The 288,358-nt window shown below is 34.5% G+C and overlaps 2 protein-coding genes and 1 long non-coding RNA gene across 5 annotated transcripts in view; 2 read left to right on the forward strand and 1 right to left on the reverse strand.

The window, feature by feature from the left end:
• Positions 1–16,622: 16,622 nt before the first annotated feature.
• LOC128868435 (ice-structuring glycoprotein-like) lies at positions 16,623–232,541 on the forward strand. The gene is made up of 9 exons (XM_054110522.1): positions 16,623–16,670; positions 90,720–90,765; positions 180,184–180,354; positions 190,041–190,232; positions 195,386–195,613; positions 219,397–219,681; positions 225,028–225,069; positions 229,704–229,830; positions 229,957–232,541. The coding sequence occupies exons 2-9, from the start codon at positions 90,754–90,756 to the stop codon at positions 232,467–232,469; spliced, it is 3,570 nt and encodes a 1,189-aa protein (XP_053966497.1). The 5' UTR covers positions 16,623–16,670; positions 90,720–90,753; the 3' UTR covers positions 232,470–232,541.
• A 9,541-nt stretch (positions 232,542–242,082) lies between these two features.
• LOC128868436 (uncharacterized) lies at positions 242,083–251,804 on the reverse strand. 2 transcript variants are annotated; one of them, XR_008455117.1, is made up of 3 exons: positions 251,516–251,804; positions 250,607–251,025; positions 242,083–242,171 (listed from the first exon to the last, which is right to left on the reverse strand). It is a non-coding gene; the product is annotated as an uncharacterized LOC128868436 (long non-coding RNA). The 2 variants fall into 2 exon arrangements; XR_008455116.1 differs by lacking the exon at positions 242,083–242,171 and adding an exon at positions 244,989–245,063 and having other exon boundaries at positions 250,503–251,025.
• A 34,197-nt stretch (positions 251,805–286,001) lies between these two features.
• Positions 286,002–288,358, forward strand: part of LOC128868433 (myb-like protein A) — an 18,318-nt gene continuing 15,961 nt past the window's right edge. Inside the window, exon 1 of one of the 2 annotated variants that reach the window (XM_054110518.1) lies at positions 286,002–286,319. The gene's annotated coding sequence lies outside the window, so the exon portion shown is untranslated. The remainder of the gene's footprint in view (positions 286,320–288,358) is intronic. The other variant, XM_054110519.1, reaches the window with a different exon arrangement.

A 288,358-nucleotide genomic window follows, 5' to 3' on the forward strand; every position in this document is an offset into this window, starting at 1 on the left:
TTCATGTAATGTTAAACAAAAATATGCACTTGCATAAGAATCCGATGTCTACTGATGTCTAATGCTTGGCATCTCTTCAAAAAGCATTTGCATTGACTTCAAAGTAGATTCCTTCAGCTATTTTCCTGCCTTCATCGCTATTTTCTTATATTTTCTCACCGCCTCTTCTCTATTTGTATTTCTATCATTATTTCTGTTTCCTTTTATACCTTCATCTCTATCTCCACATATTTCTCTGTCTCTATCTTCACCTCTATCTCTATTGTGGCCGTCAGTGTAGGACTTAAACCCGAACTAAAATCCCTATTATCTGAACGGTTGCTCCTCCCGGAACCTTGCCGATAATTAATACGTCAGGAGGCCTTTATGGAGTATGTTAGCGCAAATCAGCCAGTCTCTGTTAGTATGAGAATCTGTCCAGTGTTCGTCTTGCAACGACTCTTCAGCAATTATATCAGCCTGAAGATGGTGCTGGCTCATCTTTCGGACCCATTCTTCATCACGCACCGTTTTCATTATATCTATCACTCTCTCTATCTCTATCTCTACCTCTATCTCTATCTCTATCTCTAACTCTATATCTATCTCTATCTCTATCTCTATCTCTATCTCTATCTCTATCTCTATCTCTATCTCTATCTCTATCTCTATCTCTATCTCTACCTCTACCTTTACCTCTACCTCTACCTCTACCTCTACCTCTACCTCTACCCGTACTTCTACCTTTACCTTTACCTCTACCTCTACCTCTACTTCTACCTCTACCTCTACCTCTACCTCTACCTCTACCTCTACCTCTACCTCTACCTCTACCTCTACCTCTACCTCTACCTCCTCCTTTACTTCTACCTCTGTTTTTGTTTTTTAGCAGGAGGAAAACGTCGAAAGTCTATAACCATTGTGGCCTATAGCTTCTTGTTCGAACAGTTGCTCTATCTATATCATAATCTCAATATCTCTATTTCTATCTCCATATCTATCTCGTTGTCTATGTCTCTGTCTCTGTATTTATCTCTATCCTTATCTTCATCTCTATCTTCACCTGTATCTCGGTCTCTATTTCTGTGCATTTTAAGGGGAAACTCTGTAAAAACTCAGAAATAAAAACTCTGGAAATCTAATCCTCTATAATTCTCCGGAATTGATTGCCTCGAATCCTAGCCAGACTTCTGAATGAAAATCTCAATGTGGCTCTATGTTCCCATAAGGATCATGAACTTATTATCACGGAACCCTAAACAAGCACTCCCAAATTACAAAATATTTTTCTTCAGACCACAAATCTTATACACACCGCTCATGTATGTCGAGACTGCTGTGTTGAGTAACTGAAAGAATACATCTAATGACGGACATCCACATATAAGTATATTTGTGGGAGTAGATTTCTCACAGCAAAAAATCTGCACCAAATTGCTTCAAGGCAAATTTTCAGCAATTTTTCTTAAGATATTGCAGAGTAGAAAAGAAGACACGTACAGCCAACTTACGAGCCAGCATATTTCAGAATGAAGCAGACTTAAGTAGAATACAACATGTGGCTTGCGGCGCCACTGTCTCTCATACCCGCACACACATACATATGTACACAGTTGCACACGCAAACATTCCATGCTTCTACTTGCCAAGCAAGCTTTATTCAAGTCATCCACGTCGCTTCGCACTGTCGCCACTTCATTTTCCGCCAGCAACGTGTCATTTTCGTGAATGTTGCACATTTCTTGCAGCATGCGCGCCTTCAAATATGCTACAATAATATATAAGGGTACATATCCTGCTGCAGCAACAATAATGGGACATGGATTTGCTAAGGAAATATTGAGGGTTTCAAATGTTTCCTTTCGTTTAGAGCCCACCAGGCAGTCGAGCGCGCAAGCAGGGGTTATGGGGAAAAGGCAAAATATCGCTCCTCCTCGCTTTCTAGTACACTCGCTGGCTTCGGTGAAAGCAACTACGAATACTTTACAAGAGGGGGTCAAAAAATATTGTCAACATATTTACAGTGTGATCTAACAAAATTGCAACAACCTGTTTGTTGGTGTTGCTGACAATAACTGAAAGCTACGAGCTTGGCAAGCAACAAAAATTATCATTTGTAGGGGAACAAGCGCAGCAAGAAGTGAGCTGCTTACGTTCGAAAAAAGAAAAAAATAGAATAAGTCGCAGTAAATGCATTGTGGTGGAAAATGTTGAAAAATCGCAAACAAAGCAGCAATAATAGCATAACTTTATCTTTTGCTTCTTTTCACTTTCTGCGCTACTCTGCCAGGCTTCCACTGCTACTGTTGTTGCTAGCTGCTGGCGCTGAAGAGTGTTGTGAGAATTTTGGCAGCACTGCGTTGCGGATTTGAAACAAGAAAATTTCATTTCGCATACACAACTAAAAAATATGCACACACATTCACGCACATATAAATAAACAAGTAATATTTGTTGACAACAAAAAATGAAAATAAAGACTACACCAAGTGGAACAGCAACAACTAGTTCTGGCCACAGCGCTGACAGCTATGTAATGAAGCCGAGGCGTTGAGTGGCAAAAAGCTTTGCGTAACTTCCAGTTGAAAAGTGAGTAGCATTGGGGGATGAGCGTAATGGAAATTTGATGGTGGCATGCTTGGTGTAGCGCCTTGAAGGTGGCAATAAATTATGATTTTCAGTATTCGTATTTTGTATTCTCTTTTTTCGATGTGAATAATTCAACTGCGGAGTTGAACTCGCTAAATTCCTCTGTTGGTAGATTAGTTTTTAATTAAAATTTGTGCGCGGAATGCTGACCAATTTGTTTGACACTTAAATGAAGTAGAAAAGGGTATATTGTGGAAACGTAAGAGAGGATGAAAAATAATGTACGAGTATAAGAAACAGATAGTCTGAACTAAACTTCAATTATATTTGAGTATATAATAAGAAAGGTTTATGATTAAGAAATTTGAATGCAAGAAGAATTCGGAGATAACTTTGGAAACAAAAAGGGCGAATACCGCTTGTGTAATAGGTCAGCTGTAGTTTATTTCTCACTTGGATGTTGAATTTATAACGGCTTAGTGTGCACTAATAGAACAGAAAGGTTTGCAAATGTTTGAAATATTCGTGCAACAGCTTATACGACTACTACGGAATTACTACCCCTGCAGCCTTTCAATATTCACTTAAATTAAAAATATTGTGATGTTGTGAATGTAGGTGGACACTGAAATTACATGATAAGAATTTACCTCGTGGATTTGTAATAAATAAATTTATTTTGCACTTACCGTATTTTTGCAGCTTACTCTATTTTTTTTGAGAAAAAAATTTTAGTTTTTAATGAAGTGCAAGGAAAAAGTTGAACAGCAAGTAAAATATTTAGAAACTTGCTTTTTGTTTTATAAGACACATTTAATTTATAATCACAATTTACGTTCCACTCATATTCCACATATGTTCCACACCGAAGCTGCCGTATATTTTGCAACAGCACTGCAAAACAACACAAATTATAATATAAGTAAATAATAATACCTTCCACAATACGAACAATACGTTCCACTTTTTTTTTTTTATTTGTTTTATTTTAACACAGTCTCAAGTTTTGATGAAACGTTAGCAAAAAATATTCGTTTAAAAAAATGTGTGTTCATTACGTTCCACTCTGAATTTAATAAAATGTTCTAATAAAAATACATTTTCAGTGGTTCGTTCTAAAACATATCCATTTCATTTACCAATTTTGCGGTAAATTCAATTCTTTAAACGTCACTTCTCTAAGATTGAAACATAAAATTCATCAAAATGGGTGTGGAATTATGTTCCACAGTCATGAATGTGTATATATATGTATATGTGAGACATCCCGTTAACATTATTACACTCCTCTATGAGGCTAACCTAAATACCTCATGTGTTCCACATATGTTCCACAACGAGTGTGTGCAAATTTCTGAACCATGAATTCACAAGCTTAAATTTCTATGAACTTTTCTGTATAAAAAATAAGAGAAAAATTAGTGCGCCGCAGCTGAATGGGTTGGTGCATGAGTACCATTCGGAATTCACAGAGAGAACGTCGGTTCGAATCTCGGTGAAACACCAAAATTAAGAAAACGATTTTTCGAATAGCGGTCGCCCCTCGGCAGGCAATGGCAAACCTCGGAGTGCATTTTTGCCATGAAAAAGCTCCTCATAAAAAATATCTGCCGTTCGGAATCGGCTTAAAACTGTAGGTCCCTCCATTTGTGTAACAACATCAAGACGCACACCACAAATAGGAGGAGGACCAGGGCCAAACACCCAAAAAGGGTTTTTACTCTCGTTTTTTTAGCATTCTGCAAAATTATTTTCTCTGTGTTTTTTTTTAATTCCGCTACAACGCTTATTTGCCCTCCAAGGGGCGGCGTACATCTATGTACAAGTACGTAAATGTATGTGTGTTTCTATAGGTATATATGTATGTTTATATGCATACATATCGGCCACGTCCTGTACACCAATGAATTTTCCTCAATTTGCTTTCTTGCGAATTCTTGTTTATTACGCTTATGTTTTTTTCTAGCATCCCCCTCTCTGTTGCATGCCACAACAATATTCCACTTATCATCAACATGACATTAGGGATTCTCATTTTGATTTTCCATCGAATGCAAAAACGTCCAAGACATGCCAAGCGAATGCAAAAAAAGCAAATGCAACAAAGAAAAAATATACTAAAGAAAATACGAAACTACTTAATAAGACAGCAGAAAAAGTAGTGAAAAGTTGTAGTAGTGCGGAAAGTAGTGAAAACAAGCAGCAAATATGCATGTATATGTATGCTTGAGTGGATGTGTGTATGTTTGTGTGTATGTTATGGCAGCCGCATGTGGCCGCAGACTGCGCCATTATTGTGCAATACTTACATGGCGCAAAAACTAATGCCGACATACAATGCCACAAATACACATGCAATATGTACATAAGTGCATAAGTACGAAAGTACGAAAGTATGCATGTTGCGCTAAGTGTATGCCTGCTTGTTGGCATTTACGAGTACATGTTTGGAATAATTTGATTGGATGTGACTCTAGGGAACTTTGTTGGAACTATTTGTGTTAGCGCCACATAGCCAGCGCCAACACCAACACCAACAATAGAAATCCCTATTAACAACCTTATAGCAACAACAATGCACATGATAGCTATGCGCGCAGTACTTGAGCTCGAATGCTAACAATTCCTTGTTTCTGTTTTTTCTAAGATCTCCTTCGCTTCCCCGTTTTTTTTTTTTTGTTGCTCGCTTCTTCTTACTTGCTAGTTTCTCGTTTTTCCCCCACTTCTCAGCTACAATGTGCTGCATACTTATGCTATTGGATTTTGGTTCGGCTTGCAAGGCAGAGCATTTCATTTACTTTTTCACTATTTTTCAAATTCCTCTATTCCTCTACAATTTAGTTCGAGTACTCCTCACCCGGTACTTAGAGCTATGCCGTCGTCGGTAGACACGAGCTTGTGTCCCATTATGGTATTGTGTGCTAACAGTTGTTATTTTTTGTGAAAAGCATTGTTGTCGATTTGCAATGCCGCAACACAAATGCAAACACACACACACTTATACCTACGTAGGGACACATTTTTATTCATATAAGCTGATATCCTTACATAGTATCTTTCGTACTTCATACATTGAACTCGCCTCTTTAGCTGCTCATCTGCTTAGCATGATTGCTTTTGTTGCTCATTTGCCAGTCAAATCGTGCACACAATGGCTTAGACATGTATAGGCGAGTTTGTGTTTATTTAGCATTTGCATACATATGCGCAAATGTAGGTTCTCTTATGTCTATATATGAACGGGAGTATAAATGTGTGTAGGTGCATATGTGTTTTTGCTTATCTTATCTCCATATCGTATCAGAAAAATAATAGTTTCTCAAGCTCATCAATGACATGTAGGCGAACATTTAGTGCGCTAGCCAGACGCTTTAAGTCTGCACTTTAAACGAAATATGTGTGTGTCAGTGTGTGTGTGTGTAGAAGGACAAAAAATCGAATTTATCTTAAGCAGTTAATGAATTAATATACGCTAATTTCATTTGCTTTGAATAAAAGTTTTAAAGATTTATAGTTCACACAAAATTTATGCATTTTGGAGCTTTCAGTAACAACACGTGAAAGTTTGAAAGAAAATTTGGCTAAATTGCTTGTTCCATTGAGCAGAAATCACTTCAATGAAGTGTTCATTTTCAACATAAAACAAATTTAAAATCAAACTGTTATTTCTACTTACCATCCACATATGTTCCACAGCTGAACAAACTAAATTTGTGTTAGTCATACAACTTCTCTCCGATATTAAGTTATTCAATGATTACACCAGCCTTAAACTTATGTTCCACAAAGAAAATTTGCCGCTATTGCGTTTGTTATAGCTCATCGTCGTCGGCATACCCTTTTAATTTCCTCGTTGACTGTTTCAGTACCTCATTCCAATAAGTTCCCTGTGGTTTCTTGTTTTTTTCCTTTTGTATAACGCGAAATTACGCAATACGTGAAAGTTTTAAAGAAAATTTGATTAAATTTTGTGCAGAAATCACTTCAAATGTTGAGAATTAACTCCTCACATTTAGACAAAAAACAAAACTAGAATAAAACTGTTATTTATACTTACCATCCACACGTGTTCCACATCTGAATAAAGAAAATGTTTCGTTAGTCAAACAATTCCTCTCCGATATTGAATGATTTAATGATTCCACCAGCCATAAACGTATGTTCCACAAAAAAAATTCGAGCTTAGTAATGATTTTTACTTTGTTGCATAAACTGAAGCGAAAATGCATATTTTCCATAGAAATTTGCATATCTCTCCAACACATTCCACATAAATTAGATTTGAAATTTGTAAGAAATTTAAATTTTTGCATTACCTTGAAAAACAAATTTACAGAGGTCGTCATCAGAATAAGCGGTTCTCATCCGAGGCATTGTTTGGTTTGTCATTGGGAAAGGTTTTTCCATACCTTCCACAATCATTCCACATATTATTTAGAATTTTTTACAATATATCAGAATTTCATGTCTTTTATTTTGAAGGCATAGAATTCTTTACGTTATTTAATAAAAATTTTAATAATTTTTTTAATTGATTATTTTTGCGCCCCCTTTTGTAAAATAAATATTTTGTCATAATTTGGGACTTACAATAATTCACTTCAAGTTCATAGTGCATTGAAGTTCATTTCATAGTTGATTCAAGCTTGAATAGTTCTCGTTTCTCTTAATGGGTTACATGGGTTTCGTAGGTTCAAAAAATCGATTTATTTTTTTTTTGGCTTATTAATTTCTACAACATCTCAGGAATAGTATCCTAAATTTTCAAGTCGATCCGAATAATAAATTCGGAGATACAGCCTTTGGAAGGTGTGCGCTCCAAGCCACTTTTATTGTTACTCAAAACTTTAAACGCGTTTTTCTCGGAACTGTGTTTTCAAAGTCGGTTGTCAAATGTTCTCGAAAACTATTCAACCGATCTTGATGAAACTTTACACAGGTGTTCGAAATACAATTTACTCATGCTTGAACAAAGGATTTTGTTCTTTTTTTCAATTACAACTATTTAAGAAAAACAAAATGTCAAGCAAACTTGACCGAAATTTTCATTTTTTTAGAAAAATGCCTGCCAAAACTCCAATTTTTACTTTTTTTTCTTTCCTTCGTTCAAGCACGAGTTTATGGTCTTAACTAAAGCACTTATTTTTGTTTTTTCAGTTTTGATGAGTTTGTCAGGAGTTATGCTGACAACGCGGACGCGCCTTTTTTTCGAGGGGTCATCGGAAATGACGTCACAATGGAGGAGTTTTAATTTTTTTTTTTTTTGAAAATTTCAGAAATTATTCTTTAAATATGTATCTATAAGACAGAAAAAAGTTTGAATTAAATAAATAATTTTTTACATAGAAAAAAAAATATTGAAAATAGGCCTTTTTTACCCGACGAAACCCATGTAACCCATTAAAATCTAATCGATTTCAAAACCAATCAATTAATTACAAAAATTTCATTGTCAACTAAAATTTAAAACTAAGCTGTGAAGCTCATTGCCACTTCAATAACAAAATCTAACTGATTCGTTATCTTCTAGCTTTCCTGAAGCAAACTCATCTTACTGTACATAAATAATATTCGATTTTAAAATCTTTTCCGACATTATTTTAGATAAATAATATTATTACATTAATTTAACACGCATTATTCAGTTCTCACCATTCAAGCTCTTCGCAAAGCCCACGAAAGTAATTTTGAAGATTAATAACATTGGTATAAAGTGTCTCAATTTTGGCGAAAATATTGTAAGTAAAAAGTTTTTGAGCCCACTTCATCCGATTAGCCACTTTCCACTTCTCAAACTTATATTTTAATTTCGCGAATAAACTTTTACAAAACTTTGACACAAGTTCACTTAGGCCATTACTAGGTTCAATAAATTTGGCTTTATTAGCATTCCCCGCTGCATGTTTGTATAGACGCAAACATATGTACGATGTAATTTATTCATGTTCGTTCATTTGTGTGCGGGCGCAAGTGTCTGCCATTACAGCGGAAAAGCGTAACAAATTTTTGATAAATTGCGCATTTCTCTGCATATTCATACCATATATGGCTGCTCACGCCGCTCACAGCTATACTGATATACTCTTAGAACTTCCCTTACTTCGAGTAGCTTCATTTGCTTGCGCTAAAAAATCTAATAACAAGAGCTTAACAAAAAAAAAAGAAATCTCCAAAAATCTTTGTAAACAAAATGACAGCGAAAAATGTAATACGAGTACAAAGAAATGGGAGAAACGGGGCGGTAAACACAATATTGAAGGACTTATTTCAAAAACTTAAGAAGCTGCATATTGCGGCGGTAGCAACGTGGCTAAGAGATGATTTTTCGGAATTAAAATTCATGCACATGTACGATATTTTTTTTTCCTAAAGGAATGCAAAATAAATTAATGATATACTGAAAATAACATTTGTGAGAAAGTTAGCGGATATGTTATTAACTTATCAATTTTGATGAGACAGGATCCACGGTAGAAAGTTTTCTTCTAAAGTGGTGGGATAGCTTACGAAAAAGGCAGAACTAAAATCCTACATCCAAAATTTATTTTAAGTATATACAGGTAGAAACTTCTGCCTCATAAAAATATTGTATTTGAAATTTTGCACGTTTCATATAAGTAACTGAATTTCGGTTTGAAACATTTTTCATTTAAAATTAATAGTACTATTCACACTTCATGCGATCCACATAAATTCCACATGCTTGTAATATATTATATTAACAAGAATAAGAAGATTTGTTAAGGGAAAATGTATAATATTATTCACGTTCCACATGCGATCCACATACAATCCACATTCTTGAAATATAATATATTCACCAGAATGAAAAGATTATTTCATTAAAAATTAATAGTATTATTCATGCACCAAATGCAATCCACATAAGCTTCACATTCTTGAAATATATTATACTAACAAGAATAAGATTTGTTAAGGAAATCTTAAGGAAAGAAAAAAATTTATTATATCATTCACGTTCCACATGCGATCCACATACAATCCACATTCTTGAAATATGATATATTCACCAGAATAAAAGATTATTTCATTAAAAATTAAAAGTGTTATTCACGTTCCACACACAATCCATATTCTTCAAATTTACTATATTAACCAGAATAAGAATAATTGTATTATTACTTCACGTTTCCAACTAATATAAATATGATAAAAATTATCTTACATATCTTAATTTTAATTTAACTGAAAACTTACCTATAATTCATAACACGTAATAGGTTTTTTTAGCTCTTTAGTTTTATTAGGGTTTTTACAAGCAGACAAGAGATATGTAGTAAAATATTACATATTTGAGTCAAATGGTAACAGTTTCATACAGTATATATACAAATTATACTGTTTTATTTAAAATAGCTTAGAAGTCATTTATTTATACCGGCATGCCCGTTAATCAAAATGGAACGCGTATATAGGTATATATTACGCTCATGCATTAAGATCTAAATTATCACTAACGCGTGTACATTTCGTGTACAATTTTCAATAAATAAAGACTTAACAATACCCTATTTTGTCAGATGAAGTCTATACTGTTTCTGTTGACTGTATTAGTGATTGTCAGATAGTGTGAGTGTTGATTCATTTGAAGCCTTGCAGACCATCTCAAATACGTGTACTTATAACGAAATAAGTAACAATGGGACAATGACTGCAAACAACGCATTACAAATGCAAACCACGTTTCGGTTAGCAAAAATTTGGCAATTTCTTTATACCCCTCACCTAACAAGAAATAACGGTGCAAACTTATATGACATATACAGCATAGTGCAATCCTTAGACCCTGTCCAACTAAACACACTCATTGAAATTGAAGTTCATTCGGGCGATGACTAGACTTTTATTCGACAAGCTGTAGCAAACAAGTTCTGCCGCAGCAGCAATAGCAACAGCACCCTACCGATAATGATTTCCGAGGCAAGGATTTTGCTGTAGGAACAAAAAAATCAGGATTTGTACGCATACGGGCTTGAAGTTGGCGACGTTTTGACGCGTCTATACCTATAAATGCTGGCATCGCTGCCAAAGTAGAGTAGCAGCGAAACAAACTAGCAAACAAACAGTCAGCTATTCACCAACCAACCAACCATTCAGTGAGCACGAATTCGCTGTCTAGTCGTTGAAAAAATTTATTTGACAGTACATGAAAAATGTATGCGCATGTGGCGGCGTCGTAGTCGTTCGTAGCTGCGACGGGATAAGCTAACAGCAGAGGGAGACCAAATTGTAAAAAAGCTGCTGGCAAACTGCAGCGTGTAGATGTTTGATTAGGCAGTCACCACATGATGTGGCATGAAATGCCAGCCAAAATACACATTTGAAAACGCTTTCTTCTTTGTGTCTTTATTGAATAGGAAAAGAAAGTAAATGCTTGCGGTGGCGACAGCATGGCAGCAGACTTTTTTTGCACTTTCACATGGGACTCGCTCGCATTCTTAGACAGAGGAAAACATTCAGTTAAATATTTGTTTGTTAAAAATTAAAGACATGAATACAGTTGCATCTATTGAAATATAATTTTAAGGAATGCCGCTTGCAAAATCTTTTAAAATGTGCATGCTGAATAAGTGTTTGAGTACACTCCACATATACGTGTCGACTAAGAAAAATTTGCAAGATTGTTTTTTGCATAATATATGACAAATACACAAAAATATGCCAAATAAACTTGAGTTCCACATGCAATCCACATATGTTCCACACCTCATATTTTAGTATTTTTCACAACAGATTAATCTCGCAACACTATTCTGCACCGTTTTTAATTGCAATGACATTTCAGTCATAATCCACATGCATCGCAAATTCTCAAAGTTTTAAATTTATATTTTTGAAAAGTAATGCTATATTTACAATTATATTCTCTTATTGCCTTTACTTCTGCCAAATTGAATGGAATGATAAAAGCAATTTGACGCAATTTTCCATTTCTGTTCCATTAAGCTGCCATTTATAAATAATTTACGTACATAATAGAAAAGGCGAGCAAGAAACAAAAAGAAAACTCGAATTTCATACATCCTTAAGGGGTTATACGCAGTTATGAAGCAAATAAAAGACGGTTTGTCAAGGATTTATCCTGAAGAAACTTCAGAATATTTTAATTTGAAAATTTTTGGCGGTTATAAAAGCATCTTTCAAGAACGTAACAAAATTTTTTATTTATGAAAATGTTGATTATAGAGCGCGCTGCAGGCGATTTCTGGAACCTCCTTTAAAAAAAGACGATTTACAGTGTACATCGTAACTCAGGATTGGATTATCTGAAATCAAAAAACCAAACAAATTTTGTTAATATATTAGATTATCTGGTAATTAATCGTTCGGCTAATCAAAATAGTGAGTTTTCACAAAATGTCAGCTTTTAAAAGAAATGATTTCGATTTTTACGTTAAAATTTGGTCGCAAATTGATTATAAAATGGAAAATAAGTATCAGATTTACAAAAGGAACGATTAATTACTAGAAAATGTATCTTTAAAGATCGAGTTAAAACGGTTGACCGATCAAACAAGCCGTTTTCGAGATATCGTGTACACCGACTTGAAAAATGCCGTTTTGAAAAAAAACACGTTTAAAGTTTCAATACCTACCTTAAAACGTGCCGAGGCATCTCTAAATATTTAGGTATAACTCCGAAAGTGTTGCTTAGATCTACTTCAAATTTCGTGCGTATACTTTTGAATATATGTACATTACAAAAATGCAATAAAAAAATCGATTTTTTTGAAAGTCATAACTGCGTATAACCCCTTAACGCAGTACGAGTTAGTCGCAACAAACACCCATATGGTTATAAATTTCATTTCAGTCTCTGGAAAAGTTTCGGTTCTACAATTCGAAACATGGCACACAAAAACAATAAACAAGAGTAGATAAATAACCAAGCAGATAAGTGGAAAAAATATAGTAAATAAGTATCTAAAACAGTGCAAAATATTCAAAAAATAAATCACAGTATAAATGTAGACCGGCAGTAAAAGCAAAAGTCAGCCATACGCTCAACACACAAAACAGTGGGCAATCTGTAGACGTGCATTTACTTTTATTGATCTACTACTCTGCAATGCCGCATAGCTGAAATCGCCATTTTCTCAACTTTTCCCTTCAGTCAGGCCACACACCGGAAACGTGAAAGTTGGGACGCGTGAAAAGCGCTGCAGCCACGAGTTGCTTTTTTGAGTGAAATTTCCAGCATCAATAAAAGTAATGCTACTGCCCCCAAATATACTTGCTGGTAAGTCCATATACCGCACAAGCACTCCAACTTCTGCTATTCATTCTTGCGTTCCAACTGCTTTTGTTTCTGTTTTCTGTTGTCTTTATCGTTTTTGTTTTTGCCGCCTGCATCATTAATTTCCAAATGTTTTTGGCGGCAAATTCCTTTAGCACTCGACTCGATACCCACCTACTTTCACGCTTCTTGACCAGCCGCAGCGCGACGAACAACAACAACATGATGTGCAATGCCATCGCCACAGGCATCCTGGCGCGATCTCGGGTTCGCTACACTGCTTGGGGCATGGAGAAAAGCGACAACTTTATGATTGCCATTCATGATAAGTATAATGGACGCGTAGTTTCTTTTTCATTTTGGTCTTCTATTTGTGATGTTTTTTTTTCGAAACCCTTATTTAATTCTTGTTGTTTTCAGTTATCCCGTTCGCTGTGGAGGAGCTGCCATAGTTAGCCTGCTTGGTTAGCGGTTGAAAATTTATTCATTGACGATTGAGTTCAGGGTTCAACAGATACTGAATATCCCTTTCCTTGCCACACAGACACACACACACTTACTCACTTCGTTTAATGTCCTTTGGTTGCGCTCCTCATTCGAGGGTAATGAATATTTATTTACACAAGAGAGATTCTTTGCAGTTTATTCTGCCCAACAAAAACACTTGACTCGGCATGTAGACTGACACGGCGGCAGTGGGAAGCCGCGTACTGGCAGCATGTTCGCCCGTTTGTCTTTCGATCTTCGACAGTTCATTTTTTCTTTATATTTCTTTTTTCTTATCGACATTCCTTTTGTTTTTGTTTTCATTTTTTTTACTTTCGTCATGGTATCGTTTGTGGAATTTATTGCTGCGCATACTTTTTGGTGGCTGCGGAATTTCAAGAGCAATTGACTTCGAGCACAACAACTTCCAAAGCCATCAGCGTTTCGCACACACACATAGGTACATGCACGTACACTAAATAGCGGTAAGGCTCTGGTGTTTGGTGAGCTTAAGGCAGCTAAAGAGAACTTTACAGCATTTACAATGCTGTCAACGCAACCACAGCCGCCAGTTATTATTTTTTCTTACTCTCCGTACTTCCTTGAGCCATTTAACGGCAGCCACCTCATCATTACGGTAGACTTCCACGAAAAAATGGGTGGCTTCAAGTTTTTTGCTTGGCTGCCTCAAGCAGTTGCACGTTTCATTGTATGGTTTTACGCAAATATTAAATGTAGATATGCCGTACTTAGTTAAGGAATTTTTCATTAGTTTTTATTGATTGTTCGATGGCAGGCATATTAATGGGCGAGTGGAAGCATTTTTCACGTTTGCATGAATGCAGAGAGATGATGCATGCTGTTATTTGAAAGTATTTTTTGTAAAAAAAATTTATTAAAGTATTTTTTCGCATTGTTCGAGTAAAATTAATGAAAAAATTAAGTTCCACATACCATCCACTTACATTCCACATAAGTTCCACAGCACTTTAATTGAATAACGTAAACCAATACTGCGTGATTACCATTCGGAATTCACAGAGAGGTCGTAGGTTCGAATCTCGGTGAAAGCAAAATTAATAAAAACATTTTTCTAATAGCGTTCGCCCCTCGGCAGGCAATGGCAAACCTCCGAGTGTATTTCTGTCATGAAAAAGCTCCTCATAAAAATATCTGCCATTCGGAGTCGGCTTGAAACTGTAGGCCCCTCCATTTGTGAAACAAAATCAAGACGCACACCACAAATAGGAGGAGGAGCTCGGCCAAACACCTAACAGAAGTGTACGCGCCAATTATATGTATATATATTATATATATATTCTCTTTCTATTGCGCAAAACAGAACATTATCAGTTACCTTAAAAGGCATTTGCACAAAAATAAAATTTAATGTATCTCTATGATGTCTGCTTTAAGAAGTTCTCAAAATTTCCACTTCGACTGAAAACAAATGCAATCGCCTTTATGTTATTTTCCTATCTTTGGAGCGGACCATCCTATTTCGGTAGTTTTACTTTATATTATTCCAATCGTAAAAAACTCACATAAATTTCCATTACAATTAAATTATTTGATCCCAGCACGCTTATCCGGACAACAAAGATAAAGCGCAAGTTTTCGCTTTCGCCAACAGCGTTACCCAGTCACCAATAAATGACTACCTACCTACCTACTAAAGTGTAAATGTATGCATTTTTCTTCTCCTCCGACTTTTCCAACGCCTTGTTGGGAAAAATTTAAAATGCTTCACTTGAAGCACCGCATTGAATTCCAATTAAGTTTGTCCTTTGTTGCTATTAGGAAATTGTCAGCTGTATGTAATAACAGTTAGTACGCAAAAGCCTGCCAGCTGTCGTAGTTATGGCGGTAGTGTGGCAATATGCAGTGGTGCGGCATGGGCGTCATTTTTTAAACACTTTTGCACCACCTCCCGCTTGCGTTACTTGACACTTCACTTCGTCGCATACTTTTCAGCGCAGCACCACAATGATTTACACTTCAAAGCCACAGCAGTTGCTGCCACACTAAGGAAGGAAGCAAAAATCCTTTGAGACTAAGACTTCCGCAAGGCTTTCGCCAGTCAGTGCCGCTTGATTCGACATTTAACAGGCCGCTCCAACACAGACTTCGCCACCACAACGATCTTCTTGCCCCACTCTCGTACACTTCTACTCTACTTTCTTAAGTTCGCCTTTATTCTACTGCAACTTCTTCTCCGTATCGTAATTGCGAGTACGCCAACTGAGTGGAATTGCAATTTTTCAATTTCTATGCCAACTTCTACTCACACCCCCTGCACGTTCCACAATTTATTACTCTACATATTCTCTTGTGGCGTTGGCACAATGCGTTTGCCATATTTACGCGGAGGAGTTGATGAGAAGCTTTGTAGGCGTTCTGCGCTGCCTTAGAAATGAAAATATTGGCATAAATTATGTTGTAGCAGAGCGCTGGCGCCACAATCTCTTCAACTAGAAGCCACTGCTTCCTTTTCCTTGCCTTCGGCCCAATTGATAGTAGCAACTTGTTCTCGATTTGTTTCTTTTTTTTTGTTTTTTTTTGCATTTCCGCGCTTTGACTGCCAATTTCACATTTCAATACCCAAAGTAGAAAACCCGTGTGTGAAGTAAAGGCGGTAAGTGAGTAGCTCAAGTGCCTGCATTTCTCTGGAACCCCTTCTTGATGCTGTGGTCGCCGGAGTGGCATGCAAATGACTTTGGATTTTAATTAAACCGACGCGTTTGCCGCTACCACTGCTGCAATTGATGACTCGCTACCAGGCAAATGTAAAAAAACGTGAGTAAGGAATCCAAAAAACAAGAAGAAAAAACAGAAGTCTTCCAGAACGAATAGGGCGTAGCTGAGCAAGAAGAGTAATTGAGTGGATGGGGCATTTGGGATTTCTATGCTGTTAAAAATGCGCGCAGAAAGGCCTTAGTTTCAAACGCAACTTAAGCTAACGCGGAAATTCTATTCAAATTAGCCAGCCAATCTTGTTCAATGCCTCTTTCATCATTTACCTTTTGTGCTTTTCACGCAGAGTGATTAAGTGATTGAGTTCAGTGTTTGAGTGAAATTGAGTCAAAATGCAAAAGCATAAGGGTGTCGTAGTACTGCAATTAAAATCATATATTTTTTGTGTAAGGAAGAGGAAGCGTTTAAGGATGAAAAACCAAAATTACTCATTGTAAGGTGACTGGTTTGCAGACGATAAATTTAAGTATTGATTTACGTATATCTTTTATTAATTGTAATACCAAGTTATATGTTTTCCAAACAATTTCTAATTAATGTTATTTAATCTTTTATTTCCAGGTATGTTTCCGCTACGATAAAGTATTTTAAAACTTAATAAACCGTAAGTTAACAGTATATTGCTATAGATATCGAAAAGTGTATGTGTTCAATAAATTTTGAAGCGCCATTAGAGAAATAATGCACAAAACGCCACCAAATGCTGACATTTTACATGAAAATTTATGTAACAATAAGCAAACTATCCATGTTTGCAACAGTATTGGCAAAACTCACTAATTTGAAGTGAACTGTGGATAGAGTCCACATACGTTCCACATAGATTGTACAATTAAACTCTCAGATTTATTTATATTTTACCATATGCACGAAAAAATCACTATTAATTCATGTTCCACACTCATGTTCCAAATAGGTTCTACAAAAAGGAACCTCATTTTATGTACATCTTAGCCTAAAACTGGAAATTCACCTCTCATTACTGCTGCACATGTGTGTTCCACACAGATTCCACAACGGAAAAGGTTTTCTTTTAATATTTAATCGAAAATTAATTCATTAGCTTGAATATTAATTTACAATTGACTAATTCATCATTTATTCCGTGCTTAAAAATCATTAGTAAGTAAGTTGCTGCATAAAAAAAATATTTCCTAAATAATATTACATGCACAAGATAAAATATTAGATAAATTGTAAGCTGACTTCGTTCTTTTGTTGAAATTTTTGATTAACGCTACAAATGTTTCAAGAAATCAGGAACTAAGACAAACAGGCCGACAGACAAACAAACACATATTTCTGTGCCGAAAAGCCAAGTAGCTTTATTTATTCTTAATATCCTATTCTTAACATATATTAAAATAAATAAATAATTGACTAGAACACTTCTGTTAGGTATTTGACCGAGCTCTTCCTCTGTTTTGTGGTGATGTTTTTCAACATATGGAGGGTTTAAGCCGATTCCGAACGGCTAATTGTTTTTGTGAGTAGCTTTTTCATGACAAAAATATACTCAGAATTTTGTCATAGTCTTCTTAATATATTCAAGTTGTAAATTATATGACAGTTTCAAGCAAAAAATGTTTACTTGCTCGGCTAGCACTTAGATTTCGAGAGAAAATAATGCAGTGAAAGCAACACATTACATTTTAACTTCTTTTCATAATATTTGACTAAATCTCGACATACGTTCCATACCAAATGAATTAATAATTTTTAAAATTGTTTTTATAGTAATTTTGTATAGTATTTTAATATAAACTAAATTAAAAATTAAGTTCCACATGCATTCCACAACAAAAAATATACAGATTTTTTATTTGCTTCATTAATATATATAATTACCTCAAAATCATTACTAATATCTACTTCAAAATATGTTCTACATACAATCCACATGCGTTCCACAACAAAATAATGTGCAGGTTTACAATTGACCACATTAATATATGTTATCACCTTAAAATCATTACTAATATCCACTTGAAATTATGTTCCACATACAGTCCACAAAATTTAAATCCTCACAAAATTGTTCTTCAAGGCAATAAATACCCTAAACTCACTGCCAGTGCATTTTGCTATTCCTAGCTTCATAGCTATCATAATTTATGTGCCTAATAGAATATATCTCTTAACGCGCATTAATATTGGCACATATGTACCATACATGCCCAACTGTTGACTCTTTCCCTAACAACCCGTTTGTGCACATTTAAAAGTGCAAGGAATGCTAATTTACCAATTAAAAATAAGTCAAGTATTACATAAAAGAGAAACAAAAGCAAGCTCAAAAGAAAAAGAAATAAACATACATAATCTAAATGAGATCACACATACATGTGCACACAAATCTTATTAAGATAACAACAAGCGTCCAAAGTGGTAAGGTGGTATGCGCTAGCTCGTAAAAGCAGTACGGTAGTCAAGTGTGTGCATGTGGCAGCAAGGCTAGTCAAAGTACGCGCGTATAAAAGCAGTTAAAACAGCTACAAATGTGAAGGTGTGACGCAGCCGCCGCCGCTGCCAAGTTTTCGTTTTCCCTTTTATACCATTGCTGTTGGGCGCTCACAATTTTAATGAAATTAACCTCACATTTTTCGCCAAGCCAACAATGGATATAAGGACGGCAACAAAACGAAATTTGGCTTTTATGCGCGTGACAGCTAGCACACACCTAGGTAGGTGGCATGAATGTGTGTGTATTTATTTGCATATGACCTTACGTATGCTTGTGCGCCTAGATGTATGCCGACGCGCAAACGACTAGCACAGCTGTCTAGCTTGTAGCAGGTGGCAGTCAGCAAGCCAGCCAGCCAGCCAGTCAGAGATTCAGTGAAGCGCGAAAATGTAGCTTTGCTAATAAAGTACCGCTTGACACGCGACTTTTTCTTGCCGCACACTTGCAGCTTTTCTTCTTACTTCCTTTGCGCGCCAGCAATGAGGGCAAATAAAACCAGAAAAAGTGAAATAAAGTATGCGCATGTATGTGTATGTTACTTACATACGCATATGTGTGTTCACTTATTCACAGCTACCTTCCACGAGTGGGTACTTCATGCAACCGCTAAGCCAATGTAGCTATTGTTTTAAATTATGCCAACCCTCGCTGTGAGGCAGACGCACACGTATACACTTGCATAAACATGTGTACATGTATGTGATTGCAACACCTTTTCTACGTGAGCCACTTGAATTTGTACCCATTTACATACGTATATGTGTATGTGTGTGTATATGTAGAATTATGCAGCTTGACTGCTTGCCTTGCTGCGCGCAACTACTTGCGACCGGATGTGGCATGCAGAGCAACATATGCACACATGCATATCCACAATACGTATTGCTTGCTCACACACACTTGCCACTCTTTATTCACCCCATATACCCCAGCGTGCGTTTGGCTGTATGGCAAGTAAGTCGGAAATATTAGCCGTTTGCTGCAATTTTAATTACATTCAACAAACAATAACAACAAGGACCAAAAAAACGCAGAAAACAAGTGAAATACAAACGTGTGAAAGCAAAAGGCACAAAAAAAATAAAATAAAAAAGACAAGTAGAGAAACAACAACTTACCAGCAAACAAACTTGCCTTACAAGTACTGCCTATTTACAGGCGCCTGCACGCCCACACAATGGTAATATTGTTACAATGTTTTTGAAACTTAGAATGAAAAAAATATCAACAGCAACAACAAACCGAACAAGAACTTGAGCCGCTTTGAGTTACTCGTACGTAGTTTACACTGGCCTAGTAAATATTGGCTTTGCAAAATGCAGTTAAATGCAAATATTTTCAAGCACAAAACAGGCTACCGACATACACTGCTTTCCACAGTTTTCGTGTGCGTGTGTATATGTAAGACTACTCAGTGCGCTTTGAGTGTTGTTTATTTGCGCCGAGATTGAGTTGAGTGCATCATTCTTACTTAGTTATTTGAATGTTAAATAGGCGTCAAGTGGTATAAATAAATTACTCAGCGCACAAAGTGTTGCTTCATTTGCCGAAAAGTATTTTTGAATGCATTTGATTTAGATTTGCGACTATTAAATACCGGAAATTTTGTGCTTTGTGAACATTGCAAGAATCAAACATGAAAGTCAGTCTATTTTTTATTTGCTTAAACTGGCAACCTACGCGAATTGTAGACGTGAATAAAAAATAGAGTATTTCTTCAGTTGTTCCAATTAAGTAGAGGCAGTAATTTCTCTATGTTACCACTACAGTTGGTTACCTCTTCAGCCGGTCTGTATAACTAGAACCACCCGGACCTTTAATTTTTTTTCTTCTTACCCATCTGCATCTTTAACTCTATCTCTATCGCTGTAAGTGGGTTGCTGATAACACCCTCTCCGCTCCAACTCCCGTTGTTTTTTTTTATTGAGGGAGGTCCCGATAGGGTTGATGCTGTACCTTATGAGTACGCGCTTTCAGAGCCTGGCTGGTGCAAATCGGCATAAAGTCCAACGAACCTGCACGTCCAAATTAGTGGCGCTGGTTGTCGAACGTATCCTGTGGCGCTGTAAGAGTTTTATCAGGCATTGCTGAGCAGCAGTTTCAACGAGATGTTCGCTTAGTAAGGTAGCCAGCCGAATACCCCAGTTGTCAGCCCGAGATCATCATTTCCAAAACATTATTCGTTATTATCCCTCATCATAGAATACAGCCGCCTCTTATATGCGAAACCGACGCTGACCAGGGAGATGCCCATAATGGGTCCGTCGCATCTGGATTTTTGTACTGTTGCCCAATCCCATGCATATACAGCCGCTCATTCTGAGTCAGACGCTGACGCGCTTACTGTAAGACAATCGCTAATGGGATATCGAGGATAAGTGCTTACACATTTTGCTTGATTGAAATACTCCTTCAAGCAGGTGTTTGTCTGTTTCGGTCTGCGAGTAGGGTTTGTATTTCCCACCTACTCTACATATCTGCTGAGCATTATTCCTCTATTCGCCACGCCTGGGAACGCGTCCGATGCGAGACAGACAACTCCGCACGGCGTTCGTCTGGGCGGACCGGAAAAAGGTCGTTTTACAAATTAAGACGGTGTAGATGCTCTTTGAAACATCGGTGACCCGGTCAGCAGTTGTCTATCTCCTTCTCTATTTATATCGCTCTCTCTATCTTTAGCTCGAAACCTGTTCCAATCTCTATCCCCACCTCCACCCCAATTCTATCTTTATCCCTATCTATGTTTAGTTTCAGTAGAAATATTTCTTTTTCTCCATCAATATTTTTATCCCTGTTCTCTATCTCCATCTCTTTCTCCATCTCCATCTCTTTCTCCATCTCCATCTCGATCTTCATATCTCAATATCTATCCCTATCTCTATATCTCCACTTCTTTTTCTATATCTATCTACACCTATCCCACTTCTGTCACCATTTCTACCTTACCTCTATCTCTATATCTCCCCTCTTTTGACCACCTTACTCAATATTTTCACCACCTAAGCAATTTTTTGGTAAAAAGTAGCTTTTATGTATACTGTTTTGAAAGTTCTACTCTAGTGAACAGACAACATATTTTTATTTGCTATATAAAAGCTCATAAGTCCATTAATTAAAGCCAAAATAATCTCAAACAAAGCTATGAGTAACTTAACTTTCAAATATTTCATTAGTGAAAGCTTTTATATCCACTCGCTCGAAAGCTGCATGGTAAGCGAAAGCTATTTGAAAGCTCGGAAATGCATTAATTCGCAGAAACCCCGAAAAATATGATTTACATATGTTTTACCATATTTCTTTCATTATTTTAAACTTAAAAAGCCAAATTTATTTTCTCCATAACTCTCCAAACTCTACACGTTTAGCGCTAGCAAAATGCGGTGAAGTATTGCAATCATTCCCGTAATGTTTTATTGACACTCACGCAGAAAAAATAAGTTAATGCCAGAGAACTGGAAGCTACATGTGGACAGGTGGCAAAAAGGATAGTCCCAGTGTATACCTGAATGAGAAAAGCTTAGCAAGCATAGAATGCCTTACAGGCAGGTGTGAGATAAGGGTTTGCTATGTAAACAACATCGCTCACTGTTCGGCAGCCTTTCACGAGAACAGCTCCCTTACACGCGTACAAGTATTTGAAGGCAAATCCTTGTCAAACATTATTAGCAAAGCGTGAGCGAAAAATTTAATATTACTTGATTATGTGCGTATTATTTTGACGTGGCCATAGAAGTAACGAAGGCATGGAGCGGAAGGAGCGAACCATGTGTCTGTGTGTATGGTTGCTGAGCGCCTGCAGCTAACTACCTTGTGAGTGAAGGGCTATATGTCTTGGATTTCACCACCTACTTCAAAGGATGACGTTGCCACGAGTAGGCAGCTGCTTTTCCACCCACCAGCCATTTGCAATGTTTTTTGATTTCTTTTTCATTGTTGTTGCGGCGTTTATTGTGAGTATGTTGTGTTAGTATTTTGTTGTTGTTATTATTGTTGTGTATTATTGCCTGTTGTAGGTACGTACTACAAGCACAAGTGACGGAAATTGATGCATAAAGGCGCGCTTGATTGAGTTGACAAGTTGTAATTTGCCGCGAAGCACGAGTGGAACGCTCAAACACACACACTCACCCGCAGGCATTCGTGCAATATCACTTACCCAGTTAAACATACATACTATATACTTATATGCATACATATTTATTACCATGCCATGCTAATGTGAAGCATGAAATGAGTTTGGTACTCATCGCTGCTTCTTCTAACTCAAATGGGCTGGCTCGCTTGCCTAGTAGATTAGTGTTAGTTGGGTGTTCATTTGGCTGTGAGGCGTGGCTCTCATTGTTAATGGATCATTCGACAAGTCATTTGTGCGTACGTTGCTGTAATTTTGAAAGCATTAAAACGAAATGCTCTCGAAGACTGTGCAATTGAAGTCACTCTCCTCGAGTTAAGCCACCCTCTTCTCCTGCTACACTAGTCACTATGATTCCATGCAGCCACATCTTGCAGGTCTCGTTGCAAACGCCATCCGCAAACTGCTGTACTTCAACTGACTGCGAAAAGCTGTAAGAATTTCTGCAGCGTTGCCTATTTGTAGCTGAGACTGTTTTTAGACAAATACGCGTGAACAAATTGGTGTGAGTGAGAGCGAAGGAGAGTGGGAAATGTAGATATGAAATATTCTGAAGGATTTCCTGGAAATATTCGTGTAATTATTTTGTAAAAGACAACATATTTTTAATTGCTTCAAGCTGAACTGTGATTTGTAGAAAATAGAATTGAATTTATGAGCCATACAAAAGGCAGGAGAGTGTTGAGATGAGACTAAGAAATGAATGAAAAAGAGTAAAAAAATTTAGCCTTTTTACAGATGGGAATAAGAAATGTATGAAAAAGAGTAAAATAATTTAGCCTTATAATTCACAGATTTCTTTGGTATCTTGCCTCTTGAAGCTTATATGGTTGCTGAACTCAAATCTGAAATTGAGAGCGCAAATTTCAAAATCACGGATTTAATATGGGAGGCAGGAAATTCTCTAAATCTAAGAATCTGCGACCTAGAGAACCGAGCTTGGTTCCTTATGGAGGACATAAATTATTAAAATGGAACCAATCTTAACCCGGGTTGGTTCCAGAAGGTTTCGGGCATCGCCGTTCTCGTCTAAAATTCAAGTTACAAAATTCAAAATAATTAATTAATGAAATAGCTGGCGATCATCGGAATAAAGTTAGTATTAAACTTGAAACGAAAGCTCTGCTTGGCACCCAAATAAAAGAACCCCAAAGAAATGCATTCATATCGAGATGAATGCTTTACATGATCGGTTTCGTTGTCAATGGGGAAACTGCAAGTCACCCATAAAAATATCTTAAAATTCTACTCAGCTATCCATCTTCAAATAAAAACTCCCGCTGAGAAGTGAAAGCTTTCTAAAAGTTTGCTCCAAATATTTTTATTTTTAAAAAATGTATCTGCATAAATGCTGTCTTTATAAATAGAAATATTTGACATCAAACCTTTAATTGCACGTCAAAAATTTACCACCATATAAGCTTAAGTATTTCGCGTCGCAAGCTTTAAGCTCTAGCCTCACGAAGTTTGATAAGCGTTATGTATATTATTTAAGTGACAGTGCGAAAAAAATTAAAGAAAGGCATTTTTCACTTAATACTAACAAAAGCTCCTGTTGACACTTGAAAGCTCATTACTTGCTAAAAGTTTACTCGAAATATTGTTATTTCGAAAGAATCTATCTAAGAATTTATCAATGGAAATTTTGACGCCACACCTTAAATTGAACGTCAACAAATTTACTGCCACATAAGCTTCCTTTCTTCGTTGTGCAAGCTTTAAGCTCTAGCGAAGAGTTTAATAGGCGGACGCGCGAAAAAAAATTTTTTTTTAATGTTCTACACTTAGTACTAAAGCCATATTCTACACCATTTAACTTGGTTTTTTTTTGTTCTTAATTTTTAGCACCGAAAATTGGAACTGATTTTTTAATTTCTCAATATTTGATTGGAACTTTTAAAATGTGTACTCCATGCCATAAACTTTCAACAGCTGAAACTTTTAATAACGTATTCAAAAAGCTAATACAATTTTGTCTCTTGAAATCTGAGTAAGCGCCCATATGTATGCTTTAATTCTGGCAGTTTTCTCAAAGTGCGACTGAAAGCAGCAAAACACTTAGTGAATTTGGTTCACTTAAATACTAAAATATTAACAGTTTTAAATACTTAAATATTACTAAGAATTTTATTGCGCATCGTTTAAAAAATTTTTGTGAAATTTTTGGTACCAAAAAGTAAAACTCTCTCATTATTTTTCTATATTGCGCTGAAACTTTTGAAATGTTTAGAATTACATTACGAGGCTTTCATCATAACATAACATAAATGTGTTCGCGTGAAAAACATATTTTTACATAAATTGAAATTACGCCTAATTATAGGCTTTAGCTTTATCGGTTTTCTCAAAGAATGGCTGTAAGTAGCAAAATACAAAAAAATTTATTAATTGTAAAGCATTGTTTTAAGTTCGCATTTCACGTGAAATGGCTGTACATATCCATAAAAACGACATTGCCGTGAAATATACGTGAAATTTCATATGTATGTCACGGCAAAGTAGTACTCAGTTCACGCCTTGAAAGACCCACGCAACATACAAGCAACATTTTTTCACACCTTCGCAGCTCGCTTGCGAGTAAAGCGCCTGAGTTCAAATACTCCGAAGACATAGCATTTTGAAGCAAAACGTCTTCGCGAAGGGTATAAGTAAATATTTTTTTTTTTTGGAATTTTGTGTGTCAATCTAAAGGGTTATCCAATAAAAAAACGTTAATCATCTCTCGATAGCGCAATCCATTCACCGTAACTGTTGCTCCAGCTTCATTTTCGAAAAAGTAAGGTCCAATGACTCCGCCAGACCATAAACCGCACCAAACAGTCACACGTTGAGGATAGAGAAACTTTTCACCCATAACTCTTGGATTTTCTGAGCTCCAGATCCGCCAATTTAGCTTGTTGACGAAGCCACCGAGGTGGAAATGGGCCTCATCACTCAAGATGGTTTTCCGATGGAATTCCGGATCATTTTCATGCATTTCAACGACCCAATCAGCAAAGACACGACGTTGTTGATGATCGGCCGGCATGAGTTCTTGTGTTAACTGGACTTTATAAGCCTTTGGACCCAAATCCTTATGCAAAATAAGGGGTAACGACGCTTGTGGAATGTCTAATTCCAAAGAACGACGAGGAATGGACAAACCTGGGTTTTCTTCAACACTTTCGGCTACAACAGCAATATTTTCGGCTGTTTTTGAGCGACGTGCACGGGTTTTATTCTTCACGTCACTAACTTGTCCCAACAACTCGAATTTTTTCACCAATTTCTGTATTGCGGTTGGACAAGGTGCTTCACGATGACCCAAATATGTTCGAGTTTTACGAACCGTCTCTGTCAAATTTTCACCATTTTTATAGTGAATTTTAATAATTTCAATGCGTTGTTTAAGCGTTTATCGTTCCATTTTTATTATTGGCGTAGTTTCTACTTGTCAAATATCAAAAAATGACAGCTTCAAAAGTGACATCTACGTAAATAGTGGGCTATTCAAAATAACACCTGTTAATGGAAAACACTTCGCATATGCGTTAATCTATTTAAAAGCACTACTCTTACCAAAATTTAGCAAATGCTTCCGGGACGATTCTCACAAATTTCACGTTTCTTATCATTTGATAATCAATTTTACTTCACGGCAAACCAAATGCATGTTGTTGGCTAAGTTTGACGGTTCTGTGTTGATTTTGTTGTAGTCCATTTTGCATTATCGGAAATTTAAATGCGCTAAGCCATGCCAAAACCTATTCTTAAGCTTTCACGAATTTTCCATACAAACTTGATTCTTTTTACACCATATTTCGTTGCGCCTTGCTTTTGCCACACATTTCTCAACCTCTTGGCTTACTTTTAATTCCCGAACGCATAATCACCCTTTTAAGTGCATTTTTAACGACTAATTTAAATTAACTACCCGCGCCAAAAGGACGAAAAGGCGGGCAAACAAAAAGTTAGCATTCATTAGTACGCGTAGAAGGTGCAGGAAAGTGTGCAGTCTATAAAGCAAGAATTTGTTGAAAATATGTATGTAATTGTTGTTGTCTTAGTCTAAAACATAGTAGAGACTGCGATTTTATTTACGGAATATAAAGTGTTGAATTTACGATATAACATTAATCGCTGCTGCTGCTGGGGCAGTGCTATTATGCCATTATCTATGAAGTACGAAAGAAGAGCGAGTGTGGAGAAACACGAAAATTCTTCGTATCCAAAACAAAAAATGGGCCAATGGTGGATTGTCGGTGTGTTCGAGGAGATAGTGAGTAGAGAGCGCCAAATGCGATAGTAGTTGAAGAAAAGCTTGTAAAAGTTTGGCAACACTTTTTCGTCTTGCTATGTCTTTTCTTTTTCGTGATACCCACGCGAGATTAGCAGTTTGTCAGCACTCAGTGTTCATTAAGAAATGTAGTGACTAAGCGAGATTGCGTTTTTGTTTATGGTGGCGCGTGCTTGAGGCAATAAAACTTCATTATAGTATGCGCCCTCAGGGGGCACGCCCCTGCTTGCTGTCGTCGCTGTGTACAGCAATTAAAATAAATTAAAAATCAGTTGTAAGCCAATAAATTACTTAGTTAAAAGGAAATTAAGGAAATGATAACAAATTACAATGAAACTGCGTTCCACAACAATTTTACAATAATCGATTTCAAATGAAATTAAGAAAGTAATAAACATGACAAAGTGATAAACAATTGGCCTGGTTGGAGATTAAGAGGAGAAAGGTAACAGAAGGAAGAGAGGAAATATAAATTGACAGAAAAGCAGCGAGAGAGTAGGTCAGTGGTATATACTTGTAAATGATGTCGTAGCTAATCGAGAGTGCGTTTTTGTTTAATGATGGATTTGTGTATTGAAAAAAAAAATATCGAAATTATGGCAATGAGCTTATTTTATTTACGAAAAAATGAATTTTTTGGGAACAGAAAGTTTCTAAGTGGGGTGGTGTAGTGAAAAATTCAGCTTCTTTAAGGAACAAAAACAAAATGTGAGAAATATAGCGCCAGATGTTGTTTTTGAAGTAAAACTTCTTAGGTGTCGATGGACGAGCGAGAATGGAGAGTAAAATTTCAAGGCCATGCAACGTTTTGGGCATTTTCGTTCCGCGAGAGAGAAAAATGATATAACGTAAAGGAAAAGGAGAGAGAGAGCTATACCTTACATATATCTTAGATACACTTTAGTCTACTTTTTCTGAATTTTTCCTTGTGGTTGCTAACTTCTAGCGAGAAATAACACTGCCTATGGTACTTTTTGGCGCTTGTTTGTTGGTGCAAACTTGTAGGAAATATATTTTTGGTGCGTACTTTTTGGCGCTTATATTCCTTGGTGCCTACTGTTTCGGGCGTTTTTTGGTCCCAATTTTTTTTGGCGTTCTTTTTTTTGGTGCCTACTCTTTGGCGCTTATTTCTGTTTCCTGGCTAGTGCTTGTGCCTACTATAAAGTGTTATCCATTCGGGTGTCGGATTTATTGGTATTACCTTGCGGTAATTTGTGCCGTTGCCGCGGTCTTGGAATCGCTGCGTTTATGCGGGTGATAAACGCTCGGAGTAGTGCGCGTTGTTGCCACGGTTTGTGTCCGGCGTTTACCTACACCGGTCGACCCTTCTCCGTTTTTTGTAAATTTTGTCTATTTGTATTCTCTGCAAATGCTGTGAATTCATTTAGATATATATTCTTGCTCGCTCTTTCTCTCTCGGGTCTCTCCCTCTTTCTTTGTCTGCCTTGAAAGTTTTACTTTTGCTATGTGTACTTCGCTACACGCACTTTTATCTTTTATTTATAAAGCATGTTTTGTGGAACGAATAAATAGATGTGTTGGAGTAATAAAAAATTTTACCAGTATATTGAGACAAAATTTTTTCCTATCACCCTTCGTTGGATACCTTTTCTAAAACCTTCGGTTTGGCACCCGGGTCTGGCCTTTCTTCCTACTGTTCGAGGATCCTTTTTAAAATGTTATATCCATAAACAGATAGAAAATTAAATTTTAGGAAGCTACCTGCAAGCTCAATTCGTTAGCTATAATATTGAGTATGGCAATAACTATTCGTCCTTTCCTAGCTAAGTTTACAAATAATTTAAATAATTAAGTAATACATGAGATTATATGAGGTATGTGCCTTTGAAAGCTACAACTTCACCCCCTCTTTCAAGCAGCATACGGGTTTCTCTGATGAAAAATTCGAGTTCTTTTGATTTGATCCATTCATTGAGTCAGTTTGCGATGCTCTCGTAAGAAGTGAACCGCTCTCCAATAAGGGCTGACTGCATTGATCGGAATAGATGCTAATCCCATGGTGCAATGTCCTGGGAATACGGCGGTTGAGTCAAGAGTTCCCAATTATATCCCTCTAAATATTTCTGGTTTCGATTTAGCAACGTGTGGCCTGGCAGTGTCATGCAGCAAAATCAGTTTGTCATATCTACCGGACCTTTCTGGCCGCTTATCTTTAAGAGCTCGCTTCAAACTGCTCCATTTAGCTGCAGTCGGTAACGAATGCCAGTGATGGTTTTAGATGGTTTAAAGAGTTCATAATAGATGGCACCCTTCTGATTACACAGGCCCCAACTTTTTCGATGCTTAGGGTTATCATAATAGATCAATTTTTCATCGCCAGTGACGATGCTATGCAGAAAACCTTTTCTTTTCTGCCGTTCAAGAAGCATCTCACATGTCACCAAACGTCGCTCGATATCCCTCTCCTTCAATTGATCTGGCACCCAGTTACCTGCTGTCTGGACCATTCCCATCGCGTGCAAACGTTTACCGACGGTTGATCTGTCAACATCCAACTCTTTAGACATTTTATAAAGGGTGCGACAAGCGTATTCATCCAATAATTGTTGTAGTTGAGCACCTTCGCATTTTTTCGGTGCCCCTTCGCGATCCTTATCACTCACATCGAATTTGCCTCTCTGGAAGCGTCGAAACCGCTCTTTACAAATGGTATTCGACGGTTCGTGATTACCGTAAATATTTATGAATATATACAATAATACGACACGTTTCCACGACAGTCGGTTCTACGTTATCGAAACGACCCGGATTTATATCCGGCCAAGGACTGTCACTCCAGCAGCATTCCCCGCATGTAAACATGGGGAATGTTTATGCTGCTACAACAACAACAACAACGACATGTTTCAGCTGCAATTTTCTTTAAAAGATAAAAATGAAACATGACTTCCCAGCAAATGCTGTTTTTACGCGACCAACGTAGTAATTTTTGACGTCAGATAAAAACGGATCTTTACGCTTCAAACGAAAGTCAACTACTGTGATTGAGACCTCACATATACCTACACGTTCAAGTCACCAGTATATTACTAGAGTGAACACAAAAATATGTAGTATCGGCAGCGACACCTCTTCTACGAGGGTGGAAACTTATTCCCATACCATAGAAATACGTTAAATTCACGCCCAGAGTCGAAAAAGTCAGGGGGGTACTCAACGGAGGATTAAAAATATTGTTCCATATTTTTTTTATTTATAAAATAATCATTTTATTATTATAGAGGGTGTATAAGTAAATGATTTTTTTTTTACTTACTTTTTGAATCTTACTTTTTTGTTCTTTTCTCATGTTTTTTTTTTTGTTTTTTATTTAAATGCAGATTTTTTTGAAGATTATATTAATTTTATTTTTAAAAAGGCTATTTTTTGGGTATTAAAACACATAGAAGATCAAATAAAGATTGTTTTCAAAAGGTGGAATCATTTATTATTTTTGTTTGTTAAAGTTCAAAGTTTTTTTTTGATATTTTGTAAAATTTAAAGACTCTGTATATCGACTTAAGATTTTTTTCAAAATGAGGGTCCTTTTTTTTATATAGAAGGGCGCTTACACTAAATAAATATAATTTATTTAAAAATTATGCAGGCGTTGATATCAACTTTAATCGAAGAGACCAATCGCAATTTCCTCGATAGCCAAATTTTTTGTTTTTAGTAATTTTTTGTCCACTAAACTCATACATTTTCAGTATTTCACTATTTGCTTGCTGTTAGTAGTCCTCCGCCAGAGCTCCAGAAAGGCAAATATATATCTTGAGCATCACAATGGGCTTCACTGGCCACTAAGTGAACTCTTTCTATTGGCTCGTCAAAACTTATCTAACTCAACTGAACTTAAAAAAAGTGACTCTAATCAGGTACCGCTATGCAGCAAAATAGCGTGACTTCGGCCAGACAGTATAACCTAACCTAACCTAACTTCATGCAACCCAAACAAAGGCTTTCAGCCATTTCAAACTCTTCTTATTTGTCACCAAAAATACATTCTTCAGCTAGAAAATCGCCTATTTTAACCTCTTTTGTATTCCTTACTTATCTACTAACCTATCCTCTATTCCAACTTTATAGTTATCCCACAACTGTCTCCCACTTTTAACTCATTGAAATTTTCTTCATATTGAACGCTGATTTCCCAATTCGCCAAATCAGTACATTTAGCCTACAACAACAAATTTAATAGAGAAAAAAGTAAGCAAAAGGGAAGGAAACGAAAAAAAAGAAAATCACAAAAAAGAAGAAATATCCACTGGATTATACACCAGTGAATTGGCAAACATTGGCTGGACATGTCCCACTGAAACATGGTTTTTCCTGTTTCATCTTTTCCTATCCACTTTTTTTTGTGCATTACCTTTTCTTTGTTTTCGTACTTTATCGCTTGTTATTATTGTCTTTATCACCGTCGGCGTGCCATTACCATTTGCGCGAGTAATTAACTAAATTCAAGACAGTCAAAGCAGTAGCAATTTCCTCTTCCACACTTTTCACTTACTTGCATACAAGGATATCCTTTACGCGCTCATTGCCGCCTTTGTAGATTACTGCCAGCTGCCAGCTGCATTGTCAGCGGAAATCGCTCTGCTGCTGCTGTTGCCACTACTGCCAGCGCTGTGTATTTTTGTGGCAGGTTGCAAGTGGAAAATGCAATTGCCGCAATTAATATACCCCAGGGACATGCATGGCTGAGAAGGCTATCGGGAGTAGCGAAGTGAGGAAGGAGCAGCAAGTGGTGAGTGATTGTAGCAATTCAATAGTTGTGTAATTTTTCTAATGGTCAGCAACCCCTTTGAGACTTTGGAGACAAATAAAATGCACAAAAAAACCTATCGTACACGTCCATTGGTTGCCAATCGCTTTGTCTATCAACTCCAGTCTCACCACCCGCCGCCTCAATAGTGAATTGTAGTACAATAGATATAGCGGAGTACTCGTATATGGCGGACACGTCGTAATGGTAATGGTAATTATTTTTCTATGTAGTGCAATATATTTTCTTTAGAAATTAAGCGGTGCCAGCCACTGCTGTCCTTTCGGCTTGGTAGCGAAGGAGGCGAGCGCACAGAAATGGCTGCACCACTTGAGACGGCGAAAGGAAACGGAAATGCTGCATTGTGCCATATATCAATTGCTGTTTGTGTAATCAGTAATTATCTGCGCATTTCTTCGTTAATTCTCTTTCGTTTTTCGCATGTCACTAATTGTTGTTGCAAACGGAGCTGATTCATTTACCCTGTTTGTTATGACCGCCTCGTTTTTTGTTCCCTGTCTGTTGTTATGCGGAAGTGCTGCATTTGAAGTTAAACTGCGGTAGTATTTGAACACTTCTTGTGCGGGGTAATTTAGCTGCAGCGATAAATGTGCCAAGATGCAAGTGAATAGGGTGAAGTTAATCAAGTAGTAAATGCGATTTAAAGCTATGTTTACATATGAAAATTGTTAAGGCGCTGAAGCATAATTTTTGGAATATTTTTGTTTTTGACACCTCAACGGAAAATAACAAAAAAACAAAATAAGTAGACACTTAAGTCAAAGATAAGAAAATAATAAATTATTATTTAATTTGACAAACTTAAAATAAACCAAATTAAAAATAGAACAACATTAGTCACAACTTTTCCTGCTAAGTACAAGTGGCTACGCCTAGAATCTCATTGTAAAAGGGTTCAATTGAATTCATCGGCCTTAGAAGTCTATTTTCTGAAACTGGAACCTATCCACAGGCGCTGTAAGACTGTTGAAATTCACGTAAATGGCTAATCGTATGCGTTTGTTAAATATTTTCTTTTATGTTTCTTAAAAGAATCAATTGATTTACCTTCCTCGAAATATTTACAGAAGCAACAGTGCGGAGTATGTTTTCCGCTAGGTGGCGCTGATTTTGATTTAAAAAAAAATTGGTGCTTATTTGCAGGGACTATGCAGTTTGATAGAAAATTTCGAAAAAATTATCGACGATGCGGGACCCCGACTTATGGGGTATTGCAGTATATTCATAGCCTCCATTATTTTATTTCAATAAAAACAAAAAAGCTATCAAAAATAATGGCAGATACTATCGCAAAATTGTAAATAGTAAAATAGCAAAATAGTGATAGAAAATACATAAATAAGACAATTTTTGGGCACTTAGAACAGTTGCATTATTATAAAAAATTATTTTTTCCCATTAATTGATACAATAAAATGAAAAAAAAATGATTTTCAGAGTCCCTATAAAAATTATTTCAATTTAAAAGTGTATAAAATATGTTGTTTTTGTTCATTTATTGACAAAATTAAAAACGAAATGTATTTCAGAGTTCCTATAAAAATTATGGCAACTTGAAAGTATATAAAATAAGATTGAAAAAATAAGATTGAACTTATGGCAATTTAAAAGGGTATAAAATGTGTTGGAAAAGTAATGAATTATCTTCTCGTTCGAAAAATATTCGAACAAGACTATTTTTGGAGTTCCTATGAAAATTATGGCTCCTTAAAAGTGTGGAAAATATGATGGGAAAAAATTTATTTCTCTTTTTAAAGATAATTTGTTTGAAAAACTCTATTTTCAAAGTTCCTATAAAAATTATGGCAACTTTAAAGTCTGTAAAATATTATGGGAAGGTATTTTTTTGCCTTTTTGTAGGCAATTTGTTTGAACAACACTATTTTCAAAGTTCCTATAAAAATTATGGCTACTTGAAAGTGTGTAAAATATGATGGGAAAGAATTTATTTGCCTTTTTAAAGGCAATTTGTTTGAACAACACTATTTTTAGAGCTCCTATAAAAATGATGGCAACTTGAAAGTGTGTAAAATATGATGGGAAAGTATTTATTTGTATTTTTATTGACAACAAATTTGCACGTTACTGCATTCAGACTTCCTATAAAAATTATGGCACCTTAAATGTGTAAAAGAATGTCAAGAATGCTATTAGTTATAACAATCAGCCAGTTTATATGGTTGCTATAAAAATTATAGGAACCACAAATTAGCTCGATTTGTACCTCATTAATTTTGGAATATGTAAAAGTATCTACAATTTTTAAATTTATTTCATGTCATTTAACTTTTTCGCTGCAATAACTAACTTCAAATGGATTTTTAGTATTTTAAAGCAACTCAGATTACTGAAAATTAATATGATCTTCTATGCTATTAAAATTATATAAAATATTTTTTATAAATGTAAAGATTTATGGCAGAAATAATAGAAATAATGTGGTAAATGAACTAAAATTAAGAATGAAAGTCATCAAAAAAATACAAATTTTTTCGCTAAGTTTAAGGTACTTTTACAACTGCTCACATTAATGTGGAATGTTTTTTGTATGATATTATGCAGACTTACTGTATATGCATACCAAATTCACATTTTCACTTGTGCTTGCATATGCGTTCATGTATGTGTAGGTGTCCTATCATACACGCTATAAAAACTTACTTTATAGGCTGTCGAAATAATATCCTCCATCGCATACTTGCACGACTTTTGTTGAAAAAAGAAAAATTCGCACATGAAGAAAGGCATACAAAGGCAGATAAGCGGAATACCAGCAAACCTACACAATGTAGAAATGTCTATCTGTACGTGCAAAATGGAGTAAGCCGTCGCATAGAATTTAAAAGTTGCATAAACGCACCACTATCTCTCGGCCACATATCCCTCAGATAGCTATCACTTGGATATGCACACGAGCACACACACATGCCCGCCCATACACCAATGGACGCCTGCTTTGGTGAGTGGTGGTGTGGGTGACTCAACGTCGACTGCCTGTATATACTTGCCTTTTACTTGCGCTGTACCGGCGACTTCTTACTGCGCCTGGCTGGCAACATTTCGCTTGGCTGCGGCTGCTTGGCAACTGTAAGAAAATAGTGTCTGTTTTGGTGAATGTGTGCTATGGGTTGTAAGAAAGTATTAAAATTACATATCTTCAAAAGCAGGAAAATAAAATTTGTATGCTATATATGAATACTTATGAGTATACGTTTTTTTTTGCCTAACGTGCGCTGAAAGAAAAATTTTTCATGATTTTCTTATGAAATTTTTATGCTGCCTTGGCTCCAAATCCTTGCTGCTAGCCAGATCAAAATATTTTCTTAAAACGAGCGAGTTTGTTGAAAGGATAACTTAAAAGGCCGCTAAGAGAATGTGCCCGGACAGTAGTCTAATACACATTTACATATACATGCACAAACATACATAACTTTTACATACGGGAAACGGAAGAAGCTTTTCAACATAACTAAATACGAAATACTAGACATTTGAGTTTTAAAATTTTCTTTCAACCAGTTTCGCAGGCATTCCTAGATACGTGCATGCACTCATACATGCATGCATTTATTCTCTACCCAGATATTTTGTAGTATGCAAAGATGTGTGCTTGATGTGTAGCTTACGAAATGTATCACTAAAATATTATTCAAGCGAAAGTTCTAGCAGAAGCTGGATTTGTGAAGATTCTCAAAATAAAATAGTACTTAGAAAAAGAGCTTATCGGGTACTATTTTTACAAAGAGAGATAAAAATATGAATGTCAGTAATTCAAGTAAAAAATATTTGCCGTGCAAGGCACATTGCAACGGTTGACTGAAGGAAAAGGGTACAAAAATGTTTATACTAAGTTTTTAATGTCGATAAAATGTATCGAGAAAATTTGCATAGACTTTTAAGCTTAATAATTTATTAGTCATAATCAGTGCATGGCGAGTTAATCAAAAAGATACGGGGACCCAAATGAAAGCATAAATGTTTTAGCTAATAATCAGCATATTTAGTTTGCTATAAAAATTGCGACGACTTTAAATTGTAAAACATATGATGGAAAATTATTAACTTGTGCTTAGAGTTGACAAAATTTAAAAAAACATTTTTTTTTAAAAAACATTTTTTTTTTAAAAACATTTTTTTTAAGTTCCTATAAAAATTAGAGCAACTTTAAAGTGCAAAGCATGTAATGAAAAATTATTAATTTGCGCTTCGAATTGACAAAATTAAAAGAAAACATTTATTTAAAGTTCCTATAAAAATTATGGCAACTTTAAAGTGCAAAAACTATGGTGAAAACTTATTAGATTGCTCTTAGAAATAAGAAGAAATTAAAAACCCTTATTTCAAAAGTTCCTATAAAAATTATGGCAACCTTTAAGTGCAAAACATGTAATGAAACATTATTAATTTGCGCTTAGAGTTAACAAAACTCCAAAAGCCATTATTTTAAAAGTTCCTATAAAAATTATGGCAACTTTAAAGTGCAAAATATATGATGAAAACTTATTAGATTGCTCTTAGAAATAAGAAAGAATTAAAAACCATTATTTCTAAAGTTCCTATAAAAATTATGGCAACTTTAAAGTGCAAAACATGTGATGAAAAATGATTTCTTTGCGCTTAGAGTTAACAAAATTTAAAAAACCATTATTTCAAAAGTTCCTGTAAAAATTATGGCAACCTTTAAGTGCAAAAGATGTAATGAAAAGTTATTAATTTGCACTTAGAGTTAACAAACTTAAAAAAAAAATTATTTTAAGAGTTCTGGCAACTTTAAATTGCAAAACGTGGGATGAAGAATTATTACTTTACTCTTAGAAATAAAAAAAAATTAAACACCATTATTTCAATAGTTCCTGTAAAAATTATGGCAACTTTTAAGTACAAAACATATGATGAAAAATTATTACATTTCTCGCAGAAGTACCAAAAAATTACAAACCATTATTTCAAAAGTTCCTATAAAAATTATAGCAACTTCAAAATTTAAAAAATGTGAGTCAATAGCTACACAGCTGATATCTAAGGTAAATAGCTAAAATCTGATTAGTTTTATGAATGCAATAAAAATTATAGCAACTCTAAAACAGTGCTCAATTTTGCTTCACTGTTCTAGGAGATGTGAAAATGACACTAAATTTAAGATTTATCATATGGCAATCAAGTTTTTATTTTTATAAAAAATTTATAGCAACTTAAGAAGATTTTTAGAGTAATAAATTTTTCTTGCCTTAACGGTCATTTATAAAAGTTTTCTATTTAATACCAATTACTTGTACAGCAAAAATGTAAAAAAAAAATAAACTTAAATAAATTGAACTGCTTGTTGGCTGCTTAATATTGAAAATACAAATTCTGCTTTCTATCCTAGCAAATATTTAATTTCATAGTTTGAAAAAAATTTGCACATTTTTTTTTAATTTATTCATACGGTATGCATTTTCATAATCATTTGGTTAAAAAAAAATGTTCCACCCCCAAAAAATGTATTCTTCGCACGCGTCTGCCACACCACTTCAACCTCCTCAAAGACGTTTATTTTGCTAAATATTTTTATTTTATCTGCTTGCCATTGAAAAGTGGTTGAAGAAACGAAAACAAAACTTAACAGATAATCATCGCAATGAATGCATATCTAAAGGGGGCGCACATAATACGCCTGCGAGTATCTCAAAGGTTATGATAATAAATTTTTTTAAGTTTGTCAGTTCTTTGACATGACGAATTGGACTTGCAAAAAAATTTGTATGTGCTTTTCTATTCTTACAAGAGATTAAACATTTATATATAGGATAGACAAAAGTAAACGACGCCGCAGCAAACAAAGTAAACGCGCGCACACACAAGACAATACACCCCTTGAAGTGTCGCAGTATTCCCCTTCCCAGTGCGTCGGAGGAGGTGATATTGCTTCTTTTGTGCTTTTATAGATTTTGCGAAGCGATATAAATATGTGTGCACACATACACATACACGTACTTGTGTGTGAAAATACTAAGCTAAGTAGTGGTGAAATGATGTCTTCGACTCTTTGTTGCTTTTTCACTTAGCAATCACTTTCACTTGCCGAAAGTTTGACTTACTACCAACCAAATGCACCCTTCAATAGCGCGGCCCTCTTTTGATTTGTGACAACATATTTGGGGGCATTTACAGCCACAATTCATAAATTTCTATAACTGTACACGCACATACGCATACTTGTTTTTGTTACTATAAAAAAAACATAAACAAATCTATTGGAAATTTTGCTTTTCTACCCTCAATGCAATTCAATTTAGTTCATCCTTTTGTCTGCCATCTTTTTGATCAAAACAATTTATTTTAATTTCCTGCGGGGCCCTCTGGCGAAAAATGGTTATAACAACCACGGATTCGTCAAATGATGATGCATGCCGCCTAACCACTTCAAGTGCAGACAATTTGATTTCTAATGAGTACTCATTTGGCCTTCTCGAAGGAAATTCGTTTAAAATTTTCTTTTGACTCTGACTAAAAAAATTCACAAAAATCTTATTTAAATATTTTCAAGAAAACATTTTTTTTTTTATTCACAGTTCAAATATTTCCCCTCTCCTACCATATTCCCTCAAATTTCTTTCCCTATTTATAGAATAGTTGACTTAAAACTTACACTTGGGAAAAAATGTTAATGCAAATGCAGATTTTTTACCTTCTTGAAGGAAATTCCTTTAAAAGATTCTTTTGTCTTCATATAAATTTTATTTAAATAATTTCAAGAAAAACTTTTTTGTTTTTTTTCCATAAGTTGAAATATATTTTTTAGCTCCCTTACAATATTTCTCTAAATTTCTTTGGCAGTGAAAAAAAAGTGCTTACTTGACTTAAAATTTTCATACAAATTTTCTCTTGAATCTGCCTAAAACGTCCATTTAATATTTTGCTTCATATATTTCGTAAGTTTCTATACCCGTTAGTTTAAGTTTTTAAACCCGCTTACCTCAACTTCTTTAATAACCAAAACTAGTGCACCATTTTTTACATCCCCTACTTTTATTTTCTGGCATGCAGTCCAGTCTCTCCAGTCTCTCTCTAAAATCACTTTACCCACTCTTTCGCTTTATACTCCAATAAATGAACAAATTTGTGATCTCTCAATCAAAATATGTACGGATTTCCAGAATTTGTTGTTGTTCTTTTTTTCTTTTTGCTGCTTTTTGCGCTTACCTTTTATTTTTCTATTTATCTTCAAAGTGAATTTAAATTTCCACTCGATTTGACCAAGAAATCTTGCTATTAGATTTTTAGATTTTGCTTTTTTTGAACATTGCAAACAGATTTCATTTCTTTATTATTTCAACTTACCTCTCTCACTAAAATACGTATTTGCTAAGTTGCGGTTAATGAAAGCATTCATGTTATATCTGTATGGAGAAACCACTTTTTAACTTTTGAATAACTTTCCACTTTTATGAAATTCTTTTTAAAAAATATGCCTCTAAAATGTTATTACATGTTTTTGGTAAATGTAAGCAAAGCAAGCATTCCGTGTGAAAATGCAGTTCTGATTCGTTTAAGAACACTCTACCATGAATTTGTATTTAAGGTTATGAACTTCTATTCCTAGAAAGCTTTCACTAGGTGGCCTGATGTTCCAATTGAAAGATTTCCTCAATCTTACCTATTCTTATTCCGTTGTTGTTTCTACATGGCTGTGTCCGAACGATTATTGAGCAAATATTGTAATATTATTCCTGAGTCAAAGAAATTTGTTTCGTGTTTTTTTTTTTTCTAAATAAATAAAAAATTTCATTCCCCTACTCGCATGCGAAACTTCTACCAGCCACTTAAACTTCCAGAGGAAATTTACTAAAATATTTTCAAACCGATTTAAAGCTCACTCATAGAGTTCTGCAATGAAAAAATTTTGTTGATCAAGTTTAATCAGCCTAAAAATTAGTACATTAATGCATTAAGGACCCAATCAATCTACTTACTTTAAGCGAGTTGATAGAAATGGTTACCTCCCACGGCTTAGGGACGAATACGCGATATATTCTCTTCTGTAGAGGAGCTGTCACCGGAAAGTTCAAAGGGTTAGGAGTTGTTTCTGACATTCTGACTTTAACCTCCTTAATACAACAAAACAAAGGGGTTAGGATGGACTTTCCAAAAATGCTACAGACGCAGAAGCTCAGTGAGGATAAGAAAAACTATTTCCCAACTCCTTTACAAATGTCTCTTAAAAGCAAACCTTCGCATCCAGGAGCAGCACTTTTAACAGTTTTAAATTTCAGTTGAAGGCCACAGAGGAAATTCACCATGAACCCCATGAAATTCACACTGGATCATTCAGTAAGGGATATTCATAATATTAAGTGATTTTATTTAATAAACCTCTATATTTGGTCTCACTGTGCCGCTAGTTTCAGCTGCAGCCATTTTAACCTATCTTAAACTAAATCAAGTGACTCCAGGTGGATTTAAAAATATCTAAACTCCCTACAAAATCTCTGTCTCAATTCAAGATTACCAGGTTTGGCCACCCTTCTTCTTCTTAATTGGCACGATAACCGCTTACCCGATTTGGGCCGAGTTTAACAAAGCGGGCCAGTCCTTCTCCACCTTATCTTTCCAAAGCAGAGGAGGCCTTCCTCTTTCTCTGCTACCATTAGCTGGTACCGCATCGAATACTTTCAGAGCCGGAGCGTTAATATCCATTCGGACGACATGACCCAGCCACCGTTAGCGCTGGATTTTTATTCATCCGCCATCCGCTATGGTAAAAAATGATACTGTGAGAGTGACTTCGACTGCCGCATAATCGAAGACCCTGCAGCAGAATTCTTCTGACTCATTTCACACATTCAATCCAATCAGTTCTTCTTCCGACAGCAATGAAGTAACAAGAGCGGAGACTATACAATATTAATTTTTTTCACATATCACCAACACAATCTCAGTTTTCTGTAAACGAATTGCTGTCATAACCCCGATTGCGTCAGCCGATCAATTGATTCCTTCCAAATCGCTGAGCGCCAGTTAACGGTCTGATATGGGTCACACTTTTGAACTCTTCTCACAATGGCATCAGCCTATACTGGTTCGGGGATCAAAGTAGTGTTACGGGAAGCGACTAAACAGGCAAATCCTTGCAGAAGGGTTTGAGGACAGACATTTTTTAATCAAATCTGAGTTTGCTGTCTACACAAGTTGGGGAAAGTACTAGAAAATCTAATAAGGTTAACTAATCTAAACACATCTGCAGAGCTTAGCTTTTTAACCAGCTCTAGGAGAGTAAAAGATAGGGAGTTTAATACTGAGGCTCTAAAAAATAGTTAAAATGAGTTGAAATGAGCAGCAAGCGGAAGCTGTTCTTTTTTCTTGCCGACTTAAGATTTTCTTAAATAACTTATGAAATTCGTACCGAAGGAGAGGGCTTCATATCAAACATTAAAGTTTTCTCGCAAAGGCTGCTTAATAAAAAATGGCTAACGCTTAAGTAGCCATTGGTTATGTAAGTATCTCAAATAAAAAGTCATGCTGAACACTGTTGCCCATTTTAATATTTCATTAATACTGAAATGTGTAAAATATTCACATGTATTACAATATTTTTTCGGTATGAGTTTAATAAATAAAAATTATATTTAATTAATTAAATTTAAAATTTCGAAATACAAAATTTTATGTTGTCTTGCAGGCAATCGTTTTCGGTACAAATAATTCCTCTGCAGAGACGGGCACATTTAGTATTGCCGTATATAAATAATATTGGCGCTTACACCCTTTGTTGGGTGTTTGGCCGAGCTGTCCTCTTCCTATTTGTACTGTGCGTCTTACTGTTTTTCACAAATGGAGGAACATACCCTTTTATTTATACCGTTTTTTGTTCATGGGGAACTTTTTCATGACACAAATACACTCGAACTGCGATTAAAAAAACCATATGCGGATTATCAAAACCGGATGCCGAATGGTAGTCACACATCAACTCACCCGGCTATGGCGGCATAAAAACTCAATTAAAAGACATACAGAAAATTGGCAACATTGTAAAAGGATATATTAAGACCTAACATATGAATAGCAATCGATTCCATCAAAAATATAAAATTTTCATACACATTTTAATCAATTATGTCTCGAAATGTTCAACACTAACAGACTACTAGGAAGAGTTTCATTGGGAGAGCTGATGATCGATGGTTTATGGCATGTAGGAATAGAAATCCCGATCTTAATCCAACCTCAAACCAAGCGCTCATACCAATGGTATCTAGTTTTTTTTTTTTAATTTTGCAAATCCAAACTTTTGTCAAAACAATAATTAAAAATTGCAACTATTAAGGAAAAGTTTTTTCGTAACAGCGTATCAAAAAGCGGCCTGCATTAAAAAAAGAAATATTTTGTATAACAATTTGATAAAACCATCGGAGACATCTGCCACCTTCTTTTCGAACAGGCGCGTTGCATTTCTCTATTACGAGTATTTGTACATTCTTTAAAGCTGTATATTTGAGTAATTTTTTCCTACGAACTCCTTTCCACTTATCGCACATTCGCCTTCGACTGTCCTTTAGCAGCACTAAATTCTTACTTTTTCAAAGCAATTTATTTCTTATTTTATTATATTTAACTACTCACTCCCTTCTTATGCAGCCAGCCTGCCTAGAGAGTGAGCCGCATTAGTAGCGAAATATTTATTGGAAATTAAAAATCTTCTATACTTTTCAGTGAGTATCCTTTGAATTTAAATAGCAGCTGTTATTTTCCTGCTAATTTACGCGCCTTCTCTTTCAATAATTTTCTTCTTATCTTGTTTGCGTTTGAACTCAGCTCACTTATTTCAATCAGTATTTTTTCACGATGAGATCTTTTATTTTTCAATTTTCCAATTTGAATTTTTCTAGAACTGCACATTAATACTTTCTCGAAGGATTTCAATTTATTGAAAATAATGGAAACAAAAGAAACAAAAAATGTCAATAAGCACACACGAACTAATACTAACAAAACTTTTGCCGATAGTTGAATAAGATGCTGGCGACGGCAAAACAAAATAATAATAACGGCAGACAATATCCTTAACTAAAACTTTGGCATAGCAGCATCCTGCCATTATCCTGTCACGCAGTTGCCGGCCGCCTATTGTTACATCTTTGCAGCGGAATTGAATGATTTGGCGTCTATATGGACTCTTGAGGCTGTCGTACCAACTCTCCCTGTCGCTTCTAATGGAAAAAAGCGAAAGAGCCAAGGAAGTGGTTGACAATGCGTCCGGTTGGGCTAGGCTTCTCTTTCCTGCACCTTGCCTCGCCTCCACGATATTTTGTTTGTTTAACGAACTTTAAAGCGTTTGGCCGAAATGTCAATAGTGACAGCAAGGCGCTCACTGGCTTAAGCAGTCGTTGAAGTGCTTGGCGAAACGAAAAAATAGCGTTTGAAAAGCATTTGAATTGAAGACAAAGACAAAGGCAAAGGAATTGAAGTGATACAAAAGGATGAATAACGACCAAAGCAGGGTGTAGGTAGGGCAGGAAGGCAGGGAGAAATTTTAGGAAGCGATGGCAGAGTGACAGTGATATGCCGTAGCAAATTGTTGGCAGCAGTAGCTGGTAAGCTTTTCTCTGATAGGCTTTTACAGGCAACAATGCGATTGGAAGATTTGAAAGAAGTCAAAGTATAGCATGCCAAAACATCATTGGCTAGGACCAACTCAAGTGCGACTTTGTTGGGAATTCTTTTTCAGAGCTCTTCTACATTTACAAGTAATCGCTAAGTGGCGAAGAAATAAGAAGTTAAAGCAGCAAAGCTTTGTAATGTTACATTTGTGAAATTTGATTCCTGCGATATGGGCAAACGCCAAAAAAATTCCTGGTGTGCATTTTTTCTCGCAAAACTCAGTAAAATGCGTTTCTAGACTGACTTTTTTTTTAATTTTTGTTTTTTGGTTTTAAGATTTTTTAAGCCCAGCTATAGGATGTCAGTGTGAAGAGAAACAAAAAATTCCACAAAAAAGTTTCTTTGCACTTTGAGTCCCCTTAAAACAGATGTATAGGGATATTTTTCAACATTCTTCCGCTTTTGTTGTTTTTTTTTTTGCATAAATACTCCAAGCTGCCCGGAAGCCTATTTGCCATTTAATATTCAGCTCACTTACACTTGCTGCCCATAAATTCTTCGCCATTCGCTTGTCCAGTAACTTTAGTATTTATGTATAGTGCGTATGTACACAAGCTAATGGGTTCCGCTCGCTCGCGCTTTTCAGTATTTACACCATGAAACGCGTGCAAGTGGAATAAATTCAATTATTATTTGCTAAAATGTTGGCAGGATATTCGTGGCAGTAGAAGAAGAGTAGGAATAGGAATCAAATAAGCATGTCGGGCAGGATATGCCAGGTGGCGGCGTTGGTGTCGTTGAATGAACGAGTTTTGTATTGTATACTTTTCATTTCATATATTAGCATAATACAAAAAAAAAACAGCACGTCGTATGCCTCTTTGTAGGCCTTTATTTAGACACTTATCTATTCATTTATTATTTTCTTTTCCTTTTCAGGTAAGCAATTGCTGAAAGGATTTATGAAAGCGAAAGTGGTGCTGTGGGAATAAGCGGCAGGTGTAGTATAGACTTAATGGAGAAGAAGCCTAAATGGCGCACAATATACCTGTCTATTGTAGGAGTTTTTTGTGATGGGCATTTCCGTCGAAATTTGAGAAGATTGCTCTTTATTATTTTTATCTTATTTTGTCTACTCTTCTTTGAAAATTTTCGAAGATTTCGATGAGCAATTGGCAAGTGCTCTTACTCGTGGCATGACGAATTAATTTTAAAAGGCACCAACGTTTATATCATTCTAAGCAATTATGGAACTCAAACCCTGACACTGTTGCCAATTTTATTCCCTTTATGTGCCACAGGTAAAAATAAACGCCAAAAGAATAAATTGTGCATAAAATTAGCTCACCATTCTAAGGATGGCTTAACAATGTGAATATTATAAAGCGTCAATATATAATTTGAAGCTAATTACTGTTACCACTTTCTATCCCTTTGAAAGGAGTTCCTAAACTCTGTAAGAAAATGTAATACAAATAAAACAAATAGTACAAAAAGTTCTCCATACTAAAGATTTTCACCAAATGGAAATATGATTCCTCAAAGGCCAATGAACTGACTTTATTGCCAATGCTCTGAAAGAAATTTCGGCTGTAACTCAAAAAATAAAAAAAAATAATAAAATTAAAAATTAAAAGCCGATTCTGAAGATTTTCATCCAATGAAAATATGATTCTGCTTCACTGTAATACTCAAACGTTCAAAGAACTGGCAGTGTTGCCAATTTTCAGAATTTATAGGCAAGCTCGGAAAGAAATTTGGCCTGCAAATCAAACAATAAAATAACTAGGCTTATAATAGAAAGCAAATTTGAAGTATTTATATTATACCTGGTAGTGTTTTTTTTTTTTTGTATTTTGCCAATTTTCAGCACTTTCATATATAAATACTAATTTTTGTTCATAAGCTCCAACGTTTGCTCGAAACGAGACCACAGGACAACTATTTTCAACAGGATAGCCGCAGTTACAAATGTTTCCCTGTTCATCTTTGGATTTGTGAGCCGTATGATTTCACCGCATTTACTACCCTGGCACTAAATATACTTCCGGCGCTGAATATGCTTACCTGCTAGTAATCTAACAGTTACCCACAGTTCAGAAACGGTTCAAAATCACTTTACATATCGTCATCATCATAGTAGTTACAGCTCGCGATGAGCCAATGTTTCCTTCACAATCGCGCTTCAGACCACTCGGTTGATTTCGTCACTTCTCCTGGCATTTATAAGTCGTAAATCTGCATCAATATCGCCTCGCCATCTTCTTGGTCGCAGTCGCTTTGTCCTGCTCATATTAAGGGAGTTGAAGGTCTTTTCCGTAATCCTGCTGTCGTCCATTCTGAGTAGGTGTCCAAACTATCTTAGCAGCTGAGCTTTAGCGAAACGCACAATATTTTGAATTCATATCACCTGTTCGATCCCTTCATAGTATCCATCAGCTTCCCTCACTGCTTCAAATATCTTTCTGAGGATTTTACGCTCAAAATCGAATATACGTTTCGTTCACATCCTGTTTAGTCACATAAACTATTCGCAGTTTTGCTTGTCGATTTCATATTTTCTCAAACACCTTATGAAATGTGTGCCGCAAAGACTGCTTAGTAGAAAATAATTAACGTCCAAGTAGCCATTGGTTCTATAAGTATCTCAAATAGTAAGACATGCGGAACACTGTAGCCCATTTTCATATTTCATTAACGGGAGCAAAGTTTACTGGTAAATGTAAAATATTCACATGTGTATATTGTTGTCAATTTTCCGCAATAGATTTTCTTGGTATAACATTATTTTTGAACAAGTTTTATAAACAAAAATTATATATATATATATTGCTCTGCCAGTAAATGACTTCCTTAATTTTAAAATTCCGAAATTTCGCATTTTATGTATTCTAGCAGGCAATTATTTTCGGTAGAATGAGTTCCTCGGCAGAGCCAGAAACATTCAGTGTTGGCAAATAAAAATAAAATTGGCGCGTACACTCTGTTTTGGGTACTTGGTCATACTCTCCTTCTCCAGGAATGAAGGAATTTAGAGTTTTATGTGATATTTTTGGTCCATGAGGAAATACACTCGAACTTTTATTAGAGAAAACTGTTTCTATCATTTGCTACTTGATGTCCAAGGTCTCCAAACTAGTTACCGAAATGATACCCACCCGTCTACGGCGGCATAGAAACTCAATTAAAAGACCTACAGAAAATTGGCAACATTGCAAAAAGGTTATGAAGAACAAAACTATGAATAGTAATCAATGCCATCAAAAATAGAAAATTTCAATTAATTATGCTAGAGAAAATTGCTATTTTCTGGCAAAAACAGTTTATTTTCAAACCTTCTTCTGTTTAATACGTTTGGTGCTTTACAGTTTTGTGTGCCGCAGGAAGGCGGAAAATTTACAAATCGCTTGAATTTCTTCAAGCATGACAAACGCAGCTTTGGAAGAAAAATAGTGCGCAAGCTTATGCGCCTAAACAAAGGCTAATATCATTTGTATTTTTAATATTTTTACTGCTTCAGCATTTCTGCCATCATTTAAAATTTATTAATTAACTTTCCCTTATGAACTAAAGGTAACTTTAATATTCCTTGCATGCTTTTTCTGACATGACATTTGCCTCATTTCGCCTTATCGATTTTTACGGCACATTTGCATATGCTTTGGCCTTTCTCCATGCACACATACATTCCTCTACTTACACAGGTGTATAGTATGTATAAAGCAAAGTGAGAGAACAGTAATTGTGTTGTCAAGGTAATAGCAAACAAAACCTCCGGCCAAAACACAGTATTGACCCGTGCTTAATAACACAATAATATGCCACGATTAGTAAATACACGACAACGAAAATATATACAAGTAGTATGCATGCAAGGATGGGAAAGAGAGAGGCGGAGAAAGAGAGAAAGAAAAGGGCACATTAAATTACAAATACGATATGGTGTTGAGAAACTAATGGGGTGCGGGCATGTGAAGTAAAGTAAGATTATCGTGGCTCATTCGAAATACTGTCCGGTCACTTAAAGGATGTTCAAGTACATACATTGAGAAGATTTTCAAGAGTTCGCTTATATTGTAAGCTGGCGCCTTTTCATCAAAATTTGGAAATTTCTTCAATATGGGAGTATATTGATTTTCGGGTATAGCTTGTTTGAAAAATATTTCAAAAGTTTCTTACGCTGTTTTTCATTATTGTTTCTAGAAAAAGAAGCTTTCACTGAAAAAATAGCTTTCACTGAAAAATAGTTTTTATTGAAAATATATGACTTCCTGAGGACAATTTCAAGATATTTTCAGACGTTATCAATAAATACTTGAGGCTCCTATTGGATTCCACTGTCAATTAGCTTAGATACATCCAGTATTTATTTCCCAATGGCAATTGTTGCGAGAGAAGTTGCAGAAAATTAATAAATATACGTTTTGTTCGCTTTCCCGACTCGAAAATTGCACAAATCAACACATCTTTTTATACGAATTTAAACTAAAATGCAACTTTATGAAGCAATATTTACTCTACGGGAAATGTCAACAGTGTTTGTGTCTTACAAATGTTGGAATTCTTAAGGCGCACATTCAAAATTGTGTTATTCTCAGTGTTGCCAATTTTCAGCTTCTCTTTTCGTAAATATTTTTACTTGAATAGTATAAAGAAATACTATATCAATGCGTTATTAAGCAGAATACAACTAATTGAAGTTCTCCATTTTGAAATGTTTTGTCTATACTATTTCCCTTCATGCTATGTTGCCTATTTTCGCTCACTCTTACAATTACGTGCTAGTTATTTATTATTGAATGCGCGCCAAGATTGAATATCAGATTAAGTTGACATAACTTTTTTACAGGCAGAAAGGGAGATGTTGCACATGCTATAAATGTTCTTTGTAATATTTTCCTAATACCTGCTATTTTGTCGCCTTTGCAACCAAAAGGGCAACAAATAAAAAAGAAAATCCGAAGAAAGCTTTGTTTTTTATGGATATGAAAGAACGTATGCAGCGTTGCCAATTTGCTGTTGTGATATTTAGTGGTGATTTGTAATGAACTACATACATTTTTTTATCACTAAAATCATTTAAATCAAACCCTATTCTTAGTCTTAAAAGTAAAACATATGCAGCGTTGTCTATTTTTTTCCTGCTAAAATCAGCTCTTCTTCATACTAAATAGAATAAAAATATGTAATAAAAATAGCACAACATAAAAATAAGAATAGACAAGGCATATCAAAATTTCATATGCAAAAACATACTTTATGGAGAGTGCGAGAAAAACATGTACCTACGAAAATGTAAAAGCAACGAAAATCTATTCCACTTTCGAAAGTTATGTAGCCTTAAAGCGTAGAAGAAAATGTTGTTGCTTACGATAATGTTGATAATCATGAAAATTAGACGAAAATTTAAGGGCATAAGGGAGAGTTGTTTTCGCATGCTTGAAAGAAATTTTTGTTTTACTGCTCACTCTTTTAGTCATGGTTTTTTTACGAGCAAATACCAAGTAAGTACCTATGTGTCGAGTCACGAGAGCAGTAATATTTTTTTACAGCAGAACACATAAATATGTACCATTGAAAGTTGGTATATAAAAAAACCCTTTTCAGTTTGCATGTTGGCTGAACATTTTCGCGACAGGCACCGAAAATATGGCTGCTTCAGGACAGCGAAAAAACACGCAAACGAATAGGGAAAATAGCAGCACACCAACCAACTGGCAAGCTTTGCCACAACGTTGGGCATTTGGCGAAAAGAAAAAATGCCAAGGCGTCACAACAACACCGCCAACAGTGACGCCAAAGGTGGTGATGGTTGTTGTTAGCTTTGGCGGTTGTTGTACCGATGTTGCTCACCGTTACCGTGTAGGGGTTGCCGCCGCAATTATTGTCATAGCCTAAGTGCCAGCACCGATGAAAGGAAAAAAATGCAATGCCGAAAACTATACATATATGAACTATGGGTGTATACTATTTACTCATGGATGCACCTATATACCATACATACACTTTTGCGTACATATGTCGATCCTCATAAGGTATATACCACACGACGGCGAGGCGCCCTTCGTTGCGTCAACCAGCTTTCGAATGAACTTATTTCTATGGAAGTGCATATGTAGCGAGCCAGCGGACGATTTCATTTCATACACATATACAAAAAATATTGCACACATACACATATCTGTATGTCTATTTGAATTGCCACGTGTGCTGTTTTTCTTTACTATATTTGTGTCTGTGCCGCACCGCCAAAGTTTTTACTAAAATTGGAATTGTAACGGAAACGGAAGATATACAAATGGCGCCATATTTCGTTATATTTGCGATGGGTAAGAAAGGCAAAGTCAAGCGTAAATAGTATAAAAGGGTTGTATTTTTGCTTGCGCTTGAAATTTATTTTCCTCCCTTGCAGTTTGGAAATTTCTAGCTATTTTTCGGGGAAATTCAAATGAGTTTATTTGTGCCAAAGTAGGCAGAAAGGTTTTCCGGCACGGAATATGGCTTGTTAGACTTGTTGACGACATTGCAAATATTTCCTATTTAATGTTTATGAGCTGCATATATGCATAAAAAATCTTAATTCAAACTGATATAGTAAAGCTTTTTTCTGGAAATTGTAAACTGAAATTTCTTATTTTAAAATAATAGTGGAGCTTAAGCAAACTATTTCATAACGAGGTTTGAAACGCTCTCTGAATGAGCAAACGCTACGTTGCCAATTTTCAGTAAAATATTTTAGGGTATTTTACGATATAATTGCAGCGTGCATCCTTTACTGGACTTTTGGCCGATCTGCTCCCCCAATTTGCGGTGTGCGTTTTGAAGTTGTCCTACAAATTAAAGTAATTTTTTGTATACAATATTTTTCAAACTACACTTGTGGTGATTAGCATGCCTGACAAACGGCAAATATTGTAATCCATTTCAGTTATTTTAAGGCGTGGCAGTCTTAAATCTACACCCATAATTTTCCCTTGTTTGGAAATTTTGGTGAAAATTGGCAACGTTGCGTTTATACATCTACATACACTAAAGGGAATGCGTTTCAAATCTCATTATGAAAATAGTTTGCTTAAACTACACTATTATTTGGAAAATAAGTAAATTCGTCATGATTATGAAATACTTTGTTACATCGCCGAAATTACGATTTCAAAGAAATCTTTGTATCAGGACAAAGTCATCTTAGCTTGCTATTGCGGAAAATAATATTAGGCACTCCAAATTTTAATATAAAAAACTGCGGCGTGATGCCTGACAAATGATGTCTCTTCAAGATTCAGCTGGAATTCAGCTGGAAAACTTAAAACATAATTTTAGATATTAAAATGTATGGCACTCACGCTGAGCCACTGATGAGTTTTACAACTCGGAACCATATTTGAAATAACGAAAATTAAGCCTGAATACAGAACAAATAGGAGTGAATGTAAGGTATTTGCTATATCTCAACCGCAGCGTCACCTGGCTGGAGCTAATTGGCTTACCAGGGCATCTGCTCCGGGCAGTGCGACTTTGATGCATGCGATGTTGCCATTTTCTCTTGATGTATTTATTAGTTATTTGGATTTTGAGTGAGAGCACAATATATACCAATAATCAAATAACATCACATGACATCTACAGTCTCATAAAACACCAAAGACAAAGTGATCTCCTACGCGAGTGGAGTAACTATAACCTTCCCTACTCCTTAGTTAATCCTAAGCGTGTAAAACCAGGTTTTAGTGAGTCAATCCCAACGAGTCTGGTCACACCATACAGACGCCTTCGGCTAGGCCACACAATACTTACACATTTCCATATACTTCAAGGCGTTCCACCCAACCTATGCCCTTTTTGCAACTCCATACTCCCTGAGTATAAACCACCTTCTGTCTTCATGCCCTAATCTTGCATCGGCTAAACATCATCACTTACGCAATATCGACCTTCTTGAAATATGAAAAAATCCAACCGAAGCCAACATAACTATATTATATCACTATCACAAAGAACCTGATCTACTTCGTTGGATCTAATCGAGTTATAATCAACCTGCCAGCCGAAAGCCTCCAATGCCCAGCTTATATAATAATTTTATTGTTATATAAACCTTTATAAAATAAAAAAATAAGAAATAAAAAAATTTCTTGTCGTTGGTTATACATTACGGCTACGTTAGAGAAAATATCCATATGAATTCCCCGAAATGCCAAATTTTACTTAGTGGTTTCTAGTTATTTAGAAAGTGAATAAGGTCACAGAAATAAGGTATCCCTTCACTTTTATTATCTATATATATATATATATATATATACATAATTGGCGCTTACACCCTTTTTGGGTGTTTGGCCGAGCTCCTTCTCGTATTTGTGGTGTGCGTCTTGATGTTGTTCCACAAACGGAGGGACCTACAGTTTCAAGCCGACTCCGAACGGCAGATATTTTTATGAAGAGCTTTTTCATGGCAAAAAATACACTCGGAGGTTTGCCATTGCCTGTCGAGGGGCGACCGCTATTAGAAAAATGTTTTTCTTAATTTTGGTGTTTTCACCGAGATTCGAACCTACGTTCTCTCTGTGAATTCCGAATGGTAGTCACGCACCAACCCATTCGGCTACGGCGAAGTACAGTTTATTTAGAAAATCTCGCAAAATGCGATGTTGCCAATTTTCATTGTAAGTTAACTCTGGTAACCGCCGAACACTAAAAAACACAGGAATCACCAAACTTACTAACTGTAAATGTAACAGAAATATGGTATTCCTTGGCTTTTATTATCTAGTAAAATTTAATTTGAAATCTCTTAAAATGCGATGTTGGCAATTTTCAGTGTAAGTTGGCTCTAGTTGTCGCCGAACACAAAAAAACAGGAATGACGAAACTTACAAACTGCAAATGTCACAGAAATATGGTACTCCTTGACTTTATTATATAGTACATTTTATGTGTATATTTAGAAAATCTCGCAAAATGCGATATTGCCAATTTTCAGTGTAAGTTGACTCTGGTAGCCGCCGAGCATTAAAAAAACACAGGAAATTAAACTTTCTAACTGCAAATGTAAATTTCGCAGTTCATAATAAAAATTTTTGATAGGTTAAAAATTTGTAGGTTAAATTTTTTGAGGTTAGTAAATCTAACAAGAAAATTATAATTCTATCTTCAATCACTTCCATCGATTGACAACAACCAATTAGTTGCTTATTTGCAGTGCCACCGCTAGCATTATTTATTTTGCTCATTTCACACAATGAACGGCTGTCTGCGCCTGTGGCCCTCGCCCTCACATCTGCTAGCCCTCTTAGCCGATTTAATGCAAATGCATTTCATGTGTTAGTTGTCTCTCAACGTAGCCGCTTGGGGATCTGTCTCATGCCATGTGTTACAACGAGTGTTAGCAAATTTTATAGTGCAACTACAGCTAAGTTTAATGCTACATCGATAGCAATTTTCTTTTTATAGCTGGGCACACACAAACGCACACATGTGTATATATTTAGAACAGCGTTTAACCCTTAACCTCTTCTAGGCCAGCCCGTGTATGCAGTTGCCCTCTTGTCAAGCTGACAGGCATTTACAATAGCAGTAAAGCTTTAATTTTGCTTAGCGCCATACATATGCACATATATTCATACTTTAATACATATATGTATGTATGTACAAATTTTCATGTGCATGTGTGCATACAAGGACTTTTCGCCTCAATACATGCGTATTTATGTACATATTTTCTCGTCTTAGCGCTGCCTGCCCTCTTCATTTTATTGTGTATAGTTAGTAATTCGCTTGCAAATTGTTTTTGTTGCTTGGTTTTATTGTCATTGCGCCCGCATTCTCTCCCCCTCTGACAAAGCCCCTACTTAGCACGAATGAATAACTGTTGGTAAGCAGTACTAGAAAGCAAGCAAGTAAATTATATTATGTTGATTTCCATTGGGAAATTTATTGCTGATGGACTCAAGCAATCCGCTCATACGCCAATACATACATACATACATATAACTGTTTATTTATTTCCTTCTTCATTATGACTTGCTACCATTTCAAGCAAGAAAAAGTATAGAGTATAAAACAAAACAAAGAAGAATACACTGACTCAGCTACCTCGCACATCCTCGCCTTGTACACTTCATTTGTCGCGCTATTGAGTGTATGAGTATTGAGCGCACGCCTGGCAGTGCGAGTGCAAAGTGTGCGCTGTGCAAAATACAACCCTGGCAGAGCTCAATTATTTATAAGCATTTAAAAAGTAAGAACATTCACTGTTTTACTGTAAAAAATAACAGTAAAATAAATGGTTGATTTTTTATGAGAAAATAGCTACAAATGCATTGCGTGTCGCGCGCAATACTCGTACCACACATACATACATATACATAAAGGTGAGCTAGAGTTGCTCACCCACAGCATAGGTGAGTGAGGTGGGTGAATGGGTGCGGAAATGGCAGTTGGGAGTGAGAGTGAAAGCCGGCATGGTCCCCGTTGTATGTAAGCTTGCACTGCTCAATAGCGCAATGTTTCTCAAGCGTAATGGTCGCTTGCCTCAATCGAAGGTGAGGTGCACGTTTTATGGACATTTCTACTACCACAAGCGCGCGCACACACACACGCATACATACTTGTATGGTGTAGTCATGCACGTATTAGGACCCTGAATTTGTTGCGCTAAAATGCGAAAGTAATTGAAAATTGATTGAGTACCATTTGAAATTTTATGATTTTAATAGCATTTAATAAAATATTGCAGCAAGGTGCGTACACACATACACACTTATACATATATATAAGGGTTCGTTAAAGTCGAGTATATAAAAATGGCACTTATAGCGAAACCGTTATGTGGCATATATTTCAATTTAATGACGACTTCCGAGCGCCATGAATGTTAGTTTTTATGCGAAAATATTGCACGGCGTCACTTTCGACCTTCTTAAAGCACAAATGTGCATGAATTTGTCATTTCATGGCATGGAACTGCGCAAAATGTTGCAGCTTTTTTTAGTTTAAGTATCAGCGTAAGACCTAACTAAGATTATGGACGCCATTTGAAGCAAGTCAGCGTGGAAGGAAGTGGAAAAGGACAAGGGATAACCTTACCATGACCACTTCTGTGCAGCCGTAAATTTTTTGATATGTAATTGCACAGCTCTAAGCTGCTCTAAACTGTCATAATAAAAAATTGAATCGATTTTGTGTGTTAGATATCATAAACTTGCCGTGAATAACCGAACACAAAGATCATTGATCCATCAACACAATGCGATAAGATTTATGCTATTCGAATGGGGGCAGAACTAAAGAGATCCGAAGTGGAAATTAAATACAATTTGGTTTTTACTGACGAGGGCAGTCGATATTGAAACACATTGAAATATTTTTCTAATAGCGGTCGCTCCTCGTCAGGCAATGGCAAAGCTCCAAGTATATTTCTGCCATGAAAAAGCGCCTCATAAAAAAAATATCTGCCGTTCGGAGTCGGCTTGAAACTGTAGGTCACCCCATTTGTGAAACAACATCAAGACGCACTCCACAAATAGGAGGAGGAGCTCGGCCAAACACCCAAAAATGGTGTACGCGCCAATTATATATATATATATATATATATATATATATATATATATTTTTTTTTTTTTTTGCATGACATTCAACCTTCTTATTCAAACTGAAGTACAACACCGGGGCTACTCGGTGGATCCAATGCAAGTATGTAAACACAAAGTAAAGTGAAGTTTCATAAATGTGGATCATGCAATTTTTCGAAGATCACTCGGCAGGTTAAAAAATTTCAGAGGTATTTTCCAGGTAAAGACGACGAAGAAATGGTTCCACCAAGGCGCCAAGCCACACTATAAACAATGCCCTTCTAAGCAGATATCACTGAAAAAATCATTTTTATATGTAAAGGCTGATCAATTTAGAGGTATCAGATTTTAAATTGAAATAAAATAATGAAATATTTGATAGCATTTAATTTAATTTAATCATTTTTGTGTTGAATCATTCATGACATTTATTTTAAAAAAAAAATCCCTTTTAAATATTGGCGTCAACTGCGCCGTAATTTGGCCATCCGTAAGCACCAATTTTTAATGACTCGCAGGAGTACTTTGGTCGGTAGCTCGTTAATAACTTTAATAATGTTGGCTTCCTGTTCCTCAATCCCAGCTGGTTTAACCACAAAGCATTTAGACTTTACATACCCCCTCAAATAAAAGTCCTAAGTTGTGATATGAGACGATCTTGGTGGTCAATCCACTGATCCGAGACGGGAGATAAATTGCTCACCGAAGTAGTAAATCCAATCTTGATGGAACCAAATGTTATGGAGATCACAGGCTTCAAAAGTCGCTGATCATGGCGCGATAATGTTTGTCATTCACTGTTATATTGGCGCCGGCCTCGTCTTTGAAGAAATATGGGCCAATGGTTCCTCCAGCCTATAGGCAGCACCGAACGTTTGTTTTTAATGGATGTAATGGCTGTTCTTGAAGTGCTGCGGGTTGATCTTTAGCCACAATACGGCAAGTTTGGTTATTGACAGTTTTAGGAACAAGAAAAAGTCACAGGGGGTCAGATCTAGGGAATACGATTGCTGTGGCATCATTAATGAGTTGTTTTTAGGTAAAAAGTCGCGTACAAGCAATGATGTGTGAGCAGGAGAGTTATCGTGATGTAAGAGCCAATTTTTGTTCTTCGACAAATCGGGGCGTTTCTGACGGATTGCGTCGCGTAAATTGTAATATTCCTGATTGACCGTTTTACCCTGTGGCAAGAACTTATGATGCAAAACGCCTTTGCAATTGAAGAAAACGGTAAGCAAAACTTTTACATTCGACCGAATTTGACGCGCTTCTTTCGGTCTTGGTTCGTGCGGCAGCTTCCATTGAGAATTTTGAGCTTTGGTTTCCACATCATAACTATCAACACACGAATTGTCACCAGTTGTGACCCGCTGGAGCAGATTTTGGTCCTCGCAGACAGAGTTCAACATCTCATTAGCAATGTTCATGCGATGCTGCTTGTGGTCAAAATTGAGCAGGTTTGGTGTGAATTTTGCGGCGACCCGTCTCATGCCCAAATCATTGAAAAAAATCGAATGGCACGAGCCTGCCATTGGTTAATATGTCTAGGCCCTCAGCAACTTCTCTAACGGTGATTCGACGATTGACCAATACCATTTTCTTCACTTCATCAATTTTTTCGTCTGTTGCTGAAGTGCTCGGGCGTCCGGCACGATTTTCGTCGTTCACATCTTCTCGGCCTTCTGAGAACATTTTGTACCACCGATGAGCGCTGCTTTGGTCCAAAATGGCTTCTCCGCATGACACAGTCAACATTCGGAATCCATTCGTTTTTAAAACAAAATTTGATACAGGTTCTTTGATGATCCACCTTTTTGAATAGGTAAACATCGAAGACGAACCGAAACACGTGCAAGCAAAACAGCTTGACAGCTGTACATTCAATTAACTGAACATTCAAAATGTCCGTCTCGTCGGCATGAGTGAGAGATATGAGTACCAACATATCGCCACAAAAAATTGAAATTCGAATATGCGTAACCTGCCAAAGTTCAAAATTCGCGATTCTTTTTGAACACACCTCGTACATCATCAGATATGACTCACTAAAGCTACCTTGCGAAAAATGCTGAGAACTTTTTACTTCACCTAATGCATTTTACGCTTATATCGCATTTTTGAAGTCAAACTTCTTAGGCGTCGATGGACGAACGAGAATGGAGAGTAAAATTTCAAGGCCATGCAACGTTTTGGGCATTTTCGTTCCGCGAGAGAGAAAACAGATATAACGTAGAGGAAAAGGAGAGAGAGAACTATACCTTATATATATCTTAGATTCACTTTAGGCTATTTCTCCTGAGTTTTTCCTTGTGGTTGTTAATTTGTAGTGAGAAATAAAACTTTTTGGCGCTTGTTTGTTGGTGCAAACTTGTAGCAAATATATTTTTGGTGCCTACTTTTTGGCGTTATACTTCCTTGGTGCCTACTGTTTGGGGCGTTTTTCGGACCCAATTTTTTGGCGTTTTATTTTGGTGCCTACTTTTTGGCGCTTATTTCTGTTTCCTGGCTAGTGCTTGTGCGTACTATAAAGTGCTATCCATTCCGGCGTCGAATTTATTGGTATTGCCTTGCAGTAATTTGTGCTGCGGTCCTGGAATCGCTGCATTTGTGCGGGTGATAAACGATCGGAGTAGTGCGCGTTGTTGCCACAGTTTGTGTCCGGCGTTTACCTACACCGGTCGACCCTTCTCCGTTTTTTGTAAATTTTGTCTATTTGTATTCTCTGCAAATGTTGTGAATTTATTTAGATGTATATTCTTTCTCTATCTTTCTCTCTTTCTCTCTCTCTCTCTCTCTCTCTCTCTCTCATTCTCTCTCGGGTCTCTCACTCTTTCTTTGTCTGCCTTCAAAGTTTCACTTCTGTTATGCGTGCTACGCTACACGCACTTTTTTCACTCAAAGCTGATTGAGCTCACCAAATAAACGACCATTTACGGGTAGTCTTCTCATATTTTTTTCTTTTTAATTCCCAAACTTTTTTTATCGCTAAATCTCTTCATAACTCCCAACACCGATCACCGAATGCCTTCGGCTTTCGACCTGCAAAACAAGAAAACGATTTTAGATTTCCCAAAATAAACGCAATTACTTTAATTGCCATGCTATGCGAAGTATACCGCCGGAAATCGAGCGCACTCACCCTCACTGCCCACCAGAACCTTTCTTCCCTGCTTCTGCGCTCTACAAACCCACACACTGAAATAGCACCACCAAGAAACATCTGCAATTATTTCACCAACGGCGCAGAGACTGAGTGCCGCAATGCGTCCAACATTGGTCGACGACGCGACATTTAATGGCGCCATAAAGTTTTAATTTTTTGTCGCACGCAACGCAATAAATACAACGCCGCTGGTGTGTATGTGTGTGTGAGTGAATAAGAAGTATTAGTTTTGCGAAGAGCGCAATTCCTAAGCGTCATCATCAGCGAGTGAGTAAGCAGCGGATGTGTGTGTAAATAAGCAATTGGCAAATTGTAGTGTGGGTCTGAGGATGGCGGCGGCGTCATTTAGCTGACTCGTAGAGTAGGAAATAGTGCACTCGCCCATTTTCGTACTTCTATCCAAATTATGAGTAAACACGCAAAGGCAGCAAAAAAGCAGGGCGAATATGAATTGGGGTTATGCATAGTTAGCAAGTAAGAAAATTTGTAAGCGAAAAGCAATAAAAAAAAAGTTTGCGAAATTAGTAAAAATCAGTTTGCAGGCGAAATAAATATGAAGGGTCGAGCGCGTGCGATGCAGGCATTATTCGATTAGTTACTTAAGTAATTATTTTTTCTTTGGGTTTTTAGTGCACACTAATTCTCACTGCAATTCGATCATCGCACATCACTAAAGTCAATCAATCTTCTCCATGCAAAAGATGGCAAATTTACGGTTTTATCCAACTCGTTCCTCCAAGACGAGGAACAGCAATTAAAAGCAGGCGCCCTCTCCCTTATCACAACAAACTTCAACATTTCAAAATTTCTGCTTGCTTTCAGTCGCAAATCGCAATTTCGCCTGTCGTTGTTGTCTAAGTCGCTTTTTTGATGACAGCATGGCAATGTCCATTGTGGATTTATTTCATTCTCGTTGGCGTAAATTCTTGCTACATTTACTTATGTATGTCTGCGGATTTGTTGTTCTACGTTTTATTGTTCTACATTTTGTTCATGGCGTCTAGCAGACGCCGCCGAAAATCACTTTCGCCTTGAAGCGTTGCCATCTAAAACGCACATTAAACCTGGCTGCCGCCACCCGTTGGTGAATGTAAGTGGAGTTAGAGTTGTGGAGTGCTCTTAGAGCGCCGAGCTGATGAATGTGCTTTGAGAGTGAATGTAACTAAAATGAGTTTTAAAACAATTTTTCTAATTAAAACTGGATGTGAAACGGGTTTATAGGCTAAATGGAAGGGAATTTCCTAGAGCTATCATTTTAGTCTCGATTCTTGTTTCAAGTGAGTTCAAGAGATTGTTGCTTGCCACAAATGGAGGGCTCCGACTCCGCAAGGGAGATGACTTTTTCGCGAGGCGCTTTTTCATAGCACTCGGAGGTTTGCCATTGCCTGCCGTGGGATGACCGCTATTAGAAAAAACCTTTTAATATAATTTCATGTTTCATGCCCCGAGATTCCAACCTGTGCACTTCCGAGGTGTAGTCACGCACCAGCCCGATCGGCTAGAGCGGCGGTTTTTATAGGTAGATAGTCTTACTTAACTGAGACCTCCTAAATAACTCTCTTCTCAATTTGGCTCCAGTTTTCAAGATAACGGCATTAAAAATCGATCTTGAACAGCTGAAAGCTCGTTTTCAAATAACGTGGCGGCTTTTATTGCTCAAGATAACTTCGAAAAATGAAAAAACATGGAATTATTTATTATTTTTGATACCATGAACAAGAAAAAATATTTTACAATAATTTTGTTCCAAGTGATCGGGTCGTTTAATCATTCCTTGTAACTTTATCGTTCAAACTGGCCTTCTCCAATAGTCACAAAATGTTAAATTTTATAGTCAACTCTTACCATTCGTAATTTATTGGGGAGATACTGTAGATTCGGAAACCAAAGCAATGGATTTTGTACGAGGGTTGTTTCAAAAGTTCGTGTAAAGTCAGAGAGTTGACACCACTGGCGCGTATCGCGGTTACATTTAGTTAGTAGCATCTCTTGGCAGAACGCACATCAAACTTCAGCCATATCGGTTCATTTCTTGGTGTTTGGCATTCGTTTGAATCAAGAAAGTCGAGTGATTTGCCTTTTGCAACACAACAACGCACCAGCTTACGCCTCAGCAGTTGTGGTCGCAAAATTAATGAAAGTGGGGTTCCAACTTCTTTCACATCCACCCTCTTCACCAGACTTAGCTCAATCGAAATCCACGGACTACTATTTGTTTCCCAATTTGAAAAAACGACTAAAGGGAAAAATATTTCACTCAAGCGAGGCGGTGATTACAGAAACGAATGATTATTTTGTACAAATCCTATTATTCGGTAGGGTTCAATAAACTGGAACAGTGTTGGAAAAAAGTATAAGTCTAAAAGAAGAATATGTTGAAAAGTAAAAAAAGGTTACACCAAACAATTAAGTAGATTTTATTTAATTTATTTATATTTCAAACGATCCTCATAATTTTAGACTTTTAAAGAACTATTTTGAAGTTTCAACAATTATTTTTTATTCCAAAACATTTGTATATATTTGGCAGTACGATCGAAGTGTGCTTTTCGTACCTAAACACAAATTGGTTGTAGAACTGGTTTCAACTCAAGTACCTACTGGCCCCTTGTGGCTCGCTAATTATCTCTCAACTCAAACCAAACTTTGTTTCTTCAATCTCTATTTCTCCAAACATTTCGCCTTCCCGTCCTGTCATCAAAACACATTTTAGAGACCTTCCCCCTTATTTGTCCACAACCAGATGCATATACACACATACACACATCTACTTTTTGATGCTTCCAGCGCGTCTTTAATTTTGCAAATTGTTGCTGTTTTTATGATTATTTGTTTTTGGCTAAGTTCCAGCGATTAATGTTGATACAATACAACTAGGGTATTAATGTGATGCTTGTTTTTGTTGTTACTATTTGTGTTGCGCCAAATTAATGCGCCATAAAATTTTTGGTGAGCTCAGCAGCCCACCCACATACAAACAAACAATCAAACAATCAAACAAAGAAGCGAAAATAGAAATACACAAACGTCAATATGGAATACAAAGAAAAAAATTAAAACGTATTTGTGTTTGTATTTATAATTCATATGTGTGTGTGAGTACTCTGTTCAGCTAATCCGCTAAAGTGTTGCAAGAATATATGAGCGAAAAGTTGTTAGTTGGGATTTTATGTGCTTCGTTGTTGTTTTTACTTGGTATACGATTCATATGTGCCTTGTTTTCGACCTTTTCTCCCAAACTCGCTTTCGTTTTTGCCTTCTATTCGGCAACATATTCCCCCTTCGTTGGCACTGGCTATCGCATGTTGCAGGGCGGAGTATTGCAAAAAGCTTTTACGTTTTCATTGGCATTTCGCATTGCGTGTTGCCTTCATTCATTTCTTCTACTCTAGTAGCTCGCTAGTTCTCTATTTTAATTTAATTTCGCTAATTGAAAATCGCAATAACGCCCACGGGTGCAAATGAAACTGTTTTTTTTTTTCATTTTTTTTTTTTTTTGGCTTTTGTAAAATGACCGAACGCATTCTCAGCCTCAAATGCGCGACGCGGTTGCATTAAAACAATATCAGTGCTACCAAATCGGCTGTCAAAAGACTACAATCCCTGCAGCTAAGGAAAAGTTTACAATGCAACTTGTTGAGAATGACTTTTGTATATTCAAAGTGAATACAACCAGGTGGTTAACTCATAAGCTTTAATGTGGGATGAACTGCATAAAGCCTTCGTTCATCTTAAAGGCATGAGTTAGACCAAAAAACAAGTTCTAATTAACAGAGGTTTTAGGGTTTGGATTGAGGGTTAGAATAGCTCTCATCTCATCGTATACTCTTCAAAAGAGCTGACTCATTATTCAGACAGAGATTCACTATAATATTCCAGATAGATATATGCAGTCTTATCCCTAAAAATTTCTAAGCCATACAGGCTTCATTCATTTAGGTCTTCGAACACAAAAAGTTAAGCTACACTTATTAGACTCTGCAAAATCAAAAATAATTCCTGGCTGTTGGGAAAGGCTAAACCTTTTAATGCTAAAATTCAATAAGTAAGAAATGAACTGTTTAAAATATTAAGAGCAAAATAATAAAAAATAATGCGAAATGGATTTAAAATGAAAAGCATTGAAAATTGGCAACGTAGCAAAAAGCTATTTCCTAGCATTGCTGGAGTATGGAATTCGTAACAAGTTTTGGATAATAAAAAAAGTTGCATGTAAGGGTTTAGCTATAAAATTCAAAATAAATGTCCAAAAGGTGGTTCTGTAGTAGTTTTAACCACTTTTCATATCAAAAATTAAATATTTTTGCCAAAAATTTTTGTTCAACTACACAAAATTTACCCAGAAAGACTAGGCCTCATCTCAGTCACTTAAAAAACGTTGAATTTCTGGTACGAATGTGTGAACTGTTGCAATTATTCGGATGGAGTAACTATTTAAAAAATATTAAGCTAAAGCTATTAAGCTATTAAAGTTTCTTGCAGACCTCTATTAAATAAAGTTGTTACCATTGTCAGATTTTTGCAGTTTCCGAAGTCATGTATGGTCTGAAGGTGCCAGATCAGAATTAACTAATATATGGTAGATGAATCAAAAATTGGAAACCAATTATCTCTCAAACAGTTCTGGTGAAATTAATGGAAATATTTTGTTCAATGTTAAACGATCTGGCTATTTTAAGCGATTTGACTAGACCGCAGCTATCTATAGAGTTTTAAGTTCTCATAAAATTATAAACACTACTTTTCTACAGTTCAAATGTTTCAATTTCATAGCATCCATAAAAAAAATCAACCAAAATATGCACTTCAAACTCGAGTAACAAATTGTCAACAACTTAAAGGTTATTCGATTTAATAGTCGTTATGTTGGAACTGTTTCTGGGTTCTAATCACTGCGGCAACCCTATAAACCAACTGTTCAAACGACAATCACCCATTGACTGATAAAGGGTAGTTTTTTATAGTCGAAATATATTAGTATGACTGCTGTTGACATTTTATAGTTTAGTAAAAATGGGTTAAGCCATGTATAAAAATTGGAAACAAGGTAAATTGCAAACTAAAAGATCTCCTTTTTAGGTAGTTCTTTACAGTTAAAATATATTATTATGACTTTTTGCCATTTTATAGTTTGGTAAAAATGGTTTAATCCATGTATGAAAATTTGCAACAAGGTAAACTCGAAACGGAAAGGATTTCCTTTTAGAGTAGTTCTTTTATAGTAAAAACATGACTTTTATTTGGCATTTTACAATTTGGTAAAAATGGTTTAAGCCATGTATGAAAATTGGCAACAAGGTAAATTGCAAACTAAAAAGAGTTCCTTTTAGAGTAGTTCGTTTATAGTTAAAGTATATTTTTCTGACTTTTTGCCATTTTACAATTTGATAAAAACGGTTCAATCCATGGATGAAAATTGGCAACAAAGTAAATTGCAAACAAAATTCATTTCTTTGCGCTCTGCAGTTCAAACTCGAGTAAAAAATTATTAACGGTATGACAGTTGCTCAATTTAAAAGTTAACAAGTTAGAAAACTCAGGCACCGTGTAGTAGTATATTTTTTCTTGACACAGATGCAGTAACTTTCAGGCTTGAATCACTGCGAACGCTTTATAAAAAGGTTTCTTCAAGTGCGCTCGCCACTCGACAGGCAATACTTGGTTTTCCATAGTTAAGATGGGTTATTCCAACTTCTACTAAAAATAGAAATTTTTAAAATTAATTAAGCAAATCAATTCGATGTGTGAAAATTGGCAACAAGCCAAATCTGAAAGAAAAGTATTTCTTTTTACTCTGTTGCATAGTTTTTTTTTTTTTTTTTTTAGCAAGTACAGCACTCAGACAACATTAAGTCCATTATACTGCACTAAAGTTATCTTTTTAATTTTCTTTAAATCTACTCGACTTCCGAAGAAATCTGAGAAGATCTTTTAGTACCAAGGAGCCAAATTGGTCGCTTCTTAAAACATCAGTGCCAAAGACCTCAAACCTGGTTCGAGTGAAGGCCGAGTAGCCGCAGAGAAAGTGGTTCCCGCCGTCTCATCCACCTCTCCACTTGCTGGGTGCACACAGTGCACTGTCTCAGCCTGCCTAGCTCGCTTGTGGGTAAAATCAACCCTGTGAACTGAGATTAATGTCCGCTGTGGACATAAATCTTCAAGTGATAGAAACAGTTTTTTCTTCCAAATGCATCTCTACTGAGAAAAAGCTCTTCGTATCCTAAGTCAAGCGTTGTAAGACTATAGAACCCTTCCTTTTTACCTCAACGCGCAAAGGCACACTAAAAACTTGAATAAAATCTTGACCATCCACTTATTGTTGGTGGTGATGATGAACTCGCTATGTGCCTGGCGGAGCAGAGCCAAGGTAGATCGATAAAGGACGGTTCTACTGTGTAGAATGCATGTAATGTAACATCTTGCGATACTGCCAAAACCATTCTGCACTCATACAACGCTAAAATTGCTTCTGAAGATAGATTGAAGACTAGTGCGCACTGTTTTACACCATTTGAGGTGACAAAAAGGAGTGACGTAGAGTGTGGGACTGATATAGAAGGTAATATACAGGGCATTCTGGAGTGCTTACTGCGTTAGTAACCAGTATTTTTCATTTTCCTCATTGATGGCTATCAGAATCAGGATCAACACTCTACGTTACTAAAGCTTGAGAAACAGTGCATCACAAGTCGAATCTGAAGTCTATGCCTCCATCTATTCTCTCTTGGCAGTACTATGGCACAGTTCTGGCCATGTGAGATCATTGCTAATCCGTCTTGTTTGTATAACCGAGCACCGCACAGTGGATGCAAGCGTCAATATATTTTAAATTTTAATAAAAATCTTGCCTCCAACTTAAATTTCAATTGCATTTTGTCTGAGGAAAACAAGAAAATGTTTCACAGTGCACCTTTTTGACTTGATCACATGCCAATTCCAACGCCAACTTGTCAACGACATTCTATACCGACCAATAAATACCGAATTGACGCAATGTCATGAGCTCTCACCTCTGCATTCTCACAAATAGCCGTGTTTGTGAGTGGGATACAACTCGAATAATGATCTTCTTTGTATGCTGTTAACGAATTCTTGGCATTACAACAAATTAAAAAAAGTGTATTTTTTAAAGTAGTGCATATCTTGACTCGCGAAACCGTTCAATTGCATTTCTGTTTGCCTTATTTTCTTCGAAACATCGCGCCTTTTCTTGTGCCTTAGCTAGCGCACATTTTTTTCTTTTTAATTCATTTATTTTTACGCTTTACTATATGCGCGCTCGGGTATTTTTAGCCACAATTTTCGGTCGATTTTCTTCAGCCTCTCATCCGAGTTCTGCACTGCGTGCATGGATCTTTTCAGCGCACCGCATCTGCTGGGTTGCTGACGTCTTCTCAACGACCAACGACTGCTGTTTGCCGAAAGTAAGTGCTAGTTGCACTTCAGTATTTGCTCTCTGCTCTTTGCCCTCCTCTTGCTCTTCTCAGTTGCTTGTTGGTTGGCTTTTAATGAATGACGTTGACAGGCGGCGCACCACAAACGATGGCGGTATTTTTTCGTCGCTCATGATGTACGCATTTTTTTCTGCAAATGTAAAAGGGAAAATATAAAATTTATTTTTAGTGCTTTCTTTGAGTATTTATTTTTGTAATTTTTGCCGTTAATGCAGCGCAACCAACCAATGGCGTGCAATAGAGAACACTGAAAATATGACGTAAACTAAAATAAATATTTTTGCACTAATACAAAATATATATTTTTGTCTTTTTTTCAATTTTTTGCGAAATTGACGTTGCCAATGCAAATATTTTGCAACATCACCACGCTAACAACTGCCTTTATGTGTGGCATAAGAGTGCATGCATGTACGTATGTATGTGTGTGCGTGCATTCAGTGCCTTTGGCGGGTTAAAACGCGTAGCCACACAAATGAATTTGTGAAACTCTTCATTTATTTTTACATTTAATCTCTCAACGCGAAAAGTTGGGCGCATTTGAATATCACTTCAGTTTTCCACGATTTTGGGCCGCCTGTGCTGGGCACGAAAAATGACTGACTGACATTATTTTCCAATTTATTCTATTTTTATAATTTAAAAAGACAAACATTTTCGTGGCCCATTAAATACAAATAAACAATATTTTTAGCGCTTTTAGCTAAGTACAATGAAAAATATTTACACACCCACATGCATCCATACATACAAAGCATTCAACTTGGCTGACTGAAAATGGTGGGTTGCTGCTTTGCGCCGGCATTCAATTTCATATTTCACGTCATCCATATGTCCATTGCCGTCGTTGACGTGCGCTGTCATTTGCTCGGCGCGCCGATTTCTCAGCCAAAATGCGCCCCTACCCCGGCTTATCGTAGCGCTTGGGCGCTTGCACATGCTTACATGTGGATGTATGTGTGTATATGTATTTGTTGTTGTTGTGTTTTGTTATTTTCCTGCGCGAACACAAAAGGTCCACACTGACGACTTGCAGCTGTTATTCGGTCACTCGCTATTTTATGTTTTAATTATTTGGCAATTTTTGCTTTTATATTTTAAGGCTTATGACAGCTGTAAATTTGTCATTTTGGCGCTCTTTCGTGGGTGATTTGTCATAAAAATATGCGCTAGTTTTAAAAATAATTAATTTCTTTAAATGTAAGCGAAACAATTCAATGCCGGAAAGTTGGCGAGTAGAACCTTTTATATAACTTTGCTTGGAAATATTATGCATTTTTCTACTGGCGCTGATAAAAAATAAAATTCGTAAGCAAAATTAAAAATGGTGTTCTAAACTTTTGCACATTAATAACAAAAACGAAAAACGAAGCGTTTTTACGTACCTAAATAAAAAACTGAGGTCCATTGTAAAAGCTCTGTTTAGATTTTAGGTGCCCTTCTACAGCCATCAGTATAATCACAACAGCCTTTTTATGCAGGACAGTGGCTTTCACTTCTTTTATTTAGTTAAAAAATAAGCCGAAGATTTCGAAACCCCTTTTATGTAGCAATGGCTATTATTTTGAAGATTAAATTTGTAACCATTTTTTGTTAATCAACGTTTGAAATTGAAAAAAAATTGCATAGGTATCTGCCTGGTAACACTTCCAGAAAAGCCAACAACCCATTAGGGCCTGTTTTTTGCCATCAATAAAGTTTTTAAATTGCTTAAAAACCGCTTCGTATCAGATCTGAACAATAAAGCAAACGAGGTAAGGGCTCGAGTATTAACAATTCGGAGCACTCGGAGCTTCTGTGGCCTGGCGATCCTCGTTGGAACACAAAAGCCTTCCTCATGGTTTACACCGGCCATTTAGGAAGGGTTTTGTGTTCCATCGAGAAAAGCCAAGCCACAGAAACTCCGATAGCTCCGAATTGTTAAAACTCGACCGGGTCAGTGAGTTACAGTAGAGGTCCGAATTAGTTGCTTAGAAGGGTTTTGTGTTCCATCGAGAAATGCGAGGCCACAGAAGCTCCGAAAGCGCCGAATTGTTAATACTCGACCGGGTCAGTGAGTTACAGTAGAAGTCCGAATTAGTTGCTTGGAAGGGTTTTGTGTTCCATCGAGAAACGCGAGGCCACAGAAGCTCCGAAAGCGCCGAATTGTCAATACCGGTCACTTCTGGTTTACCGCCTACTCGACGTGGTCAGTTGACAGTGAAGGTCCAAATTAGTTGCTTGGCCTGTTGGAAATTGCGCATAGTAGATGTTTTCCTAATAGTTTTCCTGCATGACTTTCTTGGCCTTTCATCCGATTTTGGTGATCATTTTGGGTCCAAATTTGCAACGATTTCACCATAATTTTCCTTTGCTGTTTTTTGCGTATGAGACCCATTTTTATCGCCTATTATCAGTCATTTAAAAAATGAATCGACTTCTTTATATTTCAACAATGAAGCACAGGGCTTCATTCTTTCTTGGGCATCAATATATTATATACATCGAGCTCCTTCTTGAGACCAACCTCCTGTGGATCTCCACTTGTAGCGTTTCTCCACTATGTGACACACTCAAGCTTCCACACATTGTGATGAGGCGCACGGAGCTACTCGTTTTCTCTCCTAAAACCAGTACGAGCTTTTCAAAAATTTTAGAAAACCCCCGATTTGCACTGCACTGAGATCTTCCAACTCGTTCAAGAATTGCCTACCGGAAGTGGTGAACCTCTATGCAGAGGGAGGAGCAGAGAGTGGCACAGCAGGTGCGAGATCGTCTATTTCTCATTTTGGTCTATTCTTCAACAGATGTCATAACCTTACGTAAATGTTTCAAATGATTTTGTAGCTATTCTTGAGCTGCTAGACGAGTGAAAAAGTGCTTACATGCCGGCTCGTCTCCACGATTTTCACGGTCTTACGACATTTTTGTCGATTGGCCTTCCCGACCTTGCGTACTCATCGACGTCAAAATTACTGGAACGGAATCATTGAAGCCATTACTTTGCTGGTGAAATCGATTCTTTATGGAATCACAACCAACGCATCTTTTCTAGGCCGCCTGCTCTAACTTTTCACCTTGATCGTCGTGCTACAAAAGGATGCATCCATTTGTCGGGCTTCCAACGAACGCGGTCTGGGCTGTTGGTTTTGCACTGGCCCATGTGATATCGGCATCTGCTAGTTTCCGCATCATCGACCTTCTTTGTCCGACGCAACCTCTGCTCACTTGCGGGTTCCAGTCCAGTGCCATTCTTTGGATGCTATCTGATGGTTTTCTAAGCAAGTGACCTATCCATGGCCACTTTCTGTATTTGATCTATCATAGCATGGGCTCTCCATTCGTTGATCTCCACAGCGCGTCGTTGCTGATGTTGTTCGGCCAGAATATTTTGCACATAATTTGTTGACGAAAGATTGTAGCCTCTGTGTGATGGTGTTGGAGACAAGCCATGTTTCACTTCCAAACAACAATACAGACCTCACAAATGAGCTGAATATTCGCAGTTTAGTGCGCCTGGAGATTAACGAACTCACCCATACTATATGCATTCGCCTGAAGATCTTGAAATAAGCCCCACTAAAGCCATCTTACGGAAAATATACCGAACTTTTACTTCACGTATTATATACATTGACAAAAGTTGATTTTAGGTTTGCACTTCGATCTCAAGGTCTTTTCTGCCCTCTACTCATCGCAGTACCTCATCCAACGCCAGTTCCCTTATTAAACTTAAAATGGAGCAGGATTGGGCTGAGCGAATATTCCTTTCTTCTGACTACAATTGACCGAGGCCATTCTTTTCCGCGCTTTGGTGCCTCATTTAAGGAGAAGATGTATTGGAGTTCCCGGGGACTGGTTGCAGAAACGACAAGAAGCGGAGCACCATATTCCAATCCTGTTGAGATGGCTGCGCAATCTGCAATGAATTGTGATAATACCCGTAAGCATTCCAAGTTTCCCTTAGGCAGTGTTATGAGTTTCCATAACCTTTTTTGATTGTACCCTCCAGAAAGGATTTAACCTGGCGCAGCCACATAATTTGTTGAAAGCTTCAGATATTTTTCTTAAGATATTTTAGTGGTTGAAACACTTAAAAGTATACAACTAAATCCGCGAAGTGTTGGAAATTCATTTACCATGAACGAGTCAACATTTACTTGGAGGTTTATGTGCTCTGCGCAAGCAAAGCTGCTCCTAGATGGTGTGTGTCCCATCGCAAGGAAAGTATCCAGTGCTATTGGTCTCTCTAGCCAATGCGTTCGCTACTTCGTTCCCAGTTATACCTCTGTTTCCTGGGACCCAAATGAGCCGCCAGATGCGAGTGCGCGTTTCTAACAAAGTCAGTTTCTCGATGCACTCAAGCACCTGTGAGGCCCTAACCTCATATAATGACAGTGCATTGAGTGCCTTTAACTAAAATATTTCTTTTGAAATGGATTTTTCTTTCACACTTAAATTGAGTTGGAACATCATGCATCTCTTTCATCTTTAAATGCATTTGTTTACATTCCTTTGCCCACTGCATTGCATTTCCTCCACAAATTCCTTAACATCTTCCAGTTATCAACGCCTTTCTGTTGGCAAACATCACTGCCTGAGAGCACACAAACAAATCGAATAGGGAGCAGCAGCATTAACAAAAATTACAACATCAACCACAGTTACTCAGTTGTCCATTCAAGGTCGTCAGTTGCCCATGTGCGCTCAAACATGTTTTTCGGTCTCAAACATTCTTTCAGCAGCTCAATTCCTCAAACTGCCTCCCCGACTCTCTCACTCTCTCTCTGTTTCTCTCCCTTTGAAAACGTGTTGCAATGCCGTTTTTGTTACACGGCCATATGTTTGTATGTATATGTATACAAATATATGTATATACTTTTTGTCAGCTCCATTGATAGCATAGCTCCTTGAAGATGAATGTGTAGACACACTCACTCTTCACTATTCACGCTTTTGCTCTTGCTTTTAACAGCTTCTGTAAGTGCCCTATTTTGATTCATTCACACGAAAAATCCGCACAAACCGCAAAAAGTCACGTACCTTTTTGTGCAAGTATAAGTAACTGAATGGTGACCGATCTGTTCGATCTGTTGATTGCACTTAGCCCTGCTATGCGTGCTGTGGCTGTCATGGCTGATGGAATTATCCGGCACATACACCTAAGTATGTGTTTCAAGCAATTACTTTCAATGCATGAAGTGCGAGTGTGTGTATGCAGGAAAAACACAAATCAGTAGGAACGCACACGCACACACACACACACGAGTGTAAGTACAATAAATACATACATAAGTGCCTGCCCCGTATCATCTATTAATTTCAACATTTCTTTTTACCTTTGCTTAAACTTCCTAGTTGCCACTCTAAACTAAGTAGCTTCAGTTATTTATATATAAGTATTTATACCTCCTTTGGTTGGCTGCTTGCTTTCTTGGGATATCTCGATAGCGGGAAGCCCTTTTCTGTTTTTTTCTGAATTACGCTCCCTACAACTACAAGCTGCTTAAGCATATTTAGTGCGTAAGCGTGTGTGATCTGTTGGTTGAAGTGCCACACATTTCCGCGAAGCCCTTTAAGTGCCACACTAAGCTTATCGGGGTTGCTACCCTCTTCAATCGCATGGCTTCTGTGCGTCCTACTTGGGTATGTGTAGGTATTTTTGTACTCAATACTACATTACCTGCTGTACATAATTTCCAACCACCGCTTCTACTGCCATGTCCCACTTCTTGCGATACTAATGCGCTTTGTGCTTATTTCTACTTATGCTATTAACCCTACCTGGTATTCATGGGTATTTGCTTGTTGCGAAATGTGTGCGCACATAACTAGTAAATATTCCATTATTTACCATTGTAAGATTACATAGATTTTGCTATTTATATTCTCCACCAATCAATGCTATCGAGCGCGTGATTTTTTAATTTTCAAACTGCTTCTTCAACTTCCATAAAAGTAAGCACATTTGTGTATGTATTTGTATGGATTCCGGGGCACACATAAAAGGGGCTTTTATTCGTACATTTTTATACAGCTTTCCTTTATCACTTACATACGAGTATGTATATATTTCGATGCAGAGATTTCATTATGTTTTTTTTTTTTTTTTTTACAAATTTTAAAGCATTTCTTAAACTCACAAAAACCATTTGCCGTTCGGAAGCAAAATAAACCTCACCTGCAAATTCGGTAAAAATTCGCCCACATTTCGTTCATTCAGGGAGGCGTTCGACCTAAGGCTCGCAAGTTATTATACGAATCTCATTCTTAAATTTCACTTAAAATTACCTTTTAAAGCCATAAAATACGTGTAAATTACTCCGGTAAGTGACTGCCCTGTGCAGATTTCATTCCAGCGGACTTTATTTATAATTTCTCTAATAATAGTTTATACTAAAGAATATTATGAAATTGATATTAGTCAGCAGAAAATAATAGCAGTCTTAGATATTCCTTGTAGAAGCAAATGTGTGCGACGTTGCCAATTTTTAGTGAAAAGAAAGTTTTGCATAAATACACTTTGTTTTATTATAATGAAACATTCGTTTCTTAAATTTTAATTCGGAAATCACTTTACGGAGCAAAGAGTCTTAAAGAAATTTTGAAGTTTACATATAAAACACTTCTTCTTCTTAATTGGCGCGATAACCGCTTACGCGATTTTGGCCGAGTTTAACAAAGCGCGTTTCTTTCGCTTCTTTCTCGTGCTAACCGGCGCCTTCTTCACCTGATCTTTCCAACGCAGAGGAGGCCCTTCTCTTCCTCTGCTACCACCAGCTGGTACCGCGTCGAATACTTTCAGAGCCGGAGCGTTTGTATCCATTCGGATGACATGTCCCAGCCAACGTGGCCGCTGGATCTATAAAACACAATTTTACAATATAAATTTTGCACAAAATTAAAATTTTCAATTAAGTACTACATTCTTTTCAATTACAATCCAGCGATCTTTATTTTTAACTTTTTAATAGTATCTTATGCTAAAGAAAGATATGAAATTGGTATTCAAAATAATAGCAGTTTTTTTTTCCTTGCAAAAGTAAGTAAAGCGTTTTTCAATAGGTGCGCTTCAACATTTTTCCGATAGGGAGGGCGAACGACGCAATATTTTTTATTTTTCGCTTGTCATTTGTAAACTTCATTAGTATACATTTCATCATGGAACGCTACACACTTGAGCAACGATTGCAAATCGTGCAAATTTTTTATGAAAATTTATAAATTTTTCAAAAACTCATCTTCAGTGATGAAGCTCACTTTTGGCTCAATGGCTTTGTCAACAAGCAAAATATGCGTTACTGGGCAGACCGAAAAAATCACTGTTTGGTGCGGTTTACATGCCGGCGGCGTAATTGGCCCACATTTTTTCGCTGACGAGAACGATCGCCACGTTACTATGAATGGAAATCGATACCGCGACATGATAAACGATTATTTTTGGCCGCAATTGAATGGTATGGACTTACACGACATGTGGTTTCAACAGGACGGGGCCACAAGCCACACAGCACACGCTACAATTGATTTGTTGAAGAGTAAGTTCGATGAGCGCATTATTTCCAGAAATGGACCGGTCGAATGGCCGCCGCGCTCGTGTGATTTGACGCCTCTAGACTATTTTCTTTGGAGTTATGTGAAGTCATTGGTCTACAGTAACAAGCCGGCGACGATTTGTGAGCTCAGAGCCAATATTGAACGCGAAATTGCTGGAATTTCGGCCGATTTATGCAAAAGAGTGGTCGAAAATTGGGTTCAACGATTGGACTTCGTAAAACGTGCACGCGGTGGTCATGCAAAAGAAATCGAATTTTATACTTAAATGTATGTGTTCAAACTCGATAATAAAAAAAAAATTAGTTAAAAAAGTCAAACCGTTTGTGTTTTATTCAAAAAAGTTCAAAAGTTGAAGCGCTCTTACTGAAAAACGCTTTACGTGCGACGTTGCCAATTTTCAGTAATACAAAAAATTTTCATAAACCAACTTTGCTTCATTCTAATGAAATATCCCTTTCTTAAATTTTAAATCGGAAATTTAATTATTGAGAAGGAACTATTAAATACATTTTGAAGTTTACATATAAAAAGCATATCTTTTAAAGTTTGAACAAAATTAAAATTTTCCGTTAAGTGCTACATTTCTTTAAGCACACTTTACTCCAATAAAAATGTTTCACTTTTTTGCATATCTAATACCAATTGGAGAATTCACCTTGGGCGCATCGATAGTTCTTGAAGATGATCAAGATGACTTCTAAGTGAAATCAGTTTGAATCACTTAAAAAAAGATCATATCATAAATGTTTAATTTCCGCAAAAAATGCATCGTTGACATTTTTCAATAAAATTAAATGCATTTTGCGACTTAAACTGTGAGTATTGAAATAATATTTCTTCCTTCTTTAAATGTTTAAAATTTCTAATTTCCGGTATTCCTATATTCTTCACTCAACAAACTCCTAGTTTTGCACAGAAATAGCCAATGTTGCCAATTTTCCGTAGAATTCGACATTTTGTGCAAATCAGCTTCTTAGTTTTCACGAATTTCTACTAATGTTTAAAATTTGGGAACTTATCTCAGTGAATAAAAATCATTAACAAAAAATTACTATATGTACTCGCTCTAATCCACATGACTTTAAGTGGAACGATAACCGTTAAAGCCACCAAGCGACAAACAGTTCATTAAACTTTTCGCCAGCTGCTACATGAAACAAAAAAACAAAAGCGAAAAAGGAAGTGGAGTAAAAAATTACTCGAAAAATGTAACTCTTGAAATACCAAAGCAAAACTCTGCGTGCAATGTGAAAAAATACGGCAAGGTTAGCTTAGCAGAGGAGAAGATCAAAAGCAAGCAAAGTAACCGCCTCCGAATTGCTTTAAGCTAAATAAAAGAATTCCTTACAAATCGCTTTCGATTTGACTTTCTTGTCTTTTGCTTTTTACCGTTATTTATTTCTCTACATACTTTTTCACGCCATCGCTTACTCAAACTGCAGCAAAAACAAAAACGAAAAAACTTGAATAAAAACGAAGCAAATAAAACCGAAGAAAATCAATTCGTTTTATGTGTCAATGCTGTGAATGATTTATGCCGCCCCAAAAATTTATTAAAGAATGAAATTCTTTGCAATAATTTGTTTTTGCACTCTTCCTCCCTATTTTAGTGCTTTTCGACAGCTGGTGCTAGAAATCGCGTGAAATTTTCGAAACCAGGAGAGAGGCGTTCAAAATGGCCCCCTTTTCTTGCTACTGCCTTAGCTGTTCTTGCTTCTCCAGAATGTTGGTGTATTTTTCTTTTTATTAGTTTTTATTTACCTGTTTCTGTTCACTCTCTGCACTCCCGCTTAAATTTTTTGCTGCCTCTTTGGCAGTCAGAACTTTCGTCATTTCTCATTTGTGAACTTTAAAATATTGATTTTTGTGAAGAATACCACACGCACACACCTCAACTTTTAATGAGATTATTTATGGTGGAAGTTTAAATGAGCACTGACAACATGACTTATGAGCTTTACGGTGTCAAAAACAACAGAAAGGTATTTGGCACCTGAAATAAAAGAAATTAAACTGTAAGGATTTTAGTATTTGCCTTTTTGCTTTTTTTTTAATTTTATGCAACGTTTAACGTTTTTTCGTGAGGCACATCTTTTTGCGCTTATTCGAGTAATTTGTATTGTGTAGATATGTAGATGGGCTCATCACTTTAAAGTGATTTTTCATAACGAAAGTTTTACGTGTAACCTCCAACCCTAATTCCAACAATTAGTAATTTGCAAGATTCATGTAGAAAAAACTATAATTATTTGGATTTATATAAAACTTGAAAAGCTGAAAGCTTCTTAATTAAAGCGAAAGTTGAGTAAATAAATTACAAAGGAGCTTTCACCACATTTTTCTTTGTTTTGAACGCGAGCTTTTACATTTTAATGCTATTTTAACACAAACTTTCGAAAGAGCGTCAGCTTCAAAAGTGTTTTAAAAATAGATGAAAGCTCTACCTATTGTAACTGTGTTTATTAAAAAGCTTCAAAAACGTTCATGCATACCCTGAGGTATTTTAAAAGACTGCTATATAGAACCGCCATTTTAGAAATGGAATGCAACAAAAATTAAAAAAAAACACTACTCAGTACTCAAATTGGGTAATTACGTCGCAGTGCATAGCTGAACCATACCTCTCAGGAGCCGGAGGGTATTACTTAGTGTGTCCTGTTTTAAAACAGCGAGAATATTCACTATCCTCGGAGGGTGCAATTACTTTTCCATGCATAATCCAAAATATAAAATCCATTTAAATATATTTTTTTTTAATTTAATATTATTTTTTACTATATACATATATTCTTTTATTATTATTTATTGTACATTATTATTTTATATTATTTTATACAAAAGATAAAAGAGAAGCTGCAGAAGAGCTATGAGGAGGAAGAATGTGATTTTAAGCTTCTAAGTAACTGCTCAGTTCTGGCGAAATAACGGGCATCGAAATTAGAGCACAAATCCCACAGATAACGAGAATGATTTGACAATCATGAAGATAGCGAACTTTACGCTTTTTCAGACTACTTTTCTTAACATTCCTTTTCAGTCATACCCAAACCTTTTGGCTTACCCTAAAATTACTAGTACCAGCGCTTTCATATAATTTCTGCAGTGAAAGCTCTTAACTAGAAAATATTTCTTCGTATTATATATAAATATATGTTCCGTCATTTCTTCTTCAATGAAGTAATGAGTTCCCATTAATTTACGTAGTAAAAAAAAGTGTTTAAAGCCATTGCTTGTCAATTAGTAAAGCTCTTCACTTAACAGGTTTCACAAGCTTGTAATTTGCTAATAAACTGTCGCTCAAAGCTTCCTTTTGTAAGATATGGCAAAAGTTGCTTTTTGTGCGCACTTTACGCCACCTGTCCTGACGACTATCAAAAAAAGTGATACAAAATAAACATTTCTTGGCGGAAAAGGCGAAGGAGATGCCCACGTATGAAAAAAGTGACATTAAAGAGATGCCCCTATATATGTTTTTTTTAATACTTTTAATATTTCAGAATGCAAGACTTTTTTTTTTATTTTTCGCTGAAAATTCAGCAAATTTCCAGTACCTTTAAAGTCTAATAGCATAAAAAATAGCATACTTTCCTGCTCCGTTTAGTTATTTCTCAATGTATCTTTGTTTTTGTATCCAGTTTTTTCTTCTTTTTTTTGTATTATTTTGGATTATTTTTTTTGTATTTTATTCTTTACTATCAAGCTTGACCATAGCATATCCCAGCTATTAGCTGACAAGCAACAAGCTACAAAATAATTGCAATGGAGCCAGCCATAGCAACACTGTGCGAATAATGCTTGAAAAGAGTGTAAAAATGTAGCGACGTGAAGAAGGCGGACATGGTAAAAGGACCTAAGCATGCTTGCAGTGACATAAAAGGTAAAAACAGCTGGTTGAACATGGCAGCGAAAAAATGGATGCAAAGGATTATTATTAAAATAATTGCTTGCATAGCAAAATAGCTGACAAAAAAAGCGATTTATACTAAAAGCAGAAAAAACGAAAAGCTTGCAAGCGCAAAATGGCAGGAGGCGAAGAACAATAGCTACTCATTAGTTCCTATACACAGCCATACAGTGCAAGCATGCAGCCTTCTCCCACACACACAAATAACGCTTTCTCTTTCTCACACCCACACACACAAATAGAGCTTTCTCTTTCTCACACACACTCACGCTCGCTACCACCGCTCTTTCAATGCGCCTCAACAGCAGCAGTGTGTTAAAGAGCATTAAGTCCACTTTGTTTCGTTGTTATTAACTTTTCCACAAAGCGCAGTTCTTTTATATATTTTTTGAATTTTTTTAATTTTTTTCCATAACCTTTCTAATTTTTCTCTCCTGCCATTAAGCAACTTCGCTTTATGCCGCTTTAAATGCTTTCAAAGCCCTAAACCCCATCTCTTTTCAACAACTACTAATAAATTGCATAGCTGGGCGAGTCAAGTGAAAAACAGATGTGCATAGATAAAGTGTAGCGCAAAGTAGAGGTAGAGCGGCAAAGAAGGTGCGGGAAAGGCGGAGAGAGAGAGAGAGAGAGAGAGAATGAATGGCATAAGCGCGCAAAGAGCTGAGTAGAAGAGCTCAACTTTTTAATTAGCCGCATAAAAGTACCTAATGACAACAGCTTAAATGTTGTTGCAAAAAAATTGCATAGCAAAATATAGCCAACAACTGCAGTCGTAGCAACAATGACAACAACAACAAGTAGTACAACAATAAAAGGCCAATGCGCTCTTGATATTAGCAAAGTGCGCTGGCAAATTTGTAGTTTCGTTTTGGTCGACAAAGGTAGGTGGTGCAGGTAAATTTTGTCATTATGCTTAATGAAAATGGTTTGGCGCCAGCGCTTAGCAAATTAATTGCAAGAACAAAACCAGAAAAGGTACAAAAAAAAATTAAATTCCTAAAAAAATTAATTTTCATATAATAAATTAAGAAGCCAAAGCTCGACACAAAAGCGAATGTTGCATTGACATGTGTTGAGTGACCAAAAGAAAAGACTAGCAAAAAATATTACAAAAAAAATAAAGGAAGGCGCTTATGTAGGTCCATGTTATGCGCTTTGAGCGCAGTTCTTTCAATTGGTTCGTTGCTTTTGTTCAGTTGCGGGCGCTTCTTTTCTCCATTTGAGGTGGTCTTTGAAGGACAGCACTTAACAAAGGGAAGGATTTGTATGATTTGAAAAGTATTTGAATTTTTTTTTAATATTCTCTAGTCGTCAAACATATTGCAAAGTAGACGCAATACAATAAAAGGGAAGGATTAACAAAAAATCCATAAGCTACTTGATGAAGTAAAGAAAAAATAATTAGTTTTTGGTTATTATTTTATGTTTTTAATTTTATTATTATTATTTATTAGTTTTATTTACCATAGTTATTTTATGTGACTTTGTTAAGGCTGAAATGCACATTTTAGGAAAATGCTAAAACTATAAAGGCAAGTTTCCTCAATTCTTTGAGCAAATAATTCTTTGTTTTTCGCCAGAACTATAAAAATAAATTGCAACTTGAATTGCCTGGCAAACCAATTAAAAAAATTGCTATTCAGGAATTATTTTTCAATTGAAAATTTTTGAAAAAAATAAAAAAAATTCTGGAAAAACAAATCAAAAGACTTTGTAAACAATAATAATTTTTTTTTGAAGTTTATCTTTTTTAATTAATTTTTTTTTTATTTACATTTTCCAATTTTTATTTTGAAAATTGTTGATTTTAAAAATAATTCCTGTAGCTCTGGCAAAAAAAAAACGAATATTTTCAAAAATAGTTCTGAACCACCTTTTAATTTCTGTTTCAGTGAAAATTTCTTTAAAGTATTTCTTGAAATATTTTATAAAATATTATTTACATGATATTTTTTTGCAAATAAGTTTGGTTTGCGTTTCTCAAAAAGTGTATTTTCTAATTTTTAAAATTGGTCGTAATGAATGTCGCGTTTTTGACTTGGTTTTCCAAACAATTTCAATTGAAATTACTTCCATACTTCTGAAAAAACTTAACTTTTCCCCAAAGAAAACTGAAAAAAAGATTTATAATTTCTTTGCACGTTTTTAAATTAAATTTTCTTTGTTTTTTGAACTCAGAAAAAAAATTTTTTTTTTCGTTTGTTTGATTAGAATTTGCAGAAAACTATTTTTTTTCAAACTTTTCAATTGCACATGCTTCCTGAACGATGCTTTTTTGAATCGATTTCGCAGGCAATTCAATTGGCAACTTTTTTTCGTAATTCTGCCAAAAAACAAAGCATTATTTCAAAAATACTTCTGAAGTCTCTTTTTAATATCTGTTTCAACGAAAATTTCTTTAAATTATTTCTTAGAACTATTTCTTAAAATGTTATATGATATGTTTTTGCAAATTAGTTTGGTCTGCGTTTCCCGCAAAGTGTATTTTCTAGTTTTTAAAATTTTTCAAGTGAAAAGTAGTTCTCCAGTGACGCGTTTTTGACTTGGTTTTCCAAACAGTTTCAATTGAAATTACTTCCATAGTTCTGAAAAAACTTAACTTTCCCCCAAATAAAACTGAAACAAGCTTTATAATTTCTTTGCACGTTTTTAAATTAAATGTTCTTCTTTTTTTGAGCTCAGAAAAAAAAATCTTTTTTTTTTCCTTTCCATGATTTAATTTTCCCGAAAATTAAATTTTGTTTTTACGATAATAATTTTTAAATCAAATTTTCTTCTTTTTTTTTGAACTTTTTTAAACAATAATTTTTTTTTTTCAAAATACTCTTGGTTTAATTTCCCAGAAAATTTATTTTTTTTATTTTCATAAATTTTCATTTCGCCTTTCTTCTGTTTCGTTTTTCTTCTGTTTTTTAATTTCCCCTTTTAATTTCTGTTTCAATGAAAATTGTTTTAGAGTAAAGTTTCTTTGCTTTTTGAAATATTTTATAATTTTGTTTTTTTCTTTTGTGAAAATTAGTTTTGTTTGCATTTTCCAAATAAAGCTTTTAAATTTATTTTTTCAATAAAATATTTTTATAAAATAAATAAAATATTTTTTATATATAAATTTTGTTGGTTTCTTGAACTTAAAAACTGTTTTCAAATTCTCTTTATTTGTTTTTCCAGAAAATTTTATTTTCTTATTTTAGTTAAAAAGAAGTTTCTTAATGTTGCTTTTTTTATTTGATTTTCGTCACCACGAGCAACAAAATGGTAACTTTTTTTGTAGTTCTGATAAAAGAAACAAAAAAATTATTTTCAATGCAACAAAATTGCAACTTTTTTTGTAGTTCTGATAAAAGAAACAAACAAATATTTTCAAAAATACTTCTGTAAAAAGTTTTAAATTCCCGGTTCCATTAAATTTTGTTGAATATATTTTATTGTATTCTTGATTTTTGCGCATTAAAAAATTACCATATCTTTTTTTGATTTATTTTTCCAAATAATTTCATTTTCTTGTACCCAGTTACACCAATCAATTTTAAAATTTATCAGGAAATTTTGAGTATGCAGTTTTGTAGTCCAGTAAATTTTGACAAAGTGCAAGTTTCAAGTAGCTCAAAAAGCGCGTTGATTTTTGACAATTTTTTCCGCTGACGGTTTTGTGTGTTTTCCTCCAAGCAACGAGTGCTCGACATATATTTTTTTTTTCTATTTTTTCCAAGTTTTAATATTTTCACTTTTTATAACAAAATTTCGTTACTGCAATTTAAGCATCCGTTTGATTTGTCTTCCCCACACGTTTCACATCCCACATATCGCCAATTATAACTCAAGTCTTCCTCCATCGTAATATCCGAGCGAAAATCCTTTGATTGCCGGTTGACAGTGGAAAATCCCTTATCGGAATGAATATATTCTTCCAATTTCTTACTTTTCTCATTTTTCTCTTATTTTATTTATTTTTTATTTTTTGGCGTATAGCTCTTCCCATTGTTTCTACCTTAGTTTCGCTGTGTAATCTTTAGATCTTCGGCAGTCTTATCCTTTGGGGACTTCGACTGCTGCGAGAAAAATTACTTTCAGCTTAGCATATTATCCTTATGTTGCTGTCGAAATTGATGCGATAACAAGTATCCTTTCAATATTCAAACTTTTACGTTTTTTTTTCTGCACAAAGTTGCGGTCCAGTCTAAAATCAGCAGTTCCTCCTAGTAGTGGAGTGAAATTTTAAACTCTTTTGCATTGTACCAACACAAACACACGCACTCGTACTTACACATGCACATGTACAAGTCTAACCCACATTTAGTACTTTTTAAACAAACAAATGCCTGCATATATTTCATTTATTCGCCCCCAATGGGTTTTGGATTTTTCAAGGCAAAGTTGCATAGAGTATTTGCAGACATACAAACATACGAACAATGTGTAGGAATTTGAAAAGCTTACATACATACAGACATTCATATACAAGTATGCAAATATGGAAATATGTAAATATGGAGATGCATATGTATGTGTGTCTGTATGTAGGTATGCATATAAAATGCCATTGGAATTTCAATTGAGGGCAAAAAAGGATATTTAGTTCAATTTGATGTGGCGCGTGTGGGAATTCGTCGCTGCTCGCCGCATCCGATCTGTGCTCCTACAATTACCGCACATACGAATGCCTCTAATATATGTATACATATATATAAATATGTGTGCGTGTTTGTGTGTGATTGTATGAGTATGCGTAATTGTGCTCCTTTAAATATTTCATTTTCTAAGCACTCATACCAGGGCACATACTTACTGACATCTATTGGTGAGTGCATGTGGCTGTGTATTTTGTGATTTATGGCAGTGGTAGGATTAAATTGCCTTCACATTGCGAACACAAGAAAATGCAAAAAATGCCAAGTGACAAGCGAAAGGACACCGAAATGCACACAATCAAACGCTCACACACACACACACACACTTGTACGTATCCACTTGCTCTACAAAGCTGTACTCAATTCCCTAGCGGCAAGGCAGTAACACCACAGTGTCGACGCGCAGCTCAAATGCCGTAAAATGTTGCCTTGCCGTTGGCTAAGAAATTTGAAATTTGATAATGTCAGCCGGGCCAGCTGTATGCGGGGCTGGCTGCAAGGCTTGGGCGGGAGGTGATAAAAGATGTGTGCGCCGGAAGCGGTGATTGTTGGGAAATACTTAAGCAAAACTAAATTTAAATAAAAATGTAGTCACTGCGAGCTGAATTTCGATAAATTTGCTAATAACGAAATTTATGTGGAATTGTATGGAGAATAGAGGATGAAAATGAGAATTATACAAATGAAAAGCAGATGCCAAAATACGAAATACTGGGAAGTAACATGCAAATGCGTATAGTTCTAAAAGTAGTATAAAATTTAATACTATTGGTAGTATTAATTTTCATAGAAAGAAGTATTAAAATGAAATTTTTAATAGAAATGAGTATAAAAATTCATTCAAAGCAGTCAGCTGTTCCAAAAATATCTACCGAAAGCTCAAAATTTTACTTTCAAAAGCTTTTCGGAGAAAGTGAAAGCTTACGATTTCAAACTGAACTTTTGCTATCGAAAGCTCATAAATCTCCGGTGGGATAGGGGCCAGATGAAAATGTCTCATGAAAATGTATTAAAAAGTGCTATTCAAGAGTATACCAGTGTAGAGGCATGCATTTCGCCCAGTTTTGAAGTGCTGCACATGTAAAACCATCCATTCAATCCATTTTTATCAATTACTACATTACATTATGATTATTAATTATTACATTAAAAACTAACCCATACAAAGAAAATGAACATAGAAAAAAATTATGCGCAGTCAAAGTAGGGAATCCAAAAACAAGAGGGTGCATGATTTCAACCCTCCTGGTGATCTGAAAAATAAAATCCAAACAGGTTCTTAATTACTATAAATGCCGCTATCGAATGCGCCTTGGACAAGTTGAAATCAATTTTTTTCACAATATGGCGGCTGTTTTTTTTGTATATTTCTTCTCCTGTTTTTTTTTTTTGTATATTTCTTCAACAATTCCGTTTGTTTTTTTAATAAATACTAAATAAAAATTTATAGTTTCAAGCTAGGGTCGTCCGATGAAGGACTGTATATAAAGCATTCTCCCCAAATTTGAAGTAAATCGGTGTATTATAATTCGAGATATCCTTTCCATCAGCTCCAAAAAGTTTAGTTAGTTTTGAGAAAAACGCGTTCAAAGTTTTCAGAAACGGTCGAATCGGAACTGATTCCATGTCACCAAAAAGGCTATAACTAATGAAATAATAGGAGAATCCTCTCAATGACATTTTCTTAAATGTCTGAACTTTGAAAATATGCAAAAAAAAAGTTAGGATTTTTCAATATTCTACACTAGAATATCCCTTTAAGGCACCACCATATTGGTTTTTTGAACGCATAAGAGCGCACACCTATTATTTCACAAAGTCAACGAATTCACTGCCTCAGGGGAAATGTTAATATAAATAATAATATATAATATTATTTACTAAAATTTTAAAAGATTTTTAAAAGCTTTCGTGTAAGTAAAAATAAATAAATGTTTGAAGCTATAATGTTAATGAATATCCACATCTGAAACCATCAAAGCTTTAAACATTTTGTAAAAGCGCTCATGTATGTAGAAGCTCAATTTTTAAGCTTTCTCAAAGATTTCATTTCAATGAAAGCTCAGTTATGAGAAATCACAATTTTTTCACTTATGTGAGCTGAGCTTTCGCAGTGCATTTCTGCTATGAAAGAGCTTTTCATAAAAGCCATCTGCCATTGAGAGGCGGCAGAAGACTGTACGTCCCTCCATTTGTCTTTAAGATCCATAAATAGAAGGAGAAGCTCGAACAAATAGCCTGCAAATGGTGTAAACGTCAATCAGCAATCGAGGTGCTAGTTCTACCATTTCTAAACTGGATAAAAAAGCAAAACGAATGGGTCTGGTGTTGAACTCGGACAAAACGAAGTAGCTCCTGTCATCAAACAAACAGTCGTAAAAGACTTCGTTTAGCTAGGAACCAGCATTCGCACCGTTAATAATGTCAGCCTTAAAGCGCTACTTTAGACTAAGTAGACAATTGGGTAGTAAAGTCCACTCTCGACGAACAATACTAACACGCTATAAGACTCTCACTATGCCCGTACTAACGTCTGGCACAGAAGCGTGGACGATGACAACATCCGATGAGGCGTCACTCGGGGTGTTGGAGAGAGAGATACTGCGGAAAAATTTTTAAGTATCTTCCCTCAAGAAGACGAAGATATAAGATAAATGTGATTCGTTGATTTTTTAAATTTATTTAATTTAAATTGCTATGATTTTTTTATTTTATTTTTTGTCATTAGCCAAAGCGTCATTTATTTTTTCATTACTCTATTTTTTCTAACTTCTAAGTGCCCTTTTTTATTTCATTATGTTTTCAGTGAATTTAATTAAAATAAAATTTCATTCAATTCCTTCTGCTTTACTTCCATGTAAATTTTCTATATGAAACACAAAAAAAAAATGTTTTTCTCAGAGGTAAACATTTAACTACAAATCTATTTTTGTGCAGTCTAACCTAGTTTTCTCAAATCCCAAGTGTTCTCGTACCCCTCCACACAGCAATACAGTTTATTGCACTGCCCCCGTTGCGTCAAGCGAAAATCTCCTCCAAGTGGTCTGGATGTTTTTCAATTGCATATTGTTGGCTTCGTCTCCACCAGCCAAAATCGTCATTAGCAGCAAACAATTGTGAAAAGTGCCTTGTGCAGAGGTTGTACAAGCGGCACATGTGCATACATCGTACAACGTAGGTGAAGGACCCGCGCGTACACACACACACACACAGACAGACACTGTCATGCGAGCACCGCTGTCCAGCCACTAACTAACTTAAATTAAACACGTCGTCGTAGCCAAGCCACACCGTCGCCTGTGCTCAGCGCTCGAAGCTAGGCACTCGGCACTCGGCATTAGGCGTATAGCTCTCAATCCAAAATGTCTCACTCCATTAGTTCAGTTAACAAACGAGCTAAGCAGCTGTGGCCGAGGTCGAGCGAAAAATAGGTTGAAAAAGACAGCAGTTAAGTGGGATTTGGCAGGTTGTATGCATATATGGTGAGGGGGTGGGCGTGTTTAGGAATGGACGATGGAACCACCACACATGTCAATTAAATGACATTCTACGTACATTTGACCCAATGCATGCGGTCGATGAGTGAGTGTGCGGGCTGACCGAGCCTGGCAGTTGAATGCTCGTGTGTTCTCTATGCACGGAAAGGCAGGCTGCGAAACAAAAAAAAAAAAAAAGATGCTCAAATACCCAGCGCATATGTTTTCAAGCAATTTTCTCTCTTTTTTCCTTGTCCGCCATTTTCACTATTATCACCATTTTTCGCCAGTTTTTTCTGGTTTGTGCGCTGCTGACAATTTTTTAGAGCTATTTTAGTAGCCAACCATCTGGTTGCCTACCTGCCCGCCTGCCTGCTTGACCTGACTCAACGCAACTCATTTTGGCAATTTGGATGTTTTTTTCATTAGATTTTTTTCCATGGCTTACTTACCATAGTTTTTTCACTAGTTGCTTCGTGAGATTTTCTTTTACTCTGCTTTTCTAAATCCTACTAAACATCCTAATATTCACTCAGATTTTTTTGGCTCCTTTCTTTATCGCAGCTTTTGTGCATTCGCCTTTAGATATTTCCCTTTTGTTGCTTTTTCTTCATGATTTGATTTTCCCTTTGCCAGTTTTTTTTTTTTTTCTTTTATTTCTTTGTTAATTCTCTGTGCTCTATGCTTTGGTTAATTTAGCAGCATTGAAATGGAATTGACATGTTTAGCTGGCGAAGCTCAACTGCCAGCGATTGCCAGCCAATGAACTCTCAATCTGTCCATCGCTGTATTATGCCCTTGTGCTAATAGGGATTTTCGGCAATCCAAAGTATTTGGTTTGTGGAATTATTTTGATTCTTCTCTTTGGATTCGAAGTGAAGAATAGAGTTTAGCGAAAAAATATGTATTTAATGGAGTAAACTTTAATTTGAGGATGACTCTAACCACCTGTGCGCACTGTAAATTATAGCCTGTAAATAAACAAAGGCGTATCAAGTAATTTTTGAGGGTGGTCTAAAGTCCATCTCACCATATGCAAGAATTGGCGCAGAAGCATCAAAATTATTGGGTGTCCTAAGCAAAGTTGCTACACAAAATTGTTGGTACTCTGTCTTCAACCATCCGGTGTCTTTGACAAATCACCTCAGGCTCTTTAAGTCAGTGTTCGCCACTTGATTTAAACTCAGCGACTTGACCGCTGTTCTTGCAAGGTAAAAAAATAAACTGTAACTAAATATTTTTTTAGTTACTTCAGTTGTAGCAAGTGTGAAGTTGGTCAGATTTGTGGTTCTTACTAAAATTGCAGCCGAGGTCGTTAGATAATTAATTAAGTTTTGAGCTAGTATTCCGAACTCGCAGTCAATGTCCGTAGATAGACGTTCGTATATATTAAATCTCATAGACTTTTGGTAATTCATGGCAATCAGTACGATAGACGACATTCTAGAGTCGCTGTTTGAGATCTTCATGTAAAGCTCATTTACTCTTTTGTTTGCTTATGTATTGGGAACCTTCTAAGGATGCAGATTTACTTCGGAATACCACTTCTAGTTGGTATCACTGAGAGTTGACGAGCTTGTTATTGCAGGCACATGCTTGTTTAGGATGAGCACGTCGCACATGTATCCCTCACTCTCACTTTTGAAGACGGAACTAAACAAAAAACTGACTGTGGAAGCGCAGTCTTTATATGAAGCCTCGATCTCACACAGGATTACCAAAATTATGATATGAACTTGCAACATGAAAACCACCAACTTTATTATATTATTCCCCAGAAAGGAATACAAAATATTAGTTAGAGTACTGACGGGCCATTGTTTCACTCCAAATCACCCAGCTAAAATGGCATTGAACATTGACAGAACTACGCATATAACTTATGCGAAGCAGAAAAGGGGTACGTTAGAACACCTTATTTGGCAGCGCCCTGTTTTAAGCAGAACTTGCTCCAATCGGCTGGGATCGATAGACTTTCCATCTCTGAAGGATATTTTATTATTTATTAAAACTCGCCAAGACATGTAACACGACTCCAACAACACTGGCAACACTATGGACCCTTGTGGTCTATATGAGATCTCTTCAGATAAGACAGATATACCTAATATAACCTAGTCGCTATAGTAAAATATTCTTGACTAGAAGTATAAGAGACTCACTGAAGAAGTGATGTTCATGCGATATCAGAAGATACCCGCTGCGGTTTTTTGACATTCATTTAACTTCATCCACTGCGTTCTACTAGTCCCTAAATGACGTGTCTACTAGTCCACATGGAAAGGTAGGCATCTCAGACAGTGCACTCTGCCCAGCATATGGAGAGGAGGATGAGACGGCGGACCACTTTATGTGCGTCTGTCGAGCCTTTGCTCGAATCCGGCTGGCTCGAGGTCTTTGGCGCTGTTGTGCTAAGAAGCGACCAATTTGGCTCCTTTGCACCACAAGATCTACTCAGATTTCTTCGGAGATTGGGTAGATTTAAAGAAAATTTAAAAGGGAACCCGAGTGCAGTACAATGAACTTAATGTTGGCTTAGTGCTGTACTTGCTAGTTTGTCCTGACAAGTTGAAGTATCGGCTACTGGCTCATGACTTGAGGCGGCTCTGTACTTGCAGTTAAAGTCATTGCCATCAGTTGTTTACTTAAAATGTGGTTTTATGCATCGAAAGAAAAAGAATTTTATCCCACCCGCATTTACAACGACCGTTGACTGGCCCTTTGCTCTCTCGCGGAACGATAGAAAATTTTATATATGACTATTTTATCCCTATTGATGAAAGTTGATAACTTTCCTTGATAAGTAATCATGCAGTGGCAGATCTTTCTTTAAAAAAATATAAAAAAATAAATACTTGGCTCGTACACTTCTCTTAGGTGTTTGGTCGAGCTCTTCTACCAATTTATGGTGTTCGTCTTGATGTTGTTTCACAAATCGAGCGACCTACAGTTTCAAGCTAACTCCGCACAGCAAATGGTTTCTATGGCAGAATTACACTCGGAGTGGCGACAGTTATTAGAAAAAAACTGTTTGTATAATCTGCTGTTTCAGGTCTGGAGATTCAAACCTACGTACTTGCGAATGATAATCACGCACCAATCCGTTCGGCTACGGCGGCCATCAGATCTTTTTTTATTTCCTAGTTTATTTTCATAATAAAATTGTCTTTCTTTGTTATATTGTATTTCTAATATGCATTATTTAGGGGAAACGTTGTCGAAACAAATAAAGGTTTCCAGCTCTCATCTAATAATTTAAACAGGAGCCTTTCGGCCTTGGCAAATGACCCAACTCCTGGAGAAACGGGTTCCCTTCTACATTATTAAAAAACTGTGTTACATCGTTAGCAAAACCATTAACAATTATCTTCAATAAATCACTAGCTTCTGGTGAGTTTTTACATAATTGGAAAAAATCGTTTATCATGCCGATACATGAATCTGGAAGCAAGTCGGAAGTCTAAAATTATAGCCCTATCTGAAAAATCTGTTGCATACCTAAACTCTTTGAAAAGCTAGTTCACGATTTGATTTTCTTTCAAATTTCAGATCTCATATCGCCTAATCAACACGGCTTTGTTAAGGGTTGATCTACTGTTACGAATTTAGGGTTATTTGCAAATTTTGTCTTAAACCAATTTGAAACAGGCCAAGAATGCAATGTCATATTCATCGATTTTTCGAAAACGTTCGATAGAGTCATCCTAGCTTACTCAAGTGGCTTGCATCTTATCTAACAGATAGAACTCAATTCGTTCGTATAAATAACATAAAATCTGATGCCATCAAAGTTACCTCAGGCGTACCTCAAGGTAGCCATCTTGGGCCACTATTGTTCTTAATGTTTGTTAATGGCATTCCAGACGTTTTCGAGACATCTCGTTGTCTGATGTATGCAGATGACGTGAAAATTTACAGATTGCATAAGACTTCAAGAATACCTAACAAGATTGGAAGCTTGGTGTGATGATAACTCCTTACCTCTTAATGCTGGTAAATGTCAACACATGTCATTCAGTAGACACAAAGTTACGATTGATTTCGTGTACAAGTTTGGGCACCCTCAAAAAAATTTCTGAAAAGAAAGACTCGGAGGTCATATTTACATCGAAAATGTCGTTTTCTAAACATATAGACTTTATGATTGCCAAGTCTAGATCTATGCTTCGCTTTGTAATAAGGAATTCAAGGGAGTTCTAGGATATTTCTACACTGAGGAATTTGTATTTTTCTCTTGTGAGATCAAAGCTCGAATATTGCAGCATTATTTAGGATCCATTCTATATGGGCTCATCTTTTAGAATTGAGAAGGTTTGTTTTAATTTTTTTTTTTTTTTGTTTTTTGGTGGGTGAGGTATAGTTCAAAATGCCCTCGCGCTTACAGCGACCGTCGTCTACTGCGTCGTGTTGTGTGGCCACTAAAACGATCCTCCTCTCCTACTGGGGAGGCACCCTTTCCGGAGCTGTTTTCTAAATTACTTCGGCAGGACCCAGAACGGCATCCATAAAGGACCAATTCGATTCACCCACGTCTGGGTCCACTATATTTGTAGCCAGCTTTCATGCTATAAGCTCGTCTTCTTGTGTCTTTATCTGTGTGGCTTCGCTTTGTTGCACTGTGTCGAGGTCCATCTTTTTCTTTTCGTAGTACGTTCTCAATGTATTTCTTTACTGCGTTCCAGTTGTCTCCGCGTTCGAACATTTTGCTGATTATGTTGCTCGGTGCGATGTCGCCAATCTGCTCCCTCAGAGCATTTCTATCTGCGCGCCATCTGTCACAACTAAAAAAACGTGTGTGCAGCGTCATCGCTCGGTGCTTCGCAGTATATGCACTTGGAATCGGTTACCTTGCCCATTCGGTATAGCTAACTCAGGAAGTATCCGTGGCCCGAGAGAAACTGGGTTAAGAATTAGTTCACTTCTCCGAAGTTCCTTTGCACCCACTTGTCAATTGATGGAATAAGTTTCGCCGTCCATCTACCACTCGGTTCAGTGTCCTATCGGCTTTGCCAGCGCAGTATCGCAGTTTCGGGTCTCCGCTCTGGGAAGCTAGTGATGACGTGTTTCTTCTTGGAGTCCCACGCAACCATTCGTTCCCGGACCATGAGGTCGATGGGTATCTGACCGCTGATCACGAAAATTGGAGCGCCTGAGACAGTGCGGTAGGCTGAGGCAACTCTGAGTGCCGCTGTTCCTTGCACAGCCTCCAGTGCTTTGCGCTTGGCTTTGCAATTTAGCACAACTTTACAATTTAACACAATTCCCCATACTTCCAAGAATTGAGAAGGTTCAAAAACGTTTCAATAGATTTGCTATTCATTCACTTCTTTCTGGAGCTAATACTTTTTAATTGTCCCACTCGTAACCTTAGACTCAGCAAGACCAATCATAAGACCAATTTTAGTCGAAATGAACCGTTTGCACGTTGCATAAGGCAGTCTAACCAATTATGCAAAAATTTGGATATATTCTCTAACTCACGAGAGATTTGCAAATCAAAACTTAACCTGGAGATACACTTTTTGAATTGTGACTAATGTATCTCACAGTATTGTTTAGCATATATTATATTTAAGCTTTAGTATTAGTAATCTATTTGAGTTGTACTTTAATTGACGAAAGAATGAATAAATAAATAAATAAATAATAATTTATCTTTCTCTCTTTTCTCATTCCAGGTAAACTATAAATACTTTACGTTTTGCCAACCAAATGTATTGGGCTGTAAGTAATATATGTAAGCAACATATCTGAATCTTAAAACTATTATATTTAATTAATTTTTCCAACGCCCTGACTTTCAAATTCCACACATCCCTTTTACTCAGGAAGCTGTTTTAATTGAATGCCAACTAACTGGAAATAGCCGATTTTCTTAGCACACAAACCGTATACGCACACACATACATTATCTCCATATCCCTTGTTAATAATCTTTAGTGATAATTTTACAAATTTTCCTGTTACGTGATGAGAAGGACTTTATTGCCAGAGACTTGCGAGCGATGGCGCGGCTTATGTGAAAGTTAAAAATCCCACAAGGACATGCACATAATCATTAACACACGCTTAGATTGTGGCAAGATGACTAGAGCAACTAGCACAATGGACAGAAAGAGCAACAACAACAATAACAACAACAGAGAACAAAGCAAACAACACAAATGATGATAATATGCATAATGACAAAAACAACAAACGCTACATTGGGTAGTAAACATAATAAGTAAAGCCAAAAATAAACTGCCAGTAGTCAAACAACAAACAATATCCTTTTAATGTCCTTTTTAAGCACACACACACGCACGCACACACGCACACATACCAATAATTGAAATGACCACTGAGCGTCAGCAACAGAAACCAGTGTACTTGGTAATGAGGGATGAGGGATGAGGGATGAGGGTACAAAATTAAGGTTCATATATAAGTATTTAAGTTCTTTTTTTCTGCTTTGCCACTCTTCTGCTTTACGCTTAAGTGGAGGAAAATTAATATGCGTGATGTGACAACAGCAGTCAGGAAAGCAGCTTTACATACGAAGAAATACGACAAATATGGGTATGCAAAGAGCGAGCGAGGAGTGCTTGGTCATTAATATGTGAAAGAAGAACAAAAAGAAGAAGAAGAAAGAAGAAGAGAAATAAATTATGCAAGCAAGCAGGGAAGTTATAACGGCTGACAACACGGAATGCTAAGTCCAAAAAGCCTTTGTCCAACTTCGAGTTCTATTTCATTATTTTTTGCTACTCTAAGGCACACATTCACAAAAGATCGTATGTATGTATGTGTGTGTGCGCGTATCCATACAGCATCTGTTGTTGATTTGTAAGGGTCAGTTAGTGAACGTTTGGTCACACAGTCAGTAGCCGCTTTCCCTTCAAATAGTTTGCTGCTGAGCAACTTTTTATTGAAAGATCTCCAAAAATTACCAAAAAATGCCGACGAAAATTTTCTCAGCTTTCATAGGCAAGTAAACAAGTATGCAGAAGCGGTCTAGGAAGCTGTAAAGGGACTGGCAGCAACACCAGCACTACTTTAAGGCAGTCAAACTTGTCGCCTGCCTTCTGCAGCGGCAGGGGAAAACTAGAAATAGTTGCGAGCCATCATAGTTGGCTCAGCATAGATTGACATTATTTGCAACTCGAATTCACCCCAGCAAGTTCAGCTATTAGCAGTAGCAGGCGAACTGTAATCTGTATTATAAAGTATAATTTTTTTTTTGTTGCTTTTCATTAACATTTTTTGCTACTTTTATTTCTTCAAATCACGTTTTTTTCCTGCCCAAAATCGTATGTGCTTTTTTCAGTTGTTTTACCTTTTCCCTAGTGTCCGTTAAATTAGCTCGTTTGCTCGACCTTGTTGATTTCAAGTTCACTTGCAACAACAACAATGCATAACATTTTTTTTCCAAAATTTCCCACATTTGACAGCGCAGCAGCTTGCAGAGCTCAGCGCTGTGATCATTTTTGACAAACTTGTATTTTTTGCAGCCACAGCTGGAAAAACTCATTTTTTCGCGCGTTTTCGCATGTGAGTTGGGTGCTTGCGTGGCCGCACCTGGTCGCTGTCATCGCAACAAAATAGTGGTTAGCTGAACCTTTGTGCGCTGTGACTGCATCATCCCTCACCTTAATTGGCTCCTTAGCACTTCAGCTGTGGTATCCACCTACACCAATCTCTCTCTCTCTCTCTGCCCTTTAACGCACAGCCCACTTGGCACACCTTGTTTAAGCTATTTGCCTTGCAGGCGTTGAACCTGAAAATGGAAGTAAAATAGTAAATATTGACTCGAAATTATACCAAATTAGGCCACGCGCCTACCAATACTTATTTCAGCGTCACTCCCCAAGGCTGTCCTACTTGCATGCCAGTTCACCCCATTCCTATTGACCAGTTAATGCTCAGTCAACTAGTTTTGGTCGCGTGTCCCATATCAGCATAGCCAACTCGCCTCGATTTACCTAAGACGCTTGTGAAAACAATAGAAAAAACAAGCAAAAAGAAGAAGCAACTTACGCCTCTCTCAGTGCGTAGCCGCAGCGCCACAAACGTCGCATGCCTGCCGTACATATCAATCCAATTCGCTGTTCATAGTTCATTACTATGTCTATGCATGTATGTGTGTGTGTTTGTTATATATGTATGTGTGTGTGCAGCTGACCACTCGGTTCAACCAGCACAAAGGCGCACTTGGCATGCCAGCAGTCGGCGGTGACGACTTTATCTGCAATTCGGATGGGTTCGCCACTGCTCAGCCTTTTGTTTGTGCTTGTTGTTGCTTTTTCTAACAGCGCATACTCATATATACATATGTACGCATTAAATATACTGCATTACGTTTTCATAGCTATTATAATATTACTATTTTTTTCCTCATTACTTATTATTTTGCAGTTCTCCGCTGGCCCATGTCGGACAGGTCGGGCAGGATCACTGTGTCCACGTTGGCTTGCATATTTTGTTAATGTCATGTGAAGTGTGCGAGCTTGTGGCCTTTGTAACCCCGTTCCCAGCTGCTTTACTCCACTACTCTTCACTCCACTTCGAATCACTTTCATTTCATTTTATTTTTATTGTCTCTGGTTGTACAAGTTTGTGGTAGCGTACGCAGTGCAGTTAGACACGCGTCGATATCCCTTAATGGGACGGCGCATCCCAAATCGAGACCATGCCAAATGCGTGCTGGCTGTTTACTCATTCATATTGTGTCATCCCTTCTATCCATGGCGTAGGCATGAAACGAAAAAGTCGCCTTTTTGTACTTTTTGCGTTCATGGCGTTACGTCAAACCGATTCGCTTCTAGTCAACGCACAGTGCAACAACTCAGTGTAAAAATAGGCCTAAATAGGAAGGCGCCAAATTGAAAAGTGAATTTAACGAAAGTTGTGAATAGTCGCACACTCATTTCAAAAAGAATTAATAGGAATTTTGGCAAATCCGATAAATCCAAACAGATTTTTTGACTAATTTTCAGTGCTTTGGCAAGCGGATTTGTGCTCAGACGCTCGTCCGACTCGTCGATTTCCATGATTTTAGCAACATTTTCGTTGATTGTTCTACTAGCAAGTACCTCATTATCAACGACGTCCATATTTCCTGAGCGAAATCTTTGGAAACACCACTTTGTTGCTGCAGTCGGTACCAAGTAGTTGGGCCCATAAATAGCGCAATAGCTAGCTCCACCTCAACACTGTCGTCGTGCTACAAGTACTGAAGAATATATCAAATTTTTTTTTATTCATGCATATTTTGTGAGGATGGAATACATGATTTGCTTAATCATACTCAAAACTATGCTGGGTTAGGGCACAAGCGTGGCAAGTCTAGGGATCTTCCTGGCCGTGGATACATCGGTGGCGCTCGACGAAACTTCTAAGGCTAACGAAGCCGCAGCTCTCAAATTTGATGAGTGTCCTTACCGGGCATTATCCTTTAGGTATCCATGTGGCGATGCTTGGGATTATCTCAAGCCATCTCTGCAGAAGCTATCTGGAGGATGCGGTGAAATCATCTCAGCTCCTACTTCTCAGCTGCTCTTCTCTCGTCCGGCTAGGATTCAAACATCTCGGCTCTCACTTGCGAATATAGCCAGTTTAAGCATTGAACACCAGGTGATTTTCATAAGTAGTTTGAAGCGGTTAACGCAATGTAATTACTCATTATTTAGTCATCATCCTGCAATACAAAGTCCCTTTTTTAATCTTCCCCACCCGTTCGGTTTTTGTTTATTCACCCACTCTGTTATTCCGCTGTCCAGCATCACGGCGAATTTTATTCTTTATTCAAATGAGCCCTCGTTTGGGCAGTCATTTACCCTCCTATTCAAAGCTATTAAAAAACTTTTTGGCCCTTAAATTGTCACTAAAAGCCTCTTGCAGAAAACAGTCACAATGATGCGGGGTAACCTCGCTGGTACTCATTATATTTTGTCATTATTATATGTATGAAATCTTTGTACATATATTTTGTAGATTTTTCTAAATACACCCGCCTAAATGGAGTTTGAGCTCGTTAGGACTTGGTGGGTTGGTTGGTTGGTTTAAGTGGTGTTTCTTCCAGAATCCAACTAGCGCTTCCGCACCATTTTGTTGCCACATCCTCGTTACCAACTTGTTTACCAGTTATTTATAGCATGACTATATCCAGTCTGTGCGTTTTGAGAATCTTCTTAGGTTGTTGACGTCTAAGCCAGACAGCTGTTCCAGACTCTCGAACAGCGGTTTACCCAGGGTTAACATTCTGTCCTTCCATAGGGCAATGCATTCGCAGAGGAAATGGAAAATTGTTCCTTTTTCTCCGGTTGTTCACAACTGTGACAGTATGTGTTGTGAGGGATGCCTATTTTGGCTGCTTGTTCTCCCACAGACCAAAAGCCAGTTATGACTGCCATTAGTATCCAGGCGTCCCGTCGTTTCGTGTTTATTAATGCCGACGATTACTTAAGGTTGTAGGTGGGCCATCGTTAGAACTTTCGCCAGCATTTTTTGCAGAACCTTTTCTTGGACTCTTTGGACACTTTGCTAAGGAATTTTATAAACTGAATTTGATATGAAAAATGCAAAAATAAATCCGTTAAAAATACGAAAAAAAATCATAGAATTCACGCCATGGTGACAAATATTTCGGACAAATATTTTTCTAGGACATTTAAGTTTTCAAATATTCTATTTAGAAAGACTTTTTGAACTTTTCCTAAAAAAATGCGTCAAATATACACCTAAAGCCGCAGGTTAGGGAGTTAATAAATAGATTGTCTGCCACTCCCGAAAAAGTTCATGTGCTGGCATATAATTTTTCTGTAAAAATGGTCTACTTTTGATGCATTTTCAAATTTTTTCACCCGCTTTTCTGTTGCAATCAAAAAGTTTTGAATTTTTTTTTTTACTGCGTTGTTTTGCACTGAAACAAAACAACTTGGGAATATAATATATCGCCGGTCAAGTAGCTATGTGCATCGCTAACTCCTTTGACAGACTTTTCTTTGTTCTTTTCCCATAGAGTTTTATTAAAATTGAGGAATTTGTAATAATTTTTAAAATTTTTCACTTAAACATTTTTTTTTATCTAACAATTTTTTAATTTTAAAAATTTTTAAATTTTTTTTTGGCTTTTCTCGTTTTTAAATTTTTTAACTTTACATTATTTTTAATTTTTTAAAATGTTTGTTTTTTCTTAAACATCACACAGCACCACATCGTAGTGTGTTTGTCGACTTTAGTCCTTTCACTCTTCCCTTTTATTGCTCATATCTGATTTTGTAGTTGATTGTAGTTTTATTTGTCCTTGTCTATTTGTTTTATTCACATACAATACAAATTTATTTTTGGGTTGACGCTCACTTGACAACCTTGTGGAACTTTCACTTTGACGTTTGTGATTTTTACCGCTTGATTATGGCGTTTTAGTTAACTCGCCTGCGTCTAATGATAAAGCATTGCTTTAAAGTATGTTGTGGTGTGGGTTTAGGGGAGTGAATTCGTTGGTTGTTTTTTTTCATTTTCGTTTTGATTAATGTAAATAATAACAGTATGCATATTTTTTATTCTATACCATTTGTCTTTTGGGTAAGATTTTTTTTTGTTTTTTTTTAATATTTCTTGTAGTCGTAATACTTTATCTTTATTGTGTCAAATGAGCACTGAAAATGGGTTATATGACCTGATAATTTTGGGGACAATAAAATATATTATCTAATTGAAAGTCATTGCTTGCTATTCGGCTGGGTAATAAAATGAAATTTCGCCCTATGCCTGTGAATATAAAATGAGTTATACCCAAAAATGGAGTTTTACAAACGTTACTGCTTAACTGTTGTCAAGCACTGCACTGGGTGTGGGCGGGTGGTAAAAAGTTTGAAGGAGTAGGGCATAGCGCCAGAAGATTTGATTTTTTACTAGATATTTTAAAGCAATGACTATCTTCCGTACCAACTTTCAGACCAATTGTTCTGCTAGGTTTGATTTGTTATTGAGGAAAAATCTTCTGTTACTTACGTAAAAATGAAAAAAAAATAGAAAAAAAAAGAAAAGTGTTCTCATAAGACTCTATTCAACACTATTTCAAAAAAAAAAAAACTTCTACTTCAAACAGTCAAAAGGAACTGATGACGCACTCCGTTAAGGCACAGTTGACTGCAGTGATCGAAAGATTTCGTAAATCATGAGGAAGAAGTTCGCTTCGTTGGCTCAAATCAGTACGAATAGCTCCCATATTTAGTTACATAGTCACAGTCGCAATATTAAGCGCCAAGCATCTATGATTTATTTCCTAACCTCAAAAAAATTAAACCCAAAAAAAAATATAATAACAGTTTTATTCTTTTTAGCAGGCCGAAACCATTTCAAGGACCATAAAAAACATTAAAAGGACCAAACCAATATTAAAAAAAAATTAAGAAAAAAAAATTATTTTGCTTTTTCAGTCCGAAAATCTTAGACAATTTTTTTCAGGCCGCCAAATCTTTCCTTTTTCCACGCTTTATAATAGGGCAAAAAACAAAAATTAAAAAAAAAAAAAATTAAGAACAAATATTTATTTTTCTCTCTCATACCAAAAACATTTCCCTCCGCCCACGTATTATAATAGGATCATAACAAAGTTAAAAAAACAAACATGGAAGGACAAATATTTATTTTTCTTTCTTAGACCGAAAACTTTTCACATGACCCACGTATTTGAATAAGATCACAACAAAATTTAAAACAAATTTAAGCACCAACATTTATTTTGCTTTTGTAGGCCGAAAGTTGTTCCCTTTGTCCACGCATTATAATAGGACTATAACAAAATTTAAAAAAAAAAAATTAAAAACAAAATTTTTATTTTCCTTTCTCAGACTGAAAACTCTTCAGCTCGACCTCGTATTAAAAAAAAAAAAATAAATAAATAATTGGCGCGTAAACTTCTGTTATGTGTTTGGCCGAGCTCCTCCTCCTATTTGTGGTGTGCGTCTTGATGTTGTTCCACAAATGGAGGGACCTACAGTTTCAAGCCGACTCCGAACGGCAGATATTTTTATGAGGAGCTTTTTCATGGCAGAAATACACTCGGAGGTTTGCCATTGCCTGCCGAGGGGCGACTGCTATTAGAAAAATGTTTTTATTAATTTTGCTTTCACCGAGATTCGAACCAACGACCTCTCTGTGAATTCCGTATGGTAATCACGCACCAACCCATTCGGCTACGGCGGCCTCGTATTACTTAATTTTAATTTAAGTATTTATTAATTTTTTTAAGTACCTATTTTCTGTATCAGTCCGAAAACTGTTCATCCCTTTACCTTTTTACTAAATAAAACAAAATTACTTTGAGTGATGCAAATCCTTATTTTAATCTTTACGCGCTCCATTGCCTATCTGTTTGTATACCGAAGCTCTTTTCACGAGTGTCTTATATGATTGACATATGACGCCATTTGCCAAATTTAGAAATCTTCCGATGGGATGATTAATTTTGCGCCACCTTGTACAATTCACTGCAATCTGCTCCAATATGAATTTAAGCGCCTCCACTAGTTTTTTGTTCTACAATTCGAGCTGAATTAAGTGCTAAAGAAATTACTTACCCAGGAAGTCTTCATCTAACGAAAGTTAACTACCGCAAAAAGTACCACAACGTTTCTACATTTCGATTTCGAGAAACTATTTGGCTTGAAAATATGCTATCCGAAATGTCTCTTACTCATAAACTCCACCCCCTCCTCCTTCCCCACCCTCTCCTCTCTCCCGGTTCGTCATATCGGTTTCCTACGCCTCTTTTCCCTTGCAATAGTATGACAAAGAATGAAATAAAGTTCTTCGTCCAAGTAGGCCCACTTTCTGGGCAACCATTATAACCTAACCTACTCGTAAATGAAAAAACCAAAAAAATGAAAAGAAGCAAAACTGTATCGTTTTTCTTTTCAAATCGGAATGCACACCTGAAATATATTTTCTATCCTGTATTTTATATTGTCACTTCCCTAATCTTCAATAGACAAGCCAGCTTCAGAGTGACTAATGAAAACTAAAAGGCCTTGGCCGCCGCAAGCCTCACAGTAAAAAGATCAACTAAACGTTTCCCGAAGAAAATCAATCTTAATCAAACCACGGCTTCACGTTGTTCAGAAATACTCGGTAATCTGTGTCAGCACACGCATCCATTCAGTACATAATCAAATACAGCCGGTGAGCTATCCTGCGCGCAACTTCAAATCGACCCCACTTACCAGATGAATGGATGCGAACTCTGATTTTAGCCTGTAAAACGATTGCTCTGCCTCTAACGTTAGCACATCCCAGCTGCTGTAGTTCTGTTTTTGAAATTCTCCCTGCTTTCGCTTCCCAAAAACTTAAATAAAATACGTAATTGTCAATCATTACAGTAAACTTAAATATTCACTCTACAATTCTACCCAATTTGGCTGTCAATATGACCAGCCGACTCTAATCCTCACTTGGAATCATAAACGCATTCATTTTTTGCGTTAATCCACAGGTAATCCTCCCCAGCGCTCCAATTCAGCAGTGAATAACCATTTAAACTGTCAAATTGATTGACTATATAAAACGGCGCTAAAGCGTGTCAGAATCAACAAAACAGAAGCAACACCAACGCACACCATCACTCACTAGGGCACACACTCAAACACCTACACAATCCACACTGTCCGAAACATTGAACTCCTCACTTCCTACTCTACTGCGCACTTCCACCTACTCCCAAGTGCATTAATTTTTTATTAGCCGCAGATTTAACGTGCAACCAAACAGCTGATGCGCGTCGCTTGTCAATATCAGCTGTGCACGCGCCCGCAATAAACGTCAAAGCGAGGTGTTAGAAAGCGCACGTGGGTTGAAGTGTGGCAGAGGAGCAGAGTAAGCGGCGCTTGATTGAGCGCTGATAATCACTGCCCTTCAACATATTTGACAGCAAATTAAATTGTGATTTGCCAAAGCGGCAAGTGAGAAGTAAATTGTTTAAAAAAAATCAAAAATAAAAGAAAACAAGTGAAGGCAAAAAAATAACTGTATATAAGTAAAATACGCTCCGAACAATTTGAATAAAACGACACAATTTTATGAGTAACAATACCGAGCTGTCAAGGCGTAATGCTAAAAAAGTGATGCCGCATTGAGTACAATAAAAACAAGAGCAAAACAAAAAATGGGCTCACAAAGAAAGTCATTCAAATGATAAGCGTGGAAGTGGCGACAAGTAGAAAAAAGGTTACAATAAACTCATGCAAAAAAGGCGAGCTGCAATAACAATGTCACGGCAACGAGCGCTGCGCAGCCAAAACGACACGGAGTTACTAGAAATATTTTCATCCATGTGTGTATGTATTGCTGCACACAAATCCGAAGGTTGCCTCAGCCACAGCGTAGGAGTACTTGTAAGTGCTTGGAGTAGTGTGCGTGCGTGCAACATTGCAGAGCGTAAGTGGGTGTCAGTTTTGGTTGCTGATTGTCAAATTACGCTGAGCGCCATGTTGACAGCAATTTGACAGCAGTCAAGCGTACCCAAAAAATGCCACAACAACACCAACATCCAAGCAAAACGTGAGTGAATACCATCAATAAGCACAAGAAGACAACAATTCCAGTTGAAGATGCCTACGAATAGATGGAGCAAGAAGAAGTCTACACAGTTAGACGTGTTGAAAGTCGATAGGGAAATTTCCATGGCGCGCGAAAAGAGGCATTGAGTGCTTGGCTGTGGGGATGTGTTGAATGCGCACTGCCGCCTTTGCCAACAAAAGGCATAATACAATTTCAATAGACAAACAATTGAGGTTTTCGGTTACCATAGCGACAACAATGCGCACTTAATTTCAGTGAGTGAGTAAATAAAGGAGCAGCGTTTGCTTTTTTCTTTTAAAGTGCATGAATTGGTGTTTGCTGCGGCAGTAATGCTGGTGATTTTAATGTGATTAGGTATTTGATAAACATACTTATATGGAGAGAAGCTACAGTAATTTCTCTGCCTAACGGCTTTAAATGGACCTTATTAAGATACCGACCAAGATTTTTTAGATATTTGTATGGTGCGGAAGTCATCTAATCATAAACTTGCAATAGATGGGTGGCCTTTCAAAGCTTTTGTTTTTTTCGTAAAGCGACTGACCCCCACTCGGTTGACTCTGAGTTCGATGTCCTCGGTTGATAAATTTAAGATTTTTATTTTTAAATTTATATTTTGAATTTGTATATCAGTTTTTTTTTTTTTTTTTTGAAAGCTTAAAAATAAAACTCTAAAAATTAATATATATTAAGAAATAATTAATATTGATAATTTGGAAGTTTGAAATTTGAAAAACTAAAAATTGTATGATTGAAGAATGGAGCATAAATTTCTTTTTATATTGAAAATTTTTTATAGTATAAACATTTATAAATTTAAAAACTTTAAAATAAGGAATTTTACCATTTTAAAAGTTACAACTAAGTACAGAAATAAATAAAAATGTTTAACGTTTCCATGCAAAAAATTAGGAATCTAAAAGATTTAAAATTTTAATTTTTATAAAAGTAAAAAGTCAGAATAGAAATTTAAAATTTAAGAAATTGAAAATTTATTTCAATAAATTTATAAATAGAAAGAAACCTTAACATTTTAATAATATTAACTAATTTAGATATTGGACTTTTAGAAAATTTAAGCATTTCGTGACTCAAATATTAATTTATTAAAATTTAAATAAATAAAAATTTAAGAATTTTCAAATAAGAAATTTTAAGATTTAAAAATACTATAATTTTGAAAATTCAAAAATAAACATTTTTAAAAGTTAAAAAATTTTAATATAAATATTTCGGTAATGAATAATTTTTAATTGAAGAAAAATAGATGTGTAGAGGAAAATATTGAAAAATTAATTTCTTCATGTAATTAATGTAATTAATTTGAAATTAAAAAAATTGTAATTTTTCGTGATTCGAAAATAATTTTTGCTTTTTGTTTAAAATTTTACAGATTTTAACGTTTATTAATTTTTAGAATTTTAAACAGGACGATTTGCAATTTTAAAAATCAAAAGTCGTAATAAATCTATGTGTCATTTTTTTCAGTTTCATTAAAATTTTATGTTTTAATATTTCGACGTCTTTTAAACAAGGATAAATGAAAAAAAAAAAAAAAAAAAAAAAGTAAAAATCAAAAGTTTAAGAATTTAAAATAAAAATTATTTTCAAATTACGAAATTTTAAAATTTTTCAAAATTAAAACTTTAAATGTAATATATTTCATTAGTATTGTAAAAATTTCAAATTTTTTTAAATTTTCAGATGTATACTTAGGACACTAAAAATTTATTTATTAATTTTTTTTATTTATTGAAAATTGCGTTTACAGTTAATGGCTACTTTGGCCTTAAGCTAAATATTAAAAATATTTACAAATTAATTTTGAACTTTTAACTTTGACCAAAATACAAGAAAGCATCCAAATTCAAATATATTAAATTTTTTACAATTTCTTAATGCGATAATTATTTTTTTTTTAATTTAGCGTTCGTAAATTTAAAAATTTTAAAATATTTAGTGACTTATGAACTAAAAATTGTAAAAAATTCACAATTTTAAAATTTATTTTTTTACACTTCAAATCGTACAAACTTTAACATTTAAAATTTTTTAAATATTTAATGATTTGTGAACTAAAAATTAAAAAAATTCGCAATTTTTAAATTTATTTTATTACACTTCAAATTGTACAAATTTTTTTTTTTATTATTTCATTTAATTTAAAATAAGATATTTTAAATTTTAAAGATCAAAAGCTTAATAAAAAATTTCAAACGAAAAAAAAAATGTATTTTAAGATGAGTTGAATGAATTCAGGCTTTTAAAATTTAAGGTTTTAGTTTTAATAAAAGCACAAAAATGGAGCAGAAATAAAAACTGAATTTTTTTTTAAATTTCATGATTTGAAGATCTATTTCTTAAAATTTAGACGGTATACATACGCGAATAGGCTAGAAATTGAAACTTTAAAAAATTAAAAATTGCATAATGTGAAAATTTATTAAGGGAAGGGAAAATAAAATTCAATCGGTTTGATTTTCTGATATGTTATTAAAGGTATCAGAAGGTGTACAAAAAAAATTTTTTATTTTTTTTAATGTTTTGATACTATTTTTGTACACTGCAGCAAGCGGCAAAAAAAGAGGCACAGTGGCTGGCAGGCGTGATTTCGTCACTTGTGGTCATCTGAAACAGAAAAAACAAATTGCTTATTAATCAGTGTGCTTGTCGTTCTGGCGGGTAGTAAGATCAAATGATTTTGACAAAAAATAACAAAATGGCGGACTTTGTAAGAAAATTGCCTTTTTTAAAAGTGGAAATCGGACTAAAAAATGGAAAATTAGGGACGAAATAAATTAAATCTACTACCCGCCAGAACTATTGATGTGTAAAAAACATATCTAAATTTCAGCTCAATCCGTTAGATAGAAAATTTGTTTTCACGACGGCCATTCGGAAAAACGTTGTTTTGAGAAAAACGCGTTTAAAGTTTTAGCAATTGAGCAGCGCAAGTACGAGCCGCTCTCATGTATGTACTATAATTTCGTCAATATTTCGAATTTCGGTCTAAAATTTGTACAGTATGTTACCAATATATCGCACTTTCAAAATATGTAAAAACCGAAATTCGAAATTTAAATTTGAATTTATTTTTTATTTATTTTTTTATAAATAATTTTTTTATTTATAAATAATAATAAATTTTTTATAATAATAAAGTGATAAAAATTAAATACAAAAATTTAAAGTTTAAGTATATAAGAATAAATACGTGGAAAATGCACTGATAAATTTAAAAATTATTTGCATTAATTATTCATTTTAATTTAAAAAAATAACTTCAAATTTAAATTAAAAAATACTAAACCCATGTCCTGTTGAGCGTCTCCAATGCTTGACTAACGCACTCGTTAAATTTCATTGCCACACCAAACTTACTTTCACCGCTATAGCCTATCGCTTTGTTTGTTCTCTATGCCCGTTTACGACCCTATAACCTGCCCGACAGTTTGCTAAAAAAATTTATTCTTGTAGTGCATGTCAAATACAAATTTGTTTATCGTACATTTCATGGCACAATTCACTGTCAACTGCGCGCCCTTTGCCTTACCGCAAATTGTATTTCATTCTTTCTTTTTTGGATTTTTTTTTTTTTGTATTTTCATTTCTTCGCATTCATTGTCTGCGCTCAAGTACCTTTTCACTTATCTCGCACAAAAACAAATATATATTGTGGATATTTTTTCCACTTTTTATTACTTCACATTCATTGTCTTTCTGCCAACCTCAAGCGCCATTTCACTTTTACGCCTCACCGCATTGTTTCTTACCGCTGCCAACAACTCTGCGCACAATTCCACAATGGGATAACTTCAAATCGAGCGCTACTGCTGCAAGGGTTGGGCTGTGTGCGAAAGGTTTCAAGGAAGATATGGCAAATTGGAATTGTATTATGTGTGACTTGTAAGGCAGACAACAACAAACAACGAAAAATGGAAAAATAATAAAAGATGCCACATGCGAGAGACAAAAGAAAGGATTTCAAGTATTTATGATGCTGTTACTTTAACCTTTCACCTTTTCACACGTAGCTGCATAAGACACCTTTAACACGCTTTTAGCAATCATTTATTTCTTTATACGCAACTCGTGCGCCTTTTACTCGCACAATTTATGGCACGTCAAGGTGTTTGACTCTGGTAAAAATAAACGAGAAAAAAAAAATAGTGCTCGGGTGTCCCGCATGTAGACAATAATAAAAATTAAGCACACTCGCGCGTCTAACACGCGTGAAAAGGGTTGCTGGCCCTTAACGCCTCAGCGCTTTTGCTTACGGTCAAATGCTTGTAAACCTATAAATACAAAAATTGTAAAACCTGTCTCTGTGTTTGTGTGTAGTCTATGCGCTCATTATTGCTCTACTCCTTGCACGGGACATGGCGCATAACCGTTGTCAGTCGCTGACATAAAGTGACTGCTGAAGTGCGTAGCTAATTTATCATCTATTTGCATGAGCTCTCACTTTCCCTATTAGGGCTACCTTTGCAACTTTATTTTTTTTTTCTTTTTTTGGTTTTGGGTTTTCCGCGCATTGCTGCACCTTTGCTTGTTTGGGGCGCTGTCACAAAGTGTCCTTTCGCAAATACTAATTGCTTTCTTGTCGTCGTGTATTGCTGCGCGTGCCTATGTGTCAAAGTAAAAAAAAATTTCAAGAAGTAATATAAAATAACTGTGTCCTTGCGCAACTCGAATTATGTGTATATATGTGTGTGAGTGTGCATGCCTATCTGCATACTTGTTAGGTGACTTTTCCGTATCGCACCCCATATCCTTAAACAGGACATAGGCCCATATTTGCATGCCTAACAGTAATTTATGCAAAATCCGTCAACAAGCGCGTGTGGAACTTTATTTCTGTTTATTTTTTCGCCTTCAGCATACACATAAATATACCTACATTTTATTGCTGCTTATTTTTGTGACACTCCTGCCTTGCCTTTTATGTATAACTAATATTTTTATAACCCCATAAAGCGTTTTTTTACTGTCACAACAAAGAAAGGTGTGTGTATGTTTTGAAAAATTGAAATTTCCCTACTTTCACTGACTTTTAAGGTGTTTGGCATGCATCGTCTCGCATCACCTCTTAATACGCTTTGCTAATAATGTGCGCTAATAAATTAATGTCCTGTCTCTCCTGTCCTAAAGGTTCTCATATGACGCGTATGTGTGTCGTGTTCGTGTTATCTGATATGCACCAACTATCACAGAAATACGTGAAAAAGGTGCGCGCTTTATACTTCCTCGATTACTCCTTCTTTGCTTCCGCTAAACGCAGCTGCTGTTTACTTTCCACAACCAGAGGTCAGCGGTTAGTGGGCTCTTCTCGAGTACTGCCGTACATTTTGAGTGTTCCGCCCTTACCACAGGAAGCCGGTATGCGCGTTTGTATTAGCTGGTGTTAGCTTTTAATAACTCACCTACATCTTATTATCCTTCACGCTTGCACATGCCACGATAGGTGTTGTAAGCCAACATAGATGCATGTGTGTGTGCACCTGAAGGGTTGTATTAAATTACGTAATTATTAACTGGTTACCAGCAATTTTAAACACGCTTTGTGGGCAATTTTTGGGTAAGTTCGGTGGTTTCTTGTTAACTGCCATTATCGACTTACCTGAGTGACAAAGGGTCCTTAAGCAATTGCTATACTGGACTTACTTATATTATTTATTAAAGCGTGTCTTCTTCTCCCTTCACTTCTCAGCTCAAAAGCGTTATTTTCTCTAATGGGTGTAATATTGAAGTATTCATTTTCCTGCAGCGCCTTCTGTTTAGATAGGAATGGCTGGCTCGATCTACACATACACCTATCTAAGTAGGCCAAGGTCATGTGCGTTGCTATCACCGATCTCCTATGGGGTCCATAGCTTACCACGAGCTCTGCATAGAGCAATGACACTCCCTGCTAACCTGATGCTTCTTTGCGATGTAGTGGGTTTCTAGAGGTAGGTAGGTGAAATGGTTGAAGTGCCAGTCTGGCACTCCTCAAGTAACACTACAGCACCGTTTTGATACCATTATGAGACCTCCAACAGGCAGATATCTACAGCCAACCATAGCTGATGATATAATGGAGAAGATTCATGGGATTTAGGTTAGCGCACTGCCCCAGGCTGTCGAAGAAAGAGCACCCAGTGATCTTAATCTTCTAGCAAACACAGGTACGAGTTTAGAAATTAAATGGCGAGGAGTCCAAAAGACTTTCTGAGTCCTCCGAATATTGTACTGGGCCAAAGAGTTTTCGAAATTGCACATGCAGAAATGGAGCTCCATCTTTTCTGCGCTTTCTTGAGAAATATTTTGTGTAGTTCACCTTTAACAACTGTCAGTGGGATGCTGATGCCCGGATAGGAAGTGTAGAAGTATAAAAACTTTTCCTCTGAAAATTAGAGAGTTATAGGTAAATCGTAGCTTACTCTTCTCTTCTTGAAACAGTTTCACCATCTTGAACAATCGCGAAATTTTCACGTCTGGGAGCATGCCAGACATTATTCTTTTGGGGATAAAGATTTCAGTTACTTTCAAGCTTCAGAGGATAGGCAGTCATCTCACCTCGTAAGGAGGCCGAGGGAGCCATTACTAGAATTCAGAAAGTAAGTCCGGGAAGGGAGTCTCCCAGAAGAGTTTTAGTGGCAACACCACTCAACGCAGTAGACGACGGTCGCTGTAAGTGCGAAACATTTTAAACCCTACCTCACCCACCAAAAACAAGACAAAAAAAGGCCAGGTGAGCTACTAACTTTAGTGTGTCCCAGCCGTAAAATTTAAATAAAAGCATTAAAAACCTTCTCCAATACCGGTTACTACTGATAGTTCAAAGACCGACTGTAGCATCGAAGCAGGAGTCCATGGCCTACTACCTGGAAACCTTATTTTCACCAGCCACACTTTTTTTTTAGTCTGAGATAGAAGCCAGATACCTTCGTTTGAGGCCGTCTACAAATTATGGTTGGACCTACAAACGTATTGGCATGCATTCGGGAGCCGACTAAGTGCTCCTAAGCTTAAAAGCAAATGAGTTTTTCAAGCTGGTAATAGGACTTCATCTGTTTATAGACATCGTACTCATGAGCAGGGTACATCTCACAAGGATACCTGTTCACGGCCGCCGTAGCCGACTGGGTTGGTTCATGACTTGTAGAGGTTCGAAACCCGCACTAAACACCAATTGATAAAAACAGTTTTTTTATAACGGCAGTGCCTCCAATTTTAAACCTCCGAGTGAATTTCTGTCAAAGATCCTCAGAAAAAACCATCTGCCGTTCAGAGGCGACATAAAATTGTAGGTATCCCGGTTTTATGGAAAGCATAAAGGCGCTTTCTTTTTCCCCAACCTAATAACAATACCTGTGCCAAGAATAGACTTTCATTTCTAAGTAATTAACCGCTTGTTAAATTTAGCGTAGCACATTTTCTCCAGCGCAAATTGTGTAACGAAAAGCAAGGCGACCAGAGTACTTAAAGTTTCAATGTACAGCTCACACTAGGGCTTCGCCTCTTAGGATTGCGGTGCCCATAAGTAGAAGTCACAACCCGAGCAGTATCTGCATAATATAAAAATATCTTGAGAGGTTTCTTCTTGATCCGTGGATTAGTGAAAGCCAAAGCATACTTTGAATCCTGCAAGATTGTCTTACCACGCGTCCTGCAAAGCGTCGGCCTTGCTTGTTGTAGCTGTAGCACTAAAACCTGATACTCATGCTCGCCTTCAATGTGATTGCTATGTCTAGCTCAGTTCTAAGGCGGAGAAGAATAGTTGTGTGACTTTGACTGAATTTCACTGCTTTTGGATCAGCGCAACCGCCTGCGCATTCGGTCGCCGGAGTGTTGTGTCGAGACAGTCACTAGACAATAACTAGCATTCCTTGCCAAAGCCCATCTTTTGTACTTCGGCTATGCTTTTTAGGCTCGTATCTTTGTGCTTAACATCAAATAATAGAAAAAGTTTTTACTAAAAGCGGTGGCCTCTCAGCCTTTCTACCATGAAAAAGCTGCCCAGAAAAACCACTTGCCGTTCGGAGTTGGTTTTAAACTGTAGGTTCCACCATTTGTGGAACAATATCACGCCAGAAATAGGAGGAGGAGCTCGGCCAAACACCTAATAGAAGTGTTTGCGTCAATTATTTATTTATTTATTTACTTATTTATATATCCTGTCAATAAATTGAATCAAGAATTAACTACTTTTCTTGTCTATTCCTTCCTAACTAATAACCATCCGAATTATTTATTTTTCTGTCTATTTCTGTCTTGAATCTCAATGACAGAATATTCGATTTCATTTCCGTTCGTAGAACTCACTGCCGAATTCATCTTCACTGCTTCACACCTCGTCGCTAAGCCTCTAATGTCTTTAACCTAATTATTAACTCCCGTCATAACTTTGTTTATTGATTTCTCATAACTATTTCATGGCAAACTGAATTCATAGTCACTCCGCCTACCATTTAAGCGGTCATTCACTTGGTGAAAGGGCACCATGGCCGGCTGTACGGCATCAAGCAAAAATTTTTAGGAAATGAATTGGCTTATTTGGTAAATTCACTGTATACGAGTATGCCACGAAGAGTTTCACTTATTTAAGAAAGACAATGCATAGCCATAAACAAAGTATAAATAAAAGCAAATAAAAGCAAGGTAAAGCAGCAGGATACTCGTGGACAAAGTTGTAGAGGGATGTAGGCACATATGTGGGGCTCGCAGGCAAGGATTTAATCGATAAAATTGTCGTTGTTGTAGGCGTTGACGGCGGCAAAGGAAATTGGCATAATCCCATAGCGCGTCAGCAGTGAATTTACTTACACATACACATTCAAGTGTATACGATTCCGTTTATGTATTAATGCAGGATTGTATTGTACTTTCACACAACCTTCACTTAATTTGCCACAAGCAGTGTTATTTATTAAATAAATGAATAAAAGAAAGCATTTCAAGTTAAATCATTAAAAAGAGGAATGAATGAATGATAAAATTTAAGCTTGCAGGTAAATTATTTGAAGCATATTTTTACGCGCAAATAATTTTATTTTTATACGCTAGCAGGTGGCACTTCACAGGCTTAATATCTGTTTTTTCATATATATTTTCTTTTTTACTTTTAAAATTTGCCTTGCAATGGAATGCCATCTACAACCATAACAACAGTTATATTTATCATTAATGTGTAATGAAAGTAAAATCTATTATAAGCTCTTATAAGCAAAATGTGTGCGCGTGTGCTTTCGCTAATGCATTCTTACAGTCCGCTTTAATGTTTGTACAGGGAATGGCATGTATTAAATGTCAACTACATCCAAAGGATACGGCGCACTAATACGTACATAAATCAACGCAACTTAAGACACGCCAATGCACACATAAACATATGTCATTGTGACGTTTCACAAGCCCAAGTTTACTGTGGCTGTCCAAAAGCACAAAAGATTGCTGCAGTGCCAGCCCACGCGGGTTGGTAATATTTGTAATAAGAACATGAAAATATATCGATTGAAGAATTGTGCGTTTGCACACAGCGGGGCATAGGCACTGCTGCGCCTTTCTATTGCTTTTATTTCAATTTATTGCCCTCTGTATTATTCCAGCCGTGATAGTGTAGTTTGGGTGTGTATGTATGTATGTATGTGCATAAAGAGTATTTCTTAACTAACACCCGCTTTACTTTAATATTTATAGTAATTAGTTACATATTTGTTATTGCAAAGTCATAAATATAATGTATTGTGCTGTTTATGTTTTTGTTGATTTTTATTTTCTTATATCATTCGTTGTGCCAATATTGCGATATTTTTTACGGGCTCTATACAGCTTATTTATATGCTTTTATAACGTGTGAATGCTATCGATTAGTTGCGATATGTTTCAAGTCAGCATTTTACGCGATTAGAAAAGTGTTGAGAGCTTATCTTGTACGCGCTTGTTTATAGAGAGCATATACGCACATTTGCTATGCATTTACGCGCATATTCTAAAATATTTCGGTTACGTTCCACAAATTTTTTGAATGAGTTCCACACAAGTTTGCGCCTGTTTCGGTTTTTAATCAGTACTATTACGCAAAACTATGATTTGTCTCCTAAAATTAACAAAATCCACATAGGTTCCACATGTGATCCACATTTTTTACTACTTCTAAACACCTATTTTATAATTCTCTTCTATACCAGCAACATACTGCAAATATTTTATACTGTTTTAGAACTGCAATTTCAACAACCATATATTTTGTGAACATATTTTCATATGAAATAATTTTTTTGCTTTACTTAGGCATATACTACATGTGTACATACATACATACATGGTGCACAAATAGAGCAAATATAAATATGGTTTTATCTATTAAATGAAAAAACAATTTATTTGTCTTATCGCCCGTAAGGAAAATATAAAAATCTATTAAAGGCTGATAAATATCAAAACAGAGAATATCAGCAGAAATTATACAAACGCATGTATATGAATACATACATCTGCCATATATCTGCATGCAGACTTATGTATATAAGGGGCATCCAATTCGAAAACATTTGAAAGTAATTTTAGGGGAAAATAAAAGTCAGACACATACATGCACACGTTTATGTGTAAGCATGTATCTTGAAATGCTCACACAAAAGCAAGGGTATATATGTACCTATGTTAAGTTTTGATAGTCGATTTGGTTTAGGACTAGTGCTTTCAATATGAATGCTGGGAATTAGTTCGATAACAGATTTGCATATTTTTTTATCAGGATATGCGTGCGGTTATTATTCTTCTTTTTTCATAGCGTTACAACGCGGGGAGCGTCAAAGCTTCCTTCAAAATGCTCCTCCAAAGCGGTCTATCTTGAGCTGTTGCTTCGTAGTTACGTATTCCCAGCTTCTTAAGGTCGTGTTCCACTGCGTCTATCCAACGGTTCCTCGGCCTACCTTTGGCCTTCACTCCCATTAGCTTTCCTGTCAAGGCTTTCTTCACGGTAAAGTCAACAGTCATACAGATCACATGACATAAGATCGTTCAGTTCAGAGTTCAATCGGATTCTATAGGTACCACGATCCATTCTTATTGGGCCAAAGATCTTCCTTAAAATTTGTCTTTCAATGTGAGCAATCTGAGCACAATCATCAACCTTAAGAGTCCATACCTCACAACCATATGTTAGGATTGGTCGAATAAGGGTCTTGTACATAGTGAACTTTGTATCTTTAGACAAAAGTCGGGACTTGAACAAGTTAAGGTGGGCGTAATACGCTTTGTTGGCGGCGTTGATGCGATCCCTGCCGGCGGAAGTTGAATCACCGGTTATTATTAAATTTAAGCAGATTTTTGTCACGTTCGGCACACACACTTCGTTTGAGTATAAGTTGTTATAATTAATCATATCCTTAACTTAATGAGATCCTAACTGCATTCTGCAGGCATTTCAGGTATATTAATTGTTACACTAAACTCTTTACCCAGGGCGTTAACAGTGAAATGCGTTCCACATAAGAGTATGTAATTTTCATCACTATTTCTAGTTTCCATCTGTGACATTTCAAGTAAAATTTAATTACAATCCACATAGCATCCACATATGTGTGTTCCACATGCATTTCGGGCTATGCAATTTCTTACTATTCATTACTATTTGTATTATTTTCCAGCTATCTGTGGCATTTCAAGTAATATTTAAATACAATCCACGTATGCTCCACACACATTTCGCGCCATGCAATTTTCATCACTGTTTCTATCTATTCTATTTCCAGCTATCTGTGACATTTCAAAAAGTATTCAAATACAATCCACATAGCATCCACATACATATGTTCCACATAAATTTCGCGCCATGCCATTTTTATTACTATTTGTAGTATTTCTAGCTATCTGTGACATTTCAAATAATATTTAAATACAATCCACATACCATCCACATATGTTCCATATACATCTCGTACCATAACACATGATTCTGAAGTGTGTTTTTTAGAGGTTAGGTTTTCAAGTTGGCACTACTTTTTTCGTAGATGGTCTTTTTGACAGCTGTCACTTGATTTATGCTCAGTTTGGTTTGCCATTTCATAATGAATAGACTTACACCTGAACAACGTTTGCAAATCGTGCAAATTTATTACGAAAATAATGGTTCGGTTCGCGCGACGCATCGCAAGAAAATTTTGTTCAGCGATGAAGCTAACTTTTGGTTGAATGGGTATGTCAGTAAGCAAAATTGTCGCATTTGGAGTGAACATAATCCACAAGCCATTGCTGAAACGCCGTTACATCCTCAAAAAGTCACTGTTTGGTGTGCTCTATGGGCAGAGGGAATCATTGGTCCATATTTCTTTAAAAATGAAGCCGGCCATAATGTTACAGTCAATGGAGAGCGCTATAGAGCCATGATTAATGACTTTTTCGTGCCTGAATTGGACGATGTTGATGTGGGCGACCATTGGTTCCAACAAGACGGCGCTACATGCCATACAGCCAACGCAACAATCGATTTATTGAAGGAAACTTTTGGTGAGCGCATTATCTCGCGCCGTGGACCTGTGGCGTGGCCTCCAAGATCGTGCGATTTAACACCGCTGGACTATTTCTTGTGGGGCTATGGGAAGTCGCTTGTCTACGCAGATAAGCCCGAGACGATTGACGTCTTGGAAGAGAATATTCGGCGCGTTATTGCTGACATACGGCCCCAATTGCTGCAAAAAGTGGTCGAAAATTGGGCCTCTCGGCTGGAATTTATTCGAGCCAGCCGCGGCGGCCACTTGCCCGAAATCATTTTTAAAACATGATGGCAAACCCTTATCTTTATAATAAAGCTACATTCTTGACCATAACATAAAATTATATACGTTTTATTTCATCTTGAAAACCTAACCTCTAAAAAAAACACCCTTTACCATAGAGAACCTAACATTTAGTATTTTTTTAATGAAACTTTCTTTTTTGCGTTTAGTGCAATTATGAAGCTTGCAATTTTTTAAAGAAAAGTAACACTTATTAACATATACATACAAAATTGTCTACCCCTGTTTGAGAAAGGAATATGTATATTTACAGCATATAAGACAATAAAAGCAAGCTGTCAGTTAATCTTATGCAAAAGAAATTTTTTTTTAATCTGCATATAAGCTCAGATTTTTAATTTGACGCATAATATTGCAGTTGTATGTCTATAGGCAGGCCTCAACGGAAGCAGCTGTAGGCAGCGGTTATTAGCGGTCGTTCGTCTACGTAATATCCCTTCCTGTACTCCACCTTGTTTCCCACTCTATCACTTTACGCTTACTTGCTGTGCTATGCCCTTTAGTAGTGTTTAATATCTTCGGCTGCCTCTTGCTTCCCTTGCAGGCAATATAATTTGAATTTCCTATAACATAAACATATTGCATATTGTCTCAGAGACTTCCTTGGCCGTGCACGTTATCCACATTGAACAGCAGGGATTGCAGCAAGTACTACCTACCATTGTTTGTCCTTTCAATGTCTTGGTGCTTTGTTGCTTTATTAATGAATATTTATGCATAACATTTGGAGAACTTGACCAAAGGCGTGTGTACTTTTTTTTTCGCAAGCACTTCCACATACAACAACACTCTTCATTCTGTCCGTTTTATCCCTTGACTCGAATAATAATACAAGCGAGGTGATCTCAATTTACCTTCCATTCAACAGATTTCCTCTTCGCTTTAGTGCATTTGCTTTGGCCATTGGGTCTCACTACTTTTCTCATGTGCCCTCTTTTTGCTGTTGGTATTTTTTTTTTGTTTGCTTGCTGTGCACTTATATTTATTTATTCTTTATACGCATGTAAAATATATGCTGCTTTTGCGTCATCAACTTGTGATTCATTTTAATAAATTCGTTTGAAAAAGGACTAAACTTTTAGCTTCGTTTCATCTGCTCAGCGAGTTTCCTTTTATTGCTTGCCATATGCTTGCTCATATACAAGCTCAAGTAAGTTGGTGTATGTGCGTGTGTGTGTGTGTATGAGTGTGTGAGTACGCCTTTATCCTTTCGCGCTTAAGTAAGTCCCTTGATGACTTTGCAGCACAAATTATGCAGATTAAGGGGTCATCAGCTGGCGACTACGCAAGAGACGTATTCAGTGTTGAATTCGTTCAATTCAAGCAGTGAAGGCAGATGGTGCTTTTGAGGTAGGTGTGCAATAGTTAGAAGTGACAAGAGTAGAAAAGTTGCGGAACGCAGCAAGCATTATGTGAAGCAAGAAGATGTTTAAGAAAGAAAAAGCAGAAAAAGAGTTTAAAAGAACTGCACGAAATCAGCGCATGTGGTAGAAAATGTGAAATATTTTTTTTTTTTTAGTTGAGAAGAAGAGTACCCCGAAATGAAGCAGCACAAGAAAAGGATTGAGATTTATGTTAAAAAAATGGCCGACGTAAATCACCTGATATTTCTTTATAGTTTCATAGCACAAGTCTAGGCACAAATCGAATTACTTAGAGCCTTCAGCATAACAATGAATAAAACGGCAACGTACCATTCAGATTTCCTTCAAGCAGCAACCACTTGACAAGCCCAAGCGCCTTTGCAGGAACAAGCAATTTTCCAAGTTGACCGAGCACATTTCAACCTGAAATTTGCATAAAAATCGAATTTGCGTTAATGCACATACATACACATACATACACCATTTATGGCTATTGTACGCTGCTTTGTAAGTCATTTCAGCCTTAACAGGAGTAACACAGCTTGTGCTGTGAACTCTGGAAACCCTTAATAACAACTTACTCCTACTATTACCACCACTATTTCGGCTACTAATACCACTATGCACGCATAATTTTCAATTTATTTGATTTGAAAAATCGTTTCGTCCAGCAAATTCCAAATGAAGAGTTTTCAGGAGTCGCATACTGCTAGAATTCTGCTACATTCACCGCATTGCGAAGAACATAAGTTGCCACATACCCCAAGCAAGTTTCTTGGTATTTGTTGGCCCGCATTATTTATGATATGGCACGACATGCGTGTTGGGCTACCTTAATACATAAATATGTAAATGTAAATGAGTTTACATTACAGGCTATAATGATACACGCATACATGCATATATGAATTTACATATAATCATCCCGCACACACACATACACAGCCAATGCTTATGAAAGAGGCCTTCTGTGGATTCCGATTTACATTTAAATTTCGTTTGCACAATTTCATTAAGCAAATTTCCGTGAAATTCAGCTAAAACTTTTAGTAAATTCTCAGACTTTCATCTCATTGAGTTTTATTGAAAGTGACCTAAACGAATTTATATTCTCACATAAGCGAAACGAAACTGGAAGATAAAATCTAAAAATACAATTTATTGCAAAAAATGTTTGTTGAGAAAATCACGAGCAAAATTACTATGCAGCGTGTTCCTAGCACAAATATCTTCTATATAGAGGTTTTCTCATACAAAATATTCACTTTCACCCAATAATGCATTCGCGGAGTTGAGTTGCTTTGTGCTTAAGCATTGAAAATTTACCTTGAAAGTGAAGAAGCTGCGTTACCAAAACTGAAAACACTTATTTGAAAAAAGTTTTGTACAAGGCCCATTTTCTTTTCAGTGCTGATATTAGCAAAAAAAATCAAGGCGGGTTTATCAGAAACTCCATTTTAAAGACAGAAATCTATAAAAAGTGATAATTGAGTGTAATTTGTAGAGAAGTGATGCCATTAGCCCATTTCATCTATAAAAAGTGATAATTTAGTGTAATGCCATTAGCCCATTCGTGATACAAAAATGTACTTTATATGGGTCGAAATTGATAATATGAATCTGATCAATTCTAGTTCCAGCAGAATTGAGAATTAGGTCATAGCAAACAATCGATCATAAGTTCAGTAATCGCTTTATCAGTCATTTAGATGGGTTGGGGCCACCGTTTTGATCCGTTTTGTTAAGTGTTTTTTTTTTTTTTTGTGAGTGTTCGATATTTTGCAGGTAATTGAAAAACGTATTGTTCGTTATATTTTCGTTAATGCTATTCGTAAGATACAGAAGTAAATGTCATTGAGGTCTTGGAGAATTAGGTTGACAGCTTGCGCTGCTGCTAAGCCAGCTGTAGAATTTTCTTGACAGTTTTCACTACTGTGAAGCCAGCTGAGGCAGTCCGATATAGAAAATAGTACCCCATGAATGATACAAATATTTGGCTATTCTTACAAAACCATAAGATGTCAAGAATTTTCTTCGTTTTTTAATATTTAATTTTGTAGAATATACTTTTATTTTCCACCACTCTGTACATAATGAGTATTGAAATTTCCATCAGCTGATGTCAAGAGAAACTGAAATTTTTGATTGTATTTAATTTTTAAAAATACATTTGTAATTGTATTACCGATACCATTACATCTAGCAGTACCATAATATTTTTCTTTACTAATGGACTATGAATAAGTTCGTGCGGTTTTTTTCCGAAATTTGAAACTTTATTGACGTAAAATGGTTACAAATTTAATATTCAAAATATTGTCCATCGCTTACTACTACTTTTTCCCATCTTTCTGGCAATTCACGGATTCCCTTTGTGAAAAATTCGGTCGGTTTTGCCGCAATCCACGAATCGATCCATTTTTTGACTTCATCGTAATTACGGAAGTGCTGGTCAGCCAGGCCATGTTGCATCGATCGGAAGAGATAGTAATCGGATGGCGCAAGGTCTGGACTATACGGCGGGAGGGGTAGGACATCCCATTTGAGCGTTTCTAAGTATGTTTTGACCACTTGTGCAACATGTGGCCGAGCATTGTCATGTTGCAAAATAACTTTGTCGTGTCTATCGGCGTATTGCGGCCGTTTTTCTCGCAGTGCTCGGCTCAAACGCATCAATTGTCGTCGGTAGACATCCCCCGTAATCGTTTCATTCGGTTTCAGTAGCTCATAATACACAACACCCAGCTGGTCCCACCAGATACACAGCATAACCTTCAGGCCATGAATATTCTGCGCCGACGTCGATGTTGAAGCATGGCCAGGGTATCCATACGTTGCCCGACGTTTTGGATTGTCGTAATGGACCCACTTTTCATCGCCAGTCACAATTCGATGCAAAAAACCCTTTCTTTTGTGCCGTTGAAGCAGTTGTTCGCATGCCATAAAACGGCGTTCAACGTCTCTTGGCTTCAATTCATACGGCACCCAATGGCCTACCTTTCGGATCATTCACATGGCTTTTAAACGTTTGGAAATGGTTGATTGATCAACTCCCAAAGTTTTTGCAACCTCTTCTTGCGTTTGAGCCGGATCTTGATCGAGCAATTCCTCCAATTCGGTATCCATGAACTTTGGCGGCGCACCCTCGCGTTCTTCGTCTTCCAAGCCAAAATCACCACTCTTAAAGCGTGCAAACCACTTCTGGCACGTTCGCTCAGATAGAGCATGCTCACCATAAACTTCCACCAAGATACGATGACTTTCGGCTGCTTTTTTCTTCATATTAAAATAATTAAGAAGAATTCCCCGCAAAAACACATTATTTGGCACGAAATTCGACATTTTCAAGTGTGGTAAAAATATTGTTGTTTACGCTTCAAATAAAAAACTTATACTGACGTTTGTGCCTTACGACAGTAGCTCTCCAATGAATGTTTGGAAATGTGGATCGATGGAATAATAATCAAGTTACGCCATCTGTTGTAAAACCGCACGAACTTATTCATAGTCCTATTATATCAATGCCATTTTTTTTTATCGACCATTACTTTTACCACACCCAGCATATTACCCATATCTGTTACGTTAATATTCCCATTGCAATAGCATTAGCATTACAATTAACACTACCATTACCATCAGCATTATCACTACTATTACAATTACCATTACATAATTACAACAATTACCATTACGTAACTACACCAATTACCATTAAATAATTACATCAATTACCATTGCACAATTACACCAATTATCATTACATATTATACCAATTACCACTACATAATTACATCAATTACCATTACATAATTGCATAAATTACCATTACGTAATTACACCAATTACCATTAATTAATTACATCAATTACCATTACATAATTAGATCAACTACCATTACATAATTACACCAGTTACCATTATATAATTACATCAATTACCATTTCCATTACAATTAACATTACCTTTTCCATTAGCATCACTATTACACTATCATTACCATCACCCATATCACTACTATTACTCTTACCACTCCATAATTATATCAATTACCATTACATAATTCCACAAATCACCATTACATAATTACACTAATTACCATTTCTAATACAATTTACACTACCTTTTCCATTAGTAGTGATAGTGCTGATAGTAATGATATCACTACTATTACAAATACAACTATTATTGAAATTTAAACGGCGGACCAAGAAGCATCGAGAAAATTGTAACTCCAAAAACACTAAATAGGAGAACTACTATTACAAGTACCTCAACAATTATTATTCCTATAAAACTACCACTGCTGGCTCCATTCCTCCTACTATTAAATTACATTACGACTAGCTTACCATTACCATTAGCTTTATTATTACAATTACCTCTACAGCAATTATTCCTATAAGCATTACCACAACCATTACAATTAACAATGAATAATAATTTATCCCGCTACCATTAGCATTACCACTACCACAAATCATTACCATTACTATTACTATTACCATTACCATTACCATTACCATTACCACTACCATTACACATACCATTACTAATATTGTTACGATCACCATTACCCAAACCACTACTAATACAATTTCCGTTACAATTACTTTAACATTTACTAAAAACATTACGCTTACCATTCCTTTAAAGTATAATAATAATAAAATCTACTACTCAACCTTCACATTAAATTTCATATCTCCAAACTCCACTATCAATAAGATTACATTTATCGATTCATTCATTCAAAAATTATTTTTAGATACACAGAAAACGCTAAATTTTAGCCATTTAGACTCTTTGCAGCTGAAGTATTCTCCTCATAGTACCAAAAACTCAATAAACGCCTAAGCGTATGCTTTCACTTTTGTACACCTGCCTACTTTCCCTTTTTCCCCCTTTATCTCTATTTACCTCTCCTTCGCACGAAGCAAATTACACCAAAATGGACCTATAAATTAATTGGTTATTTATGTATGAAAACAAAATGAAGTCAGCCAACCGCCTATAAGTATGCCAAATTTGTTATCTACATACCTACATGCATATATATAAACTTTGTTAATATACGAGTAAATAAAAATATCTGGCGCACAATATTTTGTCTACGTCTGCCATATTTCCGGCAGCGCCCAAGTGATATGCTCACACTCATTTCCGTACAATAGTAATGGTGCAACTAACTATTTAACCTCACTTAGCAGCATGAATGTATGCGCCCACCTTCCGCCCCACTCCGCTCACAAAGTGCTGACTCAAATATTTGCCAAAAATTCATAAATATGTTGCCTACTTAACGCCACGTGACGCGCACAATGCACTATGCTTTCATACACACACACACTTGCATACATACGCTTGTATAGCTTAAAACTTTTGGCTTTCATCACTATCGCAGCATAGTTTAGGGCGCCAAGTTGTAATGCTAATCATTTCCGATTTTAGGTCACATGTGCTAAATAGTAGCAACTTTTAATTGCACAAAACTTATAGTAGTTCCAACGACAACACCATTTGTTGTGAAAATAGAAAATAATAGTGCCAATATATACTTTATGAGCGGATGCGCGTGTGTGTGTATGTTATCGTTTTGGCAGCGTCGGAAAGTATGCCAAACATAATTATAAAGCTAGCAAAATATGTGCACATTAACTGATGATTGCAGGCAGGCGATTTGGGGTATTTCACTTAAGGTTGTGGGTAGGAAAAAAAAGTAGAGCACGAACAGACGGAGTTGATGATTGTAGCGCACCATTCCGCTCATCCCACTGGCTGCTGACATTCAACAGCGCCTGCTATAAATTTGTTGGGTAATGCGATAGTGAAAATGCCTGCCTGCATTTAATGCCATTGCAGTGCTTACCCTTTAGCTCTGCTCGTGGTGTCTTACTCGAGCTACTTTTTTACTTCTATTGTCGTTACAAATCCTTAGAGCAACAATAGCAGCAATACAACAGCTAAATGTTTGCCGCTACATTTTCTCATATAAGAGTATCTCTATTGTAGTGTTTTTTTTATTCACTTCTCAACAACCGAATTGCAAAAACGTCAGCAATTTTCATTTATTTCTGTTGTTATGCATTCTTCCGTCCTGCCGTCATTTCCTGTTTGCCCACGCCGTCTTGTCTGTTATTATACATACCTGCATATTCGAGTATTTGGAACTTAATTCGTGCGGTAATATAATTGCTAACACGTCAGTATTACTCACTTGGCTCTCATCTCTTGACCACGCCTGCTGATGTAGTATGAAGAGGCTCATACCACCATAAATCAGCCATCGTTCGGTTGTCTTCAACAAATACACATCCCTTCCTCCTCTCTCCTTTCTTCCGAGCCTTCTTTTCTTCTTTACAATGGAATCGCAAAGGACGAATTTCTGATTTTCGTCCAAGTGTGCCCTCTTTATGGTCAACCATTTCAACCTAACCTAACCAGTATTACTCACGAACCGAAATGGGCACGAAGCAGTATTTACCCTTAGACGGAAAGAGTTTAATTTGCAAATTGTTTCCCAATCATATAGCTTTCGAGCTTTAAGCTCCGTAATAAGCCTCTAAAAGCTTTCATACTCTGGTCTGGATTGAGTACATAGCCTTTGTGGCTTTAAACTGCAACAAATTTTCAATGATCTCTTATGGGCCATTTCAACTTTTATTATCCCATAATATAAATTGGCTTTATTGAAATATAAGAATACTCGTAAATACGCGCTACATTAAGCACCTTTTGGAAGCTCTACATTTGGAATAAAAATATAAGCCTTCATGAGCTTTACGCTGATTTCTCAAAAGGGTGGATAAAAGAGAAGAAAGAAGTCAGCTTTCTATAATGACTATAAAAAAATTGAATATATTTTTACTACTTCAGCTACCTCTAGATCTTTTAAGTTTACTTTTTTCTGAAGTCAAATATAAGAAACTTTCCGCCTATTGGTTTTAGCGAACTCTCTGCTAGCGAGAGAAAACTACAAATAAATGGCAATACTTATTTATAAAAACTTTGTGAAGGTTGAAGCTTTTGAGCTTTCATAGCTGCCAGAGCTACCAATTCAATGGATTTTAGCAACAAATTCCATTTGTTGCTTGTTAAAGTGTCAAAATATTGAGCTTTCACTGACTAACATAGCTGCGACTGGGGTAATGAGGTAACCAAGGTAATACCAATAAATTTTATTTTAATGCTAAAAGAGTAAAAAGTAATTGCAATGTGCGTGCAACTTGACAATTCCACTTTTCGAAAAATTCCAATATTTCAATTAAACGGAAAAGCTCTAAAGCTTTTAAATATGGGTGGTTTATATTTTCAGAGAAATTATAATATCTATGGTTTAGGATATATGTATAATATTATAATTGCCAAGCTTTTTTCTGCACTCGCTTTTTAGTGATTTTTGTAACTGAGATATAGAAAAATATAATAAAATAGCAAAAGTAGAGTTTTTAAGATTTTTTGTGCTCAAGCGAGCTTTTTATTCTTACTTAAATGTTTCATAGAATATATTGCAAGCTCTGCCGCCACCAAAAATAAAAATTCTTCAGCAAATTTAGCTTTGAAGTCCTTTCAACTTCGACAAGCTTAAGCCACCAAGCTTCAGAGAAAGTTGAAATAAGAGAGGGTGTCACTTATGTACAAAAAAGATCTGCTTCAGATAGGCACTCTAAAACTCTATTATTTAAAAAAGTTTAGGAAAATATTTAGTTAAAATCAGAATTCTATCACGGCAAAAAAATTAGAGCATCAAATTATAAAGCTTTCACGCAACTTTTACTTTATATGGCAACACCAGAATGGCTTCACAATCAACTTTTATTACCCTTATTATATAATTACGAGTTTTACATGTAATTAATGTTTTTAAGCGAAACAAAATAGCTTTCCAAAATCAAGACTTAGTGAGCTTCTTCCGGCTCCAATTTAGTAGCTTTGACCGGCAGCTTGATGAGCTTTTGCTAGCAAAAACGCTTTTACAATTTACTGTGGGTAACTTACCAATTCAGTTTAGGGAAAATTCAAATAATTAAACGTGACACAAAACCTTTCCAAAATCAAAACTTAGTAAGCTTTTGCCGGCTTTGAAAAGTTTGTAGTTTTGGTCGGCGAACTTGATCAGCTTTTGCTAGCAGAAAAACTTTTAAAATTCACTGCACGCAACTTGACAATTCAACTTTTCGAAAAATGATAATATTCTAAAGTTACCAAAAAACATTCCAAATTTAAAACTTAGTGAGCTTTTGCCAGCTTTGCAAATTTAGTAAATGGTTTTGTACACCAAACTTGACAGAAAAGCTTAACATTTACTATATGTAACTTGACAATTCAACTTTTGGGATAATTCAAATATTTCAAAGTGACCAAAAACATTCCAAAATCAAAACTTATTGAACTTTTGTGGGCTTTGAAAATGTAGTAGTTTTGGCCGGCAAACTATATTAGCATTTGCCAGCAGAAAAGCTTTTAAAACTTACTGCATGTATCTTGACAATTCAACTATTAAGAAAATTCAAATATTTCAAAGTGACGAAAAAACTTTCTAAACTTAAAACTTAAGGAGCTTTTGTCGGCGTCATAGCAACTACCAATAATAATAACTGTACCTTTTACTAATTTTACTAATAAATGCAAATTCAAATATTTATAAGCTCAACTAACTAACTAAAAAGCTTTCCAAAATCATGACTTCGTGAGCTTTCGTCGGCATGAAAGCTTTACAATTTTGTGTGCGCTCTTGTCAATCAACTACATGCAACACGCCGATTGTGTCAGAATTCCAACATGACTTTAAAAACTTGTTAACATTTTAGAAAATCGCAACAACAACAATGGTTACAAAAACAACTAAGGAAATTAGCAAAAGTCATGCAGAGTGTTGGCGTGCTTAATGAGTGTCTAAAATTGAAGGTCAATTTGGTAACAGCAATGCCAACTACGTAATTGTTTGCCAAAAGCAATAAAAATTAATGGTCAACAACAACACAAAAACAAAAAATATGAAAAAAATGGAATTACAAACCAATTACAAGCCATAAGCAATAGACTCTGGCATGCAACATGCCGCGCCAAATCACAAGTTGTCAAAACTTTGAAATTACTTTAATTGCTGCCAGTCAATTTTATGGAATATTTTTTCTTTTTTTTTTGCTTTTGTTTTGTAATTTACTGTGGGCATTTGTATTAAATGTGTGCAAGAAATTTGCTGCTGAGGGGAAAAGAAATTATTTTATGATAGCAAAAGAAATTCACTACTTGGTTATGTTAGCAAATTAGCCGACACTACTTTTTGTGTAGGCGTCGAATTTTTAATATTTTTTAAAGCATCGGCAGCCGGCTGAAGAAGGTTAAATTTTTAGTGAATGCGACTTCTCCTTCGCATACGCTTTTTTGCTGGCCTTCCCACAAAAGTCATTTGCATTTATTTAATGCAATCATTTCCTGACGACCGACCAATGCTGGCAGCAACAAAAACACTGCTTTTGCGCTATTATTATTGTTGTTGTGCAAACATAAGAACGCAATCAAAATTGCAAATATATTCACACAGGCAAAGCTACACATGGAGGCATGTGTGAGTTTATTTGCAGTAGATATTAACAGCAACGTAGTATTTATATAAAAATAAATTTTTATAACTAGCAAGAAGCAGAAGCAGAGACTTCCGCCATATAAATATTATATTTTTCCTCATTTCTGTGTGCATAAAGTCGGCAGTGAAGCAGTGGAAATTGCCAATGTTGGCAAACAAGTAAAAACAATGCTGTCTGCCGCATACATATAAAGTAAAATCATGCATATATGCAGGAAAATTTGCATATGAATGGGTGAAAAAAAAAACCGTAAAAAATGTGCAAAGAACTCATCACAGCAACATTAGTGCCTTGCACTCATTTGTTGACTGACTGACTGTGTGTATGGATATTTGTATTGTTGTTTTTGTTATTGGCAAGTAAAACCAAAACAACAACCTGAACTCGTTCTAGACGTGTGCGTATGTGTGTGTTTTTATATGAAAAAAAAATTCTCCCTACTTTTTTTTTCGTAGCACTAATATTTTCAAAAGGACCAACAGTATTTGTTTTTACTTTTTGCATTCTGGCATCACGCACACATACGCGCATCCTTCTTCAATGCTAATTTTCATAATGCATACTCTCAGAGCCACCCACTCATTTGTCACTATGTATTTTTTTTCAACTTCACTTATTTAAAACACTAAAAACAAACAAAAAATGGCTCCTACAATCAGGCGCCTCGAAATATGCAACGTTAATAACTTTCTAAGTGTTATGCCATACATGCACGGCGTCATGCTCACAAATTGCTGTCGTTGAAGTCGCGATAAAAGCGCGCGCCAAACTGATAATGAGCCAAGACAGCCAAGGTCGTCGTAGCGCATTTACAATGTAGCTGTGCATACATTTAGGGGCAATTGTGGCGGAGCAGTTCATGTAGGGCAAAGGCGCATAGTTGGTAGTCAATTGCCAGCACAGACGTGCTAAGTTGGCTGGGCTGTCATTGCTTTTTGCATTCGAAGAATGAAATTTATTTTTATGCGCCCTTTAAGGAGAACAAATAGTTAAGGCGGGGATACTAGCGATTTTGTAGGGATGAAAGGTTACAATATATGAAATAAAAAAATTAAAAATGTAACCTTAAAAAAAGTAAAAAAAATAATCACAAATAATTGGCGCAATAGAACTGGGAATTTGTAAGTTATGAATTCCAAACGGCGAAAGCTTGTAAATTAAAACGTAAAAATGAAAAAGCTCAAGGCTTTAGCAGGTATTTTGTAGCATAAAACCAAAAGCTTTTGAAAGCTAAGTTTCTGCGCTTTGGCGGAAGTGAAAGCTCAATTGCTTTCAACACAAAGGCAAAATAACTAAAATAGTCAGTGTGTTTCATAAGATTTCAACACCTTAAAAAATTTGTTCAAAAATATTTCTCATTCACATCATCGAACATTCGCTTTATTTCTATAAATTTAGTATTTATGAAAAAAATATTTCAATAAAGCACTACTCTTCGAGTCTTCCATTGAAAATTATCTTGCTCTTAACGTTTAAATTTATCACAATTGCTTACTACCTAGAACCTTCGAGTTCATTAACTTGTGATTGCTAAAATTCTGAAAATTTCAATTACTGTAAAAGCTCTCATAGGCAGCTAACATAGCTGCAGCGCTTTCGCGCGTCTAAGAGAGATGTTTGTTTTATACCAAGCAACATTTTGTTAAATCTCTGAGAAAAAGGTGATCGCTTATTGGAGTTGTTTGCAAGGAGAAGTTTTACTGGAATTTCTGGGTTTTTTATCTCAGCAGTCAAAACATATTTTTAATTTACCTTTAGCGCAAATTTTTCAGTGTCAGCTTAAGTGTAAAATGAATTTTTAAATTTTCAAGTAGCGCTCAGAAACTGCGACTTAATGTAAAACTTGCTTTAAAAAACGACTAGTCGCTTTAGGAGCTTTTAGGTATAGAAAATTACATAAGTTGTACTCATAACTTGAATTCGACTACAAAAATCAGCGCATAGTTTTTGTTATTTTTTCGTTGAGTTATTGCAAGAAAGTTTTTGGAAATATATAGTAAATGCCGTACTTTTTATGCAAACTAAAGTCTCGCTTGTAATTAATTTAAAATTTTCCTCGAAAGTTTAGGATTTTCTTACTACCAAAGAACACTTTTGGTGTTTTAAAGCTTGATTAATTTTTCTAAATTTTTACCCTTAAAAAAAGTTGCCCCAAATATGCTCAATCACAATCCCTATTAGCACGAGCAACCTTATTCTGATCATTGACTTTGCCAATGGGGTAAAGTGCAAAAGCTCGCAAAAGCTTTGTTTCATGGTAGTCGCTATTAGTACCAACTGCAAAAACTTACCGAAGCGTTGCTTCCTCTGAGTGCCGATTATCGCTAAAAACTTCATCCTGTGCACTATTTTCAGTCAGGAACTAAAGTTTAAATAAATTAAATATTTAAAAGTGATATTTCCCGCCAAGAACAAAAGCTTAAATCATTTCATTGTGTAAAAGTAATATTTTTTATAGAAAATATATTGTATTTTGAAAACAAAAACTGTTTCACAAAAAAATTAAACACGCGCACTTGGATTGCACTAAAATTATTAATAATAAGTTCCAAGGGCACCAACCGTCAATAATTCTAGAAGTATGGCACTTCCGGGCACAAACTGTGAGCTTTTTTCAGTTTTCTTCAGCTTTTTAAGCTTGTCAGATTTTTCTTGGAACACTCGGAGCGTCTCCACTGCCTGCTGTAGAGTGAAGGCTGTTAGACAAAATATTTCCTGTCATTTAGTGTGATATGTAGATATCGAGTCTGGGACGAACCGAATGGTATTAAACAACTTTCTCAACATTATGCGCTTTGTTTTGTGTATTTGTACTTTAAGCTCTTTTAAAAGAATAAGCTTTCGATATTTACCTTGTGCTAGTCAATTCTTATCCACATATTGGGCATCGTATTTCTTTAAAAGCTTTGATGACTGAAGTTTTCTCAAGTATATAGAGCTTTCGAAATTTTTTCAAGCTCTTCTATGCGAAAGCTTACACTTTTATATTATAAATCTCACCTTTTTCCAGATTACTTATTCGAATTGATGCTATGACAGATTACCAGCCAGCATAAGGTTGAACTTGTTTTGTCATATGAAAATGAGCTTTTTCTATATGTTTAGAAGCAAACTTTTGCAAAATTTTTCAAGATCTAAACTCTTATTTAGGGAAAAATTCCAAAGAACTGCATTTTCATCCAAGCTTTTTTGGCTTTTTTCACAAAATCTGCTCTTCCTTTCAAAGTTTAAAGTTAATTGACGAAATATCTAATTACTTCTAATTCAAAACTTGCAAGTTCATAAACTTTGCTTTATAGGCTTTCCTTTTTGTTTTTTGAACCTCAACTTTATAAGCTTTATAATGGGTATTTGTGCTAAGCTGTTTTTACACTTCAAATTTCTCTAAAAGCTTTGAAATCTGAAGCTTTCATGCGTATGAAGAGCTTTCAAATATTTTTCGGAAAATAAATCTTCATGAAAACTTGTTGGTCGGTTTTTTGCCGAATCTTAAACTCCTTTGAAAGTTTAAAATTAATTCATTAATTACTTTAATCCAAGGCTCATAGATTTAAAAACTTTGTTTTGTGTGGCGTTTTTTTTTTAATCTCACCATTATAGGCTTTATAACCTTTATTTGTGCTACTTGTCTAAGCTTTTTAAGGGGTAAGGTCTCAATATTTTTATTGTGGTAGTCAATTCTTTCACATATTTAGCATATCAAATTTTCATAAAACCGAAGCTTTCATGTGTTTGAAGAACCTTCAAAATGTATTTTCATGGGAGCTTTTTTGGTAATTTTTTCACAAAATCTACAATGCCTTTCAAATTTCATAGTTAATTGATATGGTGTCCAGTTACTTTTAATCCAAAGCTCATAAGCTGTCAACCCTTGGAGACTTGCTTTAAATACTTATAATACTTTGGATGAAAAAAACCCTCTGAAACTAACCTATAAGCTCTAGATTGAAAGTAGCTACCGCATAAAATTAGAAAGAAGTAGAAGGTTTGGTGGTTTGGGCCACAAAATTCTTATTTCCTTCCATTACTTTTAAATCTTTTAAATACTAAAATAAATTTAGTTGATATCTGCATCTAATCCAGAAGCTGTGTCACTTAAAAATTCCTTTCTCTTTCAATCTATGTTGTAACTTTAAAATTCTTTGTAAAATTCGACATTTGTTCACTATTCACATTGTAGTAGTTGTTGTTGCCGTCATGCATGCTATTCGCAGTAATCGACATACGACGCCAGCCAACCAGCCAGCCAGCCAGTCAGCCAGTTATGCTCGAACGTTCGACGCATTGCAATTTCTTATCTGCTTGAGTGACACTAGAAATTTTTATCGCGTAGCAAAAGTTGAGCGCAGCAGTGAGAGCAAAACGCAAGTAACCCCTCGCTCGTATTACGTTTTTACATCCTTTTTCTCCAAATTCGAAGGTTGGTACCACTCCCTCCTCAAAAACTGTTCAAAAACTGTCTCTGCATTTACTCTCTGTTGGCAGTCGAAATATTTCGTTAAGTGGAAAATTCGTGTTTAGGGATGGCTAAAACGAGCATAGAAGAGGGGAAGTCAAGCCGACTAGCGTGGCTGGAAGGTGGTAAATGCGCTCAAATACTAACCATGTCGTTATTTGCACAGCAAAATAAACGTTTTGCTTCATTTTCTTCTAATTTTTTTCTTTCTTTTTTTTTTGTAAGTTTTTCAAAATTTTCAAGTTTATTTGAGCGAGTGTGCACATTTTTTGTTGCCTGCGTTTTGACGTTTTAGCGTGATTTTTTCGATTTTATATTCATTTTGCAAGACTGGCAAACAGTTTTCCGTTTGGCATGCCTGATTGCAGATAAATATGACAATGAAGTTGACACACACGCTCACACATTCACACATATGCAAGCACATACACATCGAAAGGGAATGAGTGACTCGCATGCGCGTGTGTTTGTGTGCGCAACACGTACACACATGAAAGTCACATGTGGCGCGCATACTGAATTTCTCGGACGTGTCGCTGGCGGTGTTGTCGAGCTAAAATCCCCGAATCGGCCCCTCGCCCCCTCAGTGGCTGCGCTCTATATGCCTTGGTTTTCATGCTATATTTTGGTACTTTTGGCGATAAAGTAAAATTGTCACAATAAACGAAACAATTTTTGCGCACTTTTTCGACGAGCAAAAAAAAAAACTCGAAATAAAATTATCAATCCCCTGCCTCTCTTCTTCTCACTGGCAGTGAAAGTAAGGTGAGGTAGGACATCTGATTGCACTCCCTATGCTCCAACCCTTCCATCTCGGAAAATGGTCTCTCCTCTGAGCTGCCGAACATGCGTTTATTCACATGTGTCTATTATTATGGTACGTAGTTGTTATTGTTTTTGTTATTGCCAGTGCCATTATTTTTCACACTCGCACGTGATAAGCATATGAAATTTCATGTTATTTTTCTGCTGCTGAAAAATTGTTCAATGCAATTGTCGTGGCCATAGCCGGGTTGGCTGGTGTTAATATTAATGTTGCTTTTGTTATTATCAGCATTCGATGTTGTTGTTGCGTTTGCTAGTTATTGGCTGCCTTCGTGGTGCAAAGAGTTTGTCAATTCAACTACGTATGCGCCTAATAATACCAAATCTCGCCAATTTTAGGAAGTTCCAAGAATTTCAACGAAGTTTAAGAATTTCAGTGAATTTCAATAAGGCAATCAATACTCCAATTTGTATGTAACGTGTACTTAATTCTGTACTTCGTTCGCAATTCATGTAAGCTGCTGATGCTGCGCGCGTAGATTTTCTTTCTTTTAAATATTCAAAGTAAGAAAAAAATATTTGAAACTAAAAATTCGAAAATGTCCTTAAAATTACCTTATTTATATTGAAGCACAATTACATCGCCGCATTTATACAACAGGTTTCTTAAGTGAGTGTCAGTATTTTATTAATAAAAAAAGCATTTATTTAAAAGGATTCCAAAATGTCAGCTGTATTGCAGAGTTGATGGGAGCCTGAGTTAATGGGTGCTTATTTATGTTCTAACTGGCAATTATGTTCGCAATAAAGCCCATTGAGTTATGTTGCAGTTCTCCCAACATTCACACGCAACGCAAATAGTTGAAGAGAAACAGCGTTTGAAATTAAGTGAATATTAGACATTTCACTTGTAAGTCGTACCAAGTTTGCTATATAATCTAAAGCATCCTCTCATCTATTTGGCTCTTGCCCGGGCTCCTATGTTTTGTGCCTCTTGTCACTTGTCGCTTATCGCTAGTACAGGGTGGGCCATATAGCGTTTGCTTTTTGAACCACCTATTTTTTTGAGAATGGTAACACAAATGGCATGTCAAATGTGTTCATAATTCACTTAACGGTTCGACATTTACGAAATGGGAGTTCAATTGGTGTAAGAACTGAAGCCTAATGACCATCCAATGCGTTTTCGGTTCGCTCAATGGGCAGAAAATCGTTTGACCGAGGATGAACATTTTCACCGAAAAATCATCTTTTCGAATGAAGCTCATTGTCACATCGGTGGCTACGTCAATAAGCAAAATTGTCGGATTTGGGGTTCAGAAAATCCACACGTCACTGTAGAGAAGCAAACAACGAGTCACTGTTTGGTGCGGTTTTTGGTCTGGCGGCATCATCGGGCCATTTTTTTTCGAAAATGAGCAAGGAGCCATGACATGCTCAACGAGTTGTTTCCAAAAATTGAAGAGGATGACATGGACGACATTCGCTTTCAACAGGACAGTGCAACTTGTCACACTGCCAAAGTTACACTCGAACTTTTGGCTACCGTTTTTGAAAACCGAATAATTAGCCGAAATTCCGATATCAATTGGCCGCCTCAGAGCTGTGATTTAAGCCCGTTGGACCATTTTTTGTCGGGAGCCGTTAAGGACAAATGCTATGCGAACCATCCAGAGTCGATTGATGCTTTAAAACACGAAATCGAAGTTGTCATTCATGAAATTGGAGCCCAAACAATCGAAAATGTGCTTAAAAATTGGGTTGATCGAATGACCTACTGTAAAGCCAGTCGTGGCAGTCATTTGAACGATATTATTTTTCATTCATAAATGACAATGTTCAATCTTGAAAATAAAAAAACAAGTTTGAAAAATATTGATTACTTTTTTTTTATAGCCGATTCAAAAAGCAAATTTTACATGGCCCACCCTATAGTTGTTGCTGCGTTTCTCAAATAATCCCTAGTGGCAGATCAAAGTTCAGAACTCTGCTAAGCTTTTCACTCACCTTCAACTTTTTTCGTACCAGATTTTAATAGACATTTTTTTCGCTTCACAAAGCACCTGACTTATGGGCTTTGGTTCAAAAAGTGGTTAAATATATTAAAAATGATTTAAGCAAAAAAATCAACAAATATATGTGCACTTTATCTTGAAATTTCTTATTAAGAATTAAATTTCGCTTTTAGGTCGGTATTTTCATTTTCGGGCAAGTTTCGAGTAAATGCGAAAATAATACGTCAAAGTTATTTGTTGTTGTCTATTGTTATTCTTATTTTCTCCTATTTCTTCGTCTGTCACAAAACAATTCCGAACTCAATTTGACAGTTCTTGACAAACTCGTCCGGATTTTTAATTAAAAAAAAAACAAAGAATATTAAATAGGCTAATGGGATTAGAAGAAGTAATTCGTCTTTAAATGCATCATCATCATGAACTCCTAGAGTTCCAGTGTTCCACACATACGGCCACAATGAATTTCTTCCATTCGGCTCTGTTTTACGCCAATCTCTTAACCTCATTCCAGCTAGGGCGTATGGCGCAGATTTCTGACTCCAGCAGTCGTGTCCAGGTGTTCGCTGTTATTCCTCGTATGCGGCTTCCTTGAGGGTTCCAATTAATAGCGGCCCTTGTTATATCGCTTTCTTTCCTCCGCAGTACTTGGCCGATCCAGCCTCATTTTCTCTTTCGGCTCTCTAATAGCAGTGACTTCTGCAAATATCAGCATTCGAGATTAGATGTATATAATTGCTCTTTTTAACTTATATACCTAGTTGCCGCTACAAAGATTTAGGTAGTATAAATGGCAAGAAACCATATACAATAAACTTCTTGCCCTAAGCTCTGCGATTTATGACTTAAGATCACCGATAAGCGGTCTTCATTGGCATTATATCGCATGAAATGATTTGCGAGATTCGATTCGAGACAGGGGTCAGCGATGAATTGATAATCAGACATTTCGTTTTTCTAAGAATATGTGCGAAAGTCAGAAAACTGTTATAAAATAGAACAACGAATCCGCCTGTAGTAGCACTTGTCTTTTATCACTCGTCTGTTGTCACTAGTCACTAGTCACTAGTCACTTGTCACTTGTCACTGTAACTTGTCATTTATAACTTATCGCATGTAATAAACTGGTTTTGTATCTGTGGTTAGCTGAGAGATGTCTAGGCAAAGATATATTTTTTTGATCTCTCTGTCAGCTGTTTTTCTGTCATCTCCCTTCCCTTGTTATCCCAAAGCGCTTACCCATGAAGCCGTTATCCCTTTCCTAGCAACGGACTAGATGATCGAATGAGTACAGGATTCAGGCAAAGAAAACTCCCAACACCGTCAGCAAAAAAAATTATTAAAAATCAATGCGATATCGCAGCTACTTGACACTTGCAATTTATTATATCAAAATTTAGTGGACTATAAAACTGCATACTTGCAATTTATGTAAAAATTTTGAAATTTTATTGAAAATTTGTTGATTTTCTTTTTAATTGGCAGTAGGTTTGAAGCAAGGTTTGGATTTATACAGTTTTTTAGGAAAATTCGTTATATTTTCATAAGGAAATCATGAAAATTAGATAAGAAACAAATCAGTTATCAAAACTTGTCAATAAATCCCTGTACTGCAGTTATTTAACGCAGTGTATTTTTAATATTTGCGAAAGGTTGTCATGAAATATATGTCTAAATGAATATACCTTCGATAGGTAACATAAAAATATATGTGCCCCGGAGGTGTAAGCGGTTTTCAAAAGAGTGAGGAAGCAGATATCAGCACTCTGTAACCTCACTTCCTACTCTCACCCACATGTGGCACACCCTGGTAGCCTGAGCAAGCACAGCTGGAGACAAGCTTCCCACGACAGTCGTTTCTGCGTTACCGAAATGACCAGGATGGATATCCGGCCGAGTATTGTCACACCAGCACCATTTTCCGTAGTGTGTGGAGTATGTTTATGCCGCCACAACAACAGCAACAATATCAACAAGGTATGCAGTTCTCGTGAGAGGCATGGTGAGAGCTAACGTAATCGAAGCTTCGAGGACCTACTTTGACATATGCAATTAAAAGACCTCACGAAGTTCGTAGCATCAGTCACAGATTGAGTGGCTGCATAAGGCGGCCATTAGTCAGGTTAGAAGTGGCATCCCATTATAGAGTATCTAGTCTTCTTACTCGTTAAGCTCACCAAATCTTCCTTAGGCTTATATAAGTAATTTATGGTTGTGTTCCACGTTTTTCGATTTAACAGACTTCAAAACATGAATCTAAACTAGCTAGGAATGCAGTCTCCAAGTGTAACCCATTGAAATATACGAAATCTACCTGCTGTGGCAGGATTTGGGTGTGCAGAATTTGTGTTTATATGAAACTAGTCTACAACTGAAATCTTCACAAAACGTTAAAATCGATATGATACCTTCACAATAAAATCAAAAATATTAACTAGCATTTGGAATATTCAAACGCTCAATGAACCTAGAAAGTTGGATGATGATGATGATGCTGATACGTGCCTTAGAAGATCGAGTAAAACTAAAAAGTTAAAGTTTCTGCATTTATTTGTCGCTAAAATGTATATTTTTCCCAGAAGAAGTTTAGCTCATCTCTCTTCGCGTCTAACAGCGTCCACCTATCACTGCCTTGCAATCTTTGACTTTCTGCATCGTCGAACTGATTTTATTCAATGGCGCTGCATTACTGCACTTCTTCTGTGCATGAATGGAAATATCTAAAGCTGCTTTGATTTAACTTTTCTAATTTTACTATTGTAAAATCACTTTCCCGATTTCTAGTCCGTTAAAGTTGCTCTTAAGGGGGGAGCCTGGTTTATGAGGCCTAAAAATTGCATCTCTTTGCGATTTTTTTTTTTAAGGAAAAAATTAATTTAGCACTGCAAAGTTTTTTCTATCTTGCAATGAACATTTAAAAAGTATAAAAAATTTGTGTACTGGTTAAAATAAGTTGAAAAAAATGTTTAACATAGAAATTAGTAGAGCGCTGCAACGCTGGAGTTTCCAACTGGCGTACAAGGTACAGCTCGTAATTATTATCTAAAGCAAAAAATTCAAATCGATTTCTAATTATCACGATTTTTTATTCTAGATGAACTAAGAAAACTGAGAGAAATTCCAATATTTCAACTTTTTGGAGGTTTTAAAGAAAAAAATGCCTTTCTATAAAAAAAAATTCACTTCAACTTGGTATAAAAATCTGGAAAAATTTTTTTAGATCTATTTTGTTAGTTCAAATAGAAGAGAACTTAATACTGAAGGGAACAAGATTCAAAAGATTCATTAGTTTTTTTCCATTCATGTACGCCAATTCAAAGAAATCATAAAAATGAAAAGTCGAGAAAAGAAGATAAAGTTTGTACTATAGCTGTCCGGTCACAGCGTAACTACCTAACGCTCGCCTACCTTTGGCTTTGAATCTACGGAAATATTGAGAATTCGGCTCTGTAACTTTGTGTGAATATTCTGAAATATATTAGGAATCGCTTAAAAAGAAAAACAAGATTCATTTTTTTGACCTTATAAACCAGGCTCCCCCCTTAATTTCTCTTATAAAAATATTTCTTTCTCGTTTTTATTTCCGTTCCGTTTTTTCTGCAAGCGTTTTATTAAATTTTCTGCCCTTCTCTTGTGTTTGTGTGCCATTGTTCCGCCATTCATTTGCCATTTATTGCCATTTAATATCCTAGAAAATTTTCACAAAATTAAATAAAAATTTTCCACACAAAAGCAAACACGTTTGTAACGTTAAGCCATCAATCAATCAGGGTAACAAACAAACAAGCGGACGAGCGCACAAACGAACGAACGAACGAGAAAACTACTAAAAAGTGAGTGAGAGATGGACAGACGACAAAATTGCCAATCAAACTAACTCAGTTATAGAGATCGAACACAAGCGCAACGTACGAGTATACACTGCATATCAGGTTACGTGGATATTGCCTTGGTCATTGTAGTTATTGTTTGTCGTTTTAGAACAGAAATTGCAAAAAAAAAAAGCAGAAATTTTGTTGAACAATTCATCAGCAGTACTCATTGTCTATCGGAGGGTGTGAAATAGAGGCAAAGGGTATGTAAAGAATTGTGAGCGTAATGGGCAGCAGTGTGTGCAGTAATATGCAGCATACTTTTAGGGGCTGAGCAGTACAGAAATTCTATTGCAAATTGCCGCACATAGCTCAACTACAATTTTTTATATTTTTTATGTTGCTGCATAGCATCCCACATAAACCAAAAAAAAACACAAAATATTGTACAAAAAAAAAATTGTTCAGCATTTTTTTTCTACTGGTCAAGCAGTGGCAGTGGCCATGGCAGTGGCTTTGATCCTTGTAAACAAGCGTGTAGAAGGTTACTCGCAGGGGCGTTACGCTGGCAGCTGACATACATAATCAACATGATGTGCAACATGCGATAACTTTTCGATTGCCCGCACTTGCAGCCACTGCCGCTGATGTCCTGTCGATAGTGTGGATGCTGCATGGAGTAGAGTAGAGTGGCCGTGGCTGTAAGCTGGCCGTAGGATTTTACTCTTTTGCGTGCTTTCTTATTTTCTAACTTTTTTTCTTGCTTTTTATGCACAATTTTATAGCTGCGTAAATTTCTTCATACTCGCCCGAGTAAAGTATGCCGTTACGATATCACTGTCACTGTCACAGCCAGTAGACAGTGATGACCGTCGCTCGTCGGTTGTCGGTCTCCGGTCGCTAGTCCATTTCTGTGACAATCATCTCTATCCATCCATCCATCCGTGCAGGCATTCAAGCAACTAACCAATATTGCACAGCCAATATTGAGCTCTCGACCATTCAGTGTTCAATTTTCGTGCACATTTGATCAGCTGGTCAGTGAGGCATATCCTTTAGCAGCAGAAATTCAAACACATACACACATAAACACTCATGCACATCAGTTGCAGCTCGTTGGCGTAGTTCGAGTTGAACTGGCTACAAGACCAATGGACAGCATAAAACTGTTAATGCACCAAAGCTGACAAACAAACTTTCTACTTTTTTGCCACAAACAAATAAAATAGAAAATAGATTGTAGAAAGTAGCAAAGTAACAAAGTAACAAGAAACAGGACACTAAGGCTGACTGCTGCAAAGCAAAAGAAATAATAATAATAATGTTACAACTTTATCGATTTGCTCAACGAGGCTCGTTATTAGATTCTTTATTGGCCACACATGTGTCGGTGTCGGAGATGAGCAACCGCCGCAACTAAAAAAAGCACTGGATTGTGGCAAGCAGAGAATGAACAGAAATAGGGGAGAAATGTAGGCGGAAGCAAGAATGTAGAAAGCGGAAGAAATGATTGTTGGTAGATTTGATGAGAGGTGGTGAGTGGCAATGATGATGCAGTGATGGTGCAGTGGCTGTAAATGTGTACTAAGTTTTCGAATTGAGTAGTTAACTCTGGTTGAGGAGAATGTTCGCGTAGAAGCACCCTTCAGTACGTTCGGGAAACGCTCTTCGTCGTATGCAAGAAAATTTATGTGATAGAAAAATGCTAGGCTCATTTAGCCAGTTTAAGGCTGCTCGAGGCTAAGCCCCAGTTCTATTCATAGCGCGAAAATGAATTCAATGCACCTGATAGTATGCTTCGTTAGTTGATATATGTTGGCATAGCTGTATTTCAACCCTCAGTTGATCCTTTCAATAAAAAAATCTTATCTTAATATGGAGCTTTTTATCTGAATAAGGTCAGAAAATGCAGCAATTATAATTCCGATTTTTGTTTTAAAAAAAAAAAATTTTTTAGCAAAAAAATTTAAAAAATTATTTTTAACAAAAAAACATATTTGTTCTAAAAATTGCATAACTAATTTCTAAAATGGTCTCATAGGTGTCTTTAAACCTTCAGTTAATCCTTTCAATAAAAAAATCTTATTAGGCGCCTAAAATTTTATTAGGCATCTTAATAAGAAGCTTTTTATATGAATAAGGTCAGAAAATGTGACAATTATATTTCTGATTTTTTTTTATTTTCAAACGAAAAATATAAAAAATATTTTTGTAGCAAAAAAATTTAAAAAATTATTTTTAACAAAAAAAAATATTTTTCTAAAAATTGCATAACTAATTTCTAAGCTGGTCCCATAGGTGTCTTGAAACTCTCAGTTGATCCTTTCATAAAAACATCGCATTAAGCGCCTAAAATTACACTAGGCATATTAGTAAGAAGCTTTTTATATGAATAAGGTCAAAAAATTGGGCAATTATAACTCTGATTTTTGTTTCAAAAAAAATTTTGTTTAGCAAAAAAATTGAAAAAAATAATTTTTAACAAAAAAATATTTTTCTAAAAACATTTTTAAAAAATAAATAAAAATAAAACAAAATAAACATATTTTTTTAACACCAACAATTAAAACAAATTTTTAACAAAAACCATGAAATTAGCATAACTAACTTCTAAAATGACCTTTGTGCGCCTTAAAGTATGCACCAATATGCAAATTAAAAATTTTTGATAGACTCTACAAAAGGTTTTCTGTATATAGATAACCCTCTCAGTGCCGGAAAAATGTCGTGCAACCGTTAGAGGAAATAGAGGAAATGCACAAAAACCTCAGGAGGAAAAAATTATCAAAAAGCAACGCAAAGTTTCAGGCCTTCAAACTTGCACTTTATTGTAGTAAAATTTAATGGGCATTGAAACTGCATACGCAAATTTTTCTTTTAAACTCCAACTAAAAATTTTGAAATTTTTATGAAAATTTGTCAAATGTTTACAAGCCTTGCACAAAGTTTGAAACTGGGATTAATATTTTCCCTTTATTTTGTAATAGAATAAACTATATTTTTATATAAAAGTAATGGAACTAAATAAATAAATAAAATAATATAGTCAAAACTTTTCAATGTGAAGTAATTTATAAATTTGATTAATGCAGAGTGATTGCAAACCACTTGAAAGTTTTTAAGCAAAAAACATCTAAATTAAACTTTTTAGTGCACGGGAGGCAGTAACTTTATATAATTTCGTAACAAGGCAAACTCTTAGAAGTTACGACCAAAAGACGATATTTTTCGAACACAATTTACTCCTACATAAGCTTTGGAATCGAAAACAAATTGAGAAAAGGTGCATAAACTAATGAAGAACCTGAAGAAAGTATTGTTCGTCTCCTAGAATCGTACCTTTTTGCTTTAGAGGTAAAAAAAAATACTATGGTGCGCCTCACCGTGCTTCAAATATAAAATTTGCCCAAAAAGTCCGAAAAGACCTGAACTAAAAAGCAGCTGAAAGGATGCTCATGACTTTGTGTGCAAGGATATGCCAGTGGTGTACTGCTGAGGTTCTTATGAAATATGTGAATGTTTAAATAAAACGTAATTTTAGATTTTGCTTAGAAATAAACTACATACAACTTTTTTTATATCCTTGTTTTACTCCTCCAGGGAGCACAGTTCAACTACACGGCTTTTCTAGTCCGCTACCGGGCAGTTATTTTTGCAGTGTCCCACGTTATGTTAGCTGCTGCAAAGCGTTAATTTTCTGCCAGTATTTTTTTGACGACCGCGACTTCTACTTCCTGACGGGTCCCATTCTAGCGCCATTACTTACTATGATCTCAACCGGCTTACTTATTGTGGGACCCATCCATCTTCATTTTCTGCTCTTGATTGAGCTCACAAATCTTCAAAAAAACTAAGCTACATACATCCAGCGCATGTGTGCAATCCATCTTATGGCATATGGCGGAGAAACTTGGCTTATATCAAATACTATCCGCATTTTATTATTAAAAAAAAATTTTAAATATTTTTCTTAGCTGCTCTGATTAAATGAGTCAGTCTAAAGTTATGCTGTAAAATATTACAAAAGCGCCCCTATGCGACTAAAAACATGATGCGTAATATGAATATTATGAGATTCTTCTATTTTTCATTAAAATCACTCATCTTACCTTCCCTTTGCCATGAGGCCTCCACTAAATACAACCGCATGCAAAATAAAGAAATACTGCTCAAAGAAGACATTCCCTTAAATGTGGGCAGGCACACACCATCAAGCACAAACCATATTTACACGCATATGTAAGTACCACCCACCACCTCCAACAGCACCATCTCTATCGAGCATCAGTGTTAGCTATTTGTTGCATTTGTTTGCTGACCGCTAAACCTACCACATGCCAGCCGAGTCGAGTGCTTTTGCAGCGCTCCATTACTATGATTACACATGTACTTGTACGTACCCACACACACACACATACCAGCTTATCTTGTTTGTATACACTTAGCTACCTTCATGTGTGCGAATAGTGTTTGAGCGCTGCCACAGCAGCAGAAGCAGCAGCTAATAGGCGCATACAGTAATTTGCTCGGTCTAAGTAGCAATGTACCGCCGTCATAGTAGTGTGGCAATCTCCCACTCGGAAGCGCTACAAATGGCAGAGACCAATATGATCCTCGAGCAGGCGAAATGTTCAATCCAGCGCCCGTCACTGTTTGTCTGGCAAAATAAACGGTTAGCATGGATTGAAAGCTGCTTGGCTCTGCTTATCAATGCTTGTTAATCGTGATTGTATTTGTATTTGCGGTAAAGGTTGGCAGGAGTGATGCGAGTGGAGTGTGGTGGCATGCGGGAATGGATGGCATGAAGACTGGCATAGTGGTAGAATACTTACAAAGGTGAAGGTAGGCACAAAAGTTAGTTCAGTAGCGGCTAAGCAGATGGGAGGCATATCGAACAGCCAATTTGGTGCTTAAAAACGGTGAGCTGTGTGCAAAAGATGATTATTGAAAGAGACTAAATGTATATACCAAACGCATGCATTCTCTTTCTCCAAATTAATAAATTAAGAAACGGAAATTGCCACCTATCAATATTTATGTAATTATGGTATGCTTTTAGGCGTCTTTAAACTTTTCATAAATATTTTCTGTTGATTTCGTATATATCTATGGGTCTCATTTCCGAACTTTTTCATTTGGAGTAGTGGCTTTTCTGCAATTATCATTTATCACGAATGAATAGCAGCGCATCTCCCAGTAAATTGTGTTTGCCGCCAAATGGCTTCATCAGCCATTTCTGCCGTTACGATGAAGAAAACGAAAGCCTCGAATATTATCGCTGTCACTGCCCTGCTTAAGCTACTACTACATACTTGCGCCGGACAAACGAGTTTTAGAGGAAAGCGAGAACTCAAATTAGATCTGAACAGTGACGCTATGGTGAACGCATTAAGTCTAATGCGTCCTCTTTCTTGTATAGCAGACACAATGAAGGAAGGCAAGCACAATAGTTAACCTGCCTGCCCTGATCGCTTTGCTACTTTGTAGCATACTTTTCTGCGCCATTCGATGATTTTGAGACCTAAAGCTTATTTTTTTGCTAAACCTTGAATTTTTAGCAGTCAGATATTTCAAATATAAGTTTACGAAATGTAAAATATATCTACGTCGTATAAAATGAACTGTTAAAAAAATGTATGTTCCCCAATAACTACATATAGAATGCTCCGAATTGCACAGGATTTTTTGAAATTTAAAGTCTGGTTTGTTTTTGCAATAAAACTTTGAAATGTTTACAGCCACTCTGTATTAATCAAATTTACCAAATATTCCACGTTGAAAAGCTTTGACTATTTAAGGGGGGCCTCTTATCAGTGGCTTCAAAAAAAGGTGTTTTTTTCAATTTTTTTCGAGGCGAAAAAACCGATATACAGGAGTAATCTTTTGCGTTTATTTGACGGCATGATTGAAGAGTAATAAACAATTTTTTAACATAAATAAATAAACAAAATGGCGGACATATGAGGGATCTCGCACAGCTTCTCGTTGCGCGCTGGTAAAACGGCGTGTAAGATTGTGGTCGTAGTTTTCACCTGAAACACAAAAGAAAAATATTGTCTTATTCAAAAGGCTTTCTCGCATATAATAAACTACTCTTGTATAAAAATATGAAAAAATGAACGCACAGTTAATTATTGAAAAAAGTGCTTTTTTCGCTATTTTTTTCAAAAAGGTTGTTAAATAACATTAAAAAGTGATTTTTTTTTTTTGTATTTTCTTAGTTAATTAGTTGCGCATTTTAATTATCTTTATATGAATTATCAGTTTGAAACGATAACTTTCGTCGCTTTTTTAAAATCTTACTCGCCATTTTCAAAAACATGGTTTTGAGAAAACGTGTTTCAAAGTTTTCAGAAAGTACACAGTATACTCACACGAGGGACAGTATACAAGCCTGTATATCCGAAATCACTTTGAATTCCGCTATAAAATTTTGAGAGCATATTCTCCTATAATATATCTATCGATTGCAGTAAAAAAAAATCGATTTTTTGAAGCCGACTGATAAGAGGCCCCCCTTAATTTTATTTCAAGATTATTTTATAATTTCAATTATTTTTTTATAAAAATATATTGCAAGGAAAAGTATTAATTCAAGTATCAAACTGGGTACAAGACTTGTAAAACTTCGAAAATGCTTAGTAAAATTTTCACAATTTTTAATCAGAAAATAAAAAAAAATCTTGATATGCAATTTTATAGCCCATTGAGTTTTAGGGCAAATAAGTGCAAGTTTGAGGTCCTAAAAATTCGCGTTGACTTTTGATAAATTTCTCTCCATGAAGGTGTCGCGTATTTTCGTCATATAGCGCTTGCACGATATTTTTCCACACTCAGAGGTTGTTCATAGCCCGCCGAGGCACTAAAGACTATACAAGAAAAAATTGTAATATAATTTGATATCTCATATTTAAAATGGGGCTCGAATCCCGCTCCATCAAATGGTGGTAACCAAAAAACTCAATTTTTTTTTAATTTACATTAATTCTTATTTTATCGCTCTTATAAGCATACCTCAAGGCGTTACTTGCAAGTGCCTTCCAACGTGTGATAAGGCGTCGATTTCCTGCATGAGGGCACCCTCTATCGCCAGTCACTTCAAATTTCTTTAAATTTTCAAACGCTCATACATATTCCTCTCCCCCCAAAAAGAAAAAAAACACAATCACCTCACATACATTTCATACAGGCTCTATTGCCCTCAAAACACGTGTTTGCGCGCTTTCAGAAACCACATACACACACACAAAAGCGGCCTCATCAGCAAATGCTAAACCTTTCCCTACAAATATTCGTGTCTGAGAAATTCTTTTTAATCTATTGAATTGAATTTCATATTCTAACAGATTTGTGCGCTTCCTTTTTGTAAAACTTAGCAGATTGTTTTTCTATTATACATTAATGTGCGCGCGTGTGTTAGTTTGCTGCTAACTTTGCACGCTTCTAGTTAACTTTTTTGCAAATACATAATTCTTTAGATGTTTTATTGGCATTTTTTTTTTATTTGTATTTTTATTTTTTAACCTTTTTCCAGCGCTCACGACAACCTTTTCGTGCAGTCTCCAACCTCCTGTGTGCAGTCACACACAAACTTTGTAGAGAATTCGATTTCATTCTTCACCCACAAGTCCTGCACCCATCAGCGTTTAGTGCTCATATGCCCGCTGCCCGCCTGCCTGACGATGTGCTTGCTCGACTAGTGGTCTCTATTGAAGTGTGCCAGTTCTCGATTTTTTCTAATTTATATATATTTTTCTATATTATTGTATATATATATTTTTTTTTTTTTAATATTTTTTTATTTGCTTATTTTGTTTGATTTTTTATTTCCTTTTTTGTTTACTATTTTTTTGTTATTTCCCATTTTGCCCAACAGCCTCTGTTAAGTTGTTGTTTTCTTTTCATTCTACACAAATTTGTTGTTCAGAAATTGATTTCTTGTCTTTATGCCACTACCTTAGACATCGTTGCGCCACCACTCTCTTTCAACCAGCTTTCTCCTTCAGGCTGGCTTGGCCGCCTTTATCTTCTCTATTGTTATTACTTTCGTCTACATGTTATTGCTTTGCCATATCGCGCGCTTTTGTTGTTGTTGCCATTGTTATTGTTACAAAAAAATTTAATATGTTGTGCTTTGTTTTGTTGTTTGTTGTGTGCAGGGAGGAAAAAAATTGCGAAAAGAAAATTATTGAATTTCGTGTTTTCATTGAACAACCAAAGGACTAACCAAATAGCAGGCAGGCAAATAGGCGAAATGGCTAAGCGTATGAACTCAAAACATATGCTGGTGTGTGTTGGTAACAAATTTATACCTGCATATGTGTGTGAACATATGTCTAAGATTGTATGCGGAGAAAATGACAATCGTTCGGTGGATCTTCGTCTTCTTTTTTTGCTGCTGCTGCTGCTTCCTCTTTAACTTTCAGACGTTGGCCGCATTATTGACATGCCAATACCATTTGTTAGTTTACCTCTAATACAACTTGGAAAATAACAAGGAAAATAACAACAATAATATTTTCCTTTTTTCGTTTTGAGCTTCCGCTTGCGGCTACATTTGGTCTGTAGCCGTCTGTTGTTCGCCTGTTAAATTGTTTATGTATGGGTTTTCATTAAGAGTGTCTCATCTTTAAATAAAGAGTAAATAAAAAAAATAAAATGATGAGCTAGAGATTTAATTTAATTTAATTTTTTTTATTACATTTTTTTCATTACATTTCTTTTATTACATTTTTTTGAATTTCATTTTTTTATTAAATTTTTTTAAATTAAATTTTTTGAAATTCAATTTTTTTAATTTCAATTTTTTGAAATTCAATATTTTGAAACTATTTTTTTCGTCAACATAGATAAATGTCATGAATCTTTTTCCATGGCATTAGGAATATGAAATAATTTTTAGACGTGCACTTAGAGACCCTACCTCCAACATAAAATTCGATGCATCCACTTTCTGATCACAGGCAAGTGCTTCAGTAGCTCTGAACTGTATCAACACAGATCCACCAAGTTTTGTCAAACGTTTTTGAAAAGAACAAAGTTTTTAATAGAGAATAATAAAAATGTTGAATACTTTAACCCAAATATTTTCTCAGTCAAAGAGGTGAATAAAAATATATTTTTTAATAGATTAAAAGATAAAATAATCCTTAATCCAAAGTAATCATAAAGTAACAAAGACTTAGGTTTTACCCGGGATCAAATTAAGCATGTCTATACCCGCAGGTAGGGTTAGATTAGCTAGGTTGCTTGTCGGTGGATCTAAGGCCCATTGTGATACCTGCATTAGATTTCCATCCCCTAACTAAGTTGCTTAAACCACTTAGATCTTCCTAAGAAGGTAACTAGCTGCTCCAGTGAGACATTTTGCAAATTTTCCGAATTCTTCAAAGAAATATTCGTCAAGATATTTGGCACGGCTTCTTTGAAGTGCAGGACAGTAACAGAGGAGATGTAGTACCGCTTCAATTTCTTCTTCATCTCCACGATCTCCTGCAGAACTCATTGTGAGGTACACCCATTCTACCTTCCCTGTGAGAACGCTGCTAGTTGATCTGTTTAATTCAAGCAGGCGTTTCGTCTTTTTAAGACTCAATTTTGGCCAGAGCGCTTTGGAGACTTTGCAGTTAGTAGCCAGAGACCAACTTCTATTGCTTTCCACGTTTACGCTCAAGTCAATCGCAATGTATGGTTGGTTTAGAGGAATGCTTATGTCCTCTAACACTCGCTGCAAGTCAAATTCAGAGCCTTTCGTTGCACACTCATTCGCGCTCATTCATTTCTCTCCACTCCTGAGTGGCTGCGGCTCCAATAAAATGTGGTCTTATGTTAGTGGATAAGCGAGAGTGACTTGCAATTCCCGGAGCCACTTTACACTTTCCTAAAGTAATTGGAAATATTGCACTGTAGTATAAAAAAACACTGGTATTGACATTAAGGATACAAATCTTCAAATTGAATTTTCACTAGAGGAAAAATTTTTAAATTATTATTTTTTTCTCGATATTTGGGGTGCTAAGCAGTTACCTACTGAATTGGTTATACCATCTATATGTATGGTACATATGTTCCTCCTACTTCTCTATAGAAAAATATCGTTTAGCGCCGCGCCTGTTAAATTTCGAAATTTCAAAATTAGGGTGTTCAAATTACCTTTAAATGGTTTTTCTTGTGTGATAATTAAAAAAAAGTTATTTTTGAAAGAATTTTTCTTGTATTATGTGAAATATTCTCTTAAGAAAATTAAGTAATTTTTTATTTACTGCGCAACAAAAGGTACATAGAAATGTATAAAAGAAACTAGCTGTACCCGGCGCGCGCTGGTACGCCAACAACTAAAATAAATTGAGGAAAAATAACTTTAAAGAAAAATCAGTACACAAATACTCAGTTCATTCTAAACCATTTTATTGATTTTGTTTATTTCAAAAAAATTGTGACATTACAAAGTTAAGTTTCAATTCGATGTTTATTGAAGTGCTGTGGGATATGCAATATTTCTTGTTTTTCCATCTCGTGCGTAGACGAATAAATCAAAAGGTTTTCCGACACGTGAGCCACACAGAGCTGTCCATGTGAAAAGCATGGATTCTCCAAATTTAATCCACATACTTGTAACGATTGTCCTTGTGATTTGTTAATAGTTATCGTGAAAGCGAGTCGCACCGGGAACTGTAAACATTTGAATTCGAATGGCATATCTGTCGGGATCATTGGGATACGTGGCAACAGTACGTCTTCACCTTTGAATTTTCCAGTCAAAATTGTTGCCTCTATAACATTGTTCATCATTTTCTTGACTGAGAGTCTGGTTCCGTTGCAAAGTCGTGGTGGATACATGTTTCGAAGAAAAATGATGGCTACGCCAATTTTCAATGTAAGGGCTTGCGGCGGCATGTCTGGTAAATCAAGCGAATTCAAGACTTCAGTTGGATAGTCGACAACCTCGCCTTAATTCTCCACAGTATCGATGGACTTATATGTTGTCGTTTCACTGGGTATTCTATGCTGAATGGTGAAGTTGATGGTACTGACATCGATGTTTTTCCCTGCTAATAAAGCACGCATGCTGAGTCACTGATGGTTTTTGAAGTTTTGTGCAATGTTTAGGAAAACTTTTTGCACCAATTCGTCGATGCTTTCTGTGATCTTACAGAAGTTTGCTGGAAGGATGATACATTGTGTAGGTTCATCAATTTTCATTCGCCCGTTTCCAATAACCAATAATTGTTTTGCATGTCATATTCGTTTACTTTGTGTAAAAATACATGGTCATACTAATTTTTATGACAATCGGTTGAACGAGGCAGAAGTTGCTACTCTGCAGCGCCAATGAGCATTTTCTACAAACCTTCTCCGTGGAAAAATACATATATAAACCAATTTTTATAATAATCGGACCAGTAGTTTTTGAGTTCATCGATGACATACAGACAAACATGCAATTTTTATATATAAGAAGAAAAGAAGATAAACACAAAATTTGTATACACAAATTCTCTTAAAAAAATTGGGTAAATTTTTTTTTTCGTTTATTAAAGAAATTAAATCAAAAATATAAAAAAATGAGGTTGTCTGTAAAGTCGGTTTACTGACGGTAGTTTAACGTGACAACGTCATAAGAAAATATTGATGGAATGGTTGCAATTTTCAAAACAAAATTTTAATTTTATTTGTTTGATAGATATTTTGTATGGATATAGAGGAGGAGGTAAATGGAATTGCAATGGCATAGGTCAAGTTACATTTACACAAACGTGAAAAATGACGAAACATTTATCAAATTCATGAAAGATACCTTCAATTTCGATTGTGCATCAGACGTTAATAAGTCAACAACACTAAGAGGCACCATAATCGATTTGCCTTTTTCAAGACACTTTACACTCGAAACACCCCCTTTCGTTTCCTACTTTTTCTATCATCGTCCTATTCTCAACAGAGAAATGATTCATTACCATGCACACAGGAAGAAGGCTATGCAAATACAAGTATGTGATTTTATATACCTACATATGGCATATACATACATATATACGCTCACTTAAGTAGGAGAGAGCAAGATGTCGAACGTTGACGTTCGTTTGCATGAGCAAGGTAATGACAAATGAGCAAGGTAACGACAAATGTGCAAGGTAACGACACATTTTTTCGTGCGTGCAGCCGGCTAAATCGAATTATAAGACGTTATCACGTCAAAATCTACTCAGTTTGGTTTAGGAATTGGTGAGTTCAAGATGGGACAACCATATCGAAAGCCCCCATTTTTGTTACTAAATATTTATGCCCCAAAATTTTTATTTTCCTGCATTATTATTTTTTCTCTTATTCCTCTTTTTTCTTTTTCTTATTTAATCTATTCTTCTTATTTTATCTATACTTCTTATTTTATCTTCTTATCCTTCCGGTTCTTCTTTTTCTTATTTTTTAATTTTTTCCTCTAACATATCCATTGCATGACTTAGGTAATGGCATAAAATTTAATTCCATGCATTGCGAGTGAAAGAGCGGAAAAATGAAAAATGCCATAATATATTTTAAGGCGCATAAGCATAAGCAGCTTGTCGGAAAAATTGCAACGGACGAGCAGTGACAATACCAAGTAAAGCAGAAATATTTATTTGTTGTAGATAAACCTCCATCTTGCCCTAATAGATTTCCAAGCCGTTGATTCCATTGTGATGAAATAATAAAAAATAAGAGATAAAAAATAAAATAAAAAAAAATATTTATGTTTTTGAGCCCAAATATATATATTTTTCGAAGGGAGCTAAAATGTATTCTGAAGCACCAAAAACAAAATAAAAAAACTAAAAAAATATTTTTATTCAAAACCCCAGTTGCGAGGTACTAAATAAATCGTTGAACAAGTTTTTACTTAACGGTCGCTCCACGGCAGGCAACGTCAAATCTTCGAGTGTAGTTCTGGTATGAAAAAGCGCCTCATAAAAAACCAGCTGCCGTTCGGAGGTGGAATAGAACTGTCATCATCATTCACAGCATTACAACGCGGGGTGCGTCAAAGCTTATTTCACAAAACTCCTCCAAAGTGTGCTATCGCTTGCTTTTCCTTCATAGTTGCGAATTCCCATTGCTGTGAGATCGCTTCCTACTGCGTCTATCCATCAGTTTCTCGGTCTTCCCTTCGCCTTCGCACCAATTATCTTTTCAGTCATGGCTTTCCTTACAGCGGATTCAGCAGGCATACGGCGCACGGATGTACGCGCCAATTATAGAAGAAAAAAAATCAGTTACCACCGCAATTAGTACGCAAAAGTTGGGATATTTGATATCTCCAATGAGCAACCAATTTTAATCAAAGATCATCTAAATTCTCATTTTCAACTTGAGCCAACAAAATACTTTTAGCAACCATTCCTATGTGGCGCGCGCTATTGTTCTAAATAAGGATTGCAGCAGCAATTTTGAAAAAAAAATTGCTCAAGGATGCCTCCACTCCAAAATGTAAACTAAGCAGCCACTCCCCACGGACGCACTAACTTCTTGGCAATCACGTGGGATCCACGTTTCTCCTCACCACATATGCCTATTTTGTTTATTCACTTCGCTGCCGAGCTGAAAATGCGCCCTGTGCAAAACTTCATTTCAATAAACACACAGTTTGGGCAACACCAGCATTCAAACTACTGAAGTTTATTATATTTACCGACGTTCCTGAAGCGTAAAGCGGCACACTTGCTTTCGCGGCAGTGTAGTAATGAGTGACAGTCAAGATTTTGAGTGGGTGAAAAACTTGTCAGCATCAAAATAGCGAAAGATTTCTAAAAGATATCTGCATTTCAACCGCTCCTTATAGTAGTAAAGCTAACACATATGCCACTTAGGGAATATATCATAATTTCGAATACTAAGGAGATCAAAAACATTTCAGTTGGAATTATTCCGCCCCTCTCCCCAATTCCCACAGCTCTAATATATTTTACTTTTTGACATTACCAATAAAGCTTAGCTAACTTTTCAGTGCACACACACACCACACATCAACTCTCTTATCGCATTTCCGCGCTTTCTACTCCACAACGCTTTGAAGCCGCCGAAGTCAAGCAGCCGCAAATTTAGGGCCATCAGCATAAGTACATTCGTATTAATTCATGAATGCCAACACACACTCGAGCGATAATTATGCCACAGTCCCGCATGCTGTGCGATAGCGCAACGCAAGACATCAACGCCATCGCACATTTTACGCTGTAGGCATACTTTTGGTGTGCTGAAATTCATTACATCAAAGTCAACTGATAACGATCGAATGGCATTTTCGGCGTACGCCCGCAAACACGCATGCATACACGGGAAAAATAACAATCACATGCAACAACAACAACAACAACAGCGTAATACATAATGTCAGCAAGCTAAAATGCCCACAAAATGTGGGTATGCTTATAAGTGAAGCATATTCAAAGGCGCATTTGCGCGACTTAATGGTCTTCAAACGCGCCACGCTTGTGTGCGTGCGTGTGTGCGCGTGTGTGTGTGTTTATTTACGGTTCCAACATATGGCCACCTTTTGCTATGTATTTATAGCTGCACTTAAACTCGCATACACACGCGTTTCTGTGTAAGTATGCGCCTGTATTGTACGCTACGTATATTTAAAGACACTCGTGATGGTGGTGGCCATCATTTACATAAGTGAAAACCCATCAGCAATGGCTAACGGCTTGGGTTGCGGGATTCTGGCGCGCGTGCATACGCTTTAAATCAAAAGCACACCTCTACCCGCCCTCTCCGCTTTTCCCGCCTATACGTTTTCCGTTGTTTGCGCTTCCCGGCCCACACAACCATTTGCTATCTGCCATCGCACCTGTTCGTGTGCTGCGTTCAGTGATTGGGTGAGTGGCAGTGTGTGCATATGTGTGGGTGTGCTTGAAATTCATTAAACGGCATTAACACCCGAAATTTACACACTAAATTACATTTACGAGCATACTTTTGGGCGCAAACAAAAACAAAGCACAAATAACAACATTATACGTATGTGTGCGAACTCAATCAACGGAACTTTAAATGTCCACCCACTCAAGCAAGTTGGGTTTGTTATAGGCGCGCCAAAAGGTATGCTTCGAAAAAGTAAATACGGGCACAAAGCGCGCGTTGGAAAATGTGGCATATCTTTGCTGTTTCATTTTATGCGGAAAATTTGCACATTTTATTGTTATTTTATGGCTGCAACGCCAAGAAGTAGGCAATGAAATAGAGTAAGTATACATTTCCAGACAGCGGGTGCGGTTGAGCAATACAAATGCCATCAGTGCGCAAGCAGCAATAAAAGTTTAACCTCATTAAATTGTCTGCGTCAATGAGTTACGAATTATTTGTGTGCGCCTTAAAGGCGACTAGCATTTTTTTTTACTCACTGCAGTACTTGCTTAGGCCTCTTAGGCTCCTTCTTTTCACAACCACTCCACCGTAAATATTAATCCAATAAAAAGTAATTCAATTTGTCACAACAGTGCCTGAAAGTATGCCATGAAATGAAAGCGAGTAAAATCAATTTAACACAAATCAAAAAAGCAAAACGAAACATATGAGCAGGCGCAACAAACAATAGCGGCAGAAATCGTAAGAACAAACGCCGCGACATCGATAAAAAAATGCAAACTTATTACTTTTTGGTATACTCTAAGCCAATCTGTGTGTGTGTGTTTGCGTTTCGCTTACTTCCGGCATTTCTTGATGCCCAACAAACGGCTGCCGCCCATTATTTGCTTTAATATGTTTATATTAAAACGCTATCTTTGCCATTAAATGTGCGCTTTGCGCCCGCATGTATGCAGCCATATTTATTTACCGCTAAATTATTATGAGCCTCATTAATTCAAAGCAAAATGAGCCAAGCTATCATGCCTAAAAGTATGGCACACGGCGCTGAAATGGAAAATCGGAAAACGGCGAGTGACTGACGTTAAAACACTAGTATAAAGAGAGAGGCAAGCTAAAGGTGAAAGTTCGAAAGCTTGAAAGCAATAGAAATGGCACAAAAGAGGTCATACAGGTTGAGTGCCTGTATGGCAGGCCAAAATCTTAAAGCAGTGCGCAGTCGAGTTGTGTGCTTTCACGAGATTTCCAGAATATTATAATGAAGTGGCACCTAAATTAACGCAGTCTACATTGGGAAGCATAGCGCATGAACACATTAAAGCGCAATAATGGCTCGAATAAAAGTTCTTGCACGTATGCGGCCACCTAAAGTAGAACATTTAAGCGAGTTTAGCACCTAAAAGTATGCTATTAAATACTGAAAGCGTCCGAAAATCGATTTTTTTCGCTTTGCTAGTATTTATGGCATTGCCACTACGAGGCTAATGGTATTTTAGTCACTCTTCACCAAAGTCGGTTCACATTCTAAGCACTATCAATTGCCATGTATACTTTAAGGCGCGCCGAGTTGTTAGTTTTTATCGCCTTGTCACGCAAAGAAAAAAACTGGAATGACAACAGAGTCATAGGTTTATGTATATTGCGCGCAATGCAGCAACGGAAGCGCTTTGCCACTCGCTTAAACAATATGGGCGTGGCGCGCGACATGGCGTGGGAGACATCTTGGCTTGTCGCTGCAAAAAAAATGGGTGCAGTTAAAATGTAATCAATGTCCCTTCAGATAACATTTCAACGATAACGAAATGACATGCACATAAAATTTTTAGCGAACAGCTACGAAGTGCAAAGAGTAAGAAGACAATTTTTAATATAAAATAACTTCTACTGCGCTCAAATGTATGCAAGGCCAAGCAATCACATTTACAAATGCTTACGAGCCATAACGTCTCACACGCGCCAGTTATTTTAAGGAGCAGCAGTGGCAGCAAGAAAATTACAGCGAAATGATGTACGAAAGAGCACAAAACGCAATGCTTAGTTTCATAGCATACTTATAGGAGGGAGTCACTTTAATTTGCAAAAAATGTCATTAACGATGGCAGTTATGTCGTCTTGCGAAGGCAAACATACGCATCAAATAATAACCGCTCGTGTGTGTGTGTATGTGTAGTTGATGGAACTAATGGAAAAAAAATTAATTGCTACAATTCAGGAAATGCTGCATACATTTATGCGCGAGCAATAGGTGGTTGACTGAGTGCTAAATTGGCTGAAAACTTTGTTCAATATTTATTGAATGGCTGTATATTAGCATAAAATGCGCCTAACTGTCTTGGCGAAAATTCGCAGCATATTTTCTGGGGCCAAAACGGAAAGTATTCAAGATAAAGCTACTTTGCTTAAATTCTTTGACTATTTCATTGTAATTAAACGTCATTTATATTCAAAACTGTGAACAAATCGAAATTATAAATATAAAATAGTTAGCGTATTTTTAGGCGCCTTCCATATATGTCACATAAATTAATTGGCGCAGAAGTTTTTTATGGAAAATCTGTCGCTCACATATAAAGCTGTTTATATTAAGCACTTTTTTGCCAGCTTTGTTTGTTGTTAAATTTGTATGTGTTAGCTTAACGCACTTTTAGGCGTATTTGAGTGAATATCTATACTGTTGCACTAGATCAAATTGTAGTTAAGTCTAACCTATTACGCATTTATCTGAGATGTCCTCTAAATAAAAATAAAATAATTAGTACACTTTTAGGCGCTTACCATATATGACACATAAATTAAGTGGTTTTGAAATTTTGTATGGAAAGTGTATAGTTGTTAACATTAAGCATTTTTTTGCCAGCTTTATTTGCTGTTAAAATTCTTCTGTGGTAGCGTTACGCACTTTTAGGCGCATTTGAGTGATTAACTGCAGTAGTTAAGTCTCAACTTGTTCCTTTAATCTATTACAAATTAGTCTGAGATATCTTTTAAATATTTTTTATTAGCCTATATTTAGGCGTAATAGCTGTTCCACCTTCTCAGCTGGAAAAATCACGTTTATTGTGCTAAGTTATGTTAATGAAGTGTATTTTTACCATTGCATTAAAATATGCATGAATTCAATTAACATTTAAGCATTTAATTTCAAGGGTATTTGCATATTTCTTGACGTTTTGTTACAAAATCTTAGATTTATTCCCAAGTGTGCTCACACCTGCATTTTTTTTTTAATTTTTCTCGGTTGGTTGGAAATCAATTTTTTAAAACAACTGTTTTTTAACCCATTTTGACTAAAATTAACTCTTTACCAGCCCAATTTTTCTCTCACTACATATTTTTACTGTACAATAAACTTAATTGCTGTCATTTCATGCAATTTCAATTAGCTGGAGTAAAATTTTCAGCCAATTAATTTGATATTACCAGCACTAATACAGCTTCAATTAAACCAAATGAAAGTTAGCAAATTTGTTGCATACCTTTCGGCTGCGTACATAAATAAACTATATTCGAAAACTTAACCACTTTTCAACTTCAAATCGAATAACTCAATTATGGGTTATACAAAAACAGCACAGCAACCATACTTGGAAATACTTATCGATTGACCACCGCTCACCTACAAGTTTGTAGCATACTTTCAGGTGATATTGGCAGCATATTATTTGAAGCTGCTGGTGCTGCTACTGCAGCCACTTTGTTGCTGTATTTGTCAGGGCTGCACTTAATTTAATTAAAGTTCAAAAACACCGCATGATAACTGGGCGAAAGCGAGCGCTGAGGTTGTGGAAAGTAAAGCAGAAAAACACGGAAATACTTTCTTTCACTTAACTACCAACACCAACAACAACCACGCATACACACACAAGAGCATGCATGTATGTAGCAGCTGCAAAGAATGCAATACATTCAATTGCAACAACATGCACGCGTTTTGTATGTGTATGTGTGTGTATGCGCGCGCGTTGATGTGCTAGTGTTTATATACATTTTTGCTGCGCCTTTGCCCCTCGCTCTCCGAATTAATTTCCGTTCGGCAAACCAATTGAAAATCCAATTTTCAATACGCGGCCACCGATACTAGCCATACGCCTGAATGTATGCACTCTTGATGTACACACATGTACGGTGGATTTTATTTACAAATGTATGTAGGTGTATATGTGTGTGCATGCTTGCTTGCGAACTTTTACTGCCTAGCGGCATGACGCCAATACCAGGCGCCTAGCAGGTTAAAGAGTCCTACTCTTCTCCTCCTCGACCCGCTCACACTTTTTCGACGACCCACCGGCAACATGCATAGGCACCACCAAAGACCGCCACCGCATTTGTATGGCTTTAAAAATAGGTTTTGAAAATATACAAGTGCTTTAAAGTAGGCACAAACAGCGAATGTAGCTGAATGTGAGTGGCAATAGCATAGAATTAAATGAAAGCCCACAGTTACGAAGCAACTGCCGCAGATAGTCAGGTGGTCAATGCGCTCATACCCCAGTTATTTGCCATATAATTGCAGTGCAGCAACAATTTTTATTACACGTATTCGTACATTTTCCATAGCATACACTACGGCGTCATTCAGTCGCCGCCAACACTGCTTTAAAACATTGCACATACACGCGCTGAACCAACCGGCCGAAGCGCATCGGTGAGTAGCATAAATGAGTGAAATTGAAAAATGAAAAATATTCACAACAGCAATAAATGTACGAGCGAAAAATGGCATTAGTGTGGTACAATTCACCCGGGCGGTAGACAGGGGTGGTGCAGCATGAAGCGTAAGGTAGATTATTTTACTGCCGGCGCGCCCGCTTTGACCATTCGCAATTGCGAAATGACGGCCAACAAGACATGTGGAAAAATAAACTAAATTATTCAACACATATTTTTCTCACTCTCTTTCTCTGTACATTTGCATTGGCCACTGCTGAGTGCCGACTGAGAAACTGAAGTCGACTGTATACAGGCAAACGAACGAACGAACAGATCGCAGTGAATGAGTGTGAAGTATTTTGTGATTTATTGTGTTTGCAATGCCAGGTATGCAGTGTATTTCAACATAATTATTTCACGTACAAAATGGCAATCCAAGAGGCACATTCACATACGCAACGTAGCTGCAGCTTATACTTCATATTTGTGCGCACAAACACTCGCACATACCCATGTGTGCTCCACTCTCGATCTGCTTGCGCTTGTCTGACTCTTTTGTCTGCACATTAATCACTTTTTCGCTTTTCGCATATTTTTCCGCGCGTTTTCGCGCATTTTTCATAAATTACTTGCCACTCTCGTGCTGTGGCAGGAGTTGAGAGTGGAAGTGGAAAGGTTGGGTGGTTGATGTATGAGGAAAGCGCTGACAAATTATTCATTTGTAAGATATTAAATTTAAAGCGAAATTAGTTAAAGATTCTTAACTAAGTTGTGAAGTCTGTTTTAGTAGTTCTCAATGCTTTCAGTCACTCGAGTGTATAGTCTAATTTAAAGCGAAATTAGTTAAAGATTCTCAACTAAGTTGTGAAGTCTGTTTTAGTAGTTTTCAATGCTTTCAGTCACTCGAGTGTATAGTCTAATTTTGGAAAGCAAAATTCATAATGAGTTTAAGTTGTTACTTTTGGGCAAATTGTGGGCATTTTAAATTTTATTTTCAAACGGCAATAAATTATTCTTTTAATGCTGCATTATCTTCAGTGTTCAAGCTGTACAAATTCTGAAGTTTCAGCTATCATCTGACACTTCATAGTGGCCTCTAAGAGACTGGGCCTAATTTTTATAAGATTTTGAGCTTGTGGAACACTTTATTCAAATTTTCTCGAAATTCCTTAAAACTTTCAGTTTTGTTATTATTTTTTTTTTTTTTTTTTTTTTTTTTTGGAGTAATTGTTCAACAAATATATATATACTTATATGTAATTAGCGCCTACACCCTTTACTGAGTGCTTGGCCGACCTCATCCCCCTATTTGTGGTGTACAAATGGAGGGACCTACAGTTTTAAGCCGACTCCAAATGCAGATAGATTTTTATGAAGACCTTTTTGATGGCAGAAATACGCTTGCGGGCTTGCCATTGCCTTCCAAGAAAAAATGTTTTCTATTATTAGGTGTTTCATACAAGGGGATTCGACGAACCTATGCATTTCCGAAAGATAGCCATGCATCAACCCATTCGGCTACGGCGGCCACTTTTATGGGATATACACGTTAAATAACTATAGCTTCAGACTTATTGACACATTTTGACAATATATGAGAATTTGTTTATTTCCTATTTAATTTTCATAATTTTTTATCAAAATATAGTTCATTCTCCTACCAAAAATCATATAAATCCAAGTTTCAAACTTTGTAAAAATCAAAAAAAAATTTAAAAAATTTCCACCAAAATCTCACGCTTTTTAATGAGGAGTTTTAGAAAAATTGAAGAGCTTTAGAAAAGTTTCTGGTGCGCAATTTTATAGCTAATTGAATTTTGGTATAATAAAGTGCCAGTTTTAAGTCGCTTGAAAATCGCGCTGATTTTTCACAATTTTTTTTTTTGATGACGTTGCTTGGTATTTTCTTCCATACAAAAAACTGTTGAGCCTTCGCTGTATGGAGAAAATAGGTACATAAAACAGCCAGGAAAAACAAAATGTTTAGTCCATTTCTGTCAGTTTCAGCACGAATTAGCCCATCTGCGAAATTTCAGCGAAATTGAAATGATAATTAAGATTTTTCAAAACCGTTAATTGAAACTTGATGTCTGTTTTGTAGAACTCAGAGAACAAAAAGCTTCGGAGGAAGTATGGTTTTCGCAAGGCATAAGAAGGGGGAGCATCACTTCAAGAAGTGTATTGCGCTAAGAAAATACTTTGAAGAACTAAAAGTACATTTACATATGCAGTGATTAGCAATAAATCCACAAAAAGTAATGTTCCCGTTCTTATATAACAGACTACTTGCAAAGTTGACAATCAGCTGTGAAGACTATTTTCAAAGGTTTCTTCATAGAAATTGGTTTGGTAGAATATTTTAGTGTTTTTGGTGTGTTCCATTATGATTAACTATATGAAGAAAAGGCAAATGCAGAAAATATTTAATCTAGCGACGCAATTTGCTGCTAGTAACAGACAGTTGGAGGTAAACTGTGAAAGCAGGGCAACTGAAACGAATTAATGGCAAAACTTTATTTACTTATTTTTTTATTTATTAAATTTTATTTACTATTTATTTATTTACGAATTAATGGCCAACATTTATTTACTTATTTTTTTATTTATTAAATTTTATTTAATATTTATTTATTTACGAATTAATGGCCAAAATTTATTTACTTATTTTTTTATTTATTTAATATTTATTTATTTATTTATTTAATCATTTAATTATTTGTTTAATGTTATTTTTATTCACTTTTTATTTATTTTTTATTTATTTGTTTAATATTTATTTATTTATTGTTATTTTTTATTCACTTTTTTATTTATTTATTTATTTTTTATTTATTTATTTAATATATTTTATTTAAGTATATTTTTATTTATTTATTTGTGTATTTGTTTATTTTTTATTTAATTATTTATTTACTTATTTTTAATTTTTTTATTTAATTATTTAATATTTGTTTATTTATTACTTATTTATTTATTTATTTATTTGTTATAGGAAAAATAGCAATAAATTAATTATTTTACAACAATAAGAGAGCACTAACTGCCAAATTTACGGCTCACCATTCAAAAAATTAATAAAATTTTTCTCGCAATAATTTTTGATATATTTTAAAGATACAAATTATTAATTTTTTTCAACAAACCTGGCAATATTTTCTAATATATTTTAAGTATACAAATCATTAATTTTTTTATACAAACAGAGCCTTCAAACTCCCCCTAATATAATTTCGTGAGATTTTACTAATATTTGATAAATACACTTTCCCCGCAAAAACTTCTATGTATGCGTGATAAAATTTTGAACATGTGGAACACTTCAAGAATTTCACTTTCAATGGGTTTTCTAAATGGGTGGGGTAGTAGCATAAAGTAGGGTGGTAGCAAAAATGTGGGAAATAGCTGCACGAATTAAGCTAATAACGGTTAATATCGAATGGCTTTATTATTATTATTTCCTATGGTTCCAGGGAGAAATGCCTTTTAATACCGTTTTATTTTTTTAATTGCTTTTAATCTTCAGCAAGCAAATAATAAATGTTTTTGTGGGCATTCATTTAATTTTAGTGCGTTTACGAACTTGTGGAACACTTCAGAAATTGTAATTTCAAAAATTCAAATTTAACTTAAAAAAATTTTAGTTTCTAATTTTACTTTCTGCATGCAAATACATGCCCGCCTATGGTACAATAAAGTGGTCGTATGATGGTTAATTTCAAAAGGTCCGTTTCATTTTCTAACTAAATTATATTATTTCATTCTTCTTTCTTAACATGACAAATCCAAGCTGTGGTCCACAGCTACCGCATTTTTTTGTTTTTTTTTGCAATCTCTGCCATTCTTCCGAGTCGTATTCCATGTTGAAAGTCTGTAATCATTGCCTTTTAACTTTTACGTTGGTCTGCATCGTTGGGTTTGATTATCAATCAGAGGCTGTTCTTGCGGTTTCGCGACAATTAGTTTCGGGTAGGAGGTTGTCGGCCTCGAGTCCACAATTCGTCTCCGGACGGTGTTCACCTTACTTTTTTTTTGTTCCCTTACTCTCTAGTGGAAATTTCCCTTCAATGATGGCCCACCCAGTCTTGAGTAAAGGTTAACAGCATCACCAACATGAAGGATGAGCTGGGAGATTGATAGTGAGAGGTGAGAAGCATCATATAGTAGGATCAACTATCAAGTTGCACATCACTTCGCTTTCGTGGTTTTATTACTTTTAATAATCATGAAATAAAGGCTTTAATTTTTATAGTAACTTGATAATTGATTTGTCAAAGCATGTGCGTTAGCTCCACTCTATTGAGCTTGTGAACTTGTGCAACACTTATATTAAAAAAATTTTCTTTCCAGAAGATTTTCTAAATGGCCTGTTTGTTAAGCTAGACGAGTAATAACCCCACTACAGAGTTGCCCATATTCGACGGACTCTTTTTTTCGATGACTCTTTGGGCCCATTCCAATCGACGAGGCTTGTCCGCAGGCAACAATCTTTGCGTCAATTGAATCTTATACGGGAATAAATGCAAATCAATGCGGATAATTCGTTGTAAAGTGGTCCGAGCAATGCCCAACTGCTGAGAACGGCGATTTTGGGATGTTCTTGCCGACGCCTTGGTCGGTTTTGATTTTGCCTCTTTGGATTAGAAAGAGCATCACCAGTCGAAAACCTTTCGTACAAACGTTTAATGGTGTTCTTAGAAGGCGCACTTTTCACATTATTTAATTTTTTATACGCACGTTGAGTTTTCACAATTGACTTCTTTTGTTGAATGTAAATTTCAACAATTTGGAAGCGCTCGCGTTGCATGTACTGTTCCATGGTAAAAATGTTCTTGGTCTGACGCTTCCAACGCGGTATGTCATTAAGCGATCTGACGCCTCTATCAAAAGATACAGGATTGCCAGATGGGTCCGTCGAATATTGGCAACTCTGTACATGGCGGATGAGCTCCCGCATACTATGCCGCATGAAATAATATTTCTTTAATTAAATAAAGTGTTCTTGGCGCCATTTTAATTACTACAAAACAATCATATTGCGCTTATTCACCAGAAAAAGGGGAAATTCTTCATTTTTCGCGCCTGTGAACTTGTGTAACACCACAAATTTCTTCGCAATTCACACATCAATCACCCAATATTTGCTAACGAGTATTACACAAATTTCGCAAAGACCAATTGACCTTCTTTAGCCGAAAAGAAATAACCTTCTCAATGCTACCCTTCTCAGTATTCCCATGTTTCATATCAATATTTAAATTCGACAAAATCGACTGAAAATTGTTGAAAAATATGCATAAAATATGCCAGGCTCCGCACAAGCTCTCAATGCTCTCAACCACAAATGTGAGTATAGCAGTTAGGCAACTCGACTGTTTTCTTGTGTTTTTTGTTTTGTACTTTCGAAGTGCTGAAAAATTATAATTCATAAAATTTTCAAGCGCGTCAAGTGAAATCGCTATCGACGAAATGTGCCAGGCGAGAGCAAGTAGACAGCCAGACATATATGTAAAACCATAGGTAACCGCCGCATATAAAACTATGAATATGTGCAGTAAAAATTATAGAATGTAGGTATGTCTGTAGTGGTGCAGGAATGTATTACTCGACTCACTCGTCCATCTGCTAGTCTGCTCCATGTATGCATCAATGAAAATGAAAATATTTTGAAAATGCAAACAGATTGGTAAAGCAAATGGTCAATATTTGTACTGGCTATAGCGCGTTGCGCTCTCACTCCCCTCGCCCGGATCAATATGAGTCGATGCATTTGCTAGAGAGGAGGCCAACCGTTGTAGCCTACAAAGTTATGAGCAAATGCACGGCTCACCGAAAATAGAAGCTGTCAGCTCGTATTGTAGTAGGATTTCTGAAAAGAGTCTGTTAACCGTTTCATTGCACATGCATGCACAACGACTGGACTGGCCGAGGCGCCTGCATATATGCAAACGTAAATGAGAATGCAACACACGCATCACGCGCCATACCCGAATATGTGGGTAGAAAAAATGCAGTAGGTTTTGCAAAAATTTCTAGAGACTAAAGTCGACATACTGTCAGACCGAGCGCCGAACAAGTTAACCTTCTAGGCAAATGGACGGTGGTCAGAGCATGCACGACGAAATGCGTAGGTGTGCCCGAAAGCAGACTAACATATTTGCTAGCCACGTTAGAATTCGTTTTGCTTGGTTAGTTGGTTGACTGGTTGGTTGGTTAGGCGCTTGGTTTGATTGTGGTTCCACACATGTGTGCATACATACGTGCACAAATACTAAGAACTTTTTTATTTAAAATTTTTTTACTGCAGCTTGCGAAATTAATTTCTTTTTTTTTAGTGTTTTTTTTTTTTTTTGCCTTGCAACAAATTTTGTATGCTGTATGTGCAAGCTGTGTACCCAGCAGCGGGTGTTTGTTATTCTTTTGACTTCTAAACTTGATATTGTTTTTTGTGATTATTATTTTTAGAATTCATCAGTTACGTTTTTGTTTCGGTTTAATTTTTTTGCCGCTTCTATTTGCATCTGCTACTAAAGTTCGCTTGAATACATTTTGATGATGCTCCAGCTGAAGTGAGCGCGTGTTCAGCCGATTTTGATGGCTATTCAACTGAGCGCACATTTACATCTACATATGTAGCGTGATTTTAGGCGTTCGGGGAAAAAACTCACACGTCGCAGAGTTTGCTTTGAAATGAAGTATGGATATGTGTGTGTGTGTGTAAATATTTATAATGAAAAGTGTGTGCGTTGGCTCAATTATCAGCGCTATTGTGTAATAAAAAACGGAACGGTCTGAACGGAGAGAAAAAAAACCGTTTTGAAGTTGGGTGATCTACAAGTTCAATTGTAGAATTAAAGCAGAGCGAATTTTTTGTTACTGAAAATGGGAAATTCTACAAATTAAACAAAAAGCTTTGATGCAGTTAAAAAAATAAAAATAAATGCGTATATTTGTTCTAAACGTGAACTTCTTGAATTAAGTGTTCCACAAGTTCAACTGAAAATTTAAAACTCTTGAAAATGGGAAAGGAAAATGTGAAGCTGTTTAACTGAAAATGTGAAGCTCATGAAATAGAACTACCAACCCAAACAAAAAGCTATTTACGCCTAGAATATCTTAAAGTAAGCCAACTGACCACTTGAGGATCGAGTATTTTCCACAAAAATGGAAGCAAGAACATCAGGTTACTTATTTTGTATATAAAAAAAATTGAAATTTTTTAATTAAACAATGTTTTTTCATAATTTTAATAATTTTAAAACAAAAATTAGCTTTTAAATTAAAAACTGTGAATTAAAAATTTGAACAAAAAAAATTTGGAAGTTTTAATTTAAATTTAAATTTTTAATTTAAAATTTTTAGTTTAGAATTATATTTATTTTTAATTTAAAAAAAAAATTTTAAATTTTTTGTAATTTAAAGAAAAAAAAAGTTGATTAAAAAGTTTGAAAAGAAAAATTTTAAATTAAAAATTTTAAATTAAAAATTTTAATTATAAATTTTAAATTAAAAATTTGACCAAAAACAATTTGGAAAAAAAAATTTTTTAATGAAATTCAAAATTTTAAATTAAAAAATTGAAGAAAAAAAATTTTGGAAATTTTAATTTAAATTTTAATTTTTAATTTAAAATTTGTAATATAAAATTAAATTAATATTTAATTTTTAAAATTTAAAAAAATTTTTTTTTTTAATTTAAAGAAAAAAAAATTTGATTAAAAAATTTGAAAAGAAAAATTTTAAATTAAAAATTTGAAGAAAAAAAAATTTTGAAATGTTAATTTAAATTTAAATTTTTAATTAAATTTTTAATTTTGAAATTTGTAATTTAAAATTAAATTAATTTTTAATTTTAAAATATTTTTTTTTAATTTTTGTTTAATTTAAAGAAAAAAAAGTTGATAAAAATATTTGAAAAGAAAAATTTTAAATTAAAAATTTGAACAATTAAAAATTTTAATTAAATATTTTAAATTGTAAGAATCATAGCAAACAATGATTGTAAGAATCATAGCAAGCCATGATTTGTAAGAATCTAGTTGGCCATGTACATTTTGGGGGTTGGGTACAATATGATTTTGTTTCAAAATTCTGTATTTACAATTTTGTATTCAATATTCTGTATTCAAAAATCTGTAATGCAAAATTCTGTAATGTTAAAATTCTGTATTGCGGAACACTGTAATTTTAAATTTTGTAAATCAAAATTATGTATTGTCAAAATTCTGCATTGCAAAATTCTGTATTGAAAAATCGGAAGAGCATATGGATAAATAAAAAAAGTGCACACTTTTTTATTTTTCCATATGCTCTTCCGATTTTTCAATATAGAGTTTTGCAAAACAAAATACTGCCAATACAAGACTTGTCTTCACCCATATGGTTTCCTATATTATCAAAACATATTTACATAAAGCAAATATACATATGTTTGTATGTATTTATAGCTTCAGACAAAATATATTGTAGAATAATTGCAATATTTTCTGTATACTTCGTTCAAATACCTAACTGTTTTAATCAATTCCCATTCTTTCATTGTATACCAAAATACCCACCAAAATTTTGGTCAGTGCACGATGAGTCCAATATCGCTTTCCCCAGAACGCAAAACAGTATTGAGGCTTGGCATCGACGGCTAAAAGTTATTGTTGGGAAATGAAACTCAGGGTTGTACAAACTAATTAATGATCTAAAAGCCGAAAGCACAACCAGCTAAAATTCAAAATGGTCACAAAATTAGTCAAACGAAGAAGGCTGTAAAAGCAAACAACAGAATTAAAAGAATAACAAAAAAGGCTTATCTTAAGGCATGTTTCTTTTATAAAGCGAATTGCTTTGTTTCGCCATTATAATGTAATAACTTTTGTTTTGAATGAATTTTTGAATTTTTGTTTCTATAAAATCAGAATTCCATTATTCATAAAATAAATGTGCTATTCAGATAAGCGTGCTTATTAGGTTATCTGCTTATTTGGTTATATTGTTACAGCATTTTGATCGAAAATAATTTTGATTCCAGAATTTTAATATACAGAATTACAGTTCTCCATCATTTTGATCATACAGAATTTTAAATACAGAATATTGAACCAAAAGAATTTAGGCTGGACAGAATTTTTTTTTTTGATTTTTACAGAATTTTCATGCAAAAGAATTTTGAAAAGCAGAATTTAGTACCTCTCCCACATTTTGGTTCAGCCGTTATTCTTAGTTTTAATATGTACAGTTAGTTGAAATAAAGCAACCGAGCAGTGGAAACGTGCGTTTTCTTTTTCGGTTATATAAAGGTAAAACCTTACATAAATTAAAAATTTTAAACAAAAAATTTGAAGAAAAAAATTTTCGAAATTATAATTTTAATTTTAATTTTTAATTTAAAACTTGTAATATAAAATTTAATTAATTTTTAATTTTAAACATTTTTTTTTAATTTAAAGAAAAAAAAATGATTAAAAAATTTGAAAAGAAAAATTTTAAATTAAAAATTTGAAGAAAAAAAATTTTTCAAATTTTAATTTAAATTTTAATTTTTAATTTAAAATTAAATTAATTTTTAAAAATTAAAAAAAAAATTTTTTTCAATTTAAAGAAAAAAAAATTTGATTAAAAACTTTGAAAACAAAAATTTTTAAGTAAAAATTTTAAATTAAAAAATTGAACAAAAAAATGTTTAAAAGAAAAATTTTAAATTAAAAAGTTTTAATTAAAAAAAGGAAGAAAAAAAATTTGAAAAGAAAAATTTTAAATTAAAAATTTTAAATTAAAAAATTGAACAAAAAAAATTTTAAAAGAAAAATTTTAAATTAAAAATTTAAACAATAAAAATGTTTAATTTATAATTTTTAATTATAAATTTTTATTTTCAAATTTTTTAATCAAAATTTTTTTGTTTAAATTGAAGCCTACGCATTTGCAATTTCATTATAAATCAATCTAGAGTGTAAACTTCATAAAAAAGTGCTCAACAAGTTCACCAGCACTTTTTAGGCTTTACACTGCCTGTATTTTTTACCAGAAACGTCTAAAGTTTATTCCTAACAAGAATTCTAATGTCAACAATTTAAAGAATAAATAAATAAATACAACTAAAATTGAGCAGTTGAAAGACACACAAAACTTCCCCTCACTTCTTACTCAACAACTCCAAAGAAACGATAAACATCAAATAAAGTTTCAGTTTCCCCCAATAATAAACATTTTATTGCCTGCAATTTTTCATTTTTATTTTTTTAAATAATTTCCTAACCAAACATTTTAGCTTAAGCGCCTAAACATATGCTACTGACCTTTATGACCCATATTATGTTGAGCATATCGTTTGTGAAATAAAATAAATAACAAAAATATTTTCTTGACTTTATTGCAAAGATTACACCAGCCAAACCCCTACCTTCCGCTACTTTGTGATTACACTCTCAATATTCTAAATATTTGTGATAGCACAAGCAGAGCACAAACTCCGTGTGCGGTTTATTCATACGAATATTCATTTTCAGTAAATTCAGCATATTAATAAACCCTCGAGACATGTGTGGAAATATTTGTGTGCATTCGAGGAAGCAGTCTTTTTGTGTTCAAATATGTGTAAAAATGTTAAAGCAAGCAAAGCTTATTTTCAGGCGTTAACAAATAGTAATGTATGCCACACAAAGGCATATGAAGTTTCCCGTGTATGTGTGTGAGTTTACCAAATTCGACATAAGTTGAATAGCAAGCATATATTTCAGAAAATTTTAATACTAAAAAGAAAAGAATGTAAGCAATTGAGAGTAATGCAAAAAAGACTGGCATACTTTTGTGCGCACACAAATTATTCACATTTATTTTGTTGCCTTTTTGCACTCATTCGCAGAGCGTTTGGATATGTAAAACATTTGCGGTTTTTCTCAAATATTTAATAAATATTAAAGCAGCTTTACAATGCAAAGGCAGAATATGCAAAGTTTAAGGTGGCAGACTTTAAAGCATTTAAATTGTATTTGTAATATAACTGCCACATAAAAGAATCTATTTAAATCAATAGAATGCTCATGGCAAATGATCTAAGTGTGGAAATAAAAAATTGAGTTAATTCGAAATAATGTAAATTTTTTTCGTTGTCAAATAAACACGGCAGGTGATTTGGTGCAGAAAATGATTTGCTTTTTTATGGCAGCCCAGAGTAGTAAAGAGGTTGTGGCACATTTGCTTAGTAAACATCGATAGTTACTCATTCAATCAATCCAAAAATAACGTCTTCATTGAGAAATTAGTGATATAAATAGTTGTATATTAAGTTACTCTACTTTTAGAGCTAAGAAAATTATTAGCATATATTTAAGCATTTTCATCCAGATTTCGCTATGCAAGCAGAGCAAAAACATAGTAACTATCTAAAAGCCGGTTGTGATTTTAGAAGGTATATTGGCAATTGCTGTACTTTTAGTGCTAAGAAATATGTCGGCATACTTTTCGGTGTTTTCCTACTACTAAACTCAAAAACTTGCTGTTCAGATAGGCCAAAAATTTAGTTATTTTCGAAAAACTCCTTGCGGTATAATAAGATGCATATTAAATTGCTGTACTTTTAGTGCCAAAAAATATCTTAGCATACTTTCAGGCGTTTTTCTACAACTAAACTCAAAAACTCGCTGTTCAGATAGAGCAAAGCTTATTCTGATTTTCTAAAATCCCTTACTTTAGTGCTAAAAAATGTATCAACATGTTTTAGGCGTATATATCAAAAGCTCGGCCAAAATATACCAGCTATCTAAAAACCGGTTGTAAGATATTACGCAATTCCTCTACTTTTAGTGCTAAAAGGTATCGCAGCATACTTTTAGGTGTTTTTCCACAGCTAATCTCGAAATATCTCTATTCAGATAGGCCAAAAATTTAGTTATTTTCTAAAAACCCCTAGTGGTATAAATAAGTGGTTATTAAATGTATGTACTTTTAGTGCTAAAACAAATTTCAGCATAGTTTAATGTGTTTTCCTACAACTTTAGTGCTAAAAATATCTAAACATATTTTGAGGCGACTTTCTGAAATTTCTTAGATACTAGGACGCTTCTATACCATTATATGGATTTTAAGAATCAAAATTTCTTTATTTGCGTACTAATAAGCCCGAAAAGTTGAAACATCGTTTTTTAAATTTTTAAAGGCAAAAAAAAACGTGAAAATAGGTAAAATTTTCGTGCTCTAGACCACCGGGTACCCTTAAATGCTGTTACTGCATTGCAGTACATAACTGCTGAGGCTTGTTTTAACCCATTAGTCGAAAATCCATCACTTAAGTGTAATTATTCATCAAGTAGTATATTTGAAGGCGTTGCATTAGTGAAAAAGCGTTGCATACTTTTAAGGGTAAATTTTTTGCTTTTCCTTTCAAAATTTATCAACGATGGAGGAAAGTATGTGCCTTTTAGTTATTTACAGATTTGGTTAAATTAAAAGTAAGTTTAAATTATTCGACCGAAATTGCAAAATTTCCAAATAAATTAAAAAAAACTACGCTGCTGCACTTCTTCCCCTAACATTTGTCATTTTCTCTTCAAATCGTTTCGATACTACAATATTTTATTACTATTACAATCCTGCTGCTTCTTATGCGCCTCACTCTTTCACTACTCCGATCACCGCTCACACTCTCTCTCTATCTCGTTCTCTCCCTCTCTTAGCTGCCTTTTAATTTTTGTCGCCGCCTGTTATTTGTATGCGAATATTGAAATGTAAACACAAATTGTTTATCTTTTCCATTCGCTTGCTTGCCTGTTGGCCAGTTTGCCAGCTCGTATTTGTACTTCTTTACTTTATCAATCAATCGATCCATCAATCAGAAATACATTTTAGTAGAGTTACCAGCAATTTGCTTTTGAATACACGCACACACAGTAAAAAAGTGTACAAATAAATAAATTTGTGGCAAGTGAGTCGCAACAGTCGGTCGATGTGGCAAAAACAAGCGTATCGGCAACACAATCATCCGCAACAACAACAAACGGCTACAAGAGTAGCAGCAACAGCCAGCACAGTCTACTCGGGCAACTAACTATGCAAAACTACTGTACTAAACAAACAACCAGCTGGCTGTATGCACATGCACACACACACATGTGTGTGTATAAGTGTATGAGCAGCAGTACAGCTATTGAGTTTTGTAGAGCTGCTGGCGAGTCATCATCTGTTTTCAGCTTGGCAGCTTTGTCAATGGCAGGTACGAGTGCTGTTACAAATTTTCACAACAACAACAACGTTATTGTATGTATACATTGTGAAGTGTATACACTCTCTGGTACATGTAAATATATTTGTATTGGTGCATTTATATGACATCTGTCTATGACATTGACTAAGTCACCCAATCGACTATGAATCGAAACATATTTTTTGGCGCCAATGGCAGTAATTTACTGCCTCGCTGACTCTTTGTTAAAAACAAATAAGGAAGGTGCGGGGAGGAACGCTCAAATGGCATTGTCGTGGCATGGTGAAACAGCAACAAAGTTGGTAGGCTGTCAGTCAGCAAGTCGGTCATGCACTTAATGCTACACAAATGACAGATTAAAATCAGCCAACTGTCGGATTATGTGAATGAATCAATCGGTGGAGGAAGTAGATAATAAAAGTATAAGAGAGGGGTATAAAGAGTTAGGATACAAATTAAAAATATGAGCCCTGCAAATATCTGGGCTGAAAGCATCAATAATTTACAACATTTTCCGCAATTTGCTTTTAAGAGGCTTTTGAACGTTTTTTTTTTGCCAAAGAGTTTTAAAGCTTTAACAAAATATTTTTTTATCAACCACCAAATTTCAATTTGCTTCTGAAAGACTAAAATCTCAAAAAAAATCTTTTTTTTTAATCTTAAAATGTTTGGGATATGGTATTAAAGTCACTAAAGTCATATGGCTCTATAACAGACTTCGAACTAAAAAACTATTTTGTCTGGCTTCAAAAGTCTGTCGACTAATCAAAACTGGAAGTTCACCTACTCAGCTTCGGTTACACTCTGCAACTTTTCTCCAGCCTTTAAAATCAGAAACTAATTTTTGACAAAGTCAATTTAGAAGTCCATTTAGTTGACTTTTCATTTTGAATTTAAAACAAAGACTGAACCAGTGCGCAGAAACCAAATAAATCTAGTCAAGACATAAAATACTAATTGAATACATGACTAAAAAGTCAGATTACTAACCAGGGTTGCTGGATAAAAGCCTTTGAAATAGAGAAATTTATTATCTGGAATTAAAAGTCAGTTGACTAATACAAACTAAAAATCCAGCAATTTATTTTTGGAAGTCGAAAAGGGCTTTAACTATATTATTTGGAATTGAAAATCAATTGACTGTTGAAAATTATAAGTAAAGACTTTTCTTAAACAGCGCTGATCAATAGGCCTAATCAAACATGAGATACTAATTGACTAAATGGATTAAAAGTTAAATGACTAAAGACAAACTGAAAACTCAGAGATCCACCTCGAGAATTCTGTGACAACTTCTTAAAGTAGAGACTTAAATGACTAGTCTCAACTTAGAATTCAGATCTCTATGGCTTTAAATTTTTGGGAACTAAGATCGATGTTTACCCGTGAATATTAAGGAAATTAATAAATCTAATCCGAGTGATTTAAAAGTCAAGAGACTAATCTCAGCAGAAAATTCAAATTTCTAACTATATAAATCTACAGCACTGCATTTTTTATTCGATAATGTTGAGAAAATTAATTTAATTAATCCCCATATCATATCCGGATTAATTAAATTAATTTGCTAATTAACTTGCTAATTTACTAAAAATTACTTCGCGGTCAAGTGACTAATCTCAACTGAGAATTCAATTTTCAGATTTCTATGACTCTATAACAATTTTTGAAACTAAGAACGATTTTTCACTCAATAATGATGAGAAAATCAATGAATCTAATGAAACATAATTTACCTAGTGACTTAAAGGTCAAATGATTAATCTCAATTGAGAATTCAGATTTGTCATTCCCAGATTTCCATGACTTTCTAGCAGTTCTTGAAACGGAAAACATTTTTCGCTCGCTAGTGTTGAGAAAATCGATTAAGTCTTGACTTAATAAATGGCTGGCCGATAGTGTTGCAAAAATGAATTAAGTCAATCCTGTTGCGACTTTTTAAATCACTAAAAATTACTTAGAGGTGAAATGGCTAAACTCGGCCTACAATTTCTATGACTTATAGCAATTTTTCAGTTAAAACAATTTTTTACTCTACAGTATTGAAAACATTAAAAGATCTACTCCAAGTTGACTTACTAAATCACTTAAATGATTTAGTAGTCAAATGACTAACCGCAGCCGGGAATCCAAAAGTCAAACTTGTATGACTTTCTAGCAGTTTTTGTAACTAAGTACGATTTTTCACCCAATAATATTGAAAAAAAATTTTTGGAATCCAAGTTGAATTACTAAATGACTAGAAATTATTTGAAGGTCAAGTTACTAGTCTTAACTGAGAAGCCGAAATTCAAGTTACCAGATTTACATGCCTTTATAGCAGTTTTTGAGACTAAGATCGGTTTTTTACTCAGAATTCAGATTTTTTTTTAGTGAGGTCCAAGTATAATAGCAAATCCTTTATCTCGATGTCTGAGACCTCCTTAATTTCCTGTAGAAAAGGCTTACCGAAGGAGCAGAGTCGTGCCCTGGCTAGCCCCGGACATTCACATAAATAGTGGAAAAGACTTTCTTTCGCCCCTTCCGCTTGACAGCTTCTGCAGATAGAATTGAAGGGTAGATTGAGTCTAGCTGCATGATCCCTTACTTTCCAATGACCTGTAAGGGTTGCAGTGATGCGTGAAATTTGTCTTCTTAAATTAATTTCTGCTACAAGTACGCATTTGATCTTAAGCCCAGCATATTTGGCAAACTTGACCCGACTTACTAAATCACTGATAAACTGACTGATAATTAAAGCTCGCTCCACTTTGCCCATAAATATTTCATAGAACAACTCGCCATTTCTTTGTGAGTAGTTGAGCATTTCACTATGAGATACCTTATTCGTTCTTATCTGTCTGCCTATGTTTAACGAACTGATTGCTTGTCTTACTGACTTCGAAATCTATTAGTCTATTAGTTAGACAACTGATTGCTATTTACTATTTTGGCGCTAGCGTAATGATGGCTGCTCGAACATTAATAATTTCTTAGCTTCTACGAATAATGGCTAACTTTTTCTGCCTTTCTACCAAAGATATTGACAGCCTCTCTGGTTGGTTAAGTGGCTTCATTGTACCTTTGTGTTGCTGCTTTAACTCCTTTTCTGCACTTGCTTTTGTGAGCCACCTTTCATATGCCCCTTTTGCTCACACTGCACAGAGCGAAGGAAAGAAATCTACAATTCACTTAAAAAGAAAAACAACTTAAATGCCGTAATGTAATTTTAATGTATATCTCACAAAAACCAACAACATATTCGACAGCAATACTTACAACAACAACAACAACAACAAAAGGTCAACATTATGCCAACTAAAGTGAGTTAATGAAAATTGAGTAGCGTCGAGTGCAATAAGCAACAAATGGAATTGATGTGAAAAACGAAGAAAGCAGGAAATCATTGGTATGATTTAAAAAGGACTATCATCACCACCGTCAGCATCAACACTGGCTGTATGTGCCGGTGCATTTGTAAGTGTATTGGTGTGCTTGATGTAATGAACAGATGAGCTGTGAATAAATGGCAGTCAAGTGCAGAATGGTAATGTAAAGCCAGGAAGATGGCAAGCACAGAAACTGACAGCCAGTTAGGAAGCAGCGCCAGGCGGGAAGCAAAGCAGTAAGAAAGTGTGGTGCATTGAAATGTGTGTGTGTGTGTGTGTGCAAAAGTGTAATGAACGGAAGTGAAGTGTAGTGAGGCATTTGGTTTTAATGTACGCAGCTTTTAGGTTAATTGATGGGGTTTTATGTTTGTTGCATGTGTAGTGCGAATGTATCAGCATATATGTATGTATGTATGTGTTTTATTGAGGCTTTTGAGAGTGAAGAGGCGGAAGAGTAGTTGGTTAAGCGAATAATTAAATAAATGAATAAATAAATAAATGAATGAACAAATGAAATGAAAGTACAGGTACTCGAATGAGGAATAATAAAGTGATTGTTTGTGACATATTGAACCAAAACAAAAAAATGAGTGCTTTGAAAAATGTAGTATAGTTTGACAAGCGCCTGAAGGTGTGCTTCAAATAGTAATGAAGTAGTTCAAGCTATGATTCGCCAATAATTATAGCTATTTTTAAGTGCATACATCTCGCGAGCGAGGAGTGAATAAATCGATGCAGCGGTTAAAATAGTGAGTGGTTAAATAGTATAACTATTAACGTTACCAAATGTTACCAAATGCGCTCAAATATATTTTACAACACAGCGTACTCCACTTTTTCAGCTCCACTCTACGTTTCAGTTATCTCTCACATTTACTTATATAAATTTAATTCCCACTTTCATTACCATATTCATTAAATCAATAATTTGCCAATAGGCAGACTTCTACTTTAACTCATAAAAATCACTTTTCCACCCGTCCATTCATCCTCTTGTTTATGCTATTAAATTTGTATATAAATATTAAAAATTATTTCATACATGGCGGCCTTATTTATTCCAAGCGCCAGCTGGTCGGCTTCTTCTTTTCATTTCAATAAACATTTTTTTTTTGCACTTCTCCTGGCTCAGTCGAACGGCCAGGCAGCATGCGATGTGTCGAACACGTCGAAAATGTGGTGGCAGAAACAGGCAAACAGCGCAAGGTACAACAGCAACGCTTCAACCCAATTACCAATCAAGCCAATTCGTGTTTGCCTGTCAGCCATTTATGGCACTCATGCAAAAAAAAAAAAATTTTTTCAGAATTTTTTGCTATTAAAATAAATAATGGTAGCATTTTTTGTTGTTGTGATTGCAATATAATTCGAAAATAGTTTCACTCCACTTTTTTGTTTTGCTGAAAAAAAATATTCAAAATATGTTAAATAAATATTATTGAAATATTGGCAAAAATATTGGCGTTCATAATTTTCAACAAAAAAATTAGGTCGGAAAAGCCTCCTTTGCCCCCTAATACTAGGCTACTCCGTGGAAAGTTGTCGCTCTCGCCTCAACTGCTTGCATGCCAAGGCGGCTTTTGCTTGCATTGCACTGCAGCTTCTGTAATCAACTACTGCCACTGCCGCCATCTGGCGCCACATGAAAGTCAAATAAATAACATGCAAACGACAGGTGGGCAAACGCCGAAAAGTGTATAGCAAACAGTGGCATGCAAAAGAATGTGTGTGTGTGTGTTATGTGTGCTGCTCACGCATGTGCGCTAGGCTTGTGCGGAGTGAGGGGAAAAGAAAGTGAGCAAAATAGCCCTGTTGGGAGAAGAATTTCATTCAAAACTATGGTGACGCATTGCATGACATGTCATGCGACGTGCACCGAAACTGGGATAATTACTTTCTCATCAACTCAAGCTGATGAGTCTGCACCACAGCTATTCATTACTTACTTTATTTCTCGACCGCTTGGAGATCAGTGCATGGCATGTCCCGCACCGCGTATTCGCATGAGAATTTCATGTTTTGCGTGGAAAACGAATCTAAATTCTCTTCAAACCACCAAATGTGGACTAAAAGTTTTCTCACATGGTCGCGTTCGCCAAGCAATCATTTCTCTGCTCGCACACCATTGCATATTCGTATTTATATTAAGTGCAATGGCAAATATTTAAATTCGAGTAAATGAAGTTCACAAATATTTATCATTCAACTTGTGCAAATTTTTACTCAATGCACTTTGTGGCGGTAGAGAATGGCATTTTATACAAATGTACATGCCAGCTGGTGGTGTTACTCATGGTATCATTGCCACATGTTTTCGTATTTTAATTTTTCATATGGCATATGAATTAAGATGCATTTTTTTATGTATTGGTGAGTTATACTATACTCGTAAAATGTGAAAATGAATATTTCGTGCGCATGGAAAATTACCTGAAAATATGAGAAAATAATGGCTGAATGAAACCGAAATTAAAATAATATATATCTCTCATTTCCGTCAAATGATTACTAATAAGTGACTGAAATATAAGAGTTGGTATTTCAATATATCATAGAAATAGAGCTCATTATTAACAGATGAAACTACTGGGAGTCACAAGTGACCAAAACGTATGTGCAGGCGGCATGTAATATTTTGAAGAGCAAATTTATTAAATGGAAGTTTAGGTGCAGACTGTCCAAAGTGGATACTAAAAATGGTAATTGTGTATAGAAAGTTGTGGCTAGTGACTAGTGACTAGTGACAAGTGACAAGTGACAAGTGAAAGATTTCGATTAAACACAAAACAAATTAAGGCAAACAGAAAAGTTCAAGTACATTAGATTTACGCGGAAGGAAAGGCCAAAAAATAAGCGAAATCTACTAGAACACTTCTCTGATAATTTGCTAATAAAAAGCAAAGATTTACAAATGACAGATGATTAAAACTAGGGTCACGACTAAAGGGGGTAACATAAATAAAACGATCTAACATGACAACGAAAAGATGAGTTCTGGGGTGGGACAAGTGACAAATGACAGCAGTAAGCAATAAATATAAAATTTTAATAGAACTGAATAACTAACCGTCAAGCATTTGCCAACCGTATGGCTCAGTATTAGTTTTGAGTTAACGAAAAAAGAATGCAGAGCATACTAGATCTTATATGTGGAAAGCGTAGTAACTTTGAACTAAAAAAGGGATTTATATTATCCTACATCATCTACCCAATTTAGTACTAATTCTAAACCATAGAAAATGGGGTGCAAAGCTTACCGAATTTAATATGCAGATTTGGACTGTGAACCATCGAAGAAGGCATGCAAGGCAAGAGTGTACTAAATCTCATCTGCCGAACTTAGTATCACTTCCAAAGCCCCGAAAGAGGTATACTGAGTGCACTAAATGTTAGCTGCAGATTTTAGTACTGTTTTTGAACTATCAAAACAGTGATGCATGGCGTACTAGATGCCATCTCCCGAAATTAGTACTACATCCAAATCCTCAAAAGAAGGATACTGAGTGTACTAAACGCTATCTGAAGGTTTTAGTACTGTTTTATAACAATCGAAAAATGGATTTACTTTCGGCATGTCATCTGCGGAATGTAGTACTACCTCCGAATTGGATAAAAAGAAATGCAGAGCCTACTAAATTCCATCTGCTGTATTTAGTACTAATTCTAATGCGTTGAAAAGCGATGCAGAACTTACTAGATATTTTCTACACATTTTACTACTGTTTTAGAACTATCGAAAAATGGATGCATGGCTAACTAGAACTCATTTGCCGAATTTAGTACTTTTTATAAAGTATCCAAAGAGAGATGCAGAGTGTACTAAATTTTACTTGAAGATTTTAGAACTGTTTTCGTACTATCGACTGTACCAAATCTCATTATAAGACGTATGTGCTAAATTCTAATACCGACACTGGAACATAGCCGTACAAAATTCATTATTTTCATCTTTTTTTGTTAGTTTTGATACTTCTAAATTCAATAGAATTGAGCCGGTTCAGTAACGGTGAATTTCCGTGTAGAATTTTTATAAACTTTATTTTATTGTGGTCATCATGTGGCTTTCTGTTTCATTTAAAGTTTCCATGAATTGAGTAAATATTGTATATTTTCCAGCCAATTTAGTGCTAATTAATGAAAAAATAAACAGAAGTAGTTTTCTTCTTCTTAAATTCCTTTCTGTTCGCTCATATTTTTTGCCACAAAATTATAGTTTTTTTAATAATTTTCATACTCAAGCTAAACTTAGCTGCCTCGTGGCCTTCTATTTCCGCATTCCCATTTCCTCCACTGCCACACCATCTACTCAAGTATTTGCATCACGCTACTCTAATGTTGGTTTATCGCCTTGCTACTCAAAGCAAATCTTAGCCAATGACTTTCAAAGCTGACAGCAGCATCACTATTATATTTTCTGCCGCTTTTGCTTTATTAAAAAAAGTATAAAACCTAAGAAAATACTTGTTTCGGCACCCAGCTCTTATACGCGTACATGTATTTCGTTTTTTTTTTTTGTTTTTTGCTCTTCTGCTGGTACTCAACTTCCTTTCCGACATCTTTCTGGCCTTTTTTGCCATATTTTTACATTTTCAGATTTTCTGCTTGTCGCTTCATGCCGTTATGTGCGCATCTCCTGCCGATTTTCTGCTGTTTGACGCTTCTAGCAACATTTCGCTAACTTTCACTCTCCTTCAGTTTTGTTGTCTGCTGCACCACTCTCTCTTCACTCAGTCACTTTGTATAAGATTATCCTTTTAAATTGCAATGATTACTTTTTCCTTGCTCCCAGCATACCCGCACACACTGCAAGCATACAAACATGCAAAGTAAAATAAAAGCATGCACGTTAGCATACAAATACATACGCACACATACACGCGCCCGTACACACGTAAATGTCTTGCCTCGTTATGGCCTGCGAATGAGTTGAGAGTTGAATGTTTGCGAAGTCTGCATTGCGCATTGTTATTCAACTAGTTCAACTAGCGGCGGCCAACAAACCACAACAACAAAAATAATAGCGAACTGTGAATGATATTATTTTGCTATTTCCTCATACTTTTCCTTCAATCAACCTAACGATGCTGTACTATTCGACTTTATAAGTCACCCTGGCGTATACGCAACCTCAACTCAGCACAACTCAATGCAGCTCTTACCGCCTCTTACGCTCTCCTTACCCCCTTTCCCCAATCTCTCTCTCTCTATATCTACAGCTAGACAGCAGCACAATCATTCAAGGCAACGAGCGAAAATATTTATATTCATGTCGCGGTGTTTCGAGTGGAATTGCAATGACTGTCCGCCGCAGTGCTTCCTTGCACATCTCTATATATGTTAGTGTGTGCATGTATTTTTGTGTTTATTTGTCTGTGTCGCAATCAGAAACGTGTTAAGAAATTTTTCATGTTCCACTTGCCTCAGCTTCAGCATCAGTCCTCCCAGAGTCGAGTCAAGTTAAGTAACCAGCCAGCGTGCGATTTCGACGTGCAGTCCTTGGCCACTGGTGCAGCGTGAAATGGACTTGACCGTTCAGTGTTTTTTTTTTTTTGTTTTTTTGCACAACGCTTTTGATTTGGTCTCTTTTTTCTTGTTTCGTTGTTATGCTCGTATTAAATGTCATTTCACATTTCGTGACAAGTCGGCTAATCTGACTGGAAAGTTATTTATTTCGCCTCACTGCATCGCACAAGCGCTACAGCACACCCGTTCATACCTCACACGGCCACCCACACGCATACCCACTCCCTTCCAATGCCGCTCCTCAGTTTGATATCGCAGTCTTTTTCGACCACGATATTATATTGCTTTAGTTTTTGCCTCTTTTCACCCCACCTTTGCCTGGGCTCCCAACTACTACTGCCTTCCCACGCTGCTTGTGCTTGTGCCCTCACCACCTCAACCTCTTTGTAAAATTTGTTTTTTCCCAAATATATGCACATTTGAAAGCGTGGGTAAAAACTTGTGTATGCTAATCGTATCCGTTTTTTTTTTTTCTTCGCATCTTACTTACTCGCTTGCCACTTATTTTCCACTCCAACTTTCGAATGCAACTCTGCGCTGTCGCAGGAAAAATTGCATTCTATTAAATTTACGGATTTCCATGCAAATTTATATTGTCCACTTTGCTATTTTGCACTTACACAAATGCGCCAACTGATAAAAAACCGAAGCAGAAATGAAGAAAAGTATAGCAAATTTAGAAAACGAAATAAATTTTATGAAGTGACAAATTTATGTTGACACTGAATTAATTTTCTAAAAATAACGTTTTTTTGAGGCCAAATGTAAATCAAGTTTGTGAATTTAGTAGGGGGATCGTACTTCTATTTGTGTGCCGAGTTATGAGAGGCAAAAATTTACAAACAGTCGACATCTAAAATTATCGAAATATAGAAAAAAAGTGCGTATAGCGGAGTGCACATAACAGAAGTGAAAATTTCAAGGCAGACAAAGAAAGAGGGAGAAACCTGAGGTAGAATGAGAGTGAGAGAGAGAGAGAAAGAATATATATCTAAATAAATGCACAATATTTGCAGAGAATACAAATAGACAAAATTTACAAAAAACTGAGAAGGGTCAACCGGTGTAGGTAAACGGCGGGCACAAACCGTGGCAAAAACGCGCACTACTCCGAGCTTTTATCACCCGCACAAACACAGCGATTCCAGGACCGCAGCACAAATTACTGCAAAGCAATACCAATAAATCCGCCGCCGGAATGGATAGCACTTTATAGTACGCACAAACACTAGCCAGGAAACGGAAATAAGCGCCAAGAAGTAGGCACCAAAAAAACGCGAAATGGGCGTTTTTTGGGTCCCAAAAAGTAGGCACCAAGGAAATATAACGCCAAAAAGTAGGCACCAAAAATATATTTTCTACAAGTTTGCACCAACAAACAAGCGCCAAAAAGTAGGCAATTTTATTTCTCACTACACATTAACAACCCCATGGAAAAACTCAGGAGAAATAGCCTAAAGTGTATCTAAGATATAGTATATAAGGTATAGCTCTCTCTCTCCTTTCCCTCTACGTTATATCTTTTTTCTCTCTCGCGGAACGAAAATGCCCAAAACGGTTGCATGGCCTTGAATTTTTACTCTCCATTCTCGCTTGTCCATCGACGCCTAAGAAGTTTCACTTCAAAAATTACTCAGCTCTGTAGGAAAAGCGAAGTGGGATGTTTTCTTCACAGTGGGAAGTGAGTGCGATATACTCGTATCAAAGTTACTAGAATGAGTGTTAAAATCTTTCGCAGCAAAATTGTGCATTTTACACAGAATTTTAGTTTGCGCTTTCAATCGTTCCGTTATTTTTCTAACCTTTGTAATTTCTTTAGAATTGTTTTTTTTTTTGTGTATCTCCTTTTGTCTTTTCAGATTCCCATATTTTTGTTGAATTCTCTTCCATTGATTTTATCTTCCATTTCTTTTTGGTTTTGTGTTTTAGTGCCTCTTCAAACCCACTCCTTTTTTCAAACTTATACAAAATCATGCCTTCATAACTTTTTTTCACGTTCAAAGTATGTAAATAGATTTGGTTTCCCCCAGATTTTGTACCTAAAGAATATTGACCAAGTCAGCGTCGAAGCCAAAGTCTATTTTGATGAACTTGACAAATTATTGTAAATTTTTTTTTTTTGCTTACAAAAGACATCAAAGTGAGTTAAGTGCATTACTTTGAAAAGAAACAGAATAAAACCTATTTAAAAAACGATATTTTCCCTTCCCGTCTCAGGGCTAGGCAGTGTACTACGAACCTCTCATCTCCTGTGGGTGTTTGAATTTTAACAACAAAGTGGAAAAAAAACTATTTCTCTATTGGCAAAAAAACCAACTTCACTCTCTCCTAATTTACGTTATAATTAAACTGCGCGTTTGTGTCCATTTTTATACATTTTGATTCTTGAATTATTACTGCATCCACCACAAAAACCCCCACACACGCAAGCCCACACTTTCTTATAGGCGCACGTGCACATGAGCTGATTCCTTTCCAGCCACCAGCCGCCAGCCACCAACCAACTACATCGCCACCCTAAGTAGCTGTGAATTGCACCACTGACAGGCGGGAACAAGCCACTCAAACAAATTTAATGCCCGACCACACACTCACACATGGGCATGTCACATATTTGCTTCACTCATGCATAGGTATGTGAGCTGAGCTTTGTCTGCCACACACAATAGTTTGCAGCGGCGCGCAGCTACTTAGGAAGACAAATTGATGTTAGGCGACTTGAGAAATGAAAATGCTGGTGCCAGTTGAGCTGACTACGATTGCTGCGAGTCAGCAAAAGCTGGCGGTTGGTTGAGGATGCATATACAGGAATGTTGGCGTTTTTCTGCAAATTCTGCAATTTTTATTTATTTTTTTTCATATGTGCAACCTTTTTTGCGCGTGCTGTAGAACATAATTTACTTCAGTAATTTATTAACTTTACTTTGCCACAAATATCCGTTGATAGTACAAAGTAGTCGAGTGATTACGTTTACTACTTAGATGCTGCTTTACAAAAACAAAATCCCTACACTTTTCCGCAACTATTTATTCTACGCTCTAACAGAAAAGATAATACCATTTTTTGCAGATTTTTTTAATTTTTTTTTTTTTTGTACTTGAAATAAGATACGTTCAGTTTTATAAGCAATGCTGACCAATATATACATACATATTTTTTTAATTTTCACAAATTTCTTCTCTTACTTATACTCGCTTCTCGCTTTTCGTCTACTTGCAGGGTCGTTGTAATCGTGATAAACCGCCGTGCAAATATTTTCATCCACCACAGCATTTGAAGGATCAATTATTGATAAATGGACGAAACCATCTTGCCTTGAAGAATGCACTGATGCAACAGATGGGTATGGCAACTGGACAGCAAGTCATACCGGGACAAGTGCCAGCAGTGGTGAGTAGAAAACCAAACATTAGACTCTACTTATTTGGTACTTCAGTAGAGATGATAGTAAATTTTCTATTATATTCTAGCATAAGAAGAATATTCCTACTCATATGACTAGCAAACAAAAAGCTATACGCATTATTCACTCTGATTAGGGTTAGAGAAAAAGCAAAAAACTATGCTCCTTTCATGGAAAAAATACTGCGGCTTGCAAGCTCATATAATTTTTCATAAATCATTGCATACCTCCGATAAGATGCTGTGGTAAAAGCTGCAATGCACACATAAAATTTTAATGAAGGCATTCGAGTGATTGTTGTAGAGCTTTAATATCTTGTGGTTGCATTGTACGCAAGGCATTGCATAGTTGATTGGTAGATGAGTGGGAGCAGATGAGTCGGTGTTATGAAGGAGAAAATATAGGTAGCAAAGGGAAGGCGATAACTGGTTCAGTTGGTAATGAGTTCAAGACTTTAAAAACGTAGGAATTTAAGAAATGTTTGCTCGAAAAAATGTGTACTTATATTTTTGTATTATAAAGGGTGGTTAAATTTCAAGGGCTAATGTTGGATGTGAACCACACCTAAACGTCAGCGACACCGTTGGACTTCTTTCTTTGGAGTAATTTGAAAGAAAAGGTGTACGTCGATAAGCCAACAACAATTCAAGAGCTAAAGGATGAGATAATTCGGCACATTGACGTCATAGAACCTCAATTATGCCTCAGCTTCAACGAAAATTTAGACCATCGGATGGAGGTGTGCCACCGAGGTCGCGGCGACTATTTGACCAATATTTTGTTTTATACGTAATTGAACTATACCAGTATTATCATAATAAAGAGAAATAACAATAATTTCCAAAAAAAATTGTATTTTATTCAAAATCAACACCGGCCCTTGAAACTTAACCACCCTTTGATAAGGAACTATTTGAATTTCGTCGTCTTTGGAGGTGTACCGCCGAAGCCGCGGCAGCCATTTGGCTAATATTTTGCTCCATACGAAATTGAGCCATACCAATATTATCATAATAAATAAAAGTGACAATAATTTCCTAAAAAAATTCTATATTATTCAAAATCAACACCGGCCCTTGAAACTTAACCATCCTTTACAAGGCATTGAGCTTTACGACGACGTAGACATAGCGCAGCGAATAAAGATCAGCGGCCACGTAGGCTGGGTCATGTTGTCCGAATGGATACAAACGCTCCGGCTCTGAAAGTATTCGATGCGGTACCAGCTGGTGGTAGTAGAGGAAGAGGAAGGCCACCTCTGCGTTGGAAATGACAGGTGGAGAAGGACTTGGTTTCACTTGGTGTGTCCAACTGGCGCCGGTTAGCATGAAAAAGAAACGACTGGCGCGCTTTGTTAAACTCGGCCAAAATTGTGTAAGCGGATATCGCGCCAATTAAAGGGTTACATGGGTTTCGTCGGGTAAAAAAATGCCTATTTTCAATATATTTTTTTCTATGTAAAAAATTATTTATTTAATTTAAGCTTTTTTCTGTCTTCTAGAAACATATTTAAAGAATAATTTCTGAAATTTTGAATAAAAAAAAATTAAAACTCCTCCATTGTGACGTCATTTCCGGTGGCCCCTCGAAAAAAAGGTGCGACCGCGTTGTCAGAATCATCAAAAATGAAAAAACAAAAATAAGTGTGTAGTTAAGACCATAAACTCGTGCTTGAACGAAGGAAAGAAAAAAAGTAAAAATTGCAATTTTGGCAGACATTTTTCCAAACAAATGAAAATTTGCGGTCAAATTTGCTTGACATTTTGCTTTTTTTTTAATAGTTTTAATTGAAAAAAAAACAAAAATCCTTCATTCAAGCAAGAGTAAAGTATATCTCGAACACCTGTGTAAAATTTCATCAAGATTGGTTCAGTAGATCGACTTCGAAAACACGGTTCCGAGAAAAACGCGATTAAAGTTTTGAGTAACAATAAAAGTGGCTTGGAGCGCACACCTTCCCAAGGCTGTACCTCCGAAACTATTATTCGGATCGACTTGAAAATTTAGAATATAATTATGGATTTTTCGATTTCTTGAACCAACGAAACCCATGTAACCCCTCAAGAAGAAGACAAGGCATTGATATTGAATGGTTTCGAAATCTTACAATATTTAAAAATTTAGTTGTATGAGAAGTGTCACACCTGTATTGATACCGCCCACTTTTCATAATTATTAAAGCATTGATGTATTATGAATCTGTCCCATCCAAGTTCCACTAAGAATTATATTTAAAATTAAAATTATACAATATTTACCAACTGCAGGCTTTTTAAAAAAAAAGTTGTCATCAAAAGCCTTCAAAAACATTTCCAATGCCTCTGTAGTAAATATTTTACTACGAAATTAAACTTTAAAGGGTTAGGGGTAGTCAGAAACGAAAGAACGATGATTTTCAATATATATCTTTTTTTAGCATGGCATTATTACATCATGTTTTTACTTGACTTTAGCAAACTTTCAAAAAAAAAATAACAATAATTCTGAAAGTTATCGCTGTTTGTGTGGAGCCCGTTTCTCCGGAAGTCCCTTGCGGTGCTCATCACTAGTCCTTGGAGATTCATCTAAAATCAATCGGACAAGAGAAATTAGTTTTATTCATAAACAATCCTGTGCCTGATCGAAACCTTTTTTTTCAAAATTAACAATATGGCGACCTCAGGAAATATTTTTCAGTTTTTCGAGAAAAAAAAAAACGGCAATTAAATGTAATAAAAAAAATCGAAATTTTTCAAAAAAACAAATCCCTCGATCAGGCACGAATTTTTTATATTTTCCAAAAGCAGTATACATTTTTTTTAAGTCTACCAAGCCGTTTTTAAGTTACAGTGATCACCAATTCAAAAAACATAGTTTTGAGAAAAACGCATTTATCGTTTTGCTATAGATTTATGTAGAGTTAAACGAATTATTTAATTACTTACACTGTGTAATCTACTCCCGGGCCATATAATAGTTCTTGAGCGGCAGACTAATCACCTACCAGTCAGAAATCAAAACAGATTCACGAAACCAACGCAAGACTGAGTCTTGTCGCGGCTCTACGCTCCCGAGAGGAGTCAACAAGGAAAAAAAAAAATAATAATATTAGTTCTTCAGCCGTCATAGCAGCTTCCAAAATATCGATTTGCTGTTGCCTACGTAGCATTCGACCTTCTCGAGTGTTATCGTTAGAAGTCGGTTGCTTGCAGCTGCTGCTCTCTACTTGCTTTCGAACGCTCCGGAGCGCCCGAGCGCCCTTTGTTAATTGTTGAATAACTCGAAAAGTATTTATCGGATTCACTTCAAACTTTCACCCAATATTTTTAAGACATTGTACTTCAAGAAAATGCTAGAAACCAAAATACAATTTTTTCAAAATTCTGACTACCCATAAACCCTTAAAGCACTCCTTTTAAACTGTTCACAAAACCTTTTCAGACATAACTAAAAAGCCAATTGACTAATTATGACAAATTTCCAAAATTATGCCCTAAGGTCAATGACAGTCTAAACTAACATTCAAAAATAGTTTTTCTTATCGATTTGCTCATCACCTGGAAAATCGCCTTGCTATTTGATCATAAAAACTTGTTTATAAATTTACAACAATTTCATTTAAAAATGGCATTCAGGCACGTAAATTATTTTTCAACTATTTTTTAGTAAGAATATTCTATATTTCGTCGATAGCTAAAAATAGGTTTTCTCTACAGAAAAAAAATAGTAAAAATTCAATCAAAATTTTTTCAACTGTCAGCTGGAAATTAATTTTCAATGCTGATAAATCAGTAGCAGCGTCAACAGCAGCAGCAGCAGCAATTAAAATGAAAAGCACACTTGAACAGCCCGCTGAATGACGAGGCAAATAAATATAGAAATGTCGAATAAATACTTAATAAGAAATTACATTCAATTTATTAATTGCAAATAAACTAAAGACACACTAAATCGAACAAGAATTTTCGGAATGCCCATTTCAAATTCTATGTATTTTGTACTTGTTTTTTCTTACAAACCTCTTACCATTTCTATGCTCGCTTTCATTACTGCAACCTCTCAGATCAGCACTTTGCCAATTTACCGCGGACAGTGGAAATTATTTTTCGCGCCGGTATGCGTAATATTAATTTAAAATTTCAACAGCTGAATGACAACGCCATATTCTCGGTTTATTTTGGTCATTCGCTCATAACGCCTTCCCCCCCCCCCACTGCACCAATTCATCAACCGTCGACTGACAAGCGGAAAAAGTAGAAATTTGTATTTAAATTAAAATTCATAATAAACTACGAAGTGGGCGGAGTAAATGATGGTAAATAACAGCTACCAGTTAACTGCCCTTAGCCTTTAGCGACTAAATACTGCCATCAAGTTTAAGCTGCTCATACTTTTCAAACGCCCGGCCCCCGCCGCCATTTGTTGCTGACTCGAAATGACTCATTGCTTACAGCGCACGCTGGCATAACTGAGTGCGTATTTATGTGTGTTTGTCTGGTGGACTGATGAATAACAAATCCATCATTTCCATTTAACAACAATGTCAGTAATAGCTTGTCGGAAGGGAAAGGGTCAAACCCGTGAACGCAGTTACTGATTATGCGGAGGTTATAGCCGTCTTGGAGGTAGGGCGTCGTTAGTGAATAGATGTGTTACTTTAAATCCTGGTGCTACCTCTTCGTTGTACCTGAAGTAGTGTATAAATCTTTAATTATTTTTACGGCCATTTTTTCCTAAGGCTACCTAACTGTCAGAATGTTTTAAATTGCTATAATTATGGAATGATTGCTTTTTTCGAATGTAAATCATCTTCAGCAGTTAACTACCGGATATAAGATTTAAGACTCAAATTTAACAAGTTCCTATAATATGTGGAGATAGATTTTGTGTAGTGATTAAAAATAATTATCAATCGATAATGTAACTTTATTTTTCATAGCGCCAAAAAATATAAAAAAAAAATTATATCTGCTCAAGACACACTCAACAGATAGCATCAGTGGAGCAACTGATTTGATTTTTTTGTTTTTTTTTTCTTAATTTGCCTCTAGATTGTCAAGTTGTGTTTCAACTGCTACTTAACTGTCAATCTTTCTTTAACGATTTTAATATTTTTGGGACCAAGCGCCAAAAATCAAATACATTTTTCATATTGTTTTTGGTGCACTACTGCCAGTTCAATAAAAGCCTGAATCCTGAGCCAAAAACTTCTGACAGATATTTGTTTGTCCTTAGGGAAGCATAATACTTTACATTTTTTAATAATGAAATGATGAATAATATGAAAAGCAAATATTTGGAGAAAGCTTTCTGCTTCGAAACTGTTTAATATAACACATCCCAAGGTGAATCTATTAAAGGTGGTGTATGTAAATCAGCTGATTTGTTTTTTTTTTTTCTTTCGCCGGCTCCATGTGGCTGCTAGCCCAAAAGAAAACAATGCGAATTTATTATTTGTTTCCTACTTTCTTAATACTTTGCTTTGTCAATCAAATATACAAGACATTGTTGTTAGTCTAGTGCCACCACCTTTAGTGAATGCGCCTTGACACATGCAATGAGTTTCAGTGAACAGCAAAAGTTTTGATCAGGCAAAATAATTTTTGACAAATAAAATGACAGACAAATAATTATTGACTTTCAGTGAGTATTTAAATATTTGGTTGAGGAATAGGTTAGTTTAGGTTAGGTTGGTATGGTTGCCCAGGGAGTGAGCACACTTAGACGAAGAAAGATTCGTCCTTTGTGATACCATTGTGAAGGAGGTGAGGTGAAAGGGAAAGACCGATGGGATGCAGGGAGAGGTGGTTATGGGATGGCTAGGAGCGTGCGGATTACGAACGATGACTATGTTTGCGTCAACCGCTTTGTGCTGCTGATGAAATTCATCAGATTTTTAATGTCAGCGCCAGCTATATCAACAGGCGTGGCAAAGAAGTATGAGCCAAGATGCCTGGATCTTATCCCCACCAGAGCAGGGCAGCTAAGGAGAAGGTGCTGAGAAAAGGACTCGAGGTGATTCCAAGTCTCACAGCATGCATTCCTCGCGCATTGTGTCCTGTGAGAGAACCCACTAGATTGGAGAGCTGATATTTTGTCAGCCTCAGAAGCTCGCCCGAGCGCCTCCGGTCCACATGTGGCCAGAAGGATCTCGCGACCTTAAACATTTGTGTATTTGCCCAGCAGTCGCTGAGTTGGCGCGATCCCATCTTTCCAGGAGCAGACCGCAGGTAGTCAGGGGGATCCCAATTCTCTCCCTTCGCGGGGAAATCACCACCCCTTGTCTGGCCAGCTCCTCTGCCTAACAGTTTCCCACAATGTCGCTGTGACCGGGAACCCAGATGAGGCTGATGTCAAAGAAATCAGACGCAGTCGAAAGTGTGGTCAAGCATTCCTTGACCAATTCCGAATGCACCGTCATAGACCCGAGGGCCCGTATTGCCGCTTGGCTGTCGGAGTAAATATTTACTTTCTTGACTGTTAGTACGCATTTGAGCAGCCAATCAGCTGCCTCCTTGATCGCGGCTACCTCTGCCTGGAACACACTGCAGGGGTCCGGTAACCTGAATTTGAGTCTGATGGTGAGCCCCTCGCAAAAGACTCCTCCGCCAACCTTTCATTCCAACTTCGATCCATCCGTGAACAAGTTCACCAGGCCCTGCCCCAAAGTGTAGCCCTCCGTCCACTCTTCCCTTTACGGGATGTGAGTGGAGAATGTTCCGGTTGGACTAAACGAGGGTATACACTGATCTGTTGACAGACGGATGAACTTGAAGTTTCTAAGGATGCTTGAGTGTCCATAAGTGAGGTTGAGCTTATAGCTCCTGCCCTCAGTCTGATTGCGGTACGTGTAGCGACAATTCTGTCTCCGATGTCTACGGGTACCACATTTAACATTGCGTTGAGCGCCAGGTAGGAATCGTTCGAAGCGCCCCACTGATACCAATGAGTGCCGACCTCTGAACTCTCTCCAACTTCTTCACCAATGTCGTCTTCTCTAGTGAGTTCCACCAGACTATGACTCCATATAACAAGATAGGCTTTACAATAGTATTATATAGCCAGAGGAATAAGTTCGTAGTGTTTTTACCAAATACTTTTATTTAAACAAAACAAATTATTCGCCGTTGCTGTTTACAATCTCTTTCCACCTCTCGACCAATTTGTTGATGCCGTTCCGCCAAAAAACGACAGGTCTGGTGCCAAAGAAGTTGTTGAGCCAATTTTTAAGCACCTCTTTGTTATCGAAGAAAACGCCCTTCATATGATTTGATAGGGAGCGGAAAAATGGTGGTCGGTCGGTGCAAAGTCCGGACAATACGGCAGATGCTGAAAGACCTCTCATTCGAGCTCTTGGAGTGCGGCTTTGACGACTTGTGCAACATTGGGTCTGGCGTTGTCGTGAAGTATGGTTTGATTATATCGATCAGGTATTTTCAGTCAAATAGCCTCATTCACGCGGTTTAGCTGGGCAATGTAGAGCTTCTTGTTGACCGTGGCATTCTTTTTTGGCCTTTCCCAGTACGCCAAGCCCTCCCAGTCCCACTAAACACATATCACGATCTTCTTTGGATAAAGATACGGCTTGACTCTCGGTTTTGGCGTATCGCCTGGAGCCACCCACTCCTTTTTTTTGCTTCAGTTTGGTGTATAGGCACCATTTCTCATCTCCCGTGGCAATTCGGTACAAAACACGATGTTTATGATGTTGAGAAGCAATTTTGAAGGCGACTTTCTTTGTTTTTTTTTTTTCGTTGAACTCGTGAAGCGCCCAAGCTCGCAATTTTTCAGTAAATCCCACTGTGTAAAGGTGATTGAAAATCGTTTTATGAACGCAGTTCATTCTTTCCGCCAATTCACGACTGATTCGGCGACCGTTCTCCTTCAAAATTGATTTGAGACGTTTTTCACCGAATTCAGAAGGCCTTCCACTGTGGGACTTGTCATCGACGTCAAAGTCGCAAACCTTTGCAAACCATTTTCATGATGTAGACCCGCCTATGACACCTTTTCCATACACGTTGCAAATGTTCCGGGCTGCTTCGGCAGCTTTTACAGCTCGAAGAAAAATAAAAAGGAGGTAGTGTCGCAAATATTGATTTTTGCCTACTGGCAAAGCCTTGAAACTAATAAAAAATTACAGTAAAAAAATACAAACAACACAGTTTTGTAGAGCAGAAAGAGTTCTATGGAGTGTCTACTTACACTTTGCCGAACAGCAAGCAAATCGTTGTAAAATAAAGGTAAATATAAAAACGCTATGAACTTATCCCCGAACCCAATATTTGATAATTCACAATAAATTTCCCAGCGGCCTCACGCATTTAGAGCATGACTTTGAAAGTTTCCATTAATGCAGGAAAATATTTATGGGAAAGATTTGCCCATAAACAGAAATATACCTATATAAAAGAGCGCGAAAATTAATCATCCTGTCGGTAGATTTATAATTTTTGCAAATGGCGTCGTACATCAATCATTTTTGACACTTACGGACTAGACAGCTGCAATATACAAACAGATAGTCAATGGAGCACTTAAAGGCTAAAATAAAAGTATTCATCTCTCAGAATAATTTAATTTTATTTAGTAAAATGTTATTCGAATAAAGAATTGAATGATTAATTTTGTGCCACCTTGTAAAGTGGCTGAAAACATGCTAAAATATCATAAGTACCAAATTTTTCTTGAACAAAATTTTTGCATTTTTTGGATAAAAAATTGAATGATTAATTTTGTGCCACCTTGTAAAATGGCTGAAAACACGCTAAAATATCATAAGTACCAAATTTTTCTTGAACAAAATGTTTGCATTTTTTGGATTAATACGCAGTGGCAGTCTTTAGTTTTCCCAATTTCTATTATTATCATTTTCTTCTTTTTTTTTTTAATTTGTAACCTCCTTGCAGTTACTCTCTCTCTCTCTCTACTTTACTACTCTATATTTCCGCCATACTTTACAATACTTTGTGTATAAATGGGTATATAAATAGGTATATAAATACATACAAATATATGCCAAAAATAATTTGTATATGTATTGGAGAGTATGAGTCTTTGCCGCATGCCGCTAAGGTCGCACAGCTGGCCGCTCCTCTCATGCATATTCATTAAAATGCAACTTAATTCTCTGCGGTGTATATTTCCATTAGCAGTTGTCAGCGCTGTCTTTGCAAAAAAGCAACAGTTAACAGGCAGAGGAGTGGGTAAAAGAGGGCGTGAGAAACAAAGAGCGTTTAAGTAAATATTTTGTTTAAAAACAGAAAGAATATCGAAAGGAGTGTTGGAAAAGGAGTTCTCGTCTCTTACTGCAGAATGTAAAAACATGAAAACAAAAAGCACTACCGAATTTGGTAACAAGAATCTTCGTACTATGAAGAATGAAATGGAATGCAAGGAAATAAATAAATTTATTAAATATTCATGAGAGTGATGGAAGGTATATGTAACTGAACATAAATTCAGAAATGGTAGTTGGGTAAATAAAAAAGTATTTACATATATGTGCACATATTTTTTAACCATAAGAACTCCGTTTCTTAAAACAGTTTTCTTTCACATAGGCATAATATTTTTTACAAGTATATGTATAAGTAATGCCTACATATAATTTTTTTTGTTTTTAGTTTTATCTCTAAGTGATTGTTTCCATCTCTTTCTTTCTCTTCCCACTTTTTCCACTTTAATCTCAAAGCCTCTTGTCTATTTGCAGGCCACAAATCCCTACTTAACTGGCATACCGGCCAATCCATACCCTAGTCCATACTATCCGCCTGGAACTTTAGTGCCTGCATTACTCGGACCAGATCACACACAGTTGGGTCAGGTGGTGCCACAAACGGTGCAAGTGGCACAACAGAAAATCCCACGTTCCGATCGATTAGAGGTGAGTCCAAAGCATTTCAAGCTTATTTTGCGCTTTTTGTAGTTTTAGAAACAACAAGAAAAAAATCTATTAAAATCTATTAATAATTATTTGGAATCAATTGCTTTTGTTTGTTCGTTTTGAGAAGCAAAATAACAAACAAAAAATAACTTTTACATAAATTTTAAGTAATTTTTTAGAAAATAATTTTAAGTGTTTCAATATTTTTGTTCTGCGTATTTGTTTGTTGTTGAGTTTTTTTTTAATGATAATTTAACTTAGTTTAAGAATTTTGTTTAACGGGAAGTTAGCATGATCATTGTTGTTTATTTAACATTATTATTATCTGTTGTGTGTGTGTTTTTTTTGTGTGTAAAAATTAATTTTTTTTTTACTTTTTTCACACGATAAAATCATATGATTGTGTTGCCATTAAAATTTATTATACCAGAATAAATAGAGAAAATCATTAGGGAAAGACGTCCTTGAACTGTAGAGAAGCTAACAAATTATTTGAACTTGCTATAATTATTATAGCAACTCCTGCCATTACCAAAATAAATACAAAACTCATTACTGGCAGACATTCTTGAATTAGAGAAGCGAATTTCTGGCCAAATAAAATGATTTAAACTTGCTATAATTATTATAGCAACCCCAGAAGCGCATTATTTTGTAACTGTGTACCGAAAATTTATTTAAAAATAATGTCAAATAATAATTTATGTACAAAATGCACAAAAAGCCTGCCAGCATACTTGCTATAATAATTATAGCAACCCTTAAAATGTGCTAATTATTTTACAATTGTGCGCTGATCGTCATTACTGGCAGACATTCTTGAATTCGAGCAGCTAATTTCTGGCCAAATAAAATGCTTTACACTTGCTATAATTATTATAGCAACTCCAGAAGCGCATTACTTGGTAACTGTGTACCGGAAATTTATTTAAAAATCATGTGGAATATTAATGTATGTACCAAATGCACAAAAAACCTGCCAGCATGCTTGCTATAATAATTATAGCAACACTTAAAATGTGCTGTTTTGCAATTCTGCACTGAACGTCATTACTGGCAGACATTCCTGATTTAGTGAAGCTAATTACTGGCCAAATAAAAAGCTTAAGACTTGCTATAATTTTTATAGCAACTTTAGGAGCGCATTATTTTACAACTGTGTACTCGATATTTATTCAAAAATTATGTGTGCGCTTATAATCGATTCACCATTAATGGGTAAAGTAATTTATGCACAAAACACTAACAGTTTGACTTGCTATAATATTTATAGCAACTCTTGGAATTCTCTATTTTGCATTATATTGCAAATTCGTCTGAACATTTTGCCAAAGAGAATGTGTTAAGGTAAATTGTGAGCAAGAGATGTATCAATAAAATTACTATAATTATTATGGCAACTCTTGTAGTGCAGTAATACGAGTATGCAATTGAATGCTGAAAATTTACTCAATGACTAAATTTAAATATACGCCCAAAATATATGCTTCAAAACTTTCCACATTTCTTAAATGTATGTACACTGAAGAGTTCTGCCACCGCATTTGCTTTCAAGTAATGAGAGAATCTATAGGCGAAAAACGTGTCATTTACTGAAGCATATTATAGAGAAAGAATTCTCGTGACGGCCCAGCAATGGTAAGCCATTAAGTAAAATTATACCTAGATGTTAAAGAGATTTTTTTAAGTTTCTCACAGCGCACACGCATGTAGGCGAAAAGTACGTATGAGTTTTCACAGTATCGTCTAATTTTGCTATAACTTTTATGGCCAACCAGACCAGAAGAAAATTCATTTTATTTCATCCTGCAATCTGACACTTGAATATCATTTTCGCTCACAAAAAACTTTTTTTTTAAGTTGCTATATTTTTATAGCAAGTCTGAGCAGTAAATTTAACGCATTTCGCTTTGGTTGCAAAAGTTTAGGGAATTTAAAGAAAATTTTATTTCTAATATATATGAACAAATTTCACTTTATTTCAGTCTGTAACCTGAAACTTTAATATCATTTTCGCACACAGAAAACATATTTTAAACTTGCTATAAAATTATAGCACGTCTGAGAAGTAAATTCGATGCATTTCGCAAGTTTCGGGATTAAAAGAATTGTTTTTCATCGTATTCGGATATTTTTGGATTTTTCTTAATGCTTCAGACCATTACTAGAGTAGTGATTAAAAGTAATGATACTAATTTTATAGTAAGTCATATGATTTTATCAATTATCTTATAATTATTTCTTTTATTCGTTTATTTTTATTTTAGTTTTATAAGTTTTTTTTTTTTTAATAATATATAATTTTGCAAATTTTCTGCTTATTTCTCATTACTTTCTTACAAACGTTTTTAACTTTATTTGTAACTGAATTTTTTCTTTTCAAAATGATTATAAATAAATATTTTGAATATTTATCTTAAAAGTGTCAAGGTTGCCAAGAAAATACTGGCTCAGTTTTTTTTTTTTTTGAAACAATAAATACAAGAGTGTAAGTCAATGAATTAATCACACATACGTATTTTTCCAAATTTTTATCGTCACATTTCTTAATTATATTAAGTTTTTTTTTACAAGCGTATTCCTATACTTTTTTCAAAATATTTTTTTAATGTCTAATTTTTGTAGCTCATTTTTTATATGGAAAGCGAACTTTCGCCAATTTAAAATTTCTTATTTCGATTTAAACGTGCGGAAAAATTTTTAATTTCTAAATATCGTAAAAAATCTGAAATTTTATTATAGATAAATTTCAATTACTAAGTATCGTAAGATTTTTAATTTTCAAATATTCATAATAAAAATTTTTTTTAATACTGTTTTTTTTTTTTTGTTTGGTTTTATGGGAAGAAATTTACCCTTCCTTTTTTTTATTCTCAAAGCAAAAATTGTGAAATCAGTTACTGTATTGAAAATTGAGCAGAATTTTCAATTAAAAAAAATATATTACGTTGTCATTTATTGTTGAAGAAATTCAGAAGGTATTGCAAAGCGTGAAAATTGTACATTTCTTTATTCAGATTATTATTTATTATTATTTTTCCTTTCAAACGGAATTAACTCGCAAATAAATAAATTAAAAATAAATAAATTTCGAATTTTGATTTAGTGCTCGTTTTAATATGTTTGTTATTTTTTTTTTAAGTTATTTATTTTTAAAAAGCGCTGCTGTTTATCCACCCCTTATTTTCTTTCTAATTTTGTCCTTGTTTCTCAAACACTTTTGCGCCCTCTTGCCGCGCTCTTTTGCTGCTGAAAGAAAAATCAAATCAAAGTATAATTTTACAAAACTTGCTTTGCTCTGCGTGCCTCTTCCCCTTCACACCACACGAACAACAATGGATTATACAAAAACAAATATGTGTTTGAAACAGCAGCAAAGACATTTTATCAACTAGTCTTATAAAATTTTTTTAAAAAACATTACTGTAAATATTACATACTGAGTAAAAAAAATTTTATTTTTATGGGGGTAGTTTACGCTTCCTTATCATTGAAGAAAGTTGAAAAAATGTTTGAAATAAATTGAAGTTTTAATGCGTTAAGTTTTAAAAGTTTTTAGAAAAAATAAAATTTTTTTTTAAACATTTTTTTTTTTACTTCAAAATTGTTTTTTTATAAAATTACTTTTGTCTTCAGAAATTTAAATTAAAAAGTTTTACAGTTTAAATTTAAAAAGTTTCTAAAAATTTTTCTCAAAATTTTAGATTCTTTTTTAAGTGTTTTTTGTTTCTTTTTTTTGGTTTATTTTATTTTAAAAGCTTCCAACTTTCAACTTTGTTTTTTGATTTCCATTTTTAATATTTCTAAACGGCAATTCATGCATAAAACACAAGCGTGAACTAATTTATATTTTTTTTACAAATGGCAACCCTTTTTACGAATCTCCATCAAGCAAAAGGCTTGAAAATCGTCTTTCGAAGCACCTCTTCCAATACAGGACTCTTTTTTTCACATGAAATAAATTATTAAAAGTTTTGTAAAGTTTTTTTCTAATATTTTTCTTAACTACCTTAAATCTTATTTTTAATACTTTTTTTATTATTTAACAGCGCCGTATTAGTTTACACAATTTTTTATAGTACGTTTTATTTCTGTGTTTGGCATTTCTGTGTTCGTTTTGTTCTTGCTTTTCTGTTCCTCGATATTCAACTAATTCGCTGTGATTGATTGCAAAGATTGTAAAAATGAAAAAAAATGCTTGCCGACCGTCACTAAGCGCTTAATAAAGTAAGTGACTATAACCGAGCGCCTATAATTATGTTACTGTGCGCATAGAATTCGCTGCTGCTACAACTCATAACACGCCGTCAAATGCGCCAAAAACTCACCGCAACCCCCCTTTTTGCAAAAAGAAAATAAAAGCAAAAAATTATTTTAAAAAGTTGGCATGTAAATTTGAAGAAAAAATTTTGTACTCACCAAATAACAGCCGAGTTTGTAAAATCAAACCAAACTTAAAAAATCTAATACAAAAACTTATAATTTCTCAAAGTGCCCGAAATTATAATCAAAAAATAATTTCCTTCCATTGTTTCCTCCCAACCACCAACAAAAAAAATAAAAAAATAAACCAACCAACACCAACACAACCACAATCGCCACCAACAATTTTGACCACACCGACACCTACAAAATTATTACCACCAACACCACTTTCGTCACCACCACCACCAAAACCACCACAACCACCAAAAAAACAACAACAACACCCGCTACAACAACTGCAACAACAATTGCAATAAATTGCATATGCAACTGCAACTGCTGCCAACGCCATACTGCCAAACTGCTGCCTTCGCCTCCGCCGCCGCTGCCTCTCTGATGCAACCACACCACCACTACCACCAACTACAACAAACAAATCACCGTCACAACCACCAACCAATTTGTCAATCCATCGATTTGCTAATCAAACGATGCGCCAACGCCTACGCATATGCAACGAAAATCCATATAAAATGGGAAACTGTGCAAAACACCAAAAAAAAAAACCAAAAACATTTTATTAATTTGGAAATCGAAAACCGACGTCAACTGGGCGCGCTGCCGCATACGAAACCAAAACCAAAAAAACCAAAACCAAAAAAAAAAAACAAAAACATGTGGATAAAATGAAAAATGCGAAAATGCGAAAATTTGCTCCACTCTTGTAGGTTTGCCGTGAATTCTTGCGGGGCGCCTGTAAGCGCGCCGAATCGGAGTGTCGTTTTGCGCATCCGCAGGATAGCGTCGCCCGGCACGATGACGGCTCGATCACGGTGTGCATGGATGCCGTGAAGGGTAGATGCACGCGCGACCCATGCCGCTACTTTCATCCCCCCTTGCATCTGCAGGCACAATTAAAAGCGGCGCAAACGCGCGCCACTGCTGTCGCTACTGCGGTATGGCTAAACTGTTCTTAAAATGTTTTCAATATTATAATGAATTATTTGATTTTCTTTTTAATGATATTAACACAACGTTTATTGATTTTTTTTTCTTTCTACTAATAAATATTGCGTACCAACAACACTAAATTAGACATGAAAGAATTCGAAAATGTATAGAAAATAAAAAAGAAAACAACTGCTAGGGTGTGGCTGTTATGTATGGAAAAAATAGTACCGTGTAGCCTTGTATGTGCTATAATTTTTAATGGCACATAAATTTTCATAAAGCACAAATACATACATATACAATTCGAACTACATATGCAGCTAATTATAGTCCATATCACAAATTTTGTTTTCCTATAAATTGGCAATAATTTGCATAAAAGTCAAAAAACAGTTAAAAAGAAGAAGTAAACTTACCGTCTTTCAAAAAAATTTCAACAAATGGAGCGTTTGTTGATACGAAGACTTGCTAAAATCTTTATAGCAACTAAATTAGTGCAAAAAACTAGGTTTCTTTAGTTTTAGGGAGCGCAAAAATTCCTAACGAAGAGGGGTTTGAGTTTCGACGTTACACTCTGCATCTGGATTTCGGTCCATTTCCCCAGAACTATTGTCAAAAGATTTTATCCAACTCTAAAAGTCTAACAAAACTTCTGCAAACATTTGCATTTATTAGTTTTGTACCATAAGTATTTGAGCCACCGTATTTATGCTATAATTTTTATAGCAAAACGATAAAACACGTGATGTCGATGTGGGCGTAGTTTTACCCAGTACTTCTACAAAACTTGTGCCAAAATATGCGCATATTTCTAATCGAAGCATTTTCGCACTTTTCTTCCTTCTCTTTATACCTTATTAAGTTGCTATAAATTTTATGGCAAGATGAGGTTATATCCCGCACTAGAACAAAACTTTTGCGAAAATTTTCATATACTTCCAATTAAAGCATTTTCACACTTTTGCATTTATTAGTATTTCTGCCACTGTATTTGTATCATATTAAGCCGCTATAATTTTTATAGCAAAACAATAAAACACGTGATGTCGCTTTGGGCGTAGTTTTACCTAGTACTCTTACAAAACTTGTGCCAAAATATGCGCATATTTCTAATTGAAGCATTTTCGCACTTTTCTTCCTTCTCTTTATACCTTATTAAGTTGCTATAATTTTTATAGCAAAGCAATGAAACCCTTTACGTGCTTTTGCGCAAGAATTTTAAGCCTTCAAGCGCCTCTAGGCTTGAATTTTGAGACTTACAATACATTTTCAACTTACTATAATTTTTATAGCACATCAAAAATTTTTATAGGATTGTACTTTGAACCAAACTTGAAGCATTTAATTCAATTTATCGCCTTTTTAGAACTATTATGACTTTCGAAGTAACTTTAATTTTATAGCGACTAAGAAAAACAACATTTGAGGCTTAGGAAACTATACTTTTTATAACACATCAAAAACATTTATTGAATGTTACTTTGAACCGAACTTGAAGCATTTAATTCAATTTTTCGCCTTTTTAGAAATATTATAATTTGCGAAGTTGCTATAATTATTATAGCAGAAAAGGAAAACAACATTTGTGACTTAGTAAGTTAAGAAAAAAAACAAGTAAATTTGAGTACTCGCATCTTCAGAAACTTTTTTCACAGCCACACCCTAGGTAATCGGAAAGGAATAGGTTTCTTTTTTCTTTGTTTAATTTTTCATTGTTGTGCTCTTTTATTCGTTAAGTAAAGGCTTAACACCAAACTAAAATTTATACCTATATATGCATATTTAAAAGTAAATTAAACAAAACTGTAATAAATTGAAAATAAGAACCAACATTGATTTTCAATTCAATATTTAATAGAATGTCGTTCCTTAAATGTTAACTGGCTTGTTTTATTTTTTTGGACTTCTTTAATTTTTTTAGCGTTTTACCGCTTAACCATGCAATTATTTTTATTTATGTTTATAATTTTTACTTAACCTAATTATTAAGCCTGCTGCTTCTTCTTTAAGTTCATTATTCAATCGCAGATTTATTTGTTGTTGAATATTGACACAATTTTATTTACCAAATATTTACCCCAGCAAATAAAATAGAGAAAACTCGCCACGAAACTATAAAGTTAAAGCACTTAGTCTTATATACTTTGCTGGTCCTACAGAGGCATTTAAAAGCATATCTAAGATATAAATTATTAGTTTTCCTTACCAATGCCTGTAGATATTTAGATTAGTTTTAGAAATTCTTTACATAAAAATAGTTATTTTTTGAATAAATCACTTAAATAGAGATAGACGTATGGATTTTATTTTTGGTAAATTGTAAAAATGAATTTCAAAATGCTATGCTAAGGTGTTGCTATAATTTATGCAATAGCATCTCCAACAATCGTATTTCCTTTACTGACTTAAAGTTTTAATAGAAAATTAAGTAGAATTTGGAAATTAATTCTAGTATTTCACTTAAAGCCCAAATCAATTGGAAATGTTTGGAATTTTACTTAAATAGTCATTAATTTAAGTAAGTATTATTACCAGCTCAGAAGTATATGGAGCATCAGTTTAAACAGAAAATTATTTAAATTCATTAGCAAATTGTTGGAAAAATCTGTATGCAATTAGAGTAATTAACTTTATGCAAAATCAAGTAAATATCTGAGGTATTATTGCGTGTAAATTTACGTATAAATATATACATACATAAATACATGTGTATATGTAAATTTATTTATGAGTGAAAAGGTATTCACTGTGAAGGAAAGCAAAATTCCAAAAATTTATGCAGGTGTATGGAAAATTTAATTGCTTTTAGGAATATGACGAGTGGCAATTATTGGATTTCATTGGAAAATGAAAACGAAGTTTGTTGCATGAGTCGGAAGATAAATATTTAAAAAAAGTAGATATATTTTTTTTAAATATTAAAAAAAGCAGCAATTTTAATGCCAAGAAGTTCTTACAATGTTTAGGGCAAGTAAAATAATAGTTAAAAAAAAATGGTACTTTAAGGCGTGAGCCTGTTTTAGACGGTTCACAAAATCGATTTTTTCGTGAATTTTTTTGGGAAGGAAAGAAATATTCGATTGAAACGAAACTTCCAGGTTTTATTGTTACATATTTCTTCTAAAATTTTTTCATTAAAATATATGCCATATTATGCCTGGTGCAAGCATTTTGCCGTGGCGCCTCGAGTGTGCATGTGTCGTGCGGCAGGAAAGATGCAGGTCGCAATTCTCATTTCAAACCAAAAACCCAAAATTTTTTATTTTAGTATAGTATAGCTTCTAGTTAAACCAAGAAGATTAAACAAAAAGTGTGAAATTCAACAATTTTTCGCTAATTAAAAAAAAAAACATTTTTTTGGAAAAACAAATTCACTTTAGATTGCTTAAAAAGTGATTAACCATAACTTTCTTAAGGTTTTTTAGGTTCAACTAGAGGAGAATTTATTTCCAAATACAATCAATGTTATCTCGTTCCGATAGGAAGTTTAACTTTTTCCCTATCTTTTGCGCCAGTTAGGAAAAATCGTAAACATAAAAAACCGAGGAATCGCGCGTCAAAGTTTTTGTATATAAAAAATCCGCTCGTATACCTGCTCGACGCTTACTCACAATTTCTTCTGTAACTCCGAAAATATTTTGAATTTGCTTCTGAAATATTGAGGACACATTTTTGGATAGTTCGGGAAGACATTTATGCAAAAAAAAAAATCGATTTTTTGAAGCCTCTAAAGCAGGATCCCCCCTTAATGTAGTCGCCCAGCAAAATTAGTTAAACAGCGGCCATATTTTTAATGAAAATTTCCTATAATTTTTAGGCAACCAAAATAGTTAAAAAATGGTACTTTAATGTAGTCGCCCAGGAAAATTAGTTGAGTAGCGCCATATTTTTAATGAAACAGTTCCTATAATTTTTATGGCAACTAAAATAATTTAAAAATATGTTACTTTCATGCATTCGCCTAACACAGTTAGTTAAACAATAGCGATTTTTTAATGAAATAGTTCCTATAATTCTTATGGCAACTAAAATAGTAAAAAATATGGTACTTTAATGTATTCCCCCAGCAAAATTCATTAAGCAGTGGCCATAGTTTGAATAAAAAAAAGTTGCTATAATTCTTATGGCAACTATATTAAAATAGTTAAAAAATATGCTACTTTCAAGCATTCGCCCTACACAATAAGTTAAGCAGTGTCGATTTTTTGAATAAAAAAAGCTCCTATAATTTTCATGGCAACTAAAATAGTTAAAAAATATGTTACTTTCAAGCTTTCGCCCAGCACAATTAATTTAGCAGTGCCGATTTTTAATAAAAAAAAATTCCTATAATTTTTATGTTAACAAAAATAATTTCAAAAAAATGTTACTTTCATGCATTCGCCCCAAACAGTTAGTTAAGCAGTGCCGATTTTTTTAATTTTTAATAAAAAAAGTTCCTATAATTTTTATGGCAACTGAAGCAGCTCCAAAAAGAAGTGTGTAGGTATATTGCCTAACACAACAAATCAAGTTCCTATTTTCGGCGATTTTAAAAGTCAGAAAGTTCCTATAATTTGAAGTGCACTGCAAAATTATAGCTACAAATCCTAAAATTTAATCCTATAACTAATTTTTTGGTTCTCCGTAAATAAACTGAATAAATCGTAGTAAACTGAGTGTACACAGGTTTGTGTGCGTTGGTGTTCTACAAATTGGCACTGAATTATGGCAACGAATCTCCTTAAAAAACAATTAGAAAATCTAGGTATTTGTTTGAAATAGAGTCTAAATTGCATTTATAAAATTAGGCAGCCAACTTTAGGTATAAAAAATCGGCCCAGTTTTGTCAAGCATCAAAAGTGATGAAAATTAAATAATGAAATCGAACACTTAAAGAAATCTGCGAGATAAAATAATGAGAACTTCAGTAGAGTACTTTCGTTAAAACATAAACAAAATATATGAAGCAAAAGTGCCACAAATAAAATAGCATTAATTTTTCGCGTGGTCAAGCAAATATTATAATAGTTTGGGGAGAAGGAAATTCATTATTTTTGCGAAAAAATTTTGCACAAATGATTTAAAATTGTTTTATGTACAAAATACAGATGAGCTTCCTTTATTTCTGTGATTTTATCCACATTTTCGACATTTTCTTGAACATCAAAAATGCCTGCACAGAATCGGTGAAACTAAAATTGCACGTAATTCGCTGTTACAGTATCGGCACCATAAACACCATTCACAATTTCAGCGACCTGCTGGCCTGGGATTGCATTTTCGTCTTTATCGAAGAACAGCTATGAAATTTATCGAGTTTTCTTTTCTTTTTTCTGACTTCTATTGACTGACACCTTGTAACTCACAACTGAATGGAACACACAAAAAAGAGTAAAGGAACTTTTTCAGTGTGAAATGCCACCGTGACTACGCGCATAAACTTCAAATAGTTTGATTGATACTTTACGAGATATCAATCACTACAGCACTAGAGCATCTACCGAGAAAATAATGGATTTTTTTCCGCAAACCATGTTTTATTGGCACACCTATTTAATAATATAGAAAATTACTACAAAAAGCTTTTTCGGCCAGTGCAAAAATTTCGTATTTTCCCAGTTTACGCTCCTTAGTGAATACCTCATACTAGAATTAATATTTGCCTCAATAAAAATTTATGAAAAAACTATCGCAAAAAAAAAAGTTGACAACAATATTCCCGCATAATAATAATGTAGCTAATTTACAAACTATGCGCGCCAACGCCAAAAATTATGCCATAAATATTGCAATGCTACTAAAAACCGCATTATTATATTTACCAAGCGCATTTAAGTAAGCACACAAGCGTACATATTCGTGATCATACGAGCACTCACGTACACATACACCTATCATATCTTGTCTATGTATGCGTAGTTATGTGAGCGGTATGAAATTTCAACTATCACTTACATTAATTGAACTGCATTAATCGTATTAATAGCAGCAATTATGGTGCCAACGGAAATGTAGACACACATACACACACACACACTTGTCAACGTCTACCTACATACGCACATAATTTCATATGTATGCAGTTATTATCGTTTTGCGCCACTACACACTTCCTCCTCTTTGTCGACAATCAAAATAAAGTTTTACGAAACTTTTTACAAAGGTAAATAAATAAAGCATAAATTCAGGCGCAGTGGCATAGGATATGCAATACGAATACGCCGTCAAACATGCAGGGCACATATAATGCAATTACGTGGCTATTTACACGTACACATACGCACATATGCGGCAAGTCGCGTGTGTTTGTGTGGATGTGAATCTTTCTTGCTATTCTTCTTGTTATTGTTGTTCTGATCGCGCGCGTATGTTCACCGCTTTACACAAGCAATAAATGTTGATTTTCGCTTTTGGTAAATTAACATTTATTACAACACATTGACGTCGAACGACGCATCCAACATACGCATATACAACAAACATATTGTTCATGTGCTACACACATACATACGTACGTATGTGTGTATATAACCATGTGCTTTCAAATAGACACACATACATAGTCGCGTTTTGGTGGCAAACACTTAATACCAGCGAGCTTAATTGCTTCGGTTGGAATTTATATGCCGCACATAATTGCTGCGTAATATGCGCGTACGCGAATGAAAAATCATTGCAGCATTTTAGGCAATTTCCAACACAATTCGAATACACGCACACAAGCGCACCAGCGTACAAGCGCACAGTGTGTGACGCATTCGCACCAAACACTCATGCAATGATTACAATTGGGCACATGAACGAATGGGAGAAATGGCAATAAAGAAGTTTTTGTATAGTAATTTGGGACTCTGCAGTTCGATGTTGCCGTTGTAAATACCTCGACGCCCGAAAGGCGGCTTGTGGTATGTGCGCGCGTAATCAGGTGACATGATGCAGGGATTTCCGCTTTCACGCCGCAGCGCGACACAGATGGCAGAAGTGTGTGCGGCAGTGTAACGATAATAGCAACATTTACGGCAACAGCAAAAGCGGGAAATACCCAAATGAAGAACATTGAACTTAATGATTAAACAAATTGTTCGCATATGATGTTACAGAGGGCGGGGGGAGAGAGCGCGAAGGATAGATAAAACGGTTTTTGGCGTTAGCGCGCATACATACTTAGATTTGATAGAGATAAACATTTATCTTTTATTATAAAAAAAAACAACGTTATGGGTTGAAAAAAGTTATTATTGCGTTATATTTAAAAGCAACCGTGTCTGCTACAAAATTATGCAAAATAAATGTATTCACCACAAAGAAAGCTGGAAAAAATAATAGGACTATCAATAAGTTCGTGCGGTTTTTTTTCGAAATTTGAAACTTTATTGACGTAAAATGGTTACAAATTTAATATTCAAAATATTGTCCATCGCTTACTACTACTTTTTCCCATCTTTCTGGCAATTCACGGATTCCCTTTGTGAAAAATTCGGTCGGTTTTGCCGCAATCCACGAATCGATCCATTTTTTGACTTCATCGTAATTACGGAAGTGCTGGTCAGCCAGGCCATGTTGCATCGATCGGAAGAGATAGTAATCGGATGGCGCAAGGTCTGGACTATACGGCGGGAGGGGTAGGACATCCCATTTGAGCGTTTCTAAGTATGTTTTGACCACTTGTGCAACATGTGGCCGAGCATTGTCATGTTGCAAAATAACTTTGTCGTGTCTATCGGCGTATTGCGGCCGTTTTTCTCGCAGTGCTCGGCTCAAACGCATCAATTGTCGTCGGTAGACATCCCCCGTAATCGTTTCATTCGGTTTCAGTAGCTCATAATACACAACACCCAGCTGGTCCCACCAGATACACAGCATAACCTTCAGGCCATGAATATTCTGCGCCGACGTCGATGTTGAAGCATGGCCAGGGTATCCATACGTTGCCCGACGTTTTGGATTGTCGTAATGGACCCACTTTTCATCGCCAGTCACAATTCGATGCAAAAAACCCTTTCTTTTGTGCCGTTGAAGCAGTTGTTCGCATGCCATAAAACGGCGTTCAACGTCTCTTGGCTTCAATTCATACGGCACCCAATGGCCTACCTTTCGGATCATTCCCATGGCTTTTAAACGTTTGGAAATGGTTGATTGATCAACTCCCAAAGTTTTTGCAACCTCTTCTTGCGTTTGAGCCGGATCTTGATCGAGCAATTCCTCCAATTCGGTATCCATGAACTTTGGCGGCGCACCCTCGCGTTCTTCGTCTTCCAAGCCAAAATCACCACTTTTAAAGCGTGCAAACCACTTCTGGCACGTTCGCTCAGATAGAGCATGCTCACCATAAACTTCCACCAAGATACGATGACTTTCGGCTGCTTTTTTCTTCATATTAAAATAATGAAGAAGAATTCCCCGCAAAACCACATTATTTGGCACGAAATTCGACATTTTCAAGTGTGGTAAAAATATTGTTGTTTACGCTTCAAATAAAAAACTTATACTGACGTTTGTGCCTTACGACAGTAGCTCTCCAATGAATGTTTGGAAATGTGGATCGATGGAATAATAATCAAGTTACGCCATCTGTTGTAAAACCGCACGAACTTATTGATAGTCCTATTAAAACCGTATGTAGGTAAATATGCCGATAGAAATTTACTTGATTGTTTCGAAATTTAGCTTACAAAATAAAGCAGCAACCCCAGCTAAAAGATTATGGTATATACATAAACCCGGCTTCTTGTTTCGAAATGGCATTTAGAGTGTAAAGTTCGGTTTACTTAGTAAAGCGACATTTTAGTTTACATAAGCTGAAAGTATATCATCCCTGCAGATAGAAATCTCAGACTACAGCAAATGCAATATTAATGTAAGAAAGTTTTATAGATTTTAAAAAAAGAAGTTTCATAAATATTGTATTTCCTGTAATCCGATTTTTAAAGTTAACGCATTGAAATGGAACTCATCTTACTGGCATTACGAATGCTGCTATAATTTTATGGCAAATTCAGTTTAGAGTTCCGTTTTCAAAGTAGACATAATTAAACCAGGCAATTACTTTGCTACTAGTTTTTGAGCGAATGAATTTTACTTTATTTATTGTACTTCGTATAATTTCACAGCAAATAAACTTTTATAGCAAACCAAATTTTATAGCAAATATGGAAATTAGCGCTAACATTCATTATGTATTCTTAGATATCTTTTAGCAGTATTTTTAGCAGAACACTAGCATATAATCTCTTTTATTTAGTTTTATAGCATACAAGCTTGAGACTAATTATAATAATGCCATAATTTTAGGGCATATTAAAAAGCATAGGCTATTCGAATAAACTAATTGAACATTTTTAAGGGTATTTAGAGTAATTATAAGCATGCTATAATTTTATGGCAAGTTGGAAAGTATAGAAAATTACTCTATACCTATGTCTTTTTACATGAATTTTAGACTGATGATAAGGATATCATAATCTATGGCAAATGAAAAATTATAAAAAATAGTTAAAAAATTCATTGAATAATATTTTGAAGTAAGCCAGAATGAATTCTTGCTTTTTTCTGGCCATTTAGACTGATTTCCAAGAATGCCATAATTTTATAGCAAAGTAATAAATATAAAAAATAGCTAGACAATTCATTCAATAATATTTTTCAGTAATCCAGAATGAGTTTTAACATTTTTCATGCAATTTAGGCCGATTGTAATGATGCCATAATTTTATGGCAAAATAAAAGTTATAAAAAATAGTTAAACAATTCATTGAATAATATTTTGAAGTAACCCAGAATGAATTTTTGCATTTTTCTGGTCATTTAGACTGATTTCTAAGAATGCCATAATTTTATAGCAAGTAATAAATATAAAAAATAGTTAGACAATTCATTGAATAATATTTTTCAGTAATCCAGAATGAATTTTAACATTTTTCATGCAATTTAGGCCGATTGTAATGATGCCATGAATTTTAGACTGATGATAAGGATATCATAATCTATGGCAAATGAAAAATTATAAAAAATAGTTAAAAAATTTATTGAATAATATTTTGAAGTAAGCCAGAATGAATTCTTGCTTTTTTCTGGCCATTTAGACTGATTTCCAAGAATGCCATAATTTTATAGCAAAGTAATAAATATAAAAAATAGTTAGACAATTCATTGAATAATATTTTTCAGTAATCCAGAATGAGTTTTAACATTTTTCATGCAATTTAGGCCGATTGTAATGATGCCATAATTTTATGGCAAAATAAAAGTTATAAAAAATAGTTAAACAATTCATTGAATAATATTTTGAAGTAACCCAGAATGAATTTTTGCATTTTTCTCATTTCATTTAGACTGATTTCTAAGAATGCCATAATTTTATAGCAAAGAATTAAATATAAAAAATAGTTAGACAATTCATTGAATAATATTTTTAAATAACCCAGAATGAATTTTTGCATTTTTCTGGCCATTTAGACCGATTGTAATGATGCCATAATTTTATGGCAAAATAAAAGTTATAAAAAATAGTTAAGCAATTAATTGAATAATATTTTGAAGTAAGCCAGAATGAATTTTTCATGCCATTTAGACTGATAATAATGATGCTATAATTTTATAGCAAAGTAAAAGATATAAAAATAGTTGGACATCTCATTGGATAATATTTTTTGGGTAATCCAGAACGAATTTAGCACTTTAGACTGATTGTAAAAATGCCATAATTTTATAGCAAAGTGCATAATGTAAGAAATGGCTTGCAAATGTTTTAGGTATTTCTACGTGTTGCATTTATGAAACTTCAAAAATCTATAGTTTGTAAACAAATCTGTAAATATTTGTGTGCACTGAAAACTATCAGGTACTGTCAAACTTATTTGGTAGCATAATTTAATTTATAAATTTTTTATAAAACAAAATTGGAGTAAAAGTCGCTAAGGTGACATTTTTGAAATTACTTCCATAATTCTGGGCATATAGACTTTAAACAATAATTTTGATTTTTAAACAATAATTTTAGGAATGGTAAATTAAAAAACAAATGCGTAATTTTATTTAGAAAAAAATTTGTTGTATTTTAAACTGAATAGGCATATAAAATATGAAACTTTATTTAAGATAATTTATTTTTAATTCTCAGAAAAAAGCGCGGTTTTATTTATTTTATGTTCACTTTAAAAGCAACAAGTAAGAACTGTTTATACTTTTGCAAAATCACTTTTATAATTATAGCAACAACTATTCACAACACTTAGCGTCGCTTTCTAGTAAACATTTAGCTAATATTTTTATAAATTCTTTTATGCAATTTTCATTACCTTTTGGCCTTGTTAATTCTGCTTGGCATTTTCCGCTATGTACTTCCTTATTAGTTTTTAGTTCGTATTTTCTGATACCTTGCCGCTTCGTTATATTACAAAAAAAAAACATAGTTGTGATATTTTCACTCCGATTTGTTTTCCATAAAATTATGTTCAACTATAAACTTATTTCATACTATAAAAAATATTATGCGTAAATATGAACTAGCAATGCAACAAAATCCCCCCCAAAAAAAATTTACAAAAAATTGCTTAGAAACCTATTCAAAATTCTTGCCCCCTATTATTAGTTTAGTTTTATGCGTTTTTTTTTTTTTTTGTTTTTTGTCCTAATTTTTCTATTATATTGTAATACTATACCAAATGGGTTTTTTATTCATAAAATTTATAAAGTGTTTTACCCCTGCATTTGTCTCTATGTATGTATGTCAATACGCCTATATGCTTACATTTCCCCGATGCAGCGCTGCCCTACAGCAGGCTTTGCTCATTTGATTTTTTTTTCGAATTAGCTAATTTAATTTCCAATACATTTTTATTTAAAAAAAAATTCTAATTACAAATACTTGATATAAAAAAAAATAGCAGATGTCGTGATCTAATCCAATTGGTATTAAAATAAGTTGATTTACAAGATTCTGTATTCAAAGCGTTCAGCCTAAAAAATATATTTTCCAAAAATGTAAAATATGCTAGTGCACATTTAGATCAACATATCAGTCTTGAATTAGCAAAAATAAAGTGTTTGACTGTTTTACGCGAAGTTTGCTGTTCATTTAACTGGAATTTGTACTCGTTATAGAACTTTTTCTATAAGTATATCATAGGAAATTAGCCATTGAAGCGTAGTGCATTAGATTTAAAATCAAAATCATTTATTTAGAATCTGTAGAAAGAAAATATATTTTCTATATTTACTTATAGAAACATTATAGGTATAGACTAAAATTTACAAAAAATACTCGAACATTTTAATTATTAGCTCACAATGAGACAAAAAATTATTTTGTATTTTAGTAACAAAAAAATTCGGTCAACGAAAACTACTCAAAAACACCCTTATTAATTTTACTACTAGAATTACTCTTCGCCATAGTTTTTTTACTGAAACTTATACACATTTTTAGTTAATATTCAATTACATGAGTTCATAGATATGTAACACTTAATCTCAATATCCAAGAAATGGTATATTGCACTTGCTATAATAGTGCTATAATTTTGCTATAATTTTCGATGACTGTGGAACTAAATTTCTTGAATATGAATGTCGAAAATCGCTAAAAAAATTGAATATTGGCTTGCTATAATTTTGCTATAATTTTTATAGCAAGTCCAAACACTGGTAAAAATTGGTAATGAGTCGCTATAAAATGAAACAGCATGCATATAAATGTGGTAGTGCACTTAATATTCAAATATAAACGTGCCATAATTTTGCTATAATTTTATAGCAAACTAAAAATATGTTTCTTTGTCAGCTCAAATCTTTCTTAACTCAATTTCGGTAAGGAGTTTCAAACAACTGGATATATCCCACCAAAACTATTTCTTCTTCTATCTACACTTGCTATAAAAGCGGAAAAATGTTTATCCATCCATTCTCTTCCAAAACAAAAATCATGCAAATTATAGCAGTATAATCAGCAAGCAAGGCAAACATTTCTAATTCAAGTGCAACCATCCAATATAAAAAAAGCCAATTCCACTTTCAAAACAAAAGTGATTCACCATTTTAAATTACATTTACTCGATAATCATTATCGGACCCTTTTCACTTAAAGGACGTCAATGGAAAAATTGGCAGGTTCAATAAAGTCAGAGCACTAACGGAATGCCGTCACAACAGTGAAAAAATTCGACACAGCTAATACGTGCATTAAGTAGCAATTACAGAAATATTAGGCGCCTACGGCCAATGCTTTAGCAGACATTTATCAGCAAACGCAAATAGCCAAAATGCATTGCAAGTGGGCGAAAGAAAGCGAAAAAGTATATGAGAGAAAAAATATAAATAAAAAAAAATGTAATACGAAGAAATTTCCTCTAACTCAAAGGAAACCCAAATTCTACTTGGCCCACCACACAAACAAATCACGCTACACTGCCGCAAATTGGATTTGCGTTCGAAGCGCCTTGAGGTTTGCCCCCAAATAACCTAATTTTTCGCCAAGCGATAAGCACCCGAAATAAATGACTGAGATGGAGAGAGGCCAACAACCTTGAGTGAGGACGGCTTAGGTGACGGCTCAATGCTTCAAGCGGAAAATTAACCAAACAGCCTCGAATTTCCGACACCTAAGGCGAGTGCTATGCAACGTAAAACGAATCAACAGCATACGGCGTACGAATGAGAATTTGAGCTGCCTGTTGCCCGTTGCCCGTTGGTGATGAAACCTTAATAAGAATACGTGGAAAATGTGCCACGCGCTACGACATACACACACATATAGACCAGAAGACGATGAGAGTGGAAAAACACACGCCACACTCTGTGTCGCTCCAGGAGGCGTGCACAGACAACGGATTTTATCCTCCGCACACATAACATACTTAAGGGCGCACGTCATACTAATGTTGAGAGTTCAACGTTGGGTTAACACTTTTAAGCCATTTAAATGCAAATTAACACAGAAATATCACGTGAATGGCCGCTGTAACGCGCACACACACACACACATATATACCAGCAACACACTCATACACAGCCATTAGAATACAAGAGAATTCCTTTTGTACAAACACTAATTCCATACGCGACTCTGCGGAAAAAGTGCGACGAGTCGAATTTTGTGTAGCATATAGCACTTTGGCTTGGCTACCGTACGCCTATAAGTATGCTAAGCCAGTTTTTTAAAACTCTCATAAATTTGCCAAGGCGACTAAGGCGTACTAAGTATTAGCCATGTCGCATACGCCCACCGCTGGGATGCGCGTAAGATGTGTTGCTTTTGTGGCGGTAGGGTGAAGTAAATGAATGCGCTGTAAATTGCAGTGTTAAAGGGATTAAGAGTGAAAATAGAGTTGACCTGCAGGGAAAATACTTACGTTTCGCACTTTGCAACTCCCTTTATTCTGAGAGGAAGGCAGCACTGAATATATATTTTACAAGCAGGTGCTGATTTGAAATATTTTAAGGGTATTCCTGTAACAAAGCGCAATGAAAGTTTTTAAATTATGATAAAATTTATACAAAGAAATTTAATTCGCTTTCAAATTTCTTTGCTAAAAAGCGGTGCACTGTAAGTACAATAATAAGAAAAAAACTTGAATATTAAAACTATAATTCAAAAACGATTGAATATGTTTCAAATGCTGAATGGATATGGAAGAGGATGTAAATATTTATTTACCTAATAAAAAAATTATTTCAAAATTGTTTGCCATTCTAGAATAAGGCTGTAATTATGGACTATGATTGCTGAGGCGTTCAAAAAGATATTTTTTAATCAAAATAAAAACTCTGAACTCGAGTAAATTGCAGCTTAAGCCTTGCAATTAAAGTTTAAATTAAAAATATTGAAATAAATATTAAAAAAAAAAAAATTAACAAATTTTAAAATTTAATAGGTGTTAATATGAAATTCGTAAAGAACTAAAAAAATAAAAATTTTGTTTTATTAGTTAAAAAAAATTATTTTAAAATTAAATAAAATTAAAAATTTTTTATTAGTTTTTTTTATTAGTTAAAAAAATAAAAAAACATTATTTAAAATTAAATAAAATTAAAATTTTTTTATTAGTTATTTTTATTAGTTAAAAAAAATGTTATTAATTAAAGCAAAAATAAAAATTATTTTAAAAGTTTTGTTTTATTAGTTAAAAAAAAAAAAAAAACATTATTTAAAATTAAATAAAATTAAAATTTGTTTATTAATTATTTTTATTAAAAAAAAAAAAATGTATTAATTAAAACAAAAATAAAAATTATTTTATTAGTTAAAAAAAACAATTATTTTTATTTATTAACTAATAAAGTAGAACAATTTTCTTAAATTTTATGTACTTATATTGTGGCAAATAAAAATAAAATAAATCAAATAAAAACTAAAAAAATAAAAAACCATTCAATTAAGGCCACAAAACTGGCATTTATAAAAATTCGAAGGTTAAGAAAGCAAATGACTTCTAATTGGGTTTATGAATGGAGAAGAAATTATTTTAGCGTATCAAAAAACGATATTCAGACATTTAGCACTAATTTCGAACATAAGAAATATTATAATTAAATGAATTATAGATATTGGCCTGAAGCATACAAGAAGATGATGAAAAATTTTAAAAATTTAAAAAGAAAAGTATTAAGCAACTGCCCCAAAAACACTTAAGATACCACATCATAATATTAATATAATATAAAAATTAAGATTTTTGTAATAACGCAAAATTATTGGCCTTAAACAGCGTTGGGCTTAGAGCACTCAATAATTATTTCACTTAGCAAATATCTAAAACACTGAAAAATTGAAGAATCGGTTATAATAAAATCCACAATTTAACTATACCAAAAAACTAGTGATAGCGCAATTTAGTGGTAGGCCAAAACGCCCCATCCTGGCCTTAAAGAACATAACGTTTACTTACTTCAATAGTTGAAATTTTAAATTGAAATTTGAAAAGGTCGAGCCAAGGAGCACCAGGAGATTTGGTGGCTCCTAAAACACGCAGGCTAAAAAGCCCATTGTATTTAAAGCTCTGGAAAGAGGGTAGATAGTCAAGGAGGGAAGGAGAAAAGTATCAGCGAAAGAGATAGGAAAGAATAGAGGCAGAGATAGGAGATAGTTAGTCCTCTGAGAATTTTCCAGATTCTTTGGAAAATCTGTAAATATCCTCCTGTTTTAGAGAACGAATATTACAACATCGGAACCCAAAACTCGTAGCCGTGCTCTAGTAAAGGCAGGACACTCACAGAGAAAGTGCTCAGTGCTATCCGCCTCCTCCAAGCGTGGCAGGCATACCGGGTCCTCGATGATTCCAATGGTGGTCATATGCTGACCCCATGTATTGTGTCCTGTAATGATGGCGTCCATCAACCGAATGTCTTTCCTTCTAAGTTTTAGTAGAAAGTTTGACAGTTTTTGTCACAAAACACTGATTCCGATTATTGGCTCTGGCCCTTGTGGTGGAACCATTGATCCACCGTTGGCCAATTCATTTGCAATTTCGTTTGCTTGAGCACCGGAGTGTCCCGGAACCCATATAAGTACAAGCCTGTTTCGTCTTGCGACAGACTTAAGCTTGTTCTTACATTCTTGAACAATCTTTGAGGTTTACTTCGCGTTCTCCAGAGCCTTCAGTGCAGCTTGACTGTCACTGAAAACTCCAATCTGTTCCCCGCTCCAGCTCCTCTCGATTATCCATTCAATATTTGGGCCTCCAAAACAACAAAACCCTGCAAAAAACGACTACAAGATTAGATTAAATTAGATTTATGGGGGGTTGGACAACTCCCAGCACTCAGTCAGTAGACCATTGTACTCGTACTACACCTGGATAGAAATCAGTAGAAAGAAGAGAGATAGGAAAGATAGAAGATGGATGGTAAAAACAGATAGATTACCCCCAAAATTTATTGAATTCCGTTAAAAAAATGTTCGTCACAATTTTTGTCATTTTATCAAAATAACTTTAATCAAAAATTAAAGAATGTTTAATTGTGCCAAAATAATTTTTAATTACAAATAGTAAAAAAAAATTGTGATAATGTTTAATTCTGCCAAAATAAATTTTAATTAAAAATAATAAAAAAAAATTTTTTTTTTGTAATAACCGTTTTCACATTTTATAATTAATTTAATTAAAAATCATAAAAATCTTTTGAAATTTTTTGTTTCATTTTGTCTGAATATTTCTAATTAAACATAATGCTACTTAGTTTTTGAGAAATTCTGTTAAAAAAATGTGGGTTGTAATTTTATGTTTTTTATTTTATAAATATTTTTAGTTCAAAATTATGACACCAGACAAGAATTCTGTTATTATGTTATTTTCAATTACTCTCTCAATTTTATGCAAATAGTTTTTTATGAAATTTGTTTGATGACATTAGTAAAAAAAGAACTTGATAAAAATTAAATTATTTAAAGAAATAATTTCAATTATTTAAAGAAATAATTTAATAATATTTTAAATTTTCAATTCTTAAAAAAAAGTTTTCTTATATAAATTAGTAAAAGTTGAATTTAAAAAAAAGTATAAGAAAAATTTAAAACTTTAATCATTAAAACAAATTAGTTTAGTAGTGCTTTACATCTGAAATGATTCAAAAAAGTTTTTTCATTAAATTTCTTAAAAATTAAATTGTTAAAAACCTTACTTTAATAACATTTTAGGTTTAAATTTATTACAAAAACCTTTTTTTTATGAAAATTTGTGTTAATGAAATCACTAAAAAAATAGTTTTAAGTTTTCAGACTTAAAATTATTGAAAAAAAGTTGTTTTATTTAAGTTCTTAAAATTATTAAATAAATTAAGTCAATAATACTTTAAATTTAAAATGCTTAAAAAAAAGTGTATTTTATTTAAATTATAAAATATTGAATTATTGAAGAAAATGTGTAATAATATTTTAAATTTTAAATCATTAAAAACAATGTTTTTCTTTATTTAGATTACTAAAAAGTGAAATTAAAAAAAAATGTTTAATATTACTTAATATATTTGCCAAAATCTTTTTTTTCTTCATCTTTATTGTGAAAATAATTTAATATAATAAATAAACTTTTAGTCAACTTCGTGCTTAGAAGATATGCAATAAAATGAAAAGATGAAGTGCGAAAAATTCTACTAAAAATCCTTCTCATGGGTATTGCATAAATTAATACTTATATGTCCATAAAATTAACTAGCTACAAACAGCTTTGACTTTAAAAGCAAATTTAAAAAATAAGACCTTAAAAATCACTCACAACAGGAGTTTACGCGAAAAAGAAGGAAAACAATTGTCTAGCCTGTGGCACAAAACCAAAAACTTCAGTTTCCAAGAAAACAAATAAAAATATTTTAGCACAAAATACTTTTAAAATATGTAAAAAAATCGCAATTCATGTAAATATTTTCTGATGTCTTTATCAGAAGTATAAAAATATAGATATGTAAAGAAATTTTTTTCTCTTATTTAAAACAAACATTTTTTTTTTAATTAATTTTTTTTACTTTTTTTTTTTTTATAAAATGAAAATTCGTCATTTAACAGCTTTTTAGCTGCAACGATGCATCGGTAGGTATGCAAAAACCAAAAAACAATGCAAAAAAATACATGCCTGTGATATGTGGGCAACAACAACAAATTCGTAACTATAAACACCCTGAAAAAAAACCGCGTAGATATTTTTTTTTGAATAAAAATCAAACACAGCAAATTAGTTGAATAACATTTACTATTTACCAATACTACAAAAACGTGTCTGAAAATTTTAGACACATATTTTTTATATTTCTTATAAGCGACTTATGAATTTTTTCCTACCTTTATTTTAATTTTCAAAATTTTTTTCATTTTATAGTTTTTTTATCTAATTATTTAGCAAATATTTAACTATATAATTTTTAGCTCGGTTTAATATATATTTTTCATTTTGGTTTTTATTCAAAAAATATTTTTATGAACCTTCCAAAAATATGAATGTGTGATTAATGGTAAAATTGGTAAACGCAATTGGCTGAGTAAATAATTGAATAGCCAAGGAGTCTGGGACTTTGAAGCATAAATCCTTGCCCAATGCAGGATTTTGTTGTATCATTAAAAAAGATTGTTTCATTTCTTATAACTTTAAGTACCAATACATATATATTTTTATTTTAATAAACACTCGTAAATGATATGCAATAGTTTTAAGTAAAAAAAAAATATTTTATAAAACTGTTTTTATTTTATAAAATTTTTTTATTTTATAAAATTTTTTTATACACCAACACACAACATGGTTGCATATATATTCTTATGCATATTTAAGCTTAAAGATATAAATACATTTATCTTTTAAAAGTAAGTTAGCTTATAAGCTCAACACACGCCGTTTAAGCAGCTTTTACGCTTCATTATAGTTAACTAATTATGTTCGCCCTTATTAACTCGCAAATCTGCACACAGTTCTAACTTTAATACACATTTTTTTGATTCGCAACTGCATTTATCAAAATTTAAATAAAAAAATAGAAACAAAAACATTATTCCACACATTACAAATGGCTGTCGAAAGTGGCTGAAAAATTACTCACAATACTGTTAAGACTTTTTCGAAAAAAATTAATTAATTTCAATTGATGCTTTTTTCACACTGACAACTTCTTTAATGAAAGCTTTTTAACTCAAGTTCTTCTTATTAAAAGCTTTTTTCATGAAATTTGCGCTAACAATTTATTTAATTATATTTACTTTACATTTACACTTTCACCAGCATCAAACTCATATTTACATATACTCTCCAGCCTTATCCGGGAATTTTTATATAAGTTCCGAAACAAAGCTTCTTAATTAACGTACTAAAATATGTACATACCTACGCCCATACGTCCTTTGCAAACTTAGTTTTTAAAAAATTTATCAATATTAACTTTAAGTGAGATACTTTGTACACCTTAGACACTTAATCATTTTGGTAGTATGGGAGCTTCAATGAAAATACACAGATACAGCTTTTTTTTCTTGAGCTCTGAAGCTCAAGCGCAAAGCGCTTTTAGAGCTTCCACGGCTTGTAGATTTTCTCAAAGCTTAGTCAGTAAAACCATACATATATGTATATAAATAGTTTTCGCAGCATGGCAAAGGACGCAGAAAACTTTCTGCATAAAAATATTCAAAGCTTACTCGCTACATAGCAGGTATAGAGAACTTTTGAAAGATTAGTTAGCAAAAACGATATAAAGATAATTTTTGCAACATGCAAACAGGTGGTAGGAGCGTCCATCAGAAAATTGTTCATTACTTACTAGTTAAAAGGTGATGGGAAATATAATATGTCGAACCTTAGCTTTATTAAATTAGCGAAAGCTACCCTGCCAAGCCTTGGGAGCTTTTAGGCTGCCACACTTAGCTTGAAAGCTTGTTTAACCCAATAAAATGGCTGACTATGAAGTTTTGAAACTGATACAATTTCTATGAGACTAGTTCACTTTATGTAGATGAACGCGGTATCGGCTGGAATTTGAACAGTTTAATTGAGAATTATTGAGATGAGGAAATATATAATCCGGACAGCGCTGAAAACAGCATAATTCTAATTACTCTATTCAATTTCTGTTCAAGAATACACTACGCACAGATTCCAGTTTTTATTTAAGTCTCTGCAAAGTAATCCTCAAAGCGCTTTCCATGCTCTGATTTTGGGTAGGTATTGAACTCCTTTTACGAATTCTGCTTATTCATCTCGACCCCGCTCCAGACGATAGCCTACTCTTCTGTATCCATGATAGTCATAACATCCAGAGAGTTCATTGTAGTATTCAAAGCAACCTCATTATTAAGAGGCTTCGCGTACTTAAGCTCCAGTTAAGTTAAACTTGCAGGTGGCCATAACTCAGGCAACCCGGGGTGGAAAAGATCGCGCGGAGCCAAACCTGAATATGCTTTACTTTGTCATTAGATGGGGCATACTTTACTTACCTTGTAGTGAAGCCCTGTTTAAATACAGATAGTGTCCCACAAATCCAAACTTCTCATCTACCGTCTTCTGGCATGCCGCGTTTTCGCAACTCTTCTGAACTACGCTCGACTCATCGTTGCACTAGCATCTGTAACTGCTCTCTGCTATAAATTAGGAAGGCATTCATTAAAAATACGTCGCCTTATCTATCAACAGTTTTTGGGCTGAAGCCCTCCAAAAATATTTTCCGGACCTACATCGTTGTCCTTGTAGATACTTTATTATTTTCAAAGCAGGTCAGAATGGCCAAAGATTAATTGCAAGCAAATCACATCTATAGAGGCCAACTCTCTCCTACGAGTCAAGTCAAATTTTCACAAGGACGCATCTGATCACTAAAAAGAGGGAATTCGACTTTTGTAGTAGCTTAGAAAGCGAGCATAATCAGCGGTTCCGGTTACTCCCACTGAAGCATAGGGCCTCAGTAAAACACCTCTGTTTTTTTGCAAGAAACTTGATTTCGTTCCAAGTTTTTTCTGCCGTTTCAACTTCCTTCTGTACCGCTCTCCTCCAAGATATTTTTGAACGGCCAACCTTGCGAACACCTTGTGGATTCCAATGCAGTGCTTGACGACAGATTTAATTTGCGTCCTTGCGAAGCGTGTGCCCTATCCCCCACCACTTTGACTCCACGTCCATTTAATGAGATGCACGCTTATTTGACTATTTTGTAATATTAAGTCCATAAAGCCAAATATCCATTTAAAAAACCCCTTAAAAAAAGATTTTAAAAAAATTACAATAGAAAAATATCAAATCTGGAAATATATTTTAGTAATATCAAGAGCCCTGATAAATTAAAAAATAAAACATTTTAGAACAAAAGTGATCTGGTTAGACTTTAGAAAAGTTACAGCATTAGATTTAGAAAAAATCAAAGCGAAAAAGGCAGTTAGCAGATCTTGGGCAAGTTGTCATAGTTTCAGTTTAAAACCGATGCCTAGTTCGACCTGAATATTTATGTCCCATATGAGATCAGGGATTGATATCAGGCTTATTTTCGCTTTTGAGAAATAATTGCCCCCTATAGACACACATACACACATACACGCATACACAATTTAACTGTTAATATACACTCGCCCACATCCACACACATACAAATATACTTATTTTATGCATAAAATTTAAATTTCATTTAAATTCTAAGTACTGCAAATTTCTGAATTACAAAAAGAAAAACGAAAAACAAAAACCAACAAAAATATGTTTCTTTTTCTTTTATTTTTTCATTTCGTATTCGTACTTCTTAATTTCCTGATACTACACGCGCGCGCCCTCGACACCCGTAAATGTATGCTTCTTCGTTGGATGATGATCTACGGACAAATTTATTTGCACGCACGCACACATAAACAAATATATAAACGCACACTCGCACACACCCACACATGAACACATACTTTGTAACAATATTTCTACATGTTCATATGCACACACACACACACACAAATACATTTGCGTGAATCATATTTATGAACTGATTAATGATGAACAAAAAATTAAATAAAATTATTCAAAAACAAATTTAAAAAAAAAAAAATTTTTAAATATAAAAAAAATCAAAATAAAAATAAAAATAAAAAATAAATAAAAATTAAAAACCTACATTACGAAAAATACATTAAACATAAAATTACAACGTAATTTGAATGAAAAATTTATTTCAAATGTGTGCTAATTTTGGTTGATTTACAAATTTTAATGAAAAAATATTCTTCACTTTATTTTGAAATTGCTTTTGGCAAATTAAAAATTTGTTGGCAAAAAATTTGTAAATACTTAATGAAAAATCAAAAAAAATTTCTTCATATTTCAATCTAAAATAAAATAAATTTCACTCTTTTTCTCGTTATTTAAATGTTGCTATTTTGGACTGAATTTGAACTGTTATTAAAAAATATTTCTTTAAAAAAATATTTCTCTAAAAATTTTTTCTTTAAAAAATATTGCTTTAAAAACTATTTCCTTAAAAACTATTGCATTAAAAATTATTGTTTTTTTATTAATTTTCTTAAAAAATATTTTTTATTAATTTCCTTAAAAAATATTTTTTGATTAATTTCCTTAAAATATATTTTTATATTTATTTCCTTAAAAAATATTTTTTTTATTAATTTCCTTAAAAAACATTTTTTTATTAATTTCCTTAATTCCTTCCTCCAAAAATGTTTTTTTATTAATTTCCTTAAAAAACATTTTTTTTATTGTATTCTTTCAAAAAATATTTTTTTAACACTTTAAAAAATTTTAACACCCGTTTTCATAAAACGTTTACTCTCATTCGAAATTTTGTAAAATATTAACTGAATGTTTTTCCTTTTAAATTTTAATTGGCCGTACATTTAATGAACTGAAATGATTTTCTCGATTTATTTCGCAAATGCCAAAAATTAAAATAAAATATTAAATATGGCATTGAAAAATGACTATCGTACACGCAACAAATAACAAAAACAACAATAATCAATTTAAATCGCAATAATAATTGATTGTCATTGTGTTGGCTGTGTCATTAACGGGCATATTAATTTTTACTGTTGTTTTCGGGTGATGCGCTGATACCACAAATCAACCATGAAATTGCATTAATGGCATAAATAAAAAAATTAAATTATTAAAAAAAAAACTGTTAATTCAATCATAAATCTCGAAACTGACAATCGCTGTGGCATTAAAATTTCAATAAAAATGACAATAAACGCACACACACGCACTCACACACATACATATACATATCGTTTAATTGCACACTACTCGCACCGACTGCCTGCTCCAATACTCACGCACGCCATGACGCTACAACTGCTACCATGACCACCACCACTACCACACCAACAACAACAACAACAATAAAACAGCATCATCATTCGACCGCCACTATCCCGACGTCCGCTGCCGTCGTCGCTGCTGCAGCCGCAGCTGCCCAACAGCAAGCCGCTCAAGCCCAAGCTCAGGGTACATCGCAGACGAATGCCGCCAATGCTGCTGCCGTTGCCGCTGCCGCTGCGCTCGCCATGAGTGCGGGCGCTGCCGGTGGTGGGGTGGGAGCGGGCGCTGGCGCTCATCATGTGCAGCATCATCACCATCATCAGCTAGAAGTGGGCAAGAAGCGTGCCGCTGCGGACAATGACATGTTGCAACTGGTATTTGTTCTTCTTCTTCTTCACTTTGTGTTTTTGTTTTCTTGTATTTGTTTTGTTGTATTAAATAATTATTTGTCTGTTTTGTTTTTTGTTGTGTTTGTGTTCGTTTGTTTTGTGTTGTTTAGTTAAATATTTTTTTTTTTCAAACAATATTTCATATAAATTAATTAATACATACCTACAAAAAAAAATTATGATAAACTCAAATTATGATAATTTTTTTGTTTATTCTAAAATTTCAATGAATATTGTTCGTATAAAAACTTTAAATATAATATTTTTATACACCTTTTCCTATTTGTTATTTAAATTATTTTGCGCAACTTCCATTAGACCTAACACTTTTTTATAATCAGTTCAATTTTTATTTCCAGTATTTTTTTTCTGCTCCAACAAAAATTTCCTAAATCCCACAACCATAGACTGACTTCTAAACTAAACTCATCTTTGCTTATAATTTGCTGCCTGGTGTGTGCTCGGCGTTGCATAATTTTGCGCTGTGCATGCTTTAACGCTTGTATTATTTTAATCACACAGCTTTATGAATATTGCAGACGAAAAGTCGGAAGCTTAACAAAAGTAATAATAAGAAAAATTACGAAATTAAGGCTTGGTTTATAGAGCTTGACAAACTCATTCTCGATAGTTCACGTGTGGCTATCGCCTTTTATATGTTGCTTTGCGCGGCTTAAAAAATTGAGTACGCTTGCGCGGTAAGCTTAAAGTTTTAAAAGCTTTTTGGAAAGGTCACCTGCTATCGGTTGAGGAAAGGTTTTTTTATTTCTTCGTTCCTTGAAATACTTGAAAAGTGATATGTAACCATGCAGGTGGAATCTTAAATCTTAAACTTGTGAACCCGTAGAGTTTTTGTTGTATATTAAAAGCTTTAAAATTTGGCGGATTCAAGCATTTTGTTAAATACTTCTGTATCTGTATATCTGTTTAAGCGGTAGACGTTAATTTTTACACAGAGCTTTTAGGTTATAAACAACCTACTATTTAGTAGATTAAAATGGTGTCCGAAAGCTTTCAAAAACTGGAAAATAATTTTACTTTCACTAAAAGTGCATGTGAATATAAAACGTAATTGGCAATGAGGCTTTCTTAAAACTTGCAGCTTGTGAGGAACTGAAAAGCAGCTTCGTAAAAAAGAGCTGGGGACTTGGAAATGTCTTTTGGCTTTCGTTGAGCTTTCAACTTTTTTTTTTGATAATAATACATTGCGTATTTATTTTTATTACAACTCACATGCAAATTTAAGGCATCAAACCATTTAAGACTACTGCGGAGCTTTCGCAGTTAAGATTAGTTTACCTTTTTTGAGAAAAAGTGTGCTTTTGAGCGACTTATACCGAAGGATATACCGAAAGTAGTAGGCTTACAATAAAACAAAAAGCATGTTTCTATTAAATAGTGGCTAGCCCTCAGCAGGAAGCTACCGCAATTGGCTATGAAAAAAAGTTCGAATAAAAAACATCTCTCATTCGAGGGTGACGTACCTAAAGTAACTATGGCCTAATAACCGACTGCTGCGCTCCTCATTTGTAGAACTAATATACATTAAAATGCGCGCCGCCTATTGGAGTTTTTTTTATGCAAAGGAAGCATCGAAACCCCCACCCCGTCAGTTTTGGACTTAAGTCCAAACTAAACTAACTTCTACCGTCACAGTACCGTTCCCCCAGTACTACCGTCAAGTAACTCGTCAGGAGGCAGTTTGAGCATTACACTCAACGTCAGCTACTGTTCTGATGCGATACGTCAGCATTTGAATCTACCTGTTTCCCCTCACTATAAAATCATTTCATGAGATAGCCACCCGGATCGTATCTGTATGCCATGATGTCCCTGTTGACGTCACAGAAATGTTAGTTTCTAAGTGTGGTATCGGTTTCTTGGTTTATATTATACACTTTCTTGACGTTCGCGTCTCCGACTTTCCTGCTCGCCGTGCCGGAGTTGCTGTATCATTTCGGCGGGCACGTGCTGTACTTGGCTCATTTCGCTCATTCTTGGAAATCATTTACGGGACTGTCGTCACTAAAACGCTGACTTTTAACAGTTATTATGTTGTTCACGTAGTATATCAATCAATTTGATAAACGCCTAAGCCAGAGTGGTCTCAATCAATCAAATTTTCGTATGAGCCAACCCCAATTCCTACCATCCCGCTTGGCTTTGATAACTCACATTCGAGTGATAAGTATTGAGATGATTGATTAGTGTATGGGGTGGTTAAATAAATAAGTGCACGCACACACTTTAGGGAGTATTTTTGCAAACGATGGTCGTAGTCAGTTAAGAGTTTGTTCGTGGTACAAAATTTACAAATTGAGTGGTTGGCGTGTGCAGAAATAGCAGAAACCATACTAATATGGTCAGTTGACGCAGATCTAAGCGGACTAGTTTGACGTTAAAAAACGGTTTTAAAAAATAAAAGATAGGAAACAACGTCAAAAAGCTTTCATGAGCTTTACATGCTAAACTTTCCGATGACTAAGGGCTTCACAAAATGCGCTTAAGTGAACTTCATTTCGATATAATTTTAAATTTTGTTTCGAACAGGAAAACTATTACAGAAGCTCATAACAAACACCCAAAATATAATTAGGGCGCGTGACTGCTGGTTAAAAAACTGTCAAGGCTTTCTGCAATAGTAAAAAGGGGAAATTTCTTAGATGTTCTTTTTGAACAGCTATTAAGGAAACTGGTTTTAGCAGCTCAAAGGCTCCGCAGTCTCAAAGTTTTGTGCAAAGCTGCGCCAAATTAACGGCGGATTGCAAAAATTTAGCAGCTTAAACAAGAGTAATGAGTCGGGACAAAAGTGCAGAATCGCCATTCGGAAGCCATAGGTTTGAATCTCCTTGAAACAGCAAAATGAAGAAAAAGCTTTCTTTAATATTGGCCGCCCCTCGGCAAGGAATGACAAACCTCCGAGTGTATTTCTGTCATGAAAAAGCCTTTCGTAAAAAATATGTGCCGTTTGGAGTCAGCTTCAAACTGTAGGTAGCCCTATCCATTTGTGGAACAACATCAAGACGCGAGGACCCAAAAACGTTTTTTTTTTCTTAAAGAAAAACTCAAAAGCTTTACAAAAGCTCGAAGTGTTTAATATTTTGCAGTCTACCACACTTTGCCTTTCAACTTGGGGTTCAGAAAGCTTTTAACGAGATTGAAAATGCTAAAGTTTTTACTCCCGCTAAGTTGGCTGCAAATTATATACTAAACTTTATGTGTCACTTTTCGATTACTTGTTTGAAACATTATAAGATTCAAGAAGACCTTAACTGCAGCATTCAACAGAAATATTATTGAAGAGTTTATAGGGTGTAGACAACAGGTACTTTTTTGAAGAAAAAGCTTCTAAGAAGCTTGAGCTTTTTTCTGAAAAACATAAAAAGTCTTAAGGAGTTCGAGCAACTAAATAATTTAATTAAAAATAATATCATTTCTTAAAAAAAAAAGCTTTAAGAAGCTCGAGATTTCATATTAAGGCAAAGCTTTCAAGAAGCGCGAAAATGTATTTAATTTAGTTGATCATAAATTTAATTTGGAATACTAACAAAGCAAAGAAAAACTTATTTCACAAATATTTTCGTTACAAAAAGCTTTTAAAAAGCTGGAAACTCTTCAACATTTAACACAAATAATATTGAAAGTTTATAAGGTGTAGTCCTTTTGTTTTGGAGAAAAAGCTTCTACGAAGCTCGAGCTTGTACCTCAAAACAAAAAGCTTTTAAGGAGTCCGTGTAACTAAATAACTTAATTAGAAGTAATATTCATTTGTGAATAAAAGCTTCTAGAGCTTTTACCTTAATGCAAAAGCTTTTAAAGAGCTTGAAAATCGAGATAATTTAATTAGTCACAAAATTCACTTTTAATATTAAGGAAATCAAGGAAAATATTTTTCACGAATATTTTCGGTAAAAGTGAGGTTTTAAAAAGCTTGAAATAGGGTGAAGACAATAGGGCCCCTTCTAAGATACTCGAGCTTTTATCTTAAAAGAAAAGGCTTTTAAGGAGTTGGAGTAACAAAATAATTTGATTAGAAGTAATACTCATTTGATAATCAAAGTTTTAAGGAGCTCGAGCTTTTACCTTAATGCAAAAGCTTTCGAAAAGCTTGAAAATCTGAATAATTTAATTAATCACAAAATTCACTTTTAATAAAGCCAGGAAAACATTTTTCAGAAATATTTTTGTTAAAAAAAGCTTGAAACTTTTCAAAAACTTTATGAAAACTTCTAAATCAGCAATTTATGTTGAAAAAATAAAGCACACACAAATTTATGAAATATATGTTTCGAAAAGCTGAAGCTTTCAGAAAGCTCAAAGCAATTGCAGTCTTAATTATGTTAACTTGCTTATCACTAGCTTATTCCCGCTTATCATAGAATAAAAAAATGCTAAGCTTTATTTCAATAACGCAGGCTTATGTGCTTAAAAGCTTTAAGACAATAGAGCTTTCATATATTTTGAAATGCTTTGAAAATTGTTTGCAGTTCCCTTAATATTTTTTTGCTAGTTTGTTTTCTTTGTTTTTTCTGTTTTTGTAGCCCCACAATTTAAGACGTAATCCACACTCGTATTTAAATATCTACCACCGAAAGCTATTAGCAAACAAAAGCTGAGCAAAACAACAAAACACAACTTAGCACTTACGCAAAATATAACACATTTATTGAAACCTGTTTTTTTTTATGTGAACTAATATTATTTTTTATATTATATATAAAACAGTATTAGAAGTTTAAAGCTCAAAAACGTACTTTGGAATTGTAAACCTATTGATTTGTTTATGTCTAGTAAAGAACAAAGCTAGTTAATTAAAAATAATCCTTTACTCAAGAACCGCTCATCATTACCACTTAACTAATTTCATGTGTTTTTCTTTCTGTGTATTCTTTTCTTCCACAACGTTTGTTTGCATCATTTGCGTTTCTACACAATGTGTGCCATTGTTTGTGTTCTATCATCAAAACAAAAAAAAAAAATAAATAAAAAAATAAAAAAAACCTTGCATCGCCTACTAACAACAACAATGAACCAAATATCATTAAAAATAAAAAATAAAAAATAAAACTACAACACCGCCACCTCAATGCCTACTACTTACTACTATTTGCCTATGCAACCATCATCATCATCACCATAACCACCACCACCCCCACCACCACTACTACTACTACTACTACTACTACTTCTAATTGCAACTCTGCCCGCATCTACTACCACCACTACTGCCATGTGTCTTCTACTGCGCCAACATTTCGGCCGCATATGCCTTCCTCCTCTATTTTTCGAAAAACTAAACACTGTGCATTTGCAAAAACCACCAAAAAATAGATGGATGTTAAAACGGTTGGTTCATTTTACTATGAAAATTTCGTAAGTACTAAAACCGCATTTTTGTGTACCTTTGAAAATCCTACCTGTTATACTTTTTTACGAATACGTTTTGCTTATATTCAGTTTTTTCTTCACTCTTTTGAAAAAACAAGAAAACATTTTTTAATTAATAATTCTTACTCTTTCAAGTTGTGCGAAGTTTTATTTGGACTCTTTGATATGCATGCGTAAATTTTTTTAAAACATAAACACATTTACAGTTATACAGTATTTCAATAGAAATTTAAGACTGAATTCAGCCAAGCATTAGAATTGTAATACTCTTAAATTGTAATGAAATTAATTGCTGTTAAAAAATAATTTTTTCTTCTAAACAATAATTTGAAAATACATCTCAAATGAAACTATAAAGGTGCTTGCTGAGCTTTTTTTCAAAGCCCGCTGAAAAAAGAAAAGTGTAAAAGCTTTCAATTTCACTTGGTTTCATTGAAAAAAAGTTTTACTCAGTTTTAATCAAAAGCTCCGTTGATGACCTGCCTAAAGCTTAAGTGAGCTATGCTTTAACGCATTGACGTCTACGCTGTCACAGAAGGTTAAAGATTTCTTCATCTTCTATACGAATGTTTTATGTGTTAACAAATTAGGGATTTTATCTTGGGATCAGCACAAATTCCAAGTATGACAAGCTATCAAGTATGGGGTTTTCCCATTGAAGAAGACAACTTCTCTTCCACTCCCGCCACAGTACCCAAACACTTTTAAGAAGAGTACAGCATAGGGTACAGTGTCGAATAATTTTATGATACGACTAAATCTAGCCCGCGAGACTGCTAAATATCTTATCAAGAGCATTGACCTAAAATGCCGCAAAGGTTCATGATCTGTATAGATTTTGCTACTCACTCAATTACAATCTCAATTTAAAAGAGATCGCTTGGTTGACATAACAACAATGAATCGAATAATTTTAAGAACAAACGCGTTTGTACCCATTCCCGCAACTGATAGGACTGAATCTAGCCCGCGAGGCCGCTGAATATACATATTTTAGAAGCATTGACCTAAGGTGGGCAAAGCCCATGGAGCAAATTATTTTATCATCTGTGTAAAGGTTCATGATCTACGCAAAATTTTTATCTGTGGATCTCGCTACTCTCACAATTACAAGCTCAATTCAAAAGATAGAGAATCTACGTTGGCTCTCTCGGCTGACATTATTGTGAGCATTAATGGTAGTTTTCAAATAAATAAACGAAATTCTGTTCTAGTATAAATTATGATTATCCATTGTAATATGACGGTCAAAATGATTTTTGCTTTATATGCGTGCTTAGGTGCATCATTCGGTCTTCTTTCACCACAAAATTCTTGCGTTTTTGCCACTTTATCCAATGATCAAGCCGATAATTTCTAAGTAATCGGCATGGTTCAGCAATTACAGGCACTTATGCGCTTAGATGGTACCTAAACGGCGTAGCTCTGCAGTTCGGATTGTTTTCTCAAATATCAGTTTAAAGGAATTTTACGACAGCGCGCGGTGCATCAAAATAAAATCAAATAAATTGAGCTTTATCTAAGTGGATGCTTCAAAGAACTCTCAGCTTCATATCACCTCTGAAAGTTAATTAGTTTTTATGGCAAATTTTTTGTAACAGAAATGATCGTGGACTTATTACATCACTTAATTTCTTTAGCAGCTTGAAATTCTCAATAGAAAATAATACTTAGAACACTTTTTACTTACCTGTAGTAGAAATTTCCTGCAGCTTCGAGAGACTATAAATAGAAAATAGGGAATACCCATTTTGCCATTCCATTTACAAACCAGATAAGAGTCTTTATTTTTGTATACCTGCAAAAGCGTTTTTCCTTAAAAATGGCTGCCTATATAAATTGAAGTAAATTTTTCTAAGGCTTACAAATGAAAAACTTCATTCCAAAGGTACTCAAAAAAGTTTGTTTCTTAACACCTCGTAGATTCTGCTTGATTTACGAATATTTTTTTTCTAAGCCGTGTGTAGCTGTTTTGTTTTACTGTATTTTTTCCCCCCCCTTTTAAGTAATAAAGCTAGTGAACTGCGCTTTAAATTAGCAAATAGTTTATATAAATTATTAAAATTAACACAAAATTTGCATCAGCACTTCACAGGTATTAGCTTAAAATTTTTAGAGGGCACTTGTTACGAACAGTCTGGCAACACAGTCAGAGTAAATCTCAGTATTTCTCAATTGCAGTCCTCCAATACGTATCGATCGCTGATTGGTCGATAGAAAAGCTAAGAAAAGCGGGAGAAGTTTAGCAAAGCGGGAGCCGTGTGCACGAAGAGGCATAACGTAAATAGAGGGCAGAGCGATAAGAACTAATTCTTTAATCCTTTTGTATTAAGTAAAATTTAATAGATAAAATTGTTGCGGATTGCAAAAAATTTTCGTTTTAAAAGCGCTCATTTCGGTACCAACTTTTAAAGCTCTATAAATATATTCTACCATTTTGTTTGTTGTTCATCTTCTAGTAATAAAATGCAAGTTTATACGTTCGCTGTAAATTAGAAACAAAGCTTGAAACTTTTCGAAATTATACATGCATACCTATGCACTTTCATAAATATTTGTGACAACCTTAATTTTAAGATTTTTTCTTTAATTCTTTCCTCACTTTTGACTTTAACCAAAATAGTCTCGTTAGAAAAACTTGAATCGAAGGAAACTGTAAATTAGTTTTACGGTTCAAGACCAACTTTATTGTCTTTAAAATAACAAAATCAATTCAAGTCAATTGAAGAAGTACCGTTATACCTTTTCGCTCATTACCACAAAAGCTTTAGAGCATTTCTTTCGGAGAAGCTTCAGCGTCTCTCTGGAGCTTTTAATCTTTGTTGTACTACTATCCAAAACCTGAAGCATATGAACGAATGCAACCTGTGTTCCATTGTCAAAATTGAAACTTGCGATAGCTCCTTCGCGGACCATGAATCTCATGTTAGATAACCATCAAAAGCTTTCAAGCCTTCAAAACTACTTAGTACTTTAAGAGATTTTTAATATCTGAAACTATTTTCTGTTACATTTTGCGCAATACCATTTGCATTATTAGGTTTTTTGGCAAAAGATTTGTAGTTTTTAGAAGTTGATTCTATTAAAGCTTTTGTTATTATCCATAAATATCTCCCGGACACTTTCCAAAATCTCTAAAACATGTTTTTTTAATATCAAAAACAAAAGTTTTTTATAATTTATGGATGTAAAAACCGCTGAAAACTTTTAAAAAGCTTTGAAAAACGATGAAAGCTTTCCAAAAGCTTTAAAAACCGCTGAAAGCTTTTCAGAGTGCTTTTAAGCTTTAGCAGGGTGCTTTCATGTACACTCGTGCTCAAAATAATGGTAGTAGTGATATATTAGGAAGTTCTGACAATTCTTTATAACAGGTGGCGTAAAATTAATCAATTATGGAAAGATTTATAATATTTGCAAATATCGTCCTACGGCAATCATATTTGACACTTGTGAGCTAGACAGCTGTAGCATAAGGGTCAAAATAAAGATTTCCGTCATTCAAAATATATTAATTTTTTTGTTTTTAATAAAAAGTTGAATGGTTAATTTTGCGCCACCCGATTAATTTTGCTCCACCCTTAATAAATGTCTCTGCCTGCCATACTAACAAAAACTAGGAAAAAGTCAAGGAAAATGTTTAACCACTTTAAACTTGCACTTTATTATACTAGCTTGCATAGACTATAAAACTGTGTACCCAAAATTCAGAAATACATTTTTTTTTAATTTCTATGAAAATTTGCTGAAATTTTTTCAATTTTGCAAAAAGTGTGAAGCTTTGATTTATACGGTCTGAGTTGTTGAACGAACTGTGTTTTCATTAAAAAGATAGTGAGGTTATGTTAGATTGACCTGGCTGGCTGAAAGCCTTCACATAGACTTATTGGTCTTAATTAAGATAGTTAAACCGAAAAGTTAGTTAAAAAAGTTGGTTTCAACGAAATAAAAAATTAAAAAATAACAACTTTTTTTCTGTTATTTTGAAGGCAATTGTATATCTACGTATAAGGAATGTTATTGTTGAGTTCTGCAACGCTTGCCTTTATGTTTTTTTGCTATCTTGACAAGAGAACATCTTGCATATCTTTAACAGTTATCGCAGCACGCAATAAAAGCAACAACGATTTGTCCAAGCTGAAGAAAACCACCGCATAATTTTAATTTTTTCGCTTACAAAAACTTTTGCTAAAAATTCTCATCCGACTGCTGTGGCAATTATAAGAAGCTTTAATGTGTCTCGATTCATTTTTTTTTTTTTTATTAAAAAGCTTTCTATTTCTCGTTTTCCATCTTTCGCCGATCGCACATCAGCACTTGTTTGTATGTCACTTTTTTAGTGTTTATTCGTATGTGAAGCTTAAACGTTCGAAATGCTTTTATGTAAGCTTTCTGCATAGGCTTCAAAAATTACACATTTAGTCAGTATGTAAGCTAGTTTAGCGTTAATATTTATGAAAAGCTTTGATTATAATTGTGAAAAAAAATAAAAAATATTCAAACAATATTTATACTAATAATTTTTTCTCGTTTCTCCCACTTTCTCCCGTTTCTCTCTTTCTCTTCTCCTCTCTTGCTTTCCTTTCCATCTCTCTCGCTCTCTCTTTTTCCTTCTCTAACAGGCTTTCTCCGGCATGGTACCGTTCAAGCGTCCCGCTGCCGAAAAATCCGGCATTCCAGTGTATCAGCCCGGCGCGACCACCTACCAACAACTCATGCAACTGCAACAGCCGTTCGTACCAGTGTCATGTGAGTACCAATCTCAAAATGGTGGGGCGCCATTGAGCGCCACTGCCACTACTTCTACTTTGAGTACTTCTACTACTACTACTACTACTACCAATATGAATCCATATAATGCTACTACTGCAACAGCAGCAGCAAAAGCAGCCGCAGCAGCAGCCGCACCAACAACAACAACAGCGGCGGGCACAATCGGTGCCGCCTCATTATTAGGTGCTAGTATCACTACTACACAACAACATCACTTAAACCACCACCACCTCCAACAACAACAACAACAACAACAGTTACACAACCAACACTTGCAACAGCAACAACAAGTACAGCAACAGCAGTTGCATTTGTTGCCACCACCTCCACCAACCACAGCAATAGCAACCACCACTTCCAATTATCATTTACACCATCATTACAATAGCAATAGCACCCTGTATAATAACAACAACAATATGAATAATAATCAAGACAATAGCAATACTAGTACCCTAACACCCCCTACCTCCACCTCCCCATCCACAGCCAATACTCACTCATCCAAGCACACAGAACCATTGCAAACAACACCACCACCACCACCAGAACAGACAGCAGCGTACTCCACTACAACGACAACAGCTGATGTTAGTAGTTTGTATGAGACAAGTAGTAGTAGCGCACACATACAGGCTAGTGATAACGGTAATGAAAACAACGGTAACGATGTGAGTAGCAATGGCTCGTCTCCACCACCGCCCCCGCCGTCATCGTCGTCTTCGTCCTCGTCGCCAACAGCAGCAACAATTGCATCGACATATTTGCCATACAACAATGGTGACGCTAATATGGCTAGTAGCAACAACAATAACAACAATGTATTATATGTGAATAATAATATTTTGAGTAGTGCTAGTAATAAGTTAGTGCCCGAAACAACAACAACAACACCTACAGTAGCCGTCACAACAGCAGCAGCGGCAGAAGAACGCGACAATGAAAGTGCTGGTGGCGCCTCTGACAGCGCAGATGCAGCTGCATCTACAGTTGTAGGCACAAGCATAATAACAACAACTACCAATAGCAGCACAATTTTCACTGCTGCCGCTGCTGCTGTTGGCGCACACACCTTAGACACCATAACCACAGCAACAACATTGGCACTAACACCCCACACAGCCAATGCCAGCGCTAATAGAATTGACAGGGAAGCTAGTGAGGATAGTAGTAATAGCCATAACAATAAAAATAATAGCAGCAATAGCTTTAGCTACAGCAAATACGTCTACAATGCTTCTGCTAATCAATACAGCGTCGCTAATTCGCCCGTGAAGTATTCCACACACAAAGCGTCTACTGCCGCTACTAATGATTTGGCACACTCCTCGTACGCCGCTTATGTTTCACAAGCAAATGCTGCACAAGCCGCCCACGCGCATGCCGTCGCTTCCTATCCGTCCAGCAGCTTATCCAATGGCTCGCACACAGACACACAATCTTACAGCGCGTACAATGGCCTAAACGGTCACGCCTCCTCTGCCACTGGCATATTGCCCACACCACATTCGGCAGCCTCCACGGCCGTATCTGCCGCTTCAGCGGTTGCCTATCAACAGGCCCATCAGCAACAACAAATGCTGCGTCTCTATAATCAATACGCCACGGTGCCCACGAGCGCCGCCACTTCGTACGCCAGCCTATTGGCTGCCTCACACGCTGGCTACGCCACACCAACAACCACTATGGCGCAAATGTCTGCGGCTGCTGGCATGACAATGCCTTCTTATGCCTCAGCTTACGGCATTACACCCTCCTCGTCTGCTGCCACTGGCACACTAACACCCACTTACGCCTACAGCGCATACGGCGGCGCCACGCCCACCGGTTATTATACCGATACGAGCGCGCTCGCCAAAGAGGCTGCACAGAAGAGCTACGTTAACGCCATGAAGATGGCAGCCGTTGCCAATGCAAGCGCTTTGAGTGGTAAACCACTCACTGCTGCTGGCGCTGCCCTGCCAGCCACAGCCAGCTATGCAGGCATACACCTAGGCAAGGCATATATGGCAGCTATGCCTGGCAGCGCCAACGCCATAGCTGCGCACCAACAGCAGGCTGCGCTGCTGCAACACGCGCATGCACAACAAGCGGCGCAATCTCAGCAAATAGCTGCCGCACATGCGCAACAAGCCGCCGCTGCTGCAGCAGCAGCGCATATGCAACGCTCGGCGTTGTCGGCAGGCTCATTGCCCAGTTCGGGCATGTCAACGCCTGTCGGTACGCCAGTGCATACGCCCACACCAGGCGCAGCTGCCGCCGCAGCGAGCGGTCTCTTAACTCGTCCCTCTTCGGCCGCTGGGGGTTATATTAGCGCAGCGCACACCGCGATGCGTCCACAAGCAGTGCAGCTGGCTGCCGGACCTGCCAATCCACAGTACGCCGCTGCAGCCGCTGCGGCTGCTATGCAACAGCAGGGCTTCTTCTACCCAGCCGGTATGATGGCCGCGCCGGCAGCGGCTGCTTATCCGTATGCCGCCATTGGTGCCATACCAACCGGCTTGCCAACGGCGGCGGGCATACCAGCCGCGCTGTCTGGTATGGGCGCAACGTCGGCAAGTGCGACGGGCAGTGCTATGGTGCTGAACCCATTCAAGAAGATGAAGACTTCGTAAAGTATCTGAGGAGTTGGATAAGCGTGCGTGTACACCGAATTACATAGACTTACAAATCAAACGGATATGACAAAATTAAAATTATTTGTTAGCTGAGTCTAACCAGAGACGGCAAAGCGCTGCGCCTAAATTTTTTTATAAAAAAAGCTTAACAAGAGCTTTTGCGGTGCTTTGCCAAAGCAATTGTACTTAAAATGTTTTACCTAGACGTACTTTACAAATTAAATGAGAATTATAAGTATATGTAAATACACGTGGACTTACAAATAGACAATTTTAAATTATTGTGCCTAATTTTTGGGTATAACCTAAAATGAAAAGCTAACAAAAGCTGTGAAAAGCTTACGTGGTGGAATGAGACTAATAAAATATTTGAAGAATATTCTTAACAACGATAAAATAGCAACTTTCACTGAACCTTTAACACTTTGAAACAACACTAAGCTCCGTTAAGCTTTCACGCAAACAACAAACAATGCTAGCATTACTTCCAACTCTTTTGCTTATCTTGCCCTTGCTGTTCCCATGCAAAGCGATTATCGAATGGGTAAAAGCTTGAGCCGAAGTGCTTTTGTATGACCAAGCCAATAAGATGAATTCCCATGCAAAGCGATTATCGAATGGGTAAAAGCTTGAGCCGAAGTGCTTTTGTATGACCAAGCCAATAAGATGATAATTAAGTCATTAAATTAATTTAGTTTATTAACGGGGAACGTGAGAAAAGTGTTTCTCGCAAGCTCTTTGTGTAAGCACACGGCACAGTAAGCTTTCAGTTGCCATACATAAAACGTGAGACTACATTGCAAATGTTTTTAAAAAATGTATCACTCAGCTTACCCCGCGAAATGTAAGCTAATGTGGCCTAAAATGGGCTTTTCATGGCTTTATGTTACCAATTAGCAATTCGAGGCGCTTACACTATAAATCTCTGTGGCTTCCATGGTAAGCATATTTAAGCTAAATAATAATTTCTCAGCCCAACTCATGCCATTTAAATTGCATAATTTATGTTTTAGTCAATAAATTTCAGTTTGCCATGAAATACTTTAAGTATATTTTACAAATATGAGATATGAGTGGTCGCGTTCTCCTGTTTTGTTTTTTTTTTTTTTGCTTTGTTTAGTGAGTTCAATGCCCTAGAGATAATTGAAAATTATTTATAAATACTTTTCTTGTGAAATGAAATTATTAAAAAAAATTCAGTTAGTATAGAAATAAAAAAAAATCTAACAACGATTAGCACAGCAAACGATTTACTGTGATAGCTTTATGAAATTCGCAAGCTTACTGAGAACAAATGAGAAGAAAACACAAGAAACTATTAAGGTAACCAAACGCCTGCATAATGTATTCACATCGCAGTGAAAGCTCCTAAATTACAGTGTTTTTGTGAAAGTCTAGACAAAATGCACAAGTCCGATTGCTTTTTGTTTACATATATATAGCATATAAGCTTTCACTTTTAAATTTGAACACATTCGTAGGCCAGCAATACTTCCAAAACAAGCTTTTGATGGAGCAAACTAAGCTTTCACTTGATGAGATTATTACAAAGCCTGTTAGCTGTGAGTTCGAGTAAAGCTGCCGTGTATCAATTTTTGTTTTTCGTTCCTATCAAGCCATACAAATATATTTAAAATTGGGATACGAAAGCTCTAAGGACAAATAGTGCAGCACCTAAAAAGCTTGCGAAACATTGAACTAACATATATCGTTAAATATGTAGAGTTAACTGTAGTTATTCAGCAAACAAAATAGACTTAGTTTGCGCTCCTCCAACGAAATATAAAATTAAATAAAAAAAGAAAACTACTTGAAAATTAGTAGCGGTAGTAGCGCGCTGTAGTGAGTAAAAGCTCTAAGACACAACTACTACGCAAATTAAAGGTAACCTAAAAGCAAAAACAAAAAATTATCTGCACACTATTGGGCGCTGTATTAGTTAGTGGAAAACAATGTGACTGAAAAAAGCATCACAACAGCAGTGAAAGCTGCTTAGCTAAAAGCACAAATCACAGTAGTATTAGATGTGGAGAGAGAAGCGAGAAGATAGAAAAGCTTCAAAAAGAAAAAGCTGAAAATTCTGAATGAAATGAATTTGAATGAGCTTTTATGAGCTTATGAAATGTAGCAAGCAAAAAATGTCCTCATTAAATCTTTGAAACGCTCTTACGCTACCTCTCTTCTCACCTCTTTTTCTGTGTGTGAAAACTGCAAATCGCACTGGTTTTGAAAAATTTATAAATATATACATAAATATACCTATGTATATATTTTTTTTCCTGAAATCACACTTAAAATACTTTTTTTTTTAATTTCCTATGTTAGACGTTCAATGACTTTAAGTCACTCACACACACACTTGTTATGCTCTCTCTTTCGCGCTCTCACTAGCACTCAGTATCTCTCTCTATGCTCCGAATTACTTGAACTATTCAGTTATATGTACACATTTTTTAGTTCAAACACTGCCTTACCTAGAAATGCTGGCAAGTACGCATTTGTACCAGCCAGAAATGAAAAATATTTCAAACCTTCAAGCCATTATTTATTTATTTTCCATTCTTCAACTGCTCCTCTAACTTTGAAAACTATGAAATTAATAATATATGAACAACAACAAATGCAACGAAAGTTTTGTAAACGAAACACGTATAACGTAAGCGGCGTGCGAGAGTAGCGCACGCTCTCACTTTTAGGCTGTGCGCTCTCTTGCGCTACACTGCAAGAAATATGTGTGACTGGCGAGATTTATTGAAATAGTTTTGAACTTGTGAAATATTTTTAGATCATTAAATTTAGATTTGTGTAGTTGTATTAGCTATTAGTATAGTTGAGGAGTTTTAAACCCACGTTAAAAAAAAGAAAACTGTTTCTAAATAATTTAAATTAAGTATTTTAGCATTTAAGCTCGTTTTTTTCTCAAACATAACTTTGTTCTAGGTGTTACTCAACTTTTTTGTGCGTATTTATTTAAATTTTTTATTAAGTGTTTGCTGTATACGTTTAGTTTGTGTATTGATTTGGAAAGTTTCAACAAAAAAAATACTTTTTCAAAAGTTTCCCTTTTTGGTTAAAAAAATGTGAAAAAATACATGTATGATTTTGATCTGTGTATTGAATTGGAAAGTTTCAAACATAACACAAAAAAAATTTTTTTGCTAACAAATAATTTTAAAAAATGTTTGTTTTTGGTTGAAAAAATGTAAAAAAATACATGTATGCGTTTTATGGAATTGGAAAGTTTCAAACATAAAACAAAATTTTTTTTCCCTTTGATCTGTGCATTGAATTGGAAAGTTTCAAACACGACAGAAATTAAAAACACTTGCTTTTAATTATTTTTCAGCAAAAAAAACGAATTTTTGTTTCGTGATTGAAATTTTGCAAAAAAACATTTTTTTTGTTAGAAAATATTTAAAAAAAGTTGTTTGGTTAAAAAAATTAGACAAAGAAAAAAAACATTTTTTCAACAGACAAGATTTGTTTTTAATTATTTTCTAACAAACGAAAATATTTTTTGTTTTGTGTTTGAAATTTTGCAAAAATATTTTTTTTTTCATTAGAAAATATTTAAAAAAAGTTGTTTGGTTAAAAAAATTAGTAACAAAATAATTTTTAAAAACTTTTTGGTAAAAAAAACAGGAAAGAATTGTTTTTTCTTTAAAAAACCAAACAAACATTTTTTTCCTTAAAAACTTTTTTTATTATACTATATATAAAAAAACAAATTTTTTCGACCAAAATATTGGATTATATATTGTTTTTTTTGTTATGTGCGTGAAATTTTCCAAAAAATATGTTTTGTGTTAGAAAATATTTAAAACAAAGTTGTTTGGTTAAAAAAATTAGAAACAAAATGCGTTTTAAAAACGAACTTTTTGTTAAAAAAAAATTAAAAAAACAATAATTTTTTCATTAAAAAATTAATTTTTCATAAAATTTTGTTTTAAGAATTAATTTAAATTTTTAATATATATGTAAAAAATAATTTTTTTCGACCAAAACATATAATCCAATTTTTTTTTGTTATGTGTTGAAATTTTCCAAAAATTATGTTTTTTGTTAGAAGTTATTTAAAACAAAGTTTTTGGTTAAAAAAGTAGAAAAAAATGCATTTTAAAAACGAACTTTTTGTTAAAAAAAATTTAAAAAAAATTATTTTTTCATAAAATTTTTTTTTTAATATACTATATACTATATATATATAAGTATATATGTTTTTTTTTTGTTTGGTTAACTTGCTAACTTTTACACACTTAGATCTCTTGTGATTATTACGCGTAATTTTTTTGTAATTATTTTTTTTTTTTAATATCTGGTAGTTTAAGTATTTGTTTGACCGTTACTACCTTAATATTTTTTGTCTACTTTAGTTTGCATAATTTATACGCTATGAAGTCCAGTGTATTTGTGTTACCTTCTCCGCTGCCTACTTAACTTTTAAGATTATTTAAATTTTACAATATATTTTTTAGTTAAAGAAAAAGAGGCAGAAAAAATCAAATGCTGCGTATGTTGCCAATATTTTGTAGTTGTTTTGAGCGCACTTTTAGTTTTATTTAAATTTTGATTGAAATTAAAAAGAAAAATTATTTAATTTTAATATAGTTTTAAATCGTTAACTTAGATTTCGTCTTAGATTAGCTTAGAGTATTTACGTAAACCAGCTCCTAAACGCTCGCACTTTGCTGCTGCCACGCCTATTTATTTTTCTCAACACTCAAACAGCTACTCCGATAAACTCACACACTCAAACCGTTGCCTACTCTCACCCATTAACACTTTCACACTCAAAAGCACTCACTTACACTTCGCCTTCAATACAAGCTGTTGCTTCAGATATTCACAGCTATTCACAACTCTCCGAAACACTTTAAACTCCTAATACTTTTTACAATTTAACGATTTCGCTCTCTTTATCTCACACACACATAGAAACACATACTCATTCAATATTGGTATGTTTTGCTTATACAGTACTTGGAAATTTTTAAGTATTTTCTTTTACTACAAAAAAATAGTATAACCATCAATATGTACCATATATGTATGTGGCAAGAAGCAACACTTAAAAATGTATGCTTGCAAAAATCAAAACGAAAAAATCAACACAGTAATACTATAAAACAAATTTAATTATGTGCAAGTTTGTAAATTAACAATTTAAACAAAAAACAAAAACTTACAAGAAGAAGAGTTGCGGTAAATATGCGAAGAAGCTCGTAGGCTATACTATTTGGCTAGCAAATTAGTCTCTATAAATATTGAAATTAAAAAAACAAAAACAACAGCAATTATTACTACCTATAAAACTATGCTATACGATTTTGTTGTATTTGTTAGCACACGCTAAAGAAAAGAAATATTTTCATTCTCGTTTGTCTGTTTTCCTGAATGTAATATTATTTAATTATTATTAAAATACATATGTACATGTATGTCTTTTTTTTAATCTAATAACAATAATATTTGTATCACTGTTAGTACGCCTTTTCTCTCGTCTATTTGGGAACAAAAACAAAAATACATTTGTTAGTTTATTGAAAAAAAAAAACAAGTAAAAAAAACTACTTATACACCTTAATATTTTAACTACTACTGATGATTATTGTTATTATTACGTACGTAAATTCATTGCTATTGTAACTTTATGTTCTAATTAATTGTTTGATTCATTTGTGAAACCTACTTGGAAAAACAATATATAAATACATATAAAAATTTTAGCTTAAAAAACTGATTGGTATTTTTTTGTTTGGTTGCTTAATATTAAAATCTCGAAAACTCGCTGTCCATTTTATTAGTTGAGATTTAGTTTCTAAAATTGTACTTTTTATTTGCTGCAGAAAAAGAAAAACAAAAAAACAAAGTAATAATTCTACTATCGCTTGTCTTGCTTATTCTTTCTCTCTTGCTGTCTCACACTCGCTCTTTTCTACTTTGCAGGGCAATCGATTCTAAAGCTTATTCTCAATTGCGCTGTGTGCTCATTTAAATGTGTCTCTCGTGCGTGCAATTTTGTTTTTGTATTATTTACACGCTAATTCATATGTCCCTCTAAGTTTGTGTACTCTTTGTAAAGGTCGTTTTCTCTACATACGTAAATGTAACTATGTGCGCTTCTTTTTGTGCTTTCATTTTTGAGCTCATCTTTCCATGCATTTTTTCGCTTATTCATTTCATTCATTTCTCAGCTTACTCTATTAGAACTCGTTATTTATCATTAGATCGCTTTTGAACTTTAGTATTTTCCGTTGATCATTTGTGCATTTTTTTTTAATAACGTTGCTGTCAGTTGATAGAGTTTTCACTTAATCTCTCATTCCCTTCTTCATTATTGTCGCTCATTAATCATGCTCACTTAAATATTCTCAATCTTATGCTTCATTTACTCTCTTATATATATAATTTTCATTTCTTCGCATTTTCTCTCTCTCACATATGCACAATTTTTAATAAGTTGATTTCCTTGTGTTAGGTTCCCTCAATTTACATACTTCATTTTGCACATCTTGCTTGGCTGAATCACTCTCATTTTCACAATATATATTTCGTATTTATCGCTCACATTCATTTGCTTGTTCATTTTCCAGATCACGATTTTTTTCATTTAAATCTAGTATTTAATTTTCTATTGCACCGAAATCCCCAATAGCCAGTGTGCTAATTAAGTTAGGGTTAAATATATCCTCTATTAATTATTTCTATCAAAAATGTATTTCTGCTTTTTGCTCTCGTCTTGTATTTTTACTCCGCATACCTCATTTTTAATATCCCCTGTGAATATGCCTCCCATACCTGCAGCAAGACTCTCTATTATAATTGAGGAGTTCCGTTGATTTTAATTATTTGCGAAGAGCGAACTTATTTGTACTGCCTCATGCATGCCTGCATGCCTCTTTTTTAATGCAGCGTTTTTAATATGTTGAGCATTGGGAACTGAGAATCCCACTTTACTCAGCTTTACGCCAATCAACTTAGAAGTCTCTGTAAAGCATTAGGCACCATATGGAGCTCAGTCTGCCAGTTTAAAGCACTTAAGTGTTTTTGACTTCCCGTTTCTGACTATCTGAGTTGGAGTTTTCATGAAAGCTAATACCAGCTTAAGGTTATCTAAAGAATAAATAGAAAGAAATAATTGTAAAAGAATGTATTAGAAAAATAATGAAAAAACATTTTCGTACAAAATTTAACTTTTTAATATTTTTTCTAAAACTCAGCTGATTTTTAATTCCTTTTATTTAAATGTTTTGTATTCATAAAGGAAAAAGTAAAACCAAGCTTCATGCTGAACAAAATGAGATGCAGTTGAAGTTGAAATTTGAACTAAGCTGAGCTCCCCTATTAGAAATGCTCTTAGCTTCAACTTTTTTAAATCGAGTTTACTGCATACAGAGCAAAACTGATACTAAGGTGGAGTGAAAATTCGCACTAAGTAGTCTAAACTGAGCTCCTCCTGAAATTCAAATAGTTTTTAATGCCTTTTGATGAATGGCAAAGTAAAATCAAGTTTCCTGCTGAATGAAATGAGACGCAGTTGAAGTTAAAATTTACAGCTAAGCTTAGCGCCCCTGCTATAACTCATTTTTATGTATAACAGAAAATGATTTCCCTTTACATAGGCGCTCTCATTTCGACCTAATAGCATTATTATCTTTATGCCTCACAACTGACTCAAGTGGGGAAATAAAATCTTGAACTAAATAGTCTCAACTGAGCTCCACTTGAAACTCAAATAGTTTTTGATTCCTTTAAATTAAACGATTCTTAGGCATGAAGAAGACATAGAGGCAAATCAAGTTTTAAAATGATGAACGAAATAAGAGCTGAGCGAAGCTGAGCGCTCCTGCTATAATGTGAAAAACTCAGCGCATAAGAGAAAAATTGTTTCTCTTAACATGAGCACCTTTATTAGGACCATTTTGAATTCTTCGTTTCATGCCTCAAGCAGGCTGGATATTGAAGAAATGTTTTCATCTTTTCCTAATATAGCTAATAGCAATCATTTTCAGCCTATAATTTTTGTTTGCATCGCAATCAGAAACGCTGCTCATTTCACACAGCAAATATTTTACCTCGAACTCTCATTTTCATTTATCTTCACTTTTATTTGCTTTTAGTTTATTTTCTTTTCTTTCTTTTCTTTTATTCATTATTAATTATTATTATTTTATTTTTAATTATTATTGTTTTATTTTTAATTATAATTAATTTTCATTCTCAGTTTAGTCTCTGCCTTAACTGAGCTTCCATACTTTGCCTCATTTCATGCATTAGTGCTTTCTCATTTCTTCCACATCAACGCTTCCATTCGCTCTAATGCATTAGCCTCTAGACTCTTTTTGTGTGCATTCACTCTAATCAGCTTGAATCAGCTGTAAATATTTAGTGCAACTAAAATTTTTCTAAAAGCTTATTAAATGTTTATTTTTCGTTTCGACTATTATTATTCATACACGTATTCTGCTTTATAGAAAACTCTATCGCGTTCGGCTTGTTAATATTATATAGACACTTTATTTATGTAAAGCAATTACCGAATTAAAGCTGTCAAAAGCTGGTCCTAAGCAATACACTTTCGCTAATTTGGCAAGGCTACTGAGTGCTAAGCTTTACGCACGAAAAAGCTTACAGTATCTTAAAAAAAATTCTTCTGGCGTGAAATTCTTCTTTCACAGCCACATATACCCCCGTCTATTATACTCTCAAAAGACTTTAAGTGATTTTTATTGAAAAAAATGTTTCCCCCCTCGATGACGGTAATTTAAACACTGCAAATAAGTTATTAGCTTTGTTAATTAAGAGGTTGGCAGTATTTTTACAAGCCACTTGCTTTCTCAAGCACATAAAAACACAACAAATGGAATAACCGCCAGCCTGCTGCTCACTTATATGACACTGAGCGCTTTAGCAACGACTTTTCGGTAACGTTTTTGTGCTTTGTATTGGTAAAAGGCTATTATTAGACTTTTATTATTATATTTTGTATATATTTTTTTACTTGGAACAGTTTATTGTTCTTCAAAGCTTTCGCGAAGCTTAAAGGCTACAAAATTGTGCAGGTGAAAGCTTTGTTGAGAATGAAAGCTACAAAGTTATGAAAATATTAGCGAAAGTTTCGCGTAATTTTATATTTTTAGAATGTGAAGTTGCGATGTGTTTACAAAGCTTTCGCGAAGCTTAAAGGCTACAAAATTGTGCAGGTGGAAGCTTTGTTGAGAATGAAAGCTACAAAGTTATGAAAATATTAGCGAAAGTTTCGCATAATTCTATATTTTTAGAATGTGAAGTTGCGATGTGTTTACAAAGCATTTAATAAGCTTTAGGTACAACTTTGTTACGACTTTTTTTATTTAATTTCTTAAAGAGAGCACATTTCCCTCATTCGTGCAATATTATTTTTGTTTTGTTGTCTTCTTAATGTTAGCCATTCCTAAATTTAGCGAAAGCAGTTCTTGAGGGGACAGATACCTGTAAGGCCAAATTTTTCCTGATTTTCATTAAAATTATTTAAAATGAAGAAGTAAATATATTTTTTTCCAAACTGGCATACAGTTTATTTATACATTAAAATAATACAAAAAAATTTGTTTTTATTTTAATCATTTAAAATGGCGGATGTACGTACACTCAATTCTTTCAGGAAGGTCGCAGCGGTGCTTCTCAATCGGCGGGCTTTGTAGCATCGGCGTCAGTGACCTGAATACAAAAAACCAAAAAGTTTTTTGTTTATTAATGTCATAATTTCTATATGAATTAAAAAAATGGAAAAAATTCGCGGAACAAAATGCTTATATTAACATTTTATGAAAAAAAAAAAATTTTTCCCAAGTTTTTGAGGTACCTGTCCCCTTAATAATCTCACCATCCATACTTATTGAAATTAGTATAATATTTAATACATATATACTATACAACTAGGTTTCTTTTAGTGGAAAATTTTTTTTAATAAACGATTTAATAACTGTTATCTGTGAGCATCTTTTCTGAATTTGTATGCATATTTAGGCAATTTTTAATTTTTATTTATTTTTTAATTTTTTTCATTTATTTTTTTTTATTTTTTTTTTTTTATTTCATTAATACTTTAATGTTTATCATCTTTTTTCTGTTTTTTTTTTTTGTGTTAAATAAAAAAATCGTTGGGTTAAAAAAAGCTGCCTTAAAAATTTTTTTCTTAAAAGCCTTTTCTGTTTGTTTTAAAAGAAAGCACATTTTTCGTTCGGATTTAAAAAGTAAATCGGTTTCCGATTTGCGAATTTAAAGTTAAAAGTTAATAATTACGAAAACGAAATTCGGCATAAGAAATACAGCATAAAGTATTCACAAAACATTATTAGGGAATTTAATTGAAGTTTTACATTTACAAAAAATAAAAAATATTATACTCGTATTACAACAAAAATTTAAGAATAAAGATATCGAAAAATTGCACTAAAATTAGAGAGTTACAAAAAAAATCAAAACCAAAAAAACTAACGTTATATTTGAAGTTTAGAAAGTTGCGCCGCTAGATCGATATAACGGTAAACTACTTATACACCACTACATATGTATAAATATGTATGTAAATATGTTTACAATAGCATTTAAATATTTATTGAAAGTAGTGAACTTTTAAATGGCAGTTCTATAGTTGAGAGCAAAAAAGGTATGGAAAGAAAAAAAAAGAATTTTAATTACCAAAAACAATACTAAAATAATAATTCTGTATCTACAAGGATTAGCGCAAGGAGTTGCAAAAACTAAATAGCTTCAATTACCTAGTCATTATTTTTGTGACTCGAAAATTAAGTTTGAAAAATTTCAAGCGTGAAAATTTATTTACTGACGAAAATGAAATTAAACATCAAAACACATAAATGAAAACACAACCCATATTTAAAAAAAAAAATTTTTTCAACTCAATTCGCAACTGTGTTTAATGTCAAAGCATTAATTTTCAATATTTTTAATTCCCACATTTTTCATTAGCTTAAGAATTACGAATTTTGTCACGTGACACAAAGCTTTTATATTTTTTTTGCCTTCAAAATTTTATTTTTCAAAGCTTCTTAACAACGCCATTAATGCTTTATTAGTCAAAGAGTTTTTTTGTAGTAGCTTGGGAGCTTTTGCAATTGTTGCACTTAAAGCACAAACATACAATAACAAATACTACAAACAAAAACAAAAAAACACAATAGCTTTAAACCTAAAAACAGTAGCACACAGAAGGAACTACTAAATGACAATAGAGAATATAAAAAAAAAATTCAAAAACTTGCAAGGAAAGCTCTACCGAAGACTTGATTTTGGATTACGCAACCTTAATGTTCAATAGAGGGAAATATTAAAGAGAAAATAGTTCAGTTATAACATTTCAACTTCGGGCCAGTTTTCACAAAAGCTAATTGTTAATAGTCTCGAAATTTGCCGATCGCGGCAAAAAGCGTAGAAGCCTTAAAGCTCTCTTCGCATGCTAGATTTGAAGAACTTAAATCTTTCCCGGCTTTATTTCGCTTTCAAAACTTTCTGTGTTTCAAAGAGCGCCATATAAACCTTTTGAGCAACACAAGCCTTAGAGCTTTTCAAAAAGCTCGAACACGAGTAATATTTAAAAAGCTTTCACCAGAAAGTCCGAAATCACCCTAAATGGGATGTTGACATACAAACAATAGCAAAAAGGCTGCAAAAAGCTCCAAGCTCGCCTATTTCTTCGTTTCATTTTTTCAAATATTAAACAAACGCCGTCAGTTAATTACTTTAAAGTAGCATAAAAACGAATTAAAAACCGTCCATTCATGAAATAAAAGCGTTTGAATGATGACAAAGAGTCAGTAAGAGCTTTTGCAAAAGAATTTTATTTAATTTTTAAAGTGTTTTTAAGCATAATAATAACATACATAGAAGCGGAGTGCAGTGCAATAAAAAAATGTAGTGAGTAATTGAAAATAGGCCACTTGGACAGTCAAAGCTCTGTGGCAAGCAGTGAAAAGCTTTAGTGAAGCGCGAATGCAATACTGCAAGTAAAAAAGAAAAGCAAGGCAAGCGTTCGTTACTGGTGCTGATATTTCTCAATTGTCGGCGCATTTTCGGAAAAGCTCGCAAGCTCGAATGAGTAAAAGCGCAAAATTATAAGAGCTCGGCAGGTTAAAATAGAAAACCGTGATTACGGTTGATCAAGATCATGCTAAGTTAAGAGCTCAAAAGCTCGAAAGCTTACAGTCCTGCAGTTGCAGTGCACCTTAGTTGAGGTGAAGTTGTGCATTTAAGCAGTCAAAACGGCACGCACGTGCAGGTTTTTGCCAAGCGGTTAGAGAAGTGTGAATGAAAGTCAGGCTTTAAAGGGGACAGATACCTGCAAACGGCCATATTTTCACTGATTTTATTCAAATTTTTTAAAAAATCAGGAAATCAATAAATTTTTTTAAAAATTGGCATACAGTTTATTTATACATTAAAATAAATATTTAATATTATTAAATAAATTATAAATATATTTTTTTTTCATTTAAATCATTTTAAATGGCGGATGTGCACTCAGTTCTGCCAGGAAGGTCGCAGCGGGGCTTCTCAATCGGCGGGCATTGTAGCTTCGGTGTCAGTGGCCTGAATACAAAAAACCAAAATTTTTTTCTTTATTTGTGTCATAATTTCTATATGAATTAAAAACAAATGGAAAAAATGCGTGGAATAAAATGCTTAAAAAAAAATAATTTTCGGGCGAATTTTCCTACAATTTTTGCTTCGAAAAAATTATTTTTTTGAAAAATTTGTAAAACCTTGTGTTCACATTGAAAGTAATATCATAAAAAATATATTACGTACGCAAATTTTCAGGGAAATCGGTCAATAACTTTTCGAGTTATCGTTTACGCCAATTCGAAAAATATAGATTTGAGAAAAACGCGTCCAAAGTTTAAATACAACGAAAGTATACCTCTCCTAGCGCTCGTACGCAAAGAATAGAGTCGTCACGGTTGACGATCTATAATATAGGAAATACTTAAATTTACGTTCTAAAAATGTTTCTATTTATAAAGGATTATAAACGATGGTTAAGTTTCAAGGGCCGGTGTTGATTTTGAATAAAATACAATTTTTTAAAGAAATTATTGTCATTTCTTTTTATTATGATAATATTGGTATAGCTCAATTATGTATGCAACAAAATATTGGTGAAATGGCCGGCGCAGCCTCGGCGACACACCTCCATCCGATGGTCCAAATTTTCGATGACGCTGAGGCATAATTGAGGTTCTATGCCGTTAATGTGCCGAACTATCTCATCCTTTAGCTCTTGAATTGTTGCTGGCTTATCGACGTACACCTTTTCTTTCAAATAACCGCAAAGAAAGAAGTCCAACGGTGTCGTTGGCGTTTAGGTGGGGTTCACATTCAACATCGGCCCTTGAAATTTAACCACCCTTTATTAACATTTTATGAAAAAAAAAATTTTTTTTTTCGAAATTTTGCAGGTATCTGTCCCCTTAAACACAAACTATTGCATTACGAAATAAGCATGAAACTACAGCCACAACTAGCAACGCATTACTCTAAACAAAAAGTATTAATGAAACTTACGAAAATAGCAAAAAAACCTGATAGATTTGCATGTGTTATATGAAAAAAAAATTTTAATAAAAAGAAGTTATAAAAAAATTATAAAAATAAAAAAATTTATAAAAATAAAAAATTTATAAAAATAAAAAATTTATAAAAAAAAAAATTTATAAAAATAAGCAAGTCAAAATATAAACGAATTAGCACAACAAATACACCACCCATACATACGTACAACTTAAGGCGAAATGCATACACAAATGCGTCAACACGCGCACACATAGACACATAGCCACCTACTTTGATGAATGATTGATTCAATTTACGTTAATAGTGACAACAAAAAATAAAAAATTTGCATAAAAAGTATTGTTTTACGATCACAAACATATTTAATTGTAACTACTTATTGCTGCTAATTAACTGCGTATGTATGTTTTATAACTGTCTGTATGTATACATCACACTTAACTACCTATACACACATATACACGCACACGAATACGAATACGCACACTTACAGTGCGCAATAAAGTCGCAATAAAGTACTTATACATACAAACTTACAAACGTACGCGTAGTGCATTATGCGTGTACACACACACATACACGCACATGTGCGCGTGCCAGTTGCCAGTTTTTGCAAATTTTGTGGATTGTGTATATTAATGATTACTTTTCCAATTACTATTGTATTGATTATCAGCTCTCTCTCCCTCTCTCTCTCATGGATAATAGCAATTATTACAATTCAATTTCAACTACTTAGCATTTGCAACACACACACACACACACATACATACATACATACATACATAATTATTATTCTAAATAACTAAATAACTGCGACGTACAACAAACAGCAAATATTACAATTTGACTATTGAATATTATGATTATTACTTACATACATATTTGTAGCATTATGATTAATATGCAAAGTAAAGTAACAACAACAACAAAAACAACAACAACTATTATTATGTTTATTATTATTACATATATTTACATTTGAAAAACAAAACAAAACCAAAAAAAAACCAAGTAAAATTAATAATGAAAATCGAAATGAACTTATTATGTGAAAAAAAACAAACAAAAACGCTTTTTTAATTAATCTACTCGTACATTTATAAAACTATAGTAAAAGTCGTAACCCCAGTTGCATAGAATTTTCCTCAAAACTCATATATTTGCTCGTATCTGCTCGGTAACATATCATGAAAACACATTGTCGCCTTCCATGTACGCTCATTCATTTTTATGCAAAAACAAAAACAAAACAAAAAAAATAAACAAAAAACAATAATTTCTACTTTTATATGGATCTCTTTCATCTGCTTCATCATAAATTTCAACGCCATAATCTGCTTGTATTCAAAGCTTCTTTTGATTTCCGCTCATCTCTCTCTCATCTCATTCTCATTTTCACTTTGTACGAAATGTAGGTAATTATTTTCTATTTTTAATCACTAATTTTTAAATTTTAGTTTTTAATCAATAATTTTTAAATTTTTGTTTTCTTTATTTTTCTTTTCACTTAGTACTTAGACACGCATTTTTTAAACAAACTCGTGTTTTTTCAATAAAAAAAAATTATTAATTTCAAATTTGTTTATACAAAAATTTCTTTTACTAATTTTCAATTTTTACTTTTGGCTTTTCTTAATTTTTCTTAGATACACATTTTTTAACAAAGCTTGTTTTTTAAATAGAAAAGAAGTTAGTTATTAATTTCAAATATTTTTATAAAAAATTGATTTTATTATTTTTTTTTTACGAAAAAAAAAATGTGTTCTGCTAGTTAGGAATTTTCTTTAATAAAACCATAAATTTTTTTATTTTTTTCTTTACTAATAAATTGATTTTACAAATTTTTATTTTTATTTTTGTTTTATTGATTTTTTTTTTTTATTTTTTTACAAAAAATTTATTTTATTAATTAGTAATTTTTGCTTTTCTTAAACTGTTTATTTTATTAACTTTTAATTTTAGTTTTTCTTTATGTTTCTTTTTTTTTAATAAAAACAATTATTTTATTAATTTTTAATTTTCAACTTTTACTTTTAGTTTCTCTTTTTTAATGTATTGTTTAGATACGTATTTTTTAACAAAATTTGTTTTTTCAATCAAAAAAAAATTATTTATTAATTTCAAATTTTTTTTATAAAAAAATTGCTTCTATTAAATTTTAGTTTTTACTTTTAGTTTTTCTTAACTTTTCTTTTATGCAGTACTTAGTTATACATTTTTTAAGCAAACTTCTTTTTAAATATAAAAAATTAGTTTATTAGCTTTAAATACTTTTTATAAAAAAAAAATATTTTATTAATTTTTAATTTTAATTTTTCTTCATTTTTATTTTATTTAGTACTTACATACACATTTTTTTTTAAATAAACTTATTTCTAATTAAAAAAACACTTTTTAATATTTTTTTTTAATTAATTTTATTAATTTTTATAAAAACATTGGTTTTATTAATTTTGAATTTACATTAATAAAACAATTGGTTCTGTTATTTTTTTTATTAAAAAATTGATTTTAGAAATTTTTATTTTAATTTGTTTTGTTTTTGGTTTTATTAAATTTTGATTTTTTTATGAAACAATGTATTTTTTTAATTTTTCCTTTTTTTGTATTAAACTTTATTTTATTAATTTGTAATTTTTTCTTCTTTATTTCTCTTTTAAGTAGTACTTACATACACATTTTTTAAACAAACTTGTTTTTTCAATATAAAAATTCAGTTTATTAACTTTGAATTCTTTTTATAAAAAATGTATTTATTAACTTTTAATTTTTGATTTTCTATTTTTTTCGTAGTTTTTATTTTATTTAGTACTTACATACATATTTTTTTAAATAAGCTTGAATATTAGTTTATAATATTGTATATTTTTATATAAAAAAATTGATTTTATAAATTTTCTTTGATTTTAAAAATTTTATAAAAAAAATTGGTTTTATCATCGTTATTAAACAATTGATATTGTCACGTTTTTTTTTTTTTTTGATTAAAAAATTGACTTTACAAATTTTATTTTTGTTTTTTTTTTGGTTTTATTAAATTTTGATCTTTTTTTATAAAAAAATTTATTTTATTAATTTATAGTTTTAGTTTTTATTAAACAGTTTGTTTTATTAATTTTTAATTTTCTTACATTAAAATTTATATAGATTCACATTTTCGTAAATAAACTTATTTTTTTAAATACAAAAATAAGATTTTATAAGTTTTTAATTTGTTTCATATTAAAGTTTGTTTCATAAATTTTTAACTTTCTTTTATAAAAAAATTGGCTTTTTTAATCCATATTTTTTATAAATTTACTTAACTAATTTTTTTAGTTTTTTTTATAAAAAATTGGTTTTATAAATTTTTAATTTTCTCTAATAAAAAATCTGGTTTTATTAACTATGAATTTTCTTGATTAATTTTATTACTTTTCAATTTTCTTTTATAAAAAATGTATTTGATTAATTTAAATTTTAGTTTTTCTTTATTTTTCTGTTCTTAGTTACACACTCTTTTGAAAAAAACTTGTTTCTAAATATGAACAGAAATAATTTGTAAATTTAAAATTTTCTTTAAAAAAAAAATTTACTTAACTAATTTTTATTTGCAATTTTTCATAAATTTATAAATTTTTAATTTTCTGTCATAAAAAAAACTGGTTTTATTAACTTTGAATTTTCTTTTATAAAAAATGTATTTTATTTATCTTTTTAAATTATTTTATTAATTTTAATTTTAGTTTTCCTATATCTTTCTTTTCTTAGTTACACTCTTTTGAAAAAACTTGTTTTTAAATATGAAAGAAAATAATTTGTAAATTTTAAATTTTCTTTTATATCAAAATTGGTTTTATTAATTTTTATTTTTTTTTTTATAAAAAAATGCATTTTGTTAATTTTTGATTTTTTTCCATGCATTTGCTGTTTTGTGCTATTTTTATTTTAGAAATATTTTGGTTTCATTTCAAAATTTTTCCTTCTTTTTTGTTGTTTTATATTACCGATTTTGTTTTATTTTTCACATATGCGCATGCGCGGGCTCGCTTATTTTAATTTTTTTAAATCAATCATTTTATTTTTAGTTAATTATTTTTTTAATAGCACTTACATATATTTTTATTTAATATATGCAACCATTTATGTATATATATAGGCATATTTTTGTACACAATTTTATTGAATTTATTTGATAATTTTTATTAACCTTTTTTTAATTTTTTAATCTTTTCTCAATTCGTTTCTTAAGTTTTTTATAATTTTAAATTACTTGTATTCTCTAGTTATATTGTGCTTTTAATTTTTCTCTTTCAATATTTTTTTAATTGAAACGTTTTTTAATGTTTTTGTAATTTTGATTTTTACTTTATTTTTTTTAATTTCTTTTTATTTATTTTTTTTAATTTCTTTTTATTTTTCTTTTTTCATTTGAAACTTTTATATCATTTTTATTTATTTTTTTTTGCATACCTGTCTTTAATAAAATATTTTGGGTCCGCATCATTTCATATCAATAATTTCACCGTTTTATTTTAATATCATAAACATCCATTTGCGCTCTCTCAATTGCTCACATTTCAATCCCAACAATTTTATTCTTCATTTATATTCATTTCTCATCACTTCATTATGATCTCGCTCATTTACATTCCTCGCAAGCGCGTTGACTCCTTAACTCGCCTCGTTGTCTCATTGGTTGTATTGTCGCTCCACTTTCGACCTTCATCTCCTACTCCCACATATCCACCACTACATATAAATATCATTAGTAAGTGTTGTTGGCCATTTGCGCTCGCATTTTGCTCATTGAGCGTTTTTTTCTTTTTTCATTGGGGTAATGGTGTCTTGTATTAGTCTCTCTTTGCGCCGATGCTGTTGTATGTTTTCATTTGAATTCTCTTGCTGGCTCACGTATATAGCATATACGCTCCTTTTTGGATTATACTCGTATTGTATGAACTTGCTCGCCCGATCGCTCGAAAGTGTTTGTGCGCTTCAAGGAAAAGAAACAAACTAAATTTAAAAGCATTGCTTTTGAGAAAATAAAAAAAACACACATTGCTTCTACACATAGTTACATAGTATATAGTGTACTAAAAAACGGTTTGCCCATCCCACATTTTATATATAAAAATATATTTTTGTAAGCGAAATTCTGTCTAACCTATGTAAAACTTTTATTCAGCTTGCTCCTTCATATTTTTAAGCCTCTATTAAATACTTTTTTCTTAAGTTTGCTTCAAGTTATTTATATAAACTTTTATTTTTTTTTATATATATTTTTATTAACGCCTTTCCGCTTTATTCTCTCTGCTTAAGCTTAAGTATACAATTTTAGTAGCTTTTTCTCCTTAAGCTTCACCCTTCTATACGTGTACGTTTGAAAGCTCTTTTTTATGTTCTTTCGCTACTCTCCTCTTGGTATTTATTTTTTTGCTTAGTTCACAAACTTGCTGTGTAATAAATATATTATACCCACATACCACATACTTTTAGTATGAGACCAAACCAACTCCTATGCAAAATATTACTGCATCGTAGAATTTAAACAAAAACCAAATCTATTAGTGTTATTCAAATTTAAAACAAATCGTAAAACCATTTTTGTGCTGGAATATGAACGAACTTAAAAGCTTTTGTACATTTTAAGCAATGCCACATTGGAGCTACATATAAATATACAATAATATACAAAATATAAATATATCCGTATATTAAGTAACTGTTCAATTCTTTAAGTGCATGTCGGCTGCCGAAAATGTATTGTGTACACCAATCGAATATAAACACAAAGAACGTAAATAATTTACACACTCACATTTGCAAGCCCATAACTGAAATATCAACAACACAACTGACACATGAATTTGCGGAGAATTGCATTTGTAACTTAAGAGCTTGTTTTCATTTATCGAAGCTTTTCATTGAAATCGAAATATTTTAATACTTTTTAAAATTTTTTCATTGTTAAAATGCGACTTAAGTTTGGACAAGGAGGAATTTTTTTGTATATAAGCTGCGTTGTAAATTAATTCAACATACTGCTAGTGCTTAAAAAGCTTAAAAAGCTTGTAAAATCTTGCCACAAGCTCATATCGATCAGATCGATAAACGAGATCAGTTGTAAGTCCACGCTCGATTAGCAGGGAGAAAATTATCCAGGAACTGTATTGCATATACCACATAGAGCTTTTGGTGTGTTAGCGGAGCTTTTCCAGATGTATAGATAAATAAGCTTTGAGTGTGCTGCATACTAGGCTTGTGGAAGCTTGTGAGCTTACAGTGCGTTAGAAAAGTGCATTTGCTTAAAACTTGTAGTATGAAATGCTGTTTAAACCACTCTTTAACACGCAAAAATGAAATGAGGCCTTTGTGAAATATGATTTTAAAAAAATGTCGAGAGCTTAAAGCTTGAAAGGAAGCTTTTGTAAAATACGTTTTAAGAAAACATGCCGAGAGCTTAAAGCTTAGAAGAAGCTTTTGTCAAATATGTTTTTCTTAATGTTTAGAGCTTAAAACTTGAAAGGGAGCTCTTATAAAATGTACTTTAAAAAACAAATTCTGGAGCTTAAAGCTTGAAATGAGGCTTTTATAAGCTATAATTAAAAAAAATATTTATTTAGAGTTCAAACTTGAAATAGAGCTTTTGTGAAATATGTTTATTATTTTTCAAATAGCAAAGTTTTTACGCGCTGTTTAACTAAAGTAACTTTAGAAGTACAGTACAAACTCGAAAATCACAACAACTCCATTGCAGATGCACAACGAAAAAAAAACTGTAAACTGGAGATATGATAAATGGAATTCTTTTTATAAAACATGAAAGTTCATTTTTGGCTAAAAAATATTTATTTTTTCAAGAGTTCCTTATAACAAAGGAATGGACAGAGTCTCGAAGCTCCTTCAGAGTGGGAATATAAAATGCTACAAAACTATGTTCCATTCTTAAAAATAGACAAATGATTTGTCCCAGGGGCTTTGTTTGGCGAGTTAACACTTCCGATTAATTTATCAAATTCAAGAACTCATATTGAGCTTAAAGCTCGTCGAAGCTTGTTGAGACTTAGATGCGATTTCAAAGCATTCTTAAAGACTATAATTGTTTTTATCTTTTCGCCAGTTAAATTTATTCTTTAATTCACATTTAATTTATACGAAAGCTTAATAAGGCACTCGAAGCTTTATAAAATTTGGAATACAATTTAAAAAAAAAAATTATGAAATTTCTATTAAGAATAAACATACATTTTTACTATAAGCGCTGATTAATAAAAAAATAATTAACAGCTGAGATTTTAATTACAAAAGCTTCTGGCTTAAAAGCTTAAATACTTGTGAAGATATTTCCACGACATCCATTGTTAATACTACATCACTCAAGTTTCTGAAAACACATAGACAATAGGTAGATGATGAGGGAAATTAAAGTAAAAAAAATCGTTTTGAAAAGCTTACCGAAATAACTCAAAAGCGCGCTCAAAGCTTTTTTTTTGACGGCAAGAGTTGGAATAATTAATACATAAAAATTACTCCGCAACACTCGCTTCAGGTATACTTTTTTCTTTTTAGCACATAAAAAGTAGGTGTTCATTTCAAAAGCTGATTTTACCAAAACACAAGCTAATTTTACAGCGAACGACCAGAAACTCACTTAAAGCTTCAAAAACATTTTAACGTCACGAGTTTGTTAGAAAAACTACTATAGAAATTCACGCTTTCAGTGGAGCTTGAAGCTTTGAATGGAGCTTAAAGCTGGCTTTAACTGTAACGGAAAAGTTATAATACAATTGCAAGATTTTAGTTTTTTCGAAATAATTTTTCTTTTTTCCAACTCTAAGCAACAAAAAGTTCCAAAGCTTTTAGGCTAACCGCAAAAAGCTCTAGGCTTATGTAGCCATCTACAATAGAAACGCTGTCAGCTTTGTTAAGAAAAAGTTTACATTTTTAAGCCATTTTTTTTTACATAATAAAGCACATTTAGCGAAGTAATTGGGGTGAATGCAAAAATAATCACAAAAAGCTTCAATCAATTAAGCACCACCGCATATTAAAAATCAATTTGGGAGGTTTTTAAGCCTAAAGAAAATATTGAAAATTCTTGTAAAATCTATTAACAAATGCTGAGAGTGATAGATGATCAGTACTGCTTTGCGGTTAAAATAATATGGCAAAGACACGCGTCAGGTCGGAAAGCTCTAAAGTGCGCTATACGAATCACACCAAAAGCTGCTAGCTGCAATTTCAAAATATATTTAATAAACCATAGAGGAATTTATTTCCAATCTCTGTTGGTAGCTTCAACACTGTCCAATAATGGGTACACTTCCAGAAGTGCCCAAACATTTAGAAAAGTAGAGAAAAAAGCTTTTAAGCCCGTTTCCAGCATACCGCTGCTTATTCAGCACAAAAGCGTTCACGCGACTAAACCGACAGTAATATTTTGCGTGGTAGTATGGCAATACTGGCAATTACCCATTTTACGTACCACGTCCATATGTCCACCCTCTTCCACTCCTTCGGTATAATTGAAAAAAAAAAACACAAAAAACCAACGCTAGAGAACATAGCAAAAAAGGTTGCATATGTCTTACTGGGTGCCGCTCTTTTAGGCCAATTCACTTCCATTTCGCTCCACTTCCACTACACTTCGTTTTGCGTATATGTTTTTCTGTGTTTCTATGTTGGACTTTTGGGTAAAACTTCTTCACTGGGAAGTCGGAATTGTTTGCTCGTACGCTTTTTTCCACAGCATGTCAACCACAGGGTCACGTAACGCCATACACCTAAGTGTGTTACTACTTATGGGGTCGCTATGTAACGCAAGTATTTATTATAAAAATATATTTATGCAAAAAAAAAGAAACGAAAAACGAACAAAAATAGTAGCAAGAAAACTATAGCCGAAGGAGGAAAGAAATATCCAGTAGCAAATAGCAAACAAAAAATCCAAGTCGTGGAGCTGTACCATATCGTATTGCTTACTTAAGTACATAATTACCGAAATTATTTTTTCAATACATTTACAATATATATAAATATATCTCTCTCACTCTCTCTCTCTCTTTAGCCACAGCCAATATGTATGAAACGTGAGTGGGTTCGCTCTCATTGCTCGTACTCGTATTCGTACTCGTAAATGTGCCTAAGTATACATTTGGAAATTTTATCATTTTTATGTTCATTTCTTACAAAAACAAAAACATTGTTTTCGTTTGTTTAATGTACTAAAAACAAAAACAAAAAAAAAAATATTTAAATAACTTGGAAAACACACGTAATACATATATAATTAATTGCGTATGTATGTAACCAATGCCAAGCATGCTTTTTCGTTAACATTTTAATACATTTCGAAAAATCTTAGTGAAATATTACGTTACACATATTTATGTATATGTTTGTATGTATTTGGCGCACTTTTCAAGGTAAGCCTCTGACACTGCTGGGATAAACAAAATACACATTTATTTATTAAAACAAAAAAAAATCAAGTGTTAATGGAATATGCCTAGCTGCCTGCAAATCAAATGTAAGCTCCCTTCCTTAATAATTTTATGTGATTATCTACTTATTTAATTGTATTACTGTTATGTTACTTTATATGTTACCAGTTATGTAATGTTTCTGTGTTTACTAACCGCTTTTTTCTTCAAGCATGCGAGTGTGTTTTCAATTAAAAAAACAAAAAACAATAACTGTGTGTGAAAAGCTGCATAAAATTTTGGTTTCTCTAAAATCTTACAATCACAAAGTGGCGCAAAATTGATCATCCAATTACAATTTTAAATCAGTCTTGAAATACTGGAATCCTAAAGAAAAAAAGGGACTCTAATCTGGTATCGCTGGGCCAAATTGGCTATGCGTGGCTTTGATCAGCCAGTATAACTTAACCTAACCTATAATTTTAAATTTTGAAAATTTTTAATTTAACCTTTGCGCGCTCCATTGCTTACCTGTTTGTATACCGCAGCTGCCTAGTTCACAAATGCCAAATATGATTGACGTACGTCACTATTTGCGCCAACCGTAGAATTTCTTCCAATAGGGTGATTAATTTTGTGCCACCTTGTATAAGTCATATGAAAGCTTAGATCTACTTTTCCCCATGTGCAACATAGTGGGGGTGTGCATACTTAAAATCCAATACCCGCTTAAGGGGTTAGGGGTAGTCAGAGGTCCGAAAAAATGATGATGTTCAATAAGTCCCTTACGGTGCTCATCACAACTTCTTGTAGATTCATCTAAAATCAATCGGACAAGAGAAATCAGTTTTATTAATAAATAATCTTGTGCCTGATTGAAGCCTTTTTTCAAAATTAACAATATGGCGCCCTCAGGAAATATTTTTCAGTTTTTCCAAAAAAAAAAACGGCAATTAAATGTTATAAAAAAAATCGAAATTTTTCAAAAAAACAAATCCCTCGATCAGGCACAAAATGTTTATGTTTTTCAAAAGCAGTATACATTTTTTTGAAATCTGCCAAGCGGTTTTTAAGTTACAGTGATCACCAATTCAAAAAACATAGTTTTGGAAAAAACGTATTTATCGTTTTGCTATCGATTTATGTGGAGCTACACGAATTATTTAATTACTTACACTGTGTCATCTACTCCTAGGCAATATAATAGTTCTTCAGCGGCAGGCTAATCACCTACCCTGTCTGAAATCAAACAGATTAACGAAACCAACGCAAGACTGAGTCTTGTCGCGGCTCTATGCTCCCGAGAGGAGTGAACAAGGAAAAACAAGAATAATAGAAGTTCTTCAGCCATCATAGCAGCTTCCAAAATATCGATTTACTGTTGCCTACGTACCATTCGACCTTCTCAGGTGTTATCGTTAGAAGTCGGTTGCTTGCAGCTGCTGCTCTCTACTTGTTTTCGAACGCTCCGAAGCGCCCGAGCGCCCTTTGTTAATTGCTCAATAGCTCGAAAAGTATTTGTCGGACTCACTTCCAATTTTCACAGAAAAAATTCAAGAAAATGCAAAAAAAATCCCATTTTTGGAAAATACTGACTACCCCTAACCCCGTAAAAAGGCTATGAAATCCCACATTAAACTAAGTTTGTCGCTTTTAAAGGCTTTTCCCATAAGTGTCTTTCAAGCGCCGTATACGCTTGACAGCCTAAGCTCTTAGTCCCATTTTTTAAAAGATCATACACCAAAACTCGAAAGCTTTTTGCATTCTTAGTTGGAATTTTTTAATAGCCCAAGTAATTTTTAAATTATCTTCCTACGCAGGCGATATGCGTATGCGAAAAAAAATGCTCGGCCATTCACAAAACCATTGGATGAGCCTGCGCTCTTTTCGAAAATGTGGAAAAATAATTATTCAAATACTTGACTGAGTGAAATATCTTATTTAAACTTATAGTATATGGCAGCATTTTACAAGAACTATTTTCTTAGAATATTTGAATCCATTAGCTTCGTGAAAATATGACCTTTCTGATGTTTTTTTGAGGATGTTTGAAAGACGATTCTTTAGGTCGCTGAGGGTTAAAATATTTTACAAAATTACTCGCAAATAAATGGTCAGCTAAGAATAGGCACACAGAGTTGCCGGGAAAGTCGTCCTAGATACTTAAGGACATTATTATTTAGGTTATGTTAGGTTCGGTTAGGTTAGATTGAAGCGGTTGTCCACTATGGGACACACCCAGGCTCATATCCCATTGTGATGCCGCGTGGGGAACTTGTCCTTATCTCTCCTACAACCCATGTGAACTTTTAAAAAATGTGTCCTTCATTTCGACAGAGTTCAGATCTTTCAATTCATTAAAGAATTGTCTACCTAAAATGGTGAGTCTATATCTGGATAGAGCAGGACAGTGGCACAAAAGGTGCGGGATCGTCGCTTCCTCTTCCTCATCTAGCCAACCTCTGCAGAAGTCATGTGATTGCACACCGATCCGCTATGCGTGCCGCGTACGATCTCTTTTGTTTGAAATGCTAATTCAAGAGCCGTTTTTTCACTGTTTGTAGTTAAAGAGTATGTCAACTTAGAAAAATTAACAATTAATTTTGTAATTAATCGCTGAAGTTAAAAATGGCTGATGATATGTAAAACTTTTGAATTTTTCGATTTTTCACAACATAAAAAAAAAATAATTCTGGTGAAAACTATTCTGCAAATTAGTTGAAAGCCGTGCTAGGACATACTAGGTTGTTTAGATAACTAAACAGGAACAAAAATTATTAAATTATAAATTACAATTAAATTAAAGGAGTTACTCGTAAGCGTACCCTGCGGACACAACTAGCAGGGGTTGCAATCTAATAGGATGAAAAAATGTAAAAAATAGGTAATTAAAACAAAACATTAACGATGATCTAACTAATAGTGGCATTAAGTATCTTAAGGGATACAAGGTTATCTTCCCATCTAGGGAAGAGTGGAACACTAATCTAACATGGCTAAATGATGACTCACCAAAACGGTACACAAATGGTTCCAAAACGCTCCAAGGGTAGGAGCAGGAATAGTGGGGCCTAGAGCACACAAATCCCGAACACTCAGTAGAGATACCACAATTTTCCATGCGGAGCTCTTCGCCATAATGGAAACAGTGGAAATCATATCCAAAAGAGGGTTCGAGAAAGTAAAAATTAAAATACTTTCGGACAACCAATCGGTTCTCAAAGCCATGAATAGCTTCACATTCAAGTCAAAAGTCCTAGTAGAGTGTAACAATGCACTCAACAAACTGGCCGCTCACATTCAGGTCTCACTGATTAGGCTACCAGGGCATAAGGCACACGAAGGACAGGCAGACTTTTATGCCAAAAAAGGGGCAGACAAGCTATTTATTGGGCCAATCCCATTTTTCGACTTTAACAAAAATATTATAAAACCGGAAACCAAATAATGCATGCAAACTAAAATCAGGGAACACTGGAACACTGCACAACAAGTGGCCTTAATCACTCCAACAAGTTGTTGAACTTCAATGCCAACAGAACAATAGCTGATGTAACCCTAGATAAAAAGGGTCACAGATTACTCTGTGGAGCACTTACTAGTCACTTTGCCTGTAATAAATACTTTATATATATTTATATAATTGGCGCGTACACCCTTTTTGGATGTTTGGCCGAGCTCCTCCTCCTATTTGTGGTGTGCGTCTTGATGTTGTTCCACAAATGTAGGGGCCTACAGTTTCAAGCCGACTCCGAACTGCAGATATTTTTATGAGGAGCTTTTTCATGGCAGAAATACACTCGGAGGTTTGTCATTGCTTGCCGAGGGGCGACCGCTATTAGAAAAATGTTTTTTTTTTTTTATTAAATTTGGTTTCACCGAGATTCGAACCAACGTTCTCTCTGTGAATTCCGAATGATAATCACGCACCAACCCATTCGGCTACAGCGGCCGCTTTAACACAATAGAAGACCTACAATTGCTCCCTCCTAAGGAGCTGGTTCGATTACGCGGCATACTAAATAATTATAATTAAGTAGTTACGGGCGCGCAATAGTTCAATCTGGTCGAAGTGCATGAAGGCCTTAGCCTAACCCGTACACCCATTACCATTACCATACCATGGTGATTTTTGGTTGCGCTGTGTATCAATTCTTAGCACACGTCTTATGACCATTTTTCCGGTAACCCTGAATGAGAGTCACTAATTTAGGAAATCTTCCTTGCGCCAAGCGCTTTTACTCAAAGCTTTCACACAAAATAATTCCAAAATTTTTTTTACAAATCTCTTTCTCATCTAACCAGCTTGTCAGCTTTTCACACCCGCCATTTTTGTAAGTACTAATCGTTGATTATCCCTAATAAAAAAAGATAACATTTCACATTATTAATTTATTCCCCCTTTTTGTAGCTCCAGGTACGCCGCTACTATTTAAAATTTATAAAAATTTTAAAAATCATAAAACCAGAAAAATATATAAAATATGTAGATAGGACGTATACGACTACCTGTAATATTTAAATGTAAACTTTATTTTATAAATTATTCGTGCACTTTTTTTTAACCACTAGTCACTTTCTTTCTTTAAATAAAACTAGTAAAAGTCTCCGAAAACCTTCCTCATTATAATTTATGAAATGAATTATTTTTTACACCAGTTATCCCTAAATGCTGAAAATTAGTAATTAAAGTCAATTACAGAACTCCAAGTAGTGAAACACTTAACCCACCTACAGTCCGCACCCACACATATAAACTCTGGTATTTACTACTCTCATTCGCGGTGTTTTTTATTCATTTTTTTTACCCGTATTTTGAATGTGTAAACTAGTGTTATATAAAAAAATATATACATTTCATATATCGCATATTTATTTCTTAGATAGATTTTATAAAAATATGTACATAGATATGTCTAAATTCTGTTGATTAAAAAACAAAAGTAATTTTCAAAAATCTACGCTTACTTTACGGAGTTGGATTTGCGTCTCTCTCAATCACGAGTTTGTTCTCTCACTGTGCTCACACGTATGTATTTGTATGTACCTGTAATTGTTGCAATTAAGAAGCTTTAAAGCTCGTAAATCATGAACGCATGGCTGTACAAAATGTAGGACTGCGTTGTTTTTAGGCAGATCGCATCTTGCCTAGGCCTTAACCAAATATATATATATGTATGTTTATAGAATATATTTAATTTATATGTATGTAAATATATAAATGTATTTTTGACCGTAATATACAGCAAATAGAAATTTATATTTTAAAAAATTCTAATATTTCCACGATCTCAATAAATTAAAAAATTTTTAGTTGCCTTTCCGTTCTTTAAATTCTTCTTTTAAGCTTTTCCACGGCCATCGACTAAAAAAATTATATTTTTTATTTTTGTTTTGCTTGTAGCAATGAGCTTAAGAGCTTTTTGCAGAAAGCTGATTTTCTTTTTCAAAAGTAGCGACGTCTTACTAGCAAACTTTTGCCAGCATTTCATTTCAAAAATTATTAAATGGCTTGTTAAAATAAGAACCTAGTCAATAAGGAGAGTGAGTCTACCACATTTTTAGGCTGAAACGTTTTCCTGATTTTACTCAATTCTTGGGTATATATAAGTAGTATAAAAGCTCTTCGTAGTAGAATCAGTTTATCAGCACAGAAAATCATCATTAGGCGATAAAATGAAAACATTACTATTAGGCGCGCAACTAAGTTCTCGCTATTTTTTTGATGAAACTACAACTTTATTCTGAAAAAAAGGTTACAAGGGAATCATTGAATGTATTGCACATCGCTGGCTACAACTTTTCCCCATATTTTTGGTAGATCTCGTATACCGTCGCGGTAAAACTGTTCATCTTTTGAGGCTATCCACGGATCAAGCCATTTTTTCATGTCTTCATATGAATGGAACTGCTGGTCAGCTAGACCATGTGCCATCGACCGATGATAATTGGACGGCGCAATATCTGGAGAATATGGCTGGTGGTGTAGGATTTCCCATTTCAGTATTTCCAAGTAGGTTGTAACGGGTTTGGCAACGTGAGGCCGAGCGTTGTCATGCTGCAAAATCACTTTTTCATGCCTCTCCGCGTATTGCGGCCGCTTCTCGCGCAGTTCTCGGCTCAATCGCATCAGTTGAAGTCCCAGTGATGGTTTCGCTTGGTTTTAACAGTTCATAATAAATAACACCAACTTGATCCCACCAAATACCGCGTGAATATTCGGCCGAGGCGACGACGTAGAAGCATGACCGCACAGTCCCCATGACTCTATTTTCTTTGGATTGCTGTAATGAATCCATTTTTCACGATCACCCGTCACGATGCGATTGCTTTCTTGCTGCTGCAGCAGTTGTTCACAGACGAAAAAACGACGTTCAACATCCCTTGGTTTTAACTCATAAGGAACTCAAGTCCCCTGTTTCTGAATGCTTCCCAGAGCATGCAATCGCTTGGAAATGTATTGGTGGGTAACTCCTAATACTGAAGCAAGCTCTTCTTGCGTTTGACATGGATCCTCATTGAGCAATGCCTCCAATTTGGCCATACTTCACGCGGACGGTCATCAACATTAAAATCACCACCTTTGAAGCGATGGAATAAAGCACCATTTCTATAATTTTTTTGTAGCTCTCGCCGCCGTTTTTTTTTTTTGTTTTTTTTTTTGAATGCAAGAGGAAAATCAACACTTCCCGCAAATGACGATTATTCGGCACAAAATCAGACATTTTCACAAAACCAAATTATATGACACCAAAACAAAACCACTAATGTGTCGACGCAGTTTGTTCACCATGTATCTAAGCTTGGTTTATGACGTTAAGGTTATATTAGAATCGACTAGCACTCACTGCTGGCGGCATCTATTGACAAACAGCGGGAACTTTGTTGCGCAGCTAAGAACTTAGTAACTTTTCCAAAGCTTTAATCTCCGAAAATTGTTATCTTTAAGAGCTTAAATTTTCTTCAATCTTATATAAAAGTTTTTCACTTGCAAAACATATTCAATTCGATCTGAGCAAAGCTGCATCGGGAAACTTTCATTTTACTTCTATTCCTAGGATTTTTAATAGTGAAATAAAACTTAAAAAAAAGTATTTTGATCTCTTACTTAAAGGCTTGCTACATATAACTTATTTTTTTACGGAAAGCTGGGCTCCTAATTTATTATATATTCCACTATATTTTCTAAACGATTTTTAAAACTTTAATCTCCGAAGCTTAGGTTAGGTTAGGTTATGGTGGTAGTCGGTCTGCACGATCAACTCACTTAGACCTTACAGGTCCGTTGTGATATCACCGTACTACACGGGAACCTCATTGTGGCTCTTATGAAACGTAGTATTGATCCCAAACCCCACGCCAGACAGCGCTGTAAGAGAATTAAAAAAGTATTTACCTAGACAACCTGCTCTGATTTTAGATAGTGCTGGACAATTGCAAAGGAAGTGCTCAACTGTTTCTTCCTCTTCCTCATATCTGCATTTTCTAATTACAATATTCATGGGAGAAAACTCCTGGTCTTAAATATACAGGAATTCACGCCAGGTAATTAGTTTTTATGAAAATTTTCTATTGAAATTATAACAAAAAACGTTTATTCCATTGAAAACTTTAGCTTAAAAGAGAGAACCTGTTCATTTCTTGGGTACTCTGCGCAGTAATTTTAGATAATAAGCTATTAGTATTACCTGGTGTACCTTTTCAAAAGCTTTAAGCTCTGGGATACAGCTTTACACTCTAAAAGCTTTGATAGTTACAAGCTTTCACCTTTGAAAGCGTTTGGCTTTCACTCCACAAGCGTGTTTCTATGCGTATCTCAAGCCTTGCTTGTTTTGTTTAAAGCTTAAATTTGATATTTGACCTATCTGCATAATTTTCTGTAGAAAAGCAAACCACTTAAGCTCTTAACTTTGTAGTAGCTCAAACATATCTTTGGAAAAACTCTTATTTTAGATTTAAAAAGATTTATGAAAGCTTCGAATTATAGAAGCTTTAAACTTCGAAAGCTTTACAGCTGCACACAGTGACCACCTTTGAAGCTTTGGGCACTCACTTTACGAAATCGTAAATATATTTTAGAAGCTAGGATCTCAAGTCAGATTTTTATTTAATTAAGGCCTTGATGCAAACTGAAGCCAATACGCTTAATTTTATTTAAAAAAGCAAACCAATTCAGCTGTGAGTTATGAGGGACTCTAAAATTTCTTTGGAAAAATTGTCATAGCTTCTCATTCACTAAGCTTTCAGCCCTACAAACTTATGGCACTGAAGCCTTGACCAGTCACAAGACCAGTGACTTTCGAAAGCTTGTCGATTGTATTCCAACAACTTGTATCTCTATTTTGTATCCCTTATCTCGAAGCATATTTTCCTGTGAGCTTGAAGCGCATATAAGGAACTCATGGGTTTTCTTGAACTATTACAAATTTGGGTAGAAATTAAGAAGAGCTTAGCGTTTTCAAGAAAAGAAACTGAGATAAAAATTCAAATTTAGCTTTACTTTTCATTAGTTTTTATTTTAATAAAATTTATGCAGAAAATTTAGGTACAATAAAAGCTCCCTAGGTAAATCTTAATTTGATGAGATTTTATTTTAATTATAGTTTATTTTTTTGGTTTGTTGGAAAACTTGAATGCTATAAGAGCTCTTCAATTTTTATTACCTTTTGTTACATAAAGTTGAGACAGAAAATTTAAAGAAAATCACAGAGCTTTCAGTCCTACAAGTTTAAGTTGCTGAGGCCTTGACCAATCACAAACTGTGACTTTCGAAAGCTTTTCGTACTTGTTCTGTAAACTGTTTTCCCTATTTTTAGTTCCCATTTTTAGTCTCCATGCAAGTTTACATGGTTTTCCTTTAAGGGCATATACCTAAGTAACTGATAGGTTTTATTGAGCTATTACACACTTAGGCTGAGTTTTCATTAGTGTTTATTTCAATAAATTTTATTCAGAAAATCTGCGCGGAATAAAAGGTCCCTAATGGTTTTTATTCTTATTCGATTTTATTTAAATTTTTTTTCGAAAAACTTGAATGCAATGAAAGCTGCAAGCTTTCATTTTTAGTAGGTTTTGTTATAAGAAATGTTGTGAAGAAAATCTAAATACAATAAAAGCTCCCTAAAAGGCTTTTTTCATTTTTTTTTCGAAAAACTTGAATGTAATGAAAGCTCCAAGCTTTTAGCTTTATTGAGGTTTTATTTTATTATATCAGATTTTTTTAGAACATCTGAATACAACAAAAATTCGCTAAAAGGCTTTATTTCCATTAAATCTTTTTTATATATATTTTTGAAAAACTTGAATGTAATGAAAGCTTTTTAATACATTTTTGTAGAAAATCTGAATACAATAAAAGCTTCCTAAAAGGCTTTTATTTCCATTAAATCTTATTTAAATACTTTTTTTTTCGAAAAACTTGAATGCAATGAAAGCTCCAATAAAGCTAAATTTAGCTTTTATTTATTAATACATTTTTTTAGAAAATCAGAATGCAATAAAAGCTCCCTAAAAGGTTTTTATTTCCATTAAATCTTATTTTAATATTTTTTTTTTTCCGAAAAACTTGAGTGCAATGAAAGCTCCAATAAAGCTAAATTTAGCTTTTATTTATTAATACATTTTTTTAGAAAATCTGATTACAATAAAAGCTCCCTAAAAGGTTTTTATTTCCATTAAATCTTATTTTAATAATTTTTTTTTTTTTTTTGAAAAACTTGAATGCAATGAAAGTTCCAGCTTTTAACTTTTATTTTAATAGATTTTCTTTTCAGAAAATGAAATTATTTTTTTAATTTAATTATGAACATTTTTTTTTATATTTATTTCTTTTGTGCACTTTTAACCCACTGTATACATTTTCAATCTAATTTAAATATTAAAATTATTCATATAATCATATATATCCTCCTCTTCCAGGCTTTTTCGGTAGTAAGTATGAATTTAAAGAACCCGCCGATCCATTGGATGTGTTTTCCTTTAGAGCTCTAAATGTATGTTTTTATATGAGACATATTTACGTGTATTTGTGGCCTTGCTTAACGATAAGCTACCTATTATTAATACATTTATGTAGTGCTATTTACATATATTATTTTTCCATTGTACTTTTAACTTTCGTCTTCATATTTGCAATTGATGATTAAAATACAAATGTTTCTTGTGATTACTTACAGCGCTGCAGTAAAAGTTTTGCAAACAAATCCGCTTCAGTCCAACATGCAACCACATACTCGTATATGCTGATTGTTATTTTTATTTAACTAATAATACTAATATTCTCTCGCATTTTTATATTTTATATTTACCGTTTTTTTGGTTTTTTTCATAGCGACGCTTAAATGGCTTTTGCTTTCATTTGGCTTTTTCCCTTGTTTTGCCGAGGACTACTAACGCTGCTGGTATCATTGGAATTTATACAGCTTTTCACGCAATTAACACCAAATGCATTTAAATTTTTTTTTTTAATTTTTGGTTTTTATTTTTATTATAATTAAGTGGATTTTATTGGATTTATTTTGTTTAAAAAAAGTCACATTTTTTAAGTCTTGAATTATATTTTTTTTTTATATTTTCTACAGAAATGCTCGTATTTTGAGGCATATGCAACATATTCTTAATAGGTCGGATGTGCAGTTTGTATTTTATAAGTTAGCGAAACTCAAAAGTACGTTGAGCCGTGTAACCCAAGTGATTTAGAAGAACTCTGCCTCAGACGGAATAGAAAATAGAAAGAAGAATCACACTCTGACCCAAAAACTCCCGTGGAATACAGCCTAAGATTAAGTTTTGATTAAGTCTCTTTGATACAACACAACCTAAGTTGTTGTTGTAGCAGCATAAACATTCCCCATACATACATATATGGGGAATGCTGCCGAAGTGACAATCCTTGGCCGGATATTGGCCGGGTCGTTCCGGTAACGTAGAACCGACTGTCATGGGAACGAACCTAAGCTTCGGCTATGGTTAAGTCTCTACAAGCCACTGCATGTATGGAGAACGGAGTGCAGGTTTCTGGGTACTCTGCATTACCTACTGGCAATTTAAGTTTGCCAAAATGTTGGCATTACTTAGTTTCCAAACAAAGACTCCCTTGAGTAACCTTTTCTTTAACTACCAAACGCCATATGAACCACTTGGCGCGTGATCAATCTTACTTGGTCAAGGTTACGTTAGCTTAGCCAGGTTGCTTGTCTAAGACAAGACACTCGATGGCCCTAAGACCCATTGTGATACGTACATTTGATTGAAAGATGAATTGAAAAATATTTAAATCTGCAATTTATCTTTATTTTATAATATCTTTATTGATTTAATAATAATAATAATTGGCGCGTACACTTCTGTTAGGCGTTTGGCCGAGCTCCTCCTCCTATTTGTGGTGTGCGTGTAGATGTTGTTCCACAAATGGAGGGACCTACAGTTTCAAGCCGACTCCGAACGGCAGATATTTTTATGAGGAGCTTTTTCATGGCAGAAATACACTCGGAGGTTTGCCATTGCCTGCCGAGGGGCGACCGCTATTAGAAAAATGTTTTTTTTATTAATTTTGCTTTCACCGAGATTCGAACCGACGTCTCTCTGTGAATTCCGAATGGTAATCACGCACCAACCCATTCGGCTACGGCGGCCGTTGATTTAGTGAGCGTTATAATTAAGCGACTAGTCCAATATAGTCTTATATTATTACAATAAATAGTCTTTGACTAATTGGAATATAGAGTGAATGAATGGTTTTTCCTCAAACGATTTTTATCCCAGCTTGTGAAATCGCTTTCTATGCCTCTTGGCTTCCACCGTCAGCCACTATGGTATCGTATATTCCAATTGCAGTATCCCCGACATATTCTTATAATTATCGGTTCAGTCTCTCTCACAATGGTTCATGCAGACACCTCGTGAGCGTCAGTCTCTTCGTGAGGCTCTTCAAACTTTGAATTTCCTTAATCAAAGTCATATACACCTAAAATCTTTCACCTCAAAGTGGTTTCAAGCCGTAGTTGGCTAAATAGTTTTGGCCCGTAGGTGAACATACGAGGTGTGGCAATTCAGTTTCGGCAATTCATCACCAAATCTCAAGCGAATTAGGTTGCGAGCTTGAAAATAATATCCTCCCAACTATACACATTGCGGCAAACGCTGATCTGTTACTTGCAAGCGCCGTTGATAAGCGCTAGAGTTCTCTTATTTAATACCACAGTTAGCACTTTTTGTGCCTCTTCTTTGTCTCTATAATAAGTGCGCTTAAGGTGTGACTTCAGCGAATGACTTCAAGCGAACGAACATGCGCGGATGCAAGGTGAGTGAGGCAACGTTGCCTTTTTTCATCAAACACTCTGTCACGCGAGTGCAAGGTGAGTGAAGCAACGTTGCCTTTTTTCATCAAACACTCTGTCACGCGAGTGCAAGGTGAGTGAGGCAACGTTGCCTTTTTTCATCAAACACTCTGTCACATTGAACGAGGAATGCACCAGCGCGCATTATTCAATGTCTAGCCGCTCTAAGCGAGAATGTGTGCCATAGCCGCTCCAGAATGCTCCAACAAGAAGCTGTCACAATCATTTGATATAGCGCAACTGTCTGGCAACAAAAAAATATGCCCCCTAAATGCTGCAATGAATATCGAGAAAAAACGATTAATTTCATCAGCAGTCGCGACTTATAAAGGGTGGTTAAGTTTTAAGGGCCGGTGTTGATTTTGAATAAAATAGAATTTTTTTTAGAAAAATATTGTCATTTCTTATTTCTTTGATAATATTAGTATGGCTTAATTACGTACAGATCAAAATATTGGCCACCTCCATCCGATGGTCCAAATTTTCGTTGACGCTGAGGCATAATTGAGGTTCTATGCCGTTAATGTGCCGAATTATCTCATTCTTTAGCTCTTGAATTGTTGCTGGCTTATCGATGTACATCTTTTATTTCAAATAACTCCAAAGAAAGAAGTCCAGCGGTGTCAAATCACATGATCTTGGCGGCCAATTGACATCGCCGCGACGTGAGATTATTCGGCCATCAAATTTTTCGCGCAAAAGAGCCATTGTTTCGTTAGCTGTGTGACAAGTGGCATCGTCCTGTTGAAACCACATACCGTCCACATCCATATCTTCCAATTCGGGTTCGTTATCATCTCACGATAGCGAACACTATTCACAGCAACTACCTGACCGGCCTCATTTTGGAAAAAATACGGTCCAATGATGCTGCCGGCCCATAAACCGCACCAAACAGTCACTCTTTGTGGGTGCATCGGTTTTTCGACAATCACTCTTGGATTATCATTCGCCCAAATGCGGCAATTCTGTTTATTGACGAATCGACTGAGTGAAAATGTGACTCACCACTGATGATTTCCTTCGAAAATTGGTCATTCACTGTTGCCATTTCACCATACCACCATTTTTTTCCTGACCATTGACGACGCTTGAAATGGGCAAGAGGCTTTAGTTCTTGAGTCAATTGCACCTTGTAAGCGTGTAAATGCAAGTCTTTATCCATAATGTTCATCAACGACGAGCGTGAGAGGTGCAATTGTTGGGCACGACGACGAGTTGAGGTGGACGGCTCTTCAACCACACTATCGCGAACAGCAGCAATATTTTCTCCAGTACGAGCTGTACGAGCTTGCACTGGTGTTTTCACATTTCCTACAGACTCGGTTTGCTCAAACTTTTGCACAATTTTTCCGATTGTGCGCACATTTGGACGATTAAATTGACCGAAACAATCACGAACTGTGCGATATTTCTTTTGATTTGATCGCCCGTTTTCATAATAAGTCTGAATAACTTTAACGCGTTGCTCGATTGTGTAACTTTCCATGGTTCAAATTGAGTTGGTCTGGAATTGAAAAATGTCAAATGAAATGCAGAAAAAACTTGACGTTTAGGTGTGGTTTACATTCATCATCGGCCCTTGAAATTTAACCACCCTTTATATTTTCGCTTTCGTTCTCCACCCGCTGCTCTTTCTCGCCCATTACTGAATGAGCTTGGAATTACACTTAAATATTCAGGTATCACTACCAGTGACTGCCCCACTGAATGCTAAGCTCTGCAGTCGCCACAAATACACCCGAATACACCAGGAAGATTAAAGAATAGATTCTGAGTTGGTTTAGTTAATGAAAATTGAGTTTTGCGAAATGTTTTTGTTTTTTGTTTTAATATCGCTCACTTTAGCTGTTCTTATATCAAAGACTAAAATATGGTATACGCAAATTTTTTTTTATTTATTTACATATTTTTTTTTATTCCTATTTTTAGCTTCCTATAGTTAATTTACAATTTTTTGCACTTTTATATTTTTTTCGCTAATTTCTTGCGCTTTTTAAGGATTACTAATTACAGCTTAAATATTTTTTGGCGCTTCAGCAGCTTTAACTACCACCACTGCCGCACTCATGCACACATATATACAAGTTACAACAACAATATGACTGCCCTGAAACACACAGAATAACACAACCACATAGCCAGTAGCACACAAGCACAAACACATGACCATTAACCGTTAAATATGAGTAAATATTAGAAACAGAAACAAAATTTTACAGCAATACAATTTTGTGTTTGCCGCTGCTGATTTTGTACGGTGAATGAATATGAAAGTACACACAAATACGCACACTAACACACACACACGAAACTTGCATGAAAGTTGATTACCAACCAACGCACACTTTCACTTTCAACATCAACTAGAAATTTTGAGCAATTTAAAAAAATAAAAATAAAATAAAAAAAAACGATTACCAATAATTGACAACAAATATTATTTACACGGAAAAATTATTTACAATTATCATCACTCGAGCTTCATGCACACATGCATGCATACATATTTAAATATATTTATAAGCTTATTTGAATAACCAGACACTTCTGCTTTGCGCTGGTGAAAAATAGTGCGATTTCTGCGAAAAGATTAGAGATTTTACAAAAGTTAATGAAATATGGAAAAAAAATTAAATTTAATGTGAAAAAAGTGGCTTATACACACACAAAAATAGTGCAGTTTTCGCTGAAATGCTGAAAAACAAAATTGTGGTAAAATTTCAGCGGTAATATAGAATTCATAAATGTAAAAATGAACATAATTTCTTTTTTACTTTTTTTTATTGAAATCAACAATTAAATTAGTTGAACTTGCTAGCATGAAAATGCATTTTGTTTGCTTTTCAAATTTTTTTAAAATTTTTTAAATATTTTTATTTTTATAACTTTTTAATTTTATATAAATTCCTTATAAACCTTCGGTACGTTAAAAACGTTGCAGCGCCCAAAAAACGAAAAAAGCAGAAAACACACAACAAAAAGTATCCCGAATTCACACACATGCGCACAGTGTCATGCATATCCATTAACTCAAATGCAAATGAACTTATTACCAGCGCAAACAGTTTCATGCCACGCCGTGCAACTCTTTGCTCCTCACTCCTCTCTATCTCTCGCGCGCGCTCTCCCTTTCTACTAGCGCACTCTGCCATCCTTTGTACAACTATTCCTTGCACTCAACAGTTTTTTGCGGTCATTCATTCATTTGCATACTCGTTTCATATTTGCCCACACACATAGACACACAGCCATCTGAACTTTGTCGACTCCCGATTGTTTTTTTTTTTTCGTCGCCTCATTCGTTTCCCGTTTGCGGTGGGCGTTAATTTGCATTTATTAACTTGTACAACAGCGCGGCAAAAACACGCACATAAACATATTCTCGGTTATGTGTGGCAAGAAAAAAGCAGATGTGTGCAAGTGTGTGTGCGTGTTTAAATATGCTGGCCGCATATAAATGTCCGCCTTTTTGCCACGTTGCCAAAGTTGCTGCTGCCCCAGCTGCAGCTCTCGAACCTGTTGCACGCGCACTGAATGCTGCCAAAAACTATGCGACGCGGTTTCGTCATTAAATTTTATTTCATTTTTTTTCTATGTATTTGTGTTGATTATGTCATGTGGTGGGCTTTTAGGCGCGCTACGTTTGCTAAATGGCGACTTTAAAGTGCCGATTAACGCAAATTGAAATTTATTTCACTATTATTATTTTTTTCATTTTTAAATTTTAATATTCTGTATTAAATTTAATTTGAAAAGTTCAAACGAAAAACTTAAGCGGGTATTCTAGTGTGGAGGCATGAATTTGAGGTGTTTTTCGGATACTATACCATCAATTTCAAACTTTTATTAACAAAAAATGGTTACAAATTTAATCTTCAAAGTAAAAGCCATCGCTAGCGACACATTTTTCCCATCTCTCAGGTAATTTGTGGTTGCCGCGCCAAAAAACGGCCAGTCTTTGGCCGCAAACCAATCATCGAGCTATTTTTTGGCTTCTGCGTGAGAATTGAAGCCCTGCTCGAAAAGTGCGTGGCCCATCGATGCATACAAATAATAATCGGAAGGCGCCAAGTCTGGTGAGTAAGCCGCATGCACCAGCGGTTCCCAATCGTACGTATCCACCAATTGCCGGGTCGCTCTTGTTCGATGTGGCGGTGCATTGTCATCAAGAAAAATTACTTTGTGACCCCGATCGGCATATTCTGAGCGTTTTCGTTGTATAGCGCTGTTCAAATCAGCCAATTGTCGTTGGTAGCGTGCACCGTCAACTGTTTCACCTGGTTTTAATCGCTCGTACCAAATCATACCACGCTGATCCCAGAAAACACACAGCATTGCCTTGCGGCCGAAGCGATTTGGTTTGGCCGTTGTTTTTGGCTTGTGGCCGGGCGGACCATACGATCGTTTACGCTTGGGATTGGAGAAATACACCCATTGTTCATCATTTCGGCAGAGCAGCATTTCACAAGTGGTTTTTCGATGTCCGCAAATCGTAGTTTGAAGACACGAAATTCGACATTTTTAAGAGCGACAAAAATGCATTGTTTTATGCAACGTAACAAACAATGAACTGAATATTGTTGACTGATGACAGACGAAAAAAACAAGACAATTGGGAAGGTCGAAAAATACTCCTAGCGACATCTATGGACGAATAGCGGGATGTTTCATTTCATAGGTATATACCTGGTAAATAAAAAAATAAAAAATATTTTTACCATTCATCTTTTAATAAGATATTTATTAATGTTTTAAAAATACATAAAAAAATTAAAAATGTCAAAAAACAAAAAACTCAAAAAGTTATAAATTGTTGAAAAAGGGGGTTAACAAAAAATGGCGCGCCACACCTACCGCGATTGCAAGCGTTCTAATAATTTGAAACGAAAACAAAAAAAAAGGTTATTAATCTTGATGAATGCTGCTATCGTTGGTTGGTTGGTTGGTTAAAGTGGTGTTTCTTCCAGAATCCAACTAGCGCTTTCGCACCATTTTATTGCCACATCCTCGTTACCAACTTATTGAACGGCTATTTACAGCATGACTATATCCAGTCTGTGCGTTTTAAGAACCTTATTAGGTTGTTGACGTCTAAGCCAGACATTTGTTCGAGATTCTCGAGCAGCGGTCGGCCCAGGGTTAACTTTCTGTCCCTCCATAGGGCAGGGCATTCACAGAGGAAATGGAGGATTGTCTCCTTTTTGTCCGGTTGTTTACAACTGTTGTGAGAAATACGCATTTTGGCTGCTTGTTCTCCCACAGACCAAAAGCCAGTTATAACTGCCGTTAGTCTCCAGGCGTCCCGTCGTTTAATTCTTATTAATGCCGACGATTGCTTGAGGTTGTAGGTGGCCCATAACGTTCTGCTAATTTTGCCTTTCGTCTGGTCTTTCCACCTACAATTCGCGATTCGAAGGTATTTTTGGGAAATTGCATTCTTGACTGTATCTAATGGTGTGAATATCCATCCTGCAAGAGCGTTATTCATGGCAGTTCATCTGCTTTTTCGTTACCTTCAATGTTCCGATGTCCCGGGACCCAGATTAAGGTAACTTTATGGTTTTCGCTCAAGATGGTGAGGCTACTCCTGCTTTGTTCCACCACTTTAGAGGTTGTAGTAGCCGAATCCAGTGCCTGGATTGCAGCTTGGCTATCCGAAAGAATAGCGATATTGCGCTTAAAAGAGAAATCTCTGATTAGTAGCCTACATGCTTTCCCAATTGCCAATACTTCCGCCTGGAAGACATTGCTGGTATTAGGGAGATGCACAGATTTCTCAATTTTAAGTCTGTGAGACGTATGTTTTACAGAAAAGTCGAAAAAAAATTTTGTTTAACCAAATTACGTCTGCCCGCAAAAATTATAAATTTATTTGCCACTTTTTGTTACTTTTCGGAATTTTTTAAAAATAGTAAAAATTTGTATTTTGTTTATAATAATAGTAAGCACAATAGATATATATATTGAGAAAGCTCACACCAAATTTCAAGGAACTCGGTTAAGTAGAACCTGAGAAATCAAGGTGAACACTTTGAAATACATAGTTTCGAGAAAAACGCGTTTAAAGTTTTGGCTGCAATTACGCCCTGTGGCGTTCCAGCCGAGCCAGTTTAGAAGTCGTGGCACTAAAATTGCTATATCTCTGGAAATAATTAAAATTTTAACAAATCCTTTTAAAGGCATATTCTTGAAAGGTTAAGCATTGAGACTATCAAAAAACAAAAAACGAAATTTTCGAATATCTACACTAGAATACCCGCTTAAGTCCCAGTGCAGTGGTATAGCGCTCTCTCACTCGCTCCCTCAGCTCGCAGAAATCGTGCAATTTTTCTTACCAAGCGTTCTTAACACTGCTTAATGCTTTCAAAAAATCAAAAAGAAAAAAAAAATTATTTTTAGTAAAATTTTATTCATAAATTATTCATACATTTATACGTTGATTGAAATGTATTTATTAAGCAATTTAATTTATTCAATTAAATTTTTACTATTATTTAACTGCTCTAATTTCTTCAAATAACTAATCACATTTCTTCTTTCTCCAATTTACATGCTTCCACTTTTTATAATCTTACAACTCACACAAATGGCAAATAATAAATAAAAATCTATTCACAAAAACAACAACGACATGAACTAAAATCGAATTGGACACAATAATGCACGAAATACACACACCATTGCATGCAAACAACACGAAAATTTCTGCAATTAAATTTTCAATTAAAAAAAATTGTTGAACAAAAATGTTTTAATGGCAACTTAACAAATTTGTTGTTACAATTCGAATTAAAAAAAATGCATTATCACAAACAATAATGAATATTTCATATTAAAACATAAAAAATATATATAAAATTAAAAAAAAAAAATATATTAAAATATAATATAAATTATTAAAAAATACTTCATTAAAAAATACTTCTCTAAATCATTCAAAAAATTAAATGTCTAATTTTCATTTACTTGGAAAAAAATATTGGGAAAATTACAAAAATATCCCAACATTTAAATTCGCATTCGCATAAAAATTATTAAAAAACTGTTTATGCTGAAAATATTACAAATACGTCATTAAAAAATATAATAATAATAATCCAAAAAAATTAATTAATAATAATTTATACAAAATAATTAATTAATTGAAATAATTTAATACTCAAAAATTTAAATAATGAAAAACTTTATTATAAAAATAAAAATAAATAATTTAAAAAATTATTTTTTATTAAAAACAAAAATATTTTACGCTGAAAAAAATTACAAATACGTAATTAAAAAAAAAAAAAATAATAATTCAAAAATATTAATTAATAAAAACTTATACAAAATAATTAATTAATTCAAATACTTTAATGCTTAAAAATTTAAATAAAAAAAAAACTTATTTATAAAAATGTTTTCGAAAAACTATTTCTTTTAATAAACATTAAATTGTAAAAAAAATTTAAAAAAATGTTTTTACAAAAAAAATTTAATGACTCAAAACACACTTTCTTCATAAAACATTCCCATAAAAACTATTAAAAAACTTTTTATGTTGAAAAAATTACAAATACGTCATTAAAAAAAACAAACAAAAAAAACAACACTTATAAAAAATTAATTAATAATAATTAATAAAAAATAATTAATTAATTGAAATAATTTAATACCCAAAAATTTAAATAAAAATTTAAATAATGAAAAACTTATATATAAAAATGATTTTAAAAAATTCAAAAAACTATTTCTTTTAAGGAAATTATTTAATAATAATTTACAAAAAACTCATTCTAATTAATAAATTTAAATAATTTAATACTTAAAAATTTAAATAAAAATAAAAAAATGTTTTTAAAAAACTCAAAAAACTATTTCTTTCAAGAAAATTATTTAATAATAATTTACAAAAAACTCATTCTAATTAATAAATTTAAATAATTTAATGCTTAAAAATTTAAATAAAAAACTTTTTTATAAAAATGTTTTTAAAAAAATTCAAAAAACTATTTCTTTTAAGGAAATTATTTAATAATAATTTACAAAAAACTCATTCTAATTAATAAATTTAAATAATTCAATACTTAAAAATTTAAATAAAAAAAAAACTTATTTATAAAAATGTTTTTAAAAAATTCAAAAAACTATTTCCTTTACAAAAATTATTTAAAAATAATTCACGAAAAAATAATTGTAATTAATAAATTTAAATAATTTAATACTTCAATATTATATAAAATTTATTAAAAAATATATATTTTTACGCTGAAAAAATTACAAATACGTCATTCAAAAATAATATTAAAAAAAATTTAATTAATAATAATTAACAAAAAAATAATTCTAATTAATAAATTTAAATAATTTCACATTTGAAAATTTAAAATGAAAAACTTAATTAAAAAAATGTTTTAAAAAAATGCAAAAACCTATTTCTTTTAATAAATATTAAAAACGAAACGGCATGAAAATTTTCAATATTAAAAACAAAAAATAAATAAAAATATCACAAAACCAAAACCTAATGAATTTGCTGCCTCTGCTTGTGAATGTAACTTACACAAACAAAAACTAACGAAAAAACGTTGCAACCAACGAAACACACACACACACACACACATGAACAAATGCTCATACACGCATGCTAACACACACTCACTCACCCACACACGCATGCAAGCAAATATTTACACATTTACGCGCCATACCAACAACAATGCTGATATTAATCATAAAATTAAAATTGATTAACAAAAACAACAAACACAAACACACGCACACACTCATGCTACACAAAAAATAATAATAAATACAAAATTATGAACAATATGAAATCCAATAATTATAATAATACCGTTAATATACACCACTGCCAACGACACCACCAATAATCACAATAAAACAACAACAAACCCCGAACAACAACAATCGCTGCTGCATGCATGGCTTTAATTTGACTGTGCCGCCAACGCTGACGCGCCGATGTCGCCACTGCGTATTTATATTCATTTATTTGCAACTAACTACATTTCTATATGGCGCACTTTTTGCGTGCACTACAATGCGAAAAAAAAACAAAAACAAAAAAAAAATTCAAATTTAAATTTAATTATTTTCATGAAATTTGTAAAATCACGCAATACTCACTTTATTATGCATAATTTGCTCCTCCTTTCATTTAATTTATAATTTGAAATTTGTTCCTGTTTTTTTGTTTGCTTTACTCCTTTTTTTGCTGTCCAAATTTATTTCGCCCTGCTTTTTTATTTACCGCATTATTTCAAATTAAAAAAAATGCTTATCAAATATAACAATAAATCGTTTTTACTACATTATTAAACTTTAATTATATTTAATCCCTTGCAATTGACAAAAATATACACATATTTAAAACAAAAACAAAAACAAACAAAAAAATCATTGCATGCTTTTGGGCTCTTATCGACCGGTTTATATCAAATTTAATTATTTCCAACTAATTTTGAATGCCACGCCAAAAGCAGCTTCAACTAAAGTACCGTTAAATGCTTCTTATGTTATCTACACCGACGCAAATGGACAGGTACCGTTATTAGATTTAATTCACCCACACTTCCATAGGTGCCTATGTGTTGTCCTGTATGTACGTGTATTTATGCAGCATTAACGCCTGCCGGTTATGCAACGAAATTTATATAATTCGCATTAAATAAAATGCGATGTTAGGCTTTAAAATTGACGCAAAATCAGTATAAATTACAATACTTGTGTTTAAATATAGACAATTTAGTTTGTCATAAAATTTGTTATTGTAATAGCGTTTACTAACACCTGGAAAACACTAATTAACTAGCGAACAAAAGTTCGGAAGTGCTTTTTTCATGTTCACACTAACGGATATGGCATTTTTGATAAATACTCTAATTTTTTATGCTGCAGAGCGCCAAGCGCCACTCATCTACATTTACTAACACAAATAAGCAATGAGTTTTCACTAATTAACGTTTTTACTATACTTTTAGGCGCTTACTAACAACAAAGTTCTTTGCATATAAAATTTGAATTGTAAAATTTTTTTTTTTATCAAAACGAGTATTAGTTTTAGTAAATATTTTATATATTTTTAGAATATTGTATAAGTGAAAAAATAATTATAAGTATTTTAGTGAAGTTTGTCTGTTGGAATTTATTGATAGAAAATTGCGTAGTTTATCAATTACTAGAAGAGAAATAAGTGAGAAGAAAAATTGTAAAATCCTTTTTTCTGCAAAATCATAAATGTCGCTAAATTTCACAGAAAATTCAATGCAATAGAAAAGTTTTGTAATAAATTTGAAAATGAATTTAGTACAAAAATGAACTCACTTTAGGGAAAAGTGTTTGCGCTTTAAAAACGAGCTTATGTGCGGTCAAGAATTGGCATTTGAAGTAGCAAACAATAAGAAAGGCACTAAAGAGTGTATGAATAGTTTTCTTCTTCGGTAGCCTTTGTACTAAATAAAGCCGATTAGTACTACATAACTCTCAGTAATAAGCAAATTAACTCGACGCAACGAAAAGGCTTCAAAGTTAACTATAAAAATAGCGCAAAATTATTTTGAAAACACTAAAACATGCTGAAATATATTAGTTAGAAAGCAGCCGATTGCAATAAAAAATTCATTTGATAGCTCAACTCGATACGACGAAAATTGTCTCCAATTTGGTACACCTCCTTAAACAGTACTGCGTGCTTCCAAAATGCATTTGCTACCTACACGAGTAAAGAATAACCAGTACTAAGCTAAGTAATAAAAAGTACTAAAAATAAGCTACAAAGTAAAAAAAAAAGTACTAAAACTATTCTAGAGCACACTTTCAAGCCCTTATGTGGCAAGTTCCTCAAAAGCATGCGTTATTTTCTAAAACTAAACGCATTTCTCTTCTAAAACGTTCTCAAGTTCTTTTAGCTTACCAAATAGCTACTTTGGGTGCTAATTCTTAATATTTTCTTAAAAGTTCTTAATAAAATATGACATCTTCTAACATTAAACATACTTCCGATATTTCTTTCGATGTACCAAAAAGTTTCCCAAAGCTTCGCAAAATGCTGTTTTGTCAAAAGTTCACCTAAAGTGTGAGATTTTCAAAAAAAATATGTTTCTTTCCGTTTGCTTATTCTAAAAATGTTCCGAAGAAGCAGTTTTCTGTTCAGGCTACTGAATTATTTAATAAGCTCTCCGCATACACGGAATTCCTATTTGCATAAATCGGTTTCGGTACTTCGGTACGGCACTTTCCGTGTTTTATGCGCGTAAGTTGTACTAAAAGTATTTTAAAGTTGTACTAAAATTGTACTAAAAGTGTAATAAAGTTGTACTAAAAGTGTACTAGAAGTGTGCTAAAACCGTACTACAGTTGTACTAAAAGTGCACTCAAGTTGTACTAAAAGTAAACTAAATTTGTTCTAAAAGTGTACTAAAATTGTACCTAAAATGTGCTGAAATTGTATTTAAATTGTGCTAAAAGTGTACTAGAATTGTACTAAAAGTGTACTAAAATTGTACTAAAAAAGTACTAAAAAAGTACTTAAGTTGTACTAAAAGTGCACTGAAGTTGTACCTAAAATGTGCTGAAATCGTACTTAAATTGTGCTAAAAGTGTACTGAAATTGTACTAAAAGTGCAATGAAGTTGTACTAAATGTATACTAAAGTTGTTCTAAAAGTGCACTGAAGTTGTACTTAAAATGTGCTGCAATTGTACTTAAATTGCGCTAAAATCGTACTAGAATTGTACTAAAACTGTACTAGAGTTGTACTAAAAGTGCACTGAAATTGTACTAAAAGCATACTAAAGTTGTTCTAAAAGTGCACTGAAGTTGTACTAAAAGCATACTAAAGTTGTTCTAAAAGTGCACTGAAGTTGTACCTAAACTTTGCTGAAATCGGACTTAAATTGTGCTAAAATTGTACTAAAATTGTACTAAATTTGTACAACAATGTACGGAAAAAGCTCGAGCTGAAACTATTTATTTACAAGGCAAAAGCTGACTATAGTTAAACTAGCTATATATAGAAGTAATGCTTACAAATAAACATAAAATTTAGAAAGTACGAAAAATAGCTACACCAACTTTAAAGTTAATCTTTACTCTACTTACACCAACCCTTTAACTTTAAAGTTACGTCAAGTATGAAAAATGTGCCCGAAAGTAATATTCTAAAAATATGTGGGGCATGTCAAAAAGGTGTATAAGTGGAGGTGTACTAAAAATCTGGCGAATGTACTAACAGGCATCCAAACTAATTGAAATTGTAAAAATAAAGTTAAGTATGTAGGTGTATATTTAATACTAATTCGTACTGAAATTCATTTAAAACCGTGAAATCTACTAAATGTATATTTTCGGGTACTAAGTTGTGCATTTAACAAAATCTTCGCACTCCACAAATTGTTGGTGAGGTCGGCTAAAATACTTTTGCGAAAATTTTATATCATTTTGTTCGAAGTGAGTTCATTTTTGTAGGTTCTTATATTTAAGTTATTATTTGGTAAGAAATATATAAGGCAATCTGTCCTATCGAAAAGGCAAAAATATGGCAGCTAGAGGACTAAGCAAACATATACATTTTATATTGTTAATTTTTTTTTTTTAATATCTAAGTAATTGGAACTCCGTTCTGTAGACTGCGGTGAAAAACATATATCATCAGAGAGCTAAAATTTATAATATATTTCATATATTGCATACATACATATGTCACATACACACAAGTCCGGCAATGAATTCTCCACTACTCACAATACGAACTTCCAGCTTTGCCCGCCCCAATCCTTTAACCAGCAACCGACAACCGACAGCAACAGTAAAAAACAGGCATTAGCAACTCCAATTACGCCCACATACACGCCCCAACATGCGCTCAAACATACAGAAATTGTCCCAACTCAAATTTGTCCACTAACAAAAACTTTTGAACGAAACATTTAACTTAACTTCCTCCATCCAACTCATGCAGCTGCACCAATAACACTGCGAGCCAGAAGCTGCACTAAAATCGTAATTAAATAACCGCAAAAGCATTTGCTTGTAAAACTTTCCAAAATATATTATATTAAAAAAAAAACACGTACAAAACACTTGATATAAGAAAGAGTGCCGTAATGGATGCAACGAACTAATGAAACGAGAGAGTGCACAATTGTGCTCCTGTAGTTCGCCAGTTCTTCAGACCTTCGCGCACTTTGAGCTTTCGTTATTCGTTCGAACATTAAATGCTTAAATTGTCAACAAGTGGCCGTTGGCGTTGCCAATAGACCAATCACAATTACAAAAACAACCATTGTCGCCGTCACTCCCACTCACTCACTCACTTTTACGATGTTCTCACGCCAAAATAAAACAAACAAAAAATCACTGCCGCCCGTTATGTTATAAAACAAATAACTCATTGAGCGTAAACATACACAGTGATAAACTGCTGCGGGCGCATTTTATCAGTGTGCAGAGTGGAGTAGAGTAGAGTAGAGTAGAGTGTGAGTGCGTACCAGTGTGAGTGTTGTGTCTGGGAAACTTTGCGAAACTGCACTTGCAGTGAAATTTGCAAGCAATAAACAGTATATTTATATTAGTTGCAGCCAATAAAAAATTTTATGAAAATCTCAATAAAAATCAATGACCAATTTTTTCAAGTGTAGTAGTGCCTGAGCAACTTTAAAGCGCGAAAGATGCAAGAAAGTATTTTTTTATGAGGAAGAAATTGCAAAAGTTTATTTAAATGTTCATAAAAATAGTTAGTGCTGATACTAAGTGCAGGTAGTTAGTTATTAATTTGGTAATTGAATTTTACCGGATTTTTGTGGCGGAAAGCTTCATTCAAGCCATTTTAAATAACACTTTATAGTTGCAAGAATTTTGGTGACGTGAAAGAGTTGTAAGAAATGAGTTGCGAGTTCGGTTTCTCTACCACAAGATTCCACTAAGCTTTACTGGTCAGTGTTGGTAATATCACCCAAACAATAAATTATTTTCCAAACAACACAAATTGTATAACACTGTGAAACAAATTCAGGTTAGCAAAAATTAGGTCTATTCTGAGAGTGGCGGGTGAAAATAGAGGCGAAATTAGAAGACCCGTATCGCGCCGTTTTTTTATGTTAGTTCGAATTTTTTTTTAATCGGCCTTCGAAGTTTGCAGTCAAATGCCGATTTTCAGTATATTGTTTCATAAGTACCACAAACATTTTCGAAATCAATTTTTTCAAAAATTGTAATTGTTGCACAGGTCTCTAGCAATAATTTGGCTTTTACAGATTGAAAAAATATCAATTAGTCCACGAGTTATAGCCAAAAAACCATATAAACAATTTTGCTCCGATTTCGAACTTCGAAGGCCGATTAAAAAAAAAATCGAACTAACATAAAAAAACGGCGCGATACGGATCTTCTAATTTCGCCTCTATTTTCACCCGCCACTCTCAGAATGGACCTAATTTTTGCTAACCTGAATTTGTTGCACAGTGTAATTCAAGTCAGACGAACCTTTGGTTTTCAGTTTTCTTCCAAAGGCTTCGTTCATGCAGATCTTATTACCGACTACCAGGAATGTTATAGCCAGTTCTCTAATTCTGCACTGCATTACTCTCCTAAACTGACTGAATTGCAGTGCTTCCTTTTAGATTGCTTGGTGTACAGATAATATTTGATTTTCTGCTATTAGTTGACTCAGATCTTGAGCATAGATTTTTGCGTCAAGAAAAATTACACAGATTTTCAAAATCGTCTACATCTACTTCTCTAGACCTTTTGACATAATATGCACCCATTTCCAGCACATTGACGACTGTTCCTCATAATTGAGCAATGGAAACTTTAATTAGCAATAGAGGCACTGCTATAAAGAGCATTGAAGCTTAGTCAGGGAATATTTTAATCAAAAAGTTCTGAATTTAGAGTTTTACCTCGAAGCCTATGCACCACAGTAGTACAAATTTCCCAGTATTATATACGACTCGCATAGTCGAGCGGGAATCTTAGAAATAAATGCTGTGAGTCACGCGATAGGAATTAATGAAAACAAAATTCCTTGGAGAAACCAGATAGAATTATAGATGTTATGAGCTTCAGAGGTTTCTTTTTCAAACTAAAAAAATATTAATCCATTTTCTGGTATTTTCAAAACCAAACTTGTTAGAGTTCAATATAAAAAATGCAAGTTCTTCACAGGAAAAGCTCCATATTTTTTCTAGTTAAATTCCCTTATGAGCTTTGGAACTTTCCTTTTGAAACCAAAAAATAAAAATAAAAAATTTCCTGGTATTTTCAAAACCAGAGGCTCAATACTGGCTCGAATATAGAATAGGCTAAATTAAAAAAAAGCTCAATACATTTTCATCTAGTTCAAATTCCTTATGAGCTTTAGAGCTTTTTTTCAAACCAAAAAAAATTATTAAAACATTTTCTGGAATGTTTTTTTGTGTATTGAGTCACTTTCAACTAGAATTTACAGTTATAATTTGTGATGAGCTTTAGAGCTTTCGTTTTCACAATAAACAAAAAATATTAAAAAATTGTCTGACATTTTCAAAACTAGGCTTTTAAACAGCTCAACATAATACACACATTTTTAACCAGTTCAAATTCTTTATGAGCTCTCGTTTTCAAACTCAAAACAGAACTATTAAAAATTTTTCTAATATTAGCTTTAAAGCTTAATTTTTCAAAATTAAAAACTGCCTCAAAAGTTTTGCTAGTACTTTCAAAATAATACACTGTAAAGAGCTCCATATAAAGGTACCAACATGGTGGGAAAAAAGCTCAATACAGCTGCAAATAAATTTCGACCAAGAGCTTTAGTCTCTGCTGGCAACCTCTGTGTGATATTTGATATTAATCTAAGTCAGATGATCCTTGTAATATTATTTGTAACTTAGCTTCCTCGCATAAGCTACTTAATTTAGGCTTAAACTCTCTGAAAATTTTTTACGTAATAGTTTCTGGCCGTTGTGTGCAAGTTGCTACGTTGAGCGCCAAACCTTATGTAGGTGCATTCCTTCCTTTAATACGAAATTAAATAGAGTGTTTTTTAAATATACATACAAAAATTTTGTAAAAGCAGGTAACCAAGTAGCCCGTTTGCATGAGCTTAAAAGCTGGAAAAAGTTTTTGTGACGTAATTTCCTACCAGTCTGCCGAAATGCCAAAGAGGAGCACGTTTGAGAGGAAAACTTCGTTTTTGTAAGCTTTTAAAAAGTTTTTACAGGTTTAGAGGTTATTTTGTATACCTCGATATTGCGGCTTTCCTACTCTTCGATTTTCTTTAAAATCCCTAAAAAAAGATAGTTAAATATACATTTTTTTTCTATGAACTTGTTGGCTGTGCAAGGTGGCGAGCTTTAAAGCTGTTTAAATTTTTTTTCCGAGTATTTTCATTAAACTCACTTTTCAATATTTTCAAATATCTTAAGAATTCGGTTTGCTGCTTTTATACTCATTAAATGCTTTCAATTCAAATAATAGAATTATTTAAATAGGCAATAATAATTTTTAATAATTTTAACCAGTACATACAAATAAATGTGTGTGTGTGCGTGGCTCACACGCACTTTTTTATTGTCTTAGCTATTAGAAATATATTTAAAATTAAATTAACATTTTTTGAATAAACCATTTTTTCTCTATTTTCATTTTTTATATATTTTATTGCGTGACAATTCGCCTATGAAACAAAAACCAATATGCCATACAGCCCATACGGATCGGCGCGTACTATATCCACAATGTCCGGTGCTAATTAATGGCATTTTTTATACAATTAGGTAACAAAAAAAGTTTTTAATTCAAAAAAAATATTAAGTCTTTTTAGTTGCGGCTTATAAAGCTTTAATCAACCTACTGTTAAAGCTTACATGCTCTCAAAGCTTACATACATACATATGTACTCTCTGAAGCTTATTTACTATTAGTAGCTTATATGTAATACAACGAAAATCTTAAAAGCTTACACACATGCATTATCCCCTAAAAAGTTTTTGTGTGCTTTTTTAGCGACATTGTGTACGGAAGAAACTGTGTTTCGAATTTTTTGTTTTTGATTTACTTAAGTTCGAAAATTTGCGATTTATTAGAAACTTTAACTTAATTTCGATGTGCTTTTTATGTTCAGAATTTCCCCGTTTAAAAGCGCTCCGTAAATATATCTTCTTTCAAAGAAGCGCAAGCATTTAGAAACATAATTTGTTGGTAGGTTTGCGGCATAGCAGTCTTGGGCGCTTTCAGAAAGCTCAATCAAAACATGCTTCAAACTTAAACATCTACTCAGGTAGTTTGAATCGAGAGTCTAAGCCTAAGTGGCTGAGCTTACAAAAAGCTCAACGCAAAATATCACTTTTATAGAGTCTCGTACAAGAACAAATTTCGCTTGAGGCGTTATTTCAAAACTTGCTTTTATTAGAAAAAAAAAATCCATAACTTGGCAAATAATAGGAGAGCTTCTAGCTGAAAGCTTGCAAAGCCTGTTTCATTTTAATTAAAGAACGTTTTTGATTATTGGACTTGTATAGTAGCTGCAAAAAAGCACATAACTCTGCAAAAAAGCATAGCAACTACCGAGCTTTAAAGCTTAAAAGCTCCGAAATCCTCTTTTTCTGTGAGTCAGATTTCAAAACGCATACGCCAAGAGCAATCGTCGCATAAAAATTGCAGCTTTAATTACAAAATTTACTGTAGGTGCATAAAGCCACCTGAACAAAGCTCTTCATAACCTAGAACTGAGCTTTCTAACTTAGAACTTCATTATTTTTTTATATACATTTTTCTCCAAACACATGTTTTGATATAGTTTGAGCTTTTACAAAGGGGTCTTCAAAGCTGCTCTTGACTCATTTAAAAACGCCACACTTTCTTAAAACAAAAGTGGTCGGCAAATTCCATACTAAATTTTCAAAAATATCCCTCAATTTTTGCTGGTACTCTACTACATTCATCTGAAAACGCCTCTCTTTCATGCCCAACTCTGCTCTCCACACTTTTATCACCAAAATCCGTACTCAGAAACAATTTTAGAATTTTTCAGATTCACTTAATGTAACTAGAATATTTCGAGATTAGTTTTTTATAATACTCGTCAATTTTATTCAATTGTCAACTTGTATATATGAATTTTCTTTCTTTTTCTCTTTCTCTTTTTTGTATATTTCTAGTGCCGCCTATTAGGATATGTAACTGTTACTGCATAAGACAGCCCATTAGTTCATAAGCTCACTGATAAATTGAAAATCAAAAATCAAAAATCGAATATCGAAAATCAAAATTGAGACAAAATCGTAGTCAAAAGAAACAAAAAAAAAAAATCGAAAAAGAAAAAGTCAAAGTAAAAAATTCAACATTCCTTAGTGAAAATTTACAACACTTGCACTGCAATTAAAATTAAGCAATTGAGAATAAGTTCAATCACAAAATAATCAAACGAAAGCATTTAATTGAGAAATTAGCGAATTGCAATCTTCAAAATGATGAAAGCCACAACAAATAAATCGAAAAGCGCGCGAAACGCGTGCAATACAGAGAAGTGAGTTGAAAAAGTGAGTTGAATAACTTTTTGCCTACAACTACAACAACAACTTAACTCGTAACTGTTTACATGTGAAAGCTTCAAGCTTCCGCTTATGCTTTCGGGCTTCAAAGCTTACTCTACTTACTTGCTTACTTGCCGCAATATTTCCACTACTTCTACTACTTATTCAGTTATAGTACGGAATTATTTTTGCGTACGTATGTCGCGCTACAGCTTTAAAGCTTTTTACCACTTTTAGCATACAAATTAGCTTTGAACTCTTATTTTATTATAATCAATGAAATTTAGTCAAATGTTTCTCCCTAGCAAAATTTACTTGCTATTTTAATTACTTTTTTTTATGTGGTATAATTGTGCTTTTGGCATTGTTCTACACCGGTTATGCGCCTAAATGTATGTGATAGTGTTTGTATGTTTATGAGTTTGCAGAAAAAATGGATTAGTTTAAATTGTGAAATGGTGGATTTTTAGTTCTATTAGTGAATACGTATTTATTATGAAACAAAAAAAATATCTATAATTACATACATAGCTCTTTAGCTTTCATTTAAGTTGGCATTTATAAATTTTAATTATTATTATTCATTTTTAAGAAATTTTTCAAAATGTATCCTTAGCAATAACGAGATAATTGTGATAGTTTTGGAAACTACTAACCCGAAAGCGAATAGCCGTTTTGAGTGTGGAAATGGGAACTCATTTTGATATAAATGTTGTCTCAGCGCAAACTTTTTAAATATATGAAAAGCTTCAAAACATTTTAAGTAATAATAATTGAGATTTTATGTAGGTATATTAATTAAAAGAAATGTATGAGCTAACCAACGCAAGTTTCATGAAAGCTAATCACAGTACAAGCGAAAGCTCTAGATGCCTAATTAAGCTCATCAGTTGGTAGAAGTGCTGTCTAAGTGACACACCCCAGGCTCAATGAGTACAAAAGGTGCCATTTTAGTTACTTAATTAAGCGCATAAGCATGTTATTAGTTTTTCAGAACCGGAAAGCTACTAAATAGTTTTATTTCAACTAAGAAGCTTTCACTTGCTTATTAAGATCAGCAAAAATTATATTTCTTGCTGTTTACACCAAAAAAAACAAGCACATACGCCGAATGTGACTAAAATTGCATAGCTAAAATTGCACAGCATAGCAAATTTTATTGTTGAAGTCAAGTGTTAAGTTTTATTATTTTGAAAGCTTAGTTACTTGCGTACTGCTGTCCTAAACTCCATGTGTAGAATAGGGCCTTACTAGGGCTTATTAGAAGAATCCATACAAAATGAGCTTATCTAGATTTTCAAGTTTGGTTTAATACGTGTTTGTCATTTTTCGTATAGAGAGCTTAAAGCTTAGATTCCAAAGTGCAACATTTTTTTATTTTATTTTGTTCTTGCGCAAGTATGAGCATAAAAAGCACAAAAAGCTGAAAAACTGCGGTTTCTTGTCTATTTGCTGTAATTTCTTTTTCTTTTTGTCCGATATGCGATTTTATTGTAAGAGCTTTTAAGCTCACTTAACTTACACGTGAATATGTTTAGGTTTTTTTCATTTAAAAACTTAATCAGAAATAATTAGCACAATTAGCATCCACAAAATATTAAAAATGCGAGTGACTTTCATATATTATTATAGTCGTATGAAGTTTCCAAAAGCTTTGAGCTTTTCGTAGACAAAAACTTGAACCATTTGCAATTTTACTGATAATCACAATTTCGGCGCGAAATGAGTTTTGCATGCATTATTGACATATTTTTGAAGAAATTGAACTCATGCTGGGACTTTGTTTTTTTTTAAGCTCAGTGGCTCCGAGTGCTTAAATTTTTCAGTTTTTTTTATAAAAAAAATAGGAAAAATAGAATATGAAATCTGGAAAATGAATTCAAGTTGACGAAACGAATAAGCTTTCACCATACTATACTTGCATAAGTATAAGCTTTCGCAGAGCTTAAACTTTCGCACAGTATAAGCTTTCTCTAACTCATATATGTGCCAAAAAGAATTTAGTTTTAGTGTTTTTATGCTCTTCAGCGGCAAAAGCTTCGCCG

This window comes from Anastrepha ludens, chromosome 6 (assembly GCF_028408465.1).
Source record: "Anastrepha ludens isolate Willacy chromosome 6, idAnaLude1.1, whole genome shotgun sequence".
Lineage (NCBI taxonomy): Eukaryota > Metazoa > Arthropoda > Insecta > Diptera > Tephritidae > Anastrepha > Anastrepha ludens.

Excerpts from the sequence above, each read along its gene's own strand:
- LOC128868435 (XM_054110522.1), top strand. Across the intron at positions 180,355-190,040 it reads CGGGACAAGTGCCAGCAGTG|CCTCTTGTCTATTTGCAGGC; the intron begins GTGAGTAGAAAA and ends TTAATCTCAAAG. Across the intron at positions 225,070-229,703 it reads CATTTTACTATGAAAATTTC|GCTTTCTCCGGCATGGTACC; the intron begins GTAAGTACTAAA and ends CTTCTCTAACAG.